We start from the raw sequence: 288,358 nt of genomic DNA, 5'->3' as shown, positions 1-288,358 counted from the left end.
TCAGCTGCATCCCTGTAGGCTTGGAAAGCTGTACCCCTCAGGCCTACTGCTGCAGCTCAGTGGAGAGCACTTCACATTTGACATGGCAGCTGGTCAAGATTCTTTTCTTTTCACTTTCAGACACATCCCTTCCCCAGTAAATAACATTAGAGGACTTCTGGCACCCCTGCATCAGGCCAGACTTCACTGGGTTGGGTCCAGGGTATGGGGCACTTCTAAGCCAAACTGTCAGTATGCCTCTTGCCCTAGTCATCCTGAGCAGGAGAGGAAAATGCCACATCTGTTTGCAAAATGAACTCATTTCAATGGGCAATAAATGAAGCAAGCCACACTCTGTAGAAGCTGGCAGTTATTTTCTCCTCCTCCTTGATTTACTGCATCCACAAGCATCTTAGCACATCGATATTGTGAACTACGCACCAAATGGATACAACTTTCAACCTGAGGTTTCATCTCTCTTCTGTTCAAACCACAGCATGCAGTTGACAGGGTGGTGTGTGGTGTATACCTGTCTGCATAGTCACAGTCATAAAAGTCCACACAGAGCTTTTTCTTTGCTCTCTCTGTCAACTGTTTAATTTTACTTCCAAGTCTGCTTGTGTCTTTAAGATCAGTATTATACCATTTGCTGGGTTGGAAGCTGCTTAAAATCTTGCATAGTTATACTTCCTTGCCAGATCTGTTTTTTCCTATGGCCTGCATAGCCTGTGTACTACTGCGTCTCTTAGAAGCATCAGGGCCAGGCAGAGTTTCACCAACGAAGAGGCCCTTTAGAATGGAAAATGATATTGTATGCGTCCCACATGTTTAGCTCTAAATATTGTGAAAAATGCTCAGCCTCAACACTGAAGATATCAGATGCATCTCTCGGATGGTGTCTTGGGAGCCTTGGCAAGCCGCAGCAGAGGGAGCTTATTTTGTTAATGCTCCCCTGACAATTGGATCCATGTGTGCATACATGACACACCATGAGCTGTCTTGTTTTCAGCCTCAGGCTTGTGATGGTGGTTTGTGCTAAAATTCAGGATGTGTTTCAAAATATAAAATAACTCAAAATAAATCTTATTAAAGATTTATACTGCCACATGAAGGTGCTGAGCTGGGAAAAGCCAGTGTCCGTGATTGTGCTACTCTTGTGTCTCCTTGTACATCCTGCACAGTGACAGAGCCACTGGTTTCACAGACACTGCACTTCCTGTAGATCCTCCATCTCACCCAGGGGACATCAGACTATCATTAATTAACCAACAGCTAATCAGGGGATGAGTTGCATCCTGTTCCTTGGAGGTGGCCCAGCAGCCAGTGCTGTGGCAGGGTCGGAGCACAGCCCTGCAGCTGGAGCTCAGAGCAAGCTTCCATCACCTCAGGGAGCTGGAGAGGATGGCCCTTCCTCCTGCCTCCCACAGGCCTCGTCCCCCAACAAACACAGGTCTTCCTCCATGTCTTCCTACCATCCTTCCTCCCCCTTTCTTCTCTGTATCACCTTTGGTTGCAGGTAGGATGCTGCTTCCCAGCCCTTGCTTCTCTGCTGGCACAGGTGAATCTGCAGTGGCAGAGCCAAATGGCAGCTGCAGCACGTGGTAGCTGGAAGAGACTTCCCAGAAAGGCTACAAGAGAGGTTGTTAAAGTTCACAGGGAGCTGAGCTGTGTATGTTTTATTTTAGCCTTTGTCTTGGAAATAGATGAAATATTTCATACTGCGGTCTCTGGGTGACAAAGCCCATTGTAGCGCCAGCTCTCAACTACAGCCTGTTTCTGAATGGTGATGGAGGTGAGGCCCTTCCTCCTCCCACCTGCTGCCCTGTCCCCCCGAGGCCATGTTCCCCCCCCCCCCAGCCGTGGCTCTGGTGTGGGACTGGCAGTGATGGGGCACATGGGATGTTTCCATTGCAGGGATAGTTTCCATCACAGACATACCAGAGCTCACCTCCCTCTCCTTAGGCTCCTTGGGCTGCCAGGGAGGCAGAATGCAGAACTTATGTCTTAGTGCAAGAGGAGGAGATCCCAACCTAAATAACTGCATAAAATGAGAATGATGTTAAGAAAACACACCCAAAGATTTAACCACTAAAGTGGAAAAAAAAACATTTCATCATCACAGTCTTCCTAATACCCTGTAACACGGTTCTTCATGTCACAGAGCAAAATAATTTCCTGTTCGGCTCCACTTTGTGAGCACACCCAGGGACAGGAAGGCTGCAGCAGGAGGTCTGGGCTCTCCCCTCACCCCAGCCCCCAGTGCAGCTCCGATGTCTGCTGCTCTGCTTCCAGCAGCAGCACACTCAGCCACCGGGTGATCTCTTGAATCACTTTTTAACCAGCTCAAGACGACTCCTATGGCAACAGTCTTGTTTGTGTTTGAGTAATGCAGGGGATTTCTAGCAAAGCAGAGAAGGGAGAGGAATAGAAGACATTTGGCTAAGGCTGCTTGCACAAGTAGAAAGCAGATTTCCTCCACATCTTGCTTCAGAGTGATTTTATTTTTCCTCTATAAACACGTAGTTACCATTTACTTTCTGTGCAGATAACTCTTTTTTGCCACTGGGGTATTCTGTTTTACTCTGATGGAAGCCAGTCTGCCCTGCAGCCCGAAGCCCCCCTCCAGTACATGCTGCAATGCCTGCAGTCCCCCCTCTGCCTCAGCATCCTGCTGCCTGTCCTACGCCGGCCTTGGCACCTGATGTGTGAAGAGCTCTGCTTGTTGTGCACAGCAGAATCCACATCACTGCTCTGCTGTGACAGAGCTATCTTTAGGTTCTCCAGGAACTGCAACTGGGTTTCCTGAATTAAATCAATCTGCACACCTGGTGTGCCCCGGGCTGCAGGGGACCCGCAGCAGGGCTGAGTATGGCACATCCCTTCCCCTGCCCTTCTCTGTCCTTTCCACTCGCTGCTGACCCATACTAAGGTTCCCAGTGCTGAGATGAGTTTGGCTGAAGCAGAGATTTGCATCTATGCAGAAGGATGCAGCTCCTGAGGTGCTCTACTATTTTAACCATCACTTGATACCCATTTGGATTTGTGAAAAAATAACTGCCCTTCACTGACCTCTGTAGGAAACATATCAAACAAAACAATCTCTTCAACTACAAGAAGCAGAGCTTGGTCTTAAGTCCATATTTTTATCCCAGAGATTCAGTTGTAAGCTGAGCCCAGGGAAATGACTGTAATTTTCATAAGCTGTTGTGAAAAAATTGTGTACCTGGCCATATGGAATGTTCTCTGTGCTCTCAGGAAACTCCTCTCTTCTTTTTGTGGACTCCACTCCAGAGCTCCTTAGAAATTTTGGTCTGCAGGACTTAGGCCTGAAGGATTCTATATGATTTCCCCATATTTCAGAATTATAAAGATCTGGTTTTAGGCTGTGCTTTTATCTACTGATAGCTGTGGGTTTTGCCATGCAGTACTGATCCCATAGAGATTTCATAGTTAGCAGCTTGTTTCAGATCTCTTTTCTCTGAGCCTTTTCTGCCTTCTCCGTAAGGCCCACCATTAACATTCGTTTTATGGAGCAGTGAGGGATGCTCTTGGCTTTCAGATGCCAGCCCTGGGCTGGTACTCAACTTCATCCAGGGTTGTTTGCAGAACTGGGTTCCCACAGGTTGGCAGCATATTCAGAGAGCTCATCACCAGACAGAGTGAAGGGCCTCCAGCACGAGACCACATTTCATAGTGGAAGTGTCAGCCCTGAAGATAGCTGCATACTCCTTTACTTTCAAGTCACTGGCATCAATGCTAATTATTAATTAGCTGCTCTGATGTTGTGGTTCAGATAGGATTTTTCAGTCATATAGCACTGAAACTGAAAAATGCAAAACATCCTCATCCCCCTTGTTTAATTCAGCTCTGTGTCTCTTCTTATGCTAAAGTATAATTGCATTCTCCATCTACCAGACTTTGTGCAGCCAGACTACGTGTGGGTGACATTCATAAGCCACAGGTATTATTGTTACAGTCATGTGAATTTTGAGCAGCACACTTCTATTCACCAAAGTGCAAACTCCCCAAAAGCAGGCAATAGGCTCACCAGAGTTCAAAGTTCAAAGGAATTGTCAAGCTCTACAAACTGCAATATTTCCCATAAATAAAAATGCTGCAGTGCATCAGCTGGCAGGAACCCAGTGCCTAATCTGTCCCATCACTGGCTGGAGTGATAGGGACAGTGCAGCTGGAGAGATGCCTTTGTGGGAAACAATCACATGTAGTCTGTATATTAATTCTTGGAGATTTTCTTTGGAGTTTTGTCTAATCAGCTTTTTTTTATTGTTGTTTTTAAAAAATCTTGTGACTCCTGCTCCAGTGATCTGGCCAACACCAAGGGTGAGGGGCTGAGAGACTCCAAATAAATCAGACATGAGAGCCAATTGAAAGGCGGTGTTCTTGGCAGGGCTCCTCCAAAACACAGAAACAGATGTAAAGAGGCACAGAGGAGCAGCAGTGCCTCACTGCTGCTAACAGAGCCCAGCAGGGAGCTGGTTAACCCCGCACTGGGGCTTGCAGGCTCCAGCCTGACTGGACTGGGACCCAGAAAGGCAACGTCAGCACATGCAGGAGTTAACTGGGTCTGGTCTGAGCACATGGCTATCACTGTCACATATGACATGAAATTCGGGTTATACCAAGGATTCAGTAACAGCTGTTTTCCAGTGACACTGAATTTGGGGTCTCTCTTGACAGCAAACTCTGTCCTGAGAGGAAAAAAATAGGAAACATGTCACAAGACCCTCTGCAGCAGAAAGGTCGCTGCTGCCCTCTGACTACTGCCTGGAAGAATTCCCATGCACTCGAAGAGCCTGTGGTTATGTTAGTCATGTGGTGATGAGAAAAGAGCCTGCTGAGGGGGGCAGATCTGTGTGACCGTGCCCCCTTTTCCTTCCACCAACATGGAATGGGGCAGAAACCAGCAGCACAAAGCCATGGCAGCTCAAGTATGCCAGGCCAGCGGATGTTGGCACCCTGCAGCAGTGGGCACAGGAGCAGCTTGGGCACCGCACACTTTGGAGCAGAGAAGCGGCATTTTAGCTGCTGTATGAGAATGCAAACAAAGGGAGATTTGCTGTATAATGCTTCCTGCTTTAGAGGCAATCCTTGTTAGAAGGATTGTTAGAACAAGTTGTCACCTGTTGGTTTTGCTTCAGTGCTGTTTCACCAAACTGCAGATCCTGCATGTCTGAAATACTCCAGTTTTGTGAATTTGATGTTATCGGAAAAGTAAAAACTCTTGACTGACATAAAAGATGTGTTCTTGCCTGTTTGGGTAGAGCATCCTGCTGCAGTAATTCTGCCCAGACAAAAACAAAGGGCACTTTCTAATTGCTTAAGCAGGAAAGCAGAACAAAAAAGCATGAAATATTCAGTGGGGTAAGCCATGCATTAAGGATAGCATTTCTGAGCACAGTGTCATGTTCTTGTACTAACGCTATGCAGCCCCTGTAGTGTGAGTTTTGAAATGCTGATATCCACTTAGAAAACTGAATTAGAATTCAAAATATTTTTTCAAATGGGGAAAAAAAAGAAGACTAACCAAAGTTTATCCCTATTTTTTGCATTTGGGTAAGGATTTCCCACTCTAGTGAGTTACAGGACTGTGGCTTGCCTATGCCGTGTACCTGTGGCCCTGCAGTACTGAGCCCTGGGCTGGGGGCCATGGGAACAGCAGCACCAGGCTCCATCCAAGAGGGACAAAACCTGAAAGATTTTGGTTTCTCGTAGTTCCTGGGAGGCCATCATTCCATATTGACTCAACACTTGAAAACTGGCTTTGAAATTCCATTATTCCCTGGATGAATCAGAATACCTGGGAAAGTGCAGGCTACCTGTAGTAACCAAAGCAGCATGCTGCTGTTCTCCTCGTGGGGAAGAGTCTATGCATCCAGGCAAGAGAACATCCCTGCCACTGCGTTCCTGAGGAGAAGGAAGGGCTGAGCATGGACGCGATGGACACGGCAGAGTGCAAGGCAAGGCATGGGCTGCAGCACAGAGCAGCACTGGTTAGAGGTAGGTGTTTGGCATTTCTGTCTCGTGGTCATACAGAGCGAGTTTAAAGTATCTATATAAGGAACAGCTGGTGTGCTTATAATCCATTAAGTCTGACAGGGAACATTAGTGGAAATAATGCTCTCTCATAGTGGTCTTCCCAAGGTTAGAACTGGTGCTGGAAATGTCTAAATGGAATAAAAGGAATAACAGTTACCCCTCCATCTCTTGGTACACTTGCTGATCTCACTTCTTCCCCCACCCTGTACCTCTTCTAGCCAGTAACTGCAGCTTCTTGTGGTATTGAGGAAATCTGGGCATGAAGTTTTGCAGAAGAGACAGATCACTGTGGCAGTGAAAAGTGGCAAGAAAGGACACACAACACACAGCTTATGTCTTTCTCCCTGGCTGAACTGGTGCCAATGGTCTCTCATGCTGGGTGACAAAAGCCAGAGGGAAGCATCTGGATACCAATGGATTTAGCTAATAGGAATCAAAGTATGTTTGTATTAATTGCTCAGTGCTCAAATGTGTTAAAATTATTCACATAACAATAACAATCTATTTCATAGCTTACGTATGACTTGATATTTCCAAAGATGCTGTTAAACAGCAGTTCTTGCTGGAGTCCATGACAACAGAGGAGAGCTTGTACATGCACAAAACAGATAGCTTGAATGCAAAAAGACATCAGATTTTCTGGCAGAAGTCTCAAATTTAAGTATAGATCTCGGGAAATTGATGAAGAAAAGATGTTCTTCAAGGAAGGCTATGTTTGCTTAGATGTGATAATATAACATAAGGTACTGCAGCCAGGGGGAGCATTTACAAGTACAAAGTGAAAAACAACAGCACAAAAAATGTGCAGGATATATGCAGATCTTTCGTTATCAGCATGAATGTCGTGAGCCATGTTTCACGAGTGTCTAGAATTGCTCCAGATCTTCTCTTTTCAACATATCCTCAGTCCTGTTGAAAACAGTTCCTGTTGAAAAGTACTGGTCAACCAGTTTGGCCTTAAAAGTGAGAATCAGAGGGAAGTATGACAGTCCATTAACATTCCCAGGCTTCTCAGCATAGACATCAGTCCAGCTGAGCCTAAATCCAAATCAAACCAGTGTTCAAAGCAGTGAAACACAGCACAGGGCTACTGACTCTCATGCTCATGCTTCAGAGCAACCAACTCAAGCTAAGTCAAAGCTTTCACAGCCTGTTTAATGACACAGCACTCAACAGTTCTGCTGTTTAAAGCAAAATCTCATGCCATAAAAGAGTTGCTCATCTGAGGCCATCAGTAGGGTGGGAAAGATTACCACTCTCAACAGCTTTTCACCTTCCTGTGCTGCACATTACCTATTTGCAGCTGATGTATCTGAGCGCACCCTGATTGACCCACAAGCAGCAGGTGACTTGTTCAAGCCATCCCCACCTGATAGTGCCTCCTGCCTCTCCCATGCTGTCCTGTGCCCAGAAAACTGAGGATTTAAGCAACTGACAAGAGGAACTTTTTCTTTGAAACATATCCATATGAGACCTTGAGAAATGCGTTTGAAAAACTACAAAATAAATGTAGGCCTTCTTAGAATCTAATGGCCTTCTTTCTTGTTACCCTTTGAAACAATTAACACTTTAGCAAAGCACTTCTGTAAAGTTTGTGGAACTTTATGGCCCTCAGTATTAAAGTCATTGGAGCTATTTTTATTAGGTAGAAGTGAGGCTCTGTCTCTGCATCACTTCACACCGAACCTACATCAACTCTATTTGATTTTCCGTTATTTCTTACAAACATGACCCAAGCCCACTCCAACTTCATATGGGAGTGAAAAGGTCAGAATCATAAATTTCTGACTCTGCTGGGTAAAGGTAGATATTGCACTCAAATCCCTGTCACTAATGGCAGCTGTACTTCACTGCAGTGCGGGCAGCGCAAAAGGGCACCAGCAATGACATCTTTCATCACTCACACTGAAATGCTCATCACTTACTTCTCTTGTACGGAGTGCCAGCAAAATGAGATGCAAATGGATCTGTTTACAAACAGATTAAATGTCAGCACCCAGGGCGATGCGTTGTTAGAGTAAGGGCACCAGATACTGCAGAATTGTTTAGAAGGGACAAGTGCTGAGAGGTGAGCAAAGTTGCCAGCACATTTACTTACTGTGTAAGCAATGTGGTTTGCCTGCCTGGCTCTGGTTCCCTGAAGCCTTCACCCTTATCTCCCATTTCTTTCAGGTAGCCGCATCCCTATGGCTCTCAGTTGGTGTTGCAATGCAACAGGAGGAGTTAGAGGACATACATGGAGGCACCAAACCCCATGGGGAGCTGTGATTTGGGGGTGAAATGCCCTCTGCTTGCTGGAGGCTGCTTGAGTGGGGTGAAGAGTTTCTGACAGCAGATGTTGGGTGTTGTGCAACTCCGGGCAGTTATTAGATACAACACTCCTTCTGTGTGCTCTGACTTGTTTGCTTTAGGGTTAGGCTTTTTAATCCCACTGGTATTTATATTGTTTTGCAATGTTTTTATTATTACTCTGAATCACTATCCAGGGCTTGTACTAAGCACAATTTAATCAATGCTTTTATTCCCCTTTGTTTTTCTCCCATAATAAGCATCTTGAGGCTCCGAGAGCTGCTGCTGAGAGAAGCAAACTGCAAACTTCCCTTTCTTTGATGCTGAAATATGCAGCATTGTCCATGGGGAAGGAGATGGAGTAAGAGACTGCAGCTTGTTTCCTCTATGCCTGGAGCAAAGGAGGAAAGATATGACAGAAATATGAGCATATACATAAAAGGTTGTACTTGTGATTGACTTAGTACCTTCTGGGCAAAATAATACATAAGCAAGGTAGCAATTAGACAAATGAGCCATTCTTTTTGTAAAGTTGTTATTACTAGTTTATGTTTAACATATGCTCAAGTCTCCACGTCCATTAAGGACTGCTGGTTTTTGTGCTCTGCAAACAAGGTACTGTATACATAGTGGGCAAGGGTAGGCTTATTCCAGTCAGTTTTTGATGAGCAAACATTCTGATGGTATATTTTAATGATGTGAGGGGAGAAACTATCCCATGAAAGGATGTGAGCCAAGGGGAAAAGCAGCTCCTAATGAGATATGAGCAGCTCTGAAACCACAGGGTTTCCCATCTTAAGCTGATGGATTTGTCACTTCCTCCCTTGGCTCTTTCCCAAGTGTAGATGCCAAGTGAAACAAAAACAATAACTTCAGCTGAAAATCTTCATGGATAAGGACATTAATCAAAAATTGCAATGCAGAGCATCAGGGAAGTATGAAAAAAAAAGTCAATGTAAGATGTGAACATCTCGCTTTCTATGAAAGGAAAATGTGTTAAATAGTAAAAACAAAGTGCGGCATGTAAGGAACTTCTGTAGAAATAAACTGGGGTATTTTAATCAGATATCATCTCAGATGGTCCTTACAGATAATCCTGAAATAACGTCTTCATCTAAAACAATCCAGTTTTGAGATAGGAAAATAGTGGGAAAGTGAGAATCCCTGACGATGTAGAAATAACAAAACATATCCCTGATAGTTTCCATGCTTTGGAATATGTTTTTCATGCAGTAATTAGTGGAAATGTGGTATTTTTCTGAAGAGATTTTCAAAAATGAGGACTAAATCTGGTTTGAAAACCAGCAATAACAATTACCACTCTAGCACTAAACAAAGTAAAGCTGCAAGAGAAATAGGAAAGATTTAAACCTCCAAGCAGTGGGGCAGACATCGTTCCCTGATGCCTGAGGAAACTCCTCCTTGCATCATCTTGTCTCCAAAGTCAGCTCCAGGCTCTGCTCCTCTGCTGCTTTGGGATCTGAGGTCGGGATTGTCAGCATGACCCAGAGCAGCAGTTTCTCAGTCCACCACAGAAGAAACAAGCTCCGTGGAAACACTGCCTGTACCCCAGTGACCAACCACACGTGTCACGCTCCATGGCAGCTTCCCTGCCCTGCCAACCCGCACTCCAGGCTCCTTGCATCCAGGAGTGGATGCATTCTCTGACTCCTCCTGGCTGTCTGCTTCCTTTTGCATGTTTCCCATGGTGTTCTTAGGGCCCCTTTATTTTGCTCTCTAACCAGGAAGCTCCATCTGGCTCCTTCTATTGCTTACTCTGTCTCATGATTTCTTGCATGTCCGTCAAAGACCGTCGCATAGGAGCACATATGCAATGAACAACTCTGATCTGCAGTAATAGGAAAGGGAGTATATAGCTCTTACATGTGAGATTTCAAGCAGAATACAAGTCTGTCTCTCTGCCATGGTACTGAAACACTCTCAGTCTATCCCAGATTGTATATACCCATGTACTCATCCTTGCAAATGACTCTGCCCTGTACTAAGGCAGTACCTGGAACCTGGCCATCTATAGGAAGATGCTTGAGTGCTCTCTATGCACTCCTGCTTCTATTTCTCTTTTCTCCATGGGTTTGTTCATACTTTAAGCCTGACCTCTCTTTCTCTGCCCACTGTGGTTTCCCTGTGCCTCCCGGTCCAGCCCTGCCTCTTCCATCATTGTACCAAGCTCCCAGCCAGGCCCTCTCCCCAGACCTCTGCTGAAGCCCAGCATCTCTCCCACCATTATTACATTTTCTTCTTCCACATCTGAGATCTTTCTACAGTTGCGGAGCATCTTTTTCCAGCTATCCTGCAGAATTAGCAGTTGTCTGTCAAACCTGCTAGCGGCAGTGAACATTTGTACTTTGTTAGCATCTCAGCTGATATTTAGACTGCATCAAAATGAGTATGTACAAAGCTGAAGGAAGATGGTCCTTGGCCTGATAGAAAAGCTGCAGAAGGTGGGTGAGTACAAGCAGAGTGCCTCAGGGCAGCGAAAGTCAAAGGACTGCTGTGTCATACTGCAAAACAGTGGGCTTCTCAAGCAGGAACTTCAGAAGCTTTTGTATACCATAGATTTTCAGCCTGCCTTCCTCCCCTCTGTCGCTGAGTTGCCGTAAGAACCTCAGCCAAATAATTCAAACTGCATGCTAAACATTGGTTGGAGAACACCACACATAGCATCAACTTACACAAACTCCTAAGGTTACCAAAGATACAACTGCTCTGAACGATAGTATTTCACAGTGCCAAGACTGTAGCATGAACTCCTACTGGAAATACCTCATCATCTTCTGCCCTCACTGTGCTTCTTTGATGTCATCTTCTCTGAAATGTATAATAACAACTGTGTGTTGTTATGAAACTCAAATCGTTGTATACTCTGGAAGAGAGGAAAAGAAAGCTAGCACAGGAGACTAGTCCTAGCAGGGAACCCGGGGCTGAGATGTGCTGAGACACAGTAATGATATGCGTAAGCTTCACCACGGGAAGAACAGGGCAGCTGAGCAACTTGCCAGGATGGATTGCTGACTCTGTGCTGATATAGGAGAAGACACCATTCCTGCAGCATTTCTGCGGGTTCAGCTGTGGCTGAGCGCAAGGCTCTGCGGTGCTGGCAATGGTAACTCCAGGAGTCAATGAGCTTGTTGTTATCAGCAAAGTCAGAGCATGTTGTTAGTAAATGTACATGGACTCTTATAGCACATGCTTGTATAGCCATTTCTGACAGTTAAAGATGTGCTAAGTTTCCTTGACAGAAAACAGAGGTTTTAATAAAATGGCTGCCATTGCACTAGAGGCTCCTGGACAGAGCTCTAGGTGAAGAACTTCCCACGACCTTCTTGGGGAAGAAATGTTAGTTTTCTAATAGCAGTCCATACTGTAAATAAAATCCTTACTCTCCACCATCTAGAGTTTTTAAACGTAACCCCAGTGACTCAAGTCCCGAGCAACTGCATATGCTGTTCGCTGAAATGTATAGCAAGTTACACTCATCTTTCCTTTCAGAAAAAGGAACTTTTAAATGCTATTTCAAAACAATGAATTTGGAACTGTACAAGACTGAAGCAAGAACTCCTGTAATGCATCAAATTGCTTTATATCACAAATTTTAATCCCCACATGACAATCATTTAGTGATTTATGCACCCTATTTAATCAGCTGACTGCTGGTCCTGCATATCTGGGAATTTTCTACTCTACGTGGATTTTGTTTTGGATTATAGCTAAGTTCACATTTAATGTATTTACCTTTATTTAAAGCATGCTTTACGAAAGTAGCAAAACCAGCTGTCTTTACTCATGGCACTCTGTTCATGCTTAAGGGTGAATTAGCTCCTTATTCAACATTGCTGGGCTATTTATAGGGTGCACATGTCACTGAGCAAAGACTGAGTAAGGAAAGATTTATTCACGAGCTGCCCTACCTGGGAGTGCTCCCCAGCGGCAAGACAAGAAGCGTGCAATGAGAAGTAGAGCTGCAAAGGAAATTATGCCATCTGTTCTGAAAGCAAGACACAAGTGAGGGAGAAGGAAGGTATGGAAAGAGATATCCACAACAAGCTGATTGATCGCGAACACATTTGCACCCAGAGACAACAGCTTGGTTTATGCTAAGTTGCTGCCCTTCCAAAGCTGTGTTCCACACTGGGAAGAAGAACATAGTACACGCTGTGAACTCAGGGTGATTGACTTCATTGCACCAAAGGCCTTGTGTTGAAACTCCATTTCTTGTTTGTGGTTGGCAAATAAATGAGATATACATTCTGGGAAAAGCGAAAAAAGGGGATGATCTCAGCAGAGTCCACCTAGAATGACCACTTCTGAAGTATCTGGGATGTTGGCTGACTTCTGGATGGATGGGATGCCCACACCAGCCCCCCAAGTTGCCTGGATATGAAATGCAAACTGCAATGACCCTGGCATTTGTGGCAACTGCCTTTGTGATCCTGAACAAGCAGCAGCCTTTTGTCAGTCTCTGTGCACAGGATGATTTTTCCCTGGGTATTGATGGGCTTCTGCACCCGGGGACAGGCACTTTGCCTTTGCTCAAGCAGAGGCAAACACCTTCAGAGCTGCTCTTGTGGTGAAGTGTCTGATCACACTTGAGTCCTAAGGTTCTAGTTCAACCCATCACTTACGCTCTTTTATAGTAAGATTTAAAATAAGCACTTAAATGTCTGAAATGTGAAGTAAGAGGAGTCCAAGAGAGAAGTTTCTCTGTAGGCTTCTACTCTCTGCAGGAAGAAATCCCTCTAGAAAATAAAATAAAATAAAATACATTAAAATACACAAATAAAAGGGTCTATATACTTGCTGAGACTGCTTCCAGAAGGAAATGAAGCTCACATGGTTTCACTCTGCCAGACTCCCTTTCGTGCAGACCACATCTTTGCAGTTTGCCTGCCAATTCAGCCAGTTTGGAGCAGAATAAGGGTCCAAGAGAGGCTCCTCCTTCCTGCTCTGTAAAACCTAGGCGCTACACAGAGAGGAGAAACCCTGATCAGCATCTCTCCTCCAGGAAAAATACCCTATTATGTGCCTAGCAATTATCCTCTCTGTTTAAAAAGGCCTGTTGGCAGATTAACTCATGCTGTCCCAAGATGATTCTTACCGCAGGTCTCACAGCTCACAGCTGTGACCAGGTACTCAGAGCTGTGCTATCCTTCACAAAGGCAGTGCAGAGGAAACAGAGCTGGCATTACCTATGGCTGGGTCTAAGCTCTTTCAGTCATTCCTTACCTCTTGTGTAAATTATTGCCATGATAGTGGCTGCTTTGGTAACATTCTTGATCTGTCGTGATGAGTGCTCTTGGAGGTAGGCAAAAGGACTTGCCTGTTGAAAATAAGTGGAGAAATGTATTTTCATGGATAAGTAAGAGTAGTCACAATTGTCATTGGGCTTGCTGCAGGTATTAAGGAGAGGTTCTTGAGGAGATGGGTGTGATCTGTGGTGTTTCACACAACATATAGAAGGAACATACACTAAAAATGGTCAGCACATTATTTGGTCATGTCTTTGTTTCTCATTTTAAAAGCATAATGGCCGAACAAAAAGATGAAAAGCAATATCTTTCCAGGTATAAAATAGCTTTTGAATACCTGACTTTGCATTTTGATCTCAGCAAACAAAATTCCATTAATCAATTTAACCACTTTCATTGAAAAAAAAATGTTGACAGAAGGTTTGAAATGAATTACCAAACCGGTCATGTGTGATTAAGAATAATTGCACTAGGAAGGAGTCTAAGCTCTGTTTTCAGTCATACTCTTGAATTTGTTAAAACGCATTAAGTTTATCAGTCACTTTCCCTCTTCAAAGGCAGGAATAGAAGGAACATTTTCCTTGTCTAAATAGACAAAGCTCCACACACAGAGAGTTTTATTAATCAATTAGGGAAAAAAAAAAGTACTCAAACCTGTCTGTAACTACTATCTTAAACAAGAAGACCTGAATTATTTGTTGAAATTTGTTCTGAAATATATGCCTAGGAGGAAAACACATTGTCTCTCAGGGAAATGCCATGCCTCTGACAGGCCCTGCAAGAACTGTTCCCCATTTGTGCCTTGCGTCCAACCAAACATACAGACTGTGGTACCAACTGCTTCAGTGCCAGATATCAGCAGCAATCACTGATGTGCAATTACCATGTAGTCAGAGGTGATGCTTTCCAATGGCTGTCTTAACCACAAACACCAAGAAGGAGTGCAGGTTGCCTCCAGAAATTGCAGTTGTGTTTATTCTATGTTGTCAGTCATCACTGTGCAGACATTGCAATAGATCCTGAACTCAGATGGGATAACAACACCTGAAAGACAATGATGGTGCCAAAGTGAAAGGAAGGTATGTATAAGGCCCAGTCCTCTTAGTAGGGGCTGCTGCCTTCTGAAATTCACCCAGCAGCCTACCATGAACAGATATAGTTTTACTCTCCATAGTTAGTGTGGCTCACTGATATTAGTAGCAGTGTACAGTACTGCTCTACAAAAGAAGTTTCAGAAACAGTATATTAGTGTCTCAGTGACATTCAGACGAGCTGTGACCTCTTTAAGCCTCTATGGTATGAAGGCTCATTATGCACACTCCATAGCTGCAGAACAGAATATTCCCCTCTTCCATTCATTTGTTGTGACTCCATTATGTTCTTCTGAATAGCTTCATACAGTGAAGAGCTCAGCTAAAGTGCTTTTCTTTTAGCCACCTCCGGAAGACCCGACCACAGCTGCAGATGCAGGACAGAAGAAACCTAAGAAACTTTTATCTCATTATTACTGTAATCTGAATGCTGCCTCCAGGTAATAACTATCTCTATAATATCTTTTAAACTCACATTTTAAGTCTTGGTCTAAGCCTACTGTAAACTTAAAAGAAGACTTTTGAAAAGGGTAACAAATCTTTGATTACATTCTGAGATGCCAATAGGCTGCACAGGAAGATGAGGCACCTGAAGACAAGAGGCCTAGGGCTTTTATTACATACCTTTATATTGCTTTAGGAATCTGCACCTGCTCAAATTCATTCGATGGTACAAACAAGGACTTTGAAATAGATCTTGGCTCCTAGGGTTATGAGGGTTAGCCTCATATTCCTGGATCTTCACAGTAGCATGTGTGTCCCAGCACCAAAACTAGAAGCACAAAACACAGAGGGCAGAGTTCCAACCCAATTAGAGTCATTTGGTCATGTCTTATTTGACATTGCACTTTTTTTTTTGTTTCAGCATGGTTGTCCAGAGTCTTATCATGCTGTAAAATGTTTCCCTCCTAGAATCCAGCACGAGAATGTCTCATGTTGGACATGTCACTAAAAGTGCTGTTTGTAGCCTATTACATTCATATTGATAACACAGCCAAGGATTAAAGGCATGCTTCACCCTTGCCAAGGCCCTATGCATCTCCTTAGGACACAGCAAACCTAGTCTCAACCACCAATATAGACAGAAAAGACTTTATATTATTTCTTTTTTCTTTCTAGAAAGCAGAACCCTGGAGCTGGTGCTGAAGAGCTGTCCCAGGAACTGGGCAACCCACTTGGAGCGTATGTGTCGTCGTGTCTCCTCTCAGCTGCTGTCAGCAGCTCCAGAGCCCTAAGAGAAAGGTGATGTGGCAAGAACAGGAAAAATGAGGGCTCTTTTTTCAAAATCCAGCTTCTTCCAGATCTTCAGAGATATCAGTGAGAAAAAAATAACAGCATCTTCGAATTTGTTTACTAAATGAATATTATATAGATGTGCAGTGCCAGCTTTTTGACTCGAGTTGGTCTTCAATGAATGAGAATCCTCAGAGGTCCAGCCAAAGGACTTGTGCTTTGATAATCTGCTCTGCTGTGCTCCCCCATCTCCCCTTCCCTCTGTAATCAGACCATCGGTCACTACAAAGGATCAAAATTGCCACATTTAAATACTGCTCTCCTTGTGAGAAACTAACATATGATCAAAGCTTAACAGCATGAAATGCATTTCTTGTTTTTGCAGTAAACCCTCACATCCCTTGTTGTCGATCCAAGTTCATGGAGGTTTATTTTCAAAGCGAATCTCTTGTTTTCATTCCACCAGAGAGCTGTTACAAAGCCAACTATTGTTACTGTAGAATATAACTATATTTTTTTTAGTCTAACCATTCAAGGCAAATGGCTTTCATCAGGTAAAAAGTCATTGTATATATGCATTATACAGATAAGTCTTGGACACAACAAATAGTTAATGGTTTTTAATTAAATGGAGTGAGACAAAGCACTCAAGGAGTGACCCAAGGATTACTTTTGGAAGAAGCTTCTCTCATGACTAATAGTGCCTACAAATAAGATGGGGTATTACAATAAAATTCTACTGCTGACAAAAATATTAACAGTAAACGATGACAGAGCTTTCATCTGGGACTAGGAGAACATCTGGAATGTATTAAGACTGTAAAATTTCCCTTTAAGTATGGATTGCTAAAGTTAAAACCAGCCACCCAGAAACTATGGCACTCAGAGTAACTCAATATTTTTTTTCATTAAAAATTACTTAAAGAGATTTACATCTTCCCTTGGTTGACATCGTGATGTTCTGCTTGTCCAGACTGTGAGCCATGAAAATATGTATGTGATGAGAAGGAATGAAGAAAAAAGTTCTCAGATCTGTCCTGTGTTCATCTGGGAAAGCAACTCCGGTTCCAGGCATCCTTCTGTAATGCAATCAGTCAGATGCTCTTTGCAACCATTCTGTGCAGATACCCACTGCTTATTAATACCATATGTGAAGCTGATGCGTCACGTATCTAGAGATGCAATGTAAGCACCAGATACTGACAGAGATAAACAGAAGAGATGTGGGGTGTGCTGGGAGATCATTCTAGAAGACAAGAAAGTTTGCCTTAAACAAAAAGGCAGTGTGCTAAAAGAAGGACAAGATTGTAGCAAGGTTCCTATTTCCCATCCTCCTTCTTCCCTGTTGCCAGTTCTCGTGACATCTCTCACTGCAGTCCTGTCTTAATTTAGACTGAGTTCCCGGAGACAGAAATTATCCTGTAACTTGTATATATTGCATGCAGTACAAGAAGTGCTCATCTCAACTGGATACTCAGATGGTGCCTAGGAGGCAGTTACAGCATAAAAATGGAAGCTGAATGTCTTTGTGGCTCAACTCCAGAGGTGCTATTGTTTTTGGCTACAGTGGAAGCTCCCAGAGGGCAAGCCAAGGTCTGTAGAACAAACTAAGGGAGGAGGGCGGGGTGCTGCCATTCCTGTCTTAGGCAAACTCGACTGAAGCCCACAAAGCCTCTCTAAGCCAGATTCCTTCCACCTCCCAGGAGGCTCCAGGTCATGAAGATCCAGTGTTGATGGTCCAGGTTGCCTCTGCTGGGAAAGAGATAAAGAGAGGACTCAAAGAATCATCCACCTCTCCTAAGAGAAGAGTGCAAATCATCTTCAGAAGTGCCCATTTTTTCTGCACTTGCACTAACAGCAATAGGAATACTTGAGGAGGACTAGTTACTAATCACTTCCAACAACTAGCATTAAGCAAGATACAGCCCTTCACTGTGTCGAGAAATCAGCCCTGCCAAAGAGCTTTCCACCCCTACACATCCCACCCTGAGAAGCTTTCTGGCAGTTCCTGGAGGACACTCAGAGATATGTATGCAGCAGACAGCTCCCTGCTGCTGTTGGCACAGCAGTGGTGGGTCCTGGTTCCCCTCGGAGCTGTGCACCCTGTGGTGTAAGACATGCACAAATGCAGAACAGAAAGATGGGCCAGAATAGTGAGCCAGCTCACTAGGTGGCCTTGGTAAGCGTCTGATGGCTCAGCTGAGTATTTATGTATTTATTTCCACTTATGCATGTTTTGCTCAGAATAGGGCAGGGGACTTGCACATCTCTGCCATCGATCACAAAGCTGCAACGTTTAGGAAGAAGAGATAAATCTTCTCTCTCTCTCTCTTCCTACCATCCTTCAGCTCTCTTTCTTCTAACCAGGTATTTGTGTGGCTGAAAAACTAAAAGTAGCTGCAGACATAGGATCAACTATTTCAGAAGTTCTGCAAGGAGCAGGCAGTATATCCATTGAGAACCTCACAGACCTGCAGCATGCAGGATCTGAACTCTGATAAGATAGTGGATACTTCTGTGGCGTTTAAGAGGGAATTTCAAAATGCCAGCCTGTAGTGTTGAGAAGACAATGTAACGTGAACACTTGAAGATCTGAACTTCTTGACCTGCCCCACAACTCATCTTACCAAGGAGCTGTTGAACATTAAAAAAAAAAAAAAAAATAGAACGAAGAGAAAATCTAATTCTGGAAAAATTCTGCAAGGTCAATACAGACATATTATGTCCTGAGCACCGATACTCATCCGTTTTTGGGCACGGTAGTAATAGGGTGGCATGCATTATGCAGGAGGCAAAGTAGGGGCTGGAATAAGCTGCTTATGTCCTCAGATTTTTCCTCCTATCAGTAAGACATTGCTCCTAAAGGCAATGAAGGAAACTTGCCAATTACAACAGCTAAAACCAACACCCTGAAAAGCATAATATTTAGAGAACGATCTGTGTGGTGGAGCCAGCTAGTGCCAGCAGCCAAGTCTGCAGCCGTGAGAGGCCTGGAGCAGCAGGAGGTCTCCAGGAGAGCGGGCCTTGGTGGCTCAGCCCAGGGCAGCCTTCTGCTATGAGCTGGGCACCAAGCAGAACAGCTGCACACCCAGGGGCAAAGACTGCCAGCCCCACATTCATGGAGCTTAGTAAGACCCCTGCTTACTGGACAGGCCTTCTTGCAGGGCGGCAGCTCCTTCTGGTGCAACAGCAGTGACACAGTTCACTGTACCTCAGAAAAACAGGACTTGCTTGTTTCTTTCCCAATCCAGAGAGTCATAAAACAGCTATAACTAACCCCATAGCAAGTAATTCCTAAGAGGTCTCCTGAATTTCTCTGTATGGCCCATTCTCCCCATTGGCTCCTGGGAGCCATTGCAATTGCTACAGGCCTCTCTTGCAGCTGCTGTTCTGCACAGACTCTGCCTGCCGTCCGTGTAGGCATTTTCATCTCCATGCCAGGACAGAGGGACAGAGCTGCAGCTCACTGTAACAATATTTCCTCATAAGGCTTTGCTTAAAAAGTATGAAGCTTCTATTTGTTGGTGCTGGGTGGTGGCATGTGAGGCTGTACAAAAGAAAACAAATGTTTGAGATGTTTGTGAGGGTGCTGTCATGAGACAAAGCAGGGCACTTGGGCCTGACATTAATACATTTCCTTGTGCTTGGTTAGAGCAGAGCCTGCTCAGTCTCTGCAACAACCCTCCCATGGGAAGTTTCCATAGCCTCTCCTCCTCTCTGCTCGCCTCCAGGGCTGTGCTCCTTGAGGAGAGAGCTGGCAGCTCACCTTCACCTTGCAAAGTGGCTGACTGGCCACTGGCACCTTGCAAAAGCAACTCCTTCAGCCCTGTTTGTCATGCAGGTGAGACAGCTGAGAATGCCCAAACTGCCAAGGCGACCAGGAAGCAGAGGAAGGGGTGATGAATCAGCCCCTGCATCTAATTCAGCTTGTTTTCTCCTTATCCAGCCTGATTTGGAAGCAGAACTTAAAATCTGTTTGTTTAGGAGGTTTGTTATAGTTTTGAAAGCTTACACTAGAGTTATACAGAGCAGCAGGGCAGAGGGTAAAACAATATTTTATTCTGAAGTAAAAGCACTTTCACAAGGGTAAAATAAGTAGGTTGTGCTGGCTGGGGCTCATTCAAGTGCAGTGTCCTGTGCTGCAGGAGCTGAGACCTTCCTCACTACTGCTCTAAATGTGGGCACTCTGCACCCATGGATGATAGAATCCCTGGGGCTCTTCTCACTTTGCTTATCATTTGGGATACCTTGTGATTGCTTCTGGAAAGAAAGGGATTAATTTAATGGCCAGCCAAAGTTGGGCATAGTGTCTATATTAAAGCCCTCAGAATACAAAACTTTCTTTCTTGACATAAGAAATTTACAACTATCCATCAGCGATCCCTGGAAAGATGATGCCTTCTGTTACCTTCATGTGGCTGATCAGCCGATTAAATGTGGTGAAATACTGGCATTTGTGGATATGAGATCGGTAACAGAGCAGTACCCAGGTATTTAGGCAGAGACATCTTTTGAAGTTGAAAATGTTTGCTAGTTTTGTGACCAACTGTGCTCTTCTTCTTGGAAATAAGAAAAACTCCCCCAGAGTTTTAGTTTTGGTGTTGAAGTTTCTTGTTTAGCTTTCTTGTTTTTCCCTTCAGAAACTTCCATACTAATTCCCCACGGAAATAAGATGTGCAAAGGAAATCTATTTGGAGGAAATTCATAGGCAAGTGAGGTCCCAGGAGGTGCAAAGACTTGTCCTAAGCCCTGCAGGAAGCTAGCTGCACACTGTAGAACCACAGGGCCTTTAAAATCCCACTCCTTTGTCTTAGCTGCAGTATTCTCGCAAATATTTGGGAGTCACATTTCAAAGTTCAGGCTGGGTTAATCGCAAAGAATGCAGCTCTTCCTGCTCCACATGAGGAGTGTAAGGTAACAGAGCCTGTGGCGCCCCCCATGCATCTGCACGGGTTTCAAGTAACATCTGATCTCTAAACTCCACATCACACACAGAGATTAATGTTTACCTGCCCGCTATCCTGGCTCCCAGTGAATTCCACTTATCGATTTAGCCCTGGCTCAATGGATGCGTATTAATCTTGCCTTTGTGTACACACAGCAGCCTTATTCTGATTATATACTTCCCCTAATTCTATTAAACAGTGTTATTATCACAGCACACTAAGGACTTGGCTCCATGCTAATGTGGGCTGCTGTTAACAGTCTACAGGCTCTGTGTGATAATTAGGAGAGCTGGATCTAGCCCCTCTATGTGGGTAGTGATTTGGTAATGAGACCCTGTCGTGTCCTGAAAGGAAGAAGAAAATGCCCCATCCCTGGAGGTGCTCAAAGTATTTCACCACATTTAATTGGCTGATCAGCCACCTGAAGGTACCAAAAGGCATCATCTTGCCAGGGATTGCTGATGGATAGTTGTAAATTTCTTATGTCAAGAAAGAAAGTTTTGTATTCTGAGGGCTTTAATATAGACACTATGCCCTGTGCAGCCTGATCTGGCGGGTGACAGCCCTGCCCACCATAGGGGGTTGGAGCTCAATGATCATTAAGGGCCCTTCTGAGAGTTTCAGGGCCCTTCGTAGAGTCCCTTTCTATGATTCTGTGATTCTATGAATGGGCTCAGGAGGCTGCAGGCAGTGAGGGCTGGGCATGTCAGAGGGGTTTTGTCTGTGCTGCTACCACTTGGCTGAGTCCCCACCACATGGGATGCTGCTGATGGAGCAGGGATGCTTTGGGCAGTGGGAGCTACCTCCAGATGTACATCCTCCAAAGGGTTGTTTTCTGGGAGGTGACCAGCCTGCAAGGAGAAATAAGAACCTTTTATAAAAAGTGGAGGGATTCACATAGCAGCTGTAAAAATGAGAACCTTCAGCAACACAACAAACAGAAAATTAGATTTCCCCTCATTGTGTTGAGGAAGCCAAGCTTCCAGCCAGCTGTGGAGGAAATAAGGAGTTTATATTATTTGCAATGTCAGTGAGGACTCATGCAAAAATTTCCTGTCTGGCTCCCTCTGCAGATTAGCAAAACTCCGGCAAAGCATATACTTTCATTACATTTCGTTTTCCTGTTTCTGTGGGAAGAAGAGACTCCCTGAGCAGAGTGGTTGCTGAAGCAGTGGCTGAGGGGATGTGTCATAGGACATTGAGCATGCAGGAGACAAGGATGCAAAGCCCCTGTGGTGCTGGGACAGCTCTGACATCTGCAGCTCCAGACCCAAAACTGAGGCCATATTTTGCAGGTCTGTGTCAATTGCTTTGGTCAGATAAGAATGTAACTGACTCGCAGACCCACAGTTTTTCCCAACATGTGTGTTGCGATGCAGAAAATGATCTCTTTTCAATGTTTGTTTTAAACTTCAAAGCACTGACATGCAAACTTAAATGATTAAAAGAAAAATGGTTTATTCTGTCTTGGTGTTTACTTATCCAGTTTATCTAAGCAATAAGCACAGCCTGCATGTGTCACAGTTTTTTTGGCATCTTCTTTTACCCCAATGCAGGGCATCCCACTGTGAGGCACCACCAGGCCATGGTGTCTGCTGGCATCTACAGTGCTTTCACAGATGTTTCCATCCTGTGGCTGATAGCACTGAGCAGGGAGAAAACAGGCAGGTACTGTCAGCAGGTTGCAGTCAGATACAGTTACAGTGAAGCAGTCTCCTGATAGCCCTCTGCAAATTGCTCAGCACAATGTGGGCTCCCCAGAACAGCTTGATGAGTAACTACAGTAGAGACACCATGAACTCCGTCCCTTGTAAGAAAGGAATGAGGAACCCCTGAACCTACTGTAAAAGTTCTTTAATTATGGCCTTCCAAGGGAGGCTATAATTAGGCCTTAAAGTGAGATTATAAACAGGAGGGAAATCAACTTTTTACACACGTGGATAGTGATAGGACAAGGGGGAATGGTTTTAAATTAAAAGAGGATTTAGATTAGATGCCAGGGGAAGTTTTTCATAGAAATGGTGGTGAGATCTGGCACAGGCTGCCCAGAGATGTTGTGGGTGCCCCATCCCTGGAGGCACTCAAGGCTGGGTTGGATGGGACCCTGGGCAGCCTAAGCTGCTGGGTGGCACTGCCCAAAGTAGAGAGTTGGAGCTCAACGATCTTTGAGGTCCCTTCCAACCCAAACTCTTCTATGAATCTGTGAACATCACCTGACTCAGCTACCCTCATTTCTGTAGCCAGACGGACCTTCTCCCTGTCCTAGAGGTGCCATATTTTAGAGTCTCTCTGCTAATCACCATGTGTTGTGCAGAGGTGGTGGGTGATGGCCGTAGGGAACAGGGATGGAGGGACCAGGCTGAGGAAGATGCTCCAGGAGAGGGGGCAATCATTAAAATCCAGTTATTAGGAAAGGGACAGGGATTTGCTTCAGGAAGGGCTGTGAGGTTTGTTGACGCCAGGGTCTCCCAAGCCCATTAATTTCTGCTGCAGAAATTGTTTACCTTCCTGGGAGATGAAAAACAGAGTGAAACTTTGCAGCACTCAAATTCCCTGCATTTTTTTAAGATTTTGATTAATCATGAGGCATTTTGGCAGTCTCCTCAGATACTCTGTAACCCATGCTTAATCAGTCACAACCTAAGTGCTAACTGTCTAGTTGAAGCAGCATGTCTTGAGTACATAGAGGGACCTGGGGGCCTCAAGGTGTGGCAAAGCCGGCAACTGGCTCTGCTCAGGGCCTGTGCCGATATCCCTTGGTTTCTATGAGGGGAGATCTCATGACAAAAGTCCTTACATGGTTGTAGAATGTGGAATAATTTTAATCTGTATGCTGTGGTGTCACTGCTTGCTTTTAGGACTCAAGGGATAAAAAGATCCAGACAGACTTCATGGATCTGGAGGCCATCATCCCTCCTTTTAAAGCTGGAGAATTAGGCCATCAGTATTGCAACTGTCAGAAGCTGTGGAAGTGTTGCCAGACAGGTTATAAAAGTGGGGAGTGACAATCTCCCTCAGCTTGAATGCTTCTGTGATGCCAGATGAAGGGATGGAAGGAGACCCCTGAGCTTCAGCATATGCTGGCTATGCTTTCATTAGCACCTCAGTGCTAATGAGGCTTTTGAAGAAAACATCCCCACATGCAATGCTTTGACTGGGATCACAGAGGAGCTTTGGAGGTTGTGATCTGGTTTCTTTCCAACAGAACATGGATATACTCCAGTCACGTACCCAGCAGAGCAGAGGCATAAGTCCCATGGGACCACATCCAGATAGTACAAAGCAAGAACTCCTCAAACACTTTGTGGGTCGACATGGTCCTCAGCACAATGCATCCACATTACAGTTTTTCTCCTGTTTAAACAAATGGAGTTGTTCCTTGTCTATCTTTTAATTGGGGATAGGAGTTTCCTCTTGAAATAGATGTGTTTTATGGTAAGGCAGGGATTTTTTTTTATAGGCTCTGCTTTCCTCAATTTTCAACATCCTATCATGTTCAGACCCCAACTTCCCTAAAAAGAAATGCTAGCCTTCTTAATAGCCAGGTAGCTATTCAAAGCTTTACCCCAGATATCATAAAATAACATCAATTTATTTTGCCAGCCTGTACATGCCCTAAATCTTTTGGTTTATTTCCATAATTCCTAGCATTGACATTGTCTTAGAAATGAGATTGTCAGAACAAGGTCATGCAAGAACAATTCCATGTCACTCCTGACTTTGGCTAGTGTCACTGAGATGGGTGTCTGGGAACTCTCCAGCAAGTTGTGTGTGCAGGGAAAGTCTTCTTTCATACTTCTCTGTTTCATGCAATAGCCAGTTTGTATTTACATGCTAACAGTCAGCAGATTTTAAGTGTGCTACTATCATCAATTTTTTCTGCCAGTGATGAAATAATTTGCCTTTCATTCATTGTTATAACTGAATGACATGAGAACAAGAATGACACAGTCAGTGAATGAGCAGATGACAGTTGCAAAATTCAGGTTTAACAGCATTTGGTTTGTTCAGATAACCACACGCTCGGTTAACTGTCATGCAGACAACTTGCAATGGGTGTGCTGGGAGCCCTTTTGCCTACAGCTGCTGGGTAAACAAACAAGTAAAGGATCATTTTTTTAAAGATTTCCTTCATGAACACACTTATGATTTATAAAAAATACGGGAACATTCACTCTAACTGGCACTAAACTATTATCCAAGGGAATATTTACACCCTGTCCTCCATGAAAGATTCTGTCAGAAGTTGGATAAGCACATGAATTGAAGATACTGTAGGAATGATCGCTCAGCTACCGAGATCAAGCGTGGAGCTGGTCCAGGCAGATATGTAGTGTGACTTTTGTTGCCAAGAGTTGTACAGCTGGCAGTGATATTTCCTGAAAAATCTCAGGCTGCTTGGAAAGATTGTTCACACTTGAATTCAACGACTGCAAGGAAACAACAATGAAAGATTCCCCTTTTGTTTTTACTGCTGTAACCTTCTATAATTTCTAACAAACACTGCAAATCACATATCAGTTTTCCTGTGTCCATCTCCAGACTAGAGAAACATCAGACCTGCCCTCAGCCTTTGCCATTTAAAACTCCAAGGACACAATGGAATCAGCCTAAAGAGTTCTTTGTATGCATGTGAAATTTGGTATTTTGATGCTGCCATCTTAATTCTACTGCTGGTACATGGTACAATAATTACACTGCTGCAAAGGGAGATAAATTCAAACCAGGGAGAACAAGAAGTGAGAAATACACTGTTCTGCATCTCCTGAAGTATGCAGAATGTAGTATGCAGAATAGTGTCCACTGTTGACAATACTTTTAATCTTGCATACTTTCTATCTAAAGTGGTGGCATGATATGAAGAAAGAGTAATGACCCTCAAGTCTTCAAAGATTGGAAACTTCAACAGTAATAACTCACTGTAAAGTTGGTACTTCCCTGAAATCTACCTTGAAACAGCTGTAGCTCTTCAGTCTTCAGTTCCCATTTATATCTTCATAGAAACAGCTCTGATCCTGGTTAACATATGCAACAATGAACTGGAAGAAAGAGTGTTTTTAAATCCTTTTTAGAACCTCAGAAAGATCTGGGATTTTTCATTGTGTGTGCAGAGGGAAGTTCACAATAGAGCAGACCCATAATTCCTGGATACAGTTGCTTTAGTGAGAAACTGAGTGTGGCGTCAGTTCACTTGTTCCTATAGATGAACAAGGTGCCTATGCCTCCATATTGTCTTTAGCTTTATTTTGCCAAGGGTTCTACTTGTAATCACCAAAGGCTCTCGAAAATCCTTTGCTGCAGATCACCCTTGACAGCAGCAGGAGCTCTAACACCTCATTCTCCTGCAGAGCCCTGCTTTCTGCTGTATGGCTCTGGGGGCTGAATTCTATCCCAGAATTTATAGCCAGATTGTTGTGTTTTGTAGGCAGTCACCAGGAGGCCCTGGAGGATGCATTGGATACCGCATAGACCCTTGTGTTGCTATGCCTGGTGTTCTCATCCAGATTAGCTGTTTGTGTGCACGCTGTCACTCCAACAGACGTGTGGCTGCAAGCATAGGTAGGTCATGCCACAGTGAAAGAGCAAGAATTCCAACATCAAAGTCTGGATCTCAGCTTGTGGATAGTAAGTGCAGAATTCCATCTAGAAAACTGGAAAGAAGAAATTACCATTTACAGTGGATAAAATATGTCACCCACATCAAACGGGCAGCATTGTAAAGATTTAAATACATCTAATAGACTAGAACTATATGGAAAAATCAATTATATGTTCTGCAGAACTGAAATGGAGACCTGGTTGGAAGTGTTCCAATGGAAAGATTCTTCTTGCAAAATGCTGACTGCAGCAAACTGTCTTGAGGATATTTTGGCCCTTCAGTTAAAAATAAAAATCAACGGAAGGAAAGAAATTGGAAATATAATTTTAATAACATTGAACATTTTTCTTTTGGGATATAATCTTCTTTTTCTTTGTATTATAAACAACAGCCTCTTTTCAAAAGCTTATTTCAATCAATGTCTTCATTCTTGTTAACACAGGATGTTTTAACCATCTTGTGTTTTTTTCACAATTAGGATTAATTTGCAATATTCAGTCTGAAATGAAAGAAACTTCAAAGATGTAAAATGCAGTCTGTGATGAAAAATCTAACTCCGGGATTAGCTGCTACTTTTCTCCACTGAAATAACCTTCACTTATTGGCTTGTCCTTTTATTTATATGAGAAAATAGTTCAGCCTTTGAAAGCAAAGGACATTTGTTGACTGGAAAAATCTTTTCACACCTTGCAATATGTCTCTACAGGAATGCAAGTACATTTTACTTTTTTGATACATGCCATGTTCCTACAAATAGCTATATGATAAACATGTGTCTAAGTATCTCAGATTTATTAAACTTTTCCAGAAGGTTTGAAGAGCTCATTATATTATTTATTGAATTTATATTTGATTTTTTTAATTTGTTCATCCCTAAGGCTCAGCCTGAAGATTTTCCCAGGCTATATGAAATTTCTGATAAAGACAAGCAAAAGATGTACATTTTTTAACTTGTGCCTGGATTTTTTTGTTGTTTTTGTTTTTTATGAAAATAATAATGAAAAAGTATGCCCCTAAGACATACTCTAAGCTTCTCAGCAAGGACTGCGTAGCTGAGGATAAATGAATGGAGAAAGCTACTCTTGACTGATTCCATGGGAAAGAAAAAAGAAAAGACGCAAGGAAGAGCTGGCATTTCCTCAGAGAAGTGATCGTTTGAGCACGTGGACAAATGTGTGAGTTAGGAGAAGACGGGAGGGTGAAGAATAACTTGGTTAAAAGAGTGGCTTTGAGCACTAAAGAGAAACAGAAAGAAAGTGAAAGCCTTGTTGTGTGAAGGAAGCATGAAGACTGAAAGAGAGAAGCAAGCCTGGAGCTGGACAGGCACATCTCAGAAGGGTGCATGACATTTGTGCCTTTGTGAGTGCTGGTGGTTTACAGCATTCAGGAGAGCAAGTTCACATGGAGTGGCAGGATCTTTCTTAGGCAAGTTGATATGGCGGACAGAATGCCTGACCTGTTGGATGTGGAGGTCCTTCCCAAGGAGACAGCACAGTAGATAATGGCATGCATCAGTAGAAGCTGCCATGAGACATCTTGAAGAAGTTGTTCGACAGATACTGTCACACAAAAAAAGGCCAAAGGAAGCTTGGGTTCACAACTCAATGGGGATGCAGCTCTTGGGGAAACGCTTAAATTTCTGATACATTTTTGTGTCAGTCTTTGCAGCAACCAGATGTCAAGCATGATCCATGGTAGGAGGACAGGACTTCTCTCAGAAAAGGCTAGACAAATATCCATAGTGAATGGAAAAAGAGTGGAGAAGTGGAAAAGAATGGGGAATTGTTGGGGTCCCTTCCCATCTATTTCTCTATGATCCTGTGACTTTTTATATCCGTAAATGATTATTATTGTCTGGTGTTCCATTCTGTCCATGTCCTGCCCTGAATCCCACACTGCTTTCCCTTGTCTGATTGATATGCAATTTTCCACAGTGCCTGTTGAATTTTATCATGTTTCTTAGTCCTTAGTGGCACAGAGATCTGACAGCCTATTTTGCAAGAGGAGTTTCTCTATTCTTTAAAGTTATTACATTCAGTAAAACAAGGGATGGAGATGGAATTGTTATTAACCCCACTTTGCAGACTAGAGACTGGGAGACAGAGAAGCCAGACTCCATAGAAACCATAGCAAAGTTGATAAATGATCTCAGATGTCCCCGATCCCCAAAGAGCATCTTATATGCACAACTGCCCTAATAATCCTGAGGGCAGAATGGGGTGTCAGCTACCACTGAGGGACCTCAATTCAGTAACTGCCATTTGCTCTTTTTCTCAACGTGAGTGAGTACAGGAGCAATCAGGTTGAGTCTAAATAGTGTAAGCCCAGAAAATAACACCAAGGGCTTGAGCAGCCTAACAAAGCCAAAGTTTGGATTTTGGCATCACAAGCTAATGAGCCCTCCAAAGCTCCCCTCAGGTTGTTTGGAGCCATTCCCTAGCCACAGATTTACTTCTCTCTATATACTTCTCTATTTAATATTCTACCCACAACTTGACTTGAGGCTACTTGAAGATATTGTTTGGATTTTTTTTTCCTGTCTGTTAATTATACCTACACTGGCAAACTGCCATTTGTGATGTAAAGCTGCATGTGATGTGTCCCTAAGCCAAATCACATACAATCTTAGACTGGAAAGCTAGCAGCCAGCAGCCAAACACAGCAAAAGCTGGGCTCTGAAAATATCCCTGGAGAATATGTCAGCTGCAGCCAAGACACAATGCAAAGATATCAGAACAGCAGACCCTGAAGTGCTAGTTCAGTTTGTACTGCAATCCTTTAGGCAGGTAAAATTCTCATTGGTTTTAGGAAGGTGAAGAATTTGGTGCTTGGATTTTCAGTGCTTAGAGGCAAATGACTGTGAATCCAGAAGACCCTCTGAGGAAAGCCCCTCGGTTGTACCTCCAGAGATGCTTGTAACAGGCACACATCCTGCCCTGGGCTCCAGGAGGTGGACGCCTCTGCCCAGTGGGCGGCACCAACAATGCAGCACTGCCAAAAGCCACCTAATGTGGTGCTCTTGAACTCTTAGCTAGTTATGAGGGAAGAGGCAGGCCACCTGTAAGGATTCCCTCTGATCTCATCCTTTTTCCTGGGAAACCACCAGAGTTGGTCACCAAGGCCCATCCCATGGCAGAGAGAGACACACAGCCATGTCTCTCACAGGGATTCTTCTGAACCTGTCTCTTGCAGCCCGCACCAGGAGAGACAGTTCAAAGCCAAACAGTTATAACTCTTAATGAATGCAGTAAGAAACCAGAGTAAAATAAAAATATATATATATATCCAAAAACAATAAAAAATTTCATTTTGCAGAATTGGAGGTGAACATTTTTATGTTTTTCACAATTTGTGGAAGATTTTTGAAGTGTTTCAACTTTGTGGTGGTTTAGCTTTGAGCTTCTTTGCTGCCAAATGTAACAAGATAAGCTGTGGCCAGAGGGTAGCACTTTTCCCTACTTTTTCACTTTTCCCTTTGTTACCCAAAGTTTTCAAGACATCATAAAAACAAGGAAGTTCTGAAAATTTAGAGAGCAGCAGAAGGAAAATGGAAAGAAATATGAAGATTAGGGAGAAGAACAGGCATTACCCATTTTCATTTAAAGAATAAAGATGAAACGATTCTGATTTGGCAAATAGGTCTTTTCTCAGAAATTTGTACAGACTGAATGAGAAATAGAGCCCCCCCCAGCTGAGCTTGTGCAGCCACACACAACCACAGGCTCGTCCCTCTGACTCCATGGGCGGATCTGCTGTTCTGAGGCAGAAAATGGGTTTGTGCCACAATGCTGTTGCCTTAATTACAAATGTTCTTCATGCCAAACTTGGAGGAAGTCTGAGAGGAGACTTCATTTGGCCAATTACTGTGAGGCCTGTGAAACCCCTTGTATAAACATTTCAGAGTCAGTGCAATCCATTTCCTACTTAGCACAAAACAAACCTCTCTTTTCCATGAAATTCAGAGCACAGAAAGAAAAACTGGCTGGAATGAGTCCCTTGATAGAAAGGCTGCTTTCTGCAGCGATGCAAAATAAGGTGTTTTACAAGCAAAACTGTAAAGTCGTATAAAACAACACTCCAGCCACAGCAGCAGGATAGGAGGTGCACTGGCTTTTTGCTTGTGCAGTGACAGAGTAACACAGAGAGTAGTACAGCAGTGGCCTGATCTGCAGCCATTATAGAAACAGGGCACCTCCCTACAGGGAAAACTGCTGCCCCTATGTCACCATTGCTTGATACAGGACAGAGTCCACCATGATCTGGCAAACAGCGAGGGGAGGAGAAGAGAAGACACTTGACAGAGGGCTCAGCGTATTTGAGCATTTGCTTCATAGCGAATGAATTTGGAGCAGCGGGAAATAATGCTGGGAAATAGCGTATGAGAATTTACAGGGCAGCATCTGTTTCAGTGTCAGAGTTCATTAGTGAGGAAAAGGGGAACACAGGTACACCAGAGGGATTTGGAAAATCTGAGATTACAAGCAAATGTGTCATTCAACATCCATTATATTCTGTTTTTTGCAACTTTGTTCGATAGATCAAAAGAATTTGAGTCCAGCTAAAGAGTATATGTGAGGCTTAGAAGTATTATGGTACTCATTATCCTTCACGCAATCCTCTTTAATGATTTGTTCTGTGGCCATATACGGGATCACAAATGCAATAAAAGTGGGAAATGTTGAGTTAAAGCAACTGTCTGGTGTGGTGATATCATCTATACAATAAACAAATGTCAATGCAGGGCTATAAATAATCTTTTTATTGTAATCTTGAATTGATTTGATACCAGATGCATACACACTTCATGAAAATTCCTTAGCTTTGAAAGAGGACAATAACCTATGATATAAAGTCGGATATATATTTGTATGTGTTTTTCTTACGGGTAGTATACATTACAGGCAAGAGGAGCCAGGGCCCTGTCTATCCTGCAAATGACACCTGTACACCTGTGCCAAGCATAACATGTTCCTATGAGCAGTGAGGCTGAATCACTCTAGCCTGGTAAAGATCTCCCAGGATAGCATGCAGATCCTTAGAGATACAGAAAAACCCTGTAAAAAAAACAATTTCATTTACTGTATGGGAGAGGCTTTTTCTAGTGACATGGGGAAGCACCCAGTTCACAGTGTTAACCCTCTGCTTGTGCACCTGAGCTTTTCCTCCATACAAAGCACAGTGCAAAGCACATGATTGTAGAACATCATAGTACACAAACATTAATCCATAATGAAATGGCAGTCTTGGGTGGCTAAATCTGTTCTTTTGTTCGAGGCCTCTTTAATTCTGTTTCAATATTTCTGTCCAACAGAAGCTTTTACATTATAACAATTGCATTTAAAAAAAAAGAAAATCTCATTCCATCGGTCTAACAGTGTCTTGGGGATGGCTGAAGCCTATGAGAATCTTTCCATTGACGTCACTAAGCTTTTACTCGGGCTTTTAATCTGCAATCAATCAACCCTTAATATTATTCTGCACAGAGCTCTATGCCTTCTTTTGGTGATAGAAAAAAATGAGACCAAACGCTTGTCCTAGCCACACATGCTGGCAGAATTGCCTGGGTCATGATCTTATTTGCACTGTGCCTCAGTCGGGAGCTGTCCTGAAATGCACTACTATTTTGCCATTTCTCCCTTGTGTACATTCCTCCAGCTCCATGGTTTGGCTCTCAAGGATGTCCCTGCAGATCTGGGCTGGGGAGCACAGAGGGACCAGCAGCCTGAGCCCTAGGCGGGCTCCAGGACATCTCCCAGGGCCTGAGATGCTGAATCCTCCTGCAAGAGCACGGGGTATTTACTCGTGATGCTGAGATACTACACCATATTGTTAGGAAAACATACATCCAATCCCAAACCTTCCTTGGCCTCTTCATCAGGTTCATTGCCCCAGGACTGCGGTGTGGCTGTGTCTGGAGTGAAATGAATTTCCTGATTTATCAGCAGAGAAGAACAGGCATAGAAAGAAAGAGCCAAAAAGCAGGTGATGGACACCAAGAGATTCGCTGTGCTGCCCAGGTCCAAAGGTCAAACAGGAGTCTTCAGCCCCAGCACTGCAGGGAGCAGTGCTGCAGGATCTCAGTAGCAAACACTGTTCCTCTCTGTCTTGTAAGGAGCCTCACTGTATTAGTGGCTTCTCTACAATGCTAAAGATTACATACTTGTAACCCAAGGCTTAATTTATGGTGAAACTATAAATTAAATCATTCTCATCTCTCATCATTCATCGTTTCTAGGAAGATGTGAGCAGGTACAGTTCACAGCTGGAAAAAGAGCAGTAATTGATGGAGCAGCCAGAGGGTTCTGCTGTAGCCACATTCATTTGGGGCTTGTGGATTATGCCAACAATAGCAAATATATTTACACACATTAGTAGCACATTCAGGGTGATTTCACTGTGTGAAAAGCATGTGCAGGCATTCTGTATATTCTCCAGCGATACCCTGTATCAACAACAGGCTGCTCTGTTCTTGAATTATTGCTGAGGATTGCAGGTGCTGTACAAGACTGAACACTTTTGCACTATAAATCACACGAGAGCAATAGTTTCAGCCTTTCAATGAGAAAGCTTGTTCTGGAAAACCTCTGCCTTTCAAAGGCTCCCTCTTGATTTCGGGTGGTTTGGGCTTTCATGATTTTCTAGGTCAGAGATTGCAGATAGAAACTAAAAACCAGAACTGTGTCATTAATATTTATCACAGGTGTGAATATAATCTAACTCAAAGGTAATAGTGGCTTATAGCCACAGGAAATTAAAGAGTTTAAGCAGAAGAGGGACCCATATGCAATGTGCAGAGCTGTTCCCATTGAGTACTGAGGCTCCCGGGACGCAGGGACCTGCTGTCAGCCTCTGCTGCCTCAAGGGTCTGCCATTTCAGCTGTCCTGAGAGATCTGCCATATGGACATGCAAGAAATACAAATGTCAGTTCACAAGACAATTTTCTTGCTCTCAGCACTGCAGAAACAAAAATACCCTGGAAAATATGAAATGAATCACAGAATCACAGAATTGTAGGGGTTGGAAGGAACCTCTAGAGATCATAAAAAATAGTATTAATGACTCACAGAAATTGAGAGGAAAAAGTATGCGAAGTAAATTATTGTACCAAATATCACAACATCAAATCAGAGTCATTAGGTCTAATTGACCAGGAGTGTGTCCTACAGCCAGAAGGGCCAATGTTCCTCCAGCACTGCAAAAACTGTTGACTACAATAATGCAACCAGCCTGGTTGCTGTTGTATGAATCTTCTCAGAAAAGATCTGCAGAGCTGTACTGATGGCAATGCTGCAGCCCCTCTGCTCAGGCCCTGGAAACTGCGGAGCAGAGGATGAGGATTACTGCCTGCCATTGCCTCAAAGTCACCCAGCTTGAGTCATACAAAGAGGAGGGTGAGTGGGTGGGGTACCTGGATAAATGTTTTCACAGTAGGGATGGGATTTGCACAGTGGGTTCATGAGCAGAACATCCAGCTGCTCTGCCTTCCTCAGCCCCCATTCCCAGTCCAAGACACCTTCAGAGGGCTCCAGGGGCACCACACAGGAAAGCCCTGCTTGGATTCATCCCATTCACCCAATGCTGATCCCTTCCCACTGACTCCCAGCAGCCCCCTCATCCTGAGGCCTTTCTGCTGTCACACAGGCTGCAGAACTGTGCCTCTCGCTGCCCTGGAGCCTGTGTACCCAGCACTACTGACCTTTGGGCAGCCTTGGCTGGCAGAACTGCTGGATTTCTATTCTTATTTTTGCATATTTTAAGCCCAGGGAATGCAGCTGAGGCCACAGGCTGGATAACTTCAAAAAATCCCAGGAAAATAAAAACTACACTGCCTAAAAATGTTCCCATAGGAGGTACCCATCCCATTGTGAAAAGGTACATTGTGGCATCACCTCCAGCCATTGGTATGACTACTATGGCAAAAGGAAAGCAGTATCAGGTGCTCTTAGGGCATTCATGAGCTTACCTGTGCACAGTATTCATAAAATCATAGAATTATTTGGGTTGAAGGGGAACTCAAAGGTCATCCATTTCCAACCCCCTGCCATGGCAGGGCTGTCACTCACCAGCTCATGCTGCCCAGGGCCCATCCAACCTAGCCTTGAGCACTTTCAGGGCGGGTGCACGCACAGTTTCTCTGGGCATTCTCTGGTATTTCTCAGACCTCAGTTCCCTGTTCACTGTTCTGCACAAAGGCTTGCTATGGACTCAGTGAGCACATTAGCCTGAGCACAACCAGCAGGGAAACGACCCTGGGCCTGCTTTTTTCACTGTTTCTAAATATATGGGTAGTGACAGGTGTAAAATTACACCAACCCGGCAATAACTCAGACCTGTCCGAGTGCCAATTATGTGTCTTTTTACAACGCTGGGCCTCTGCCTGAACACATCATTTAGGAGAAAAATATGTTGTAAAAAGGTATTCATTCAAAAGAATGCTGTAAAAAGTGAATGTTAATAATGGTCTCACTCGTTTAATCTTCATTTTTTCTCTCTTCTCCTTCCCGCCCTGGGATAAATGAGCTCTGGGTGCCCCGTGTTGCATGCACAGTCCTGCAAAGCTAGCGAATAGGCCATCGGCAATAAATATACATAAATCTTAGCCATGTATGGTCTCTAGCTGGGTAAATGGTTACAAACCCCAGAGGGATGACCAGCCATAACAAAAATGCTAGGCACCATTACCGGGATGGCAGGGACTTCAGCCATGCCGTGTGCAACACCGTTTACAGAAGCTGGTGAGCTGAGCAGTGCTTCATCCAGCCTCTCAAACACACAGCTCTGGGTACTGCCTCTTTTCCAACAGGAATGATTTCCATATGGATTTAATTGCCCACCTAACACATGGAACCTCTGCCTGCTTTGTAGCTTGGGGACTTCTGTGGGTGGAAAGGGGATCTCTGTAGTGGAAGAAGGCTTAGAAAAGATGGGCAAGGAGGATGTGACCATGGAGCTCATAAATGCATGTTGGAAATAACCACAGCTGTCATAACAGAAGCTGAACCTAACTCAAAATGAAGGGTACTGAAGAGTGGCCTTTGTTTTAGACAAATAGCTACAACAGCTGAGTAGATCACCTAGTTTTGTAAATGCTTTTCCCAAAAATAATCAATGGAGTAGTATCTTCCTGATCCCAAGAGCATCTGGGGGAAAGGGTATTTGTGCTTCATCCCAACACAATCTGAAAATTAAGCAGCTAACAAAATCAACATTGAGGAGAGCAATGATCTAGGTTCAATACTGCAATCCAGCTGTATGTTTCAGTCATTAAAACGTGTTTGCACTTTCATTTTTGTATATTCTGGTAAATCAAACTCCCACGCAATGTCAAATACCCATAATTAAGTAAATCTCATATTAAATACAAAGCCTTCCTAATCTGGAACACCTAAAAGGAGCCGGTCAGAAGCTGTTGCTCTCTGACAACCTCATGTCTTACCTTCACAAGCAGAACAGGCCTCCTACACCCAATGGAACACACTACTCCTGTCACCGAGGTTGGCTGCACATTCTCTGTAGAGGCTATCACACTTGGTGACATAGTAGTTTCTACTATCCTCCTGTAATTTCTCAGACTGTGAATAACCAACAGATCTAAACAAACAAACAAAACTAAACAAAACAACAGCTTCTTTGCAAACTTCCCAAAGCACTGCCCAAGCCTCTAGAAAGCATCTTACCTGTAGAAGTCCTCTCACCTGCATGCTCTTCAATTCGACTCAGGCTCTTCTCCCTAAGTTCTTTATCCCTCAGGTCGTTCACGCTCAGGTATAGGGACTCAGGTGAGCAGAAAAGTTGTGTTTATTTTTTGTCTGTGTACATTGTTTACAGCAGAAGAGGAAAGGCTGAGCCCATGTTCTTGGACTGAAATAGGCAGTTATTCAGAGCATGCCCATGCTTCAACCAATTTTATAATTATATTATATTATATTATATTATATTATATTATATACGGTAACAATCTTATAATACATGATTATAATAATAATATTTTAAATTAATTTTATTAATACTCATAGTGCTGTGCTTTTATATTTAAATAAGTATGTTTATCTTTTTAAGCCAGCCAGTAGAAACACTGGACAGGAACCCAGAAGCCCTAAAAAAGCTGAAATATATCAAAAGTATCAAATGGAAGTGCTTTGTCTTGTGACAGAGACATATTTACAAGAAATCACTTCACACATTCAATTCTGCTGCTGATAGACATAGCTTTCTTTTGCTGATGCTGTATTCCTAAGGCCGAGAAAGCTGTTTCTTTCCTTACAAACCCTGTTTTAATAACACTTCAAGTCATTTAAAAATTCACACTGCAAGCACAGTCCAGAGGTGTAGAACAGAGCAGAAATTTGGATGAGAACAACGCAGCCAAGTCTGGGGCTCACACAGATGTTTCTGTGCATAGGCGTTGTTATGACTTAGAGGTATCCCTTTCGGAAAAGGAGCTGTGAAGTGAGGCTCAGAGGTTGTGCATTCCCATGTATGGGAGAAAACCCACATTTGTTAACATAAAGAAACAACCTCCAGCCAGATCCAGACACATATTCCTTGGGCTGCTGGTTTCAGCCATCACCTTTTAAAATAAGGTGTCTTGCTATAGGGTTTGTGCATGCAAATTTTTGACAAAGCCTGAGGTCTCTGCTCCGTTCTGACCTTCTCAGTATCCCACTAGCCTGGGGCTACCTTTACCCTTTCTTAATTTACTCCCCAAGCCCCGGTTCATAGTAACCTCATTTCAGCCAGAGATAATGAGATGCTTCCTGAATCTCAGGGTCATTTCTGAGCATCATCACATTCTTTCCTTCCCTCCCCCCACTGTTTCCAAGGACTGAGCTGGAAGCTCATTCTTTTTATACACATTTCGATTTCAGATGGAGATCAACAAAAAGTAATAAGACTAAAAGAGATAATTGGCAGAGAGAGAGGGAGAGGCAGGGGGGCTCCTGGGTTTGGGGCATTTGTGGTTCTTAGGACTTTAGCCGGCTCAGATACCACAAATTGTTGGAGAGTGGGACTGGACATCTTTTAGAAATCTAAATATATACAGTTATGGTCCAGTGGTTCTGAGGTAGTCAGCAATTAATGGCCCTCAGGGGGGAAGCCCATGACTAATTGGTTTATAAAACTGATCAAACTGGAAGCAATATCAAAGAGCAGACTAGTATCAGGATGCAAAGTGCACCTGTGAGAGGAGATTTTAATTACTTCAAGCAGGAAGTGAGGAGGCAGCAATAAGAAGGCATCAAGAAGGTAGCAAGACTGCTTGTCTTACCTGTGTGCCTTGGAAAGGCTAAACCCTCCAAGAGTATTTCTGCAGGATGTCCCAGCATCTGCTTGGATCTGTTTGCAGGATACCCCATGAAATAATTATGTGCTCAGGGTCCATAGAGAATACTAGCACTGGAGGCAGTATAAAATCTGAGGAAAAATGTCTTTTATTCAGAAGTGCTCAGCTTGTTACTGTGATTGAGCCAGATGGTAAATACCAGCTCATAATACAGTATAATGCAGTTTGCTGTGGAAAAAAATGTACCATAATTTAATATAAGGGCAAGGAACCAATCATCCAGAGCAATGAGCAGGAAAGGGATTGAGAGTATTATGGAAAAATCATTGAAACCATGAGGCCAACGCACAGCTGCAGTAATAAAGTCTGCCATAAAGTGGAAGGGACTACAAGAGAGGAGGACTTAGTGCAGATGACATTAGAGCCCGATCTGCTCTAAGCCCCACACCATCGAGGAGGCTGCTAATGGCTCAGGGTGCAGAGGGCAGCTCAGGAGAGGGCATCTGCCAAGACTGTGGGAGGAGGTGAACTTGCGGAGGCCACATCCTTGGATGCTGTCCTACGACATGGGGCTGAACTCAGATTTGTAATGGTCAGGTCTTCAAGTATCTAAACAGACAGAATTTATTGTATTTTTCAAGTGATTTCTGTAATCAGTAAGGTTTGAGGATACTTTGCAATGCGTATGACCAGCTTGAACCTCTGGTCAATGCCCAGCGCTGAGTAAGCACTGGGCAGAGGCACACCGGGCACCCAGCAGCACAAGAGCTCACCACCTTTCCCTCCTGAACCCCACTTGCCCCCAGCAAACCTTTCCACAGGCAGCAGCCTTTCTCTAATTTCACAAAATTAGAGTGCACACTGTGCCAGGTTGGATTTCTCTAGGGAATTGTGACAAAACTTCTGAGTTATTCAATATCATTACTCTAAAATCTTTGGAAAAGCCCTTTCTCAGGCAGCACTGGTTTTCTGATTTGTTAAGAAAAAAGATTCATTTCAGTTTTGAAAGAAAAATTGGGGTTCCCCTGCTTGTGTCCCGTTCCTGGCCCCAAACAACCTGCAGACCCACTCAGCAGACGATGTATGCCACTGTGCTCCATCCCGATGCCTTCGGGACCTCCTTTGTCTTCCCTGGGATTGCAGAGTGATGAATGAGTACAGAAACCCAACTGAGCAGGTATTAATGAAGTTTAATACCGCCTTTGGCCAGCCACAGCGACCATTGCTTGATAGCTGAAGAAACTATTACATTCCACAAGAAACCATATAATTAAACCTACAGAAACCTTCACATCAAACAAGTATGTGTCACTACCAAAGATAAAAGTACACACAGGGCATGGAAGGGGGGAGAGCTTTTACTGCCTATCCTTTTACAAAGGCTCATATGTTTGAGAAAGACGAAGCCAAGGGAAGCTAGCAGAGAAAATGTAAAAGAAGCACTTAAAACAAGAACACTCCAATAAAAGCTGTGCAAGAAAGAAAGGGCACATAACCGGGTGAGGGCTGTAAGAAAAGGAATTATCTCCCTTTTTCTGATTTTTCTTCTGATTTGTGACTGGTACACATCCTTAGTGAATTAAGAAGTGTATCAAAAGAAATACCTTCCTCATCACCCTTTCTCTTTTTGAAGGAAATAATTTACAATTCCTTTGTTTGGCTAAAAGGCTCAGATTAAAATGAGTGGTACTGCTGCTGCTTGGGATGGGACAACACAACCCAACCACTGCACTGCCAACATAGAGAGGGATTACATTATATAAATCCTTGCCATCTATGTAACTAGAGCTGATTCTGATTTCACTCATGGAATATATATCTGCAAAGGAAGCAGATGCCAATTTTATACAGTCACTCTTTACAGTAAAACTGCACTTTAAATAATGAAGGAGTGGGGAAGTGTATCAAAGATCGGAATGAAACTGCTTGTCACCATGAATAAAGGCTGGTAGTGCTCTGGATGCCTCAGGTCTGAATCTGGGAGATTTTCTTCTAAACGAGTTAAGTGAGAGCACTGAAGTTTTGTGCACACCAACTGTGAAACAGGAGGCATCCCTCACCCTCTCACTCTCCCAGACCAGTTACCACAGTGCAAATCCTGCTCGTGCTGCAGCCTTGGAGCCACTCTTGGTCCAATTCCTCATCTCCCCCTCATGCTCAGCCTGCCCTGGTTCTGTGAAGACCGCTGAATCCCCTGCAGGTCAAGGGCCACTGCAACAAGCCCTAGGCCATATGGTGGTACACAGGAGAGCGAGCCAGGAGTGGCCAAGGCAGTATGCACGCAATGCAGAAGGGATAACACAACTGCCCTCTGCCAATTTCAGAGCTTTCCGTGTGCTGAAGATTGTCCCACTTGTCCCAGTTTCCCTAGCTACGTGGTATCTCTCAGCCTATCTTCTCTGCAGGCTTGGTTGGTGCCAGTGTTGTCACGTGGAGTTGAATCATTGTGTTTTCACCAGCATGGTGCTCTGTGTATACCAGAAGTTATGATGGAAATATTGAGCCAAAAAGGAACCATTCTGAGCTAGAAAATGCAGCCCAAATTTATGCTTAGTTGCAGCTGTTCTGATTTTGTTATTCCTATTTATTGCCTTGAAATAATAGGATGTAGGACACTATAAGTGATCTCTTTCCCTGTAATCTTGTGATGACCACAAGATAAAATAAAAATGTAACAGTAAGAGTATTATGTGCTACTATTTACCTCTCCTAAAATAATGAAGCAGTAACAATATTTAAGGAAGAGTAAAATATGATTTGTTTTTAAATTGTATTTCAGTAAATTTATAAATGACATTTTCTAGATAGATTTCTTCTGTCCTCTCATTCTACAGCTAATTTTCAAAGTAACTGTTATTATCCTTGCTCTTTAAACACCCATATTTCCTACAAAATAGGAACACAGATGTCTGAGGGCCAATTTGAGCGACAGCCCGTGTTTTGCTCTGAAGGAGCTCCCCTCCCTGTAGCCTTCCTCAAGACATCCAGGATAGAAAAGATCACAGCCATGAGATCTCCATGGAGTTGAACCTTCCCTGTCTGCACGTCTTCTCTCCGTGCTGTTATCCATACCAGAAGCAGATACCAAATCCTTTTACAAAGGACATACACAGGCAGTAGGCAGTGCACAAACCCAACCAAAAAAGAGTCTTAAGGTGCCCAGCCCATGCAAAGAGCACCCTGCTCACCTGGGGTGCCAGCTGGTTGCCTCTTGACCTGGGATGCATTTGATCCCTTTTCTCCCACAGGAACTCTCACTAGGATTGCACAGATGGCCACCACTGGTCCAGATCCTCAACTGGAGAAGGATCCCACCTTCACCAATTAAAGCAAAGACCTGAGTCAGCATTCTTCACGAAGTTACCAGAAGATGGCAGCTACACTTTTGCCTGCTTCCCACGTTCTCTACCACTGGCCCCATAACACTGTTGAACCCAAGGGCCAATATGTCTCTGTTTTTGTGGCCATAAATGTGCTAAAGTGGCTGATAATCACTGCCTGAGCTATGTTAAAGCCAAGGGTTGCAGTGAGGAGAAGCACCACAGCTGCACAAATCTCTGGGCTTCTCACCTCATGCTATCTGAGCACAGAGTGAGTCCTCCCCTGAATAACCAGGGAGAAGTCCCTGGTGCTGCCACTAACACTCATTACAGCTGCCAGAGGCACACAAGCTGTCTTGCAATGGGTAGTTGAAGCAGTCAAGCTTCACTCTGCCTTGAACACATAATCATGTCCTGATCAGATGTCTGACAGCATCAGGCACTGCGTGGATCATGAGAGAATGGGAATCCCTAAGGAACTTTTATCAATGTACTTTTGGATAATTACCCCAACAGTTTTAAGTAAAGTTAAGAAAAATACTTCCATCCTTCATTTTAACTGCTAATTTGCAGCAGTTCTGGGACAAGGGATCCTTGTGTACTCTAAGAACCTTTGTTCAGGCCTGGTTGCTTTCCTTAGGAGGTTCCAAGAATCACAGAATTTTTAAGGTTGGAAAAGGCCATTGAGATCATCTAGTCCAACCATCAACCTACCACTGCCACATCCACTAACCCATGTCTGTCAGATGAAGAAAGGAGCACAGCTTATTCCAGGGCTAAACAAAAAGTCATGTTCTAAAATGTTCAGTGTTACACTTAGGCTGATTTTGAAACATCTGCATTATCCAAGTGCAGATCAAAGCCCGGATGCCTGAAAATATTCCTCTGATGATGAACTTGGGGCTGTGGTGATTCCATACGTTGCATGACGGGTGGGAAGAAGGACTGTATTTCTAGGGCCACTCGAGATATGTGCCAGGAGGAAATTCATATCCTAGACAGATCAAATAATAGTGGTCCTGAGGAAAGCTCTTGGTCCTCACCTGGCTCTGTCATTGTTCCTCACAGGATGGGCTTTCAGCCTCAGTGCGGGCTGTGTGCACTGGGAGCCTGGCTCCACATCACAGCTCCCTTGTGCTTATCTGGGCACCACACCTGAGTCAGGAGGCTCAGGTACACTCAGCACAGAGCTTATCTCAGCACTCTGTGCTGACTGATCTGCAAGTTACAACAGTTAAGGTAATTAAATTGTTTCTTGTCAGTGAATTGTAGATCCCTGCGGGCTCCTGCTGTCAGTTAGGAGACAGACAGTGTTTGCTCTTCCTGAAGCTACGACTCGTAACAAGCTGACCTACAAGGAATGCTCCACTTTAGGGGCAGATTTTTTGGGAAAGTTCAAAAGAAAAAGATTTTCTTTATACAGGACAGAAATTCCATTGCCATCACATTACTTACAGTAACATACCTATATATGCACACATTCATGCACATGCATATAAAAACATAATATATGCACAGAATGCTTTTGCTCGGATATATTTACAGTTATTAACATAAGTTTTATCTCTCAAGATTCATTCAGTGCAAACAATCTCAGGTAATGATCTTTACATTGCATTTTATTTAGCTTTCACAGGAGAAAGATGGAAATACAATTTCTTAAACAAACAAACAAAAAAACGTATTCTAGAGTCTCACTTAATTTGTCTCTTATGCTGCACTCAAGGTGCTGGGAATAGGATTTTATCAGCCAAGCACACTGATCTGAAGAAGAATGTGTATTTATTGCACTGTGTAATCACGAGCTCACTCTAAGAAGAGTTCCTGGGATCTTGCCCTGGCATGACTCCTAAATGTGTTTTGTAAACACAAGTATGATCTATTTACCTAGCTCTTCTCAAGGAGTTTGCAATCTGCATTGTAGATAATGACCACTGAAAATAGAAATCTTGGATGAAGAAATTCTCTTCTCCCAGAACACAAAGCTTATGTCCCCTTTATTTTGGGATGGCTTTGCCATGCAACTAACCACACACTATCAGAAAACAGTAGGAAAATAAAACCAGTGTGTGCCTGGACCCGTTTGGGAGGCATTTTTGAATGACAATCATTAGACCTCTCCATAGTTAGATGACCAAATGAAGTTAAGAAAAACAGTCAGGTTTAGGGTCTCAGGTTCAAAAACTGGCCAAGGAACTGCATGTTACTTCAGTTAGAAACGAGAAGCTGGTGCCATTAGAAAACAACAGCACCTAAAATAACCCTTCAACAAAAAGAGGAAAGCATGCTGGCTCCCAGCCAATGAGACTTGCTTGCTCTGAAGCAATTTTGAGATAATGGCTCATTCAGCAAGAAGTCTTGCTCAACAGCAGCAGTGATCTGTGGGAATGGGAGCCTCAGGGGTGCTGGAGTAGGGTCTGGGTGTGTTTGGTGGCGAACAACGTGTCCCTATGCCACTGCATGCCTCCAACCAGGCAGAGCAAGGGCACAGCTCAGCCTCTGCATTTTGAGGAATGCAGTATTAGACAGGCCTACTAAACCCTAAACAACTCTGTTTTTTTAAGGTAATACAAACCAAAGTGATTCCAGGGGATCTGCACAGTGACTCGTTTTGCAACTGCCCATGGTTTCTTGCTTTGTATTTTTAGGTAGAAGTTTTTCATACTAGGATAATATCCAAGAGGCTGGATTATTTGTAAAACTGCACACAAATAATTCAATATTAGGTAAACACAATTATCTCTAAACTAGCTTATAAATAGTTGCCTACATTACTGCACTGCATTCCAGGACGTGGATCTCATTACCCAGCCTACATGGACATCCTTGTTAGGAAAGGTAATTGCCATGGGCCTCCTCGTCATTTCTCTTGAGATCAGGGACTTTCTGACAAGTCTCCTCTCCTCTCCTCTCCTCTCCTCTCCTCTCCTCTCCTCTCCTCTCCTCTCCTCTCCTCTCCTCTCCTCTCCTCTCCTCTCCTCTCCTCTCCTCTCCTCTCCTCTCCTCTCCTCTTCTCTTCTTTCCATAAAATAACTTAACTTGTAGTCCATAAAATAACTCACAGTGAACATAAAGAGCACAAAGGGGAGCTTGCCACAGTGGTGAGGTATAACAAATGTCTGAAAGAACCGAGAAGTGATGTGGCTGTACTTCAATAGCAAACACATAAGAAAGGGTGTCCCAGCTATGCTACTGAGCAGCAAGTATTTCTGGCTTCATGTTGTCCTCACAACTGACCCTCTAATGGCTATCACAGCATCAAGAGGTTGGATGCTGTTGTTGTGGAATTTGTGAGGAGGACTGAGAACATCAGAAAGGCCTATTTTGTTCCTTCTGTCTTTGGGAATATCTCAGCTGAAAGAAGTAAGTAGGAAAAGCTCACAAGTGTAGCTGAAGTCTGTTCAAAGACAGATACAAACTGTGAAGAAACAAACACTTATAAAAATATTTGAAACTAAATTTAACCTGGATGTTTCTCTCTTATCAAAGACATAGAAAAGCTTCAGGAGCAACTCAATTCCACCCCATCCAGAAGAAATACCCTAGGATTTGGCAAGAGTAATCAGATAGAATGTTTCTAGAACAAGACTCTGTTTCAGAGATAGACTCTACCTGAAATTTGTAAATTTTTAGATATTTTTTACATTTTACATTTCCTCTTTTGATCAGGACAAATAATGCCAGAATTTCACATGAAAAGCTGGCTTTGCAGGGTTTTGGCTAGTGTCTGAAGTCGAAGAGCTGAAAATTTTTATGTGAGAGAATTTCACTGGTTCCTGAACTGCTAAATTATGGGATATATGTAAATGCCAGATAAACATTAGCCTTCAGATACTTGGCTGAACCCTGACACTGAAAATTATGAAGACCTGTCAAACTTTCTTCTAACTATTCCTTTTCTTTAGATAGGTAGAAAAAAGACGCATTCCCCCCAGAATGCATGTAACTGACTCTCCTCTCAAGCCTCAAATTATTTTACCATTCTACTTGAAGAACACTTAGAATACCTCTTGAGAGCTCTAGTTCATCTGGGTAGGTTAGAAGCCAAGATAGTTCAGAACATTCCTTCTAGTTCTGTTTCTAATAAATTGTACTTCGGAATAACAAATAGTTCTGTGTGGTGATTAGGTAACCTATGGAACCAATGTACCACTGCATCTTTGTTTGAACCATGATTGTGGGGAATAAACCTCCAAGGGCCAGGCCATAAGCCAGCTACCTGGCTTTGGAAGGAGCCTGCGTTGGGCAGGCTAAACCTTAAACTTACCAGATTGCTTACACATTTTTCTGAAACATCTGGTATTTACCACTGCCTCAGCAGAAACTAAATATGATGGATCATTGATCAAATGTGGAGAATACAATGTGATTAAGGTGAAAATGTTTCTCCTGCTAGCTCAGTTCTGTGACAATATGTTTTATATTGAAATACTCTCTCAAGTTGTACAAAGCTCCCTCCCTTTTTTCCAAAAGGGATGCAGACAAGGCCAAAACTTGTGCCAGAGCTGAGTGCTATGCCAACAAGGCTGTCTCTTTTTCTCCGATCTCTGCGTCTCTGTCCACCATGTTCCTTGGGCACAGAAATTTCTGCTGTGATGGATGAACGAGAACAAGGAGCTGATCTTCTGTAAACAGGTCTAGAAACTGAAGTCTTTCCATTCTTGACCCAGTCTCGATTTGTCATGTGGTCTTGTAACATTCTTTAGGGAGATATACTCATCCACATCTGGCTGTTAAGAGTGGAGTTGGTATTTCCATTTAACCTTTTTTCTTCACAGACTCTCCATAAAAAATAGGTTAACCTAACAGGAATTTTATGGGAATTGAATAATGAGGCCTGGTTATTTAGAGAAAAAGCACAGGTAGGAGGTAAAGCACAGAATGGAAACCTCTTGCCTAGGCTGATGTGCCATGGCTGTGTCAGAGAGATGGGAACAAGCCAGGTCTTCTGAATTCAAGGTTAGTCCACAGCACTATTTCCAGATTTCCAGAAAGTGTCTGCAAGTTAATGAACCAGATAGCTGTTTGTGCATTCCTGTCGTCTTAGCTCTCTATCTTGATACTTTCAGCTGTGTTAAAACAGCTTGACATCTTGACAGACTAAGTCTTGAAGCTGGAAACCAAATGAAGCCTGTGGTTGTGAGCATTAGACAAATTTTAAAATGCTTCCATGTCATTGCACTAAAAGGGAGCTGCCATTCACTGCTTGGGCAGTTCTGCCATATATATGGGTACAAATGACCAGTGTACAAAAGTAAATGCCACATAACACATTTCAGCCTACAAAGTGCAGACCTGAGATAGCTGCCTAGCAGAGCAATAGAAGCACCTCCTGACAAAATATATGCACGTGTTCTGACAAAAGAATTTATTTGTCTAAAAGCTGGTGCCAGGCTGACTAATTGCCTTGGAGGTAAGGCTCTTAAAATCAGCAGGAATTCCAACCATACCTAGATTAATAGTACAAATATGAAGGAATCACAAGACCCCTGTTGGAATTACTTCTTTCTTTCTATATTCTTCAAAGAATCTGCCTGGACTGTGCATGTACTTACAGAAGAGCTGGAAAGTGAAGCCCAGAATGCCTCTTGCACACCACTGAAAACTAGAAAAAATTGAGTAGAGCAGGATCAAGAGGGAAGTAATGTTAGGGAGTTCTTAGAGGATGGTTTTCATTGAGCTGCAGCAGGAGGGTCATACTAGTAGTACTAGTAGGTCCTAGTAGTAGTGTCTCTAGGACACTACTCAGCTCTTCGCCCAGCTCAAGCACGGGCTCAAACCCCCATGCTTTCCTCCTTTGTTGTTCTAGGAAAGAAAAAATATAAATTATTACTCCATGTTTGGCAAAAGGAAGAGACTCCATTATCAGGACTGAGTAAGTATCTGCTTTGCTTATAGTCTGCAGGCTTGCTTTTTGTTCTGGTTCAATTGCAGTCAAAGCACACCTGAGACTCTCAACTATCGCAATTAATATTATCATAATGCTCCAAGCAAAAATTAGGTCCCTGTTGAATGGTGTGCTGCCCAAATGCATACAAAGATGCAGTTCCTGGCCTTAATTACTTGCAAGTTAAGAGGACAAACAGTGGTCACATTTATGGGATATAAATGTGTGCCAAATTGAAGGAGGGAGTGATGAGAGATGCATGGCTTGTTAGCTCAATTTCTTTCTTACTCATTTGCTTTAGTTATATTACATGAACCTGGATTCAGGACATTGGGGGAAAATTGAATTGAAATAGGAGACAAGAGGGACTGTTGGAATATGAGTGAAAGTGGGGGCAATTAGGGCATGATGGTGTACTCAGGATCCTAACTGAGATGTGGAGAGGTGGAAAAGAAAGGAGCAAAAGACAAGAAAAGGAGAGCTGAACTAATTCATGCAACACATACAGAGCAGGAAAATGAAGACTTCTCTTTCTTCTGCTAAGAACTCTTTAATTAGAACAAAGAGTATCAGCCTTACAAATGTCTTTATTTGCTTAATTGCTAGAAGGGACCAATGTTGGCTCTTTTACTGGCCTGGGAAAAGGAACAGCCAGGGAAATGCACAGCTTGCCTCCTCTGCCATCACAGAGCCCTGAGCCAGGCTGGTCTTGAAAATACTATCGTAGCTGATGCAGAATCTTTTGGTGAAAACCTTTCAGAAAATCAAGGAATCTCATTACCTCTAGGCAGATCAGCCAAGCTTTTCCTAAACCAGAAGCCAAGCTAGCCTCAGTAAAACTGTCTATGGGGGAAAAAAGAAAATGAAAAGGAAAAAAAAGAAGAAAAAGAGAGAGAGAGAAAGAGAGAACCACAGAGCTGAAATCTTCTTTCTACCCAGTTCATTAAGTGCCCATGTCATGACTTGCAGTCTGCTTTCCAGGCCCCAAATCTTCTGTTGTCCCAAAGCCACAAGTGCTGCTGGCTCTTTTCTTCCATGACCAACTAATTGCTGCACTGCCTAATGTTTTTAAAGTACCAGGGAAGGCATACATTCCAAGTGTATTTTTGTTTTGTTTTGTTTTGGGTTTTTTTGTCTGTGTGTTTGCAGAGTAAGATTTATCCACCTTTCTCCAGAAACAACAATCCACTGAAAACCATCTCCAGTGAAGTATTCTTTACATCTGATTTCCTTTCTCACTCTCCTAGGATTTCAAGGTATCCTTTCATCCTGAACAGGTGTCAAGCATCATGTGGTATTTTTCTCTGCACATCACTTTTACACAGTAAAGTTCATTTACGTGAGTCCATATGGTTTCCTAGCTACAATCACCTTTGTTAAGTGCCCATGAGACAGTTGCAACTTCTTCCCAGCACATGGCTCAGCCAAGTGTCTGATGCTTCAACTCAGAATTTTTGTCTTGAAGCTGTTTAGCAGTGTCCCTTTATGAGATTTATTTGGTGGCTGCCACCATGATAAATGGTGCTTTCCGAGACTTGGTGTGAACACAAACCACATGAATAGCTTCCTAGTTTTATAAGGGTTTTTTTTGACAAATGGTTTCCAGACTTGTTTCTGACCCTCATCTCATGGCAAACAATGGTGCCTCCTTAAGCCAAAGTTTACCCTACATTAAAGTTTGCCTGTAGCTACAAATCTAAAATAGGCAGATAAAAAATAGAAATGAGCTAATGTGCCAGTGTTTCTGTATTTAAACTTTCCTCCTCTTTGAAGTAAATCCACAGGTATTTCATGATGCTGACTTCCAGAGAACACAAGTATTTCCCCAGATAATTATCCTTTGGAAACTTCTACAGTAACTCCTTTTTAAAATAAAACAGGCAAAGTGTCAGGACTGTGGAGGTAAAGAAAGATGAGAAATGTTACTAGCTCAACAGCGAACTACAAACAGAATCACGTGGGAAAAATCTTGAGGCTCTTTTACAAATAAACTATTCACTGGCGACATAGCTGCTTTGTCTTTGTGGGTCATGTAAGTCTGAAGTATTTGGGATATAATGGACATTTAGCACATGTGCACTTTAATAGCACGATACATACCTTGTAGGGTAGATACCATAACTAAGCTTACTGAACATGCACCAAAGCAGGAGAAAAGGTCTGCCTTTGCACAGTGCACATGGGAGGAATTTCTGGACACTAGCAGCCTAGCTAGGTACACGCATTTATCTCTATGTTAATTTCTAATATACAGTAATAAATATTATTTTAGTTATAATATATTAATTTATAATACTGTCTATCTTAATCATTTATATTATAGACTGGCTTTGTCTTCTAGGCATAGGTCCAGAAACTGTGGAAATATGTATAAAGATCACAAATTCTGCTTTGACGTGCAGAGAGAATTGCATAGCTGAGACACAGCAGACAGAACTAGCGATTCAAAAGCCAGGTTGGTTAAGAGGCTGTTGATTTTCTCCTTGTGTCCATCACCCCAGCAGTTGCACTTGGTGTGAAAGGTATGAAGAAATTATTTCCCAATGGTCCCTTAATGGACAGGAGGGCCATGTGTCTGGTTAAACCACATCACCACGACATGACAAATGGACCCAAGTTTCTTCAACAAGCAAGTCAAGTCCTGTTACCTATGAAAACAACTCTATACCTGGCAGAGGTTCTCTTCTGCCCTGCAGATGGAGTTGCAGTTGGTGGTGTTGCTTACACAGATGAGATAAAAATATATCAGCCTTGCTACAGGAAGGGCATTGGCACTGTCTCAGCCTCAGATCATGGCTGGAGCTTTTGGGGTCAGGGGAAGTATTTCAGCTCTTCCTCCCAGAAGCAAAACAGCAGCCATCAGGCAGCCGAGACTGTCAGTCCCCAGCTGTCCAGCAAAAAAAACACTTATCCTTTGATTCTCCTGAAAGTGGGATTAAATTTCTCTGCACTGTAGGGAGGGGGCGAAGTGCTTTGGGAAGGAAAACAGCAGAGGCTCCCCACAGCCGCGGCCTTGTGCAGGGTTCCTGTGGCCCAGCTGACTCACTCCCTGCTGGCAGCCCGCAGCCGCACGGACACCACAAATAGGCCGCTGACCTACTTGCGGAGGGGCCAGCAGCAGCAGCAGGCACTCAGCCCGCTCTCAGGATGGCACATGCGTCCCTTCCCAGCTGACTTCTCACTTCAGTTCCTAACTGGCTTCATTCTGCATTTGATGCTAACTCTGGGGCTTCCACATGCAGGGGCCAGGAGTACAGGTCCAGTTTCCCCTCTGGCATTTAAAACAGATCCCATGAACATGAAAGTAGGGCTAGGCCCAGAGGGTGTTCTATGAATGTGAAATTAATGGAGGAGTAATCTTCCAGTCTACAGTGGTGTTACTAAAGTCAAGGAAGAACTGCCATTTCAATTCCAGTCATGCTATCCATTTTCTTGATCATCTTAGAGGCCTTCTACTAACATATATGATAACTTTCATGTCCCTTTGTCGTGCTCCATCCCTGGAGACATCCAAGGTCAAGCTAGATGGGGCACTGTGAAGCCTGATCTGGTGGGTGACAGCCCTGCCCATGGCCCATGGCAGGGGTTGGAACAGAATGATCTGTACAGCTTCCAACACAAGCTAACCTGTAATTCTATGTTTCTGTACTTTATGTTAACTCCTAATATTTTATGCTGAGAAGGGGCTCAGTGCATTAGTTTTGATCACACTGTCATTGCTCTTCTCCAGCACCACTCCATAAATGTATGTGTAATTTTTAACTCTGTATGCATAATAATTACTAATTTTGGAGTTTAAACAGTTTTAGATAAGAAATACATTTTCCATTCACCTTTAAATAGGGACTTAGGAACTTGTTTGTGCTACTCGCCTTGGTTCATATCTGGTTGGAGTATGAGTCTTACGTCTCTCGAGACAATGTCTGCTTTTGATACCGTTGCTAAATCTGGTTCTTTTCCCTGTTAAATTTGACTGTTTTGACAGAGTAATCCACCCTCCTACAGACCAGATGACTAGAAAGGCTGGTTATATTTTTCAAGCAGTTCTCTTTCGGGATGATCAAGTTACAGTAAATTTATCAGCAATTATACAAATAAAGATTTACTTTAACTTCAAGGGCCTGGGATTTTTTAAGGTAGAAATACTGAGAAAATGCAGAAAATTGGAAAAATATATATTAGCAGAGGGTCATTAAAATGGCCAGGGGTCTGGAGTGCATGACTTACAGAGAGAACTTGGCGTGTTCAGCCTGCAGAAGAGAAGGCTAAAAGGGGTATCTAACTGCTGTCATGACTACCTGCAGGATAGTTACAGGGAAAATGGAGACACTTTCTGGGAAGTCAATAGCAAAAGAGGTAACAGAAATGAATCACAAGAAGAAAATTCTAAGAAAAAAATCTTCACAGTGAAGGTGGCCAAACATCAAAACAAGTCATTCAAAGAACTTGTGGAGACCATTCTGGCAAGTACTCATGACTTAACTAGACAAAACCCAGAGCAACCTGACATAATATTCAAGTTAGTCCTGTTTTGAGCAAGACTAGACTTCCCTTTCTTATGATATTCCCTGACTTTTGCATTGATTCTATGAAAAAATGTTGTAATTAGTTGTCTAATAAGACATACAGTGATGGGTATGCCACAACTTCCACAAGAAACAAAAAGTACTAAATTAAATCTCTTTATTTCCAGAAGTAGTTTCATCAATAAAAGAATACAAAATGTATTTCATATTTATTATAAAGTTATTTTATCTTCATAGGTTGTGAGTGTCTGTTTAATCAATCATAGAAGCCACAAAGCTGGAAATTCAGCGTACTGTTCAGACTTCCAGTGATGTCTGGTGATGTGAACAGTTTGCTTGCATATGCCCAGGAACAGTGATCTCTTCTATGAAATAAATGTAGAGAATAATAGACACATTCTTCTTGATTAGCAGAGTGGAGGATAACTCTGTAACATACCCTGCAGCTATGATAAAAGAGATAAAATGGGGAAAAAGTAATGGAACTTAAATTCTGTAGAGAAATAAGGGCTACATGATCATTTCTCTCTCTGGGGCATTCTTCAGAAGTGAAGCCGAACCAAATATGTGGAGTAACTCAAGTTTGAACTGACAAGTAATCACGTATTTAAGAGTTCAATATCTGAAGCAATTTCAAACCTACTCCAAAAAAGACAGGTTTGGGGAGAGTTTCTTCTGGGAAAATACTTATCTGTAGCCAAGACTACGTTAAGCATTTTGTCTAACCCCAAAGTTATAGTCCATGTAGAGAAACAGGCATGTCTGGAGGTCAATTTATTCTGTTCAAGGGCATGCATTTGAAACTGTGATTCTTATAGCTGATGAAATGAATGCCACTCAAAGGTTTCATAATGTTGAAAAGTAAATATTTAATTATGGAAATAAGGAAATTATTTTGACTTTTTCTAAAAAAGTGGGGCTATTACTTTGAAGAAGAATGTATTTTGATTAATAATTACAAAATTGTGAAATCCAACATGTAGCTCTATTTCTGAGCAAAAAAATCCACAAACACTGAACTTTCTTTTCTTTGCAATTTTTTTGGTTTTCTCAACACGACAGAAAAACTAACTCACTGTTTTACATTCTACAGGTCCTGTATTATGGTAGGGTTGACTCAGTATTTACAAAGCAAAACAAAAAGCCTCTTAAATAGCAAATACTCATTGGTTGCTCATAAGCTGCAGAATGTGATCTGCTAATTAGTATTATTATTATTACGTTGCCTTTTAGAAAATCACTGAGCACTTCATCCTAATGTCTGTGACTATAAATGTTTCATAAGTTTTAAGAAAGTGATTATCCTCTTGAAACTGAATATGTGATGGTTTGATGTTTTTGTTCATTGATTTGTGATCCTTTTTAAAATTTAAGAGTCATCCAGACAGGGAGGACACTACTTGAAAGTGCAAACACATGACATGTAGAAATACACAGAAATGCTCAAAGAAAGTTCATTCAAACAGCCAGAGGACTGAATATTATATATGTAAAAATATTCCACACAGAAAGAACTTAAAAAAAAACAACAAAAAAAAGCCCATTTCAGAATTTTCTCTCCTATAAAAAGTAATGTTAAATCCACAATAAACAGTTCAGCCAGCTCTAGACTCAACTGGAGTCTCATCCAGTCATTATTTTGGTACTTGAAAGCAAAAGAGATTTGATGGGAATGTATGATGGATTATTTTCTGCACGTTTTTAATTGGGTGACTTCTTTCCTTAAAGGATTCATAATTTTTCACACATGTCTCCAAACGTCCTCTGCCAATACTAAATTCCGCTCAGATGGGTTTTCTGTTAGAGAAAAGTCTGGCAGTTACAACTCTTTGGCTATAATCCAGTAAATCCAAGTAGGAGGAGTCAGCAAACTGAAGTGTTTCATGTAGATAGCATATTCATTCTCTGTGCATCCAGATTTATACATTCTTGTAATAAACAAAGTCCTGAACATTTTTTGGTTCCTTTTTAAAGTTATTTCTGTTAAAAGCATTAGTAGCACAGAACTTCCTTCCAAATCATTAGCTATTCTTTCTCTGGTCCTCAGTTTATCAAAAGTTAACTGTCTGTGTTTACTGATGTCTACATATCTCTCCACATCTCTCTCTCTTTTTCTACACTGATGTACAACAACATCAGAGGTTTAGGGCTAGAAAGCCATATCTAATTTCAGTTCGAGAGACAATTGCATGTATGCTTGAGCTCCTGAGGACACACTGAGTACAAAAATCTGCAGAAAAGATTAAAAACAAGGAGGAAAAAAAAGGAGTTTGGGGGTTTTCTCACCTCGTGAGAAATATGATCTGATGGAAACATTTTTAGAAATTAAAAGCAAATTGGTCTGGTAGTGTGAATTATCTATCATCTTCTTAGGCAGAATCAATCTTATTGAGTAGCTGAATGCCACAGGATGTTATGTCCTCTTTAGGTATTCCCTCTTTTAATCTTCAGAAAGCGGATTTGAGACAGAGAAACTGCTTGATAGATTTCCTTGAAAAAATAGAAGACTTTGTGTACATAAATTATGGACTTTTAACTCAGATGGAGAAATTAGATTTCCAAGTTTGTAGATGAAGATTCAAGTACGCCAACAATGAGCAGTTGAAGTAGTACAGCTGAGCTAATCAAGGCAGCTTTAAAAGGCTCCAAATGCTTGCATCCACATTCCATGATTTTATGAGTGATTATTTTTGCTACAGATTTAAACAAAGCCTATCATCTTATTCCAGCTTGCTGAAAAAAATGACTTGAAGAAGTACCATACCACTGATACCTTCTTTGTACAACAACATCAGAGGTTTAGGGCTAGAAAGCCATATCTAATTTCAGTTCAAGAGACAATTCCATGTATGCTTGAACTCCTGAGGACATACTGAGTACAAAAATCTGCGGAAGGTATTTCTACTCTCTCTCTCTTAAACTTTTTTGTCTCTCCTGCGAGTTTGGGTTTGTTGGCTGATTACCAAAGTTAATGACTGTTCTTCATTCTAAAGGCTCAACAGTCAGGGCTATGTCAGAACTGAAAATTCTGTTTCACGGGAAGTTCTGACATTTTGAAATACATCCAGGTTTGGAGGGGAAAATTCCCATATAGTAAAACATTCCCCTAAAGCCTTGTCAATAGAAATATACCATTTTAATAAAATGTTTTTATTTTTAAAAAGAGTTTTTCTGAAAGAGGTGTTGTAAATAAGAAGCATTCAATTCCAAAAGCTCTGCAATGAGCCTTAAACAAATTCTCTTTTACTAAGAATGAATGCTTCCAATTTGAGACACCCAATTTTGACATCAATTCCCGCTGTTGAATTGGCATTTTCAAAATGGAAAATATCAATTTACAAAGGTAAGAGGGTGCACTTAAAGTGAGCTAAGCCTGCTCAAGCAAGGCCAATCCTACTGACCTAAAAGCAATCTCACCCAACTGTGTTCATTTTATAGAACTGTAAGACACTTTTAATATTCTTTAACTTGTGACTTCTTTGTTACAGTTGCTGGCTTTTTAAAATAGTTCTGGGCATGTTCCAGAATCATGGATTTACAGATTATTTGAACACACTGAGATATTTTAATTGGCTAAAATGCAAACATTTTACATTTAATGAAGAATAACTCTTGAGCTGATTTTCCACTACCTGGTACAGTAATATAGCCATAACTTTACAGTAGAGGTAAGGCCTCAATGCACAGTTTGGCAGTTTACTGCTTGAGACCTTCCCATGCCATAAAGCTCACTGGACATTCAGAAACCTTCTCCTGTGTGTCTGCTTCTGCTCTGGCTCTTCCCTGCTGTTCCAGCAGCATGATGGCATTCATAGCAATGCAACTGCTCTGCAGAGATTCTACAAGGCATTCAGTGGTCCCTTAGTCATCCCCAGCTTCTGCAGCCATTCTTTGGAACATATTAGTGGAGAGAGACTTGTTGCTATCCTGTATTATAGCTTTTTTTTTTTTTTCCTCCAGCTATTGTATTTCTTGCTAGGCTGTTGAAAAGAAGAAGCAAAAATAAAGCTCAAAGTACCAGCATCCTTTGCCACATGCCTATATCAACAGCAGCTTGTCCTGGATGTCGAGCTCATCTCCCAGATCTGTAAAGCTAACTCTGGCAAATCAGTTCACAGTATGTTTAACTTAAAACCTTCAAGTGTTACTATTGTATACTAGGAAGTATTCTCGAGTACTTCACTGATATATTTAACTGGAGCCTAAAGAAACAAGTAAATAAGATATAAGGCAGAAAAGAATGTGTCCTTGATTTGAGTGTTTTCACTGTTGTTTAGGATAATGCATTTTATCACTAAATAATTTCTGATCTTTGCAAAACACTATGGAAATTGCTTGTTGACACAGTGTCAGAGCTGAGATGTTTATGTTTTCCTGATGCTTTTAATCTGTCACAAATCTTTGGCAACAGTATCTCTGAGGCTGGGAAAAATGTGCCTGAAATTGTATTGACATTGTAAATGGATTTACAAGCTTGTCCTTTAAAATATTCTTTTCACTTTACAATATAGTGGCAACATTCTGGATCACTTCAGAAATACGTGTAGTGGTTTGTATGCAAACTGTGTATTCAGAGACCAAGTTTCCATCTCAGCATCACTCCAACCACCATTTTTGTATACTGAGATATTTACGCTGCAGGATCCTAGTGAAAGGCTGCAAGAAACTCAGACTTTTCCAGGGAGGGCTAACAAGATTCATACCATACGCTTGCATAATATTGGCAGCTATAAGACTTAGGAGGGATTATTTTAACAGTTTGTTGTTCTCACATATCTTTAAATATTTGTCTTTGTGGGTCTTGGGGGAAGCCTGTGTTTAAGTTGCACAAGAGTGCTACGGATAAATCATTACTGCTAGCAGATCATTCAGGACCATCCACTTCATTACTGGGCTTTATTACTCACCAGTTCTATTCCCAGCTGAAGACACCAAGGCACAGCTTCATGCTAGAATATCACTGGAATCCTTGAATATTACTGGATCTCTAAGTAGTGGCCAGAGCTGCCTATGGAGCCATGTAGGCCATGGGTTTCTGAAATTTGAAAACCTTCACAGTTGTGAATTTTCAAGGTGTTCTGTTTCATAGATTTATTTACCTATTTTGCAACCCTTCACAATTAAGCTAAATATAAAATTGATGTGCCGCTGCCAAATCCAGAATCAAAGCATTTATCGTGAAAATATCAAGATTAAACTTTTAATCTCTGATTCCTTTCCTCTTAGCTTTTCCAGATGAAACAATTAAGGAAATTCATTTGAAGTTCCCATGTACTCTTGATCTCTTGAACATAACTTGTTAAGAGAATTTACTATTTAAAACAAAAATCTTGTTCCTCTGAAGCAGTGCAAAGCAATCCTTCCTCTGCAGCCAAGATATTCTGCAAAACTGAGAGCCAAAAGGGCTCCCAGTGGGCAGTCCACTCTCATGCTGTCCCACATAAGCAATCACACATTGCACATATTGAAACATTTGCAGTTCTAATTGTAGGAGTTTTCAAGTAAACACCTTGCTTTCATGTTTTATTTTTATTTACATTGCTTAAAATTTGAATGCTCCTTCACAGTATTGCAAACACAAAGACAGCTAGACAGAACAATACTTCTGTGGATCAAAATTTGGAAGTACAGACAACTGATTAAGCCCAATTACACAAACGCAGGGAGCTGGAATCTCTAGGGTTTTCCATGGGGGAAGAGCCCTGCATGTGAATTGATTGGCATTTTTTTTCTCCATCTTTTTTTCACATGTAATTCCAGAAAGCAGAACCAGACTACAAACTCATGCCATGGTTCCACAGTCAGCTGAGGCTGAGAAGCCTGAGGAATTTCTTTTATGCGCCTTGCATAAGCCTGTATATTAAAGCCATTAACATCACAGATGATAGGCTTCATTGTGCCTCAATCACAGAACGGATAAATGATGGTATCACTGTGTAAGGAGAATTTGTTCTTCCTGAGGTGTCTAGGATGCACACGGGCACAGTCTGATGTTGTCCAGGTAAGGCAGTACCTGTGGAAGACCTACATTAAGCTCCTTTTAGACACTGTCTACTGCCCATATTTGTGCCAATAAGTTACGAACAGCAAACTGGGATTGTTAAAATGAGGTGATTTTTCTTGTCGTGGAATTATTTTGATTACCCCTGCCATGAGATTGTTACATGGCACTGGAAGCCAAGAGAGGAATGGAGCTCAAAATCCTGCATACTATTCTAAAAGCACTGTTTATTTTAATAACTGTGAGCTCCCTGTGAGGACTGTTACACCAAATAACATGAAGAAAGTTCTGTGGCAGACAGGCCCTGTGCTGAAAACCATACAGCCATGCCAGTTGGTTTCTGAAGGATATTTACCTAGGCTTTCAGCATTTTCCTGATGTTCTTCAGATGCTGTCAGTAGTTGAAAGCTTTATTCAGTGTGCCTCCAACACTGCTGTGCTCCAACATTCCGCCGAGTTCAGTGGTTTGGATGCAAACACAGCTGACCATCTACAACAAAGCCTTGCAGAATTTCATTAGCTGATCCCAAACAAAAATTAGTTATTTCCAAGTAGCAGCATCTCATCATGCAATGCATACAAGCAAGGAAATAAAAAGACAGTAACTTCATCCCAGGAAATACCCAGTGGAAGTCATATGCAGAATAGAAGATAACTGTGAGCCCAGCATGTCAATGCATCACATGTATAGTGCATAAATTATATGGTTAGTCTGACTTCACACAGTAAGTGGGTTTATTATGCATTGTGCAGTTCATCTGGGCAACACATGCTCCAAAGGTCTAACTCTGTGGAAGTACTGCACGTTTTGTGCAGGGTGAATGTGTCTGGGATCTCTAGGTATCCAGAAGCTCAGGCTGAGCTGCTATTCTGACCAGGTTGTCCCAGACAACTGTCAGCATTCTGCTCCTATGAAATACCAGGAACAAGAAAAGGACCTGTCTGGTTAAAACCAGACGCATGGTAGGGAAAAGGAAAAAAATATATTGCATTCCTGTGTATTACATTTTGTTACTGAGCTTGCATCAGAGCTCCAGACTGCTGTCTCCTCCTCAACACCTATGAGATGTATATTTATAGAAGAAAATATCAAAACATACAGAAATAAAACTGTAACCTGAACTGTTAAGTAAATGTTGAATAAAGTTAAATAAAAAGTCAATGTAAAATTAAAAAAAAAAAAGCTTTAAATAACATAGAACTACAATTCTACAAATTATTCCTAAGCAGAAAAAATTGATACCATTGTCAGATCAGTAAGAATGGGCTGTATAACCAATGTGTGCAGTTCACAGAGATTGAGCTCAAAGATGTATTCATTGTTCTGCATACAGTTGCAGTTCCTTTTTCAATATCTTTCTCCTTCGCATTTGGAGCTATACTACCTGTGTTGTGAGACAGAATTTCCTGAGAAGTTACATGAGTATGGCAAAGCAGGTCACTTGAAAATGACGTGTTCTGGGCCACTAACCCCGTTCATCCATCCAGGATTCCTTTTCCTTCAGATACCATCTAGTGTTACTGTGCTCAGTGTTGATATTGCCAGGGCATCGACATTTGGTTGTTATCTGATGAGAGCAGCTAACTGGAATGCTCCCTCTGAGAAAATCTGTTGACATATATGGGCTCTGTTGTATCTTTGCATACGTAGTTAATACATCCTGAAACCCTACATAAGGAAAGCTCACCAAATCCTGCTTGGGTGTAGCACAAATGTAACTCTTCTTGCTTCATTAAACATTCACTCATAACTTGCAATTCAATTCCATCACCTGAAATAAAATACTTGAGACAACTGTAAACTAAATGTCAGGCCTCTTTCTTGTCAGAGAAGAAGACTTTTCCGTTAATCAACTTATCTTACTTGAAAAATATTTTTTTTCTGGAAACCTCCCAGAGAGTTAGCTTTGTGAAGCCATCTCCCAGCAATTCAATAGAAAACAATATGGGGTGATTTCAGATGGGAAGGATCAAACAATGGGATATAAATCCTGATATAAGACTGCAGATGTTTCAAATACAAATATTTTTAACCCTAATACTCATCCATGTTATACCAATAATATGAACTGGCAGAATGAGAGACTTGCAAAAAAGTACAATAAGCCTATTTCTACTCAGTGCATGAATTTGAAAATAAATCACATGCCGAATCATAGTTTCTTCAAACATCTTTTTCCAAAGCCAGTGGTTTCATGGTAACATAATTTAAGTGATGAGCACGCTTGGATAAATGCCACGTGGGCCACAAACTATCTGCTCCACCAAGAGAAACTGCCGTCCCAACTTATCCCAGCTTCCTCGGCACCCACCGTTTTCATTTTTTCCAGTGCAGTAATAGCAAAAGCATTGACATGATTCAGGACTTACTCCAAAATTCTCTGCAGCTCCTTCTAGAAAATACACAGGGTAACACACTGAGAGTATCTCCTGACAAACAAGAGATCTTTTCGGGATTATGCTGCCTTCTCTTCTCCCCACCTGCCCTTTCTCTTCCCTTTATTTCTCATTGCTTATGAGACGGATGGTTATTATCAGTTTATTATTACTGTTTTTCCACAGACTTTCTCAAATGTCAAGTGAATCTGATCTGGAGTTCAGGCCCATAATTACACTGGATCAACTCCAGGAACTCGTAAATAAATCGGTGGTGGCTGCAATGGCTGCCAGAACTCTGTCGTTCTGCTCTTCTGAGGGTGGACAGAGGCTTTGGCTCTTTTCTAAAATTCTACACTTGCCCTTGAGTTTTTCTCACCTCCTTTTAAAAGACCCTAGGCTTCCTTGCTCGAGTTTGGCATAGCCTTACACAGGAAGAGAGAGCTACCGGCCTGCCACATTGTTGAATACATTCATTTAGAAAAGCAGCTGAAATTCAGATTGTTACTTTTTGCTTTCTCCGTATGTGGAAACCTTTCAGGGACAGACATATTTCTGTCTCTCCTCTGGCCTCTTTGTTGATGTTCATAGTTTACACTGGGCTTTACAGTGAGGCCCATCTTTGTCATGGGATATTGACTGTGTTGAGCTTTGGAGATCAGTTCCACAGCTTGCCAAGGTTCCCTAAGCACAGGGATGCTTGGATTCAAGGTTATAGATTTAAAGGAAGCAGCGGGCAAAACATCCATTCACATGGCTTACAGACCTCTTGGAAGCTGACTGGTAAAGTTCAATGTTATTTCCAAGCCTGTTTCTAATCATATCAATCCATATGGAGCGCAGCATCTGGTTACAGAATGGAATCTCCACCCAGCATAGGCTAGAACTTAACGCTGTAGATGTCATCCTGATAGCCCTCAACACTTTTTCCCTAAAAAACTTCAAATAAACTATTTCAACACAAGACGAGAACTGAGGAGGACATCTTCAGAAAGCAGTTCCTTTGCTTCAGCCTCATCTGCAGTGAAAACAAGTCCCTAATATCTAAGGGAGGGAGTCAAATGGATGGGGCCAGGCTCTTTTCAGCAGTGCCCAGCAACAGGACAATGGGCAGTGAGCATAAACTGGAACATGGAAGGTTCAGTCTGAACACAAGGACAGTGTTTACTGGGAAGGTGACAGAGCACTGGAACAGGCTGCCAAAGAGGTTGTGGAATCTTCTCAGGAGATGTTCAGAACCCACCTGTGAAATCTACTGTATGGAACCTGCTGTAGCAGGGACCAGAGGTCCCTTCCAGCTCTATGATTCTGTGGTTCTGTGCTCAGATATTGAATGGAGAAGATCACGACTTGCTGTATCTATGGTATGTTTGGACCAGGAGCTACAAAAATTGCTGAAACCACAGCTAATCCTGAGTGCAGTCTGGACCTCAGACTATCAAGGAGCTTCAAATGACTTTAAGATGTGAATACTTACATGCTGTCAATGAGATAAATTCTCTTCACAGGGGTCACTCAAAGGAGAGTGGAGAATAGCAGAGCTTTATCAGTGATAACCTTGTTCACTATCATACCAACTGCATAAAGGTAAACTGCTGGACTCCTTTAAAATATGTTGAGCTGCTGTGTCTTCTGTAGAGCACTTTTCAAAACAGTGCCAGTTACTTCATGGAGTGAAAAACACTGAATTCTTTGCAAAAGAATGTCATTTCTTTTCTATTCTCCCCCCAGGCAGCCCCATTGTTTAAATAAGCATGTGCTTGTGCCCCAAATACAGATGGTTTTGACTCCCATCATAAATCAAACATGCTTGTGTCAAACACATTAAAAAAGTAGGGAAAATCATCTTTTTAACTGACGTGGATTAAGATGCTTGGTCTGACCCAAATTATGTTTCTTTAATAATCTTAATTCTTTCCTGGCTCTTCTGGGAACAAAAGATTCCAATATATCATCATGCCTCCTTCTCCTCCCCTGGAATTCCAATCAATCTTTTACTCCTTTTTAAATGTAAATTTTAAACAATCATGTATCTGGATCCTGGATTAAGTCTGCAAGGGAAAAAAACTCTGGCAGAAGATGGCAAGGACTGTGCCTAAGGCAAAATCCAGACAAATCAGTTCTCAACTGGAGTAAAAACAGTTCTTGGCAAATGGATCGCAGGTTTTGGTTGTAAGAGTTCCATTCTGATATTTGAAAATAAATCAGGATAGTGTCACGTCAATCACAACATGAGCAAATGTAACATCCAATTGCACTTTCCCCCACTCAGACAGAACTCTCAGGCCCATTTTATACGGTGTTTCTTATAGGATCAAAATTCCTTGATGATTCCAGTGAGAAGCTGCTGCCCTTTTTTATCTGCAGGGAGAGGGAACACCTTTGATAGTTTCAATCAGGATGACAGGAGCTGTGCTGAAAGGCAGCAGGAGGAAGCACACCTTTAAGGTCACTGTCTTCTCCAGGATTTTTAACCTTGCTATGGTTCATTTCTGTCCTCCTTTCTGAGCTAGCCTCGCTCCTTCTCTCCCTCAGTCAGACTGGAATGACCTGTCTGTGCTTTCAGTTTGATGTGGGTTTTGTGTATCTGCACAAAGTAATTCATAACCACTGGGCAAAAGGCAGTGCCCACACCACATCATTAGCCGGCAATTAAGAAACTTCTGCCTGCATGGAGCCATAAAGCCCAGCAGTGCTTCAAGCCCTCTGCGTTCAGTTAGAGCTCACCTAGGGCACAAAGCTGTCGTAGTGTTGCAGGGAGGCATTTTGTAGCGTGCGCTGCAGAGGGCATTTTGGACATTGATTTGAAGGCAGCGAGCGCTTTATGATTTGCTCACCCTAGCATGTTTCTGCACCTTGAGATTCCCTTCTGCTTCTGTGCATGGAGCTGAGCAGAAGGGAATCAGCCATTCTATTGGGTTCCACACACTGTCTGCTCCAGATCTCATGTTCGGCAGCCCCCGAGTGATTCTCGCTTTGGCAATTCTTCTCATGTTCACATTTCATGTTGCTTCCTGAGACCTGATCAAGAGGAATGGGCCTCAAATCCTTCATGAAGTACACTTAGAAAAAACGACTGTCTAAATAAAAGGTTAAAACAAAAACGAAAACAAAAACAAACAAACAAAAAAAAGGTGATTCTACCTTCTGGGCTGTTTAATATCAGAGGACGTGGACGTGTTCCCATGCCCCCTCACCTCAGTACTGCTGGGGGCTGTGACAGGGGAAGTGGGGACCGTGTCTCTATCTTGGTGGCCCAAAGAACAACTCGTGGCTTGTTTGGAGGGAACGAACGAGGGAGCGGGGCAGGTCCCGGTGTGACACGGAGGGCAGTCCCGCGTGTCAGGGGGCTCAGGGCAGGGGCTCCTCACACCGCGCCCCACGCCGGGCCGGGCGCGGCGCCTTTAAGGAGCAGAGCAGCGCCCGCAGGAGGCGCGCGGAAGCGGGGCCAGGCGGTTGGGGGGCGCGGGGCGGGGCGGGGCCGGGCCAAGTGGAGGCGCGTCTCGTCCGCTCCCGTCCCGTCCCGTCCCGCGTGGGGCCGCTGCCAGCGGTTGCTTCTCGCGCGCCCCGCCGAGCTCGAGTCTCTCCGCTGGGCGCTGCGGCGGCGAGCGCTTCCCCCCTCGCCCCGCCGAGGAGGAGGGGAAGGAGGAGGTGGCGGCGGCTCCTGCCGCGGGGTCCGCGCGGCCGCCCCTCTTCCCCCGCCCCGCCCCGTCCCGCCCCGCTCCGGCCGGAGGCGCGGATGCCCGAGGCTGCGGCTGCCCCGAGCCGCGGGCTGCGAGGTGAGCGGCGGCGGCGGTGGCGGCGGGTGGGGCGCGGGCGGTGCGGGGCGGCCGGGGCCGGGGGCGCGCCGCCGGGCTCCTGCGGAAAACTTCCCCGTTTCCTCCCCCCTCTGCCGGGCGAAGCCCGCAGCCCCGCCGTCAGCCCGCTCCCACGGCGCTGCCGCCCTCCCGCCCCGCACCTGCCGCCCGACGGCGCCGGGCTCGGGGTCAGCGCCGTTCGCCTCTCGCCGTGCGGCGGAGCCGGGTCGGCCCGGAGTTCTGTCCCCGCTTTCAGCCGGAGGAAGGCGGCAGCGGCGCGCACGTGTGGCGTGAAGGAAGAGCCTTTATCGCGGTGTGGAGGTTCGTGTTCGCTGGGCAGGGCGTGCTGGTAGCGGCGAGCGCGGTGCCCGGCGCCGCAGCCGGCTGCTTACTGACACCTCGGGATCTGTTTTACTCGTAATGCTCCTTAATGCTGCACGTGATGGTGGATTATGGCTCTCTTAAGAGAGATTTAAGCGGTCTCGCGAAGATCAGCTGTACTCAGGTTTATTACTTGGCAGGGGACGGCAGCCCGGGGCCGGGGGAGCAAAAGGGAAGTGCGAGTTATCCGGTTGGTTGCGATGTTTTTGTGGGGTTTCGAGAGCTGTCAGCGCTATCGCAGCCCTGTCCCCTCTCAGCATCCCGCTCTGAGCGTGTGAGCTGCCCTGCTTGGATCGTGTGCTTCCTGAGAAGCAAAGCAAACTGTTTGCTACTGAAAAGTGTTCTCAGCTTGTGGTTATCTTAATCTTCTCTGTTCAAAATGAAAACAAAAGCCACTTCAGAAAGGGAACGTCTCTACAGATTCGCACAGCTAAGGTTTGTGACAACAGAGCCGTACGCAGCTTTTTGTGTGGGGTGCTGTGCTCTGGGAGCTGAAGCGTGGCCGGAGCTGAGATGTGCTGTCCCATGGCTGTGTGCACGGGGCAGCCAAGGGCTCCAGCTGTGTTTGCAGAGGAACTATCCTGCATCAGATCTCCGAGAGACAGCAGTGCTCCTCTGGTTTGCTCGGTGGCTGCGTACTCCAATAGCTGCCAGAAGGGCTCCCTGGGAGGGCATGCTGTTCTCCTGTGCCTTGATGAAGGTGAGCTGGCCCTAAAATGCACCTGGCCATGGGTACCAGCGTGGTGAGATGCACGGGGGCAAACTGCTCTTCTTCAGTTCTGCTCTGCTTTTCTGTCCGAGAACTTTATTGGATGCTATGGTGATAACTAATTGAGATACTTTTAATTTTTTTCTTTGCTGTTCTGATCGGAACTATATTTCAGCTTCCACTTTAAGCAAGGCAAAAAAATAAGGCTCAGAGTCTCATCATGGGTGTGCATGCCTATCAGCCTGTTTGGCTGTACCATTGTTAGCCTCCCTGATACAGGCAGAACCGAAGTGCCTGCCCTGTGCAGAAACTTCTGACATTACTACAGGAAAATTGTGCGTTCTGGAGCAGTGAGGTACTGGAGCAAATTCCTGTCTCCAGGTGAGTGCTGGCTTCTGCCAGGTGCAGTCTGACTGTTCCTCTGGGGGAATCGTTTCACACCCCCTGCTTCCTTGAAAATGCACCATTTCTAACTGCGCTGCTCAGTTCTGTAGATACAAACCGTGCTGACTCATATTCTGAACTGTTGCAGCCTTGCTCCACATAAACACAAGCACACATCTAAAATATTTAATTTGCAGTGTCCTCTGTGGAGAGCTATCCCACAGCTCCTGGCAGAATTCCCAGACGCAGCAGATTTGGGGTGCTGGGAGATGCAGAGGCCATTAGTGCCCGGTGGGATGGCTGTCTGAACTGGTTGAGCTGTAGTTTGTCCTGGCACAGGGACAGTTCAAACTGAACAGGTATTTAATCTTGCTGAAAGCAAGTCTGCTTTGAACAGTGCTCAGTATGTGTATAAGCGATTTAGAGCCTGTTGGGACATGGCTGTCGAGAGATCTACATGGTAGGGAAATCTCTGTTACTGAAAATAAACTTTGGTGTAGTTGCATCTCCTAATCATTTTTAAGTAATATTGGTGTAGTTATAATAAAATCCAGAATAAGCTATCAACAGATTTGTTTTCTTAGTTTTTCCTTAGTAAATAACAACTGTAATTACTTTGTGAAAGAGTTCAATTTACGTCTACGTGTAAAATGTTAAAGAGAACTGAGAAACGTGTCCTGCTACTGATCCATGTGTGCACACAAACAGCCCAGAAGGTCTTTCGATATATAACTTGACTACAAAGAAGTGAGGTGGTGGTTAAAAGAGTGATTTCCAGCTACAAGTGCAGCTTGGTGCAGATCACTTACATCTCATTTGCTCTTGTGGGTTGGCTGTCTGTACATTACACGTAACTGTTAACAATCAGCTGTTTGCTGAACTGTGCTAAGCTTCACGGATGTCTTAGCTCATTCCAGTATCCTGCTCTTGCTTCCATTAATCCATTTTTATTTTTCAGAATAAGGCTTTAGAGACACTAGTGCATTCAGAGCTGGATAGATCTGAGTAGCAAGCCTGGGTCAAAATTGGAGAAAAACCTCTTGGTATAGATTGGACTGAAAAGCTCATACTGAGGTTGTTTACTCTGAGGAGTTACAGAATGGACTGGAGAGTCCAGAGTTATAGAGTTGGACTGGAACTTAAACATCATCTCAATCCAAGCTGCTGCCATGGGCAGGGCTGCCATCCAGCAGCTCAGGCTGCCCAGGGCTCCGTTCAACACCACCTTCAACACCTCCAGGGATGGGACATAACCCAGCTTCTCTGGGCAGCAGTGCCAGGGCCTCACTGCCCTCATTTCTTCCGAACACCTAACTTAAGTCTCCTGTTTTCCAGTTTAAAGCCTTTAGCCTTTGCTCTATCGCTACACTCATTGATAAATAGTCCTTATCCAGCTTTACCATAAAGCCCCTATACGTACTGGAAGGCCACAGTGATGTGTCCCCAGAGCCTTTTTTTCCTCCAGGATGAACAGTCCCAGCTCCCTCAGCCTTTCTTGTAGGAGAGGTGCTGCAGCCCTCTGAGCATCCTCATGGCCTTCTCTGGACCTGCTCCTACAGCTCCACATCTTTCCTGTGCTGGGGACCCTGAGTGCAGTACTTCAGATGGAGCCTCACCAGGGCAGAGCAGAGGAAGAACAGTCACCTTTCTCTCCCTGCTGGTCGTGCTGCTTTTGATGCAGTCCAGATACAGTTGGCCTTCTGGGCTGCAGTCACACACTGCTGGCTTGTGACCAGTTTTTCATCCAACAGAACCCCCAAACCTTTCTCCTAAGGGCTGCTCCCAACCTTCTCTCCATCCAGCCTATGTTTGTGCTTGGAATTACCCTGAGCTGGCTGTGGGGCTTCATATTTGGCCCTGTTGAACTTCTTGAGATTTTCTTGAGCCTATCCAGGAAATATGGATGGCAGCCCTTTTCTGCAGCATGTCAACCACACCACTCCACTTGGTTAAGTCAGTAAACTTGCTGAGGGTGTGATCAGTCCTCCTGTCCATGTCACCGACAAAAATGTTGGTCCCTTGAGGAAATAAGGCATCACTCCCAACGTGGCATGCCGGCAGCTGTTTCTAGTGCCAGTGCAGCTGGAAGAGCAAATCTGTGTTCTTATCTTTACAAATGTTAGGATTGCAAGGTAGCATGCCTGTCGTTGCTTTGCCTCCAGGAAGGGCACTATGCTATAGTGCAATAGTATTTTGGTGCAAGAAGTGTGTTTTCTGGGCTTGTGATTCAAGGCTCTACTTATTTCCTTCTTTATTGTATACACATGTTCTGTTTATATTGGGAAATTCTTAGAGATACGGCTTATTTAACAAAGGAATTTTGTTAGAAAGCCTGTATAAGAAATCTGAGACTGAAATGTGTGGATGTGACATTTAGTTGGGTAGGTGTGCAGAAGCATACACTTCCTGTTAACCGGTGACGGTCTTACAACCCCTGTTTCTAAATCCTTTCTGTGTTCACTATTACTAGCACTTTACTTTAAAAAATGAAGAAGATTAAATATTGTGCTTGCATCTGTTTCAGTTGCTATGACAGCTGTCTTTGTCCAGTTTTAGCCACCATACTCTGAATAGCTGTTAACTGGGATTGTAACATTAATAGTTACACACAGAGGAATAAGCATTGAAAGATTCCCTCTTCTGTCTCCTTCTCACTCAAAACCAGTTTCTTTTGTATTGTACTGGTTTTAATCAAGATGCAGATAGTTGAAACATTCCATTACCATGTTTTGGTGCCCAGCATAATTAGAAGTGGTACAGTTATGGTACAAAGTAGTAACCAGGTTGTTAGCGCCGTTTAATCATGGCTTGTCTTGAGCAAGAAAGATGGGACTGGTGATACTGTGCTTCTGAGATGTGAAAACTTGAGAAGATGTGATGCAATTTTTGTGCACAATCGCATGCAAAGCTGTGTCATACTTAGATGGCAGTTGCGAAACAAGCCAGTGCTCCTTGCAGCACGCAGTCATTGCAAAACCAGCAGACAACAAAGGCTATCTCTCTAGGTGTGAGCAGTGCGATGTTGTCTTCAGATACCAACTTACCTTTACACTGATGTTCAAAACTGGTGTAAAAAAGCAGCAAAATGGCCCATGTTCAGCTAAATGTTGCTGTCTAGCTCACTGATTATTTCTTTAGATAGCTAACTTCTATGTACTTAGTGTCTGTATTAAGAGTTTCTATGCTACTATCTTCTGGTGCTAGCTGGAAAGCACTGTAATGAGAGCCTGTGTTGCATGGCAGCCTGTTGGTCTGAAGACTGTATTTTTGGTAGCTGCCAGTGGCAGAGTAGCAGCAGTCTGTGAGTGACCCTAATCCAAAGCTCTTCTGCAGAGTAACTTCCAGTGCAGAATATCATAGGGTTTAGCCCAGTTGGAAGGCCAGCTGCTTATTTTGGAAACCAAGCTGCTGCTTTTTAAGATGAAAGCCATATTTTTGTGAATATGAACTCTTTTGTATCTGCTGGCTGTGCCTCGTCTGAAGGCAGGAGCAGCTGTGGTGCGTCCGCCAGGCCTGCATTTGGCTGTTGCTGCCATTGTGTTGTGTGTAAACGTCCACCATTATTTTGGATCACATAGCAGCCTGTTCAAAAGGGTCTCGCATTCCCCAGCTGTTCTGCAGCTTTTCCATCTCGGGGCTTGCCAGCTGCTTAATACAGGCAACTGTAGCTACATTTGCTTCTGTGGTGTTAAGTATTAGTGGAGATAAAATTGACTTCTTGCTAAATGCTGGGAGCCTCTGTGCTGCTTCTAATGGACTTAAACCAGAAGCGGACTGTTCTTAAAACACCAGGATAGCCAGGAGATGCTTTTTTGGTCACTTGTTGCATCAATGGCACAAAAAAAACTTCTTTTCCTATAGATTTGGCACAAGAATGAAGTGCAATGTTATTTATATATTGCTGTAAATCCACAGCCTGTGGTAGTAACTCATGTAAGAGAAGCTCCCCTTACAGCCTCGTCAACAGCTCTTTTGTTCCCCACTTCTCTGACCTGCCTCCAGCTGAACAAGGCACCTTCTGATGGTTGTCAGCTAAGGCGCTCATTTCCCAGCTCTGAGTTGTGTTTCACAGGCAGTGCCACAGGGATCAGATGTTGAGGAGGACTGGAGCCATGATGCTAGTTTCTGCTCTGTGCTCAGCCCAGGTGAGGGTTCTCAGCTGCTCCTGCCCTGCCATGGGAGGAATAGGGCATGGAAAGTGAACTCTTGAGTACACAAGTATGACTCTGCAGATGGAGAAGTGAAAAAGGAGACAGTCTTCATAGAAAGGTTGAGGGTGACCTTCAAGCGAAGTTTTGAAGGGGGTAACTTTGGCTGCTTTGGAGAGGAGAAATCTGTCAGTGGCCAAAGTTATTGTTCAAAGCAGGTAAGCTGTGCTACAGTGTTAGCTTGAAACTTTGGTTAGGAAAGAATGTGTCCTTGTTTGCTGCAAGGCAGCATTGAAGATGAGATAAAGGTAACTGGGGTGATTTCATTAGCTAGTATTCCATTCTGCTCTACAAGGGGATGGATCAGGCGTTTCTTTGAAAACATTTAATGCACTCTGTAGTTTAAGGATGAAAACTTGCATTTTCCTGGCTGCGTTAATCATGACATGGTGAAGCAGACTGGAAGGGAACATGAGTGTTCTTGCTGCAGAACAGAACAGAACATTCCCCCTGCACCGGGCTCTTAGTCACCCATTTTAATTGATCTGAAACCCCTCTTATTCAGAGAGGAAATTTTCAGGTGACTGTAGAGATATATATGTATTTTTCCCCTGGTCTGTTTTTTCTTTCACCGGGCCTACCCCATCACAGCTGGTCATAGCTGTCCTGCTTGCGTTAACATGATTTCCGTACTATTTATGCTTAATAGGATGATAACTTTGGCTTGATAGTAAAGCATTGCCCTATAAAAGCAAAGCAAAAATACAAAAAGAAACCCCTGATTTAAAGTAATGTATTTCGGAATCTGTTCTTATTTCCAAATGGCTGAGATTTTGAACTTTTCCAACGCTAGTGAGTTAGTGTCTTAGGAGATGTTAAAACACTGCCTTTGGCTAGATATTTGCTCTCATATTTGCTCTCGTCCTCTGGAAAAATTACTCTTTCAGACTCTGTTGGACTGTGAGAACTGTCTATCTCTGAATTCAGAGCAGAGGTACAGGCCACTAGTTTAGAATGATCTTACTAGGTACATAGCTAGGCAGAATCATGGTTGTTAGTTTTAAATATGTAGTTAATACAGGAAGATTAAAAAAAAAAGTAGAACTGCATGTTCTGGGGTTAAAAGTGATGTGCACGAATGGCAGAGTTTCCGTGTTTCAAAAATGGAAAAGACCAGTGTGGGCGGGGAGGGGCAGGTGAGGACTGGAGGAGAAACATATGTCACAGAGAAGGTTAAGGAATGTCTTACTTTTTTAAAGTACTTTTGTTTAATTTATACTCCCCTCTCCCCCCTTCCCCCCCTTGGAGTAAGTGGAGGGAATGGGCATGGAGAGGTGGAATTTGAGAAGTATAAAAATAAGGGGGTGTCTGTCCTCAGCTGAGCTGTGGAACAAGACAATATCTGATGAATAATTTTAACACCTCTTATGAAAGGCTTTAAGAAAAACAAATACTTATTTTTCTTGAAAGACGGTAAGAAGCTGAGTGACATGACTTTAAATGGCTTTAAATCACTAAACGTGTTCAAAGGAATGAAGTAAATAGAAGGAGTTATCCTTCTTACCCGCTTCCAAAACTGTTCCTAATTGAAATTGGTGGAAGTTCTGGAGATGCATGAAAAAAGAGCATCAGAGAAAGCTTTTTGTTGTTTCTTTTAAATGGAAGGTTCTGCCAATGTTGTCAACTTTGCTTAAATTTGCTCCGTTCCCTGAAGGGGAAAATATTTATTTTAAAGTTTCCTCTAAATTTAAATTGGCTTCCCTGCCAGTTTAAAGACATGTCTGTCCATGTCAAGCCTTCCGGCTCCAGGAAAGCTGGCAGCTCTGTGGCTCAGCAGAGGAAGAGACCTTGGGCTGCACAGGAGAGCAGCATTTCCAGCAGCAGGGAAATTCCTGTCCTGAACTGTAACTTGAATTCATCCCTTCAACCTTTGCTTCCTTTTGCTGTTGTTAATGATTTCCTTTGAACAGTTTGTGGTAAGTGCTGCTCTGCCTGCCTTGCTGCACTGCTTCTTCCATTGCTCTCTGGAACTAAAAACAAAACTATAGAATGGATTAATTTAAAAGGAGCAGCAGAGCAGTGTCAGGCAGAGCTGCTTTCCCAAGCCACAGACTGATTTTTGTTGAGAACGATTTACAGCAGCTGAGCTTGGTTTCTCTCCAGGTTGGTCACTGCAGCTCTTGCTGTGGGTTGTCCAGCACGCTGGAGCTCAGGTGTGTGTTATCTGATGGGCTGTGTGGTTCCTGAGCCTGCTCTGTAACCATGGATCGGCCACACGCAAAGCACCATGGAGCTGTTAAATATGGTTATGGAAAGATTCAAGAGTTTGGAAGTTGACTTCAGCAGAAGTTGCAGTAGTGAACAGAAATATGTACAAAAAGAAAGTATATTTGCTGAGATAATGTCTATCAGCACAGATCTGGCTTTAATATGTTCCTTTTTTGAGGGTTTCCTGTTGTAGTTATTTGAGTTCTGGATGCTGTGCCTTGTTTATGAGCTGCTGTGAGGCTGCATTCTCATTTGTAGCAGGCACTGAGGTGTGACATGCTAAAACGTAGCTGCCTCTCCCACCATACCCCGGAAGAATACTCAATATGTGTATTTCTGATTGCATTATGCTATTGGCTTTAATCTTAAATTATGTTAGAATACTGTGTCGTTTGTGGTTTCAAGTGACAGTGTTACTTTAGAGGAGTTTGTACCAAACCTGGTCCTTGCAAGGTTCAGAGTAAAGATTCCCCTGAGCTCCAGAAATGCTCTGAATGACGCTTTGGGTGAAATCTCTCCTCAGTGTCCCATGCTGGGGGAACCCTACAGCAGACTGGAGCACAGAGCGTGCTGAGCCTGCCCTCTTCCTTCCTGTCATATTGCACAGGCCAGGAGCCTACAGATAAAAGACTTGGTTATTTTAAATACACTTGTTTATCTTATCTCTGTAATATTGGTGCATGCCTGACTTTACAACTTGCATGCAAATAACAATTTTGTATTGTTTTTGTGGGTTGGCAACAAAGCTGTTCTGGCTTCCTACTCCAAGCAAAAGCCTGGAGAATGGAAAGTTGTTTTTATGGATTCTTGGTATGGAATGCAAGTTTAATTCTTCCAGCTTGAAATGAAGTTACTTTGAATAAAATTAACTTAAAGTGGCAGTGAACCCAGAAAAACAACTTCCTAGGACTTAGGCTAATAAAAGCTAACTGTAGCGTAAGTAATAGCTGCTGGGCATGCATTTCAGGTTCTTGAAACTTGTGGTTTAAGAGGGAAATGCCTGGCTATGACTTCTGTATTAAATTTGATGTCTGAAATGTATTGTACCCTGCTGGGGTAGCACAGCCACAGACAGCTTGAAGGGATCTGTGTGGACAGGAGTCGGCAGATTCTGAGTGAGAATTTCCCTTCCTTATTTTGGGAACCTAATCTGACTTCCCATGGGGAACTGCCATTTAGTTTCATCTGACCCACTGACGAAATTTTGGCCTAGGAGCCTTTTAAAAGAGATCCTTAGAGAAGCGTTGGTTTGGACGTGCTCTCTGTGGGGTGCCAGGTGATGCTTGCTGGCAACAAACTGCTGACACCAAAAGGCACGGATGTGCGTGTGGTTTGTGCTGAACTGCAGCCTGGCTTAAAGATCTCTTCAAATTCAATCTGGAGAGGCGACACTTTAACTACCATCTTCAGGAATTATGATTACTTGTGAAATTCCTAGAGCAACATGCATGTGTGCATTAGTAGTGTAATAGTAAACAGCATCCTTCCAATAAAGCAAGTACTACTTCAGGAAATGATTCTTATGCAAATACTGGCATGAGAACTTACCATTGTGCCAGTCTGTTGAAACAAAACAAGTGATGTTACAGAACTCAGTTTTTCAAGGAAGCCCCAAAAAAACTTTTTCCATGAACGTGTTGGTATGAATTGGCACGCTTTCTTGCACAGGAAACCACAAATTCTTTTTGTGGAAAACTTCTAACTCCTGTAAAATAGTCATTAGATTTGTGTTTTAAAGTTGTTCAGAATGTTCTGGTGTTTTTGGTGTGGGCTATAGAGCTGCTGTAAGAAACTCTGCTGTTTTGATAAGCAGAAGATCGCTTGCTCAAATGTTTGTAGTCTTGCAACCATTTGTGCAAGTTCCAAATGCTTGGATACCTGCAAGCCTGAGACTGTGTGTATTCCTCAGTTATTTCTACCCCCTCAAGTCTGTAGAGATGACAGTTGTGGCAACTGAACATGATCTCAGTCTTAAATTCATCCTGGTGTCTGATGAGCTGCATTGTTAGGGCTTCTGAAAGTGGTGCACTTGGAGATTGCCCATGTGGTTGGGTCACTCCTGGGTCAGGGCACTCCGTGTGTGCACGTGGGTGTACAGGTGTGCTCACACACTTATGTGCATATACCCTCACTTCAGCTGTACTTGGCCAATACATGTGTGCAGTATCAATGTTGCGTGCAACCCGTCAGAGTGTGCTGCAGGCTGGGAGCTTTGAGTTCTGGTGACTTGAAAAATTACTGGCTTTATCAATATCTTGGGGCTATACCTGGGGCTTCCATCTTTATGTTTTTCAGGGGTCACTTCTGGGTTTTCAGCATTCCTTATTTCACCTTGAAGTATGACCTGATCTTGTCAATTTCCTCATCTTCTATTTGCTGTTTGTTTTAATCCTTCTTCTGGATTTCCAAGGATCAGTTTTTCAGACTTGATCTAATGTAAGGCTTTCTGTTATCTGAGAGCTTGATCCTTACTTTGTTTCATTTACATGTGCTGTCAAGAGTAGAACTCAAATTACACAGCCCTTTTTTTTTTTCATTCTTTTTAATGAAAGAACAGTGGGTAGGGATGTAGTAAATTGACTAAGCTAGTGATGGTAAGTAGTAATTTTTTTCTTTTTTTTTTCTTTATGCTTTGCAGGGTGTGCTGCTTGTTTGAAGCTGATCTATCACATCATCTTCATTAATGTTCTTTAATGCCCCCTCTCTGGAAGCAATCAAGGCCAGGCTGGATGGGGCTGTGAGCAACCTGGTCTAGGGGGAGGTGTCCCTGTCTATAGCAGGGGGTTGGAACTGGGTGATCTTAAAGGTCCCTTCCAACCCAAACCATCCTATGATTCTATGATTTTTGATGCTTTCTACCATTTTTTATGTTAGCTGGGCTCTCAAGTCCGAGAACATTATTGCTGCTATTTGAGGCAGGACATCTGTCTCATGGTGTGTCTAGAGTCTGATTTCCCCAAGCCAGAACAATTCTTGCTTTTATACTCTACCTATGTAGCTGTTGCTTCTTCTACAAACTAAAAATACTGCAAGTAAAGAAAGCTGTGGTGAGGTTATATAGCTCTTGGAAAGTCCGTGATTTTGAGAGCAGGAACTCACCAGTAGCTGTACCTGGTGTTGTCTGGGCAATACTTTGGCAGAGCTTTTAGTATTAAGAATTTGCAAAACTAGACTGAATTTCCTTTCCATTCTGGTCAGGCATAACTTTCTGTGCTGGGAAGTTGTTTACAACCTTCATGCTGAGTTTCTGCTCCCATGCCTTGCACAGGGGCTGCCCTGGGCTCTGGGCTCCTCCCAATCTTGATGCTGGCTGCTGAATTCTGGTATTATGGAATATTCCCTGAGCAGGAGAGCGAGGGAGCCTCTGCATTCATTTCTGGAAGGAACAGACTTTACAGAGCAATCCAAAGAAATGATTTTCCTTCTCTCATTGAAACCCTACCCTGAAAACGTTGTTTTGGAGGCATTTTAATGAGCGTTGAAACCCGCAGTATAGTTCTGAGACCAGAATATGTGTGTGTGGCTTTGCAGTAACACAGTTCTGGGGATGAAGTTTCATGAGCCTAGCAGCTCCCTGCTCCTCCCACCCCTCTTCCTTCCTGCTCCCAGCCATATGCCTGTACTGATTATTGTGGGGTGGCTCTTTGAACTGCCCTGTTAGCTGTGTTTGATCTAACCACAGCATAAACATGCGTTTTCCCACTGCACCTTAAAAGATTTCAAATAGAACTCTGAGTAGTATTTATTTGTTGCTTAAAATGCTAGAATGGATGTTCTTTTTCTTTGTGCTTGTGGCTCCTTCCCCAAGCTATTTTGATAAGTTGTTCGTCTAAAGGAAGCGTTGTGCCTTTAGCTGGGAAACACCAAAACCTATTGCAGTGTGTCTGGGGTCTACTGATCTGTGTATGGCAAGCAGAACTTGTCTTTCCCTGACACTGCAGATCCTTTACTTGTACATCAGACTGTAAAGATGCTATGTGAGCATCTTAAAGAGAGCAGGAGATGGTTTTTTTGGAGTTGCAGTATTCATGGTGACAGTGTGTCTCTTCTGTGCTTGGAGTCAGTTAAGAATAATGGGGAAGAAGTACTCGGGAGGAAGGAGATGCAGGAAAGCTATGCTCAGGCCAGTACCTACAGGTTAGGGGGTTTGGGAAGCTTTTTGAAACTCAGATTGAGTACTTAAAAAGACTTACTGGAGAGTAGTGTGTGCTGTTAACCTGATGGCTTTGGCTTGTGATCATGAGCAAATAGCTGCTTTTCTCCCAGCTTTGCAACTCAGGGTTTGCTTTGGCACAGAGGAGATGAGGGTCTTGTTGGCGCTGCCTAGCACAAATGCCTGGCTGGACGTGTTCCCAGCAACAGTCTGATTCCTCCTCCTTTCTGGCACTGCCCCATCATGCCATCAGTGCTTATGTGACCACAAACTCAATCTTCTTTCACATCTTAACAAAACTTCTGCTCTCTATAGAATAAATTGAAGTATTTTAGTTGGAATCTAAGATTTAGACTCAAAGGTTCTACCTCAATGGCAAAGTCCGTGTTCCAGTTAATTGTTAACAGGGTGCTCCTGCCTGGAGGGTTTGGTAGCTGGGCACTGCCTGGAGCATGTCAGCTGTTCAGGTGCTGTTCCTCATGTCCCACAACACCAACGTGTTTGAGTTGATAGCTGTTACATGAAAGACCCTTATCCTCAAATCTGCTGCTAGAACTTACTGGGGAGTGTTTGCTCACAAATATGACTTCATATTTTCTCCAGATTTAATTACAGCATCTACTTGATTCATTCTGTTTGGTGTGCTCTAATTAATGGAGAGGGAAGAAAGCAAACTTGTTTTGATCTTCAATCATAAGACCTAACATTACTTAGTTATTCATGGAAACCCCAGTATTGTGTTTTGTTCCTTTGAATCCTCTTAATAGATTCTGCATTGAATGCTGTAATTTCAGGTTATAAAACAAAATATTGTTTGAAAAATACATTGTTTTTAAACTGAAAGGATTGTTACATTTATTATATATATAACTAATGAAATTTCACTACTGAGGTTGAAGCTCTGAAGACTTTCTTGCAAGATGCTCAGGCAATGTTCTGTTGATACACATTGTCCCAGCAGTGAAGGAACCTTCTGTTCTATTGAGTTTGGATGGTGTGCTTGTGCATTTTAGGATGATGCACGACAACCTATCCAGGAGTAATAATCTGTTGAAGAGAAGCTTTCTGAATTAGGTGTTCTCTTGGTAGTTTTAGAAGAGTTTCTGGAAAGCAAGTACTCCTAAGGAACTGCTTTTGTTTTACGGGTTGGCACAGCTTTAATTCTCTCTTTTTGGATTACTCAGCTGTTCCTGGTTTTATCCAGATACACAAGGCAATTCTGCTGTTTCTGTACTTACCCTGTGAATGGTGCTGCTTTGGTGCAGAACTATAGTACTTGCTAGCCTAGCTGGGGCAGGAAATGCCAATCTGTCTCTGCCAAGCCCAAATTTGATTCTTACTTTGTAGAGATGTAAAAGGAGCATGTACTGAGGCTTCTGTATGAGCAGGTCTTACAAAATAGCTGACTGGAACTGAAGATAAGCGCTACCTTCTAGTTTTATAGTTTTATATATATCTATCTATGTGATAGATCACATGCAGACCAGTTTAATGGAAACTTGGTCTATCTTATTGCTGAGAATATACTACTCTCTCTGCCTGAAATCGATACCAGTTGCCCAATTCAAGTAAGAAGTCTCTTATTCATCAGAGTCTTGGAACATGGTTTGTACTTCCTTCCCTTTCCCACTTTTTATTCAAATAACATTCCTGGACTTCCCCCTTCCACACTGGCTGACCGAGCACTTGGAGTTGCCAACCATCTTAGCACCTCTACTTCTGCCTGCCTTCCACCAAAGCCTCTCCTTTAGCTGTGTCTGCAAGATTTTCTCCTCTGGCCAAAAGAAGCACATCTCTTTGGTTTGGTTTATGCACCAGTCGTCTCTGTTGTACCAGGTTGGGGCAGCAGTGTGTGTGTTGAAATGTTGTGTTCTGGGGAATAGCATCTCCCTTCCTGCTGCCAGCTAAATGGGAGTGCTGAGAGGGCTGGAACCAACACTGCCTGCTCTCCTGCCTTGCCTGCAGCTGCCTGCCTGCTTTATCCAACAAAGAATGACTTTTGGGACAGGCTGTAGTAACTGAAGCATGAATTTCCCCTCTTCTGGGAGGTGGGGGTCTGAGATAAATAGGTTAATCTGTGCAGTACTCTTTGGGATCACCTATGCTCACTTACCAATTCCACTGGTGGTTGTTTGGTGTTCTTTTTTGTTTGTTTGTTTTGCATGGAGTGAGGAGTATAATCGTTTAAAAGCTTTTGCTCCCCTGACATGCATTTGAAACCATCAGCCCCAATGTTTCAGAGTCCAGAAAGGGCAGAAGTTTCCCAAGCTTCTTTTCCATAGATAAGAACCAAGGAGGGTCAAAACCAAGACAGACTAAAAAGGCTCTTCCAGACTACTTTGAAAAAAACTTGATCGATTGCCCCAAATTGGGCAATTACTGCATTAAGGAGAGAGGAATGACAATACTCTTGATCCCAGTGCTGGGTATTAACACTGAAACTTCAGGGTAGTTTGAGTGCTGCAGAGTGTGGGAGATAACACAGCTGCAAAATGATTAGGAGTAGTAAGAGCAATTAGGTAAATCAAACTTCAGTTTCCCTGTGGTAATGAAGTCTTGAATGTGAATTTATTTATGTATCGTTTGTTTTGAAATTGTGGGGTTTCTTTGAGTGCTGTAACCTGCAACATAACCAGATATGTCTTCTGAAGGAAAAAAGCCTGCTGCTCTTACGAAATCAGAACATGCAAATATTTCTGAACAAATGCTTCCAAAAATTCGTTTGGAGGACTTGGAAAACAGTCCGATAAGCTCATGTGGCAATCTGTTCCATAGTACTTATTAGGTTGGCAGAAATCATTGGTTTATATGCTGATAAAATATCTCTTCCATGAGTGCTACAACTCAACAAGTCTAAAAACATAATAATTCAGTTTTGCAACCTTTTTAGAAGGTTTCCTAAATAATTTATGTTTCTGCCTATGGAGCTAAAAGAGACTATAATGGAACCACTTCGGATGTCCCATTTCAGTTGTGGAGGAGCTTTTTAAGTCATGAAGCCTCCTTTAAATCTAAGCTTGCATTTTGTTTTGGCTAAGAGTGACATTTATTTCATTGCAGGTTAGCTCTAGTTTGAGGGCTTCTGTGAGAAATTTGTGAAAGTTGTGAAATGTTCTTGCACAAACACACTGCTGAGCATCGCAATTTACCACAAGTGTCAGCCATCGGTGTTTGCCTCTGGGCGCTGAGGTTGAGATGGACCGCTGCCTAACTTGAATTGCTGGCTGTTAATCTATAAACATAAAAGGAAGCTTCTGATTGCCAGGTGTTTTTTTGGACAAAGCTGTTGGAAGCGATGAACAGATCAGTGAAAGCTGTACCCTTGCACTGTGTAAAGGCTTTAGACTTCTTCATCACCAGGATACCCACGCTTGTGCTGTCCTGAACATGCAGCAGTTGCTGTGCTTCACTTCTTTGAAATTGGACTTTGGGAATGAAAAAGTTCACATAGCTGCCATTTGGCTTTTGTTTTGATCTATCTACTCAATATGTAAAAGATGAGGAAGGAATTCGACTTGAAGATTAAGGAGTAGGTGTGCCTAGGAGAGAACAAACTGTATGATTTGCCTTCTGAATTGATGATAGATGTTGGGTCCTGGATCTGCTGGCTGGCTAATGCAGTTGGTGAGTGCTCTGTAGTACATAAACTCTTGCTGACAGTTCAGGGTGAAAGCAGTGGTTGATTCCTGGGCTTGCTGTAAACTTAATTTTAATGTTTTTGTTTGTTTTGCACTGTTGTGTTTAGCCTTGAGGTAGGGAAATTCCCCTAAACTTAGATGAAATTCAAAGATAATGCAAATAGTTAATTTTTGTTTTCATTGAGGTTCCTGCCCTTCATCTAGCCTAGAGGGCAACCTAGCTGAAAGGGAATTGCTTTTCTGCAATATGGCCAGGTTTTTAAAAGCTTGTTTCCAGCCTAAAAATAACCTAGCTCCCAGGCATTTCAAGTGGAGCAAGACCATGTATAAAATTCAATTAAAGAGTAAACTGTACTTCTATTTTTATGTCATACTTTTGTATATGTTTCAGAAAATTCATTTATCCTCTCCTGGCTAACTAGCAAACTGGTGGTCTGCCTTAAGAATATATTTCATGAATTTGTGTGAAGTTGGGGAAAAGCAAGAGAGCACACTCCTGTGCAGGGCAGGACTGAGCTGCAGCAGGGAGGTCTGCTCTGGTTCAGATAGATGCCTTCCCCAGCATGTGGTGGGAGGAGAGCAGAGCTAACTGCTTGCCAGGAATGATAAGGCCTCCAGGTGCTGAGCACGGAAATCACGTTCTGAGAATCACAGCCCTGCTTTCCCAGGAGTGAGTGAGCAAGGAGGTGCTTCTGTTGACGGTACTGTTGGGAGCTTCTTGCCTCCAGTAGCTATATGACATGCAACTAATCAGGCTGTGGCTCTTTCATTGTTACTGGTGTTTTGGCTTACTGCACTTGTTTCTGTTTTCAAAACAAAATTTGTCAGCACAGACAGACTACTTCACTCTGAAAATGTAAAAATTTTATCACAAGTGCTTGTTGTGTTGAAATAAACACACATAACTCATGTAACTTTCCTTTATAACAAGAGCTGCATGTCATGGTGTTCATTCAATAGCCTGCCAAAAAGTAAAGACATGTTCTGAACAGATATATGCAAAATGGGCAAATAGAACGGCAATAACATTGCTCCCATGAAATTCATTTGTTGTCTTCTATGTATTTGTGCTTATGACTACAACTAACAAGGCTGCTTGGCTACAATGAAGTATGCAGTAAGATTGCTCTGATCTCAGATTAAGGTATTTGTCTCAAAGTTCAAAACATAAGAAGCAAAGTCCATAAATAAACTGTGAGCACAATGAACTTCTTAATACCGGAGACAGCTAGCAAGGAACTGAGTGAATCCCACAGGACTGGGCAGTCTCTACCAACTATGCAGTCAACTAAGTGAGTAAAATTTCCAAAGCTTACCTTGTAAATAAGACTGGTTTGTTTGTTTTATGATTTCATAAAATAAACAAGGAGACTAAAAGCTCTGGAGGCTACTTAAGGCTCTACAGATGAGTTAATGGCTACTGCTTAATTGTTTGAAGTGTATGTAAGGGGATACATAGCAGCCACAGAAACAATGTCTAAGAGAGAAATTCATCATTATGTATGTGCTGAATTTCTTTATTGGTATAGCTGTTTCCTAAAGGCCACATTTTTCATCTTCTGTCTACCATAACCTTTAAATGTTGAGTTAGGTCTTCACTATTTATTCGGCTGGCAGAGAAACAGCCATCACACTGGAGATCATAGGAAGTTGTAGCTTCCCTTTGGGATGCTTTATGAATGAATTTGACCTCTTCCTTTTGTTGAGGGAGGTGATATGATATTCTGCCTTTGGGGGACGTCTTATGTAGGGAACTTCCTGAAGAGCCTGTCTTGTCTTTTCCCTTTTTATGGTCAAGTCTTACCCAATTAAGATAAAGCAGAAGTGTTCACTTGTTTGGATAGATGTGCTGTGTGATGTCCTGTAGCCAAAAACAAAAAGAAACAGCAGCAAATTATGATCTTGTTGAAGACTTGAAGAGAATGTCAATTCTGTGCCTGTTCCCCTCCACCTCTCTTGTCCTTCAGGCTTGGTCTGGGGTCTCCTGCCTCAGCAAGGATTCCTATGAAAACTTCATGTCATTTCAGGAAGTCTCTGCTTCGACTTTAAATGATGGGGACCATGGGCTTCTCTGAAAATGGGTATTTTTGTTAAGAAATTCCCTACCTTATGGATAACCTCTAAAATTTTATTCCAGAGTTAATGTGAATCTCAGTGACTTTTAAGCTCTAGTTATTCATCCTCACCAGCACTCCTTTCAGGTGATGGACCGGGAGCTGGAATATAGGGGTAAACTCCCACGTCCCAGATTTCTTATGTGCATCGGCTCTGCATTTCTGACCCTGAGTTGAGTCATCTGTGTGTTTAACGTGCAAGGAAGCAGTGGAATTATTTTTGTGGTCACTGGTCTGAAATGAGTCAGTACGAGGCCAAACAAGTTGTGGGGCAGGGACAGAATGCTTGTGCAGCCGGGAAGGGGAGTTGGGAATCTAGCAGCTGGCAGCAGTTGAGGTCGCTGCAGAGCCACTGACCGGCCCTAGAGACTCCTGCAAGGTCATAAAGTTTCTGCCAGCAAGAAACTGAAACCATGTCAGGATGGACTGTTGGTCGGTCATTTGCAATAGACTTAGCATTTTTATTTTCCACTTGATTTTATTGCAAATACTGATGTATGAATTAATAGATGTTGTCTACTGTATGCTGAAATCCAAATGTAAGAGCTGGTCATGTAAGTCTCTGTAAGCTGTGTGTGTTTGATGAAGAATGCATAGTCAACTACAGATAACTTTCCCTTGGAAATGTGGTTGTTGGATGGACAGCAATCTGTCAAAAGGGCCGCTACCCCAAGATAGCACAGATATTGGTTTGTTTGCTAGAGTGGTAAAAATTGGGTCCACACACAATTGCCTGATAACTCGTGCAGCATGCACTTTATCAGTTGCCTAATAAAACATTTATTCACTAATCCTGAAGACAAAAGTGTCTTAACAGATACCACCCCCTGAGCTGTGTTCCTTATGATGATCACAATGCTGAACATAAGTGTCTGAAGGCAGAACTTAGGTAGTGTGGTTTGGAATTGATTTCTGTGCCATACTTTTGTTTACGAAGGAATACTCTAGGAAACTTGAGGGAAGAGTTTATAGCTCTGTGCTGGCTATGAAGTTGTCTGCTTCTCTCTTGTGTTTTTATGCCTTCCTTAGAAAATGGCTGGCCAAATAACAGGTCTGGACATGAATATGTAGTAAATGCATGTGCTTCTTAACATTACAATCAGTTCAATTTGAAGGACTTTCTCTAGCTCTGTCAAATTTTGTCAAGGTACCATTTGACTTAAGGTCTCTGTACGTATTTCAGTGTTAGTTATGGAAACCAAAGAAATCTTCTTCCAGCTAAAAAAAAACAAAAGCAATGTTGGAGAAGCCTGTCTTCAGCAATCTAATATATCGTTCATCTAGGAACAAATGTATCATGTGTGGATTTTTATGTAGGAGGATTTTTAGCCTGTAATGGTTGGGTGTTAGCCACAAGGTTCATGTGACATGACAAATGTGGAACATCTGTGTACTGATGCACACCACTGTTCTAAAAGTCAATTCCACTACCACATGTATTGAATTAAATACAAGAATTTAGGACAAAAATAGTTGGAAGAATACATTCTGTCAAATACAATGGCAGGGATCTGTTGTTCAAGCCATCAGAATTCACTCTGCACTTTTCCACACACTTTTTGCTTAGAGATCTGTTGGATGCGTGCAGTGTGTTACCTGTGCCCCCTTCGGACAGGGAGGAGAGGCACTGTGCTTTCCTGGTCATGGTGAAGTGTTTAGTGAACAGAAATGGTAGCTTAGCATACGGAATTTCTTGATACTGTTGCTTCTCTGAGTGATGTGTATGAAGGAAATAGTTGACCAAGTTTGCACGCTTGAATTAGAAGTGAAATGTGGCTGAGTGGCTTAGATTAGTATCTCTCATATTAAAACATCATCTTGTAAGTATTTCAGCATAAAACAACTTTACTCTGTGACCAGTATCCTTGGAAATCCTGAATACTGCTATTTTGACTCAATGCTACATTTAGGTGTGAGTTTTGGGGTATAGAAGGGCTATGGCATACAAAAGAAAAGCAATTCTTATAGGTGAGATTTGTTTTTTGCAGTTCTGAACCAGTAGGCAGGAATCTCATTTCTTCTAGAATTTAGTGGATTGCATGAAGGCTGCCACGCTTCATTACAATTTGTATATTTGGTGTTATGTCTGAGGTCTGCAGGGTTTAGACTGCAGGATACAGCGAGTCCAAAAAGCAGAACTTGGGACGCTTCGGGATGTAGGTGGCTAATTTGTTAACGTGGAACTCATTGCTGGAGCAGCAAGAAGCTCCATGTTATGTGGAACACAAATGTGGTAGATGCCAGCAGTTGTCTTCATCATGACTTGCATGTATTTCAGAAGTGGCCCTTAGCATTACATGTTTAGGTTTAAACATAACTTGGTCACTTTGGGAATGTCACTTAACTCAGAAATGGTTTCTGAATGACTCACTGCTTTTACAGGACTTTGAGACAAACTGAATGTCTCTGGGACATGCTGTCCAAATTCGTCTGGACTGGTGCTTAGGTATAGGTATTAAAGCCCTAAATAATTTGAGCTTCCATTTTAATTGTGTCACACTGTCTTAGAATTTGCTCCACACCCTCTAGGTAGACTTCATAATAAAACTATAGTTAGCTCATAACAAAGTGCAAACTATTAATCGTTTAAGCTGAGTGGTTTAGATTTTGAGTTGGCACTTTGGAAACCAGCTTAACGTCTTTTTCAAAAGCTGTTGGTCAAAACCAGGCAGCTGCTATCCTTATCCCATCTGCCTGCCCTATTACCTAGGGGAGTGAGGACTCCTGGGGGTTTGTGCATCCTGTTTGAGGGAGTTCCCTCTGCTTCCAGCAGACTTCTTGTTCTGAGTGCTGGCTGCAGTCAGGCCCCTTTCTGCATGCCCTCTGATGGTCTGGGGCAGAACCTGGGCTGATCTGTGTCTGTCAGGTACAGTTTTCCCAAACCAGGTGTTTCTATCTCGGATGCCTTTTTAACTGAGCTTTATAAAACTCTGTTTAGGAAACACTTCTATACATCCAGAGTATTTAGAAGTTAAATTAATCTGGGATTCAGAGTACCTACATGCAGCTTGGATGTAAATTACAGTATGTAAATGCAGCAGTAGTTTTGTATCCATTGAAGAGCTTAAGTTTCATAACTTCTTTTACCTTTATTTACCTATTGAGAGTGACCTATTTTGTGGGACTAAAATATGACTAAAGTATGTTTTATTGCATGGAAATGTCTTTTAGAGTATTGGGAAAATACTCTAGTATTAGATAGTATTTTCTAAGGCTTTGCAAAGACTCCTGATGTCTTGAGTCTTTATTACACTAGAGGTCAGTGTATGACGGGAGCTTGTGATGTGGTGTAGAGTTTCTTGCAGAATCCTATTTCATCAAATTTGAAACCAGATTCTAAGAGAAACCATAGCCTGCTATTTTGGAAAAAAAGCCTTCATGCTAATATGTCTTATGACTTTCTTGGCTAACGGGCTTTTTTGAGCTTCCTGCTTTTAATTCTCCTTGCTTGAGGAGTATTTGGCACGTATCAATAATAGTGCTTTAATGTGGTAAGGATGAATGTACGCACTCGATTGTTCCAACATGCACCTCAAGCATTCATGCTGTGTTGCAATAACGGGACTTTTGTTTCAGATGTATTTCTATATGCACTGCTTGCTCTAGGAGTCATCTTTATCTCATGCTCTGTATAAACTTATTACTGATGTGGTGAGGGAATTGCGTCTGCACCTATTATGCTTTGTGTAGCTCTCCTGGGTGCCAGATGATACCTTTCAGGTGGATAGTTTCACTTCAGGGTGTTGAGGGAAGCAGTCATGCATGATTCTACCATGAGACTTGGAAAAGGTTGGCTCCTTAGCAGGTCGTCCTCAGTAGTGAAGAAAAGTGATCACTTTTAACATCTGGAATGTGCAAAAGCAGATTGTTTCTGAAAACGTCATGGGGCAGGGGGACTGAAACAGATGGACAAACCACAACAGTGCTATCTGAGGTCAAATGAAAATTAGCTGAACGGGAGAGTCCTGCTGATTGGAGATGATTTATATAAGTAAAAAATTAACTTGTGCTCCAGTGACTTACAGCATTGTTCTTGCTGTTACAGAGACTTTGTGTGGATACCAGTTCATTTTGCCTCTTGAAATGAGAAGAAATTTTCAGTGTAGTAACCAAAACTCTTTAGACTTGCTGCACTAAATGTTCTGTATGACTTTACTTACTGCTTGGCTCCCTTTCCTATTTGGAAAGGACATATGAAGTAATTTTGAGGCACAGTTCTTTCTTGTAGTCTTGTTGACTGGAATGTAATGCAAGTATGACAGAAACACAGTTGTTGGGGATAGGCCACACAAACATCCCTCAAGGTCACTTTCATACTACATACCCTGGTGAGATTCTAAATTTCTATGAAGATAGAAACAAGCTGAATGTTTACTTTAAAAATGCTTGCTTTAACCAGCTAGTTACATACAAAAGCAAAATACAAAACGCTAAATAGACAGAGGAGTGAATGCACAACAAAATCACATCCAATAGAAAGATGATTGAAGCAAACTAAATCAGCTAGCAAAACCTATTTCCCAATGCCAGGTAATCTCCTTTCTAGACATAACACTTCAGTGATGTTTTTATTATAGAAAACTTAGTACTGAAGATTGGCTCGTAAAACAGGTGTGATTCAAGTCACCTTTCTTCAACTTGTTAGAATCATTTCTTTCTTATAAAAAATATACAGAACCTACTGAAAAACAAAAAATGCAATTTTAACACGTGAAACATGCATCTTAAAATGAATGTCAGGGATTTGGGTGCTATGATTGTCAGGTGATCCTAGTTTACTGATAGGCTTGCGGACTTCTGCTTCAGATAGTCAGCTGATGTTTCTTACCTTAATTTGTTTAAGTGAAATGCTTTCAAGTTTCTCTGCATGTAAGAACTGCAGAACTACAGGACTCTTTAAAGAAGTAGCTAATTTGTTATGTAGCCACCCTGCATACAACCCAATTTGGTGCAGGCTCTCACAAAGCAGTGACAGCTCTGTCTGCTGCACACTAGTGACAATCTTTCCTGGTTTGACTTTCAAGTGATAAATCAGTGCAGATAGCGATGCATGATGTTCCACATCCAAGACAATCTTTGTCTAGAAAAACTGGAAGTTTGGCTATTTTTTCAGTCAAAAATGATGCATCTGTGTGGCTTAGTGGAAGCAGTTACACCCTAACCAGTCTTTCTGAATCATAATATCAAGCAGCCAAATAGTATTTTGGTTTTTGTCTTCCTTTTATAACATACTATGTGATCCCAGGAGCCATCTGTTGTGTAGCAAAGCAGAATCCATCAAAAAGGCAAAATTAGTATTTGGAGTGCCTTTTCCTGCTTTTGTTCTAAGCTCTCACAGTGTGTGAGTTGTCAGATAAATGGTTCAAGTGACCTGCCAGACACTTCTCAGACAAACTGGAGAGAGTACAAAAAAATTGCAGCCAAGGTCATCCTTTAAAAGGTTGAAATTGAATTGCTAGCTGTCACATGTTGATTGCAATTGCAAATGTTCACTGATAGGTGCTCTGTATTTCTTGGGCCTTGTGATTGTTTCATCATACATTTGTGCCAAAACTTCTTGTAAGAACTTCTGTAGCTAAGAAGAATGCATAGAATATAGTGACATGGGCAAATATCCAAAAACCAGCCAACCAGTAAAACCACCAACAAACAAATCTGTCAAGGTCCACACACACCAGATACTCAGAGCTCCTTTGCAAGGAAGGACTTTGACAGGTTTCAAAGCTACAAGCCTTCAAAACTGCAGTGCTGCCATTTTCTCTGTTTCATTTCAATACACAAATGTAGCATTTTCCAAATCAGAGGAAATAGCGAAATGTTCCATGGGAACAGCGGCAGTGCACGCTAGGTTCAGTGCACTGGATGCTGTCTCTTCCCACCTCACGGTGACTTCCAGGAAACCCTTGAAGTAGTTGACCAAACCTATGGCTGCACTTCAGATCCCTGGCTTTTCTGTTTAAGGACAGAAAGCCACTATCATTCATTCACTTCAAATGAGCGTTCCTTGGAAAGTTGGAAGTGGGAATAGCATGTGGTTTGCCATATTCAAGGAATTTTGGAGTAGTTTATTCCAAAATAAGAGTGTAAATGTGAGTTGATGGTGAAAAGGGAGTTAATTAAAATGTGTTAACAGCTGCATGACATTTGGGGCAAGTTGAATTGCTCTCTTTCCCGTTCCTATGGACTCTGAAGTAGCCTATACTGGGGCTTTTGTTTGCTTTTGAAAATGAGAATTTTTCTGAACTCAAGCAAAATTCCTGTCTTGTCTGTCTTGCCTTTTCAGTTAATTATTTTTGCTTTGACCTCTTCTCTAGATGCTGTTATTAGTGTCTGACATGTTCAGCAGCTGCAGTAGACGCAGAGCAGTGATCTGAGCAGTTGTTGCTCTGGTTGCTCAGAGTATCATGGCTTCATTTTATGCCTCTTATTTGATTAAAACAGAAAGTTTAATGAAGCGACTGTGAAAGTGAAGAACTTGAGCAGTGTATTTGCCAGCTAAGAAAAACATGTGGACGAGCTGAGCCTCACCCCACAGGAGTAAAAATATGTTTTTTTGATCCTTTACTACAGGAAGGGAGACAACAGTCTGTTCAGCGCAGGTGCTGTCTCATGGAGGTCAGGTGTTTGTCTTCTAGGACTCTTCTCTTTGGGAAGAAACTACAACTTTAGTGGTAGAAAATAGAGTAGCAAGTGTGGAGCAGTTGATTGTTGTGGGTTGTTAATGAGTTCAGAAGTTGGCCTCCTTAAGGACAGGTCAGTGCCACAGTAGTTCAACTAGTTTGAAACAACCTAGCTCGGATGCTACATGAACACAAATCTCCATATGGACAAAGTCACTAGGCAGGACAGCAGTTTGCATTACAGGCAGAGCTCGAGATGGTTTATATTTAATAAAGCAAACACAAGCAGCTGTGGTTGAAGATGTGGGGACCAGGAGGCAGGCTCTGTGGCGAGCACTGCGGGCAGGCCAGGCCTGCTTACTGGGCTGATGCTTTCCCCTGGCGAAGGCTGCCAATCTGTATCTGGTCACCATGGCTCTGGGAGGAGAACTGGCTGTTCCAGTTGTATCTGTTAATGTTGAAATTGAAGATTGTGAAGATAACAGTCTTGTGAACAATGCGATCTTCGTGTTGCTTTCGGTGCTGCTTGACCTTACTGAAAGATGTAATACAGATGCTTTCTGTGAGGTGGTGAAGTAAAAGCTCCACTTCTGGAGAAATTGGTGGTTCAAGAATGTGTCTCGTGTCAAAGGCTCTGACTTTAACTGAGGGGTCAGGTTATTCAGGGTTCCTGGTAATCATGCAAAACCTCTCTTTCCATATGAACATAGCTGTAGTATGTCAGTAGGTAAACTTTGAAAAAATGGTGTTGCTCATGCTGATGATCTTGTCCAGATGAATGAATGAGGTAACAATATAAACTGCTCTCATTCCTGTATTTATCCCTTTGTGCAACTGCCTAGGAGTTCTGGAGTTGTTTTCATACCCTGGGATGTACATTTGAGGTTCTTACCCACACTTTGTATTTATTTCTTGTAGGAGGAGGACTATCTTGGTCATGGTGATACAGAGCTATCTGGAGAGTAAGACCTGGATGACTGGGATTTAAGGTATGTCTGTGCTGAAAAAAGTGTGCTGATCTGAACCATGAACTGTGGCTTTTTTTGTTGGTGGTGGTAGTGATGATTGGTTTTTTTAGGTTTTTTTTTTTTTTTTTCCCCTAGAGTTTGTACCAAACATTTAAAGAAGAATCCACATATGTCTTCTAATACTTGTGTAAGGTATAGCATAAATAAAATGCAGTGGTGTAACAGTTCAGACTCCTGAGTAGCCTTTATGCCTTCAGGAAAGACAAATGATATTTAAATACTTCGTAAGTGCTGCTGCTACTTTAAGGTGAAATGTAATTCAATGTGAAAATGACAATGGGTGTACCCAAAACTTCACCTATAGGAATAGGCAGCAGGCAGCTGAGACAGATCTCTTCTTCCAGCCTTCCTGTCATTGCCTCTTCCAATTGTGTGTTAACATAATTTCAACCATTCTAATGGCATTTATATCAAATCTAACATTTTAGTCACAGATCTGTAGTCTGCCCTTTATGTTGTACGCTGTAGAGAACCTGCTTTAGCAGGGAGTTTGGACTTGATGATCTCTGGAGGTCCCTTCCAACCCCTACAATTTTTGGGATACATTTGCAACTTAGTTCTTGACTACTAAGATGCTTGAATCTGGTCCTACCAGTGGAGTTTTATGGTTTTTATGTTGTTTTCTTGAATATAAATGATTTTCTAGATTCTTCTGTAATGAATGAGGTGTGGTACAATGAGGTGTGGTTTTCCAGCCATCACAGAGCAGGCTGCAGAGGTGTGATTGAGTGTATGGTGTTAAGGCATTCATGATCTGCTCTATGAAAATGACTAACAGAGTACTTTGTTGCCAGCTTCATTCAGTTGTGCTCAGCACTATGCTTTGGTGTCATTCCTGCTTTGCAACACTGAGGAACTCATTCTTTTTTGAAAGCTAAAATTATAAATAGGTCCATTGTTCCCTGTGCTGTCACTGTTTGAAAACAAGCTGTGGGGTGAGAGAATCTTTCTCCTTCACCTTCATCTGTCATTCCCCTTTACTGAAGAGAAATGAGTTCTTCACTTGTAGCACCAAATCTATCTGTAATAGAGGATGGACATTCTGAGAACTCAGATAAAAACCAACAAAGAAGATGTCTTTTGTTTGCAAAACACTCTGGAAGTATAAAGCTATTGATATGTATCATTTTAAAAACATTTCAACTCTCTGTTATTTGAAAGCTTGAAGTGGTGTTTAATCCAGCCAGATTTTTAATATGTCTTATGGTTGTTTTTCCTGTAGAAAACTGAAAAGCATTTCCCCACACAAACGAAGAACAAAAGAGACCTTTTGTGTGCGTATGTGTATCAGGTCTTGCTGCTTTCATAAAGGCAGCTCCCGCAACTGGTGTAGAGCATGGAATCCCATGCTTTCTCTTTGAAAATTATACAGTTAGTGTGAGTAGAGAGACACGATTTCTTGGAGATGATCAGGAGGATGTCGCTATTTTATATCAGCAAAATAATGGATAGAAAATCCTTTCATGATTTCTTAAGCTTCCTAAAAGAGAAGTGATGTATAATTCTGGCTATAATTGCTGGTAAGAGCTATGGTCCCACTATTTCTCTCACAACAGCTAGCCTCTGTTTTTTTCTCAAATGTACGTTGGGTACTGTTTCAGATGTTGCTCCAAAATTATGAGAGAACCCTTTTCTTCAACTTGCCATAGCTTCTGAAGGCAGTGAGAGCATGCTGTAAAGAGTAGAAGTTTGAGTAAAGACTGGAATAAAGGAGGTAGAGCTTGACAAGTTGGAAAGGCTTGCAATAGAAAAGTGAAACTTGACCACGATTCCCAAAAGATTAGATATCCATGGTCATGAAAAATGAATTGAATCTTGATAATTCTGAATACAATTAATCGTGTAAAACTTCCTCAGAAAATATTTAGTACAAGCATATTCACTTCACATTTCTTTACTGTGTGCTTTCTGAAAGTAAGCAGAAGTAGGCTGTTTAAGCAATAATACCAGGCAGTATTTCACAATTTCTTACTGATAGAAAACTTTCTTTTAAAGAATATTTTGTCTGAACTTTTGTGTTTTACTGCTGCAGAACAGTAGTACTGGGCTTCTTGCAAAAACTAAGCATACAGAAAATCTAATCCTCTTGAGAGTGATTTGTTGAAATGTGTGCATTTGGTGTGGTACCTGTTGTGAGTACTTCCATGCTCGCTTTGTCTGAAGATGCCTGTATTAGCACTGGGTTAGCCTGGTGTCTAGGTGCTGGGGGCTCTCACTATTCGCTTTGTATTTTGTAGGTAAGAACCAGTCTTTGGTTATTTTCTCCATAGAGTTTCTCTCTGGATTTGGGCTTGCAGTTTTTGAAGTGCAATACTCACAATTATTTATTTATTTATTTATTTTTTGATTGGTTGGTCCAGATCATTGTGATGTTTTAACAGGAATGTTGCCAAGTGAAGAAAAATGGAGTAGGTGGAAAGTGCATCTTCCACACTGCTGCACCCCTCTTCTAATTAATCATTATTCGTAAGAAAGGAAGGTATGCCTTTTGTCATTCCCAAAAGTTCAGCATGCGTCTCAGGGATTGCTGCCCTATGTTCTTGGCTATTGATTACGATCAACAAAAGAACAATTTGAGAGCTGTAAACTTTGGATGGAATTAGTGGTTCACTAATCTAACTTTCCTTCTGAAAACAGAACCCCTGTAGAAAGTTTTTGAGGAGCAATCTGTCTACCTGAGAAATTCAGTGAATAGAGATCAAGAAGAAAAGGTTTGGGGTTAGTTTTCTAGATGTGAATTACCCATGCCTCTTTCCAAAACTTTTCTTGTGGTGTCCCACTGAAAACATTAGAAATCTTTGTGTTTAGGAATACTTTGTTTCCCCCAGACTGTGATGACTCAAGGCTGTTGTGGAGCTGTGCAAAGCAAGGGAAGGTAAAGAAATCTGAGAAGTGATGACTCAATTATCATGCTTTTGCTAATTCCTTTGAATTGTGGATTCTAAGTTCGTTATTGCCTTGCAAACGTTAGTGTGTGAGACTTGCAACTGATACCTTTTCTAAAAACAGGAGGGGAGGAGAGGGAGCTCTGTTTATTTCAACAAGCAGAAGCAACACTTCCAAAATACACTTGTGGTTGTATCACAGTTATGAATCTTAGGTTATCTAGTGGTGACTAACGTGATGAAATGTCAGCCTAATATGCCCATGCTTTATTTGGAAAAGGTAGTTCTTATCAAAAGATGAAGAACACCAGTGTTTCATTCACTGTGTTTGTTGAATCTCTAAGCACAGATACCGTGTCTGTCAACACCTCACACTGCGAGATGCAGGAACTTGCCTTTCACAGCTGCACAGTAAGTTCTTGAGGATTGTGTGGCACAGAGACAAATGTCCTCCACTTTCTCTCCTTCCATGTGCATGTTTTTTAGTCTCTCTTATTGTATGATCAAAGTTAACAAAAGACAGAGGTGTCTCTTAATCAGATAGAATTGCATGTATATTGTGATATGTTTTTTTTTTTTTTTTTTAAGACTGCATTATCTCACTGGTGTGGTGGTTAACAAATAGATTATAACAGCTTTCCAAATTCTTTGGGTAGAGGCAAGCTCATCCCAGCTATTATATTTAAGAAGTCCTACAGATTAAAAAAAAAAACAACATAAACAAACAAACAAACACGAAAAAAAGCAAACATAAAAAAACCTTTCTTTACTGCTAAGTTTAACCTATAGAGTTTGGGTTTACTTCTTCAGTTATCCTCCTGTTTAAAAATAAAATGAATGAGTAAATCCTCCCTGACAAACCAGAGATCCTCAGTCTGGAGGTGTATGTAATTTGTATTGAAGAGAGGCTGGGCTGGAGGGCATAGATTGTGGCATAAAACATATGTCCTTACTTCCACAGGCAGCCAGCGCCATGGAACTGGGGCTGGGGGATGCCTCCCTGCTGCCCACCTCTCCCAGTTCAGAGCACAGGCAATTATTTGGCCCCGTGACAATCACACCAACTGTGGCATGTGTCTGATAGTGAAACAATGAATGGCTTGTTCTCTCAGAAGAAAAAAAAAGTGGGTCGGGTTGAAAAATGATAAATAAGAATTTCTCCGTGGGTCATTTTAGGCTCTCACAGCAATTTGAATGTGCTGAATGAGTGGCTTCTGAACTGAGCCAATGGGGATGGTCAGGCACAGGCATCACTTTTATCCCGCACGGGGGAGGAGGGGTGAATGAGCTGGAAGATATAAGCTGAAACAAAGCCATGCAGTCCTTCTGAGTCATTCGCATGCACTGGATGGGTAAGGCTTCCTGCTTCCTGGGACACAGAAGTGGGGTCATGATTCTAACAATGGATGCTGGTAAGTTGCTTGTTATTAAATTTGATTTTTCTGGGAAGTCTTGCCTTTCCCTCCTATCTCCAGCTGCAAAAAAGATAGCTGTAAATGAGGAAGCTGAATGTTAAATAAAGACATGCCTCCTTTAAGCTGCGTGCACTCTACTGCGTGGTTTTTCTTGACTGTTAGTCACAGAAGCGCATAACCTCTCTTGCAATGGAAGACCATGGTACCAAAGTTGTGTTTATTCATTTGTACATCTGTCTTCATTGAGACAAAGCCTGTAACCTGAGAAGTAGTATCATTTTTGTATGATACAAGTCAGATTTTACACTTTCTTTAAAGAGCTAGAGACAAACTAATGTGTTGGCTGTAGCTTGCTCCACTTTGTGCTTACAGAAATCTTGTGCTGGGGAGGAAGGGGAAGAAAGTGTTGCATTCCCATGATGACCAGTTCTGTTTCTGTGTTTACAGCTAAGGAAGTATGTGTGAAAAGAACACATGCAGGATTTTTTTTTTTTTTTTTTACATTTGCCATGGAAGTGAAATCTTTAACATAATGCCCTGTGTGATAGGGAGGATGAATGCCAGCAGTAAGATATATGGTGGTATGTCTAAAAGAAACAAGGGATCCCAGTTGTGCTCCTTGAGGAGGGGGCTGCGTTTCCATCTCATAGCCCGCATCCTTCAAATTCCTCAGCAAGAAAAGTTCTAAGATGTTAAATGCTTATGGGTAGGGCATAAAGTGCCAGCACTTGTGCTCTGGCAGTGTGCTGACGACGGCTCTTTCTCTTAGCAGTTGCAAGCATGCTTGCTGCATTCTAAGAGCTCTGTTGAACTTCTGTCAGCAATTGGTTCAGCTACTTTTCCACCAGTGTGCAGAAGCAGCACAATGTGACAAGTCCTACAGGTAGCATTCAAAGGGATGAACTTATTCAGGCACATCTTGCAGGTCTGTTTAATCTACTTGTCACATGCTCAGTTTACTCCATGCTAATGAAAAGCGCTCTGTCTGCTGTACATCTGAATTAATCTGTTTGGGCACTTGCTAGAGCCTAAAGGGAAACTCTGTGCCCACATCCAACTCTTTCTTTTCTGAGACTTGCAGAAAGTGATATAGCTGGGCTCTCCATGCATTGTTTGAAGGAAATAACAAACCTCTCCATTTAACCCACCCACACTTAATTGAAGTTACTTTGTTATCCACTGTCACTGCAGACATGATGAAGGCAGTGACTCCTGTGTTCGATGTATGTTGCATACTTTGTAAAGCCCAGGCCCTTTAGCTGAGATGATAAGATGAACAAAAGCTCAGAGAGGAGTGAGGTAGCATATAGCTGATAAAGGGGTACAGAATTTTCCACAATGGGCTTATTTTTTATGTTTTATTTTGTTGCTTTGATTCTAGAGAAGCCAAATTTCTGGCCATTGCTAAAGCAGTTTGGGCACTGGGAGTTAGTAATACTCTTCTCTCTGCCTTGTGCAAGAAGAACCAGTGTTGCACCTGGTATTACAGGGGGCAATGTGCAGGCTGAAAGTGCTCCCAGCAGATAATGGATTCAGACTTTGTGCACAGGGCACATCATCCCTGTCAGAGTCTTGGAGTTCCTGCACTGTATTGGAGTAATTTAACTCTTTGTTTTGGAAAGACTGGAGAGATGTTAATAATACACAGTTAAAAATACATCTGTTGTTTATGTATCCTTATGTACTTGTGTGCTGCTGCTTTGCACTGTGAAGTGAACCATAAAGATAACGCTGCTCATCTGTGCTCCCCTGGCTCCAAAGGGTATCTCCTTTCACTGAGTGCTCGGGGTCGCAGGGCTCTGGCAGCCCTTGGGGTGCTTTTCATGGTTCTGTTGACTTACATTGTTAGCAAGAATTCATTTTGGAAGCTCCCAGGTATTTAAGAGTTCTGAAATTATAGTCCTGAGCTTCTTGGTGGGCAAATGGTTCAAAATGCTAGAAAGGAAACATTATGAGTTCTAGTGCTTTGCATTTGTGTGTAAGTTATGATAAAAATATGCAAGCAATTCAGTACCTTAATCTGGGCCATGGATAGCACGCTGTGAAGTTTTATCTGCTTATTTTTACCCACCTTTTAAGGTTGAGCCGACTGTTCTTGGAACTGTTTACTTATTTCAGATTGTATGTTTGCATTACGAGTCAAGGCTGATTTAAAAAAATTACTGGCATCAAATGCTCAAGATGTTTTTAACACAGCAAAACCGTTTCTTCTTAAGAGAACTGTAAAAATATTTGCTTGTTTCTGTTTTTATGAAACACGTTTTATTCTGTCTTGTCCCTGCAGCATTTAATTTCTTGTAGGAGTGGGACTTTAAAAGTTGTGGATGGGGGAATAAAAAGGAAAGCTGCAAGACAGAGCTGACAGTATAATTGGATTTGAAGCAGCTACAGGCTGGGACTGTTGCAACAGCTGATTTGATCCTTCTGAGTTTCAAGAGCTATTTATGGTAGATTAGCTGTATCAAAGCTCTACTGTTCCAACCATAAAAGGCCGGTCCTATGCGAAGTTGCCACACTGCATTTGGCTTAGTCCTCCGAGGTTGGAGAGCCTATAGCTTTTTATGTGGATAAATCCAGTGATGGATGGAAGTACTAAAGGCAGATCGAGGAGTAACATTGTCGAGGACTTCAGATGGCAGCGAACTCTTAACAGGAGATTTTCACTAATAAATTTTCTGTTCTGATGTTTGGAATCAGCGCTTGGAATATAGCTCCTGCGTGTACACTGCATTTGGTGAACGCATGCTTTTAGGAAAGCGTTGTTCTAAATTTATCTGACTTATCTGAATCATCTTGACTGCACATGTACTCGCCAGCCTTGCATGTTGATATCTGGTAACTTTGTGAAGTCACTTTTCCGTTTTATTAGCGGTGAGCATTAGTCCTTTGGAAAGGAACCTTAGCTGAAGTGAGAAACTTCTCTAAAACAAGAATCATGAAATACTTGGCTCACGAGTGCTGCCGGAGTTATCAGTAAGTATTTTGAGAAGGCTGACCACTTCTGCTGCGTCTGTACCTTTTTCTTTCCTCCTTTGCATAAGGGCAGGCAAGTGGATTTTTGCAGGATTCTGCAGTAAGTCGTATGTCCTTCGCAGAGCATGCGTGCGGCCACCTGCGCCAGTTGTCTGAGGCTTTGTCAGGTTGAAATGATAGTGGGTTTATTCCAGTCTGTGCATGCCACTCATTCAGCCCTCCTTAAGGCATTTTGTGTTTTTATTCTTGTGGTTTTGCTTGGAGGATGAGTTCATGCTGCTATGAATGGAAGGTCCCATTGCTGGTTGGCTTGTGCGAGGTGAATCTTTCTTAGTCTTAATAGACTAACCTTAGGCACAGCTACAAGCAGCTGTAAGAACTCTTTGAAAAACAACATTTTTCAGTAGCTATTTTGTCCTGTCTGAGAGATTCTGTATAGATAGTGGATACTATTGCATTAGGTAACTGTTGTGTGTTGACACCTGGAGTATTCTGAAGAAAGCTTCCTCCAACTTTCTATTCCCTTATTTTTAAATGTTACTAGGACACAACAGGTGAAAGTTACTGCCGCTGCCTTTCCATCCACTCCTGCTACAGATCAGCTGCTAAGGGGGAGCACAGTGAGGGCTGGGGGGAGGAGGAGGTTCCTCGCTTCAAGGGTGTTACAGGTGTTGCATTTTGGTCTCCAGAAATGCAACAAGATTGTCTTTACCGAGGAAATAAGTTTTAAAAATAGCTCTACTCATCGCCTCTGTTTCCCTTCCAGGAGCTAGCAGTTTAGGGCTATCTTCCATTTTCTTTGGATTGTAAATCTGCATTTGTCTGTCAGATGGCTCTAAAATTTTTGTTCTGAACTGTATAAAAATGTTTTAGCTTAGAGAATACCAGGAGACAAAATGTGTCTAAATGTTTGAGAAGTATTTTTAGCAGTTTAGGGCAAGGATTATTTATTTGAAAAAATAGATCTATATTTTTAACTTTTCTCACATGAGCCTTGGCAGATACCCATTTAAATACTCACCTCTATTTGTAGATTTTATAGGAGATTAGATCCTTCTGCCTGCAGAGGCAATGAAGAAAAAAGAATATTCTGGTTATCTGTTAATTTTTCTCTGGGATTGACAGGTATATAACCTACCTTTTACATTGCTTCCAGTTAAGTTAGTATTTTTAATAATTACCCTTTTTTAGAGATTTTTTTTTTTATTTTGCTGCCTGCATTTTAAAAAGCAAGTTGATGTAAATTCATCATTTTAGCATGGCAGTGTTGTGCTCCTGTAAATGTGCTAGAAGATGTCAGTGCCTTATGAAACTTAAAACAGGCCACAAAGACAGCAGACATGAAAGTTGGCTACCTCTGGGACTGCACAAGAGCACAAGTCTCTAACTTGGGTTTCAGCCTGAAGAGCACCAAGGGTGTAGTGCAGGAATTGATGAGAAGTAACAATATCAGTTCCTCTTCGTGCAGCAGATGTTTTAACTGTTGGAACAGGTAAACATTTCTTCCTTGGTGTCTATCTCAGAGGAGATTAGTTAGTTAATTTAAGCATTAATTCTATCTCTTCCAGTACTGTTTTATCTTGGTTGTATTAGTAAATGACATTGTTGGCAGAAGTCTTCAATGTGAAGGAGATTTTCAGATCTCTAAGGGCTTATTCTGAAGGAGTGCAGCTTTGTATTTGACGTTTCTTTGCCAAATTCCTTGTGTTTGATAGTGTCAATGGGATGAAGGTAATAGGAGACAGGCAAGGAACTGTAATCCAACAATTCTATCTTTGCTTTTTGTACAGAGAAGAGAGATTACAGTATAAACATAATTTGCATGTAGTGCCCAAAGAGGGGGAGGAAAAGCGAAACTGTGGTTTACACATTTCTTCTTCACAGTGAGTCTAAGCAGAGCTGGAGGTGGCAGAGCTGAGCCATTTGTGACAAAGACATTCCCAGAGGCTGGAGGAGCCTATTGCTGGTTCCCTGTGTGGCCATGTGTGTTACTACGCATATATCATAACACCCTCTGATCTTCTTTTGGAGTTATGCTGATGAAGTGGTTTGAAAGCTTTTTATAGTCTTAGTACATTTGTTTAAGCAAACCTCTTCCTATAGTGTGTAGAATTTTGTATGTTTGTACAAAATGTGTGCAGCATTGTTATTTTCCTTGCTTACAATGGATTGGCAAGATATGCTGTTATGTGTGAAGCCTTTCATATCATGGACTTAAGTGAAAATTGCATGAGCTCATTTAGTTTAAATTGCCATTGCTAGAGTGCGTTTTTGCTCTCCAATTTGTTGGCTCTTGTGCATGGCAATTTCATTACAACTTCAAAAAAGCCAAAGTTGTGGAACAGTTTGCAGGATCAGGGTGGGCTGAGATTGTTCACTTTTCAGAGGCACTGCTATTTCTTGCAGAAGATATAGGCTTCTGTTTCTCCACACAGAAACCTCATTTGACACTGTGGAAGGGAGTACTACACTGTCAAGTGAAACAGTAGGCAAAACTTTCTCCCCTTATGATTTTACTGTTTTTACTACTTTCCCTGCTAGCTGTTTTAGAGTTAACTGACACATTGGAAGGTCTCTGGTTTTTAAAGAGTGAAGTATGTTCTAGTTGGAATCTGCCTTAAGCAGATAAGAATATATTGGGTAACCCATGATAAAAAATGCTTGTGTTGTCACTTACCACAAAACCAGTTCAGGCTACATCTGCAGATGCAAGTGATACAGTGAAGAGCCAGGCAGACCAGTGATGCTGGTGCCAGCCAAAGTAGAGGAGGAGCTGAGTCTTCACGGAGCTACTTGCTGTCCTCTGCATTTCAAGTGAGATGTCCAGTCAGAGGTCTCACAGTGATACCAGGATAAATGTGATATTGGAGCTGTAGAGAGCTTGGTTAGTTAGGTTCTTTGAAGCAGCAGTGAAGAATTGGTTGTTTTGAAGCATCTCAGAGCTCAACTGAAAAGCTTTGACCATAAACTCATGCGTAGCATCCTGAGTGCCAGATAGAGAAGCATTCAGCTGAGAATTCTGGTAACTTAGTAGTTGTGAAAGCTCACATGTATGTAAGTGGTTGGAATTTCTGTTCTCATCAGTCATTAGACAAAGACACAGTGCTTTATGTGTAAAGGTTCCATTTAGGTGGGCAAAGGAATAAGAATCCATTCTGGCACTCAGAGTCATAAAAGCTCGGTTTTTCCAGTGTTAATCATGTTCTGGGATATTAGGATCATGTATATATGCTGGATATAATGATGCATAATGGTTGAGTCACAGGTGAAAACAGCATCAGGTTGCCCAGCACACTTCAGTCCAAAATTCTGTTCTCTGAGCAAGTCATGTGTCAAACATTAACTAAGAAGGTTTATAGTGATTGCTAATTGCAGGAAAACATAAAATAGTCAATAAGACTTTCTGTGCTCATATCAGCTGCCCTGCTTTTGAAGCAAGGGAGCTCAAGAGTTGCCTTGCAGTTCATGTGCTTGTAGACTCATATTTATGACTGTCTCTCGAAGTGGAGGTTCAGATTTCTGGCTCATAAGTTTCAAATTCAGGTCTCTCTATTTACTGTGGAGATGCCTAGACAGTTTGAACACCATTTGGTGAAGCCAGCAACATTCTTTCCTACTGTCAGCTGAGTTAATAAAAGCAACCATGGTAGCTGCTCACGTATGTTAGGTATATTCAAGCACACCTACTGGGTCATGTTCCTGCCAATGTTTAAGGCTAGGCATAAAAGGTGTTTTTTTTTCTGACTGCTTTAGGCAGCTGATGGTTTGGATTTGCAAATGAGAATGGTAGAAATGGCAACCTTGCTTTAAAATACTCTTTTAGGAAACCATTCAGGTCATTGCCACTCCCCAAATTGCTCCAGAACTGTTCTCTCCATCTGCCGCAGTTCACCATCTGGCTGCACAGTGCTGTTGTTCTAATATCCTTAGTCTTACTCTATATCCTTAATATTCTTATGCCATAAAGAGCTTCTCTCTCATTTTAAGTTTGATTCTTGGGCTAAGCCTACTGCTGTTCCTTCTAGCTCTGAGTTCATGCTGCCTAGCTGTCTCCTTGCTTCTGATTCGTCCCTCTGAAAAAGCATCATGGGGACTAAGGTCTGAACCGTCTTCTGCTTAAAATTAGTCACCTCTGCACCTTTCATATCACGTTTAAATAAACTTTTGTCTGAATTGCAGAGGCTTACATGCTACCTATGCTGATTTCTTTGGACTTCATTAAATGAAGTGTAGGTAAAGCTAAGGCATAATTTTGAAGTGCAGATATCAAAGTCAAATAAATTTGATATCTTGGGAGCTTTATTGAAGCCAGCACAGAAATTGTTAGTTTGCACTGAAACACTAAATGAATGTGTATTTCTGAGTTAAACATGGGCCAGTAGTTGCATAGACTTCTATGACTGACTTGCAATTGTCTATGATGTGAGATTGTATGCAGACAATGATACGTCATGACAGCATGGATCTGTGAAAGTAATTGCCAGGAAAGAAAGTGACTCTGTGCACATTCCTCTAAGCAAACACTAAAGATAGAGCAAGCACTGCTAGGCTTGGTTGCTCTGGCTTGTCTTCCAAGCTCAGCAGCCTGTCACAGTGGGCCACTTGGTCCCTGTGCAAAACTTGAGGGGGGGGGAGAGAGAGCAGTGAGAGCAGAGTTTGGGTATGAATGAGGATAGGGGACCTGGCTTTGAGACTGAAACCTAGAGATGATTTCAAGGAGAACCAAGGGAACTACTTAAAGAGGAGCTTTCACACGCTTTTGTTTTTACTGTCTTGATTGGATAAATGGGCTGGTTTAAACAGGATCTTTGGGTCACCTCTCTGCTGGAAACAGTCAGGGTTGATATGCTGGGATAATAGTTTAAGATTTAATCTGAGTATTGCATCATGAGATTACACCCTAGGAGGTGTAAGTGGCTGTTGCTTGACATGACTTCACTCATGTGTCATGTACCTAACAGTGTTCAGCACTTTGGGATGCTTTACTCCATCTTTGATTCAGTGGCTGTTGAAATGCAACCTGAAGAAACAGGTAGCTCAAGTTTAATTGGCTCCAGGTTGATTAACGCTCCTGAATTGCTTCTCTCTTGCAGCATGCAATGATTGGTTCAATTACAAAGTAGTTTTCTGGTGTTTGTGTTGCTTCTGCAAACCCAGATTTATTTTTATTTATTTATTTATTTATTTTGCTGAACAAAAGGTTTCCATTCGCAGAGGAGCAAAATTTCAGAATGGCCCTTGCACATTATGAGACTGGTAGGCTGAAACTTGAACATGACAGGCAGTGCTTCTGCCTGCACAGTGATGCTCTGGTGCATCATGCTGTGCAGGCACGTGGCTCTTCTGACACAGAAGTCTCTTCTGTAAGTTCCCTGGGGTTATAAGTACAATACAGTAAGGCACTATACATTTGGCTGTATTGTTCCTATGGCCACCAGGCTGTACTGTCTGGGTGGTCCAGCAAGGCAGGCAAGCTGTAAGCACTAGGAAATATTTACATAATGCAGGACCCTAACCCTGGCTAATGTAGCTCTATGTCTTATGAGAGAATTGGATGCCAAAAAAACCCTGGACGTCCAGCTTTACCCTGCCTATCTTGTTTTTCCATGTAGCTGAAGTTCCTTCCTACAACCAGCTGCCAAGTGGTGTAGCTTTTCAGCTTTAAGGGCTGACAGCAACCCAAACGAGGTTTTGTTGTGGGCTAAGAGTTTAGCTTGCAAGTCCATAAAAACAAATATATAAATGAGGCAAGAGCAGAGCAAACTTTTTTTTTTTTTTCTTCCTTCTAGATTTCTTAAAAAAGCAGAAATCTAGCTCAAGAATTCTTGAAATAATTTATTGTAACTTTTTTTGTTGTTGTTTAAAAACAGTAATAACAACATTTTGCTTCTCAAGGAGATCTCTTAGAAGCAAAAGGTTCCCCTTCCCCCTCTACCACAAAAGATATATCACTGTTCCCTGTTGGGGCAAACAAGCTGCTGGTGACTGACAATAGGCCTTTGTGTTCTGAAAACATAGCTTAAATTATTCCCTCCCCAAAGAGGTCTCAGAATAAAAAAAAATTTGGCCAAATAGCCTGGTTTGTCTGCAGAAGCAACCAGAAATAGTGTAGCTGAATCACAGTGGTGCTGTGCCTGCTGTGCTCTGGCCAGTGCAGGGACTGCCTGTAGTCTTGGAGCTTTTCACCAGGTTTTGGGAAGAATTTACAGCTCTTCCAACTCCCAAAGCTATGGCCTAGGAGCTAAAGGAAGCATCAAGTGAAAAATCTCAAGTGATGCTCTATAAATCATTTTATTCATGGTACTTCTAAGTTTCTGGACTGGCCAATAGGCCATTGTATCAGTTGGAATTTTAGCCTTTCCCTTTTTAAAACAAGATCATGATTACATCCCTCAAGACTTTCTGACCTTTCTTCTTGACTGCCTTTGAGTTGCTGGTCTCTAATTTCCCCTTCCTTTCCCTGCAAGGACTATACCCTTTTATCACTTAAGTTATTCTTTATCTGTGTTTCTGACCCTCTTTTCCCTTGCTAGCTTTCAATGGCCTGCAGGTTCCATTTGGAGGTACTTTTAAATATTACATTTGCTGAATGGTACTATTGGAAATGACTCTTTGAAATAGAGATCTTTCCGTTACTTCTTAAATTTTGGAGCAGAAACACAAACAAAGCAGAAACTTTGAATATTTGTTTATGACAAATCAAAACCTTTTGTGAACTTTTTCTGTAGCGGTGACAGTGAGGGGAAAACAACATAATTGCATAAATCGTTTTAAGGTAAGGTTTGACAGTGCCTTCAGAAAGATCTCTTTAAATTCATTTTGCTACAGAATGGCAAAAGTAGTTCTGAGACACTCAAGCTGCTTCTTTGCTGACAAAGAAGTGCAACCGAGGAATAGATGAGAGAAATGACGAATACCACTTGGCTGTCTGGTTTTGCTTACTAGTTTGCATGAATATTATAAGAAAGCTTCTAAATAATTGAGTGAAAATAGACCTGACTTAATATATTTAACATAGCTTTTTCAAATGATCTAAACATTTGTTTTATGATTCAAATCTAGAAGAGCTTTTGATAAACCTGCTCTGTGAGGTTTCATTGATCTCTCCTTTCAGAATAAGGAGCTGCTTTGCATCTGGGGATGTTTGAGTCACACATCTGTGAAATGCAATAACGTCCAAGTCAATGGTTTTACACTGCAGCACTGCCACAGTTCTGAGGGGGGAAAACAAAAAGAAGAGCAATTGCCAAGCAAATGATGTATTTCAGTACATAAGAAGTGTTTACGACTCTCGGTAATGGAATGATGTGTCACAAACTTTATTTAGCTGTTTGCAGTATTTGCTGAAGCAAGCTGACTGCATGAAATAACTGTCTCTCCCAAACTCATAAGCCCTTCGTGGTCTGGGCTTCGGGAGTCCATGGCTGCTCTTACACAGCAGCAGACTTTGAAGGGCTGGCTGCTGCGTGCCTGGCTTCTCATTCCATTGGCATGTGGGAGGAGAGGAACAGGAGGAGATAAAGGAGGAGCAGGGTTTAAAGGCTAGAACCAATGAGCCCTATGAAGAAGCATCAAGTCCAGTGAGGGATTAAAAGGCATTCTTAGCAGGAGCACTCCATCTGCTTTGCCTGTTAATCTCTGTGAAATGACCTCGATGGTTGGACCAACTGCAGGCTTGATGCACTTTCTGACAGCATGAAATTGGTTTGTAATAAATACACTAAGGAGCAGCAGGAATAATGGAATCTATTTGGGAACTGACATGCCGTTGGGTTTTCATAAATCCCTGGAAGTGTAATGCTGGCAAATGAATATTCATAAACCAGGTTATTAAAATTTTAAGAGAACCTTGAGGGGATGATGATGTCAGACTCCATAGTTAATAATAGAGATGGTAAAATTCTTGGCTAACTAGGCTGAACACGGGCTCGCAGCAGTTTTTACACAGTATGGCAATCAGAGGGAGCCACAGCCTTGGATGTAGGTTCCAAATCTCTTAATATATTCCCTGAACTAAAGGTCTACTGCTTTAGAGAAGAAGTATTTACATCTAGTCACTGTGTAAATAAATCATCTTCAAGTAGTTCAGCAGCTGATTGTGTCTTTTGTTACTGAGTTGGTCTTGATTTCTGGCTTGCTTGCTATGAAGTACCCTGCTGGGCTAGGAAGCATGGAGTGGCTCTCTCGAAAATTGCCAGTTGTTGTTAGACGCAGTGTTTTATCTGGAGCATGCACTAGACTTATTACAGGGGATACTAATACTGCAATCACTCACTTGTAAGGATTGTTGCTTTAAGAGACTTTATGCCTCTTGAAAGAGCTATGAAAAATACCTCATTTCTATTTTGTATGCTATCAGTAGTTTATATTGCTTTCAGAATTGCTGGGAAGTGGAGAGAGCTACTGAGATCATAGTTGTAGTCTCGCTTGGCTGAAACAGTTTGAAAAATCTCTAACTATTGTTGATGGTCTCTGTGCTCTTATTTTTCTTACTGCCTTTCTCCATCATATTGGTTGAAACTTTAGAAATGCTGAAGTAAATCCTATGCGATCCCTACAGTGGTTTGATGGGCAAAAGTATTGAACTACTTGGAATCAGGGTAGTCAGGTCTTGAATTTTAGGATCTTCCTGAAATTAATACTACTGTTCTGCTTAAAGTAAAATACAAATTTTCTTTCTTAAATAGAGGGAATGCTAAGAAAAAACATGCTATTGTGCTTCTTGAATCAAGATCTGTGACACAAGAACCTTTTATCAGCACAGCTGGTAGGAGGAGGAGGAACAGAAATAATACTTGAATTTTATTTTATTTTTTTTTATAAAGTGTAAAGCTACAATCTAAACTGAACTAAACTAGTAATTTGTTTGTGTCAAGGCATTGGAACAGCTGACCATCCCCTGCCTTCTGCCAGAGCAAGGAACAGCAAACACTGTAAACATAAATGAAGAACTTTGTAAATGCCAGCAAAAAAGTCTGAGAACAACTGCATATCTTAAAACATGCTAAATAAGATTTGGAAGGTTTGGGAGGACTTAGGAAATAGTTCTGAGTTGTTTTGAAGTTGAAATCTTACTTAAGAGGAAACCCTTCAGCAGTGAGCAACAGAGATGCCATTATAGCCATAAAGTCGCAAGAAGCCTCAAGTTTTGAAATATCCTGTATGAGAAATAGTTCTCAGGAGAGTGCTTGCAAACTGAGGGAGTGCAAAAGGAAATCACTGTGCCTAATGAGACTTGCTTCAATTTTGAGAGAAGGAAAATCACTTCTTACCTCAGCCTTCCACTGCCCTTGCTGTGGGATGACTACAGAGGCAATGTCTGCCTTTTTACAACAGACTTCAGAATCTTCTGTAAGGAGAAATTATTTACCATGTATGTAATTTTGCAGTTTGCGTGACTAAACAAGCATGATTCCTTCCATACTTATTCTTCAGCTCTGGTCCCTTGCTGAAAAGTGAGTAACAGAAACGGTCTTTCTCCCAACCCACCTCCTCCCGCTTTACTTTCCAAGACACTGCATGGACTCTCTTTGTGAGATCAGGAAAAAGTACATATTTGCAAGGTGTATTTCATGATGGGAAACAAGCTGCAAGGTTCTTCTGGATGAGCCTTGAAAAATGTAACTTGCAGGCAGGCAAAATGCTGTTGATTGCGTCTGTGCAGGAGGCAGCAAGGCTGCTGTCAGGGAGGAGGAACTGAACAGGTGCCAAACCATCAGCACAAGGCTGTCCTCTGGGAAGAAAAGCTCTTTGTTTTAAGTCCAGGCTTTTCCTTAGCAAATTAAGTTTTTTAAGTAGGTATTTCCTCTTCATTCTACCAAGGCTCATTATTGTGATGCTGTTGTACTTGGTTTTCCTGGCTGAAATGTCTGGGCATTCCAGATGGGGATGTGGCATTTTTAGGAAGATGTGAATCATGTCTGGCTCAAGAGATTCTTTTGGTTGCCCTCCTGAGGTGAACAGTACCCACAGGCACAGGGCCGGGTGTAATCAGATCAGGTGTCTGCCAAGGGATGCATGCAAGTAGTTTCTTGAGACGTTGTGCCTGTCATGGCAAGCAGGTGTTTCTGTGAACACTGTGGTCTAGAAAACTGGGAAGCGGGAGACCGGCTTGGTGGTGGTGAGCGCCCAGCACAAGTGGGTAGCAATGTCAGAGTGGATAATCTTTCCTCAGTTCAACAGTGCTGAGCCAGTGCTCCAGGAGCAGCAGAGGGGATAATCCAGGCTGAAGACAACGGAATGAGAGCTTTGACTTCAGGAACAGAAGTTCATTTTCTATGAAAGTTGAAAGTGCATTTAAATAGATATATCCTATTTTGCTTCCGTGCCTTTTTAAAATTTTTACTTATTTATTTTTAAAAGATTCCTGTGTATGACCTTGGCAGTTTCTGAGAGGGAGGAGATGGAGGCTGAGGGGAATCTGAATGGAACATGATTGGGGGTTTTCCAAAAAATAAAAATCGTTGAAGAGATGAGCTGAGAATGTATGAGAAAAGCAGGGTGAAGAAAGGACATTCAGATGGATCCTGATGTCAGGTGAGCATCAGAGGTGAACAGCTTTGAATTCTCAGGGTCTCCTGGTGTCACTTGGGTTCCTTTGCTGCCCATGTCCTGCAACCCATGGAAGACAGTGATGTAAGGAAGATGGCTGGCCTTGAATTCTAGTTCTGGCTGGCCCACTTTGATGAAAATAAACAGCGGGTATGTAAAAATAGTATCTCTTCTCTGTCTGTAGGAAGAAAGGGGGATGTGATCCCAGGGAATCGTCTTGCAGGAGTTACAGTGAAGTGGTGAGTGCAGTGCCAACATGTGAGCTGATTCCTACAATTTTGTACATTGACGGTACACAGTTTGAAGCTAGGATGAGAGGTAATGGACTCAAGTAGCAGTAGGAGAGGTTCAGGTCAGATGTTAGGAAAAAGTTCTTCTCAGAAAGTGATGATGCATTAGCACAAGCTGAGCTGAGAGGTGGTGGAATCACCATCCCTGGAGGTGTTTGGGAACCGTGGAGATGTGGCACTGATGGGCATGGTTAGTGGGCATGGTGGTGGGTTCTGATTGGATGATCTTAGTGGTCTTTTCCAACCTTCATTATTTTATTCTCAGTCATTTGGCAGCATTTCATTTAGCTGCCCAACTCTCTCGCATTTACAACCAATGCTGCTTGTGTGGCTGCAGACATTGGAGTAAGTGTCTCTTATTTGCTCTCAGGAACAAATATTATTACTGAGGGTAGTACTGTGGTATAGGAAACAAGCATCTTGAAGAGTATAGCTGTGTGAGCTTAAAGCTTGTAGGATTTTTAAGGAGTATTGGCCTCTGTCGACAAGCAGAGACTGCAATTCTTCTCTTTCCTTTAATGATCAATAAGCAATTACAAGGGGTTTTTGTTTGATTGCTTTTTCAGACTATCAGCTCCGCATTGTTTGTGTGCAGGGATGTTTACAGCAGCATGTGGCTGCATTGACTGAGCAGAGCTGCCACTGTTTGCCCAGTTGTTGTTAGCTCTCCGGGCACCGTATCTGAAGAAGCCCAGCCCTGCGAGCTCCGGCATTGTTTCCAAATAAAGGCATGTCTGAGTGGGAGCTGAGCCTCCAGCTGCCGGACCTTGAGGGGAAAAAAAGAGCCTTTCCCCATGGACTGAAAAGAGATGATTTATCTGCAGCAAAATGTTCCTTCCCCAGCCCCCTTCCCTTTCTCAAATGAAATGAGAAAGTTGCTTTTTAAATTTAAATCATGCAAACTGATTATACGCTGGTGCTCTGCAGCAAAGAGTTTAAGAGCCTAACCATCAGCCCTGGAGTCTCCTCAAACTGACTACGATCTGCAATCAGTATTTTTATTTTAAATATTTAGAGCAACTTGGACAGGAAACATTTCTGTTGCTGAAAGTTATTTAATAAGTGAGCCTTTGCTTGTGTATATACCCTCATCTGTGTGATGAGAGGAGAACTTGAACAAGTACCTTTGTAATGCAAGGCAGTATTTAGGTGATTTGTTTTTAACTAAGTCAGAAGGTTTAGAATTAGGGCTTAATGTAAGTTTGAAGTGGCATAATATTGTTTTTGCTGTATGATCTAAGGACATAGCTCACACAGGAATAGGTAATTTATTAGACCAGCTGGTATAGGGGGGGAAAAAATGAGACAAGCTTTCAGGCACACCAGCACTTCATCAGTCTGAAATAGAAGCAGCAGATTTCAAGGTTAAACAGAAGTTATGAAAAACTACTCCGTTCAATCAGATATGTGTTGAAGTGTTGGAGAGGAGCTTGCTGGTATGGTGTTCCTGCAGCAGAGGGGGAGGAGAAAGAAGGTAATTGATTAAATGGGGAAAGAAATAAGGAGTTTACTGGCTTGGGAGGTTATAAACCTGTTACCTGGTGAGCCTATGGCTGTTCTAGTTGTCAAGTAGTTCTCTGACTTCTCTTTGAAAGGTTTTATTTTCATAGTTTTTCTTTGAGCATTGAGATTTCAAGATCAGATTCATTTGCACACAAATAGAATCAGCTTTATTTAAAGGAACTTAATCGGGCAAATGTAGCTTCAGGCATTCTTTGTCAGCTGGTTTCCATCCTTAGCCTATGGTGTTAGCTTACAAAGCTACCTGCAGTCAGTCCATAGTTGCAAGTGAAAGTGAAATAGTAAAAAGAAAAAAACCTACTGTTTCTGTCTCTCTCTTTTTTTTTTTTTTATGCCCATATTATTTACTTCTGAAATCAGATAAAATCTACTCTAACAAAAACTGTGAGTTGATTGTTTTTAGGTTTTTTTTCTTCTTCTTTTTTTTTTTCCTTAGCAGGAACAAAATCCAGAGTTGAAACATTAAGAAAAGTTTCAAGGCTTTGCAGAGTGAGGGATGCTTTATTTGTGCTGCTAGCAGAATTGGCAATAGGCTTTTTTAGGCTTTGAATTAGGCTGTTTTATCAAGGTGGTGGTTTTCGTACACATCCAATGATGCACTGTCAATGTGCATTGGGCTGCACACTGCAGAGGAGACCAGAGCAAAGCTCTCAGTGCTCTTTTTTGAAGCTTTTCACTATTTTTTTTCTTAGGTGCTGTACCCAAAAGTGATTAGTGTATAGTTAAAGGAATGTCAGATTAAAGAAGTTACAGGAGAGGTCAGTACCTTCTAACTTGCTTGTCTGACTTTCTGGTTCCTTTTAATAGGCTGTCTATTGTCTGTACAAATGGCCTCTAAATTAAGTTGTTGTAACGGTTTATTTTAAAGTTAAATATCCGGCTTTCTCATGAAAAATGACTTTGCATACCAGTTACAGTATTCAAAATGGCAGAGGCCACTGGTGTGGTGAGGGATCTGGAAGCAGCCTGCTCCCCAACCTGTGCCCTGGGCTTTGTGCCAGGAGGGCACCACAGCCCTCAACCCGAGCTCTGGCTAGGTGGAGGAGGTCAGAAAAGCTAATTTGGATAAATTGCGTGCCAGGAAAGGGGGTGTTGTTGTGCTAGCATTTGTCTTTATGAGTTACAAGCCAGCAGCTTCCAAAATGGAAATCTTGTTGGGAACAGGTCAGCAGCAAATAGGATATATTGAAGGAGCGACTGTATCATCCTCCATGGTCACCGATATTGTAGGTACAGCTTATCTATGTTTGAGCTTCTTTGAAGGCAGTTCTTCAGAAACTGTGAAAGACAGAAGTATGTTAAAACATCCCTTTCACATGGCAATTTGGTTCCATATGTCTTCAGTCATGTGGATGGAACTGGAGGCAGGGTTCTCAATTTTTTCAATATTAGTCTATATTAGTAAAGCCCTTCCACCATTACTGCTGCCTGCTTTTGTAACCTGTCTTATGGATTTCAGGAAATGTCTTGAAAACCTAAGGTGGGCACAAAGTCACCCCGCAACTGGTCTTCAGGCATCAGATAGACATAGAATGAGTGTGGCCTCTGTGTGATGTGGAAGAAGTCACAGGAAAAACTATAATCTAACTGGAGCTTAAGGGAGTGCAATGGCTCAGTTCTAAGAAAGATAAGGGCTTTGTTTGTAGATTGGCTGTGCATCATATAAGTGGCTTTTATTTATGACAGAGGTAACCAACATGCTCTGTTAAGTCAGAATAAGAGGAATTAAAAATAGGAGTAGTTTAGATATCAATTCCAGCCAGGAGTTGGACTCGATGATCCTTGTGAGTCCCTTCCAACTCGGGATATTCTATATTTGTAGTACCAGTAGATGGTGATGGATATATTTATCAATTGTTCTTACATAATGGAACCCAAAAGGGGTTCCAAACCCTACCTCTTAGTAAGGATAACTGAAAGGCAGCCAAAGTCCCACTGCAGGCTTTAAACTTGAAAATACAAGTATCCTGTATGGAGTCTATAATAGCTTATTTTTTTCACAGTATAGGATATTAAGGCAATAATAACAATAATAGTAGTAGTAGTAGTAATAATCTGTGAACAGGAGTAGTTCAGGTATGGAAAAAGAAACAAAATGTAAGTTTTATTTTGGGGGGGAGAGGTTAAATTTTGTTACATCATTTAACAATGCAAATTTCTGGATGTTCCTTTTAAGGTACTTGCCACAAAGTAGTGAACCTGGAATGCCCTCAGTGACACACTTTCACCCTTTGGAACAAAACGTACAGTGTATCACTAACACAAAGAAACAGCTGCTCGACTTTTTACATAAAACAGGCAGTGGTGTACACCAATGGAGATTTCTGGCATTCCTGGTGCTGATTCACCTTGGCATCCTTCAGTCTCCTCCTTTCTCTTCCCCGCCTTTCTATGTTTGGAAGTCATTTTTCAGTTTTACTTACCAAGCTGTCTGCCTTCTGTTTCTCTTTGCATCCCGACTACAGGATGAAAAGACAGAATGGGTTAATAAGACATTTCCCATCATGAGTTTTGTGTTTGTTCTAACAGAACATTTTCTTACAGTCTATAGCTGAAACAAAGCCCTACCTTGAAATATCAGAAACTATGAATGCTCTCATACTGTTCCTCATAATGACTTGCAAGAGATAAAGATAATTCTTGACAATCAAAAAAGCTCCAAAAAATAGGACTAGCTGAGAACTTGAGAACTTACATATGCCAAAGTCTTTAATATATGGTTTTTTTCCTCTCTCTTGGGATAGAAGTGTGAATTTGACTATAAAAATGAAATTATGCTTTCCAAGTGAAATCCCTATAGTGTCCTCTCTAAGAGCAGTTGTCTAGTTTTGTTCAGCCTACATCAAATAGCATTCTAGTTCTCTGGATCTTCTTGGATAGGATTGTGTTACTTTACTGCATATTGTGAGCTAATGCAACTCCTGGACTTTCTCCAGTCTGTACTGTCTGAAATATAGACTTCGGGTATAAGCTGCTGATTATGGTTTCAGACTTCCCAGGAAACAAAAACATAAAGAGCTGAAGAAAATGCTGCAGCTTTTCAGTGATCTCATGCATGGCCGCATGCTGTCAGGATGTTTAAGTTTCTTGTACTGAGTTTTAATGCGGACATACTTTCCATAGGAGTTTAAAGTACTACTGTAGTTTGACTTGAAGCCATTGGCAAGCAATAGACTTAAAAGATAGCGTCAATGTCTTGAATTGTAGCCTCAACTGAGCTTTTCTTCTGTCTACTTGACTATTTGAGAACTAAGTGCAAACAAGATGTGGATGCTGAAGTGAAGGATGATACAGATTCTTAAATTATTCATTTGGAGAAACTGCTGGGCTCTCTAGCTTTTCTGCTGCTTTCTCTTATTCAGTTTTCCATTAGCAAATATAAGAATCAGGCCAGGCATAAAAAGACATTGAAGAAAACAAGTATCTTGTTTGGGTCTCCAGATCCTTTGTGTGGAATGCTGATATATCAGTTCAGTAGTAAACACGCCAGTACTGCTGGTGCTGAAATAGAGTTTCCAAATGGCTCCCGGCAGCTCCCTCCTGTAGGAAGGAGGGCTGTTCTCATGCATTAAGACAACCTTATGCAGCAGGCCTTGTGAGCAGGGCATCACCAATAAACAAGGTGGGTTTCTGTGAATTTCTTGTGTGACTGCCCCATGCATGTTCTGTTAAAAGTGATCCTACAATTCTATGATTGTTCCCCAAGACTGCCAGGACTTGGATTTGGGGCAGATGTTGTGAGTGGGAAGTCTTGCTGCAGCACATGTGCTGTTTCCCTACTGGGTTTTACAGCCAATGCTGAGCTCTGGCCTATGGTAGCTGCACCTTGCTGCTGCCTTGCCTGAGCTGGTGAAACACTTTGTTCAGCAGCAGACGGAAGCCACATGTGATGTGCCTTGGTGAGTGTGGGTTTGGAGCATCACCTGGCATGGGGCTGTGTCTCACTGTGCCCTGTGGGCTAGGAAGCACTGTGCTCTGTGTGTTTGTGATTTACCTGATAATGTTCTGCTTCTTCTGAGTGTTCTTCCTCTCTTTGGGACAAGTAATGCTATAGCTATATTTTTAAAACTGTGGCTATAAGGTCTGCCTTTGCAAGGGCCTAGTCCAGACTTAGCAATACAGAATTCTTTCTATAACTGGTTGTTACTGTATTACTGTAATAACTGGTGGCCATCAAGACGTCCAGAGAATCCTTCATTCTTTCCAACTCTAATTTATTCAAGCTGGCTCTTCTCTCTCCTCTAAGAGATGTCTCTTTTTCCATTACACATGCTTAGTGCCTCTCTTCCATCAGCACAGCATTCCTTTGGTGCTATTCATGGGACAAACAAGTTGACTGATGAAGAGAATCTACCTGCAAAAAACAAGTGTCTAAGATTATCTGCATGCTCACACTATGACCTGCAGTTGTTGGCATGCTCTGCAGCTTGCTGCTGAAGCTGAAGTTGGTTTGGCTCTCTCAAATGCTGTTGCTCATCATACTTTCAGTTTCCCATGTGCAGATCTCACCTAATGAAGGGGAGGGTAAGAATTGAGCCTATTGTACTGGACCTAGAGAAGGAAGGCAAAACCCTGCTTGAGAAGGTGGCCTGGTTTGGAGCAGAGGTGAAGAGAGCCATGAAGATGGGACTGGGTGTGATGGGGGACTCTGCAGTAGGACTTGGAGAAGAGGCAGGGGAAAAGTGGAAATAAAATGGAAGGTGCTAATGAAAACAGATGTGGCTGGACTACCAGTAGGAAGGAGGTGCAGGAAGAAGGTAAAGCTATAAAGAAAGCAGCAAGAATAAAAGTCAGAAGAGAGGGACGGGCAAGGGTGAGAACTAGGGGAGTGAAATGGGACTGTGTCTGGGAATGGCAGTTTTTAATCTCAGGAAGACTGATGCAGTCTGGGGCAGCTGAGCTCCTCTGAGTCAGATGAGCTGTGGAGCAGCAGAGCAGTCTTAGAGATGTCCACTTTATGTTCTAGGTGCCCTGAGGAGTCATAATGAACCTCTCAACTTCCCATATATCTGTCCTCATCCTTTCATTTGTAGGATCTCTGTTTCCTCTGCTTACTATGTTTCATTTGAACAAAGCAGTGATATTCTGTATTTAATTTTGGAGCATCTTTAAATCAAGGGAAGAACCTCCCCATTTGTCTTCAGTCCAAAATGTGCCACAAAGATGTTGGTTACATGGCAGATGTATTTCCTCTCATGGGGTGGGAGTTGACTCTTGTAGGATCACTGGGGGAAGTGGCCTAGCTCAGTGGGGGAGTGTGGGGAAAAAAAACACCACACCTATTCAGCCTTGATTTAAAGCAGCGGACTTGCGTGAGTCATTCATTACTCTGTTCTTTAAGTGTAACCTTTGATATGCATAGATTTTGCTGAAATTGCCTTCCAACTTTATTCCTGAAGAGGATAGAGTTCTCACTCCTAGCTCTATACCAGTTAAGTAGCTAGTAAAAAAGCTATGCTTTGTCCTGAGCAATGAAAAAGCCATGCTTCCTGGTGGGGGTGACCAGCAGGTGTCCTTTTGCATTTAAGATAATCAGCATACAGACAAAAATGTTAATTGTACTTTTTTCCTTTCTTTCTGTCTTACTCACAATGGAGAAATACCCCCATATTTCTAACCAGTCCCCAAAATTTCTACCTAAAGTGTGATTTTTGAAATTCTTAATGTCTGTAAGCAAAGATGGACAGTGGGAGTGTTAGAAGGGGAAAATGTCAGCTATTACTTTACCTCGGTTTGAAATTAAAACTGCAAAAGCATAAAAGCCTTTTGAAAGCATTTTCTGGTGTGCAGCTGCACAAATGGCCCTAAATTAACAGGTGCCAAATAATCACCTGTGAGTGCCACAGTGGCTTTCTGGATGTGTCTGAATTGATGGAGATTCTCCTTTTTAATCAAAAAGAAAGGACTCCCCCTGGTACTTGGGGTTTGTTAGTGTGCGTTCTGAAAGACTAGAAAAATGTTGAAGTCTTGAGATCCATTTCTGTCAGAAAGTAGAGCAAGCCTGGTAGGTTTTGTCTATGTTAGCTGTGACTGACTTCCATAGGCCAGTGCTATTCTTTGTAAGACTTTGTTGACAGATCTGTCGAATGCACACATGCACCAATCCATCTCATTCCCTGTTATTTACTTTTGTACAGCTTTTGTTATTAATATTAAATAGTAATGAGAACATACTGTGCTGCTGATCTAAGCAAATTGGACACAAAGTAAGTTGGTTTATTTTTAGGACTACTAGCGTGTAATCATTTCTGACCCTTTTTTGAATGTGCCCCATTTCTTTGGATTAGTGAGGCGTATTTTAGCAGAAAATCAGCAGTTCTGAGCCAGGGTCTGTGAGTGCATCTGGGCACGGCTTCAACCTTCAACTGAGATGATAATGGCTGAGCTTACATACTGCCAGCATGATTCACAGCTGTACTGCTTAATGCACACTATTGAAAGAGCAAGTTGCCAAATGTGCTCTCACTTTCAATCTAACAGTATGAACCTGGGGGTTGCTGTGGGAACTGGGAATACCTGTAACAGTTTGATTTCTTTCACTGGGGTGATAATCATGGCTCAGTTTTAATTTCTGTGTTGGAGGTCTTTCTAGCTGTGATAAGCATGGTCCTTAAATGCATTCTTACATACATCTAGTGTTTGGTAGACATTGAGCTCTTACAGGGCAGTGTTTCTTCGGTCCTTCAGAGCTGTGGGATTGAGTTCCAAATTTCAAGGACTAAATTTCCCAGGGCAGGAGGCAGCATCCCGTTTCCTGCAGCATCCCCCCGCAGTGCCTCCTACAAGCCCCGCAGATGCATACTGATGGGATGGCCAGACTGTGGCCTCGGCAGTGTGCTCACTAGTGATACTTCATTCAAGGCAGAAGAGCACTTAGAAGATTGGATGCCAATTTTAGAAATATCGGGGGCCAAGCAGCATTTGAACTGCCTCTGTATTTTACTGCTCCGTGCCAGACAGGGCGTGGAGCTGTGTCTGCACTGAAGTGCTGCCTGCTGACAGTGGAGGCTGCAGCAGCAGCTGGAAGTGACCTGTGCTCTGCGGCCTGCCCAGCCTCGGGCAGGCTGTGTGCTTCCCGCTCAGCCTCTGCTCTGTGAAAGAGGAGAGCTGTCGAAATCTAGCCTCTTGAAATTACCTTGGGAGAGAGGTGAGGGAGGAGCTAGCCAGTGTAACAGGAGAGGCACCAAGCAGCAGAAGCAGATTTTTTGCTAGTTAGTTATTTTGGGGAGAGCAGATCATTACTTTTGAAGCCATCTGTTTGAATTGCAGGAAATCTCACCATAACTTATCAACAGCATTAAATAATTCAGTGGTAGCGTTCAAACGAGTGTCTGTGCTTTGCTTTTATCTTCTTCATTTGGTTTTTGTGCTTGACAAGTACCTGCCTGGTGGCTGCCTGCACTCGTGCTGCTGGCCTACTTTTGAGCAATTCATGTTGTGAGAAACCCCATTTTTTCTGCAGCTATTGATCCTAAGTGATGCTGTGCACAAAGCCACCCCACAGCCAGCCATTGGCTTGTGCTGCCCATGGCTCACCCCTGGCTGTGGTTGCTGCCTCTCCCACCCTGTGTTGTGGAAGCCTGGGGTGGGTGGGGAGCCATAAGGTAAGCACTGGGCGGTCACAAGGCAGCAGGGAGCTCAGCTTGGCCTTATTAGGCTGCAGCAATGGTGTCTGGGGACAGGGTGTGCTGCAAGGCAGCAAGGAGCATGCAGCCCGGAACAGATCCAGCCCAGGCCCTGAGAGACATGGCCCAGTACTGCCATGTGCTGCGCCTGGAGGAGCTGCATCATGCTAGGGACGGCTCAGAAAAGCTTCCTGTGTATACGCTTGCAATAGCAGCTCTCCTTCCTGAAGTATTTCTTCGCAGGCTCGGTTATACCCTAAGATTCATGTTGTTATCCCACATATCAAAAGCGTTTCAAATTCTTTGTTATGCTTTGTGGCTTTAAGCACACACCTGAACTAAGAGAGGTGTTTTGTTTTTGTGACTTCAGGACTGCTTCTGCTCTCCACTTGTGCAGTTTATGCCCCTTTATTGGAGGGCTGTTTTATTGCCTAGCACAACGGTCCTGTTCCCAGGGGAGTGGGAGTGCTGGTACCTGTTGCTTGTGTACAGAGCAGGGTTCAACTAGGTTTCATCATATTCCCCTCATACAAGCTGACTTTTATTATGGATTTAGGCTTTAAAAAGAAATCTGTGTTCTTTCTTCAGTGAAATCCCCCTAGACTAAGACATTCAGTACAGCCAGGTGCTGTGCAGCTCTGGTAAAGCTCTTCAGGTTGTATGCTGATTGCCTGCTATTAGTGATCAGCACCCCACTGAGTGCTGTGCACACCTGGGGTCTTTGTAGGAGTTTGGGAGCACATGAGGGCAATAGAGAGAAAAGGTCTTGGCTGCTTTGAATTTAAGGCTGCTCTCCAGAGCACTCTCCAGAGCAAGTTGCTCCAGAACTGTGCTAAACAGATTTCCTTTCTTCATGAATTTGTGCTCAGCAATGCTAGATGCAGATTAAGCCTCATGTATATGCTTATTCAGAGTGACGTTATTTTCAGTGGCAGAGTTTGTACTTGAGCTGTGTCAACTTGACCATCAACACTAGAATAGAGCATATGGGTTTTTTTTTGTTTTGTTTTACTGAATATTTAATTTTCTGGGGAAGCATTACAACATGCAATAAACAGGATGGGAACTAGATCTAGATTTCTTGTATGCAAGATTGTTTTCTGCCTAAGGCTTAAAAATGAGTTATATTTCAAGGTAAGTATGCAGGGCTATGAAGTAGCCTGCGAAATGTCACATCACCATGGTAAACAAAATCAGTGCCTTCCGTAGATGACTATTGAGAAGAGCCAAGGAACTTCGTTATAAATTCTTTCTTGTGGTATGCATGCCTCTTTGCTCCCTTTTTGGGCTTTAAATGTGAGCAGATGGAGCAGCTAGGAGGAATCTTGGTAGCACGGCTGTGCTTTTAATATCACTTTACTGCCCAGGACCACTTGTGTCTGCAGACAAGGAGACAGCCCTGTTGCAATCTGGTGAAGCTTCCTGGAAATGGAAGGTACTGTATGTGACAGAAGATAGGGAAACCTGTCCTACACAACTTGTTAGGAGAACAGGAGACCTGCAAACAGTCCTCCTTTTTTTACCCTCAGTTGCTGCAATAGCAAAGCTGTCACCCTCCACACTGGTAAACAAGAGACTGCTTACTATGGTATGATGTTGTTGTAGGGTGGTTGCAGAGACTGACCCCTATGCCTCTACAATCTGAACTGCAGCTGCTTTACATCAGGCTCTGATGCCAAATGCTTAGCTATTATTTTGCTAGGCAAAATTCTTCTTCCTCAAAGTCCTTGGGCATACAAATTGCACATCCTGCTGGAGCAGGAGTTGCTCCTTTATTGCTTGTTTCCAGGAGTTTACTCAGTCCATCCCTAATGGTGCGTACTTGATGAGTTCTTTTATATCTTTGGGCTCATAGATACTAGGTCTGATTCAATTTGGATATGCCTCACTGGTGTGTCTGATTATGACAAGTGAGAGGAGTGTATGGTTTTTCAGCATCCTCCCAGGAGCTAGTCTAAGCTGAGCCTACTGCTAAAGAGGAAAACCTTGAAGGTGTTACGTAGCAATTGGGCAGATCAGTATAATGGAAGGATTAGCATGATAGAAAGGTGCTATAAGGGAAGGGAAAAAGATTGCTTACCTATATCAGAAGATTCTAGGTTTGCAGAGGAAAGCTCCACCAGGGAGAGATCTCCAGAAAGAGACCCTTATCCAGTGGAAGTCAGCCCTTAAGTGGGGTCTAAGAGAGATGGAGCCAGTCTCCACCCCCTTCCAGTCACACAGGTGAATTGCCTTCAGCTGTGCTCCCAGGCTTGACCTGGTCCCTTCCCCATGTGATCAGTCAGTGGTTCAGGCCATGACTCAACAGTTCCCATACATGTTTATATATGCTGTAGTCTTGACATAGCATTTAATGAACAGTGATCCAAGATGTGGGAATGTCAGTGGGAATTATCTTTGCATTTTAGAATAAGAAAAAATGTTGCAGATTGAAAGGTACCAGAATCTCCTTTTAGGAGTAATTAACTGCTAAAATTAATGGTTTGACTGAGATTTTGTTAAATCTGAAATAGTAATCATTCTGAAAGGTTTTCTTAGAGTACACATAGAAAATAGAATTTTCCAGAATATTACTAAATATTCAGTACCAAAAAATGATCCGTATTTTTTAATACATCTGTTGCCTTGCTATGCTATGCTAAAAAAGCTTAGTTCTTTTCATGACCTTTACTAATCAGCTTTTCTGATCTTGGTGTGGTACCTGCTTTAAATGGTCACACAGGTGATGTGATGCTAACATTTATTTGGACTTGTCCAAAATGCAGTCAGTAGCCAAACAGCAGACATCATCTTGAGAGAATCATTACCTGAAAACTATTGCACTGTGGAAATGCAAAAAAAAAAAAAAAAAAAGTGAAAAGGATTAAACTTGATTCCTGCTGAAGGGATGGCACCATGTGAGGAAACTTTATCCTAGTTTAAGTCCTTATGAATGACTTCATCTAGGAAGTAAGAATTTCACTTGTCTGTGTACAGGGGCTTTGGGTGGAGATGACAAAACCCACTGGCCCTGCCAATCCTGGATACACTGTATTTGGAAGCAAGGATGCTTGAACATGACTTGAGACCATAACTTGTTACTAAGTGATTATACCATGTAAGTAATCTTCTGTTAGATTTTTCATGAGCCTTGAGATCTAGGTTAAATTATTTCTTGAAAACCTTGGCGGAACTTGCTGGAGAGTGAAGGAAAGGAAAGATAAGGAAAGGGAGGTTTTTCTTTGTGCCCTGGTGCTTACCTTTAGAAATACATACGTGCAGGCTGAAAACCATCATGGTGTGCTTGGGTGTGTGCATGGCCTGGAGGCTGGGAAGGGTCAGATGGAAAAAGAGTGGCCTGGTTTAGCCCTCTCTTCTAACCTTTGTTCCTGAGATCATCCACCACCTCTGAGATCTCAGCACTGCTTGCTTGGACTTGCTATTCCAAGTGCACTCTCCCCCTATCCAGGAGCAGAATAGTGGAATAAAATTCATGAACTCCTTTAGACCTCGTCCCATGAAGTGTAGATGCAAATATTATTTCATCATCTTGTTTATACAGATCATCTCAGTTTTCCATCCTGCTTGGTCTCGTGTTTACCTAACTAGCATATTTGCTGAAAGTTTCCTTGCAATCACTGTGGTGGTTTGTTTTTGTTTTTGTTTTTTTCCCTTTGGCATTCTTGATTTTTTTTATTTTTAGACTTTCTTCAAACAGTTGTCATGGGCTTCTTTGATTTTTGTTTTTATCATAACTGCAAGTCACAACAAAGTATCTGGTTCTTCTTATCGCAGAGAAACACATCTAAATATAAATTTCTACATGATCAAAATTTAGAAATAAAAAGGCTTAATCTTAGTGGGACCTGATTCATAACTCTCAGTGCTTTGGGGCTGGCAGCTCTGTAAGTTGGGAACAGCTTTGCAAGCTGTTTAAACTCCAACTTTGATTACAATGATTAGTTTTGCCAGACAAAAGGAAGATATTTTCCTTTTCTTTCTGTGGGAAGCTTCGGAACAACATTTAACTGCCAGCTGGTCTTTCTTGAGCAGTCTCAGACTGGAAATGTATGCGTGCTTAACCTCCAGCTCTTTGCCTAGATGACTGCAAGCTTTACTTCCAGCTGGGTTTGCCCCCCTTTCCAACAGCTGAATTGTTGTTCTCTTTCTGTTTGCTTGTGTTGGATGCTACAAAAGCTCAGGAATTAATGATGGCAGGGGAGGACAAGAACATTACTACTGATATGCAACAGCCTTGATAATGTAGTTTGACTGACCATACTTCTGGGTCTTGAAGACTGGATTGCTTTAGAGGAGAAAAGGTTCTTCATCCTTCCTCCCTCAAGTACTTGGAGATGGATGTCTTTTCTTCTGGGAAACATGACTTCTCAAACCTACTGTTTCCAAACAGGCAGCAAAAACCTAAATCCAAGACTTCCTTCATACAGCTGTTTGACCCTGCTGAATTGCTGTTTTTACCAAGGTGTCTTCTCCACTCCTAAAGCTGATTCAGGGTCAGCGCAGAGATCTCTCTTCCAACAAGAAGTTTTTTGAGACAGCTCCTTTTGATGGAGGAGTAAGCAAACAGTTGTATGCTTCCACTGACCTGTGTCCAGCCCCTCGTGACTTTAAGACCTTACCATTGGTAACAACATTGGCACACAGCCTTTGTCTCGAAGGGAAGCTGATGTGACCCTATGGTTGCAGATGGTGCACAGTATCAGGAGATTTCCCATCTTTCCAGTGTGCTTTACCTTCTGCACCTTGCTCACCAGAAGGATGCTGGGGACAAAATGCTGGAGATGTGATCCCACAGCAATGAGATGTGAAAGCCTGCTCTTCCCTCTACAAATGCAACCGTGCACCCATCTCTTCTGCTTATGGGGCAGCATCTGCATGGGGGTGATGTTTGAGCTGAGACAGTCTCCTTCGATAGCCAGAAACTGCTCTGGTACCTTCAGAAAAGCATACACAAAAATTAGAAGGAAATGTTTGCTATCAGTGTAGTTATACCAGTGGATCACTAAGGTTGAGCCGTCAAGTATAACTTCTTCTCCAACCCTTCTAAAGACCGTGGCCACGAGATTTATCAAATTATAATTACTTATTTGTGTTTTATGGGAAAAAAAAAATCCCTTATTGTGTACCAAATGAGTTACAGGTGCTTAAAAATGCTACAGGTGGTAAGTAATACATTCATTTCATGAGATCAAACAAGAAGTATTCATACGAGTAGTATTCATGGAAGCAGGGTTCAGTCTATAACATCCAAAGTAGGTGTTATTAGCAGTTTGTGTTACCTCTGTACTCACTGTCTCATTTGTGTTTTAAGCACATCAGCACATATGTCTGGTCCAGAAAGTAGATTTTCAGGTTAGTGGCAAGTTTTCAACAGGTGTTGACTGATTGCGTTTTTTGTCACTGCTTTTATATTTTCTAGGCCTGGTACAGCTGATCCACAGAGCACAGCAGTGTTTGGGTCCCTGTTCTATATGGTAGTGCTGTGATGGTTAGAATTAAATGCAAGAGCTACTAAGTTTACAAGCAAAGAAAAAAAACGGTGTGTGTACCATCAGATAATTTTGATCTAAGTATATGTTACTTATATATTACTGGATGAGCTGCTACGAGATGTGGTATAGTAGAAGACTGGGTAGGAATGGTGGTAGGAGGATGGTTGGACTAAATGATCTCATGGGTCCTTTCCAACTTTGTGACTCTATGATTCTATGATTCTACTTTGGGAACTGGAAGGCTTCAATGTCATCTCCTAAGTGTTGGACTACTCTTGTTCAATAGAACTCTATACAGTTGAAAGATCAACGAATAATCATGCTTTTGTTAAAGCCACTGAAGATGAGTCATGATTAAAAATAAAATAACAGTAACATTAGACAATATGGAGTGCGTATTCTTATGTACATTGACAGAACCTGTTAGCATGAAAAGCTGTACTTTTGATGACCTAGAGAGGCTAACAACAGCTTCACAGTAAGCCAATTAATACTGTTAGTTTTTTCATAGATTATATTTTTCACTTGTAGTTCTGGACTCTCTTTCACAGCATTGGTGCTTATATTTTTGCTGGTACGTGGAAATTTCAAGCATGGATAAGGGTTCTAATATAGCAGATATCTAGAAATGGGTAGGCAAAGTTAAGAACTTCTGTTTCTAGGACTTTTTCAGTGTCCTCGCAATCTCATCCTTGTGCTGAGTTTGCTGCTGCTGGCTGAAATCTTTCTGAAGATAACGAACAAGTGTGTTTGGGACAGGGAAGCCAGCAGGCAGCTTCTGCCTTCAGTTGGATGGGGTTCAGTGTGTAGGTCTGTCTCAGTCAGGTATTCATGTGCAGGGTGGTTGGCTGGGATGATCAGGTAGAACTGTGGAAAGCTGAGCCAGGGCTCTTGCCCCATTTTGAACAAACATTTCCAGACTTCCACAAAGAACTGTAAAGGGTTCTGACTCCTCTCTTGGATTGAAAATCCATCAAATCTGTTTAATAAAAAAATGGTAGCTATACAGACAGTACTTGTGCAGTTTTACACCTTCTGTCTCAAATTAAAATATTTTGAGCTGCAGTGTCTGTTCTTAAATCCCCACCCCCACCAGTAGTTTTGCTCACATGTTATCCATAAATCTTGTCTGTTTTAAACATTCCAACTAATAGTTGGGCAAAACGTTTAGCATAATGATACGATTAACAGAGTCCATTTCTTGGCAGCCTGGATGCAGTTTTTCTTCAGCAAGCATTGCAGTTTATCCTGATCAGAGATGGAGAGGCATTATTCCTCTTTTTGCAGAATTCTTTCTTTTTATATGAGGATTTAGACGGTCTGCTTTCATTTTGCAGGAATATAACGTGTGATTTGGCTGCATCTTTGAAGTGGTGATATTATAAATCTTCCAATCACCATTGCCCAATCTGTTTTAGCATTCCTGTGCCTAATTTCTGTTTGTAATCTGATTATTGGCTTGAGCTGCTCCAGCTTGCAGCCTATTGCTATGCATTTACTGTACTCCCTGGGACGCGGTAGCCTGACAGCTCCAGTCCTGTGCTATGAAAAAATCTCTACATGATATTGCTCAGACAGGCCTAGGGCTGTGGCTGTTTGGGAATTAGCTGCTGTTGTAGTTTCTCTTTGCTGAATCCTTTGTTTGTACAACCATGTTCCGAAATCCTTGGATCTCCAGCTATTTGGGAAATGTTAAACACTCTGAGGAGCAAGGTAAGAGTTCCAAGTAGATAGAGGAAAATGCAGTTTGTGTGCTTTTACTCTCTTGTATGGTTGTATGTGTAAATATTTTTTGACTGCATCTGCTTCAGCTACATTAGCTACTTTAGTGATCAGTATGCAGTTAGTCACTTCGGCTGTTTCATTTTTTCCTAAAGGACACTTTTGAAAGATCCGATTAGATGGATCTTCTAATTAGCTTAGCTTGCCACCGACTTAGGGCCTTTAAATATAGCAAATAGCAGTGCGAGGTTGCATCTGGATTTTTTTTAGTTCAGCATTTTTAATTTCCTATGCATAAAACTGGGGACAGTGGCTTTATTGGGTGGGGGGGGGGGGAGGGGAGAATAAGACTGAACAAATGGTTAAACTTGTGAGCAAGTTCGATTTATACTTCAGTAAATATACTCTCAATTTTGAATACAAATATTTAAAATTGTGTTAATAGGGTTATATGGATGTTTATTCTTCAGTGAAAGGAGCGACAAAATGATGTTGCAGTGATTTTCTTTCTTTTTGTGTAAAATAATACCCTCAGGTATTATGAGGATTTTTTTAAATTAACCATTGAAATAAGACTGATGTTCACTTTGTGGACTTATTTATTTCCTTTTGAAGCACAGTTGTTTTTAATTTTTTGTCTTTGCTTGCATTTAATCTTAAAGCTTCCATATTACAGTCAGTAAGTTTGATTGGACTTTAATCCTCCCACATGGGGTTTAATTTGAACAGGAGGAAATTCATAAAATATCAGAACTGTGTAACAGCACGTAGTTCTCTGTTTATTTGTATGGGGAAAGAGAGGACCTTGCCCTACAAATTACAGCAGAGTTTTAATAGGTTTTTGAGGCACTACGAATATGGTATGTCCGAATATTACATGTGTGTTTAATGGGGAGCAAGAGTCAGAAAAGCTTGTGTGTCCATCTGAGCAGCTCCTCTCCCACTGCCGTGATGAAAGCTGCCTTCTTCCCCTCTCACATCTCCTCTTTATTTTTGGCCAGGATAAGGGAGCATTTCTCTATGATCTGCTTGAGGACTTTGTGGCAGACAGCTGTTTAGTGCCAGAAACTATAGGATGGGTGGTTATCCTGTTGGAATGGCTGTGTGTTTAAGATATGCCTGGTTCTGATTAACTGAACTGATACTGAGCTGCTTGTTAAGCTGTGGCAAACTGTTCTCACAGTGATGTAAACCTGGCCTTTTTAGAGATACTTACAGTATGCAGTATTATCTTCTTTCTGATGTTCTTGTGTAAAATGTAGTGACTTATATACCATTAATACCGTTGTTCCCTAAAATACTCTGTTTGGTCTGGCAAGCTGATTCTGTGTAATCTCTGTGCTTTATTCTCCATTTGCTTGGGGAGAAAAAGCAAACATTAAGAAAAACAGGAGAAAGTTGCTTATTAACACTGAAGAATGCTATTAGCACAATTGCTTGAAATTTACATTGACTTGCAGCAAATGACAAAAAATGCCCTTTTGCACATTTTAAGCCTCTTTATATGTAAAGTGTTAAACTTATTATTATTTATTTAAATCAGTGGACCTGGAAAGCTGACTGAGGGAAAGACATGGAAAAGCAAAGGAAGGAGAAAAGTTTTGAAAGCCAGTGAGAAAATGTACATTTTATAAATTCAGACTGATACTGTCACCTATAATAAGCTTTTTTAAAACCTTTCTGCAAAAAATAATAATCGTCATATCTAGATTTTAAAATACAAGAGTATTTTTGCTTGCAAAACAATTTGTTATTTTAAATAATAAACAACATGTAACAAAATATACTGGCTTTGCATTAGAGTTTAGAGGGTTGTTGCTGCTTTTGAATTGTTTCAAAGTTTTTGTCTGAAGAATAAGGTGAAAAATTGTGTATTGATTTTGAGTCCTGAGGTAGTTGACTTAATGCAAATGGAGATTTAAAGCCATTTTCTCACTGGGAAATTTTTAGTAGCTTCATGTTTTCTTCAGCATCAGTAACAGACCAGGCTGCCCTGCTTCCTGGCTGTCCATTCTGTGAGGTCTCCTAATAGCATCCTCAGCATTTTCACTTCTGAATGGAGGCAACTGATGTTTGGTGCACTGTCCCCCCCCCCCCCCCCCCCCTCCCTTGCTACTAGTCATCATTTATAGACCTACAGTGATGTTCTTGAGTGCAGAAATGAAGTTACAAGGGTGGGGAGGGAAGGGAGATTGCCTGTTGCTTGCTGTGGTTCAGACAGAGGTTTGGAAACGAGTGGCTTTGTAATACGTACTTCTTGAATTTAAGGCTGCATCTCATATAATTTTGCTCTCATGTAGCCATGTTTATTATCAGAGTAGAATACAGTACAAGTCCTAAGTGTATTCAGAAAAAAAAATAGGAGTTTCCAAAAAGTGGTCAACCTTCAGAAATGCTTTTGTCACGGGGGATGTAATAATGTTGCTACAACAAACCCTCAGCTGGGTATCTCTGATTTCTGCAGTGATTATGCCGTTTTTAGAGTATTGCCTGGCTGCAGCCATAAAGGCTGTTGCTGCATTTTTCATTATCAAAGTGCTTTACAAACATAAAATATATCTACTGTGCATTTTCTAAGTAGGGAAACCAAGTCAAGCAGTTTAAATGACATCCCCAGGCTGCAGTGCTACACTGAATACTGAGATTAGAAAATCAAAAGCTTCAGTACGTTACTGCCATATGTTTTACTGTCTTTACTTACTTTTGGAAGGCTTTGGTTTATTACCACCTTGGGCATGGCAGCCTATGCCACTTTGACTAGAGAAAGGCCTTTGTACAGTTTTTTCCAGTGGAAAAGGACTATGGCTGGAAGTTACAAAGTGGTTTCCTGAAAGTTCCCTATTTATTAAAGCATATCTTTGTAATGTTTTTCTTTTCTTTTTCTTTTTCTTTTTTTTTTAATTTCACAGATTTTGACAAAGGAAACTCGGTTAGATTTAAACCTTCACGATTGCTCCACAGGAAGAGAGCGTTAAGGTAAGGCCAAGTCTTTCTTCTTGCCTAGTGAAGTCAATTAGTTGCATAATTGTTACTTTAGTCATGGTAGGAATCTCCATTTATTCTTTTGCTGGGAAAAATGATTCTTGGTCTTCTCAGAGGACCAAGCTTTTGTCTGAACAGTTATTGAAAACTGCCTCCTAAATAATCATGTAAATTTACAACTCATACTGCGAAGGAAAGAGTCCCACTCTGCACTGTGTCTCATGCTGCTGCAATGAATCATAGAATCATAGAATGGTTTGAGTTGGTTGAGGGTTCCAACCCCAATGCTGTAGGCAGGGATACCTCCCTTTAGACCGGGTTGCTCAAAGTCCCACTTTCCTGAAAAGCATGGGCACAGTACCCACATCTGATGAGCCAGTGTGCAAAACTGATCTGTCTGAAAAGTGAGGTGGTCAAGGTAAGGGAATTATTGGTACAGTCAGCATATAGAAGGGGACCTTGCAGTGAACAGAGGGGTGAGGTGGCTGATTCCTTGCAGGGCACTGCTGCCTCATGCTTGCAGCCTTAAGGCCTGGTCACATGAGGCTGGGTAAGGTGTTGTAGTGCTTAGGTAAGAATGTGGCAGGTCACATTCCCTCTCTGTTCCTTCCCCATTTCATCTGTGGGACCCCCTCCTATCAGTACACGCTTCTTGAGCATTTCTGGTTACCTGCTGTATTGTAGAGAAACGGTAAGCAGGTGTGTGAGGTGCACAGTCTTAGAGAGTGCAGGTAGGGGAAATCTGGGATAAGGCTACTGGAGAGAGATGCAATCATGGAACAGATATTTTGGAATCCAGAGAAATTGTGGAAGTAGAGAAGGAGAAGAATAATGAATGCCAAGCCCACGTTTGGCAGGTATACAAGTGAATTTTCACGTATGTCTTTCAATCAAAAAATCTCATTACGTCCTGTAGTTTTAATTCAGATGCCAGAGCAGTGTTACCAGTGGCATTTGGATCAAACTTCTGCTTGCTTTTGGGCGTGTAACTAGGTTAGTGGGACAGCTATTTAGAAACCATATGCTGCCACTGCAGCGAATGAAGTTTTCAAATTGGAATCCCTGATGTATAGAAGGAGCCTGCACCTTGGAACCTGCAAGAGCAGTGTATCTACTGAGGTTGTCAGATGCTCTACTAATGCCGCTTCTACATTGTTTTTAGAGAAAAACTGCTGAGGTTGTGAAACACTGTCAGTGTTTTAATAGGAATTGTATGAATTCCTGAAAATTGTGTAGCATGAGTTCCTTGGCAACCTGAGGCCAAACCACATGTAAATCCTTCATGAAGTGAACTTGTGGGCCTCATGCTATTTATTCTATTTCATGAACCGTAAACACAAGCTATATTCCAGGCAAGCAAACAAGGAGGATTTACCCTTACAGTACAAACCTTTTATGGCCAACCTCTTTTCAGTGGTCTGTGGGGACGGGACAAGGGGAAATGGCCGTAAACTGGAGCATAGGAAGTTCTGCACCAATACGCAAAGGAACTTCTTTGCAGTAAGGGTGACAGACCACTGGAATGGGCTGCCCAGGGAGGTTGTGGACTCTCCTTCTGTGGAGATATTCAAGACCCACCTGGACACCTACCTGTGCAGCCTGCTGTAAGGAGCCTACTTTGAGGGGGGCTGGACTAGATGATTTCCGGAGGTTCCTTCCAAGCCCTACAATTCTGTGATTCTGTGATACCCAAATTTAACTGAAAAGGAAAAAGGGCAGTGGATGAGTTTGAAAGCACAGTATACCTGGCATTCTAAATTAGGCTGTCTGACCCCACATAAGCAACTAAATTGATGATGCACCTGCTCCTTTAGCAGATAAGCTAATAAAACAGGACAACATCTAGATAGATTCCCTTGAGGGAAAAAGGGAAGTCTTGATGTGGAATTGCTTATGAGTATATTTTTTAAACCCTTAGGAATAATTTTCAAAAGTTGTTGCTTTTAAAACTACTTGGAATTGCTTTAACATCATTCTGACTCAATTTAGGTTCCTAATGAATGTTCTTAGTGAATACTGTGACATGTCCTAAATATGTCTACATTCATTTTTAGAACAATTTTTATATATGTACCTATAAATAGCCAATTATTTGGACAGACCATCATCCTCAGAACAGTACTCTGTCTCTGAATTCTCTGATCAAGTAAAAACAATATAATTGATTCATTGGTTGAAAACATTTTGTTTCTAATGTGTAAATATTTAAAACAAGCAATAGTACCTGCAGCAATGTGAGAGAGCATGCTGCAAAATTGCCTGCAAAGAGGAGAAGCAAAAATTCTCCCCTATGGATAATATAGTCACTAGATGAAAACAGTTAATGATTAAAATAAATAAATAAATAAACAAATAAACAAATAAATGTTGACAGTGTGTCTTGAAGGAAAGGGTAAATGAGGGCATGGGGTAACTGTGAAGGGACATGAGAAGCAGGTAACCTATGATGTCATGTAGCCCAGCAAGGTGAAGCTTAAGAAGTTTGTGATTATTACAAGAATTTTAATGAAATCTGCCAATGAGGAGAGGCTGGAAGCCACTCTCAGTACAAAGGAGGAATGAGTTCATGTGCAGAAGGAACTGGGTGACCTTGAAAAGGAATGAAAAAAAGGGATGTAATGTAATAATACTAAGAGCATGGTTGTTCACTGGGGGCTAATACATTTTTCTGTCACTTGCAACTGATGAAAGCCTGGGCATATTAGTTTCTCTTGCGGGATTGAGCAATTAATGTAGTGTAGTTATAAAAAGGCAAACATTGTAGGGCACATGATTCATCCAGCTGGTCATGTAATCATGCTTTTTCCACTAGAAGTCCTGTTTTTACAGGACAGTAGCAGAGCTGGGCCTAGAGTCAAAATGTTCCAGATCCAATCAGCAATATACAAAAAAGATGACTTAAAACTGAAAAAGGTAGAGAATATTTTTAATGATGATCAGTGAAATTGAAAGAGCCTGTATTGAAAAAACTGAGTAAACATGGAAACTTCTGTAAAGGAGTAACATAACTAACTATGCTGGCAAGAGAACAAATGCATGTAAACCCGGCAAGAGACGTTTAGGATACAGTTAAAAGATCTCTAGCTTTGGAGTCTTTGAAACAGTTTGGATGAAGGGGCAAAGGGGAACTGAACTAGTTTACAATACTTGAAAGTTTGTTGAAAATCCACAAGCCATCCAATAATGCCATTCAATGTGCTAGTACTGCTCATGATTCTATATGGATTTTCCCTTGGAAATTGATATATGACTCAGGGACAGTGGTGGATGTTAGCGTGCAGTTAATTTAAACAAGGATTTTGCTGCATAAGAGAATGTTGAGAGCCCTAGGTTAGTGGAAACATAGGGTACTACTCTGACACAAGCATTACTGAAACTACTGGAGGTGCTGTCAAACAAACCCCAGATACTCAAAAGTCGTAAGTTGGGTCCCTCAGCACTTTGAGACAAATCTTAAATAATCAAAATGTTTTGGCAAAGTTGATTTTGGTTTTGATTTACTTGCAGTTTCCAACCTCACCCAAAAGGAGTAGAAACTGCTTTCAAATTGAAACTGAGTCCCTCAACCTTGGGGTTTCTCAGAAGCTATCTGTAAGAAAATAGCGTATTGTGAAGCTAATGAAAGCCGTGAGTGATTGCAGTATGGGGTTAAGCATGTGGAAGCATGCTATTAATTGGCTGAGTCCCAGCCCGGTCTCTGATGACATACGCACCCATTTGCTTGTGGCCACTATGGAATTATTTCTTTTAGTTCTGTTCTAAGTGTTTTCGCCCTATAAGGATGCATGGTTTTCTGTAACAAGCAGCTTATTGCTGCTCTTAATCTTCTATTTGCTATTGCTTTTCTGTGGTGGCTGGCATTCTTGCTCTTGGCAGCACCTTGAACAATTACTCTAAGTGCAGTTGTTGAAGACAATTTGCAGTATGTGGCATGGTGCCTGGATGTGGCACAGCCAGTTCCTTATAGTCATTTCAAGAGTTCAATTTTTCCCACAATGTCTTCATACAAAGGAAAATTATTTGTAAATGGTTAAGAAGCATATATTTCTTGCAGATCGTGTAAAATATGATTTAGTCATTATATTTCAGTGTATTCATTGAGAAATGTTCACCTGGATAAATTAGTACAGAAAAAAAAAAAAAAAAAAGGACAATTTCTTTTTTTGTTTTTCCTAGCCAAATACCCTTGATGAAAGGATATTTAGCTCTTCAAAAAGCCATTTAAAAACTGTCCTAAGAAAAGATTTTCCAGTGCTAAGGCTTTGTGGCTGTGTAATTTGCTTTATCAGAATGACAGCAACTTGTACAGCACATCAATTCCATGGCAAAATGAAGAGCCCAGGATCACTGTGGGGATTTGCATCTGTTACACCTGTCTACATAATTTACTAAAGATCTTAAGACTAGTAGAAGTTTCCTTATGCCTCTTTGGGATAGATTAACAACAAGGCTTGTGAAGGTCTTGTAGAATATGCCCAATGAGGAGCAACTGAAGGAACTGGGGCTGTTTAGTCTGGGGAAAAGGAGGCTGAGGGGAGACCTTATTGCTCTCTTCCAATACCTGAAAGGTGCTTACAGCAAGAGCAGGGCTGGTCTCTTCTCAGTGGTGACAGGTGACAGGACGAGGGGAAATGGACTCAAGTTGTGCCAGGGGAGGTGTAGGTTGGATATCAGGAAAACTTCTTTACAGAATGGGTTGTTAAGCACTGGAATAGGCTCCCCAGGGAGGTGGTTGAGTCACCAGCCCTGGATGTGTTTAAAAACCATTAGGATGTGGTGCTCAGGGACATGATTTAGCAGAGGGTTGTTAGAGTTAGGGTAGTATGGTTAGGTTGTAGTTGGACTTGGTGATGTTTACGGTCTTTTCCAGCCTGAGCAATTTGGTGATTCTATGATTCTAATATATCAGGTTTTCATCCATTTTTAATAGATTAGATCCCACACGGATGAACACTTTTCTTCTAAAAAGTCACTATAGGCAATTATGACACTTCCATTTCAGAGTGAAATTTGTATGTTTAATGAACATATTTAAGAGATTCTTTCTCATCTGCTTGGGCGTTTTTGCTGGTACGAAGTGACTGAATGACCTGTTACTATTAAATGTATTGTGAACTGTGTGTTATCCAGAGATCAGAGCAGGAGCAGCAACTAGGTGGTTATGCAGAAGGCTTCTGGGTGGAGAATACAGTTAATACTGCATTTGATGAAGTATGTTTTAGTATTTGTGGCAAGTCATTCTATATAGATTTCAAATGCAATTACTAGTTTTGAAGGCAGTCTCCAGTGAGCAATTTAAAGCAAAAATGTGTCATAGTCAGTTCCAAATAAGTTTCAAATGATGTTAGGCTTGGCTTTGTGAGTTTCTTGGGGTTATTTCTAGTTTCATTCTTATGGAAAGTATTTTCTTTGGTATCTCTGGACTATCTTGCAGGAATTGGTTACATCTTGACTGTATTTGATTTGTAGCAGAAACAGTCACAGTTCTGTAAACCAGATGTTGCTTTCAGTTTTCAGAAGGAGTTCTCATTTGAAGATAAAGAGGAACTTGCCAACAGCACAAAGGATATTGATGCTAACCTCTTAGCAGTACTTCCAAAAGGTAGGTAAAGGAGACATATTATGAACACAAATGGTAATAGAGTATGAAATTTAGCCTACACAAGTGCAGAGGAGAGTTAAATTCACTTAGGCACAGCTGTTTTGTAAATGAGTTTTCTTTTCCCCATGAAGTATGAAAATGGAATGAAATGGGATTAATCACAATGCCCTTTTACAAGACATGATGTCCCTGCTTCATAAAGCTCAGTTTTGTTTACTTCATTTTCAATAGTTTAAAAAGTAGCTGAAATCAAAACTTCTGAAATGTTTATTTGTACAAGTATATGAGTACTGAATTGAAAGGTATTAACTTGGCTTGTATTTATGACTCTTTCCAATCACTCTCAGTAGTTGGTAGAATAACCATGTTTATGTGAATGACTGACTACACACAGATCTTTGATCTTACACACTAAAGGACCTGTACTACATAAGGTTTAATTTATAGTGGATGAGACCAGTTTGTAGGAAAGCAGAGCAGCAGTATTCCCAACACTCTTAGCACTAACACTATTAAGCAGTTCAGCAGGTGGGCTGTGGCTAGTTCTGTGGCTTGACTTATACAAGAAATGTTGTTTACAGTGGATAGTAAACCTCAGTGCAGACAAATTATTCAAAACCAGAGGCTTTGGCTTAATGTCTTTTCAAGTAAGAAAAATGACCCTAGTATTCTGTCTCTCCAAAGTATTTTAAGGAGAGAAGTATTCAAAGAAACCTAGCAGCTGTTTCTTGTGCATTGGGGGATACTTTTTGTTTGGTTTTAAATTTGTCATCTTACCTTGAATAACTTAAGAAGAAGACGTCAGTGTCATCTTTATCTTTTAAGACAGCTGAGATAGAGGACTGAAATTCACCTGTTTTTGTTAGAGGAGTCACAGTCTTTTTGGAACTATGTTAAAAGATTACATTTGAATGAAGAGCTCTATGTAGCTGGCATCAAGATGTTCCCTTTGTTTGAGGCATGTTGTAGATCTCAGAGCTTTGAATTAAAATTGCGTTTGTATTCTCTCAAAACTGATGGTATTTACCCTTTTCAGACAAAAGTCTACAAGGCTAGATGACTAATTCCAGGAAAATGGAACTAACTGGCCTTCTCTCTGATGTAATTTACTGCAGCTTACTTGTTCTAACATAGTATTTAAGTGATGTGCTTTCTCTTGTAGTGCAAATGTTTAGAAAGAGAATTCATTGGAGCATTGATAGATTAAAATAATATGTACTTATACAGTGCAGACTACTAAAGAGTACCAGCCAGTATGAATAAACAGTCCCTCATTACTCCAGATACTTAGCTTTGCAGACACGCTGGCCAAAATGGGCAGTAAGTTAATTGTGAGAGCCTTCACTTGGGAAACCTTCTCTGCAAGTTACTTCTCAGTGAACTAGTTTCTGTTCCAAGATGCCTCCTTTTGTCTGAAGAATTGATTTTTGTAATAAAGATGCCAGATTCAGTTTGTACTGGAGCTGATTCTTATTCTGAGGGCTGCATTACTTGAGGCTATTTTCCCCATCTAGGAGTTATCTTTGGTCCACATTTGCATGTGTTGGAAAATGAGAGGAACATACTTAACTTTCAACAGATAGGGACAGAACTAATGATCAAAGAGTCTAGCTGAAGTCTCACACATTACTGCTTATGATTAGGCATTAAGTGTATCAGTGTGCCTCTGCTCCATGAACAGAAGGTAAACGCTCCTCCAGCCTGATTTGCAGAGCATTTCCTTTCCAGGTGGGAGGAGGAGGAGGAAGGAAAAAGGCTGGTTGGCTTCATTACTGTTAAACATTTTGAGGAAGATTTGTGTTGCAGTGAATATTTACAGTTTCTAAGAAATCGTGCCTGTGGCAGGTAAATTTTAACCCACCTTTGTAAACTTATATCTCTGTCCAAGAATTAAAAATGTACATCCCTACCTTCTTCTAGAGACTTTTCAAAGACTTGATTTAGTTTTTACAGCTTCTGTATTTTAAGAATAATATTATCATGTGCCTTCAACTTTACCAACATGTTTCTGCTGTGCTATTATTAAAGAGGGCTTCCGGCAAAAACCTTTATATTCTGTAAGTAATTTTTCTGAAATATTTCTGAATTCTCTAAGAAATCTCACTCAAATTTGAAGTGCTGGGTTTTTTCGTTCGCTTGCTTTTTAAAATTCTTGTAATGTGAACTCCAAATATACTTTTAAAAATCACTCCTCTGGGATGAGACATGGAACAATACCACTTTTGCTAGATACCTAGTCTTACAAGGTAAATTCTGCTCAGGAGGTCTACAGCTATCAAATTTAAGATGCCTCCTTGACAGTCTGCCTTCGAGGATATCTTACCATAGCATCTTGCTCAACATCCTGAAATAAGGCCAGAAGCACAGGACAGTTCCTGAAAAGTTGCTGTTCTTCTTTTTCTTAATTATACTTACTAACAGAGCTTATAAATTGTTAACATGAACTAACTGAGATAAGGAGCTTTTACAGTGAGATGAATTTTAGTCTTTTCTCGTGTGCTAAATTGGAATCTTGTTTGCTGAATCAGATCTTTGTGCTACCTTTTAGGAAGAGGTGTTATTATTTTTTAACTTTGTCATAGATGTCTTGAGATGATGTCGTTTCTGATGATTATGTGGAAAAACATTAATGAACAGATGGGAAACTGGCACCAGCATATCCAAACTGCAAACGAAAAAAGAGAAATGTGATCACCTAAGCGTGCAAAGGCCTGCCAAGGTCCTTGGGACAGAAATTTTTCCAACTAACTTTCATAATTTTAAGTGCTGTATTTTAGTTAGCAAAAAAATCACTAAGTAATAGAAGACTTCCTGTATTTTTTCGTTTTTTTTTTCTTTTTGTTTTTATTTTATTGTGTAATGTGGTTTGTTTGTTTGTTTGTTTTCATCTTATTGGTAAAGGAAAGTATTACTGAAACTATTTTCACAAAAGGACTATGCAGGTATTGGTCAACCTAGCTGAAATAGCTGTCTGGAATCTCAAGTGTGGAAAAAGTATAAGGCACTGTAGAGCAGCCTCATGCTATTTTTGTCCCATGTTGTTTGGGAAGGTGTTGGAGTGATGCTTCATGAGTCCAATGCTCTTTTTAGGACTGCAGAGTGGTAGTAGAATCTCTGGAACTTCAGCTAACACATACTGGGAGGGTGTTGAGCTAATGCTTCTGGGAGTTCTTTGGATGTTCCAAATTTCTTGTATGAGAATGACTTATAGTCAAATTTCCTTGTTTGGGAGGGGAGAAGGGAGGGTAGAGGCTTTAATATGTGAAGCTGTGCTTCAGAGCCCAACTAAAACTCTCTAAAAGACCTGTTTTCTGATGTTTTAGAGGGCTGAATAAATTGGTGACTAGGGAAGAAAAATGATCAAGGTTTGAATGGAATGTGGTTTTATTAACTGTGAGTGATGGAGGCCTTCTCCCTGCCTGAAGTAGCAGAACAATTATGGCTTTTGTTTTGAATATTTCTTATATGTATAGTCTACAGATCCAAGAGAAAAACCTAATATCCAGAGGAACAAACTTAAATAAATTTGGTAGAGGTGGAAAGCAAAGTATTTGAGAAATCATTTCCTTTGGTGTCAATGTGGAACAGCTTGTATCATGTGGATAAGATCTTTAATACAGTTCACTGAGTGCTACTGAATGGGAAGAGCAGTGTGGGAATTGCTCATGAATTGAGAGGGGAAAAAAAAACTATGAAAACGCAGCGTAAGAACTCATCTTCCTTTAATCTTGGCTTGGGATGCAGATTTTCCATTGGCCACATTCTGTTCTCATCTATCTGTAGAGATCTCTGCCTGAAGCTTGCTGGCTTTCAGAGACTGTCTACATATGTGGTCAACTTGGTCAACAATGAAGGCTTCACTCTATTTTGCTGCAGATGCTTAAGCAAGGTGTGGGAGGGGGTTAGCCCTGTTAGGTGGGGTGGAACATCTTAGATTTTTATGGTGTGATGGCAAGCAGTTTGACATAACCTGCCTCAAAAAATTGAAGTTGATGGTTTGAGTTCTTATGTACACTAGACTAGGGCTTTTTCAGAGAGTGCCCCAGATGATTTTTTTCCCCTATGTACTGTACTCCTATAGGCATCCATCTTCAGCCTCAGACGCTATATCAGTGCCTCAGTCATTTACCTCTCTGAGTAGCAGAATGAGAGTGTATTCAGTCTTACTGGTCAAAGGCCATTTACCTGGAGTCCTGGTGGATTTTCATCATGTAAACGTAATATGACAGCCAATGTTAATAGTATCTATCTTTTCCTAGCTGTGGTGTGATGTGCAAGCACTGATAGTGACTACAGAAACCATCTGGGGTATGCGTCAGCTAAAACGCTGACTTAGATTTGCTCATGAATTCTAATAGTTAAGAAAGAAAAGGAGAGAAGGTGCACATGACCTTTAAAAGGGTGGTGTTTCAACAATATTTAACGTACAAATATATAGATCTGTGAAGTCCAATAGGGAATAAAGCTGGTGGAGTCACTTCTACAGTGATGTGGAACAGCGTCTTCTAGGTTTTCCTGAGTCATGAGGTGTTTCTGATGGCAATCTTGGACTGATTTAACAGGCTGAATATTTTATTTTGCTTCAGCTTTTGATTCCTGTGCGAACAGGATCGGAAGGCTAGAGATACATTAGCTCAGAATAGATACATGAAGCTTTTAGCACCATGTCTTAGCCACGGTAATGACAGTTTGGGGACTTATGACATCTAAAGTCCCTCCGATCTATTGTGTCCACTGACAGCCCAAATGGCTTTTCTTCTTGCTTGTAAGAAATGATACACACTTGATTATGTAGCACTCACTGCTCCATTGTGGTTTGCAAGCAGTACTGATAACTGTGCACATACATGTATATATAGGGATTACTTCATCTATCATACCTCTTGTTGGTTCTCTACTATTTTGTGATCTGTGACAGCTGTCTGCTAGCACATAACACCACCAAACGAGTTTAGGGCAAGAGAAGGAGAATGTGTCCAGTTAGAACTACAAGGGAGAAGTAGTGAAGTGATTAACCATGCAGGAGTGCTGTGAGAATATGTGGTGTTTTGTACGGGTTATCTCCAAACTTGAGCCACTTGCAGCCGTGGGAACTAAGGAATAAGTGAGGGACACTTTTTCTCTTTAAGCACGGTCACCAACCTTTGTGTAGACAGTGTAAATAGCAACTCTGTACAGCCTGGTTTTGAAGCAGTTAATATAGCACATAAGCTAATGAAAATATAACTTGCCCAGTTTACACTGGATCTTAAAAACTAGCATAGCCTGGAAGTACTTGGAGAACTCCGTGGTGTTTACACCTGTTGGCCTAATGCACTTTTGACAGAGCAAGCTAGTAAACTAGGAAAACAAAAGGTAAATGCTTGTTTCAGACAAAAATTATGTGAAATCTCTAGACGTTTTGACTGTTCCTTCTTATTCTGAAGCATTTTAGAAAGTTTCTTTGAGTTTCTGAAACTTAGTAGCTTATAAACTGTATAATCTTTTGTTGTCTCAGTTTCAGAATTAAGAAAACTCTTTGAACCAAACAACCAAGATTTTTTGGAAATGAAAAGGTAAAGAAGAATAAGTCTTTGGCCTGTAAAACAAAACATACAGCTTGTTTTGTTACCTCCTCTTAGAAACTCTCCCTTCAAATCTTCAAGGATATTTCACTTCAGTTATTTTGCATCTTTTTCAGAAAGGAGAGAATAGCTAGACGCTTAGAGGGAATTGAAAATGATACGCAACCTATGCTTCTACAGAACTGCCCGGGGTCAGTCACACACCGTTTACTAGAAGAAGATACACCAAGGTATATGCGTGCAACTGATCCATACAGTCATCACTTAGGTAAGTAGTATATTCCGTTGCTGAATTACTTCTTGTTTTCTACCCCATCGTATCCTCAGTAACAGAAGAAGAGTTTTGTAGAACAGCGTTGATCAGGATTTTTTTTTTTAACCTGCTTTTGATATAGTAATAATTTGATAGGAAACTCTTAGAGGGTTACAATTAATGTAAGCTTCTTAATCATTTTTATGTGCTGTTGAAGACTCTAGTGAAAAACTGTAATATGTCTATGCAGTCACTAGTACATTTTGATTTGTAAGAAGATGGAAAGCATTTACCCATCATTCAGAGTAAGTGGGCTAGGGTACTTGGTGGAGTTTTGCATGGATTGGTCCATATGTGTTGTACTTTTGACAGGAAGATCAAATGAAGAGGAGGAAACTTCAGATTCTTCTGTAGAGAAACAACCCAGATCATCCAGATACCGCATAGAAACCACAGGAGGAAATACAGAGTCTTTGTACAGTACAGGAAACATGGATACCCATGAACTAGAGTCTAAAGCAGAAAGAATAGCTAGGTACAAGGCAGAGAGACGGCGCCAGCTGGCAGAAAAGTATGGATTATCTCTTGATTCTGATTTGGATTCTGACTACTCATCCAGATATTCTCGGGCAAGGAAAGATCCTGACAGTGTGGAAAGAAAGGGATTGAGAAGTGAAAGGCATGATGATGAAAACAAGGACTCTGGCTCCTTGTATTTGTCCAGGACTGAGGTGAAGGAGTCAAAGAGTGTGATTTCTGAATCCAGAGAGTGCTCTAATCGTGAAAAAGATGGTATTCCAGCTAAAGAAGAGCTTTCAAATGAAAAGAGTGATAAAAGAGCAGATGATGACAGTGCCATTAGACAGGTTTCTGACCCTTCAGCAACACTGGATAGTTCTGTCTCACTTACACTTTCTGGACGAGAGTCTTCCTCCTGTAATGAAGTGCCAATATCACCAAAACAAACCCCCCGAGAGTCTCTTTCTTCACCAAAGCGGGCAGCCTCACCAATCCATTTGCAGAATGATCAGCCCTTGCACAGTAACATCAGACAAAGGTAACAAGGATTTTTTCATTTGTTCATACAGTTTGTTTGTTTAACTTGTTTACCCATCAGATCAGTTTGCCCACAGCCCCATCCAGACTGGCCTTGAACTCCTCTAGGGATTCACTGCTTCTAAGTGTTTCAATGCTTGATCACCCTCTGCATAAAGAAATTCTTCCTAATGTCTAATCCAAATCTCTCCCCCTTACAGCTTTCCCTTTAGTTACTGGAAGGCAGCTATCAGGTCTTGTCAAAACCTGATCTTCTCTAGTTCAAACAACGTAGCAGATATGCTGTATCCCTCATCCCCCTTAGCAACCCCCTTGCAAACTGGATTGGTTGGGTTTCTTGAATTGTGATGTGTTTGTGATGCAACAGTGTGGATATCTGTATTTCTGTGATTAGATATGTGCTTGATTTACCTTTGTATTTGCAGAATTTATGCTCCTCTTGGGGGAGTGAAATAACTGATGTTTTCTTAAATATCTTTATTTTTACAAACTAGAAATAGGAGTAGATATGGTTATAAATCTGCTTTTTTATTATTACCTGTTAAAGCAAGCTTTTAACTTTTTCCCTCTATATCTTATAATTGTTTGGATGCAGTTTCCAAGCAAATACGAATTGTTTATCAGTGAAGATTTGAATAGCTTCGTGACAGCTTCTGCCAAGATAAAATAGGCCTCAGAGTTAAAAGCTGAAAAGTGTCTTGGGTTAGCTGAAAGGATAGTTGATTTGTATTCTTGCTGTGAAAATGTAAAACCTCTTTTGAACTGTGATAGCTGATAGCTCAGATAGTATCAGGGTATGTATGAAGGGGCAGAGAGGCAGTAAAAATTCCATGATGAACTGGGAGAACACAGCCTCCCTCTTGATATGCTGAATTACTTCAGATTTGACAAATCTAATGTATAAAAACGATTACCAGATTTTTCCAACAGGAAAAAAAAGTATTTTTCACAAATTCCACATCGCAGATTCACAATGTAATTTAAAAACAGTCTATCAAGGTGTCATGGTAACTGAAAACAAGTGAATAAGAATTTTTAAATAGTATGATTTTCTCCAGTGTTGATTCTTTAATTTCTAGATAGGCGCTTATATGAAAAATCAGAACTTTTAAGCAGAAGTTATGTTAGAATGCTGCAGTTAAAAATGTTAGAAATTACAGTGAGAACTGCACTCTAAACACATGCTCATCATAGAGCCTTGCTGACTGTTTCTACGCAGGTGAATTGCTTAAGCTGAAAAATTTGGCCATTGTAACCATGGAAGCAATGAGTTCAGAAAGAAGGTACCTTGACTGGATTTCTGTATCTTTTCCATCAAAATCATGAAACTTGATTCCTATATAGAAGTGGTCAAATGATTACAGCCTTACTTACAAACTCGTACAACTGTACCTTGAAATCTGAATGATGGCTCAATCTTCAATGTCAAGGTTAACAGCCTTTTGTGTTGATCACGTCACCTGCCTGAAAAGTGCTGGAAGGTGGTTTTACTTTCTTTTTTTTTTTGGTTCACTTTATTGAATAGGAAACAATAGTGATAGTATTTAGTATTTTTTTTATCTCCTTTCATTATTCACTTGACTTCTAATCCTGCTCACCTTCTCTGGACTCTTCCAATTCAAATTAGATTTTAAAGGAATATTGTCATTAAAAAAAAGGTAGCATGTTAGGAAACATACTGTGATTTGATGTAATTTTACAGTTCTGCTACCAGAGTAAGGAAAGCAATCATAGTAAGGTCACCCTTAGAATTGATAAGAAAATTGTATTGAAGCTTTGAGCTGACTAGGTTATTCCAAACTCCACAAATCTCAGAAGCAGTCTCAACTCATTTGCTACAAAATATTATCCCTTTGATGCAGATGGTCAATTTAAGATACATCTCTTGGCTAATCCAATTACTGATAGGAAGGGATACTGAGCAATTGGAAGGAAGTAATTTGGCAGGTTCATCCTTAATTTTGTAAGTTATTTTCTTTGCTTTATAAGGTGAAGGAAGGGATCAAGTTTTCAACCTTGGAAAAGTAAAGAGAATAGCATATCAAACTTCATAGCCAAGAATGTGTCAGCTGCAGTGTAAAAGGAACTTTATTTTCTTAAAGCAACCACAGTCTGTTTTTCTGCGAGGGGAACCAATGAGATACTGAAACGCTTTCTAGAAAATTCTCTCTTCCAGCTCAAGATTAGGCAGGCTACATGCAGCACTGGGAGGGCTGCAGTTGTTCTGGCAAAGCAGCTCTTGTTGAATAGAGCTCCTTGCAGGCTTGTTCAAAGATGAGCTTTCTATATGGACAAGTCCAGCTTTCTTATAAAGCTCTTTTCATTTTTTAAATTCTGCTTTTTCAAGATCAAGGATTGGTTCTCATGAAAATAGTTTACCAATTAAAGGAATCAGAGCTAACAAGTGTGCTATTCTAGTGTATGTGTATAAAACAGCCGCAAACTCAGGCTGAGTAGGATGAAGGCATATCAAGTCAATATGTTCCAGCTGCTTCACTTTAAATCTGCCACTTCTGCCATTACCTATTTCTGTGATAAAAGGTCCTGCAGAAGTTAGGCTGAAGAGAAATAACCAAGGAAACAGTCTTCAAGGTAGACATACTTCTTCATTTGTTTGAAGTTGTATGTCACTCTGAGATCTAATGCTGTGTGTAACAGTATGGGTCAGTTGTGTTTGGCAATAACTGGAGGCAGGCTCCAATTATAAGATCTTCCTGTTTTTTAAGACTTGGTTGTTATCTGTTTCCAGATAGTAAAGTACTAAAATCCATTTTCATGTGGAATCTGATGTAGGAATAGTCCCAGAGATTTGTTCAAATAAAATAATGTCTAAATCCCAATTTCCAGCTCAGTGCTGGTCTGAAAGCAGCTTTCCATCATATATGTTGTTAAACTGTGTTTTGTTAAATTTTAGCTCGATGAGTTTAAACTAGAAAATAAATTCAGGTTAGTTTGGGGTAAGTATGGAAGCTCTGTGCCTTTAGTCTTAAGTGTATTAATGAGCAATCCTATAATCCATCACTGAGAGGACAACAAAGTGCTGAGAAGGTATTGTTTGACATTGTATATATTCTACTGCTGAAGTTGCTGATTAACTTCACATTCAAAATATGGCTTGCATTCTTCTGACAGCCCTCTTCAAAGGATGAATGATCAAGTACAAATAAATGTTGCTTGTGCCCTGCCCACTATAAAATGAGCCAAAGTACATATCAGGAGACGAGGGAAGTTTACTTTCTTCAGAGCAATTTCAGCTACCAGTCTGCTCCTGTTAAAGCTCCCATGAATGCCTCCTTTTTGGTCAGTTCCTCTAGGAATTCAGAAACATTTGGAAAAAGTGTGCAGAAGTTATTTCAGCAGTTGGTGTTCGGCTTTGTTCTAAGCTAGATTTGGATGAGGTGACAGCTGTCGGTGAGTTCTCAGATTTGCCAGTGTATTTACTGCAAGTAAATGTATCTTAAGAACCATCTTTGATTTGCTCTTTTCCAACTGTTCTTATTAAATGACTAGATAAGAAAAATCGAAGCAGAAGACTTGGAGCTTGGTGGGATTTCTAATCCCAAATGACTGTAGTGTAAGGTGAGGAGTTCTTTCAGACCCATCTGATCATAATGGAAAGCAGCCTGTGTTGTCACCCTGTGGGAGTAAGCACCAGTGGGGCCAGAAAGCCCCTTGTGATCTCTTCTTTCTGATGATAGTGCATTGAAGTGAGCAAGTGCTTGGGGAAGCTAGGGGGGTAGCTGCAAACACCGTTTCCTGTAGGGCTTGTAAGTTTGCAAGGTTTTTTGTCTTTATATGCCTTTAAAGAGGCAGAAGGAAGTCAGGGGTTGCTTTTCCTGCTCCTTTTTGTTTCCAATCGTGCAGTTACACCGCACACCTCATCTGGTGGCTCTGAGAGCTTGCAGTGTTTGCACTCTGAACCTGCTGTATTGGAGCATTGGGAGAGTGGGGGATTCGATTCCTGCTGCCCCAGAGAGTTTCTTAGGAAGTACAATATGCCACCTGAGTTTCTAACTTCATTAAACTCATACTACTTTCCTTTGGAACCTGCAGGCTGTGACGGGTTTTTACCACTAAAGGAACAATTTCAGCAAGCTATAGGGATATCCTTACATATACCCTTCAAAGCTGCAGTGGCAAAAATGAAATTGTACAGTGGCTTTTACTTCTCAAATTCTGAACAATATACACTTGGCAAACTTAGCTTTGCAAAAAAAAAAACAAGAACAACAACAAAACAGTGCTCAGAAGGCAATGTAGTCATTTGTGGAAATGTGATAGTCTGTTTCACAGGTTGTCACCTTGTATTTTTATTAATGTGCTGTACTTTCCTTTTCCTTAACCATTTTCAGTAACAAAGTAATCACATCTTTTTTAAAAAACGCCAAGGTTTTGAGATGAAGATGGGGGAGGGAAGAGTGGGAGCTGAGGGTGAGCATGCATTGCAACCTTCTCCAAAACTACCTGAAGTTCTGTTTTCTGTAGTAGTGCAGGGAAAGCAAAACCTGAATGGTTCCTTCAGAAAGATTCAGAAGGGGACACACCATCTCTTATCAGCTGGCCCTCCAGGTATCACAGAGCTGTGTGGCTAACAAGTGGACTGTGAAGCTCTCCTTTTTCCCCTTTACCCTGTCATGATTTAACATTTGCCCTTTACTTTCCCTTAACAGCAGTGAGTTACAAAGTATTGTTCCTTGCAGATAAGCAAATGTTTAAACTTTTCTGAAGCATCTGCTTTTATTGTGACTTGTGACTAATTGATATTCTGTTGAAGAAATATAAATGCCCCTCACTTTTCCACAACTGTTATCATAATAGCTTCCCTTATTTTTTGTAACTACTTATTTTATCTCATTTTGCACTCTGCAAACCAACAGATTTTTCCATCTTAATCCAATCCATGTTAGCCTTCCTTACAATTAATTCATTGAATTCCAAAGGTGATGGTGTGAAAAAAGTAATAATGTAATATTGAAAAATATATCAAGCTCTTGATCAGAGCTACAAGCAGCTGCTTCCTCCCATTCAGTAACACATACCTTTAGCCTACCGTGCAAAGCACTGCAGGAAGACTTTTTTCTGCATTCCTAGTTAGAATAATTCTTATAACCCGATACTAACGTCATTGTGGATGTTCTGGAAAATGCTTGATACGTGCATTATAGTTGAAAGAATCACTTTATCAGACTGAATAAACTTTGTGTTTGAGTAAACTTGAGAAGTTTCACTAACAAGTGCACCAGTTCTTGGGGAGAAAAGAAATAACGACAAGAAAGGTTAATGTTTTGGATAACTTTGGATATCCTGAATTATTCTCTCAAAATTTTTCCCTTTTTCTAAGTAGTACTTTTTTTTAGTAACATAAACATTCCAAAGTATGATGGTGGCAAGCCTGGAATTGCACATACTTCGAGCTGGATTGCTTACTTTCAAACCAAGATTTGTCTCTTTTTTTCTCTTTTGATCCCCTTCAAGCCCTCCAAACAGTGGTAGCCATCTCACCTAGGGCTTTGAGGCTTGCACTTATAATGTTTTCTCAGGAGCCATGCATGTTTGAGAACCTGTGACTCTCCCTGAATGTTTTTAAGCAATATCACTTTGAATACTTGGGGGGTAGAAAGGGGTTGCATTATAATGTGACTTCCTTATATATACCATTTATTTTTTATTTTAACACGATACTGCTGTCTATACCCACAGTAGGTATCTATGTTCCTTCCCTTGTTGGGTATTGCTGTTCACGGCTTTAATCCTTTTTCTTTCTTAAAGAGTAAAAGTTAGAGAGAAACTGGTGAAAGAGGAAAGTGCACGTGGAAGCCCTGAACCTGTCACAGACAGTGTATCTCAGAGAAAATCCCAGCCAGTGCCAGCCCACTACATGCCTCTTCAGACAGAAACATCTGCCTTTGACAGGGTTCTCAATCAGCCCGTCAGCGCGGTCCGCCAACCAATACATGGCTATATTCAGCCTGCTGGCGTTGCACACACAGCTCAGCTGATGGCAACAGAAGAACCAGAAAACATCTTTGTTGGCAGCCGCCTCCTTCCAGACAGTGTCAGCCCCTTAACAAAATCATCAGCAGCCACTGCACTGGAGGGTGAAAAGAAAGAGGCGCTGGCTTATGGAGTAAAGCCTGGCGAAGAGGAATCCCCGGAGGGCGAGCAGGCTTCCAAAGGCAGAAGGCCAATTTTGCCATCTGAGATTCGCAAACAAGGGAAGAGCCATGAAGGCCTATTTGGAGGAGAAGACCTGGATACCGGTGTGGGGAGTTCATCTGCAGGCAAGCCAAAGGTTGGCTCAGATGTTCAGCAGGAGCAGGAGTGCAGAAATAAGCAGGCGCCTGAGCAGCAGCTGAAGACACCTGAGAACATGGAGAGGAGCGAAGCTGTCATGTACATACAGAGCGGGTCTGTATCGCAGCCGGCGCAGGCAAAAGGCCCTGTTTGGAAGGTGTCAAAGCATAAAGTCCTGACTCGCTCAATGTCTGACTATACTGTGCCTCCTAAGCTAGAAGCTTTTCATAGTAAGAGCATGGAAGCAAACGCAGCAAATGGCGAGATGGGCATGGTTGACACAAAGGTCTCTGTTGCCCAGCTCCGTAATGTCTTTCTGGAAACTGCTCATGCCAGCAAGAAAACAGACCTGTAGGTGACATTTCAGACGTATTTTCGTGTGAAAGTTGCACGTCCTTGGCAAAATGACACACACTCAACATCAGTTGTGTTCGGCACTTACAGCACACAGCTTAGCTCTCACCAGTGTGTATTGGAGGCTGAGATGGTTTGAATCCCGCTTCCGTGCTTCTGCTTGCTAGTGCGAGTTGTGGTGTGGGGAGCTGAAATGTGTCCGTCTGTGCATGTTACTGGAGGAGCATGCAGAGTGATCTCTGTTGAACTGTTGAGGTGCTTACATCTATGCTTTACTTCTCTCTTCTGTTTTCTTTTCTATGCACTTTCTATCGTGTGGTTTAAAAGCGAATCTCGGTTTGAGATGTCAACGTCAGGCAGCGCTTTGCCTGCTGGTGGTGACCGTGAAAGAGGGCCGCGAAGGCCAAGGCGCTATTTCACTCCTGGTGAAAATAGAAAGACTTCTGAGCGATTTAAAACCCAACCTATAACATCAGCAGAACGAAAGGAGATGGATAGGTAGGCATGTGTGCAGCTCTGTGTAGCGTTCTGGTGCAGGGAGATGTGAGCGTGTCAAGAAAATTTGTTCACTTGTTAGCATCATTATTTTAAAAGGTTATCATTCTTAAAAAAAAAAAAAATCAAGCATTTGTTATAGAATAAATTCCAATTGACTTGGGTGTGAAGTTTCTTACAAAATAAAAATCAACAGAAAGCAATTTGCTGCAAATCTCTGTATGTGAAGTGGTTGACAGTCAGTTGTTGTGAAGTATTGCACCTGTCTGACGATAAATGATTTTGTTTGTTGTCGTAAAAGAATTATATAGAATAGAGAGTCCATCCTACTCTGTTTCATTGATTGTGAGCAATCAAATCTACGTATTTGATGTTAATAGACCGGGCAGCAAATCTTAGACCTTAGTCTTCTGTGAGATCAACAGAAAATAATTTTCCTTATCCTTTAGTATTTTTACTTTAGTAAAGTTTGGATGTGATTGCTTGCCTTTCAATTTTATTAAAGGATGTTATAAGAGGAATTAGTTGAAAGTTGTTGAACCTTGAAAGATAGGCATGGCTTCTCTATTCTTAAGAATTTTGAGGTCTTGCTGCTTCAGATGGAGTTTGAGTCTAATCTTTGATGTCTTCTTTCAAGCTAACTTGTTTCTGTTTATTTTTCACTAGGTCCGTTTTGTGTGCAGAAATACCAACTGCTGACGGTACGTCACTATGCTATTTTCAAAGGAAGAAATGGGAATGAGTGTGCTTTCTTTACTGAAGTGGTATTTGATAATGCAAAAAATAAATCCATCTGAAAATAAGCATCAGTAACTATATATATTTGAAGTACCACTTTTCCTTGGGCCACGTTCTGCTGCAGTCTTGATTTTAAATTCACTTAAGCTTGAAAGTCTGCAGATATCTAAGCATATATGAGGGGCAGATGATGGAGTGGCTTGCTTTTTCAACATAATTACATTTATCTGACTGGAAAAAAAACCAAAAACTTCTTTTGAGCCGCGTTCTAAGTCTAATAACAAAAAGACTTTGTTATAATGGGAAAATCATATTGGTATTTTCTAGCTAAGAATGTTGGAAGATGCTGGTTATTAAATTATATAATTGTCTGCCATCTTGCCTCTCTTTTCCTCTTGTCGCTCTCAGCAAGTCTGGCACAAATTAAGAAGCTAATCTCATGAGTAGCTAAATTTAGATGTAATGCCTTGTGCTATTTGAAAGCTGATACTCTGCAGCTTTGAGATGCTGTCTGTTGGATCTGGAGGATGCTGATTTCAGCTCCTCAGGATACCAGCTGAACCTCTGAAAAATGGGGAAACAAGGTGGTAATCAGAAAGACCAGCATGTCTGGCTGACTGAGAGAAAATAGATGTGCAGCACAGTGAATAATGAGCCTTAAGAGACTGATCTTTTTCTTAGTTTAAGTTTCTTAGTCTGTGTGTTATCAGAGGCTACCATAATATATATGATCATTCATAAAAGTTTCTCTACTTAACCTGAAAGGACATGAGCTGCAATGAAGAAAATTCCTTTGCTCTAGTAAGCCTGTCCAGAATTTTTCTCTGATGCTATCCATGTAAATACAAGTAAAACTTTATACAATTTTATTCGTGGTATATCTTCAACTGAAAGAGAGTGCAGTCATCTTTTGTCTTCCAACGTTTTTCTCATTAGTTAAACATCATTTAGGGTGAGTTCAGAAATCTCTTAGTCAGAAAAACTTTAACTTAATATCAGCTTTTCCGTATTTACTTTTTGTAGACGAAGAAAAATTAGATGACCGAGCCAAACTAAGTGTAGCTGCAAAGAGGCTGCTTTTTAGAGTAAGTATTAAACTTTCTTAATAGAAAATAGAGGTAAACATTTAATGTTCAAGATGCAGAAGGTTGCTGAGTTCATAGCTGAATATTTCATATTCAAGATGCTGATGGTCACTAAGTTAATAAGAATGAAGTGTAATGCACTTAACCAAGTCCAAGTACGTACTTTTTTTTTTTTTACTTTATCTCATTTACTTACACAGCAGACCTGTTGCTTTAAAGCCTTCTTTGAGAACATTATTTAAAGAGATGTGTAGTTAATTTTAACTGCGTGATGCCTATTATGTGATTGTAGCCTGCTTCTAATTCAGAGGTGGACAATCAGCAAAATTAATACTTTGCAACCAAGAAGGCTGAAAAAAAATTAGTGTTTAGAACTTTTCTTACACAGGTTGAATTCTGACATTTGTCTTCTAAGGAAATGGAAAAATCTTTTGAAATGAAGAATATTCCTAAACCACCTACGAGAAGCTCAGCAGTAGAGAGAAGAATGCGGCGTTTGCAGGACAGATCACACACGCAGCCAATTACCAGTGAGGAAGTGGTCATTGCAGCTACGTAAGTCTTGTGCATGTATTGGCTCTAACCTTGGTTCCTGCTTTTAAATCTGGGAATAAGTTCCATATATGTGGTGTTTACAACTTTGTAGCACAAAGAATGTGTTTTCTTAAGGGCCGACTTCCTTGAGAACCACAGGGGAAGCTATATTGAAATTCTCTTTTTGAAATAGAGGGAATAGTAAAGTATCAAATGCATGAACTGTAATTTAGCAGTTTTATGAACCTGTGGATTAGGAAAAAGGGATTATTCATAGCACTGGATTGTAACTCAAATGAAAAGGTTATTTTGCACTGATTGAAGTCTGCACAATTTCTCATGTAATGTATTTGTATTGGGGTAAACCTTTTAGAGTGTGGAATTTCAAGTGTACATCTTGAAAACATTTTTTGCACTCTGCTCGGACATCATGAAGCTTTCCTAAAAGAAGGAAAATATTTTTGGGGGAAAAATAGGAAAAAAAAAAAAAAAAGGAAAAAAAAGGCAAATGGACATCCATCTAATGGTCTGCTAAAAGATAACATTATGGGTAACAGCAACTTCAAGAGACAACCTGTTTGCTCCTCTAAGCTTTTAGTTCTTCTGAAGTATTTGAGGTTGTTTTGCAAAGTTCATAGCAGGTAACTCTGTTAATTAAAAATTATTGCTGTTTGTTTTTTTTCTGTTTTGTTTTGTTTTTGGTCTTTTCTGTAGTTAACACTTAATGTATTGCTTTTCTTAATGCTTTTTTCTTCTCTCTCTCTGTGAATTTTCCTTCCTTGGCAATTCTTTAAAGTGAAACTACCCCTGCTTCACGTTCTGTGAATACCCACACAGTAGTGACAAGAGTACCTAGTCCCACTGTAGTTAAGAGCACTGTACAACCTACCAGGTACTGGGGGGGATAAACATGCATGTTACATGGAGCACAAGATTCCTCAATAGCAGATGCATCTTTAAAGTCTTGAATGCCTTTTTCAATGTGTCAAGTGAAAACTCGTTTCAAGAATATCTAAAACACTTGTCAAATTCATTTATGTTTGTTTGCATGATGAAACGTTGCAGCTTTTTTTGTCAAGCATCTGTTTTTAGGATCTTTCTAACCACACTCACCTATTCTTATACGTGAAAAACATGAAATTGCATGTGAGCAGACCTGGCAGAAGCCTCTTCGCTCTGTTATGTTTTTATACAATAATGTCATCCTGACATGAAAAACCGAAGCTGGGTGCTTGACTTCACAAGCCGGACATACCCTCTTTGTCTGTCTCTACATATATTTTTTAGCTTGTGAAATTTAAGGAAAGATAAGAAATTGCACCACCTATAGGTAACGTTGCAAAATACTGATTGCCTGTTCTGAACAAGAGCATTTCAGCAAAGAGCACAACAGAAAATATATATACTAATTCCTTAAATGTAGCTGAATTTAGCTAGAGGTGAATAAAACGTTATTGTAGAGACAAGTGCAGTTACAGCTTTTATGGATGAATGTGTCTGCCTTCAGCATTGGTCATACAATCTTAAAAATTAATGGAGTAAATTACAAAATTATTTTTTTATTACTGAGTCACCCCATATAACTCAAACAAAAAATAAACACGAATTCTATTCTCCTTCAAATTGAAAGAGAGATTGCAATTTATGCTAACCTAAAAGCCGCACTAACTTGGAGTTTAAATCCATCTTTTACATGTTTTATAAAATGTGCTCCACAAATTATTTCTAATGAAGCTGAATTTTATATAAATTACAGTGTAGGACAAGTGTTTGTTCTACAGCAGCATCTTAAATATCTCTCCATTGATCTGTATTATGTATAAATCGATAGGTCTCAAAAGCCTGTCTTCAGTCTTGAGTTTCCCTTCCCAAAAATTGTGGTATCATAATCAAATGAATTTGTGATTGAAAAATTAACATTTCTTTAAATCTTCAGCTGTTTAATTGGAACCCTTCGTGCCAATGTTGAACCACTGCATAATCACTTAGGCTGCTACATTACATTGGCTATTATGCTTCATATGCAAGTTCTTCTGCTTCTCTCAGGTTAAGATTTTAAAACTTTGCAACAGCATCTTTAAAACTCATTTCCAGTTCTGTTTCTTCAGCTTGCAGGCATCAGCACACCAAAAAATATTAGCTAAAGAGGAGATAAGAGCAGCCAAAGAGGCGATGGGGCAAGATCAATCCGATGAACCAGATTCTTCCACATTAAGCTTGGCGGAAAAGATGGCTTTGTTTAACAAACTGTCTCAGCCAGTATCCAGGGCTATATCCACAAGGAGTCGAGGAGATATTAGGCACAGGAGGATGAATACTCGTTACCAGACCCAGCCAGTCACTCTTGGAGAAGTTGAGCAGGTAAGTGCAATCTTAGCTGTTTTTTGTTTGTATCTTTTCATCAGAGAAAACAGCTTCTGCGTAAGATGCCATGACAGCTGGTCTTTGCTCCAAGCTGCACGCAGGGGTCATGACATATTCACAGGAAAAAACTTGTCAAGAAGCAGACATAGAGGAACAGCATCCTCCAAAATGTTTGAGTTCATTTATATGGGTTTCTTTTTTTAGTACTTTAAGAGTATGTCATTTTCCTGATGAGTGCATGCTGTACCTTGCATAGCATCTGTCTTTTCCTGTGCAATGCTGTATGTCTTCTGAAAGTAAATTCCTGACCAAAGGGCTGAAAACTGTGACACATCTCGTTATTGAAGTCTATGATGTGCATCTTTCAAATGCTTTCCTGAAGGCGTTATTTATTTCCATCATTAGGGCTCTGCTCTGTCGTTTTCTTACAGGAGAGGGCATTGATTCTAATTTTTATTTTTTTTCCCCCCAAAGCAGAATACTTCTGAAATTTAGAAATTTCCAGTCAAAATGAAGTGATTTAATTTGTGGAGTGGAATTGGGCTTCCCCTTCCAGAATTCTTCGAAACTGGAAAGGAATGTATTTTTAGTGAAGTTTGAGATCAGAGTGGCCAGTATTTCAGAGCTGATGTTCACAACAGAAAAATCCATTCCTTAGGGACAACAGCTTTGCATGTTCTGCTTCTACAAATTTGGATCAATCTGAGTGTGAGAAAGTTCCTATACTTTTCTTTCCGTATTCTCATTCATGTTTACATGTTTCCATATAATAATAGAATTGTGAGAAGGTAGGATTCTTTAACCATATTGGTGCAAAGCTGTATGGCTATGTAACTGTACATTATGCCTTGAAGCAGGAGTATATAATTGGCATGTATACATAAAGATTTCCAGGCATTACAGAGCACTGTTTGCATTCATTTTCTAATGCTAACTACTGTCACATCCTGGACTCCTCTATGATGGTGTTACTAATATGTTTGGGGGCCAGGAATGTGATCAACAGAACTGCGCTGAAGCAGAGGAGAAAGAAGCCAGTGACAGTCACTTCAGTTTGTCAGGCTTTTACAGATGAACTTAAATTTTAGGCAAGGAAACGCAGAGGAAGCATGTTTTGTCATCTCTTTCTGAACCTAGCGAAAGAAACCAGGCTTGCCTCTGAATCAGAGTGCAGTGAGAATGTGTTGGCAAAAAGACTTCATATAGCGTGTTGTGCATTTGGAGTTTGGAGAGACAGTTAAGGCTTTTGTAGGAAGAAATATAAATGCAGTAACAAAATAGGCAACTGGAGGTTTCATTCGCAAAATACGTAATTGCAAATGTAAATAAATGTCTTGTAATTAAGGCTGAAATCTCTTTGCTGATCTCCTCTACGTTTCTGATTCTGATAGATGCAATGGAAAAAGAGTAAACCGGTAACTATTTTATTAATGTTTTTTTTTTGAATCTTTGAGCTACTGTAGTAGTCTTTGCTCTGCTTTCTGATGTGTTTATGAGTGTATTGTGGAATTTGCATGTGCATTGTAAGTTCTCAGTTGTTTGTCTCCTGATGGTGTGATTTTTGTCAACTCCTTTTGCATGCTGTTCTCTAGCCCTGCAGTTTAAGAAAACAGCAAATAAGTCAAACAAAAGCCATCTCCTGATTTGTTTGAAGGCATACAAATACTCTCACTGCCTTTGTCCTCTTTGGAGAAGAAAATGCCAAGCTCTGCATTTCAGGGAAAATTTTCATCTCAATTGTCTAGAAAAACTTCAGAAAAAGTATTGTATTTGTGTAGAAAACGTACTGCAGAGGCCACCAAAGCAAATTTGGAGTTCTTTTAATATTTTGCTCAGAGATGTATGGGACAGAAAATGTTTGGAATCCAAAAGTCTCAGACTAACAGTCCTCTGCGAAGGTGATTTTTGTAGCAAAAGTGTCAGAAATGTGTGCCCACTGTCAGCACAGAATGCTCTTTGTGGTGCTGTGCTGGCTCCAGAGCTGGAAGCTGCATGACCGTATCAGAGCAGAGCCGTGCCAAAGCTAATTAGCCCTGCTGAGACACAGAGTTGATTAGCCTGGGCACATGGCATGTCATCCGGCGTCTGGAACCTGAACTAATTTCTTTTCCCAGTGCTGTGCAGCACCAGGTCAGTACAAATCTTTTCATGGAGCTCTGACATGTCGTACTGCATGCTATGCATATACCCTTTACTGCTAACGATGCTACTGTTCATGTGCAGTCATTTTTACCCTGGGTGGAATCACCTGTTTGCAGACAAATTATGGGGGCATTGTTGCTCTCCTTTTCTTTCTGTAGAGCAGTATATTCGTATGGAAGCACACCTTCTGCTGTGAGGAACTTAATGTGATACACTTTTTTTGGGAATGTACGATTTTGACTTTTCTTGGAAATGGATGATTTTGGAACTCTCAGGTTGTTTTTTATTTCTGTTATTTTTTTGTTCATAGGTTCAAAACGAAAGTGGAAAACTTACTCCCCTGTCAAGTACAGTTTCAACATCAGTTTCAGCAATGGCTTCTGCCCTTTCTGCACTGTTTGCTGGAGACGTGCATGCAAAGCCACGTAGTGATGGAAGTGTGAGTGCTGCCACAAAAGATGATTTGAGATTCCACGCTTCAGCAGAAAGCTCAGACTCATCAGGAAAACGCACACAGAAGTCAGAACAGTGGCAGCCCTCAATGGAAGTGCTAGAAAGCAAAAGAGCATCAAAGAAGCATGACGAAGAGGGAAAGAGGTTTCTAGCACATGAGGCTAATGAAATTAGAAAGTACAGCTCCTTTGAGGATGAAACCACACATCCTGTTCTTGAAAAAACAGGAGACTACCATAAAGAGGCAGCCTACAGCTTCCTGAGGAAAGGCAGCATGGAACTGTTTAGTTCACAACCACTTTTTCAGCCTCTTGAAAGGAAGGAAATTGATACCATGCAAGGTAAATGGGAAGTCACAGAAAGTCACTCCTTTGAAGAAAAAATGGATTTGGAAAGTGATGTGAAAAGCAAGACTTTGCACAGAGGTGCAGTATATGTACTCGTTGTTGGTGTAATTTGGTTCAGCAAACAGCAGTGTTTCTGTTTTACAACTTCTTTTCAAGTGTTATCGAGACTATTTCGTTTTTATTTTTTAATGCTGCTTGAGCTAGTGAAAGCAGTAGTTAATATGTTGCATGTACTTCTCAGCCATTAAGTTTTGGAAGTGCAGTTTTTTTAGTTGTTCTTATAACACTTCATGCCTTAGAGATGGCTCATTTTTACTGATATTTTCTTACTTTGAAAGAAATGGTAGTATATGCTGAAGTTAAGATGTATTCTTTCTTCCATTGCTCTTGCCCCTGTCCTCCGAAATCCTGAACACACTGAACTAGGTGCTCCAGGTCAAGTATCTGCTGCAAACTGTGGAGTCTGCTCTGAGTCATTGTCTTCATATTAACTGCATATGGACATACATAGCTAGTTGTGGGTGGTTTTTTAAGCAGTGGTATTATTTTCCTATCAGTGTTGTGACAAATGTAAATCAAGTAATTCTTAGAGCAATTTTCTTTTTTACTAGGTTGGGGTACAGGTGAAGAGTGCTCTGTGGTGCTGGAAACAGTTTTGCAATTGATCCATGAAGTTAATTTATTTTAAATGTAAATGGTCTCCAAACAGATGTAGGGAGAAAGATACGGTTCTGCTTGTATTCCTCAAATCAGTGACCATCCTAATTAAATTTCTCTGACTCCTGGGGAGACAGAACGGATAGAACAGGAGCAGACCTGTAACAGGGAATGTTGTGCTTGCAGAATTTCAAAAAGAAAAATGAAGATAACATGCGTTTATTTTTTTCTCAGGGCAGTTTTTCCTGTGGTTGAGTTGCAGCTCAGGAAAATATGTCCCTAAGATCTTCCTAGAAAACAAGATCTTCATTAAATTATTAAATATTCTCCTAGTGTGCTACCTGTACATTAAAATGCTTTACCTATATATTAACTTTATTAAATTTTCCTTTCTTTATCCTGCTCTTTGTTCCCCTCTCTCTTTCATCGGTCTGGTTTTTTTTCTCCTGTTGGCATGATGACAGGAGCAGCAGTTTGTGCCTCAGCTGTATGAAGTTCAGAGTTGAGTACTGAACATGATACTCTGCAGCTTCATGTGAACTTCAGTCAGAAGGGACCAGTCTATGCAGCAGATAATACTGAACAATTAATCTTGCTATGCTAGTTCAGACAGAACTTTTTTTCTCTGTTAGGACAGCGTGTGATTTGAATATGAAAAAGCAGATCAGTTGTTTTAGTGTTAGTAATTTTAAAAAAAGGTTTGAGAATAGTGCTAAGTGTAATTCAGCACTTTTCTTTTGACTGGGCAGACCATGTTGAGCCTACTACTGAACTCACCAGCATGCCAGCAACGAGGACGCATTCACAGAGTGCAGCTGTGCCATCCTGTAGGCTACAGGAGCTGTCTGAACAACTGGAGGGAAAATTCTACAAGAATTCCTGTGAGATGTTTTCTGCTGGAGAGAGCAAAATGCAGACAACTGAGGATGCCCTTGATAGTTCCAGCAAAACGATGTCAATTAAGGAAAGGTACTTGAATTTCACTTTTCTTTTTCTTTTTTTTTTTTTGAAACCTATAAAGTTATAAGTTATTAGAGTGATATAAGAGAGAAGGTTTAAACCTGTTTCTCAGAAAGCTAAGCAGTGATTATAGAGCTTTATTAGATGTCAAAAGCTAACAGTGGAGATATGCAGCTAATCTGCTTGACACACCTGTAAGGCAGATGATGAATGAGAATTATTGTTTGCGAGATCGTGATAATCTGATTTTGAAAGAGCCACCCGAATGATCAATAAGAAGATCAGAAAATGAAATGAAAGCAGTAAAAATTCATATTCTAGTTACATTTATGCTGATATACTCAACATGCTTCCTCAGGTTCTTCAGTTAAAATAGTTACAGGGTGTTTTTTTAAAAAATGTGTGGTTTTTTGTTGCTTTATGGAAATGGTCTCTTAGTAAGCTGAGTACAGGAAATCGGGGATATGCTTTGTGATTTTTCCCACTTCAGAAATACATAGTTTCCATTTTGACTTCTGAGAGAAGACTTTTGCTCAGAGATTTTTAAGGATGATGAGCTTCACAGGTTTGTAGGAGTATTAGAAATATTTTTTCCAACCTAAGACCATTATAATCTGAAATTAAATGATAATTATTGTGTGCTTATAATTCTAGCTGGAATTACAATAGCTGCTTGTAGCACTTATGAAACTCATTCTAATTCAGTTGAAACATTGAGTATAAACTCAACCGTGGAGTATGAAAGGGTTCCAGTAGCAGTCCAGTGAGTGATGTTATGGTGGTTTGCATCAAGTTGACAAATAGTCTTATCCTTCAGCTTTTGTACAGTGAAAGTAGAACCAATGCAACAAAGTAGCTTCTTAACTTTCAGTGTGTCAAAGTATTCCATCACTCTGTGAGGCAAGGAAGGATTCCAAAGCTTGCTTCGTGTATTTCTAGGTGTGTGAGTCATCCTCATTTTTAGCATCCTCACTCCCTTTTATCCCTTTAACATAAAGTGGAGAGCAGAGCAACTAGAACAGCTGTACAGTCTTGGATCCCTTTCTGAATTATTTACTTACCAACTTCAGTTCACTGGGTTTTTTTTAATTCATTTTAATGCAACCTTTCCCTCCCCCCATCCTTTTGTAATATGTTGTGGTCTGGTCATATAAGATTTAAGTCCAATAACTTCTGATTTTGGGGTAGTAAATGATTTGTTTTCCCTGAGCATGATGGGGAGACGAATATTGGAAGGAGTGTGAAAGTCCATGTGTTAGCAGCTGTTTTGGTCCTAAATTTAATGCTTCAGTTGAGTTGGTCTCACGAGGAACTGATGTTCCTGTCAGACCGTCAATCACACCCACAATATGAAATTGCTTTTGTTAAGCCTTTGTGGCTATCTACTTAATCCCAGAATTAACACCGTAAAATACCTGCTTTCTTGTCAGGAATTTTTTTATGCTGACTCTGCAAATGTCTGCAAATGACAGAGCTGGTATCAAAATATTTTAGCTTTCCAAAATAGCACAGTAGTCTTCTTCTTGACCCAGAATTAATAAAATAATATTAATGACTGGTTATATCTTTATCTTTTGCTTGTCCGTAGCTGGGGCCAACTATTCATAAACCTCAAAGAGCATTTCTGCTAAAAATTACCTTTTACACTTTGTGTTTTAGGTATCGTTTTTTCTTTGCTGGGGTTTTTTGTTGTTTTTTTCTTTTTCTGTTTGCATTCATGAACTTCATCTTCCTATCCAGTGATTTTTTTCTGGCTGTGTCAGACATTCTTTCACCTTATGGAAGAACAGCTTTTCCACAGATGTAATGATATTTGGGCAGGATGCATACTTGTTGCACTGGATGAAAGTGATTTTCCACAAAGCCTTATTTCACTGAAGTAGTATTATCTTGCGGGGTGAGTGCATACCTGGCATTTTTTAAATTACCAATATTATGTCGAAGACTGAAAATTATGATTTTTCAAGACAGAAAATATATGTTCTGCCAACATGCCACTTGGAGGTGAGAGGGAACAGAGACTCCTCTCTTACAGTTGCTTTGGCTGTGTTTTGTGTTAGACTGGAAACCTTTTTATAATCACCTTGATTTCAGCCAAATGAAAAGCCTGGGAGAGGCCTTCATGAAGGGGAATGTCTTGAAGGACTTAGAACACAGTGTCAGTTGCATGTAGCCTGTATCTGTACATTTATGGAGACCGAAGTTGCTAGAAGGCCACCTGGTCTGCTCTTCTATAGAAGTCAGCTATATGCTATGATCAACATTTTCAAAAACCACAGATAAGTAGTTGGTGGACCTCCCTTTCATTCAATCTTTGTCAAGACAAGCCACGACTAGGCTTTATTTTCAGCCTTCATTGATGTTTGGTTATCACAGCTAGCTTCTTATGTAGGCTAGTTCACACATGTAGTGAATTTGTGAACTCTTTGACCATCAGCTTCCATTTTGTAGTTTCTTCACTCAGATTGGCCTCTAGGATTTATGAATGGCCGCTGGAAAGTACCTGTCAAGTGCAACCAATGGAGTCTGTGTGGAAGTGAAACTTGTGTCAAGTTCAGTCAGATACTGAAATACTGCCACAGATGAAAGATGCATCTTTGTTTTCTTTTAGTCATTTTTTTACGTGGCCTTTCACATACAACGTTCCTAGTTTAGGCAAAATTATTGTTCAAATCTTGCTCATATTTCCCTTCAAATGTGAAATCTTTTGCTTTGAATCTGTCCTGACACCTTTGCATCGTTCTATCTCAGTAACAGGTAAAAAAGACACAGAAAAAGCTGCAAAGATGGGCAGATATATAATAAAGCTTTTCCTTCCAAGAACAGAGTAAAACATTTTCAGATTGGAAAAGGAACTTTTGGTTGAAAAGGAGGAAGTCTGTAAAGATCGATAAAAGTGAATAATGAATTAATTGTTTATTAAAGGTGGAAAACTAGATGTATGCAATGAACCTAGTAAGCAGACCTTAAACAGATCCAAGAGTTAGAACCAAAAACTGTCTTTGATTGTTTTTTCTTTGCAGACTTTCCAAAGAATCAGCTGCTATCTGCCTTCTGAGTTAAGCTATTGATCTGTTGAGCTTGCTTCTGTGATTTAATTCAGCAGTTTTTGCATCTTTATTTAAACAAAAAAATGCCCTCCAATGGCTGCTGAGTCAAAGTGATCTGAATTTAATGCTCTCTCCGTGGTTCATAACAAATGCATGGCTTTAGGTTTTGCACAGCAGTAAAGTTTTCAGTGGCATGCTGGGCATACCAATTTCTTTAAGGAGTGATTTCATCATTTGGATCAGACAGACGTAGCCTTACTCTAGGAACGCATTGTTTTATTACATGTACAAATGGAAGATGACAGTGAATAATCCATCCTTATAACAGAGAAGAGAGCAGTCTCCAAAGACACAAAAACAGTCTTAGAGATTTTGTCTTCCTGGTCATCCAAGCTGTTCGGAGCAGTGTCTTGGGCAAAAACGCTGCAGCGATGCTGGTTTAAAAAAAAACACAGGAAGAGAAATCTTTCCTTCTGTGCTGTGCAGCTAATAGACATTTTTAGAAACAAACTGATTCTAGGCCTGAGCTGATCAAAATGCCTTCCAGCTTCAGTTACTGAAGATCATTTCTAAGCAAAGCTGACCTGAGAGAACATAACTATTGAATCAACAGTGTGATGGCAATTCCATCTGATCTTGGTCTCCTGTGCAGTTTCACACATGCATGGATGCACTCTGGAAGATTAGTTCTGGACAGTGAAATCTTGTATACATTCTGGAAGCAATGACCGTGGCCTCAGCTCCTTATTGTGAGGCTTCTTCACCCCTATTCATGCCGTGCAGTGAGGTATGAAGCAGCCAGGCAGTTAGGCCTGCCTGCACTGCCTGCCTGGGCAGGAAGAGAGGAAATAACTGCCTTATTGAATACTAACATTCTTACTGCCATTGTACGCTGTAGATTTACTGTCTTCTGAATCCTCAGTTTTCCTCAGCCTACTGCCTTAGGACCAACTGGGTGTTCTTGAAGAGATCAGTAGTCCACACTGTACACTCCCTGTAGTACTCTATACAGGTACAGTCCCTGGATTTCTGCAGGAAGCAACTGTCTGAAACTTGGCTTCTGGCTAGACCTATTCAGTCCTAACCCTCCCTTCTCCTTGTAGGTTCAGGACAACCCTCACATACTTACTATGGCAGTTACAGTAGTCACATCTCTGAAAACACATCTTCACCTCCTGTGGTTGAAACAGGTTGCCAACCTACTGAACTGTGCAAATACAAATAGGGTTAAGGGTCTTAGTGTAATTCTTGCTGGAATGCTTTAGGTTTAAAAAAGTTATGTAGCAAAATTTCAACTGTTCTTTGCTATGCAGCAAAATGTTCAAACTATTCAACTGAAATAAAATGACTTAGTGGAACAGTGCAATTGTTTGAACAGGTATTACAAATATACATTTTATGGAATACTAGGAATGATTTCTGAAAGCTAGAAAATTCATACAAATGTTTAATTTCTGAGAGAAATAAGCTCAAGATTCATGTATTTGTGGACCTTCTATTCTGAACTGAGTTGTCCTGTGCCCAAAACTAGTCACTTCAGGATTTGCATGGACAAACAGGGTCTAATCCATCAAAGCAAACATATTTGCTTGCCCATGGGGACAGTCATTGTCCCTCTGTGCTACGTTCAGAATGTTGGTTAAGATTAGAAAACAGCCCTTCTTCAAGATCCTGCTTACCTGAGATTAGTGGTAATCTACATTTTAAGCTTAAAGCATCTTTTAAACCACTTGAATCTTGCAGATAGTGTTCACAGCTGTAGCACAGTAGCACCAAGTTGTTAGTGTGTTTTAACTACTGATTTATGACAGCAATATCTTAGATGAGCAAGAAGATGTTAAATGTTCTCTAGCAGTCTGATAGTCATCGGAACTCTAGTCCAACCACTAATTGCAAAGTTATCACTTGACATGCCTGATGAGACTTCATTGATAGCTGCCTGCTGAATACACTTTTTCCTTCTTGGGTTTTAAAAAAGATAAATTTTAAAATCTTTTTTTAATGAGTACAATAAATATTAGTGATAGGATTCATCTCATTAACTTTGGTCATCTACAGCATAAGCATCCGTAGCTGAGTTAGTCAATCTCTGTATATTATTGACAAGAAGAGGAAAAATAGCAGTGATTTATCTGACCTGCTTATATGTCTACTTCAGGACGGTGTGCATTGTATCCTGGCCTCTCTTGATTGTGTTGGCATTTTCCACTGACTATACAAATTAACTGGAGTGCCTTTCTCAGATCTAGATGTCTGTGTTTTGTCAGATATTTTTTGTTTGACCTGTTCAGTAAAGGCTTTTTGTTCATTTATGGGCTTTGTATATGTGTATGGAAATGTAAATAACTGCAATCAATTAGAAAACTTAATTTCAAATTTTCATGAATGTGTCATTACTGAGGCAATAGAGGTAGCTTGTAAGGATAATGGGAGGTATAGTATTTAAAGCTAATCTTTTGACATGGTTTTTCTTCTAGGTTGGCATTGCTGAAGAAGAGTGGTGAAGAAGATTGGAAGAGCAGGCTGAGTAAAAAGCAGGAATATGCAAAAGTGTCTGCCACTGATCGTAGTGCACAGATGCAAGAAGTTGAGCAGCTGTTGAGGAAGGTAACTCTATCCCTGTTTGGAAAACCTTGTTTAGAAAAATAATCTTGCTTGAAATGCTTCAGCTTTGAAGATGCATCCCATGAGACAGGCATGCCTAATAGTAGTTACTAGCTTCTGCTATTCCTCTTCTTGTCAGGCTTGTTTAAAAAGCAATTCTCCCAATGTGAGAGCTTTTTAAACATGTCTTCATGTCTGTCTTCATGAAAGCAATAAGGAAGTGGCCTTCAAAGGCTTCTGGAATATTTACAAGTTTTCCACCACATGCACCAAAGTATGTGAAAATGGCTTAAGACTTTAAGGTCAAGTGTTTTCTTTGTGGATGAACTTGGAAGAATTTCACATTGCTAAAGCTATGTTGCCTCTATCCATATGCTTTTTTTTTTTTTAATTGATCAATAATGTTCAATCATAGAAACACTACGGAAGTGCTGACACCAGAGCATTCCTGAATCATTCATTCAGCCTTTGGTTGTCTTTAGTGATCTTTTTGTTTGTAGATAGCCAGAACCTCTTGGACAAGGATTTTGTCTTATCAGTGAGCAGAGTAGGAGATGGTAGGTGTGGAGGAAAGGTAAGTTCACACCATTAGCACACTGTAGCAATGTCTTTTTGGTTATGTTGGCCATCAGGAGTGGATCTGTAAAGCATAAAAATTACTGATGAGGACCAGTATCTATGCCATACTTACTTGATGGGTTTTAGATTTAGTCTGTTCCTGTGGCCTGACTGCCTGTTAGCAGCTGTGGTGTTAAATGGGAGCCCAGGAGTATGCTTCAGGTCCTCAGTTTCATCCAAACATCTGTTCGTTCTGCAACATGATCCAAAGCACAGGGAGGAAAAAAAAATAAAAAAAAATAGAGGATTAATGAAAGATTTACTTCAAGAATGGAATCCCAATTCAAACTAATATAGATTTGCTTCTGTACTGCGTTTAATATTTTTGAAAATGACACTGTCAGTAAGATGAAATAGTTGTTCCAAAAGTCTCTGATTTTTGAAGGAATATTTCCACTGATAAGATCTGTGATACCAATTTTACCAAAGGGAACAGCACTCCTTGGATCTAATTATTTAGTTGTGAAATACCATTTCTATTAAGTAGTAGAGGTAAGCAAACAATAACAGATGTTCCATCAGTATGTGAAACGTAAGAAGTTGTGACAGTCTGTCATTATTAAGGATAACTCTACCTGAGCTCTTCGGTGGTTGTGTGTTAGTTAACTGTACTGAAAGGCAAGAAAACTGATCTTTGCAGTTTGGGCTTGCTGAAAAAATAGGTTGCTAGTTTGAAGATGTCCTAAAGCACAAATAGTTGACTGAAGAAAGCAAAACTGTGGTCACATTTTTAACAGCCTAGTCTCCAAAATGACAACTGTTGAGATCAGATTACAGATGTACTCCTAAAGACAATGGGGCAGAGAGAAAGCTTTAAGCAGCTGCCAAGATTTAGGCAGAGACAAAACCTTTGTTCTTTCTTTTTTCTTGCTCTCCAGCACCCATATCCTCCCTGCTGTGTTAGCAGCTTCACTCAGCATAGCACCAGTTAGGCTTTTGAAGCAAATAAGAGAGCATGAAGTGCTTGAAGGGTGTGAGCTTTGATGTGGTAGTGCTAGCAGTGGAAGCTTCTATGACATAAGGTCACCCACTGTGTTGGTTCATGTTAGCTCTCGGCTATGTGGAGACTAAACCCAAGCGTTTGCAGTTCTGCCAAAATGTCAGTGAAATCTTGACTGTGTAGGAAAAAAAATGTCTGATCAGGCACACAGCAATATTAATATTTGTGATGCTGATTTATTATATACATGACAGATAATGTAAAGCTTCGTCCAAGCTGACCACACAGGTTACAACACATCGCTGTCAGATGTGCTCAAATCTGGAAATATTATCTATAATTCTTCAGTGTTGTGTTATTGCTCTGTGAGGACCACGAGGCAACATGCCACTGAAGTCTCCATTTGTAGAAGAGCTTTGAGACTACAATGTACTTACTGCTTTCTATTGCTGAATTTATGGTAAAAGTGCAGATATTGAATTGACTACTGTGTTTTGAGCTAGTTAAAGCACACCTTCCACAAATCACAGCTATGCATTTGTCACAAGGGTGTGTATGCTTCTGTCACAGCTTGCTGGCTCACAATAATGCCTGAAGTTTTTCTAATTGTGTTAAGTAACTCTTGTTAACATAGCAAAGTGCACCTTTTTAGATTTTTTTTTTTGTCCTTAGAAAAGTGATTCAACTTGTTCTAGAGGTTTGATTACTGAAGCATAGCTATTTAAAATAGAAGTGTTAGAGAATTTTAGATTACTTCTAATCAACAAAAGGTAAAAGATTCATTTCAATAAAATAGTTACACTAAGTAGTGTTAGTCAAAATGCTTCTGCACAGTAGTCTACATGTTGAGATAATTCTCTAAGGGTGTTACAGTCATTTATGTGTAGACTACACTTAGAAAAGCCATGAAATTAATGGAAAAGCTGACAGCAATATAAAGTAGGAAATAAAAGAATAAGTTTTTAACTCAGAGAGACAGATTTAAGAAAAAACAGTTGAGATTTACATGGAGATCTAGCATCTTGTTTTGATGATTGCTGCATATTTGAGGAAAACTTGTTGGAAGCTGTGAGACTTCATAAATGACTTACATGTACAATAAAACATCCTTGGAGAATTTAAAGAGTAGCTCTAACATCAGAAGAACAACTGTAGGCAGTGAAGTGTCATACTGTGAGAAAAGAAATGCATTTTATTTGGAAAAAAAATTTTGGATTTTATGTTTGTATTCCTCTTCTTAAGTTGGTGGAAGACTTCTTTTTTTTTTTTTTTTCTGTGTATAGAAAAATTAACAAACTTTGAAATCTTTCCTTAGTATCAAAACAGTAAGGTTTACTGGAATGAAAATTCCTGTTCTGTTGTCAGCTGGCTTTAATGGAGACCCTGATTAATGTGATTACCAACTGTATTGCAGTAACGTTAAAGCAGTGAATGATATTTCAAATGCTCTTAATTTTTATGGCAAGCTCATATTGCATCTTGGTACTGGTGCTAAAGGCTGGGACTGAGCAGATAAGGAGTATAAAAATCTTACAGGGGTAGGCTGCTAAAAATCGACCTTTAGACAAACTGTTGGTCTCTTACTGTAGTAATAGTTGTGTCTATTTCAGATGTGGCATCCAAGTACTTGCATCCAGTGCTAATCAAAGCTGAGGCTCTTCTGATTAGGCTTCATTTCAGGCCACTCTAATGAGCTACGATTGCCTGTATTCTGTGCACTGTTTTGTATTTGCTTTAGCCTACTGAAAGGAAGAATAATTATTGATGGTAAAGCTGTGCCTAATCAGCTTTGAGTAAGACCAGCTCTGAGGCAGGGCTTATTTGTAGGCTTTGCTTGGAATGGTGAACCCACCTTTGCTAGGTGCTATAGGCTTAGCAGTTCCCTCCAGATGGTTTTTGAGTATCTTAGTTTCATTAAGTATTCCTTCCTCTATCCTCAAAATAAGTGGCTTGTTATTTAACAGGGTATGATTAAACTTGCAGCAGAATGATTCCCGTCTTGGTTGGCATGGTTTATCATTTTAATGGTGCATGAAACAGAGACATACGCTTTTCATACATAGGTCATTTTTATCTCCTGGCTGTGCTGTTTAGTTTTGTGTTGAGTTGTAGTGATATTGTTACTAACTTGTTTAATTCTTGCATGGATTGGCTTTGGTAAACATGCTGTTGTATTATGAAAACATTTTTTGATCTCTAGCTTTCCGGTAGGGAAGAAGCTTCTAGAAGATTAAAGATTGAGATTTAATTTACTCCAAGAACTTGGGGGAAGAGGAGTGCTTTTCCCCCATCCCCATCTCTGACAGTTCAGTTCTTTTCTAATTCCTTCACTTTGCTTCTGTCCTTGTCATAGGAACCTGTATATGCTTCTACTTACTCTCCTGTTATACCTGCTGTCCATAAATTTCATCCTTTTCTACCTATTAATCAGGTGAGCAAAAGTCTGCACAGTTCAAATGCTCAACAGTGTCCATTAGACTCATTCTGACTTTTTTTTTTAATATAGGGAATTAACAGTCCTCTTAGTTGATTAACCAATTTAACAAAGGCTGCTTTAAAGAAACATAGCATTGTACCACTACAATGTGTACCCTTCTTCAGTATGTCTGCTACTGACACATTCTGCTATTGTTTTCCTTATGACTAATTTTCTAAAAGTTCATTATCTGTTAGACTACATGAATAAGAAACGAAATGAAGGAGGTGCTATTGCATTAATTACAATACAGAAAACTTGTCACTTGTTTATAAAAAAAACACACAAAACATAGAAAATGAGCAGCATGCAACTGTACAGCATTTATTTCAGAATAAAATGCCATGTGCCCTGTCCTCTCTGTGAGAAATGTACATATACAACTGTAAAAGTCTGAATAGTTTAATTCATTAACTGTGCAGAGCAAGCTGCTTCTGCTTAGAGGTGACTTCTCATGCTTTTTTTTTCCTATTCCATATCTGAAGGATTTTTGCCTTGGCACATACAGCCTCTATTCTCTGACTGCCCCATCTCCTTGCTTTTCTCTCTTTCTTAAGGTCTGTAGTACTAGCTTGAAAGAATCAAGCTCTCTGCTGAACGTCATCCTTGGAGATTGAAGGTGAAATGCTGTACAAACTTCCTAATTAATTAACAAAGTGAGAAGTAAGACAGAAAATTACATTCAGCTCTAAGATGCATGTTCCCAAAGCAACTTGTGGTAACAGAGTTAACTGTGTTTGCTTGGGAATAGACATCTGCTGCTGCAACTGTAAGCAGTAAAACTTCCTGTGAAGTTTTCGGCAAAATCATGCGTACATCTTTGCAAACTCATCAGAAATGATTGGAAGAATTTACTTAGGAAGAATTAATAGATAACAAGAAATGTGAAACAACCTGCTTTATTCAGTTAGAACTACCTAATGAAGTTGTCTTTGAACAGAAGTAGAATACCAGATCTCTATTTGAGCAAACAGCACTTGTGTCATGCAATTAGAGGTGAAAACAATAAGGGCAGGAGTAGGCAAAGAAACAAGCTGAACACAAGAAAACAAGGAGAACTGAGTGGAAAGTCTTGATAGATATATCAAGATGGGTCATGATAGATCTGCAAGCCTACTTCTGCTTTATTGCCTTACCTCCAGCTCAGATGTGTGGCTGTATTTCTACAATCAGTGCACTGTGTTCTCCATTCCCCTCTGAACACAGTACATGGGATGTGTCAGGAGCATTCTGGCTAGCATGATTAATGGTAATGAATGCATAGGATGGTGGTTCACTGCTACAACAGAGGATTATGATTATGGTAGAGATTACTGTAACTATGTTCGAATATTTTGACTACTGACATGTACCATTCCCACGTTCACTTTCAGGCCAGTTTCTGAGGATTATCTTTTACTCTGAACTTTTTAATTAAAAAGTAGGTTTGGGGCTATCAACTGAAAGTCACTGGGTTTGGCTTCTCTCTTTAAGTTCTGGATTTAGTACAATTTTATTACTGTTTCACTTAAGATAACCTATTTATTCTTTTGTGAGAGTTCACTCACTTTATATATTGACAACGTAAATTTATCTTCTAACTTAATAACCCTGATATCTCTGCAGTCATCAGGGGAGAGGGGAGGTCCTTCAATTGCTGTTCATCTCAGCTGCCCTAAAAGAGGAACAGTTGCCCCAAACTGGAGAAATTATCTGTGTTGTAAGACAGATACATTTTGGAATATCTCTTTAAATAGTTCACGACACTGGTTTTAAGTGGATCCTCACTTTGAAAAACTCATTTTTAGCATTCATTCTTGGTTTTAGACTCCTACATCTAGGGGCCATCATGATCCTCAACATAGAAAACTGTCAATTCATGTATTTCTTGCATATTAAAAACGAAACAAAATAGAACATTGCCTAGATGTGATCCCTTCCTTAGCCCAAATTGGTGCTACAAGTGCAGTGGAGTGCCAATGCATACTCTCAAGAAACGTGTTACCTTGCTAGAAGAGACTACATCAGCTAGCCTCACAAGCAGTGGGCAAGAAAAGCTTCCAAAGCTATCAATGTCCCAGATAGACATGTGTAGAAATTATAGGAATGGATGAGCTATTTCAATAAAGATTCCAATATCACCATCTTCCTCCTCTCCTCAGCTTCTTGTTTATACAAGTAATGACAGATTATACCGGCTCTTAGCTACCTGTGTAAGTCATCCCTTTTTCAGTTAATTCAGAACTACTGTTCCAGGGGAATTTTTTCTTTTTCTGTATTTCTAATTGGCCTGTTTTTTTTTCCTTTTTTTTTTTTTTTTAATTAATTCTTTTTTCAACTGATATAGCTCTTAGAAGCCTGATTTTCCAGTTTTTTTTTTTTGTTTTTTTTTTTTCTTATAGCCTTTTTAAAAATGTTTGTGATTACTTCTTCTTCATGATTACCCAGCTCTCTGTCCTCTCTGTATGTTGGTGTTTTCCTGAGGTGGTTCTCGGCAGAACTGCAGGTTTTTTTCCACCTGCACGAAATAATCTCAGTCAGGGTTGGGGTGATTCAGATTGCTGCATGACTGTTTTTTGTTCAGAATATTTTTTCTGTCAGTTACCTAGTGAGCTGCATTTTTATAGCGCCCCAAAAAAAGCTCAGAATGTCATCTGTGATTAAGTCAAATATATTAAAGAAATCAGAAGTAACTGTTAACATATTTAATCATACTTGATCTCATCAAACTTACCATTTTGATTAAACCTGTTTTCCATAATGCCATGTGGAATGGCATTAATTATGCAACTGTGTTTTGATTCTTTATTGATTGTCTTACAGCAATCTTGCCATGATTGTCTGGAACAAAACACACCTTATGTGGCCTGTGTGCTTATGTGCTTCAGTTCTGCTTTCTTCTAAATGTTGTCCCCATGTAACGATTTATCAGTGCTGTCTATTGTCCATTTTGGTTGGACAATTTTATTGTTTAAATTTTATTTAATTTGGTTGGTTGTTTGAATTTTATTTTTTAAATTAGAAAAAATCTGTACTTATGCATGGAGCATCTCCTGTCCCAGTTATTTCTTGTTGGTGGATGCCAGTTCTTCTGACCTTTTTTGTATTTTCACTTGATTTTAGGGTTTTATCATTTGTCTGACAGAAGAGACATCAATGAAAACAGAGATGTATCTTTCAGTACAAATTAGAATGGGCTCTTTATTTTACCAAAAGGTCACATTTATGCATTTGAGATCTTTATTTTATATCTTCATGTAGTTATTTATTTCCCCACTTGGAACTAAAACTTGCACTTTAAAGACTGACAAGTTTTGTATTTCTCACAATACTTTCCCCCCAAGCAGAATGTGGATTAGCCAACTCACTTCTTTGGGAATGCTGCCCTTTGGCAGTTGTGAAAGCTTTTTAAACTACTACTAATTACCATGTGTGCACGTTATGAAATTTCTATGGACAATTCTATTAGCTCATACTAGTTTTCCAGCTAGAGAAAATAGTTTGTCCTTTTAGTCACTGCATATGCTTTTGTTTTTCACCAGCATCATTATGGCAAGTTACATGGCCTAGGGATGGCTTACTATCTATTCAGCTTACCATTGGTTTTCAGTTCATTCATAAAGGAAGATGGGAGTCTTTTTGCATTAGGGAGAGTCCTGACACGAAATTACTCTGAATCCTGTGTAATACACAACCCGTCCGACTTCTAGGAAATCCAGGGATGTTTTGCCCGAAGGAATAACGTGAAATCTTCTATTGAAAGAAAGTTTATTTATGCTGTTGGAGCTATGTACTCTTTTGTTCTTTGACACTGCTCTAGAGTTGGTCATCATCTTTCTTACAGTTTGTGTGTGCAGTGATTAATGCAAATGCATTCTGGATTTGTGCTTTCAGAATGTCCAGTGGCTCTGCACACTTTGAAACTTAATATATTCTCTGAAGATGAAATTAAAACTAAGCCTCCTATTGTTAGAGGTTGGGGAAAAACCTAACATATAAAAGAATCCATGTGATTACATCTTCTTGTCTCTCCCTTGCTTCCCCACATGTTGTAATCAAAAACTTCTTCATATTCACTAAGTTAAAAGTGCTTGTTTTGTGTATGGAATTTCACTTGTGGATTCATTAGGGATATATTAATTTCCTGCCCAGATCTTTGGTAGTGTGTTACTATCATTTTCTTCTACTAGCTGCTCATCCCAGAGGTGGCTGTGCTTCCAGCATTGGAATGGGAAAAGACTCAGGAAAGCAAGTAGAGATTGCTTTCACTGTTTCTATTGAAAGTATTCAGAGACTTTTACGGAAGAGGAGGAAATACTTGAGTAGATTCCATTTTGTTATTTCTGTGTAACAATTTGGAGTGTGTTTTACTCTGGTTATCATGACTCTGCAGTTGTAGTGTGACTGTGTTCTCTTGGTAAATTGGGAGCAAACATTACTGCAGAAGGCTGCAGGGTTACCTGGATCTAGAGGAAGCACTGGAGAGTTTGCCCATGCTAATCCTTGTACAGTCATTGCATTTGTCTTTGTTCTTCTGACTGATACATGTTATTAATAGTACATGCTGAAAGGTGTAAGAAAATCTTACTTTACTGCATCTCCTGTAGTCAGAATAGTTCTTATATAGTTCTATACAGAGTAGTAACCCTGGACTGATTTCTTCAGTCTTGTTGATTTAAAGAAAATAAATAAGATCAACTGGGTTTATATCCTTTTCTTGCATCTTGACCCCAAGAAGAGAGTTTACCTGATATTCACAAGCTTTCAGATTCCTATTAATTTAAAATTCTATGTAGTTAGAAGTATGCTATGCTAAAGCACTAGCTTTTAATTTTCATGTGTTTTTCAGTTCTTAAGTTAACTTGTGAAGAAAAATGCCGAACAGCACACAACTTAAAAATAATTCTAGTACTGACAGCCCCATGCACTAAAAAAACTTTCATACTTGATTTCCATGCAGAATAATCCTGAAATGTTGCTACGTTTTTAAGCTTAGTGCATTGAAGCAATATTTCTTTAGCCAAACCTGGCTATAGCTGATTATGTAAATTCCTTCCAATTCAATGTGCCTTCATCTGTCCTTTGTATTAGGAAGGCACTAAGATGCTTAGTGCTCTTGGCTGCTTTCAATCACTCAAGCTGTGGGGTGCTACTGTCTAAAGAAGGCAAGGAAACCTAAAGATGACCTCCACAAAATAAGTTTGGGGGATGGCAGGGGAAGGAATGATCACAGTCATTGGAAGAATATTGAAAGGAGCAAGCTGACGTAGGGCCTACAATGAGCAGCCTCTGGAGCAAGAAGACTGCTAATCCTGCCTGGAAAATTGAGTTACTTTTTCTGAAATGATGAACTACTGAGGTTACATTTTCTTAATTGTTATTCCCAGTGCCCCCTGCAAATTTACACTTGAAAACATCTGTTGAAAGTTCAATTCATGATCTCAGTAGTGTAGCAAGTAACATTAGAAGAGAACAAGATCTGGAAGAATATCCAGAGTAAGTGGTTTGGTTTGCTTAGGAGGATGCTTTTGCCTTGGCTGGTAGTTTCAATAAAAAGCCAAAATGCATAGATTGAAACCTTATCTTCTCAGTGTAACGAAGCAGCAAAACAGTGAGGCTTGTCAGGGCCAGGATCACTAAGCTGAATCTGTGACTTTCCTTCAGTAGCTTGTTAGTCCTCCTGTCTCTACAGAGGGCAGGGGATCCAATCTTTTGCTATATCCTGATCGGTTCACTTATTTTTAAACATCCTTTTTTTCTCTGCCCCCTGAAAAAGCAGAGGATAGCAGATAATCAGGAGACTCAAATGACTATAGAAGAAAGAAAACACCTGATCACAGCTCGAGAAGAAGCCTGGAAGTCCAGGGGAAAAGGCGCAGCAAATGACTCCACGCAGTTCACTGTAGCTGGTCGAATGGTAAAAAAAGGTCAGTGATGAAATGATCCCAATATAAACAAGCCACTGCTTATCTGTCTAGTCAAAATAAAGTCAGGCTAAAGTTAAGCAGAAACAGTATCCATGTTTAGCAAGAGGAAGACTGTTTATATTCAACTGAATATGGAGTCATAAGGCCATTCTCTTGAGGCTCTTGTGGCTCTCAGTACTGATCCACTTTGTTCTGCCCTGTTGCACTACCCTCCAGTTATAACAGGGATCTGTCCGACTGGTGATCATCAGTCACTTCAACATTCATGTGCTTCATCTCCCTGTCTGATGCAATCCAAAGGGCACAGTTGGATTATCCTTTCTTATTTATTTGTTGTTTAAAAACCCAGGTGGCATTTCTGTGGAAAAGTTGTGAAATCTTGGTGTTGCTGGCACTTTTCCCACTCCGAGGGTCACTGGGAATATGTAGGAAACACATGTTATTTTTATGGTTGCTGTTTCGGACAACAACTTGGCTGAAGAAATCAGTGAACATATTTTTTTGCATAGAATTTGGGAGTAGAAATGACATGGGAGCAATACTGATATTTTTGGGATCTCTTGAATTCAGCCAGACTCTGTTTCCAGATACAGCCATTCTCCAGAAACAGAAAGAAATATGTGAGGGTTATCCATGGTAGAAACACAGCTGTTCATGCACTGGGCCTGGGAAGGTGATAGTTTTGGAAGAAGGTGCCTAAACTGATCTCCTGTCAGAGAACAGTAAAATCTGTTCTGTGACAGGAAGCTGGCAAAATTCATAGTGGAGGCAGTACTGCAAGACGGAACAACTCCATTTGCAATCCAGACCATATTCTGTTGGCAAACAAACAGATTGTATTAGGAATTTCATTTATTAGCAGAGTATTCTAGCTGCTGCTTACATTGTTTTGCTTTGATAATTGACTGCTGTTTGTTTCAAGACTAACCTATTTTGGCGGGTCACTGAGAAAAAGTGGTCAGTTGCCCACAGACTGCTGGCTGAGATTTTATTTTACTTAAAAAAAAAAAAAAAAAAAAAAAAAAAAAATCGGTCTTTGGAAAGGAAAAGAAGGTGATAACGTTCACCCTTAATGGGAAATGAAAAATACCCAGAAAGCATCTTTTTAGGTGCTGTGATCTGTCTTGTTGAGAAGAAAGGCATTCTTGTGACAGCGACATCAATAAAAGTAGCCCAAATGAGATTTTATGCAGATGTGTGCTATTTTTGTTGCCAAGAAGAAGAAATTATCATGATGGGTTTTTAATTTAAGGGATGATGAGAAAGCACTGCAAAATTAGATCCTTGTTATATACATGTGCACAGATGCTGTATTTTAATTGATTCTTACAGCTCGAAATTTTAAATTCCTTAATTGGAATTTGGAATCCTGACTAACACATGAAGTAGATCTTGTAGTCTTGTGGATTAAGTCCTGTTAGAACTGCTTAAAAACTGTGTCCTCTCAAATATGTCTTGCTGAAGGCATTACAAACTGACTTGATGGAAAATTGAATCTCAGGAAAAAGGGAAAAACAATGTTTGTGGAAAAGCTACTGCATTATATAATAAATCTATCTTGGTGTTTAGCAGTTAAGACTTGTTAGGATTTGAATTAAAGGCAGTGAAAACATAGTGTATATTCTCTCCGTAAAGCAATAGTTTATCTGATCAAAACAACTAAGGATTGAAATTTATTACAGAGTGTTCACCTATGGCTAGGTGAAAAAGAGGCATTAGAGGAAGGCTTAAAGTATCATTTCCCCCCATCACTGAAAATCTAGGCAGCAATGGTTAATAGACAGAATTATTTGATACAATATGCTTTTCCACCTAATCAAAAACACTAAATTGATAGTGTGCCATTTCTTTTACCGCGTCAGTGGATTCATATCAAAAGAACAAAGCATTCATTTTTATCTTCTGAGTTCATGATAAAATAAGTTTCATGATAACTTCTGAAAAGAAGGGAGGACAGTACAAATTCAGTGGATAGATTGCTTTACATGGTGAGGGCATCCATTGCCACATCTCTTTATGTGGAAAAAAGACAAAAAACTAAAAACAAAAACAAAACAAAACAAAAAGCCCCTCAATCACACACAGAAAAAAACAACCATGCCCCAAAATTACTATTTAATCTACAGACTGTATTCACAAGTCAGATGCATTCTGCTAGATCTATTAAGACTGGGTTTTGATTAAAAAGGGGACAGGAGACACCACACCAAGGTCTGGAAGGTTTCACTGCTATTTCTGTTTGTTTCAAGCAAAAGCATTGTGTATTTCTCACACGTAGCCTGGAGTAGAACTTGAGCCAAAAATGTAAACCAAGTGACGCTTCAAAAGAGCGCGCTCTGACATCCCTGATACAGCAGTTGTGGAGGCTACAGTAGGATGAGGGACCATAGGAAATAGTGAGGCCCATCTGCTTTCCATAAATAACTCACGTCCCGTCATCACTGTAGGAGATGTGGGATAACATGGGATGGTGTTTTTGATATTCTCTGTTCTTATGCAGGCCTAGCTTCTCCAAGTGCACTAACACCAGTAGCATCCCCTTACGGTAACAGGCAGAAGTCTACCACTCCAGTTACAAAGCCTTTGGAAGGTAAGGAATAGACATGGCTGAAATAAGTCCAGGATTTTTTTATTTCTTTTTTTTAACTTCCTATCACTAAACGAGTTCTGCTTTCTCTTTTACTTAGAAATTGAAGCTAGGCCTGATATGCAATTGGAATCAGATATGAAGCTCGACAAGCTGGAGTCGTTCTTGGGAAGGCTGAATAACAAAGGTCAGTAATTACCAAAGAAGGCAATGTATTCATTCTGACTTCACTAAATCACTTAAAGTACTTCTAGTCCTTAGTCCTTATGCTGTTACGTTACATATATACAGCAAAAGAAATCACAACTGAAAAAAAAAAAAAAAAAAAAGCAAACCAAAAACCACCCTTTATTATTCCTCCACACATGATGCACGCATTCTTGTTGTGAGCAAAATTCTTTAAATCCATGTGTTTATGTCACTCTGGACCATACTGAAGGTATACAATGAGACAACTTTAAATGTTGTTGAACTTACTGATCTTATTTGAACTGTGCTCAAGCACAGTTATTCACTTTCCTACTTTTTTGAAAACAAGCTTTCTGTAGCAGTTCATACAGCTTTCTTGTACAGGTTGGCCATACAGGAAGCTGTTTAGAGCTCTCCGACTGTCTCCATCTCATATATTAGTCTTCAGTGTTGTAAAGACAAAAATTCTTTTGTGAATGGTAGAGTTTCAAATAGCAAAAATAAATGTATTCACATTTCACAAGCAGAGGCAGTAGCACAGTGTAATTATTGCTTTAGACTCAGTAATCTCGAGATTTTTTTACTTGTGGCTCCGGTAGATCTTTGGAAGGGAAGGAGTTATTTGGTTGGAGGCAAAGCAGAATAAACAAGACCATAAAATGCACATATCCTCCTACCTAACGATTAGGTATATAACTATATATATAACTATAACTCATTTTTAATAGCGTCTAATTTTGTTTTGGCCATATTTCCCAACCATTTTTTAACAGGAATTATTGTTATATGAGTAACAGGTATGCTCTTTTTTAATTACTTATTTTCCAAGAGACACTTCTATTGTGTTTCCTTCAAATTCCATTAGTCAATAAGAACCAAACTAAAACCACAGCAAGTCATATTTACCTCTTATTGAGTTAGAATCTAGCATGATTACTTACTTATTGGATGGGCTGTTTTTTTGTTTTGTTTTGTTTTTTCCTACAGTTGCTGGAATGCAAGAGACAGTGCTGACAGTTACAGGAAAATCTGTGAAAGAAGTGATGAAGTTGGATGATGATGAAACATTTTCCAAATTTTACCGCCATGTGGATTTCCCTTCCTCCTCGGTGCCTTTGGACCTTGATGAGGACTTTGATGCCATCTTTGATCCTTATGCACCAAAGTAAGAATTACTCTTTTCACTGCTTGGAATGCAGAAATAGGAATGGTGGTCAAAATGTTCGGCTTTAAGTTATCTTGTAGATAGTGTTATACTGGGCATGTCTGTTTCTACTACGTTTTTCTAAATCCAGCCTTCTGCCTGGATCAGTGAACTACTTCTGGTTTCCTCACAAATGTCATACCCCAAATCAAGCAAATCTCTTGTCATTAAACTCTTACGATTCATCAATTATCAAACGATAATTTTAAACACTGCTTGTTTTTTCAGGTTAATATCCTCTGTAGCAGAGCACAAACGTGCAGTAAGGCCTATGCGCAGGGTTCAGTCCTCCAGAAACCCCCTGAAAATGCTGGCAGCAAGAGAAGATATTCTTCATGAGTACACTGAACAAAGACTGAATGTTGCTTTCATGGAATCAAAGCGAATGAAAGTAGAAAAAAGTAAGTTAACAAGGTGGTTTGTGGAAGCCACTGTCTTGCTAATTTAATTGAAACCAAAACTAAACAAAAAGCAAAAACCACAACTGAAGGAATATAATATATTCTCCAAGAGACCACAGATTGGTTAAGGTATAAGACTGAATGTAGATTGGTCAAGGAGGCTTGGAAAAAAGAGCTCACTTGACTTCCTCAGTGAACGCTACCTGCAGCCTCTTCCTCTGTGTATTTATTTATTGTTAGCACTCACCTTGTGCAGAGGTAGAGTAGTTGTACTTGCAAGTGAGGACAGGAGATTAAGCAAAGCAAATCTAGCAATATGCTACAGGGGCTGGAGGGAGCTGGGAAGAATAGATAAATGTTCAGGAGTACTAGCCTCAGTTTTGGGTCCTTGGTTTTTCTCAACCTGGAACTACCCAGGTTAATTTCAATAAAGGATCTGTGCTCTGTAGCAGGGCTTTGTGTTTTGCTTATGACAGCGCTTTCTCCTGGTAACCAGACTTGACAGCAAGATAAATTACTGTAAAATTTACTCAAAGGTTAGTCAAGCCACTTCTAACATTTGGGGTATAAGTTTTCTTTATTATGTTTGAATAAAGGGAGGTCATCTCTTAAGTATTGCCTGTATTGATGAAAGACTAATTGTGTGTCTAATATTTTACTGCATTTGATGGGAAGCATTTCCATGAATTATAAATTCATAAACTGCTTTGTCTTTAGTAGAGAAATAAGCAAAAGTGGCAAAGCATTTAAGGCTTGAACTGTACAGTAAAAAATGAATAGGACTTTGAAATGCAGGTTGCTGTTGTATCACACTGGCTGAGACAAATCTGAAGTGAATTTCAGTTCATTAGCGTTGACTGCTTGGGTCTCTTTCATAATTAATCATGTTTATGGCATTAAGGATCTACACAATACTTCGTAACACACCAGATAATACTAACGCTGGTGTGTCTACTGAAGTTTATAATTCCAATGCAAATTGTGTAGTCGATGATGATATCTAGAAACTTAGGTACTGGTAAACTCACAAAGCTTTTAGGGTAGCAGTTAATCTAAGTTCAGCCTGTTTTTGCTGTTGCTGTTGAGGAGGGGAAAATTGCAAACATTTGAGGAAACATTTTTTTAATGCAATAACTGAAGCTATTTGAATATAATTTATCCTCATTTGCGTGTGTTTTTTATCCAACTTTGTTTTGGTTTGTTTGTTTTTTAACGTACAAGTGTCTGCAAACTCAAATTTCTCAGAAGTAGCACTTGCTGGTTTGGCAAGCAAGGAGAACTTCAGCAACGTTAGTCTGCGGAGTGTTAACCTAACAGAGCAAAATTCTAACAACAGTGCTGTGCCATACAAGAAGTTAATGCTGCTGCAAATTAAAGGTATGCTAGAACTGCATTCATTGTGTATATTAAGCTGATTGCAGTAGGTGGGAGTTGCTGTTATGGCTGAATGCTTAGTTTCTAGGAGGTGCGCAGCTCAAGGTTTATGCCTAAAAGCTGAGAATAGTGAGAACTGTGCAACAAATGAAAATCCTTTCAAATAGGTTTGCATATTCATCACTGATGTGTGGTTTCTAAGGAGAAAACAGAATGTTTCAGGAATTGTAGCCTTCTCGTGTGGAAATTTTTGAACTGTCTTCTAGTTCTTTTAGTATTTAGCATAGCTTGGAAATGCCTTGATGTGTTCTTGCTCCACTTCCTTCCACTTCCTCCACATGCAGAAGAAGTTGAACAGAGCAGGCAGGCAACTGGCATGGCTGAGCAAGGACCTGCAGCTTAAACTGGGGGAAAAGAGAGGAATGTACTACAAGTAGAAGCAAGGCTGTGTAGTAGCCTGGGAGGAATATAGGGACGTTGTCTGCATGTATAGGGATAAGATCAGGAAAGCCAAGGCACAGATGGAGCTGAACTTGGCAAGGGATGTGAAAAATAACACGAAGGGGTCCTACGTAAACAGAAGGAGACAGACCAAGGAGAGTGTTCCCCCTCTGGTAAATGAGGATGGAGAACTGGCTTCCTCAGACATGGAAAAAACTGAGGTGCTTTCCCTCAGTCTTCACTAGTGATCAGGCTCCCCATGTTTGCCAGGACCCTGAAGCTCTAGGTGTGGGTCAGAGGAGCAGACTCCATCCCACTGTAACAGTGGAACAAGTCTGAGACCTCCTCATGAAACTGAATTTATATAAATCCATGGGGCCAGATGATATGCATCCCAGGGTTCTGAGAGAGATGGCTGATGTGGTTGCTGAGCCACTCTCCAACATATTTGAAAAATCGTGGCTGTTGGGTGAGATCACCGGTGCCTGGAAAAAGGGCAGTCTGGTCTGGTGGTTGGTGACCCTGCACATAGCAGGGGGTTGAAACTAGACTATCATTGTGGTCCTTTACAACCCAGGCCATTCTATGATTCTGTATCATAGTAATGTATCTGATTCTTCAAAATAATAACTACTTGGGCAAAAACTCAGAAAACATTTTTACTGACTACAGACTGTGCCATGCCTTCTTGAGTGCATGTAAGTGATTCTAGAATTGGGCTGTTTCTCTGCCATCTCCTTAATTGATTTCTTTCCAGAAGGACACAAAGTTGTTAAAGCAAGAATGGGAAATAATAGAAATATTAGCTGATAGGAAGCAACAAATTTTGCTTCCTGTAAGTAAATCCTACTTCCACCATTATATTCTTTCATTCTTATTTAACAGACTTTTTCCATGTATTTTGATAACTGTGCGGGGATTGTTTGTCTTTCATTCAAAATGATTACATCTTGGCATTTGATGGTGGTATTTATGGGAATATAATTAGCTTTGGTTTATGTTTAGGAAGAAGACATGTTCAAACAAGATTAGTTGAACCAAGGGCCTCATCACTGAACAGTGGAGACTGTTTCCTATTGTTAACTCCACATCTCTGTTTCTTATGGGTAGGAGAGTTTGCAAATGTCATTGAAAAAGCAAAGGTTAGTACTAGTTTATTTTTATTTTTATTTTTTTTTAGATCTGTCTCAGCATAAACCTCTTTGATGTAACTGAGCCTTGGTGCCACTTGTCTTGTAAGGTTGTATGCAGCTGAAAGTCAGCAATGGGTAGATATGCAAGTTTCCTGTAAATATGTTTTAGCACTGTGCACTGAATTAAAGCTGACATAGACATGTGTAGGTTGCAAATCTGTGAGAGAAAAAAGGATATCCTCAGGAAATGGATTTGCACGCAAACAAAAAATAGTCTGTATTGCAGGATGTCCTTTTTATTCCTATTCTTTTTAAGATCAAGCCTTGTTTTAAGGCAAATGAAAGAATGAATGTATTTCTGTAACTTTTTCTCTAGTATCTGTTTATTTGGTGTATCTCTTATCTGGTGCAGCCAAATATCTACTTTTGCCTTCTCTCTGAACGCCATATGCACACGTATGCTTAAGACTTATGCAACCCTGTCCAGATAACTGTTAATCTTTCAGGCTTCAGAACTTGCAACTTTGATTCAGACAAAGAGGGAACTTGGCTGTAGAGCTTCTTATATACAGACTATAGAAGAAGGAATAAACACCCATACCCATGCAGCCAAAGACTTCTGGAAGCTCCTTGGTGGCCAAGCAAATTACCAGTGTAAGCATTCTCATGTTTACATTATGTCATGTTTTATCACAGTAAAATAATTGAGTTGGTTCTCTCTACAAAAAAAATTAATTATTTTGGACAAACTTTTCCTTAAGCTGCTGGAAGACCTGAAGAGGATGAAATGTATGAAGCTGCCATAATAGAAACTAATTGCATTTACCGTCTTGTAGAAGATAAACTCATTCCTGAAGATGACTACTGGGGAAAGATGCCAAAATGTACCCTGCTACAACCAAAAGAGGTATTGTGCCACTTACTGCTCCTGTGGTGCAGGAACAGACAGCTGATATGACTGCAAATGCTCATAGAGATGTTCGCTGAAAATGGGCTCCTCTGTGTTTGGGAAAAGCTTCTGAATATATTGTTGTCTAGAGCTTGCTGCGGGTCTGCAAAAATCTGATCATATCTTTAAAGTGAAATACTGTTCTAGGAAATGTTAATCTTTTTGTCAACAGTGGCTCCTTTCACTCTGAAGTCATGAAGTACAAAACAAGTCGCACTTTGGCAGCATTCACCTAAGTACAACTCAGAGCAGAAATAAAGACAAGAAGCATTTTATTGAATGTACTGATGTTGCTGCCTATTGGCTGAGCCAGTTACCCAGGCTGTATGTTCTATCAGCATTCCCGTTGCAGGAAAAGTGTAGCTGTAAACCGCAGGGAAAGTTGCTGTAGTCAGATAGCATTTGGTCATAGAATAGAATCAGTTCTTGCATAGCCACAGCTCTCTGGTCTGCTGGCAACTTAGCTACTACCTAAGGATACACCTCATAGCATCCCCAATACCTAGTTCCAGTCATTCTCAATTTCTAACTGCCATGGTGCACACCACCGCCCCGGCCTTACTTTCATTATAATGTTAGCTGTTAGTATCACTGTAGGTACTCTGATATTTGGAGGAGCTTGAGTTAAATACACTGTCAGTTTGTGGCACCCGGAAACTGGAGGATCAGGGCATTACCTAACTTGATGGTGCGTTACTGAAATGATTTTTTTGTTTTGTTTTTTTTTATTTGTTTTTCAGGTGCTCGTATTTGATTTTGGCAGTGAAGTGTATGTCTGGCATGGAAAGGAAGTTACTTTAGCACAAAGAAAAGTAGCATTCCAGCTGGCAAAACACTTGTGGAATGGCACCTTCGACTACTCAAATTGTGACATAAATCCTCTGGACCCAGGAGAATGTAATCCCCTCATACCCAGGTACCAAAATTCAAGTTTAGTCTTATATCAGAAACATTGGTTTATTTCCCTTCTTTCAGTGTTAAATTTATTCTTTTTCTTTTATTGCCTTGTACAGAAAGGGACAAGGACGTCCAGATTGGGCCGTGTTTGGCAGGCTAACAGAACATAATGAGACCATACTGTTCAAAGAAAAATTCCTTGATTGGACAGAGCTGAAGAAACTCAATGAGAAGAATTCTAGTGAATCCCTTCACCAGAAGGTGCATTTAATAAGCATGCTAGGTATTTCAAACTAGATGGCCTAGCTGGGATGGAAGCCAGGGAAGCTTGTTCTTAAGGATGCAGAGCACTTTCTTTGTCTTGCGGGCTTTGACCTTAGGGTCAGAACATCACCAGCTATAGTGTGAAGCCACAGAAGTGTTTTTTATTAGTGCTGAGCAAGTCAGTGAAGACTGACAAGGTGGCTTTGACAAGGCATCAGGTGATGACAAGATAGAAAGCACTGAAATATGCAGGAGTCAAAATATTCAGTGGAGCTGTGTGGTATGGGAAGGGGGGAAAGGCTATGCTCAAAGAAATCTGTTCTGTGTTTTCTCACAGGAAGAATCCAAATCTGATTCTAAACCATATGATGTCATGCTAATGGTACCTGTGCCTCAAACTGCTGTAGGCACAGTTCTGGATGGAATGAATATTGGCCGGGGCTATGGACTTGTAGAAGGAGAAGATGGGAGGCAGTTTGAAATTATCACTGCATCTGTGGATGTCTGGCACATCCTGGAGTTTGATTATAGTAGACTGCCTAAACAAAGCATAGGACAGTTCCATGAAGGAGACACATACGTGGTGAAGTGGAAGTACATGGTGAGCACTACAGGTTAGTGAACAATTCCGTTTCATCCCGCTGAAACATGGATAAGTGCAGATAAAACAGTTCCTGTTAGTGCTGAGATCCAGCACTATATGAAACTATTGTAAAGGTCAGAAATGCTAATTTAGTCTTCCTAGGCCTTGAATTAAGAAAAAAAAAACACAAAAACAGTAGTTATTTTTCATACCTCAAATGTAGTACTGTGTATCTCTGCTTTTGCCCAAGAGTGGTGTTGTACACATTCACAAGACAGCTCATTAAGCCAGAATTGTGCCAACAGCTTAGCACCAAAATAACTAGGCATCTGGATACAGGAGAGGTAGGCTTAGCAACCAGGAAAGCCTTTGTTGGGTAATGGAGAACAGCAACAATGACAGGAAGAGTCCTTGCCAACTCAATGCCCTTACTGTCATTTTTGCTGGAAACCCTTTTCTATGGGTTTCAGGCTCAAATAAACAATTTTGACTGTGTTCTGACAAAGTGCCTGACAGCAGCAGGTAAATGTTGAAAATCAGCTCGGTATCCTCATTGGAACTCTCCCTTCTGGCACTAAAATAAGAAGTGGCATTTGTGATCAGTAAAATAGAAATAATCTAAAAAAGGTTTTCTCTGAGTAGGAAAAGATCAGTGTTAGTTGAAAGCAGTAAAACAGCCTCAGGCTTTTAGCCAAAAAACGTAGGAAGGTTTTTCAGCATTATTGACTTCTGATACTGGTGAATCCAAGAAAAACACAAAAGCCTGTAAGCCGTGGGAGAAGTGTATAACACTAGTATTGAATTGTAAACAGTCTCTTAATCCAAAGGGCTGAAAATATATTCCGTCACTCCAAAAAAGAATACATTTTTGTGTAGGAGGCAGTACTTTTATGGGCTGAATGCACAGTTACGAGTGAAACCATACATTTTAGATATGACTTGTAGCTTGAATATTCTCAATTTAAAAAATAAAACCAGGATTCTCTCTCATAAGTATTTCAGTTGGATTCTGGTCAGCACATTTTTAGGAATCTGGTTGAAAGCTCTTGGTTTTGAATTAATTATATGTTTTCTACTATTCACCAGTAAGAATAAAATATTCCATAACTAGTTTTATTGTTGAACTTCACTTACTCTAAACATCATTTTAAAAAGCTTACCAAATAGTCTCTTTTATGACTGCAGAATACTTGTTTGATTTCTTTTGTTCTGCAGTTTTCCTTCACCAAGAGTTTTCTTTTATGCCCGTAGCTTTCTCAACTGTTGCTATTTCCAGTACTGCTCAGCAGCCAGTTCTTTTGCTGCCAAAGAACAGTGTGTAATGTGGAAAATGAGCCATTAAGCACTCTCCTGGTAACTTGATGGGACATACCATTTCACATGCTAATTTGCTCAAGTGATTGTTAGTGATTTTGCTCCAGATACTACCACTTCTTTCTATATGTTCTCTCTTTTTGGCTTACGTGAGCATCTCTGCACTTGGGCTTACATCCACCCAGTGAGGTAATACCAGCTTTGCGTAAGAGCATGCTGGCTTGGTGGACTGATGCTCCTCCAATTGGTTGTTTCATCTTTCCTGTTCCGGCCAGGATAGTGTTGAGCTGGCAGATGAGATTAAACCACGTGCCACTTAAACCTGTAGACAACATACTTTCTTCAACATGTGCTTTCTGTTTTGCAGTTGGAAGCAGACAAAAAGGAGAGCAACAAGTAAGAGCGGTTGGAAAAGAGAAATGCGTGTATTTCTTTTGGCAAGGAAGGCACTCCACAGTGAGTGAGAAAGGGACATCGGCACTGATGACAGTGGAACTTGATGAGGAGAGAGGAGCACAGGTGAGCTTCCTGCAGATCTTGGTGGGAGCCCTGGCAAGACTGTGGCAAGTCCTGGCAGAAAGCATGGGTGATCTTTTTTGCCTACTCTCTTTCTGTAATGATATCCTTTCAGGTGAAATTAGCTAGCCTTCAAAATTACTTTTGCCTTTAGTCCAGCTTCCAGAGACGCATCAGTCTTCTTTATGGATCTTCATTTCTCTCACTTACAAAGACTGTATTTCTGAGAATGGCTGAGGAAAGACATCTTCTCTCCTCCCTCTTAGAGAGAAGTGAAGCACAGTGAAAGAAATTTGTGCCTTCCCTTTCCATGTATCCAGATAACAGAATGTGTTCCTAGCACTGGGAGCAGGAGAAGCACTCTGTTTTGTTGAACTCTGTCAGGAGCATTTTCTGCAAGGCTAAAACATGAAAATACATTTGAAGTCAAATTTTCAATTTGTTTACTCTGTCATTATGGAGGAGATTGCCTTATTTTGCAAAAATTCTAGCTACTGCACATACAGCTAATTTAAAGAGTATAGACTTGGTTGCTAGGCTGAGTTCAGCATTGCTGGTAAGAGCACACAAAATTAGGAGATTTAAAGTTAATCTCTGTACCTTGATAAAGCTGTAATTAATTGTAATTAATTCTTGAGCAGCAGTGTAAACATGACTACTAAGCCGTGAGTTCACAGAGAAGATTTGCAAACACCATGTGACTCAGTGTGTGGGATGCTGTGCAACCTAGCTGATTTAACAATTTGCTATCTGAGTTTCACAATCAGAATTTAACAAAGAATGTGCATGTTGTCACATAAGCCAGTTTTACAGCAGATTTTAAGCCTTCCTGAGTTCCTACAGTATTTCCCAAACAGTTTCAAAGAATATCAGGCAAGATGGCCCAGTCTTGTAAAGAATTCAAATAATGGTAAATTAAACTAATATAAATTAAAGTTTATTTGGTATTTTTTATCCTCTGAAACTCTTAATTGTTGGATTCCAGATAGAGGTTTCTTTTAAGATCTAGGTCACATATGAAACTCATTGCATGTCAGCACATATGGTAATTTCAACGATATTCAGCCAAGTGCAAGGAAAGCCGTCTTTGTGGATGGCTGTAGCTATATAATTTTTAATAAACCACAGGGAATAGTTCTCCCAAGACTATATGGTTGCTTCATTTTTTTTAATGCATAGTGGTGCTTTCCAATTTCCAGGTACAAGTTCTTCAAGGGAAAGAACCGCCATGCTTCCTGCAGTGCTTCCAAGGAGGGATGATTGTGCATGCTGGAAGAAGGGAAGAGGAAGAAGAAAACGCACAAAGTAAATTACCGTTCGTTAAGAGTTTCTGCCCCACAGTCTTTTTTTAACCTGTTGTGAAGGACTTTGTGTTCAGTCTCAACTACCATACTCTGTAGAAAAGAGCCATGAATGCCATGAATACCATGAGACTGCTTTGCTGTCAAGGTAGTTTATAGCTTCCCTGGGCTTAGAGTGAACTTTGTCAGCCAAGAGCAAGCTGACTTCATTGTATTGATGCATGCATAAATTGTTTTAGTTGGTTTTTAATTAAGCAAAGTGCCTCTTTGTGTTAAAATGTTCTTTTCTACATACTCCAGGAAAAAGAGCATTTTTATGAGCAGTTCTGTGACTAATGCAAAATTAGCTTTTGTTACCCATTCATTGCACTTTACAACATATTCCTTGATGTAGCTTGGAAATTTTCCAATTCTCTTCTGAATGCGACCTGCTGTGCCTAAGGTGCACAGAGAAGGAGATGCTGAACAGAAAGACTACTTGGTTTGTTTCCCTTTTTGTTCCTGCAAGTTAAAAAGGAACAGAATCTTGACTCTTCTGCTCTTAACAGAGCAGACGTTACTCTTGAAGTCTCTCTCATAGCAAGGTTTCATAAGGCACTTTTTTCTGCAGAAGTTTCTCAAGTAATTTTAGCCAAACCTGATGCTTAGTTCATTCTGTAACAATAGAGGAGAACAACATGTGAAATTCATCTGGTAAGAAAACAGCTGTTCCAGAGCAGAGGTCTTGAATTTTCAATTCAGTATGACTATATAATACCACTTCACTGTTCCTGTCTGCCCCAGGTGACTGGAGACTATATTGTGTGCGAGGAGAAGTTCCCAATGAAGGAAACTTACTTGAAGTAGCATGTCACTGCAGCAGCCTGCGTTCCCGGACATCCATGATTGTCCTCAATATAAATAAAGCTCTTATCTATCTGTGGCATGGCTGCAAAGCACAATCTCACACCAAGGATGTAGGAAGAACAGCAGCCAATAAAATAAAAGAACAGTGAGTGTCTGACCTATATTTTAGAGATGTTTATATAAACTACCAACTTATTTAAAATAGTCTGCCTCGTTTAACAATTGAAATAAATAAAGCTGTTCTCTGAGTACAATTGCAGTATGTGCATGCTTGATAAGAAGGGGGAATAGCAGGTATCTGATTCACTGGAGTGGGGAAAATGTGTCCCGTGATCACTTCAGGTGAAATCCACTTATTCATCCTACTGTACTAATTATAGTTGCAAAAAACATCTTTCCACATGGAGGGAGAATCTCCATATTTGAGTAACAAACTAAATCCCAGCTGACAGGATTAGAAACAAGGGGAAGATGTGCCTTGTGAATAAGATTGGAAATGGATTTAAGAAAGTGTGCAAGGAGGACAGCAGTAATTACAAACTTGAACAGTGAGCTCATGTGAGCGTCTACTCCTCCTTGGGTATGTGATGCTATGAGTGTTGAAATTCTGTGTCTTGTTTACTTATAACTTTTATCATCATTTTCCAAAAGATCATGATGACACAATGTGCAAAAAGCCTATGAGGTTGTTTTGGGTTCTAGTAAAACCTGAGCCAGTAAGTTTGTGTGGTGGTAATTGGGACAGGGAGAAAAATTGGATTCACTCTCTTTGTGTTTTGCAGATGTCCGCTGGAAGCAGGGCTGCACAGCAGCAGCAAGGTGACAATACATGAATGTGATGAAGGGTCAGAGCCTTTGGGATTCTGGGATGCATTAGGAAGGCGAGATCGAAAGACCTATGATTGCATGTTGCAAGGTAGACCTGCACTCCTGAGTTTGGCACTTCCAGTTTACTTTACTGGTCTATAGTATTGTCAGATTTAATGTAGAGGTTTTGAAGAACTTCTTCCCTTCAATGAGTTGCTAACAAAAAAGTCCCAACCTCTACCAAGTTAAGCAATACTCTTCTAGAAAGAAAGTGCTGGAAAACAAGTGTTTCATTTTCTTCTCACCTCCTTCTGCAGCCCCTCTGTGTTTATGCAGCATGGAGTAACAGTTTATGCTGTTACCTACACATTTTACTTCTGTTCTGAAGGAATTAGGGAGCTATTCTTGTCCAGTCTTTGCTTTAAAACTGCCAGCAAGGGTAGCAGGAGAATTGATTTACAAAGTGGAAAGTAGGCTTTGAGAAGGGCTTGCTTCACTTAAGCTGTGAAACAGCCAGTTATGAAATGGCTGATAGTAACTAGCCAGGGTCACATTCAAACTGATGGCAGCCAGCCTTTTAGCTCAAGTTCATCACAGCTGCTGCCAGTCCCCCAAGACATCTGGTTATCTTTCTTGATTTTTGAAAAAAACAGAATTTACAGTCGCTCTAAATATATATATATATATTTTTAATACATTCATCTACATCATTTCCTACTGAAAAATCTTTTTTTCTTGTTTTTATTCTTTCAAGATCCAGGAAAGTTTAATTTCACCCCCCGCCTGTTCAGCCTCAGTAGTTCTTCAGGAGAATTCTCAGCCACTGAGTTCGTTTACCCTTCAAGAGACCCTGCTGTCATCAATTCTATGCCCTTCTTGCAAGAGGATCTTTACACTGCCCCACAGCCAGGTATCTGCTTTAATATACTTCTGCAACTGAAAAACAGATAACTGTATCATGCCTTGGGCAGCAACTCAGTTACCATAATCACTTCTAACTTGATTTATAGCAGGAAAATGTGTGTATGTGATGTTTATACACCATTAAGTAATGAGTAATTTCTCCATGATAAATATGCTGAGAATTAATCAAATATATTTGTATCCCAAAAGCTTGCAATAAAAATACCTTGTTTATATCAGAAAATCAGAGTTCAGCTGAGGTTCAGCTGGATGAATAACAAATGGGATTGGTAAGCTTCAAAATGATCCTGTTCTGATGCAGACAAGCATGTGAGGTTGATGTTGTTCAGGGAATTCCAAGAACTAGTGAGTGGTAATGGCAGATTTGCTTTTTTTTTTTTTTTTTTCCTGCATAGCACTGTTCCTTGTTGACAATCACCATGAAGTGTACCTGTGGCAAGGCTGGTGGCCTGTGGAAAACAAAATTGCTGGATCAGCTCGAATCAGATGGGCTACAGACAGGAAATGCGCCATGGAGACAGTGCTCCAGTACTGCAAAGGTAACAGATGGCTGTGCCTGGCTGTTCTGTGTGTACCACTCTTTTCTGTCCCAAGCTAGGGGCTGCTCAGTTAGGTGCTCCTCTGATAAACATCAGTGTATTTGAAGATACATTCTCCACTCCTTATTAGCAAATAATTTGTCCAGTAATGCCATTATTCCCAAGTTGCCACTTTTCTCTGGTGACCCATTTCTCACAGAAAAGGCTTTTTTTCTCCCTGTGTTCTCACTGTGGGAGCATAGTTCAGACATCAGATTTCTAAAAGGGAATTCTGAGAACAGAGCCTCTTAAACTTGCTTTCTCTCTAGCTCCTCTTAGATTTCATAAGCTTATGTGTGTCAAAAGACTGAATGAAAATACTTTTTGCTGATATAACTGGGTTTTGATTTATGGGGGGAGATGGAAAGACTGAAGATCAAGAACAAGTGTCACACAGAAATAGATGGCTATTGGAAAAGCTGGAACACAGAGCTAAGGCCCTTGCTCAGTAGTTTCCTAGACTCATTTCTACAAGGCAGAGTTACTGCTGCTCAGCGTGCAGTGATTCAAGCTGTAATTGATGGTCATGTAAGAGTCATCTGGCCAGATTCATTTCTGCACTAGTAGAGTTTCTTTGAAACGTTGCAGTGCTTTCATCTCATTTCATCTAAGGTTATGTGAGACTGGAAACAGATCTTGCATCTTCCAACAGAGGATGAATAAAGAAAGGTGGGGAGAGAAGAAGGCATAGTAACAGCCATGTTTGGTCAGCGCAGAGCAATTCTCACTGGAACAAGTTAGCCAAGTTACTAACTGGTGCAAACTGTGTCCTCGTGCAAGGAAAGGCTGATCTCATGATGACACTGATTATTTTTTTTCTGTAGCAAATAATCTTTACAACTTGTGACGGAACTCGTGACAACTGTCATCTTTTCCTATAGGCATTTGTTTGAAGAGAAAAAGCAATATCCATGTTGGATTCCATCCTTATAAAGATAAAACCGGTCTCCTTCCCAGTCTGCAGGTCTAATAGGAATAGAAGCAATTGCTATGTTTCTATTCTATTTTGTCCCCCTCTCCTCAGCTCTTGTGAGGCCCCATCTGCAGTACTGTATCCAGGCCTGGGGCCCCCAGTACAGGAAAGATGTTGAGCTCTTGGAAGGGGTCCAGAGGAGAATGGCCACCAAGATGATCAGAGGGCTGGAGCACTTCTCCTGTGAGGAAAGGTTGAGGGAACTGGGCTTGTTTAGCTTGGAGAAGAGGAGGCTCCGGAGAGACCTCATTGTGGCCTTCCAGTACTTGAAGGGAGCATATAAACAGGAGGGGAACGGCTGTTAATGAGGGTGGATAGTGATAGGACAAGGGGGAATGGTTTTAAACTGAGACAGGGGAGATTTAGGTTACATATTAGGAGGAAGTTTTTCACACACTGGAACAGGTTGCCTGGAGGTTGTGGATGTGCTATCCCTGGAGGCATTCAAGGCCAGGCTGGATGTGGCTCTGGGCAGCCTGGTCTGGTGGTTGGTGACCCTGCACATAGCAGGGGGGTGAGACTAAATGATCATTGTGTTCTTTTTCAACCCAGGCCACTCTATGATTCTGTTCAGTGGCCTGGTGCCACTGAGGGAAACTGGTAACACCTGGCAGGAGACAGCTGAAAACCAGCATCAGAGACCCTTCTGAGACTGTATTACTGCTCAGTGTAGTTGATTTTCTGGTGTCCCTGTCACTGTCCAGCCAAACAACAGCATATGTTTAGGAGTAGGGTGCTACAGTCAAAGCAGTAGATGGAAACGTCTTTAGCAGGGATGGCTGAATTACTAAAGAAGAGGCTAGCCACTTCCTTCTCCCACTACATCCCCCCAGGTTGGTCTTTTTTTGCCAGTCAGAATGAATGATTATATGCACCTCTGAGATCGTTTCATACAGTATGCTTCCCAGCAGAAGTGAATGTCAGCATAGAGGAACAGAGCCCATACAGTGAAATGCCTGGAGTTGCTCAGTAGGCAGTGAGAGAGATGGAAATAAGATCCCCCCAGGCTGTGTTTCCTATGCAGTGCTGTAATCTTCTGGCAGTAAAAATCATGTTTTCTGGCCCCAGCAAAAAATGGAATCTGATACACGTGTTGAAGTTCGGATACTTTTCTAGATTTCTTGAACATCTCTGACTTAGATGATGAGAAAAGGGGGTTAAATTTGCTGCATCTCAGTTTGCACAGTTAAAAGCTCTTCAGTGACTCCTCGTGGGTCTGAAGTATAGCATACATATCATAGGTTTTTTTGCTGGGTGCTAACTTTTTAGCCTCTGACTATAACTTTGCAGCAGTAAGAGCTTTTTCCTCTTTGGTTGGATGGGTACAGAGCAAGTTTACTACCCTTAAAGATCAATACTACTTGTACTATTTCTGTGCCTAAGTTGATGTCACAGAATCATAGAATGGGACCTTTTTTGCTGGCCCATCACTTCCATGATCTAGCGTTGGGCTGTTCTGTCAACTAGTTCAAAATTTCATTGCATCAGGCTACCAGGGCTGACTAGATCTTATGTGTCATTACTTATTAAGAGGGTGAGATTAGAAACCAAGTGATTAATTGTAGGAAATATTCTGATTGGTATATAGGTAGAGTGATTAGAAGCATAAGAAGACACTTCTATTCTTCTTTCTCCATTTCTTTCATCCTATATTTCCCTCTCACTCCTCTCTTTCCTGGCTTGCAATGTTTAACCACATGATGTTATGAAAAAGATTGATTACCTCCTCTGAATATCCCTTGAATATACCTAACAATTCTCCTTATGCATAAATTTTAATTTAATTCATCAGAACATCATGAAACAATTTTCTGTGGTTTCTATCCATTAAGTCAGCAGTCTGGAGTACTGAACTGCAGACAGCCAGGAGAGAGAAAAACTGGTCTGACCATCAGTGACTGACTGTGGAGACAAGCTTGTGATGAGGGCAGAGTTCATGCAATGAGATTGTTTATCTGCTTTTGTAGGAAGTCAGTCTTACGAGATGGTTATGCCTATACTGGCCCATTATCAAACACAGCTCTCCTTTTGTCTCTTGACTGAATTACTGAGACAGGAGCAGTTCAACCAGAGCAGATGGGCATATTTTTGAAACACAGAGTTTTAAAGTACCTCTTGAATTTTTAAGTACTTGTTGAATCATTCATGGTAGAGTGAACAAATAAACCACAGTGCAAACATGTGGGAAAGAGGACTTAACATCAAGTATTCAGATAATAAACCTCCTGTCTAAATTGTTAGAGCATTCCCATTCTAATACATTTGTTTGACTGCTCCATAGAGCTTTTTCTCTACTGTTCAATTTCATGCTAACATGCTCTCTCTAATCAGCTTGCTACCAATACCTGATATTAAGCCAAGCTTGCATTTTGCAAGCTTACTGGAACAACGATGTCCAGCCGTGTTCTCCATTTGCGTTCAGCATAGGTGTTGCATCAGTGCTGTGGGGTGCTCCTTAGCAGAGGGTAGGTGGCCACGTTCTTTCAGATCTTCCCACAAAAATGAAGACCATATGGTGGAGACTAAACAAAGTCTTCTTTAGCAGATTGATATTGTCTTGAGTAAATCCTAATTTGTTAAAGATGCTCCAGAATTACATATGGAATTTTGCAAGAAGATACAGCTTTCAGAAGCGAGGTTGTGTGATACTGCTCTGTTAGTTTCTCCTGATTCTGGACTTGGCAACATGTTCAGCTTTTCTATCTTCTGTCTGCAAAAACAGTCTGATTAGAGTGATTTGTTTTAACCCAACTAAAGAGAAGGTACGATATTTTTTAGAATGATAGCTCCTCCCCACCCCGACTGCCTGTCTGCCTCTTTCCAAGGGCATTTGAGTTTGTTGGTGCTTTTGAATCTTTGTGGTATGAATTCATTCAACAGGGCCTTTATTCAGCTGTTCTTGGTGTAATGACTTCAACCCTTTCTCTTACATGGCATCACTCCTAGACAGGCCTTATCGCCATATATAGTGTTCTCTCACACGTTTTATACAAATTTAAACATCAGCAGAATTTGCCACCTAGCTATTGCAGTTCTTCTTTTTAACTTTCAGATCCTGTTCCTTTGAATTTGCTGTGACAAAATGACTATTCAAATGTCAGGATCCCAAGTTGAGGACAGTTTACACATTCTCACATGTCAAAACACCAAAAACAAACAAACAACAAACAAAAAACAACAATCCCACGTTAGAAGATGCCCCAATATGTGTAAAAGAAATCATGATAATATGTATTCCTAATGCCTCAAATTACTCATCTACCTACAGGGTAGTTCTTTTTAGCAGATGATACCAGGAAGTGCGGTACCACTTTTAATTTCTCTTTTTTGTGTTTTGAATGTTTTTAGGAAAAAATGTAAAGAAGCCCCCAAAATCCTATCTCATTCACGCCGGCCTAGAGCCTCTGACCTTCACTAACATGTTCCCAAGTTGGGAACACAGGGAAGACATTGCAGAGATCACAGAAATGGTAAATACTTTCACAGTGTGCACTGTTTCCTATTGCTAGTAATTGTCTTGTGTTGCCAGTAACATTGCTATTTTGTGATGTCAAGCCCCAAAACCCAAGAGCGAGCCTATTAAAGTGTGGTTTAAGAGTCTGCACAACAACCTACAACATAGCCAAATTTTGACTGTGAGCATGGCTATCAGAGGCATTCCCAGTTCTTCTTCGTGTAACTTCTCACGCTGTTTTTTGTTAAAAACAGGGCTGGAATGAAGTGCTGTTTGAATCTTCTCGTAGAAATGGTTGTTAGCATTTAGCAGAATAACTGTTTCAACTTTGGGAACAGGCAGCAACCTTCAGCTCTGCCCCATGAAGCATGAACTTCCCCACCTGGGAAGCACAATCACAGCTGAATTACACGACTGTTTTAAAAGCCTTCATTGAAGGGGAATCTCAAGGCAAATCACATTTGCTTCTTTGTAAATCTTCTGCAGCAATCCAGAGAGGAAACTGCTGGATTCATGACTAAACACAGAAGTTGACCTTAAGCTGAGATTCTTAAAGTGCAGGAATTCCTTCTGCAAAGTGCAGACATTACTGTGGCTGTGAAATGGTTGTAGGCAAGGCTGGTAGGCAATGTGCAGACCTACAGGTACAGCTCTGTGCTCTGTGAGCCAGGCAGTGCAGGTTGATCCCATGCGGTCCTCAGAGTGACACAAGCAGCTGATGGTTTCAGCACTGTGATCCTGAACTTAGTTTTCTTTCTCTCCCATAGGATGCTGATGTTTCTAATCAGATAATCCTTGTAGAAGATGTGCTGGCCAAGCTGTGTAAAACTGTGTATCCCCTAGCTGATCTCTTAGCCAGGCCTTTACCTGAGGGAGTTGATCCTCTGAAGCTTGAAATTTATCTTTCAGATGAGGACTTTGAGGTAAGGAGAGAATGGGTACACTGATGCTCTGTGTGTATCTGTCTAACCTTGCTGTTAAGTCATTTGATGGTTTTGCTGCATGCCTTACTAGTGGTGTATCCTCTTGTTTTCAATGCAGGTTGCATTAGAGATGACAAGAGAAGAGTATAACGCACTGCCATCTTGGAAGCAGGTTAATTTGAAGAAGGCAAAAGGACTTTTTTAAGCCGTTTCTATTGAATTGAGCACCAAAGGGATGTCCGTTTTCACTTTCTATGCCCTTTAGCAAAACTGTGCTCCACATTTACAAAATAAATAAAGGTAATCTGAAATTATTAGTGACTACCTATCTGGAGGTGTGTAATATTGTAAAAGGCCAAGAGAACTCTTTGGAAATGGAATTTTCAATTTTGACTTTGAAGGTTATGTTTAAGCTCAGCTCTCCTATGCACTTAAACAGTAGTTTCTTCAGCTACTGCTGTAGCTGTCCTCTGGCTATCTCCAATACTTGCCATTTTTGTTTTTGAAGAAGTTCTCTTTGTAAAGTGTTATTTTGTTAGTTTGTGGATTACAAAGAATTTATATTTATATAAACACATAGAACAAGTATGTATTTAACAATGCAATATATATTCACTTTCAAGACTTTAATGTCAGAACTACAGAACAGTAGCTGGATGGCAGTTGCTTGTACTGAATTAGCTATACCACCAATATGTATCTCTTGCGCATTCTGAAAAGTTTCTCTTTGCAATAGGCAATGAATTGTTCTCAGTGCTGCTTCAGGTGCTAAACTGAACAAAGCGTTTGTATTTATAGCATGGATTTCCTGAGAAACTATGCGAATCAACCTTTCTACTTTAATATCCAAAAATGTATAGTGCCTTGTTTTTTGTGTACAGTTTATATACAAAAAAAGATTGGTCTGCATTTTGAAGATGGCTCAGAATGGTCTCCTCTGTTACTTTTATAATAGTAGAAATAAAAACATCTCAGTTTCTAATACTTGTTGTAAACATTAAACGTCTTTTGTGATATAAGAACTGAAAGTAAAAGCTTCCGAATAAACCTCTTAGCAATGCTCTGACTTGTCATTATTTTGTACTGTAAACTGTACAAATTCATTGGAATCTTCCATGATGTGGTATCTTATCAAAGATATTTTAACCTTACGAATCTGCAGGTGTTGTACAGTTATCATTGGAGAAGCAGAGAATGTAGAAGAAAAACATTGTATAAGATAAAATTAGTTTGTATGACACTTCCATGCTGCATGTTGGAACCATCACACAATTCCTGTATCCTCTGGTTGTGGTTTTATACATGAAACTAAAATTATTATACAGACTTTCAACCTCTGAAAACCTTTTCAACCTTTGTGCAATTGGGAGTAAAACTTGAACTGAAAAAGAGTACGGCATTGTGTCCATTCTTTCCATAAGCACCGGAGTCAAAATCACTTTCTTTCAGCTACTTAGGATACTGAATAGAGTAACTGGTGGAAAAATGATCATAATTTGAGATGTTTTACAAGCACCTATGTACAATCAATGAATATACATATGCTATAGTATACCAAAGAGCCTGGCTACATAGTTATTACACTAAAGCAGAAAAGATAGGATGCTTACCCACTTACTCTCACTTATGAAACTCCAGCAGAGTGGATCTCCAGAAGAGATCCTTCCCCACTGGCAGTCAGCTCTTAAATGGGTCTAGGAGAGGTGCAGCCAGGCTCCACCCCTTCCAGCAGCACAGGTGAATTGCCTTCACCTGTGCTCCTGTGGCTGACTCATTGCTCTCCTCAGGCGATCAATTAGAGGTTCAGACTGTGATTCAGCAGTTCTCACACACTCCACCCTCCACAGAGTGAACCAGTGATCAGGTTGTCCAAAGGGTAAGCTTTTCCTAATACAGAGATTTGCTATATCGCAATGCTTATACAATTTCCATCGTGACACATGTTGGTACAATTCTAGATGAGTGACGGTCAGTGAACATTCGTATTCTTCGATGTTACTGGAGGCATGTGGTCGTGAGTTGCAGGTCCATCCTATGTTCCATCAGTCCCATGTACACCATCAGCAGGTGTTGCCCATGATCTGACAGTAACACTGAAACGCTTTGATTATATTTCATTCGTTCTGGTGAGCCTGAAGGCTCGAAGACTTACAGGGAGTAATACAGAGGTACTAGGAGGGGAAGGTCTGCTCTCCAGGGCAAGATAGAGACTGTGTTTCTATCCTGGGTCAACACTTTGGCTTGTATAGGGGCACATCCTGGCCGCCTGTACCACACCTTCTAGCCAGATGTCTGCAGCTGCATAATAATATCAGGCACCAAAGGGGGTGTCCTGATCTGTCATAGGGACAGGATGGGAGCCCCTTTAGCAATGAAGATTGGAGTGTTGACCACAATATCAGTAGGCCATGTACCTATTACTGGAGTGACTATTGAGCCTCCCACCTCCAATAATCTCCCCCAAGGTGCAAGTAGGCCACACCACCTGCAGGTCCTACCTGCACCTTCCAAGGCCATTTTATTCTATGGGTGTCTGGATCTAAATTCTCAGGGGCAGGGAGCAGAAGATCATTTTCATTACCAATCTGGTGTCTTATCTGATTATCAGTGCCTGTAATTTGGATCCTAAGCAGGGTAGCACATGTTGCCTGCAACATTCTCAGGGCCCTGGGTCTGCCATCTCGGGGTCTTTCATTCAGGTCCCGCAAGGTTTCACAGAGTCTTTTCATCCACCCCTGCAGGGACTGGGAGTCTGTCTTCAGGGCAGCCTTAAGAATACCATTATAACATTCAATGAGGCCTGCCCCCATTGGATTATATGGCAGGTGGAATCGCCATTCAATGTTATTTTCTTCTGCCTAGCATTGTATCATTGCACCAGTAAAATGAGTCCCTTGGTCGCTCTTGATGACTTGAGGTGTCCCATAGGCAGAGATCAGTTTAGTGAGTGCCTTGATGGTATATGCCTGGTTTGCTTTTGGCACTGGATAGGCCTGCAGTAGCCCACTTGCAGTGTCGATGCAGGTCAAGGCATATCTCACCCCCTCAGACCAAGGAAGGGACCCAATGTAATCGACCTGCCATCGCTGGAGACGATTGTGTCCTCTAGCAAGATGGGCTGTTGTTTCAGGCAATGATCTTGGTCTCAGAGCAAGTGTTGCAATCCCAGCATGCCTGGACGATATCAGGTAGCTGTACAGGCAGTCCCCATGCTTTAGCAGTTGCCCATATGGTCTTTTGTCCTGCATGCTATAGCTTCTGATGGAACCAACGGGTGATGTTCTCAGATGGTGTATTCTCAATCCATCGAACTCAGGCTAGCATGTTGGCTTCATCCCAGTGACTGTAGGGGCTGATGGCCAGAAACACAGTAGACACATACAGTCCTGTGTTTGACTGTATTCCATATGTCTAACCACATGTCCTTGTCCCAGATCAGCCAGGCATAGGTAGTCCATTCCTGGGTGGCCCACTGTGCAATCTGAAGAGTGAGCCCCCGGTACACAGCCCAACTATCTGTACAGATACTCAAGATACCATCACCAAGTTCCTTGGTTATAACCATCCACACAGCTCGCAGTTCTGCCCATTGGCTGCTCTGACCATTCCCCTCATCAAACCAGATTGTCTCAGGGAAGGATGGTACGCTATTGCTCTCCACTTGCTTGGGCTGCCCTTGCTGAACCCATCTGTGTACCAGGCATCCTCAGGGATAGGATATTTTCCCCTCCTGAATGTGACTCTTCTCTGGTGGAGAGACCAGTGTTTCTTTTGGTGCATCACTGTGATATGTCACCAGGTCTAGGATCTTCTGAAGTTCTTCGTTCAAGGGTGATGAAGACAGACTGCTCCTTTGGCTGAGATAGGCAACCCATCATGCCATTGTTTGTGCTTGGGCCACCCCTGTCTTAGGAAGGTGGGTCAGACCTTTCACCCACCCCTGAATCGGCAGAGTGGTTTTAACTAAAACTTCAGCTGTTTGAGGCTCTACTGCCTGTAATGCAGAGTAGGCAGCCAATAACTGTTTTTCAATCATACTGTATCTTTCATCTGCTCCATGCCAGACCTGAGACCAGAAACCAATGGGGGGGTCCAAATAGAACTCTGGTGTTGCCACAGGCCCTAACCAAAGCCATCTTGAGTGACGTGAACGTCCAACTCGGTTGGGAGGATAGGATCAAATATACCCAATGCCTGGGCTTGTTTAACTGCCAGTTTTGCCTGTTGGAAAGCGTCTTGTTCTGTTTTCCCCCAATCCCATAGTTGTCCCTTTTTTCTGAGCCTGTACAGTGGCCTTAGCAGCTGCGCTAGGTGAGGTATAAAGGAATGCCAGTAACCCAATACACCTAGAAACTCTTGCAGCTGCTTCAATGTTGCAGGGACTGGGAACACCTGAACCTTATCTACAACAGCACTGTGTAGTACTTTGGTCTTTCCTGACCAAACCACCCCCAGGAATTTTACAAACAGGCCTGGATCTTGCACCTTTTGGGGATTTATAGCCCATCCCCTCTGTTGTAAATAAGCGGTTAATGAATCCGTCGCCTGTCCTACTGCCTCCATTGAGTCAGATGTCAGCAGATCATCAATATAGTGATACAGGTTAACATTATCAGTTTTTTTCCAATCAGCCAGGTCACGCGCCACTAGATTGTGACAATACGTTGGTGAATGCACATACCCCTGTGGCAGGAGCTGAAAGGTCCACTGCCTGCCTCCCCACGTAAACTGATCTTGTGATTCCTCAGCAATTGGGATACTGAAGAACACATTTGTTAAATCTAGGACACAATGATAGGTTTTTAATCTCCCTACTCAGTGTGTCCATTAGGGAGGCAATATTGGGTACAGCCTCATGAATAGGCGGCATGACCTTATTTAATTCTATATAATCCACCATCATTCTCCACGTGCCATCCAACTTCCGCACAGGCCATATGGGGGAATTATATGGGCTGTATGCAGGTCTTATAATGCCCACTTTTTCTAATTCCTGCACCGTTTTTGATATTTCATCCTGCCCACCTGGAAGTCTAACTGTCTTACGTTAGTAATCCGGCACAGTTTCGGCAGGCAAATAGGCCCATGTTTCACATGGTCTCTTAATATTGCCTGCACCGCCTGGATACTAATACATCTCTGTCAAAATCTGAACTCTCCCACAGTTGTCTGGAGAGCCAGACCCCATAGAATATCTATGCCCAAGATGTATTCCTGGACTTGGACAATAGATACCTTATACTCCCGGGGTGGGAGATGCCTAACCCTCAGTTTCGACCATGTTTTGGTGACAGGAATAGTCTGTCCCCCAGAACCACCAATCACCACTCTGTCTCCATCAAATTTGGTCAGATCTCTGTAGATAATTGATGTTACTGCTCCAGTATCAACAAGTGCCATAACTCTGGACATTTTTCCAGGACCAGAATATTTTCAACTCCATGAACTGAGCCAAAGTCAAGTCTTTAGTTTCAGGTGGCTCAGGCACTGTAGCCTGAGACACCTGAGGGGGCTTCTTTTTTCTATTGGGAACAATGAAATCCTCATCATCATTGGTACACTTTCTGTATCTCTTACCCTTGGTTTCTTAGGGTAATTCTGGAATCTCTGATTGTCCTTCAATCCACAGCTGAAGGAGGATGCGACTAAGCTGGCAGTCAATTTTTGCAAATTGGACCCCAGCCTGAATGAGATCATTAAACATTTGTTTTTGCAAGACCCTTACGAGTCCTGACTGAGGATTCTGCACAGGTGGCCTCTCGGTTTTAACTACTGGAAGCACCTCTGCTTCTTCAACTGCTCAAATATCACGCCTAGTGCACAAATGCTCTATCTCCCCCAAATCAGCTACTATCTGGGCAGCCTATTGAATCACAGCCTTCGAGGCCAACAGGGGCTTTAATATGGAAACTAATGTCACATATGGGTGAGAAGGGGCCTGCTGTAAGATTAAATCTTGCATACCTGCCGAGAACTTTACCATATCTGGGCTTTTAAACTAGTCCTCATATATCGCTTCTCTTACGCCCAGTTCACAAATATAATTTTGAAGGTCCTCCATGGAGGACCATAATCCTGTGTTTAATGGAATATCTGATTTGTTTGGCCAAACCATGCAACATGTTGTTGCCATTAACCAGTCTATTACTGAATGGTTCTCATTGTTATACTGAACAGCAGCATACAGTCTCTGTCTGAGGGCAGGGTGTACCATCATGGTGGCCAATTTTGATACTTCTGGCCCATTAACCATGATGCTTTCCACCTCTGAATCCCATAATTTAAGTAACCACATGGGTACACTTTTTCAGCCTCTGCCGAAATCACTGCACCATATTCATTAGTCCTGTTGGTGTATATGGCCTAGCCATTAAGAGTAAATGCATTTGGGCAGGGGCCATTGGTCAGGGGGCACCTCTGCTGGTTGATCTTGTACTTGCTTTGTCTTTTGGGTTATAATAGGATGGAGTTCCAAGGAATCTGCCACAAGTGGAACCTCTAAATCTAGAGTTTTTGTTTTCCTGTTCAACCAGGTCCATTACTCCAGAGGTGTAGTTATTATCTATTGAAATATTGCAGACCTGACCTATCAGGGAATCTAAAGTTGGTCTTTTCCCTGTTAATACATTAAGTTCCCATTCTAGTTTTTCAGTACAATCTTTTAATATCTGATTTTCACTTTCTAAGGTGTCAGCTCTTATCTCAGCTTGATTTAAAGCATTTAAAGGTGACCATGCCACCGTGGAGGTAGCTAACCGCCTTTCTTTTGTAGTTAGAATGTCTCCGTCCAATTCCTGGAAGTATTCCATCATGTGGAATGAGGAAACATTCCCCATAGTATGCAGGGAGCCCCATTTCTCAACTACAGTTGCTAATTAGTAATAAGGAGAACCCAGAAAACCTGGGATTTGTCCAGGGATCATTTTATTTAAAGGGGTGATGTTCTGCCCCCAACCCATTTATAGAAATTCCACAGAAAGGACATAGCATAAAGCATATTTGGCCTGCCTGGCTCACCAAGTGTACAATCAATGAATAAACAGATGTTACAGTATACCAAAGAGCTTAGCTACATAGTTATTACACCAAAGCAGAAAAGATAGAATGCTTACCTGTATCCTGGGCTCACTCATGAAACTCCAGAAAAGCAGATCTCCAGAAGAGATCCTTCCCCTCTGGCAGTCAGCTCTTAAGTGGGTCTAGGAGAGGTGCAGCCAGGCTCCACCCCTTCCAGCAGCACAGGAGAATTGCCTTCACCTGTGCTCCTGTGGCTGACTCAATGCTCGCCTCAGGTGATCAATCAGAAGTTCAGGCTGTGATTCAGCAGTTCCCATACAGCCTGGCATTTCTGTAACAAAAGTCTTGAAATAACAAATAGAGTTCAGCTGCTGTGAGATATTACAGGTGAATTTTCAGAACTGGCTGGATTTTTTTATGAAAGTTTCTGTCAAGAACTAAAAACCACTAACCTAATAAAAGGAGAGCAAAGATATTTAGAGCCAGGGTCCTTCCCACATAGCATTTAATCTGCTAGATCCTCAGAAGTCCTCAGCTCTGTCTTCTGGATGGGATGCACACTTAGCTTGAACGTGCAGGGCTTCATAGCAACAAGATTATCGTTTAAGCTTTGTTTCCAATACAGTCATTGCTGTATTCATGGCATTACCTAAGTATTTCTGCACTTATATATTTTCCTCTTTCACCTTCTCTGAGAATAAAATTAAGCAGGAATCAAGTTTTGTTTATTCATGTTCAGTCTATGCTGTGGGGCTGGCAGATTCCTCTGTTTTGATTTTCTCCAACAGCTGATTTGCATAGCATGATTGACCTTGTTCTTCCCTCTGTCAGGGTAGCATCATTTGCTTTTGATTTTGAAAACACTATCAGCCCTCCAAATGTCACTGAAGGGCAGCATCCACCTTTGAAGCCTTTACAAACTCAGCTAAAAGAGGAGGCAAGCAGGAACAGAGACCTGCAGGCAGAGAAATGTAATTCAGTGGTGCCAGCTTTTGGAGTTTCCACAGCGCTTACGCGATTTGGTATCTTACAGCCCACTTTCTGGAACTGGGGCAGAACGCAACTTCTTTAAGTGCTTTGTTCCTAACTTCGTATAGGAAGGCTTCAAAAGCAACTCGAAGGTGTGGAAGGAATGCAAATGTTTGTATTGTCCTTATATTCCTGTTATTTATCAACATGCTTTCCTGAAATGCAAAGCTGACAATGGAAAGTTAGTGTGAGGCCTTGGACAGAACGGTCATGTTATACTTCAACTTTTTGCTAGCATGTCTCTTCACTGCAGGGATGCTATTTATGGCTAGAAATTGGAAAAGGCCGTTAACATCTTCTTGAATTGTTTTTACAGCCCTGCATAGGAAATAGAGCTGAAATAGGGTTAGTCTGAGTGTGGGGGGAAGAAGGGAGTCTGTTTGTTTGTTTGCTTAATGTTGTTTGCTCGTTTCAAATAAGCTCCCAAAAACACAATGTCTAGGTTGAATTGAAAGGCCAAGTACCTGGGACACTGTGTTTGGAAAAAGCCAGTGCCTTGAACACGACTTTCTGCATTTTCCAACAGTCTGGCTCACAGCTTCCAGGCCTTGAGCCAGGATTCAGAGTCTTATCTCCTATGGTTTAAAACTCCTCAATCCTGACACTTAAAAATATTTTCTTTGATTACACAAACATTCCTGCACGTGTAAGGATTTGTTAGCAGAGAAATGGGCTGGACATTTGACATATGAGTATGAAAAAACTGCAAACAAAATGGAAAAAATTGCAATACTCATAGTACTCAGTCAGAAGAGAAGGGAGAAAAAAAAAAACAACTCATCTTTACCATTCAAGAGATCTGTGGTTGATTCTGTGAGTCCAAGATGTTGCCATGGGTAAATAAACATTTTTAACCTTCCCTTTGAGATCAAATATGGAGACAAAGGAGCTTGGAGTGCAGTGCTTGAATGACTGGTTGGTTTTCCCTCCTCTGGTCCCATACTTACATGCCCTGTTATTTGATGCTGGTTTTGTGTTCACAGAATCATAGAATATCCCGAGTTGGAAGGGACCCATGAGGATCATTGAGTCCAGCTCCTGGCTCTACGCAGCACCACCCAAAATCCAAACCCAGTGTCTGAGAGTGCTGTCCAGACACTCCCTGAACTCCAGAACACAGGGTCATGCCCACTGCCTGGGCAGCCTGTTCCATGCCCACTGCCCTCTGGTGAAGAAGTTTTCCCTATCCCCTTCCTGACCCTTCCCTCAAGCAGCACCATGCCATTCATTTTGTGCAGTTTGTTTGTGTAATACTTTTGGGAGTGTGCAGCCAAGTGGCAGCATTCCCTCAACCTATAGCTGGCAGGCCTGCCTGTGGGAGGATGGCCACATGCCTCCTCCATGTTCCTCTGCAAAAGGGAGAGTGCCATGCACTGCGTGTGCATCATCATCCTTCCTGCTGCTGGGTGGCTTTGCCTTGGGCCATCAGTGCAGCCCTGCAGCCATGCAGGCATACAACAGGCTGCCTAGAGAAGCTGTGGATGCCCCATCCTTGGAGGTGCTCAAAGACAGGTAGGAAGGGCTCTGGGCAGCCTGATCTGCTGAGTGGCAGCCCTGCTCACAGCAAGGGTGGAACTGGATGGGCTTCAATGTCCCTTTTTAAGCCAAACCATTCCATGATCTACATTTTCACACTCCTCCACCCCAAATGTTGTGCAGACCAAGGGGTGAAGATGGCCCTGTTCTGCTTCTGAAGCCACAATTCTCATGGAGAGTAACCTCACAACCAGAGGTTCACATGCAGTCCTGCCTCACAGATCAGTTCCTCTCAGCAGGACCCTGGATTGCAGCTGATGTAACGGTTTGTAACTCTTCCCTGCTTTGTGCCACCTGTTAGTCTGCAGTAGGAACCTATTTCCACAGTAAGGACTAGGTTGGGGAAGAATTTCTTACATCCTATTGCTAAAAGGCACCATATTTATACAGCAAGAACAGATTTGCTTCCTTTTCTCTCCTCACAGTTAGCAAGGAAGGGGACCTGAGTCAGACCCAGCCTGACTGCCCACACCAAGGCTGCAAACATCATCTGAACAACCTCACGCTTCTGTTTTCTCCTCTTCCAGGACCCATCCTTGGGACCAACCACTGTGTCCATGAGCCAGGGACAAGTCCTAGACAAATGCATTGCTGGGGGAGCAAGGGGAGAGAACGAAGCAGCCTGTAACATCCCCACTGTCCACCTTGCTCAATGATACCCAATCCGAAGCTGTTCAGCTCCATTTCACACTGAGTGGTTGCATTCACTCAGCCCTGCAGCCCTCCGCTCCCAGGCTGTGCTAATAAGCATGTTACTTTCCAGTGGCAATCACTGAGCCACTTGTGCTGTGATAGCAGCACTCATATCTAATCCCTTTAATTTAGATATTTACTCTGCAAACTGGTGGCTGTTTACTCATGTGGTTATTAATTGCCTCTACATGGGCAATGAGCATGCAGCAGCCTTGCCCCAGCGATGGCAGCGCTGTGAAGGATGGTTCCCACTGTGTGTGCTGCACCTAACGCTGCCGTGGAAGTGGTAACACTTTATTCCAAGTGCCTCTGTTCTCACGGACAGCATTGTTCTTTCTGCACTTTGAATTGCCTGTAATTTACAGACAGCAAAGTAATTGATTTGGCTCAGCTTACCTATGGGGACAAGGCAATATTTTATTCCTTTACTTCTATGGTTTTTTTGAACTTAAGTTATTCATGCAAGAAGTCACCAAGCAAAATCTACACTAGTTCTAATGCTGTTTCTAACTCCAGTTGTACCTCCGTTTCATGGAACCCTTATCATTTGGATGCACATTTGCGATGGTTCTTTTCCATTCCGGAACCTGCGTGCCGGTACCTCAGCACACAGAGCAGCGCAGTGCTTGTTTCCCGACCCCAAGTTCTACAGCTCATGAAGGACTGGGATGCTGTGGAAGCAAAACTGCGCTACACCACAGAAACAAAACCCGGCCATTCAGCACACTCACCAAAGGAAAACTAACAGAAACAGCCTCAGGCTTTGACCTTATCCAGAAGCCGCTCGTTTACACAGTTTCCAGCAAACCAGACTTAACTTTTGCAACGGTTTAGGTTTTGATAGAGCTCTGCCAGCCCGCGGTGCCCGGGCGGGCGCACAGGAGTGCTGCGCAGCAGCGGGCACGGACCGCGGGTGGGAGGCACAGACGGACCGGCCGACGTTCCACCAGCGCTGCGCCGAAATTGCAGAGCTCGGGAGCAAACTTCGTGCAGCCGCAGTCCGAGCCACAGAAGCTCGAACACGGTCAGCCCGCGCCCCGGGCAGCGTCTAACGCGCACGACAAGCGGCCGTCAAAGGCTCGGGATCCTGAGCCCGGGCCGCGGCGAGGAGGCAGGGAAGCCCGCGGGCCGCTGCCGTGGAGCCCCGCCGCCGGCAGGTGGCACCTCCGCCCCGCCCACCCCCGGCCGGCGGCGGGAGGGCAGCTCTGGGGCCCGGCGCCGCGCGGGGCGGGCGACCCTGTGCAGCCGGGGGCGGGGGTGGTCGAGCCGTGCACGCAGCCCTTATTTGTAAGCGCTTGAGGTGCTGAGTTAAGGGTTTCCTACTCTGCGGTGGGAAACCTGTCGGAAAGGACTAAAGGAAGCAACAAGCCTCGCTGCTCTGGTGGCGGTGTGCCTTCATTGCGTTCCACAACATCTGCGACTTCTAAGATAGTTTTCAGTACCCAGGAGGGCACGGGAGGGCTGTGACATCAGGGGATAAGGGAATGTCAGCACCTCCAGTGCTGTGTTCAGTTTGGGGCCCCTCACTACAAGAAAGTCATTGAGGCCCTGCAGCGTGTCCAGAGAAGGGCAACGAAGCTGTGAGGGGTCTGGAGCATAAGGCTTATGGGGAGCAGCTGAGGGAGCTGGGATTGATCAGTTAAAGGTCTTTTCCAACCTTAATGATTCTGTGGTGTGTCTAGGACAAGAGAAGTAGGAGAATGAAGGTAGAATGAGAGCCCCCAGTTCAAGCAATGCTGGTGATGCCCAGCCTACCGCGCCCAGCCCCTATGTCAGAGCATCAGCCCCTCAGGTCAGGTGCACTTTGGGGCAGTTTCTTTGCCCCAGAGCTCTTCCTATGGAGATAGTGAGGCACAGCACAGGAGTCCCCAGAAACCTGAAAGCTGAAAGTGGTTTCGTGTAAGGGAGGGCAGAAGCGTGGCACATCAGAGGCAATTGGAATGGGCAAGGAGGGTGGGATGTGTCTGTCTGAGGTGGGAGCACTGGGAATAGGTGATTATTGGCAGTTTGCTCATTCCTGAGACAGAGATCCAAGTGGATGACCAAAACCAGGCTTGGATCTTCTTGTGTCTCACTTGCTATGACTTATTTATAGGGTTTATTACTGTGTAAATAGATGTGGGAGGGAAGTGGGCCTTGCACATTTAACCTGAAGCCAGCAGTGGCAATAAGCTGCATGTTCTTACCACCAGCAGCCCAGAGCTGCCCTTGCACTGAGGGCTGGTAACAGTGTGAGGTGTGGTGCTTCATAGACATGGCAGTGTGGCCATGATGGCAAGACTGATGCAGTTGCTGCCACCTGAGCTAATAAGCTCCAGGTTGTTAGCTTGGGCAGTGTGCTGCACTGACATCAGGAGCTTGTGCTGGCTCCCAGACCACCAGCATGGATGCCTCTGGGCTGTTTTTCCTGGTTAAGCACAGACTCAGGGGCCAGGGTAACTACATCGTTCAGACTGCCTACCTCGCTTTCTGTAGCACTTCAGAAAGATGAAATAGTTCCTCAGCTTTTGTTCTCGCCTACAGAGGAGGAGATGACCAGAAAGAGGTAAGCTAAGGAAGAGCATGGGACCAGCTATAAGCAGCTTTTCACTGCCTACCCACTCTTACTTTTGTCTGTTTTCAGTCTTCAGATTTGCAGAGGCTTTGCATGTGAGTCCGCCTCAAATCTCCATACTGAGGCTGGGAAGAGGCATTGGATCGGACCTGTAGCCAGCAGAGCTCTACTCATTGCCACTGCTTGATTCTAGGATTTTGAATTATCTCATCCATAAGAAAGCGGGACAATCAGGTGAATTGTACCCAAATGACTTTTCTCTCTCACCACTGACTGTAAAGAAGCTCAGCGTATATGCCACCTCTAAGAGCACTGCTGAAGTCTGCAGGTACTGAAGTTTTCTCAGGGCTTTGCAAGGTCTGCCTCAAACCCCGCCATTGCATCAGGGCCCCTCACCTCTATCTAAAGCTGTACAGGAGCTCAGCATACTCCTTCCCTCCTTGGAAGGACTCAGAATGCTCCACTAATGAGTTCTGCACAGAGCGCACCAGCCCTGGCTCCTCTCATGATGAAGCAGAGCTGGTGGAGACAGCACCCAGTAACGCCATAGTGTCTACTGCAGAGACTTTGCTTTCAGGTTATCTTCCTGACCATCTGATGATGGCCATCTGCTCACCATTGTACCCTACATGCTGGGGGAGCAGGAAGGGGAGAGCTGAGGGAGGTTAGGTTAAGGCATAGGGAGCTCAAGTGTGCAACTCCTCTGTGCGTTATCCAAGCCCCAGGGCTGGGCTCACACCACACTCCGTGGAGCTGGCCCTGCCTGTCAGACAGCTGGGTGCTGGGAACCTTCCCCAGATTAGGTCAGACTTAGTTTCCAAGATCATTTGCAGTCTAGTGAAATGTAAGCCATTTCCTGCTAAAGAGATGGTTGTCTAAAGGCTCAAGGCACGGAAATTAATAACGTGCACTGCGTGTCGGCAGACACGATGCCTCAGTTGTTGAGTGGGAAAAAGCCCCGGGGAAGTGAGAGCTGCAATGATGAAAGGCCGTGAGCAGCTGCTGAAAATGTTCATGAACCAAGAGTAACTCTACATAAAGAACTAAAAATTAAAGCCTGGTTTGATTAAATGGATTTGAGAAGGCCAGCCACCTCCTGGAGAGCAGGAGGTGTGAGACGATCCAGGCTCTTTCTGAAGAGAGAAGATGTGCAACAGCTTGCTGGCCAAAGCACTGTGCACTGTGCTCCTGCTCCTGAGGCAGGCCGCGGGCTCCCAGAGCCAACTTTTCATCTTCCTTTAGTCCTGGTGCTCTTTGGCAGTACCAGTGTCCCTCTGCTCTTTGTCCCCCACACCAGAACACACACTCATGCACAAGCAGTGTATGATCGTGGGTGTGTGCAAGTAGTTCCAAAACTGCTGAAGTTTGGTCACCTTCACAAAAGTAATTTCAAAGGTGGTGAACGTTTCTGCTCTCAGTTAAATCACACCCAAAGCTCCAATTCTTTAGGTAGTGGGATTGCCAACACCACTGGTGGAAACTACGAATACTCAACATCTGAAAATCAGAGCACATTCACTTTTGTGTCTGACCTGAAAGAGCTGCCTGGGAATAATGCCTGATCATCTCCCCTGAGGATCAGTGCACCTCGCAGGGAGCCTGGAACCTTTGTCCTGCACACCACACGGGTCAGTGGGTGACAGCTCCTGCCTGAGTAACGGAGGGCTGCAAGGGAAGGGGCGTTTGTTAACACACAATGTGTCAGTGTGCCTGGAGAGGTGGGGTATTGTGGAGTGGGTGACCTCTTTGCAAAGTGGCTTTCAGAGTTCCTGGGCGCGCATCTGAGGTCCTCTTGCCTTTCTCTCTAGTTTGGGCCAAATGGGCTAAAGCAAAGGAAGAGAGATATAGCCATACAGGGGGAAACTGGAGAGATTGGAAATAGAAACAGAAGAAAACAAAATAAGACTGTGCCTGGGAAAATTGAGGTTAATACAGTTGGGGGAAATAATCCAAACCATTGCTACTTGATAGGACAGGGAAACCTGGAAAGCAGACTGCTGGCTGCAGGTATGTTGGTTAGCATCCCTGCTGCAGTGCAAGGCAAGGCTGCAGTTGGAGCTGCATGCAGAGGTGTCACATCACAGATGGGGATGTGCATAAGGCTGCACCAGAGCTGCACCTGTGCTGATGTGAGCATTTCTGTGCACCTCTGGCACGGGGTGATGCAGGTGGAGTGGGAATTGTTCAGAGAACACCACCACAAACCAGAGGTGGGAGGGAATGGCTCATTGAGAGAAGGCTGAAATAGTTCTGCACAAATAATATGTCCAAATGATGAGTAAGGGAAGAGGATGTGATAGCCCTCCACAAGTATTTGGAAGCTCTGAACACCAAAGGTGGCTCATTTAGGATAAGATTAGATGTAATTGAGTGAATTTATGGGCAGGAAAAATGTGTTTTATGTGAGGACACAATGTTCTGAATGGTACCAGAAGATACTAGTGTTTCCCAAAGTAGTGTGGAAATCCCCTTGGCATATACAGAACTGCTCTGGGTGTAAAAAGAATGTTCATCATTACCTGGAACTTTCCCTGCAGTCAGCTTGTACCGTAAAGGAGGGTTTTGCTGGGTACAGCCAGGAGAACATGGCAAGGGGCAGCTGGCTACAATCTGCTATCACCTGCAGTACTGGCAGTATCCCAGCAGTGGCAAGATGGTTTCATCCTACTGCATTCTTCCTGGAAATGAAACTTAAATCTGGATGATAGCAGCAAAATATTTCTCCTGTCCCATGGTGGTTGATTGCCCTCTGGGAAGTGAGGAGAAGACAGGAAGCGGTTTTAGAGAAACGGGATATGCACATATGCTGCTCTGTTGAGAGGAGCATCCTACAGGGCTGTCAGCCCAGCTAGAGCTGTACTGTCAGTGTAAGATACCCTCACACTGTGCAGTGGCAGATGAGCTATGGACAACAAGTTAGGGAAGGGAATGGAAGGGGAAGGGGAAGGGAGGGGAGGGAAGATTTCCTTCACCTTACCGATGACAAGGTGGTTCATGAGAGGACATAGAGCCCTTCATCTCTCATTTGAATTGCTGCAGGCAAGGCGAAGCCCCATCTTCTACATTCCAACACCTATCTTGGATGCTCTGAGTCACCCTTTGGGTGTCACTTGTGTTTCCATGACCATACAGACAACTCAGGTACTCAACTTTGGGTGCTCTGAGTTGTACTGCAATGTGACCATCTAACATACGTAGTGCAAACATTCCCTGTAATCTTTATTTATTTTCCAAAAGAAACCTGTGGCCAGGCACTGCATGATTTAAGTGCAGCAAATATTTTTGTTAGAAAAAAAAGTGGTGGGACAATTAAACAAATCTAGAAATTTTCTAGTGTATAGAGAGTATCTGTCAGTCTATTACGGTAATTCCTGGGATTGCAGGTCTCAGAGCCTCCAGGGAAGGGTCGCTCCTGTTCCACCACTAACTTTTCCTCATGGCACAGCTGAGCAAGGCAGTGTTTCAGCTTATGTTTTATTCAGTCCCTTTGCAAGTTGAGGCTTTTAAAGGCATTTCAAGGGAAAGATTCTAGATGGATCCAATCCTATCACCTGCTGATGTCTCTCTCAACTCTAGTTGGTATAAAAGAGGCAAAAAAGGTGTTATTTTCTATCTCTTTTCCTCTCCCATTCCCTGAAATATGTCACCTATAGAGGCCAGGATATTCAGTACTACAAATCCTGCACATTGGCTCATTAAAATGTCAGACTCACCACTGCAGACTCAGTGCGCTTGTTCCTACTGACAGCAACGGTCAGTGGGAGCTGGGGAAGTAGAAAAAATCCCACAACATTCTTTATGGTGCGATTAGAGATCAGAGTAGCTTTAAATTACATTAAAATCCGCTCGTGTCATTAAGCAGAGCTTTCAGGCTGTCCTGTCCAACATACGCGTGCAAACATTTCAGTAAGTTTTCCCTTCTTGTTTAACTCAGGAAATAGATGTGTGTTTGACACACCCCTGCACAGTGACACTGCGTTTCAAAGTGTTTGTGTCGCTGCTGATCTGCAGTGCATGGGGAAAATGGATATTTCTGCTGTGCCTCCAGCTTCTCTAGCGCAGCACCACACAAACTGCTTAATAAACACAGAGTAAAGTGAGAAATAAATCATTCTGAGGGAAGCTGGAGGTGCTCTGAGAGCTGAGCACAAAGCTGTCACTCTGCTTCTCATAGAATCACTGAATGGTTTGGGTTGGAAGAGACCCTTAAGAGTATCTAGTTCCAATCCGCTACTATAGGCAGGGACACCTCCCTCTAGACCAGGTTGCTCACAGTCCCATCCAGCCTGGCCTTGAATGCTTCCAGGGAGGTGGCATTCACAACCTCACTGAGCAACCTCTTTCTTTCTGATATCTAGTCTAAATCTACCCTCTCCCAATTTAAAACCCCTTATAAAGTCCCTCCCCAGGGAAAAACTCTTCCCATGTCTATTTTCAGCCTACAGAATGGAGTCAGCATCTACTACAAACTCTGCTTTTCCGCTTGCAGCCGGGCTCCTTGCACTTCCAAACCTTAGCTAACCTATTTCTTAGTGTGTAAACAAGTTTCTGCACGCAGAAATAGTGCAGTACCTGAAAATAAGCACTGACATTTCAGTTTGGAAAGCTGACCGATTGCTGTCACCTTACTCACATATACGAGGATGCCCATGCTCTCACATTCAGATGAAGGCATAGTTTCCCATATGTGGGACTTTTCTGTCCCCAAATATATCTAATAATGTTTCCAGCTTAACTCTGGAAATATCTTTAACAAGGACTATCTCACTTCTATTGAACTGATACAAAGGAAGCTCATTCAGTATAATCAAAAGGTTCCTCAGTTAATAAATTATCATTTTATTTTGTATGAATGTGCAAATGGTTCTCAGTATTGTTAAACATCTCATACTTGAACCAGTCTTTCACAGTATGACCAGGGAATTATTTTTTTTTCCCCAAAGGAAATCCAAGAGTTAGTGCTCCTGCTTCAGCCTTCATTTTCTGCTGGGACATTTCTAGAAGTGAAGGGAGCAGCAGTGACTGCCATCCGGGCTGGGGCACGATGCCCTGGGGACAGCCCCCGGGAGAGGTGGTGGCCTGGGCAGTGCTGTCCCACGCAGCCATCGGGCACTGCTGAGTACTCAGGGTGCCTGCACTGTGGCACACACCATTTAATTATCATGTTAAATAGAATCGTAGAATCACTCTGGTTGAAAAAGACCCTAAACATCATCAAGTCCAACCACAACCTAACCATATTACCGTAACTCTAACAACCCTCTGCTAAATCATGTCCCCGAGCACCACATCCAGACAGTTTCTAAACACATCCAGGGCTGGTGACTCAACCACCTCCCTGGGGAGCCTATTCCAGTGCTAACAACCTGTTCTGTAAAGAAGTTTTCCTGATATCCAACCTACACCTCCCCTGGCACAACTTGAGGCCATTTCCCCTCATTCTGTCACCTGTCACCACTGAGAAGAGACCAGCCCCACTCTCGCTATGATCACTTTTTTAATATTGGAAGAGAGCAATAAGGTCTCCTATCAGCCTCCTCTTCCCCAGACTAAACAGTCCCAGTTCCTTCAGTCTCTCCTCATAGGGCATATTCTACAAGTCCTTCACCAGCCTTGTTGCCCTCCTTTGGACCTGCTCCAGTACCTCAGTGTCCTTTCTGTATTGAGGTGCTCAAAACTGAACACAGTGCTCGAGGTGAGACCAGTGCTGACTACAGGTGCAGGATTACTTCCCTAGTCCTACTCACTACAACATTCCTGATACAAGCCAGGATGCCATTGGCCCTCTTGGCCACCTGGCCGCACTGCCAACTCATATTCAGCCATCAGTACACTAAAGTCCCTTTCCATCAGGTAGCTTTCCAGCCACCCCTCTCCAAGCCTGGAGGGTTGCCTGGGGTTGTTGTGACCAAAATGCAGGACCCGACACTTGGTCCTACTGAAACTCATACAGTTAACCTTGGCCAATCGATCCAGTCTATCCAGATCCCTCTGTAGTGCCTTTCTACCCTCAGGCAGATCAACACTCCCTCCCAACTTGGTGTCATCTGCAAACTTACTGAGGGTGCACTCAATCCCCTCATCAAGATCATTGATAAAGATGTTGAATAGAAGTGGCCCCAGTACTGAGCAGGTTTGGCACATTCTAGAAGGTTCCTCTTTTACCCTGCCCACTATTTGTTATGGTCTTCCATGCTGAATCACTATATTGCCAAGACTTCAGCTTGATATTTGGTTCACAAATTAGTGCCAATGATGATGCCCAGAGGTGGTCCCAGAGTACTCCTATTTCATGTCAGCTGCAAGACAGTGCTACAGCATTTCTTACTTAAAAAGAACTAAGGAAATTACACTCATGAAGCTGTCTCTGTCTCTGGCAGCACTGCTTCCAGACAGGGTAAGAAATTCTGCCATTAGGCCATCTCACCCTACACACTGGATCGTTCCTTTCAGAAAGATCATAATAATGGTGGGTAAGATTTCTTCCCATCATCTGCCTCGAAGCCATGGCTGTCTCTGAGGTTATGGCTGACCCATCCCCACGCATTCTCTCTCCCCACATTGGCTATGTGGCAACTTGCCACCCCCACAGGTGCATGGAGGAAGCTCAGGCTGGTACCCAGGAATGCCCATCCTGCCTTCCCCATCCAGACTGCAGGCACATCTCACTGACTTTGCAGTGCTTTGGCCTAAGCTGATGTGACAGATCTGGTGTATTTCCTCTTGCAAATGAAAAATGGCATACACACCAGTAATACCAATATTATTATATATATTTTTAATTTGAACTTCACACCTAATTTTTACGTAAAATATGCATTTTGAGATGTGTCGTCCATTGTAGCCCAGCTTTCCTCATTGACAACGACTGCAGTTTTGGGAAGAGTGACTTGATTACTGTGCTTCCCAAGCAGTGCCCACCACTGCCAAGCTCTGACTCAGTGGTACCAGTGTGCCACTGTGCCATCTGCACCTTCAATAATGCCACACGCATCCCAAACACCCACATCTGCTCAATAGGTTTGCAGCTTAAGTGATTTCTCAGATACGCAAAGCAACATTCTCTACCTGGAATCTTGCTTGGAAAATGTTTGACATTTCTATAGCAGGCATTTGCTCACTTAGGAAAAAATTATCCAGAGAAAATAAGGCCTGTGCTGCCCAGCCAGCTCCTACGCAGCTTGCGAGCAATTCCTGCTCTTGTCTCCATTCTGTGAGCCATGGGTTCCTGTGGGAGGGATTCCTCGGCTGCCCACAGGCTGCTTGCTCCCCCAAGGAGCTCTGCTTTAGTGTTCTTAATCTGGCATGGTCTGTATGCTTTTTTCTTGACAGCTTGCTAGCTGAGGATCAGCAAAGCTTTTTTTTTTTATTATTTAACTTATAATTTCTCAGTAACGTAACAGGTCCTGTAAGAGGATTTCCATTTTCACTTGAATATGAAAATCCCCAGCAGACAATCCATACTTCCCACTTGTTAAGCAGGCCTTTTGAAAGCCCAGCTCTATTTTAAAGTATCTCATCTTTTTGTAATTTTTAAAAATTTTTTTTAATAGAACTGTGTACATATGGTGAGGTTGGGCCATATCATCACATAAAGACTTGGATAAAATCAAATACAGATTAATACACATCAGCATGAAGATGCAATCTCCTGTGGCTGGTTACCAGCGCCAGTATTGCTACTGGAGGCAGTACTGGTGGGTTGGGGTCCTGTTGTATCCTAACTGGTATGCAGAAGGGTGTGTACAGGATTGGGATGAAGGCTCGGAGTAGCCTGGTGCTGGCAGCAGAGGCACTTAGCTTGGGAAACGGAAGCCTGGGTGGGAAAGCACAAACGTAGCGCTGGTCACAGCTGGGACACCAGGTTGTGATGCCCTGTGTTGTGTGAAGAGGGTGAGCCCAGCTGTTACAAAGTGCATCCTGCACAGGGAAAGAGGAACAAGAGGATTTGCAGATAACTGCCAAACACTCAGGTGAGGACAGGAGGGCAGAGCTGGTGTTTGTAGCAGTGTCTTTTCCTTCTCAGAACGCAGAAATGCTGGAAGCAGCCTAGGAGGTGAGGGATTGTTAGGAGGCTAAAGATACCTGGCCGCTTCTCTCCCAGCTAACACCATAATGCACAGAGGCATCCCCCTCTGGCATGTGTGTTGTAGTCATACACATACATACATATCTACACAAAGAGGGGAGGGAGGCAGCACCGTGGCTGTCCATAGCCATGTACTGACCAGGGCTATCTGAGCCCCCGGCTCTACCTTCAGACAAAATGTAGCCTCAGGCAGCAGGACCTGATGGCACAGCATGGCCCAAACATGTATTTCTTCCTTGTAAACCACAGACTGGGGAATTTGGCTGCTGTTACCTGGGATATAATTAATCCACCCTATCTTACACTTTTAATTACATCTCCACTCGAGTATCCAAGTCTTTCACAACCCCAACACTTCTAAGGTGAAGAGAAAATACTACAGCTGTGGTGTTACAGGGAGAGGGAATGCAGCATGGAGACTGAATAAGCAGGGCAAATGAGAGGAAACTTGTATAATGGCTGAGAACAGAGCCCAGATGTACCAAGGGTTTGTGCTTTAAATACAACTCTAGGATCCTTCTCACTCATGATGCCAGTATAATGGCATTTCCTCTCCTGGAATGGTGTGTTTGGCTCTGGCCAGCATCTCTCTCTCTCTGGAAAGTCAGGGGGAGAGAATGAGAAGGAAAAAAGGCCAGAGAAGCACAGTCCAAACAAATCTTGTTGGGCAGAGTATCTCCCTACAAGGCATGGGGCAGTTGTGGGACTGCAAGGTGCCTGCAAGGGGCTGGGCTCAGGAGATGGGGTCAACTCACACTCCGCTCTGCTGCCCTGCAATGACACCTTAATATCACTGGGCTTCTCTGCCAAGTGAAAGTGCTGCAGGGTGCAAGGTGAATGTCTGCCAGAGGTGGGTGTCCTACACGTATGCCCTGGGGAGGGACTGAGGTTGCTGCCTCTGCCATGAGAGGGAAGCATGCAGGTGGGCAGTTGTGGAACAACAGATGTGGCACAATGGATGTGGCATGATGGGCATGGCATGATGAACGTGGCACAGTGGATGTGGCATAACAGACATGCCACTTGGCTCCCCTTCAGCACCGTGTACAGCAGTCCTGGCAGAGGCAAGCCCTCGGTCAAGAAAACCAAAGCTCAGCTTTATGAACTCTGAAGGCTCTGATACGTGGTGGTGATACAAATGCAAAGTGTTCTTTTTTTCAACCCTTTATTTTTCCAGCATGATCTGCCTCAAGTAACCCATGCACTTCACTGTGCAATTGTAAAACAATGTTTACACAAAGGAAAGTCTTGAAAAATAGACAAGAAAATAGGTTAATGAGACCAAAACAGCCTTCTTAGTTTCTTAGCAAAACACTTCCCAGATGGGTTATAAAAAAAAAAAATCTTTATCAGAGCTTTTGACACTGCGTAATTACATAATGGATCTCTTCCAGTTTATGCTTGCTACCCACTGAAAACAGCAAATTATTTATCAAAAATTCTTGGTTTATAGAAAGCCACGAGGCTCAGTGTCAGAAATACAGGCTTCAATGGAGATGTGCTGTGGACGTTAATGAGGCCAAGCTCCCCACGTCCATACAGCCAGCAACCCAGCAGGCTGCAGGCCCTTCTGCCCAACCAGGTGCTGCCGTGCTTTCAGCACTGTCACTCACTCAGGCCTTTGCCTATCCTGCCAGCCTGCTGAGTTGCTATACTGTGACAGAGACAGAAAGAAAGTTCTCCATAAAGTCTGTACCCAAAGGAGTGGCTCCCTAATACAGATGGGGAAGTGCAATTGCCTGATTTCCAGCCTTTTTTAGAGAGCCCTTCAGTGTTCCTGTGGTAAGCAGCAGCTCAGAGCTGTGGGCATCTGCTTCTGTGCTTGGAAATGAGGGAGACCAGCAGAGCCCACAGCATCAAAACCCAAGGATGCTTCAGCTCTTTCATCCCACACATCACCTATCCCAAAGGCATCCTCTCCTCAGCCACATCTCGTTTACCACCACTGGAGGCCAAGGTGACCCTGCCATCCTTTGGCTTGTTACCTTTGGCTCTACAAAATCCTGTTTTCCCTCCTGACATATACAGCAGAATGAGCAATTTATTGTCCGTAAAGCTGGGGTCCCTCTGTGAGAAAGCATCTTTTCCCACATCTGCAGGTCTTGCAATCACTTTGAAATCTGAGATACACTTATGGTTGGCTCCGTTGCTTTCTGCACATGTTAGTGTTAGTGGCTGTGGGATTTCCATGCAACTTGAGACGGAGTTGCTTTGGTGACCACATTCGTGACCTGCCTGAACCCTGTCACTGAGGGTCCTTTGGCAGCCTCCAGCCCCCATTCTTAGTTTGCACAGCTCTCTCCTCTCATGCTCAATAGGAACTTCCTGTAAACATTTGCCAGTTTCTCTAAAAATCTCTTCTACTATGATGGCTACAAAAAGCTTTCTAAACACCAGTGTTGGGTATTAATGAGGCTGATTGTGTCCCACAGTCCCTTGGCCCAGTATCGTACACTGCCTTTGCAGGACCAGCATCATGTCTATCCTCTGCACTGCTCCTGGAGGGGATGGTCCAGTATGAGCCATACTGTGTAAGACTGCAATTAAAGAAGTGAGCAAGTGCTCAGAGCAATGCTGGGGAAGGTACTTACTGGAGCACTGGTAGGAGAAATCAAGAAATTCCTCTGACAAGTAAGTTATTCTAGATATCTTCCTTCATTCAGACCAGGCTATCAGGACCTGTGCTGATCGGTCTGACTGCCTTTACCCTCATCACAACCTGCTTCTTCACTGACTCCTCAGCCTCTGACACTCTTCACTTTAAGAGCCTGCAGACATAAATCAATTGGAAATAAAAGTTAATTTGCAACATCAAAAACAGTCACATTTGGAAACAGCCTAATTTCCTGATACTCAAAAGCACATCACATTATAATTTATCAACCATCACATTTTTAATGATGTCAGACATTTGTCATAAAATCACCGTTAGATTGGTATCTAATGGCTTCTAATAAATGTCAAAATGAACTTGCAGATGCCTATTTGAAATATATTAGGAGCCATTAAACAGCAGTTAAAAGGAAGTTTCACAAATAATGTTTTATACTTGGTATGTCACAGAGCCACACCAGGAAGGGACAATGACATTTTGAGGAACCTTTAAAGTACTCCCTCGTTTCACACACTTCTGTAGCAATGCAGTGCATACTTCCCCATAGAGCAGTTCCCATCCAGAGCCCTTCCTGCAGGACAAGCAGGGCTGTGAGTGGGAGGCAGCTGAGAAAGAATCATAGAGGCATCATAAAATGGCTTGGGCTGGAAGGGACATCAAAGATCAGCTAGTTCAACCTCCTGCTGCAGGCAGGGCTGCCACCCAGCAGCTCAGACTGCCCAGGACCCCATCCAACCTGTCCTTGAACAGCTCCAGGGATGGGGCACCCACAGCTTCTCAAGCTGAGCAGAGAGGCAGCATAAGGCTACCATGGTGCACATGCACTGTGCCCTGAAGCACATGCGACTCACTACTGACTCAGAGAAAAGAGCTCACACCACTGTGCCACCCTCCCTGCTGCCCTTTCCGTTTTTGCTGAGTCCATGTCCGAGCAAACCTCAGCTCATGTTGATGGCACAGTGTGGAATGGTCATGTCCCAGGCTCTCCTGGCAGGGCACTGCAGAGCCCTTTGCCTTCTAGCCCAAACTCCTGAAGAGCAGTGCTGTGCTGAGAGCAACCAGGGGCCAGTGCTCCATGCTGCTCTGGAGCTGTTGCTTGAAAGGTGCCATTTATCTACATATATGCAGACAGATATATGTTTTACATAAAATATATTCCCAGGTATGATGCCCTTGGTTTCTCTCACAGCACATAGCCTACTTTGAGCTGCTGTACCTCGTAAGTGTCTGACATTTAAACACCAGGAATCCCCTGACAGTCACATGCCTTATCAGTCCGATCACTGCTCAGACAAGGTTAAAAGGAAGGGCTTAGTCCCACCACGCTTCATTCTTAAGCGAAGTTCCCTCTCTCTTCACATCAGCCCCCAGAGAGGAGAAGGGAGGTGTGTGGCTGGGCCTGGGCTCCTCCTGCTGGGGCTCAGGGAGATGCAGACAGATGGGACAGGACATTCGGGGGGGGGGCAAGCGGCGGGTTAGTGCATTACAATGAGGTGTGAGCAGCAGTGACAGCCTTTGTGTCAGTGCACAGCTATGTTGCTACATTCCACCTTCTCTCCTGTTTGTTTCTGGCGGTACTATGGATACTTTCCTCACCCATTTACGCAGCTGAGATCTGATCCCAACTCAGAAGAGTGAGAAACACCACTGCTGCCTCCACCCACCCCGTCACCTGCTCCTCAGAGAACCCATTTATACAGCGATACAGGAGGTGTGTATTTGCATATTAAACGGATGGAGAAAATATGTGGCATATGTTGCAAACAGAACTAATGTCTAAACACACATGTAAACCTGGGCTAACGGGTCCTGCCAAAATATTGTAACCATCTGTTTTTACTTAGCTGTTTTTGAACAAATTATGTTTATTATGTTAATTTATTTTACTGTCAACAACACCAAATGACAGAGTTGCTGCTAAACAGCATCATTATATATCACATTCTGGCATAATACCAGCAGGTTTTTTTTTAATGTGACAGGAATAAATGCATATTAAAATGTCAATTTGTTTAAAACCTAGTTCGGGCTGGTAAATACATCTGCACAAACCCAGCGTGTTCCAACATACACTGTCTGCACAAAGACTCCTTAAAGACAGGGTGCTTTGGTGAGGCTTGGAGAAGGACGTGGGGTGCAGGGGTCCTGCCTGGATGCCTAGAGGTGGTGTGAAGGGGGGCTGCTAAGTTCCTGCTCTGCCACATTGAAGAGCTTTGAGAAGCTTCTTGCATGGCTGCCTTAGTTTGCAGCATCCTGGAACGCACCCTTTGACAAAACAAGACAAAAAAACTGAGACCAAGCATGGAGGAAGCGATCTTCATTTCAGGACCATGTCCTCTTCCCCAGCACACCCTGTGTGTCTGGGTGGGAGTCCCCAGGAGCAAGTGACAGTGAGGGCTGCTTTGGGGACTCAGCACTCTCTCACTACATTGCATGGTGTTTTCCTGCGGTGGCACAGACTGCTTCTGGTGGCCACATCTGCAGTCCTTTGCACAGGGGAAAGACCCTGCTCCTCCCAGCAACCAGGTCGAGGAGGTGACTGGAAAACCCCAGCCCACCTCACTTCCTCTACTGGGAGAATAGGCTGTGGCCCCACACAGCAGAGAGTTTCATGTTCTCCAGAAGATGGCTAGGGAAGCGAAGCGGGGAGTCCTCTGGCCCATGAGCCAAAACCAGGAAGAAGGCACCATCCCACCCAAATATTCCTCCCCCAGAGGAATGTCTTCCTCCAGAGGATGAAAAAGAAGCAAGTGGTAAAGGTCAAGGCAAGGCCACAAGGGCAAGGAGTGCTCCGTGGCCTTTACAAACCCCCATGCCTCTAACAGTCTGTTCGGGTAGCTGGAGGCGGTTGTGACATATAAGCCAGTGACAAGGTGATATATTGCAGGATATGGTACAACATAAAATGCAATCAGGCTGTGGCCCTGCAAAGACTCGTGGGTTTGCGTAATGATGCACACAAGCAGTGCTGCAAGCCCCATGGATGGCTGTGGCACAGATGGTTAAAAGCCCTGCTTAGGTATGGCCAGTGAGGGACTATCCAGCCCTGAGAAATCCTAAAATAGCTCAGTGCTGCCACTAACGTTGAATTAATTAGCTGAGAAACAATCAGAAATGTGACACTGCCTTCTGGGATCAGGAAGCAGGCATCTCGGGACAAAATTGTAAGACGAGGAACAGGCTCCCTTTAATTAACCTCAGGCTTTTGAATAGCACAGCGAAGAAATACCCAGTGTATAAATATTTTGATATCTCACTAACAAATATTATAAGCCATCACACCTTTGTTTAAACCTCCGTCCCCAACAAGTCCGGGGCTGATACGCAGAACTGTAAAGCAATCAGTGTTAATAGCGTCCATTACAGCACTGGCCCTTGCAAAGCGCGGCGCCGCGTGAGGCCGCACACCAGGATGCACACTTGGGGCACTGCCCCCTCCTCTCTCTAAGTTCTGTTTTTACTAAGAGAAAGGTTACAAGGTTTATATTTCAGGAGTTGAAGTCCTGAGAAAATAAACCTCAGTCCAAGTACTTGTCCAGCCTACAACAGATATTCCATAAAACGTATGGGCTGATTTCACGCTTATGGCTGCTCATTTTACAAGGGGATGATTAAGATGGTCATGGTTATGTTGGCGTTTAGTCCAAAAATGCCTCAGCTGCTCTGGATTCATTTAAAACCATAATGTACCTCTGTGTGCAGAACGAGATCAGCCAGCACTCCCCTGCTCTGCAGCCATGCAGACCCAGCTCTTCGCTTTTGACAGCCTTTCCAGCACGGTTCATTAGACACCGTTTGCTCCATCTCTCTCCTCGCAGCCTGCCATCTCCCCCTCCTCTGGTACCACAGAGACCCAAAGCGGGCAGGGTGCCTTTGCGAAGGGATGAGCTCTCATTACTGCTTTCTGGATGCCATCTCACACAGTCTGTTAGAGCGCAGCAAACTCGGACGAGCAATTTCTTGACAAGCAGTGGGAGAACAGTTCTACAGCTTTGTCCCCCAAGGCCTTGTGCCCCAACCCAAAGTAGAAAGGAGCTGGCACTGTCAGGAGAAGCAGCCCTCACCCCACCGGGGGGAGAAGGCTTTCATGGCACACTCATTTCTGGGCTTTATTCCTGCCATGGCCCATCCCCAGCAGTCACACAGAGAGATTAAAAGGGCAGACTATGAGTCAAAAGGGGTAACCACCTTTTCCCACTTTAATCTGATTTGGTTGTCTCCGGCTCCTCACACACACTACTTGATACTTCCTGCTCTGTGAGATTGTCTGCAGCTGCCCAGCATCTCCTCCCCTCACCTCCTCACAGCAGGACACTGCTCTAGGTTTATCTCCTCACTGTAAAAAGCAGAGGCATTTATTGCTGCATTCATGTTATGTGATTACTGGGTAACAGAAATAAACTGCTTGTTCCTATACTATCATAGATCACTTTGCAGAGCACAGGCTTCAAACAACAGAGGTAGAACTCTGCAATGTTTTCCTGTGAAGCAATCTTTCTTTCTTAAAAACAAAACAAAACAAAATCCACAACAAAACCTAAAAACCTGAAGTCAGTATCTTCCCACAACTGCAGCTGATTTCCTGTGTAAACGAAAACCATGTGATATTCCATAAATGCTTCCAGCTCTAAATTACAGGAAATGAAAACCATTGTGGAAAAGGAAAGCTTTGGAAAAAATTCCCAGATCAGATATTGCTATAACTGCACTGCAGCCCAATGACAGGTCGCTGCTCTCTGACATACTGGCAGACATTAAAGGAGCTGATGGCCGACAGTGTGTGCTGTCACCCAGCCCCACACAGCACCTGGGCATCTCCCACAGCCAGAGCAGTGCTGCTGGGGTGAGCAGCTGGAACCGGGGCTGAGGTCCCTACAGGGAAATGTTTTTACTTGGCTTTGTGAAGGTCGGTCTCTGAGCTTTCAGCTGTGTTGAACTGCATGTGCCCTGTGCTGTCACAACTTGCAGTTAGCGGCCCACACACACCCACAGCTGCACACACACGTGCTTTCCCACCACCAAGGGCTTGGTGGCTCTGAAGCTCTGCACTGCTCAGTAACTTTATCTGCAATAAGAAGCCAGGGTTGTACAATGCTGTATGAGCCCATGCTGGTAGAGAACATAGACAGTAAATCGGTAGGAAAGGACAGCAACTGAGCTCGCCCCATCCCACCTGAGTTTTGAATGTATTCTTGTTTCTTTGCAAGTGCTGTTGCCCACAGCTAGCAGTGGAGGCTGTGGGAAAGATTTCATAGAATCACAGAACTATTTGAATTGGAAGAGACCTTTGAAGGCCATCAAGTCCAACCCCTGTGCAGTGAACAGGGATACCTACACTAGATCAGATGCTCAGAGCCCCATCCAGCCTGACCTTGAGTGTCTCCAGGCACGAGGCACTGACCACCTCTCTGGGCACCCTGTGCCAGTGCCTCTCTACCCTTACTGTAGAAAAACTTTTTCTTTATATGTCCAGCCCTATATATGCAGTCTTATATATTCAATCTTATATCAGCCATGCTTGCATGCTACTGTGGTTTGTGGTGTAATTTCTAACAATCTAGGTTGTCTCCAGTTTTTCATAGGTCTCTTTATGGGGAGCCACTGCAGCCCCCACGGCTGTGGTAATCCCACCGCCAGGCAGATCCTCCTTTCAGCCTGGCTTTCTGTGGCTCTTACCATCTTCCTGGCAAGGCCAGTGGCCAGGTTGAGATTTATAGATGCTTTTCTTCTCCCGGTGTCCTCCCATGAATGGCTGTAGAAAGGGGACTTTCATTCCAGTGACCTGTGCATTCTGCTCATTTCTGTGCACCCCAGGACACTAAATCAGCTCAGCACCATCAAGAAATACAGATTTCAGTTCAGCAAAGTAATTGCAATGCCCTTAGATAAATTTGCTAATTTATGCTAGGAGTATTTTTTTCAGCTTGTTCAGCCAAAATAATTACAAATCTCCCCTTGAACTAATGCAGTGAATAATTATGAGAGTGAAAAGAGGTTGCAGTGAATTACTCACGTGAAGGACAGTTCTTAGGTACACTGTCATTCATTTCTCATTCCAAACATCAGAGGAGCGACGCATCACCCACCCTGTGCACATGGCTCTCGCTGTGTGTCCAACTGACACCTGAGCATCACAGTGCCCCTTCAGATGCTTTAAGCATTGCCATCACTTCTTTACATGTACAACATTTAGGGCAATCTCTAATGCTGAGGATGCTAAGTTCTAGGCGAGCCTACTCTTGGTTAGATGATACAGACAAGCATATTTCAGCCATATGCATGTGGGCTAGCACTGATTTCAGCCTTGATATCAGCATGTGGCAGATTTCTGATGGGGCAGAGGGCCACACATCTGATGCCAAAGGAACCCAATTTGCACAAACCGAAGACTTCAGCCAATACTTCTCATAAGCTGTTCTTGCAACATCCCAAATAAGAAGCTTCAGTGCCAGCAGAATCATTAAAGTGAGCTGCTTTGCCCATTCCCTACCCAGCAGACATTTCTGTTAGTGTAGGTCATTAGTTATTCCTGAGGTAGTTGCGTTATCGCATTGAATCTTAATCCATCTAATTCATCCCAGCACACTCCCATTTGTTTCGAGTGCTTGCCTTTTAAAATACCATTAAATCATGTCAGAGGCCTTCTCTGCACCTGCCAAGCAAGCTGCATGCATGCTGCGTTTGTCTTTGCCAGGTGAATTCTATTTAGCCTGTTCCTGGAGAAGACAGCTCGTTGCAGATCCCATTTCTCCTTCTCCTATTTCTCCTTCCCAAGCAGACTTCCTCACATGCAGTGACGGGCTTTAACTATAACGCCGCTGGGCTGCAGGCAGCCAGCACTGTCCTGAGCAGCTGCTGGTGGGTTCTGTTGCCTTCAGGAGCCTGGGTGTCCCACTTTCTCTTGCTGAGAAGTTATCAGAGGGAAGAGAGAGGATCGCCTCTGATAGTGTAACACAAAAATAAAGAAATCCCAACAAAGCCGCCTTATTCTGCATAAAGCCCTTTGGTTAAAAATTCTTAGCAGGATGCTAAAAATAGAGAAACTGCTGAGATCAGTGCACAGCTTTAAACCAAACATATAAATTAGTAAAGAAATGGCATTCTTGATGCTAGATAGCCTATAAGAGAATTACACAAAGGCTTTTACAGAACAAAGGAACCCAAAAAACCCTAATCTCACTTTGATGGAAAAAAGTCTCTGATTGTTCCACCTGCCACTTCTCTCTGTGCCAAGAAAAACTCGAGTATCCACCAAAAATACTGAAGGGGAGTTAAGCATTGCATTAAATTTATGTACCACCAGAGACTAGGATTGTATGTGCTGACTGAATTTATTCTAATAATGTAGATGGGAAAAATCCATACCACAAATCACCTTACTTAGGTTGGTTTCACAAGAACTATTTACCCAAGAGGGAAACAGCCCTGAATGCTGATTATTTGCTCTCTCACCCCAGAAGCAAAAGCTACACAGAGCCTCAGATCTTTTTCTAGTATATCCCAAGGAGCTGAGGGGCACTCCTGGGATCAGGGGTGGGAGAAGGAGAAGGAGAGGGAGAAGGCAAAGTTCCCAGCGTCGGGGTAAGGCCCCTGGGAAGGCTCAGGAACAAAGCTGCACAAATCCACCTTCCTTAACAATTGTAGGACTTGGTAACCTTGTGGGGAAGCCAGAACGTCTAAGGGCAGCCTACTTTGCAACTGTGTCTTCAGCAGCCAGTTCAGTGCCTCTGCCCATACAGGGCTCTGCAGCCAGCAAAGTTTCCAGTTAGCACCAATTTGGGGTTTTAATTGGGCAGATACACATCCCTGGGAGGCAGTATGAGACCCCTCCACTCACACTGTGTAAGCCACCAAAAAACATTAAATTTAGTAACCACTTTCAGTCACTACCAACCCACACTAGATTTGAACCATCCACTGAAAGGGGAAAGGTTAATGTGAGCTAATTTTTTTAATCATTGCTGTAACATTAGGAAGAAGCTCTGCTAACCTTTTGCGGACTGCTGACTTATTGCCTGGTGTTCATTTGGCTGATCCTACAGGCTACAGTCATGATAGGGGAGTTTCCCAAGGGAGCAAATAAAATCCGAGAGGTCCATTTTTCTTCTCAGCACTTGCCTGCTATAACACTGAACCCTTTATTAAAAATGTGATAAGCCATGCAGTATATTTTCCTGTACATTACAGCCTTTAATCTTGAATGCTAATGACAGAAACGTTACCATTAGCAGGACCATATTTTGCTCCACACTTTAGACATTCTTTTATAACCACGTTTTCCTGTCCTCTTTCAGGCAGATGGTAACTATTTCAGCTTGAATTCCATTTTATATTAGCATTAAGAGAGATTGAAAAAACAAGCTAAGTTATAATATAACTAAAATAGAAGATGGTGAAAGGTCAAACAGTTTTTTCTTGCCATGACCACACTCCGACTTTGCTGTTACTAGGTGTGTGCCTCAAAACTGAAGTGAGTTTTGTAAATACTGCTGACAAAGAGGATTCAAGCCACCTCAGTCACCAAATCATGCTGGCTTGACTTGTGCCCTGTGCAAATGTTGGAGGACAAATTATTGGATGATCAGCTGGAAAAATCGTGTGTTTATAGAGCACGTAAAAGGCACGTTGGAGAGTAGGGCTTGGTCCAACAGTTAATAATAATGCTAGTAAAAAAGGAATTCCTACAGTCTAATCCCAGCTACGTGTTTCTCTGTGTACTTGGCACAAATCTTTGCAGCTTCCCCTTCTTTGACCTTTTTAGCTGTTAAACATAGGCAATAGTACTGAATCCTGTAAGTCACAGTGTTGTATTTATTAATGGTGTTGCCTCTGTTTAAAAGGTTACCGTCACATTTCCAGTACAGTTACAGCCAACACCTGAAAGATGCCATGGGTTAACCACCACACTTCTCCAGGCAGGAAAGCAGTCACAAAGAAACATGTCAGGTGTGAGCTGGGGACTGGGGGTTGGAGGCACAAGGAACACCTACCTAGGAGAGGAGGGACACCAAGGCAGACACGTGCTGTGTGGCTCATGTACAGGCAGCACCAGGAGGCACCTGGAGATTTGAAAAGCCAGTAAGAGAGCCTGTCAGGGAAAAGTGATAGGTGTGACAGGCCTTGATCTTCACAGGCAAGACTGAAAGATACAGCACTGATATAGCAAAGCAGAGGGGAAGAAACCTGCTCCTGCAGTGGACCTGATTTTCTCCTTGTCTCTGGACTCAGAGCCCATGGCTTCAGACAACACTTCATCCCACTAATGTGCAGGAAAGGCCAAGCACAGCTCCTCTCACTTTAAATCAATGTAATAGTGTTGGCATGGACTGTATACTTTATCTTTGAAAATCATTATTTCTTAGTACCAAGACTTTTCTGCAGGCAGCACAGCTCCCTGGGGCAGCAATCCTCAGTGCCTGGGCTGCAACATCAGCTCCAGCTCCAAGAAGCTGGGGAGCAGCTGGGCTGTGTGAAGATCAAAATGAAGTGAGACTCGGCAGTGCTAGGAAGGCATGGGATCAACCCTCTGCTTGGGAAAGCCTAGTTGCCTTCCAGCTGCTTGCCTTTTTGCTCAAGGCTGAGGAAAAGGAGAAGAGATCTCTGGATTTTAAGGCAGGGACATGACTGCTTGTACTGAACACCACACATTTTTTGCATTTATGGACAATTTTTAACTCTTATATGTGATTTTTTCTATTAATTTTAAGTGGATAAATCAAATATTTGAAGATCAGCAGCCTCATAACCACGGTGTTTAAGTTTTTTCCCCCAAATCTAAACTGTTCAAAACTCCATTTTGAATTGTAGGGGGGTCAACATGTGAGAACATGAGCTGCTGAGAGCCCTGCGTTACTGGAGCATCTCCCACTAGCCTTTCAATGGGAAGATGCTCTCATTAAAATCTTCATGTTTCTGGCCCAATAAATCAGTATTCTTTCAATCTTCTGTTTTCATTAACAGCTCTATATTATAAGCATCATAAATATTACCTGCTGCTGAGGTTCTGTCATGATTGATAGTCTCAGTGTTTTGCTGCTACTTGCATTTGCAGCCATGCTTGACGTAATCAGTGCTACTGTCTTTGGAGGATCACAGAATCATAGAATGGCCTGGGTTGAAAAGGAACACAATGATCATTTAGTTTCAACCCCCCTGCTATGTGCAAGGTCGCCAACACCAGACCAGGCTGCCCAGAGCCACATCCAGCCTGGCCTTGAATGCCTCCAGGGATGGAGCAACTACAACCTCTCTGTGAAACCTGTTCCAGTGTGTCACCACTCTCTGTGTGAAAAACTTCCTCCTACTATCTAACCAAAACCTCCCTTGTCTCAGTTTAAAACCATTCCCCCTTGTCCTATCACTATCCACCTTCATTAACAGCCATTCTCCCTCCTGTTTATATGCTCCCTTCAAATACTGGAAGGTCACAATGAGGTCTCCCTGAAGCCTTCTCTTCTCCAAGCTAAACAAGCCCAGTCCCTCAACCTTTCCTCAGAGGAGAGGTGCTCCTCTCTGATCATCTTGGTGGCCATTCTCCTCTGGACTCATTCCAAGGTCTTCGTGTCTTTCTTGTGCTGGGGGCCCCAGGCCTGGACGCTGTACTCGAGATGGATCCTCACAAGAGCTGAGTAGAGGGTGACAATCACCTCCCTCTCCCTGCTGGCCACTCCTTGCAATTACAGTACAGTAGTACTAAAACGTGATCAGTTTTCCTAACTAGCAGAAAAAACATTGAGTCAGCAATGAGCTTAATTAGCACAAGACAAGAAACTTTTGCTCTCCAAGACGCTGTAGGGCTCTTCCTTGAGAAGAAGGCACGCTGACCCTCCTTGCTGTCATCAGTTTGGTTACAATTTATTTTGTTACATAAAGTTCCTGTCTGGGAGATTTTATCTGTGCATTTCCCTGTAAATCAGTACACACTTTTTAGCACGCTCAGTAAATAACAACAATAAATATTCATTATAAGCAGTTATGGTTTCATCACACCATACCTGTCAAAAGCCAAAAGTTTACCTCATCCTTTACTATAATATTAATTACCTTCCTGCCGGTTCTTCGTTTGATTTTCAACCTCTCAGTGAGAGACTAAGACAAGGAAAAGAAGGCAGGTAGCGGTAAGAATAGCACTGTTCATCTTGGTAATGATTTCCCTCTAAAAAATTACTTGGGTTTCCAATCTTTTAGCGGGCTGCTGAACATATATAATCTCCCTTTTTTGTTTCTTGGACTTTCAACAACTTGATCTCTGCTACTAATGACTTCTTGCGTCTCCAGGGGGAATAAAGTAGCAGAAAGAAGATAATGATTTAATCAAAGGCAACTCAAACGGTCGCTTTGCTGAGCAGACCTCAGCAGAATTTCTGACTTTCTCTAGATTCCTTTTTGATAGTGATAAAGAAAATGCTGCACTTAATAAATAAGAGTTAATACACACTTTAAATAAATATTTTTCTCTTTGAGGAAAGAATTGGTCTGATGTTATTGGTTGAATCATAAAATTAAAAATCTTCGTGATGCTGTGAAGATGTGTTTATTATACATTTTATCTTCACTTCTTCCTTTATTCCTTGCAGTAAAATCAAATAATCGTCAAAAGCCTGATATTTTGCTGTAAAATGAAACCTGAACCACACAAGAACGTGCAAAATTGCTCTGGTGAACCTTTAGTGCTTGAACCTTGGCTAAATAATGGACCGATTCAATGTTTTACATTACTCTGAGATTCTCTTTCTCTCATTTTGAAGTGCTACTGGCTTAAACAGGCAGTTAGTGTATGGAGGAGTTTCCCTGCCATTAGTAATGATGGATGGAGGCATTTTAAAAATTGATTTACCTCATGTCTTCATTTCAATTTGGGAGAAAATGGCATAATCAAAGATATCGTACTAAGGATACTACAGATTAGGTATCTGCTTTATTGTTCAGCAATAAAAATCTGTACATTACAGTGATGATTTATTTCAGTATTGCTTTCACTACTCCTTTTTTAATGGTGTTAACTGGAAATTACTAGGGAACTTGTAAGTGCAAATTTGGTTTGACTTGTTGGAGACTAACTAGACGAAAGGTGAATTTAGAGTAAAAATAGTGTAAGCAGCTTAAAGGCTTATAAGTATAGATGAGAGATTATATTCTGCATGCGAGTTTGGCAGAGAACTTGGGGGAAAAAAAAGTGTAATGTCACTCACAACTTTGTCTCTTTGCATCGTAGAAATGTGTATTTCAGGATAAGAATCCTCAACAAATAGCTATAGCAGTGTTACAAGCTGCTAGAATGCCTCATTTCCTTTTAACCTGTAACATTTTGCAGATATTTTATTTTATTCCCTTTCTAAAAAGTAAATAAAGGCAGACTGTGCTACTTAATAGCATTACATATCAGTCTGCTCTTCTGGAAGGACCCAGATCAAACTGTGTGGATCAAAAGGAATATAAATGCTCCTGATATTCCAGCATATCCAGAAATAAACCACATTCAATAGGACTAAAGAGAAGGAGGATATACATTGCGTATTTTTATTTCCAGCGTTCTTTCACAGTTACTGGATTAACTCACCCTTCATCCCTGCTTTACTCATTCACATCTTGACTCCTTTATCCTCTGCTGGCAAATTGAAGGTCTGCCTTGCGGTCAGAGGCCACTGAATTAATCACTTTAAACAAGAGCTTTGCTGAGGTTTCAGAATTTCTAGCATGACCTATTTCTCCTTTCTGTTTTTCACAGCTTTCCCAGCTTTTCTCGTGTTGTTTGTAAAGGAAAATCAGTGGAATATAGTCAAAAGACAGAAAATGCCAGGAAATAAGTGGTGCTGTGGCCTGGGTTACAGGAAAATGAGCGGCCTGCATCCCCCATTGGGAGGGGTGGTTTGCTCATGGCGTTGCTCTGGTGCAGGAGAGCACCCGTGGGACTCATGGTGCAGTGATGCCAAGCCCCAGATGCTAACACTAACATCCACCTCCTGCCCTGGCAGCTGCAGACAGAACCCAGTTACGTGGCACATCCAGCTGGAATTGCACTATGATTGATCTTATGCCCAACGTACTTTCCAAATTGCCATTGTATGAGTGTTGCAGTTGCTTGAGTTTCAACGTTTTTCTTTGTTGGGTATTGATAATAGGCTCTGCAGAGAGCAAATTACTAGAATAAAAGAAATCCTTGGTCTGAAGCATTTTGGAAACCTGGAAGGTGAGCAGGCAGGGAGAACTCAGAGGAGCTGTGCTGCCTGCTGGGGGCTGAACCGCAGCAGGGCTGCGCTGAGGTCAATCGGCGCCTGCGATAGAGACACTGGGGCTTTCACTGAACCAAATGGGACTTAAAGAAAGTGCTGTAAGACTCAGTGAAATTAAGGCTATGGCTGGGAGCCAGCCCTCAGAAATACGTTCCTTGCTTTAAGGTCTTTTCAGACATAGAGAACGAACTACAAACCCAGCATTTCCCATTCACACACAGGGGAGGGGAGCAGATAGGAATTGCAGGCTGCTCTCAGCTGTTCCCTGGCCCCATAGTTCCTGCCCGGTGCCCGCAGTGCTCTCAGGCATTCTGCAGGCAGTAATTAATTGCCCTTCGCTGATCTCCTCTATTTTCTGTTCTTTCCTTCTCCAGTACAACTTGAAATATTGCATTTAAAATGTAAAATAAAAAAGAACTAAGTCTATTAACTCAAAATAGGTCTCTAATTGACCTCTTAATACAGTGTATTTAACATGACACCATACCATTTTCATATGCAAAGAGGATGGTTCTCAATAATTCAGCACGTCTGTTCTCATTCTATAGGATACATCTTCCAAGGGAGTGGGGAGAGATGTGTGAATTCCTCTCATCTGTCACCCAGCCACAGAAATGAACCTGCAGCTGCCACTGACGTGAAACAGGGTGTTTTGTGACCACCTTTCCTCACTTTGCGGTGCTGGAGCTCCCAGATCTTTACAGTTTTCCTATTAATAAACACATCGTCAGAAATGTGTATGCGAAGAAATCCTTTTAAAGCCCTGCCAGCTCCTGTGGGATGTGGCTGCCCGTTCTGTTGCAGGGTGGGCCAAGCCCTGCTGCCACGATGCCTGGCCACGGCAGCACCCCAGGGATGAGCCTTGCTCACCCCCGCCTGCCTGGCTCAGGCACTGTGCCCTTTGCTCCCACAGCAAAAACTGTTTAAACAGGCCTGATGTCGCAGGAATTTGTTTAATTAATTTCTAGTCCTTAATTTTAAGCCCCCAGATCCACCTGAAACATCCCCTCGCTGAGGCAGTCGGCAAGGCCTTTAATTTGCTTTCATTCAGCCTTGCATTCAGCTGGGAACCAGGTGTGGTACAGGCCGCCGCACGATCGATCGTTGTTTGGTAGATACAAACACTTAAATGAAGCACCATCTCACTGAAGGAAGGGCTTTGTGCAGTCGTTGCTCTGTGCTGGGAGCACTTCCATCACACTGTGTCTATATTCATTGCTCCCTCTCATCACTGGCTCGCTGAGGGCCAGCAATGACCAGCATGAAGTATTCTCACACAAATAGGGTGCAACAGGCATGGGATGTGTCCTCCCAACATGTGTCTTCCTGATATGTTTCCTCCCAGGTGGCAGCAGCTTTGCTAGAGAGCACGCAGGTCAGAGCGTCCCAGCCAGACATGCAGCATTACCCCATCTCATGGACCTGTGCTGTACGTAGCTGCAGGTGTGTTTGTGAAATCCCACCTCAGCAGGTCAGGACACACTGTCGGGGTGCACCCAGGCCGCAGCATTTCTCCTCTGTTGGTCCCCGACATCTGCCATACACTTGCTGCATGGCTGGAACATGAACAGAGCTTTTAATTCTGCTCTTTGAGTCTCACATTCCTGTTTTTAAGTGCTGTTTGTGTAATTTATGCCTTGCAAGACCACAGAAGTATGGTGGAAGTGAACTTCTTCTTTATTTCAACTCCCTGACGTGCAATATTTCTTTTGGCTTATTTTTTCTCCTTCTTCTATGCTTATACATTATCATCTGACAAATTGGATGTATTCTTTTCCAGCAAGTTATTTGGACATGTAACTGCTTTTAAGAACAACACAGCTTTCAGACAATTTCATTGTTATTTTATGTACCAGATGTAGTTTGTTTTCCACAGCTGGAGTATTAGATAAATGTTGTGTAACATCCATCCATTTTTCTACAAACAGAAATTATATTCCACAGATAGAAGATAAGTGGGTCCCTGAGTTGCCTGCAGAACCCCATGCTGCCTTATTCCACTCCTCTCTCCATGCTGAACTGAGTTCAGCCTTGTTATCACCTCCCTGCCAAAATGTGAGCTCACTGCTAATCTTCACCTGGGCATCCACAGCCATGCATGTTCTCTGCACTTAACTGTCTGCATTTGACTTAACACACCTACTGATCAGAATATGAGACACCAAAAGTCATCTTTGCTCCCACCAAAGCAAGCCAAATAAGCCTCTTGATCAAAGCTGCCATGTTGTACATGGGGTGCAGCCAGCTCTGCTCCATCCCACCCATGCCCCAGAGCGCCATAGCAGCAGCACTGTGATGATGCAAGCTGCCACCACAAAAGCCCAACCTGAGTGCCACCCTCTGTGCTGATCTCCTGGGAAGGCACACAAAGAAATATTCCTTAAGAAAAGCAGTTCACAACAGAGATCCCCATGGCAATGGCAAACAGCTCCATGGAGCTGCCCAGGAACCTGGAAACACCCATCCCCTCCATACCCAGGGTCTGTATCCCAATGGAAAGACTCTCCTGGGAGAGCACATCTGGGGTGCACAGAGAGAGGACGAGCTGCCGGCCTCTTGTTCCCATCAAAGGATGCAAAATGCAAACAAACACATTTAGCTCAATGGAAACCAAATTGGGCAGCCAAAGCGTGCATCCACGCTGAGAGCTGCACAAGGTCTGGGTGACACCAACTTCCTTCAAAAAGAAGGACAGAAAAACAAACGAGTTTTATGAAACCTACAAGAGCTGCCACTGGAAATAACAGCTAGAGAAAATGGAGGTGTCAGCTGAGCAGAAAGCCGGAGTCAGACCCGAGCTCTAAGAGAACAGTGCTTTGTTTTCCTCCAGGAACTGCTTTTGTGCATGTCTCTGTGCGTGCACCACTTCAAACATCTGTGACATTGTATTTGTCACTGTTTGTACTTCAGAAAGGAGTCAGCATCACCAGGACGTGCACGGAGCAGAAGGGCCTCCATGGCGCATGTGGACAGGCAGAAACAGAACGATGCAATGTGTGAAACCAGGCAGTGTGTAAATCATTGACGTGCCCAATTTGCAGAAATCTTCAAAGCAGCATCTCTGAAGCATTCTACTTATTTTAACATTTTAATTAAATCCATTTTATGCATTCATCCCATAAATGTTGTATGGTCACTGACTGTGCAGTTTTCTGAACTTCTGTGATAGGGAACACGTGGAAGGGGAGTTCTTCAGACACCAGGATTCAATATCCTCCTGTTTTATTTTCAATTTTATAGATAAAGCAGGTCAGGAACTCACAGACCAAGTATGAGGGCTTCAAAAGGTTTAAATGCAAGCATGAAAAAACGACATGCACACACAGCATTTTCCCTTTTTGAAGTGTCACGCACACATTAATTAACAGATAGATCTTGCTGTAGCTAAGAAAGTTCTGGCAGTCATGGTTGTTCCCCTAATGCCAACAGAAAAGACCTTTATCGGAACTGCTGCAGTTGCACTGGGCACAGATTTTATCTTGACTAACGGGATGTGATGCAATAAAAAGCTTTAGAGATAATGAAACCATCTTTTAAAGTAGGCTGTAATCCATGGCAGGACAGGGTGGGTCACCGTGCCTCTGCTCCCAGCAGGCAGGACCCAGGAGCTGCTCTCTCTTGACCCCACTGCACACCCACCAGCACACAGCAGCTTCTCTGCTGCCTGCTTAAGTGCTGCCGGAAGACATTTCTTTCTTTGGGCACTCAGCCCTTGAAGGAACAGCTGACATAGGTGTGTAGGGTGCAACCAGAAAGCCTGGCATGCTACTTACTTCATTATTCCCAAGCCAATGTGTCATATAGGTAAATCTTAAACTCACTGGGGCTGAGAGCTTGTTTTTCCTAATTACCTCTGTTGGCTCAGCATCACTATAATTAAAAGGTTCTGCTCTTTTCACAGCGTGAACTTGACACCACATACAAATTGTTCAAGATGAGCCCATGATCAGCACACGCTGGGAGGAGGACCTGACAGCTCTGCTGGCACAGAACCAACGCGGCTGGGCAATGCGAGCCACTCTGCTGATCACACCATTCCTTAATAGAGATATCTCCAGGAGAAACATGCTAATGCCACTTGGACAGGACACCTCTTCCCCTCATCACTCTAAAAGTCATGGTATAAAATCATGCTTTGAAACAGACTCCAAGAAAGTCAACATCTGCGTGCCCAGATTTGTGTCCCTTCACATTCTCAGGAGCACTAAGTGGGGAGGGGACTGAAACACCACTGCCCTCAGCATCTGCTAACAATCTCTGTTTGGCTTTACGGCCCCTCGTGCAGACACCACGCTAACACACTTCATGGCACTTGCAAAGCACTTCTGAGGTCCAATTTGTTGCATTATTCAGAATCATTTCATTAAGCTGCAGTCATGCTGGTCAACCTGTTCTCCGGCTTGATGCTAACTTTGCAGTATCCCATGAAGAGACTCTTGCAAGAACTGCAGCTCACACTCACTATGGTGGAGCACAAACAAACTGCCACTACTGCAATCTTTACAGATCAAAATTATTTGGAAAAAAATATTTTTAAGAGACAAAGTACAGGATTAAAAGAACAGATTAGTGTTATTATATTATTATTTCTAATAGCACCTCTGTCTGGTTAATTCTGCCCATTATTTTGTGATCAAGCACACAAACCTTAGATGTCCTATGTGACAAACATTTATCTTAAAGAGAAGTTCCACTTGGGCAGGTAAGTACTACACTGACTTACAAAGTACCTCCCTGTTTCCTAGATAACATGAAATGAATAACGTAGGGAAAATGATCCCCTGGCTGCTGAGAAATGATGCATACAGCACAGGGACAAATGGAAGATATGCTCTGTGTACATATTTATACATTCCCTTGCTGCCCCTGCTAACAGCTTGCCACATCAACTACACATCTGGTCAGGTATTCTTCTGACATGGAAAGCTCTTGGTCGAGCAGGAATTTTTATCTTAAAAGCAGCTGAAACCTTTGTTTACCATCTCGTAGGACATACTGTCAGACTCTCCTGCTGAAGATTGCTTTTAATGACATGCTCGATGGGTCTGAACAGTGTATGTACACCAGCTTTCACCTTCACTATTAATAACAGCACAGTTCCTATCTGAAATGTCTTCTATAATTGTGTAATTACACACCTCATTTATCCAATTGTTAAGCCAAGAGTCTGATTAAATATTAACAACTGCTTGGTTCTCCTGGTGTCATTATTTGGAAGGCAACCCTGTAATCTCAGGTAACACATGATGGTAATTATCCTTCACAGTTGCACTTAGCTGAAAATCCAGCACCATCGGTGCAGATAAGGTGCCCAGCAGAAAGCACATTGCTCTCTATCCCCTGTTATCTTCATGGTGCCTGTACTTCTGCATGGGCTTTCCGCTACATAAAAGCAAGCAGTCAGGGAGCCGTGCAGAGTAGGGCACCGGCTGGCTTTGCTCCTCTAATCCCATGCTGCATAACCAGATATTGCAGCCCGCATTCAAAAGCAAAGATGTGATTTTCATTTCGTATCAAACACGGGGCAGGTTGGTTTTGCATCAGCAAGCAGCCTGCTCTGTGACCCTCACAACTTCACTGAAATACATAAACCAGAAGCGAGTTACATTTCCAAAATGCTTTGCTTGGAAGGATCGCCAGAATCTTAAAAATCAAATGGAGCACCAAGATGTTATAAACAACCCAAAGCAATGGCACACAGATGTTTGCTTTGCAGCAGCCCCTAGGCAGGAGCTGGGCACGGGGCTGCGTGTGCGGTGGGCATTGCTGACTCCCAGCCAGCACCCCCCAGCTGCTGCTGTGGCGTTAATAGGGACCGCCGAGAGCAGCGGGACTTTTCCCCCATTAACATCTGATTACGATGAAAGGCAGCATTTATACCTCCTGGAGTTATTGCTTCCAGCCCGCCTGTAAACACAGGTGAAACCAGATGTGGGCATCTGGATCAGGTTTCCAGGCTTCCCAGCAAGGACCCAATTCATGTGCAAAAACTGTGGAGATGCTGGGGGTGGTGGGCACAGGGCTGCCATCCCCTATCTGCAGTGTGCCGCCATGCAGATGGCAGGCAGCACATCTGAAATAAGGCTTGTAAGATCGGGGTCAGAAATCAATGAACTCCATCAGCAGGGCCCTAGCAGCTGTCTGAAACAACGGGCTGCAGTGGCTGATGGATACTTGAAGGTAGGAAAATGAATTAAAAATAAGGGCAAAATATGATCAGAAAACATGCTCTGCAGCTGCCAGCCCTACTGGAGAGAAAGACCCAGGAGGAATAACTACATTCAGGTATGTCCCTTAAAAAGCAGTCAGAGCAAGCTCTGAGAGGATAACACATTTATCTGGGGAGCAGGTTATGCTTGCAATTACCACACAGTTCTTTGAGTTTCAATTGCTCAGTTTTGCAGCTCATAAAACTGAATTATCAGTCGTGTTCTTTCTGAAATCTGCTTTGTACGACCCTCATCTGCCCCTTCACAGTAATCTTCCCATGATATTTGCACCATTTGTATAAATAAAGGCTTTGGTGAGATACAATCATCACTTACAACTCAAGTCCCCAACGGGGAATTTGGAGTTTCTGCCTCTCCATCAGTTTCCCTTTCTGGCCAGAGCCATAGGAAAAGGGCCCCATGCCCAGAGTGGTGCACGTGGGCAGGAGGCAGGCATGTCCTGTGAGACGGTGCTGGTCAGCAAGTGGGCACAGAGACACCCCGTGTCATTTTCCGAGGGGAAAACCCATCCCAGGAGGAGTGTCAGATCGGATGGACAAATGAAGACTTCGTGGTTGATGAGCATGAGAGAGCATTCAAGTGTTGAACTTGACCGGTTATGGTTTCTGATGCCAGGACGAGAAGAAATGCAGCCTGCCATTCCTCTTGGTGATGCAAACATGAGCATGGCTGTGCAAAATTCTGCATGTTTCCCCAGAAGATGTGGCCAGCAGTTCAGAAAGCCAAAGCAAAGCCAAAGAGGAGCACGCACAGCCCAGTGAGATGGTTGCAGCTCCTGATCCTTCTTGGCGCTGGCTCCAGCAATTACAGTGAGAGGAGATGTGTGATCTCAGGGAGCCACCTGCAAAATCCCACACAAAACTGTTCCCCAGAAACCTTCCGGCCTCGTAAACCTCTCACGGGCCCCTAGAGGCCATAAATTCTGCGGGGGCTCTCATGGCTGTTTCACAATGCTTAATGTTTTCCTTCTGCAGTGTGGTTTCCCTGCCTGCCATGAGATCTCTGCACCCACCTGCTGCTGGGCCCAGCTGTGTGCAGAAGCACCAGGGGATCAGCTACACTGTCTTGGGTGACATCTGTAACAGGTAACATTGATGCCATCTCCTTATGATTTGATTTTAAATTCAAAGCAAAGAAGTGATCATGAAAGTGAGTATTTCAAGTCAGGATTTCAATTTCTAATGGCAGACTTCAAGGAAGAAGTGAAAGAGGTTAATAAATCAACTGGACTGAGGAGCTCAGTGCAGGGCAGGCACGACACTTCTATCAGGAAACAAAAAATGCTATTCAAATGTCAGCATCCAAAAAGGATTTTCCTTCTAAGGAAAATATCCTATCCTGCCATTGCAGAAAGAATGAAGAAAAGAAATACCAAATGACTTTTTGGGAACAAAACTGGCAAAGCAAAATTAACTGTTACAGGTAAAAAGTTACAGGGTGCAAACGCTGCCAAATTAGAAACCTAGTAAAATCTTTCAAAGCAAATTAAACAGGAATGCAGGTGTAAAACTGAGAGTGCCCACATCCCACACAGACAGGATTTTGTGGCACAGAAACTGGGAATGACTGGCACATCTCCACTGCAAACATCTATCAAATGAAGAGTTCATCCATGCATGAGCCAGAACCCATGACAAAGAGGGGAAAAGCAATCTCAACACTTGCATCTTCAGTATTGAACTAACACTTGGAAACATTTCTGAAGTCAAAAGATAATTAAACACATGAAGTCCTGCACATAGTCCCAAGAGTTATCTACCTTCAATTTGATTTACTATAATTATTTATCAGGATAAAGGACTTTTTGCACAGAGCAATACATTAAGTATGAGCAACTTGTGCCTCTGTTAAGAGACGCTATGCAAAAAATGGTTATTTAATGAAGTGCATCCACAGTGGGCAGAGGCTGGCTGAGAGAACATCAGTGCATGGTTGGGAGGCACCAAGGAGAGACGGGCAACAGGCTGGAGAAGGCCTGTTTCAAGACACTTCAGTGAATGTTTTTAATAGCAACTGGTTAAAACATTAAGAGAATCCTAATGAAATCTGTGAAGAATTAGCAGGTATTGTAAGCCTGAGGGGAATACTGGAAGAGTTTGCCAGTGATGCCTGGCTGGGAAAGCCATGGGCTGCTCCTCCCCTTCTGCCTCCAGCTCTGGAGCTCCTCCCCTTTGTTCTGGGGTGGCCCTAGGGCTGTTGACTCCCCACTTTCTCAGCAGCTGAAGCGAAGCCTTTCAAGATTTAGGTATCAAAGTGCAGCAAACCGAAAAGTACACTGATTATTTTAACATAAAAGTTGTATCAGATTTCCCCAGCAAAGCATTTTACGTGGGATGAAAAGTACCCAATGACAAGTCACTTCTTTCTTCCTGGGACGCTGCTGGAGACTGCAAAGAGCTGCCCTGGTTTGAACATCGTGCCCATGAACACAGCAGGGATGGGAAATGTGGAAATGGCTGGGGCAGGATCACACACCCTCCCCTAGCCCATGTCAGTCAGCCTTGCTGCTCAGCCTCAGCTGGTTTGTCATTTTTCACTTCTGATTTGTTTTAATTGCTGGAAAGGATTGTTGCACCCAGACAGGAAGGGGATGTGAATGGAAAGGCAACAAAGAACGCTATTTGCCAGGGCACATAAGAAAATCAAGCTGCTGTTAAGTTTTCAAGGCCATTTTTCCAAGAGTATTTCAGTCTTTCTCTTTGAAATCCCTGAAAATACTTCCAGACCTGCTTAATTACTTTTCCCAGACCATCTATAAAGTATCAACCAACCACCAACACTACAGAAGGAAACTGTACGAGGGAGAAAAATCTACAGCGAAGTGCCTTTACAGTTTGTGAGGAAGAAACTGCTTTGTGCACCCATGACCAGTCCTTCCTAAGTCAGTAACTTCTACTTGGACTGATGCACTGCTGCCCTTGGCAAAGACTAGCCAAGATTTGGTGCTCTAGAGGCTACCACAAAGAATGTTACAATACAGGAATGTTCTGCTTTCTGCCCACCCAAGCAGACACCGGGCTCAGACCCTGTGCTTTCTGCCTGTGCAGAGCTGCTGCTCCCATGGGATGCTCTCGTGTGTGAAAGAGCAAACAGGAGGGCAAGGAAAGCTGCCCCGGGGATTTAACAGAGCAAGGAACCAAACAAACAGTCTTTATATTTAATCCCTTGCAGTGACTTTGCTGGATATAAAAACATTTGCATCCCTTTTCAGTTACCTTGATGTGCCTTTACCAGCTCTAAAGACAAATCTGAACTTTTTCAAATCCTCACCAGCATTTATTGACCTAATTTGGTGCTTTCTGCAAGCTGCAATTTGTTCAGTGAGTCCAGACCAATTTATTCCAGTTTGAATTGTTATTGTGCACAGCAGCTGCCTTCTTTCTCAGTAAATAAATCTACTCCTTGATTCCCTTTTCTCAGCTTAGGCTTCCTGACAGAACTTCACTCTTCCACCTGTGGCTGCAGGGTAACCCAACAGGAAGAACATTCACTGACTGAACTCCAAAGGTGGCTCTGGGATTTCTTGACCCGTTGTTGGGACCACTGCAATCAGCACAAGGAATGGGAGTTTTCCTACTACACATGCAATTTTCTCATAGTTAATGAGATAAGACACACTTGCTCTGCAATTCAAACGAACTCTCGCTTCACAACGCCTGCTGGTGTACGCTCACCAGAGAGGGAGGAAGGTGGCTGCATTTACCACACTGCGTGAGCCCGGCATTTAGATATAAAGTAATCACTTCAATTTGACAGCGAGCTAAGCACTATTTGCTGTGTTGTCTGAAAGCCTTTAGAAGGATTTGGATGCATTTAGAGATTTATTAGAACACCGCATGGTTTGCCTGCAGACAGTGATACTTCTGGATGGCTGCGCTGAACTGATACTGATGTGAATTACATCTAACACCAATATAATGAGGGGCAGGAAACCTGAAAGGTGAAAAGGTGAACAGCAAGAGACTTTGTTATAATGGCTTGGTTTTTTAAGGCTTGTGACATTGAAAACTCCCTTGCTTCATAGGCTTAAAGGTGATGGAAGTTGTAGCATCTCTGCTCCATGTGAAAGATCACTCTCGTATGATGTCAGAGAGGAACACTGAAAACAAATGCTGCATATAGAATTGAGCAGCAATTCTAAGTGATAAACTTTGTACTATGCCTCTATATCAGCAGGAATGTCTCTTCCAAGTCCTCCAAAGCTAAGAGATTGTTTTCCTTCAGTTCTAAAGGACTTAATTATATTTCAGTGTCATCAGAGCTGCTGAGCAGGAACTCCAATCAGGAATTTTATCTGGAAATGTTCACACTCAGACTACCAGCATTTGTCAGATTTCCTGCCCATTTTTTTCTAGATGCTTTGTTACACTGTATTTGCAGCTCACTCTATTTTCCTTTTTTCTTTTCAAAACCCATGCCTCATTATAGGCACACCCAGAAGATGGACTAAGGGCAAAACCTAATTTTTCTTTTAAGTAAGGATAAATCTTCATAACTACATGAGTTAGGAAGCCATGACATCAGAACAATTCCCCATATAATAGCAGATGTACCTACTAGAACAAAACCTTACTCAGCACTGAGTAAACACTACTGCACTTTCTCCCTTTAAGTCCAACTTCATCATCGTGCTTTCCTCGGACACGGCTGCACAAGGGGCACTATTTCTCATGGCTGACAGTGGGAACACAGTGCCCAGGGGCAGACAGCCCAGACACCTGACAGGCTGCTCGAGTTGTGCCTGAAAAATGGGATTTGTCTAAGTACTGCAGAGAGAAGGGAAGGGCTGAGCCTAATTGGTCCTGGCTGTAAAAGTCCGATCTCAGTTTTCTCCAGAGATGTGCATTGCAGGAAACACTGCTAGAGAGCCTGGATCCTTTTTAAAGAGGCAGATATAATCAGGCTCTAAAACACTTTATACATATGATGCTGTGAGGAATTTACATATAGTATTTGACAGTAAAAGCCATCAAACGTTTCTCGTTAAATGACACCAAAATAATTATTTGGGAGAAATATCTTGTATATTAGCAATAAAGAAAAGGTCTCACGTACAATAAAGACTCAGAATAATTTGCTAAGAATTAATTCAAAACCAGATTCTACCCATTATGCACACAACGAAAACATGAGACTGAAGCTCAAAGCTTACAGGAAGTTGACAACGATAAAGCTATGGGGACGATTTGTTACCAAGTGACAAAACAAGTTTGGTTTCAGAACATCCTCCCGTGCTGCACACAACACTTGGAGCTCCAGGTGAACACTTCAACAGGGGGTGGAACTAGGTCTGAAAAGCCCCTTCCAACCCAAACCGTTCTGTGATTCTACGATGCCATCACCAGCTCTCCTCAAGCCACATCCCCATGCTGCTGGCTGAGACGGAGCAGCCCTGACGGCCTCAGCAGGCCCCACGTGGGCCCCACAGCCCCCAGCACAGCCCAGCAAGGCCAGCAGCCCCAGCAACCCCAGCCCCATGCCTGCATGGCTCCCCAGGGGCTCTGCACCGCTCACTTTTCCAATCCTTCACCTTATATAAGCACTTCATTTATCAGAGAGAAAAGGGAAAAATCCATTTGGTGCTGAAGCAGACTGCCACCTGCACTGCTTCCTAATGTAAGCAAATCCCAGTGGATGGATTCAGCACCAGGCTTTTCCGCTCTACCAATAAATCACTCTCAGAAATATTGTTTAAACTCTACGTGGACTACTAACCAGCAAGAGCAGCACGTTTTTTTATATGAAATTCAAACAATTCAATAATTAATCCAATTTCCTGGAAGAACCCAGATGGCCATAGCATATTTCAGGAATCAGATCCACCATAAATATATTGGTGGTATAATAATCATACTGCTAGTGCACTTAATAAAAGAAAAATATCTGGAGTACATAGTGTACAGTACGGCTCTACCAAGTCCAAAAAAAATGTTCCACAGATCCAAACCTTTGTAAGTTTGTGTTTGGTGGCTCATGCGTGTGTGTAAAGGGATTGGAAATTCTGCTCCTGGAAAACTGCAGACCATGAACCGTGCAGACATCATCGTTGTCTCCTGCAGTGCTGGCATCCCATCCATTTATCAGGCCAGCTGTCTCACCAGGTAAAAATAAAACAGTGCTCTGCGTACACAGGGATGGAATCAGCTCAGAGCCGGGGCTCACTACATTCAGGAGTCTGAAAGTGGGCAGGGAGAGCATCACAAACAGCAGCAGAACAAAAATCAGTTCTGGTCTGGAAAACTCCTCTAGCAACAGAGAATAAAAATAAGTGAGTGTTCAAACAAACTGTACACTTCTCTCTTTCATAGTTCACTGCAATTAATTTTAATTAACTTACCTAATTGAAATGGCTAGAATTCTGTCCCCTTCAAAAAATGTCTTCTCACAGACTTTGATTAGCTTCACAGAAACATGGCAGATGACTTTAAATGGCATGAAGGTGGATTTATTGGCAGCAGTGTCAGATTTGCACTTAGCAAGGAATTGGCAGATAGCAGAATATGACTGGAGAGGATTCAAGCTCCAAGGACTCCAAGCTGTAAAAGGATTGATTTGAAAAGCAAAGCATAACATATTTTCTTCAGTTAAAATTAATAAAAGCTTTTAAGTAAAAACATGAAGAAATTAAACTTCCACTGAAAAGCAACTGCATTGCTTCAAAGGTATGGTCAAAAGGATATTTATTGCTTTCCTCCCTTGCTGTGTCATTTATTGCTTCTAGCTATAGGAAGGTATATTGATCTCCTTGATCGGGTATATGTTCAGAAGTCAAATTAAACCCGAAGCTGCACAAAATTATTTAGCATACAGGAAATAAAATGCTTTATTTTCACCCTAAATCAACTGTAGAAAAAAGCAGTGTATTCACTGAGAATGAAAGACAAAGAGCCTGAAGCCCCAGAAAGCACAGAGTACTCCGAGTAGGAGCCCTTTGTGCAGGTATACAAAGGCCTTGGCCAGGCTCTACAACAACAGAAAGGATGCGGTTTCGTGCCAAAACATGTTCTCACTACTGAAACATCACCAGCTGAAACCATCACTTTATTTGGTCTTGGGGGGATTTTTTATCCCAAGTTCGGTTCTTTCTTTACAAATGTCACAAAATTGCTTGTAGCAGTGCTTAAAATACCAGCTCCCACACTGACACCTCATTAACGCTGGCAGCCCTACCGTTGGGGACAGGCCAGCGGTGCCGCTGACAGAACTCTTTGCCAAGACACCAAGCAGGCCAGGGTTGCTGCAATGGGGCTGCAGGGCCTTGCTGCAGCTGCCTCAGCCCCACACATCCCCAGCCTGCCAAGCCATGTGCAGCTGCTGCGGCCACAGCACAGACATCATATATGGCACCATTTGACTTTGTTGAGTCATTTCAAAACTGTGTTCAGCCAGAATGGTTCACAGAGGATGCAGAAAAGGCAAAACCGCTTTAAAAAGAGAAAAGGAAGAGGAGAAAGGAAGAGAGAGAGGAAAGGAAAAAGGGGCAAAAAGATCAGTATCTCAGCTTTGCTGCTTTATGCTATCACAACTGTATGAGACACTTCTGTGTTACCGATGGGACATTCTGTCTTTTTCCAGTGGCACTTAAAACCCTCAAATGGTATTCAACTACTTCTTACAGTTTCTTACAGCTACAGTTAGCTTTTTTCTCCTACTGGTACCCATCAGCGATGTATCTGCAGGAAACTGAGCAAGTCATGTTCCTGCTTTGCAGGACACAGCATTAGATTTCACTTTCTTGGAATAAAGCTGAGAGATGCTTTCCCTGGTAAACTGGCAGGTGATGGGTCTGGTCTAGTAGCCAGGATGGAGCTCACCTAGCTCCAAGTCTGTAACTGAGGCCCCAAAAAGAGGGGCAAATACAGTCAGCTCTGCTGTTTGGATAAGCTTTTGGCCTGGAAAGCCAGGGATGCTACAGGCTCACACACCTCAAGCGACAGCAGGCTCTAGAATCACATGACTACAGGCATCAAAGGGAGACATTCAGAGGAAGGCTACAGCAGAAACTTCCATGCACGCAGGTCACCAAGGGCCAGTAACACATCCTGCATTCAATGGGTTCTGTTGCTCTCCATCATCACTCTCTGCTCTGCGCATTGCTTCTCCTTTCTTCTACTGAACTATACTACATGCTGCAAGTGCCTTAGAAAATGCCTGAATAGCATGTCTTTGGCCATGATGTGTACTGGCACAGCAGCAGTACTGAATAAAATTCAAGTCAGAACAGCAAGGAATTTTTTAATTCTCACTTCCCTTGACCACTCTTAATAACTCTGGATAAGAGGAAACTGTTGGCATCTACTAGTAGGTCTGTCATCCACAAATTTCATCCGTTACAGAGTGCAGAGAAACCCACACATGGACAGTTTACTTACATATCTCTTTTTGAAAGAATTTTCTTTTCACTGACTTAATCTGTTATTCTAGATTAAATTGCAAATTTCTGCAAAATAACCTAAGAATAATGTATGTTTTTGTCAGCAGCAGAAGTTGTAGTTCATCCCATCATTTCTAATGCTTACATGAAAAAGTCAATAAAATGTGAAAAAAACAGAGAAAGCTCCCTTTGTACTTGACAGCCCCAGACCTACCAAGTTTTAGAATGCTGCTAGTACCACCACATAAATAAAATTGCCAAACAAAGCACAAATATAGAGGTACGTTACTGTTACTTTTAGAATTTCTTAAGGGTTTGCCAGTAAGGAATTAGAAATTCATTCATGTCTGAAAATTATGCTATTTTTTCCACTTAAATTCACAATTTTTACTTTGGAACTGCAGAAAGGTCAGCCACAAAGTCACACACTGAAGCCAGATCTTCATGTTGCCTTGCTCTGCGCCTGCACAGCAAGGTCACCCAGACAATTTGATCCACAGATGTGTCTGCCTGCAAGGGGAGAGGAAATCAACACGTCTTCATGAAACTCACTTGCCTGTCTGGGTCCTCCTTAGTCTTAATAACAAAGTAAAATTAGGGCACTTTACGAAAAAGTGGAGGAAATCATAAAACGTGACAGATCAGCTATAAAACCACCCAGTGAAATGAGGACAAACTTTGCCATTCTTTTCAAGCTATCAGAACTTTCTCCACGAGACCAGATCTTTTCTGTGTCAGACTCAGCATGAAGAGATTTTCATTTTTAGAGCCATAAGGAACTTGACAAGTCAACCTACTATAGTTAATAGTGTGTTAATCTTTATGCATAATAATCGCAAACCCACACTGTACAGGTTTGGTAATCATAACTGACATGAGCTGAATCTGAAGTATACATTTCTTTCAAAAATAGATGCGTATGTAGGTGGATGCGTTGTAGAAATATAATATACTACATGGCTGAGCCTAGATAAGCTGGCGATTCTCAAACGTCAGCATCAGCCGCACAAAGTTAGGGTTGAAATCTACTCTCCTAAATACCTATTCATCCTTCTTATGACACTGACTCTAAGGAGCTCAGTGAATAGTAGATAAAATAAGTATCTAACAAGGTATGACAGAAACTCTGATGGAGCAAAACAGCAGGCATCTAAATTCTAATAAATAAATGAAGTAAAAATTTACTGCCAGCAACCATGCTGGCAGCATAGTTGTTAGCCATAGGTTAGCCATATGTTAGCCATAGGAAACTGTAGCTCTGCAGCTGGAGAAGGGCAATACTCAGCAAGCCAGAGAAGCAGAGGAACTCATCCAGCTTTGATTATTTATGGTGTGATGATGAAGGAACAATTTTCCATACGAGAAACCGCTTTCAAGTTTAAGAGCAAAGCTGAAACAGAGATTTAATGAAAAATCAGAGGGGAAAAAAACTACAGCTACAAAAACAATAACATTCATTTTAACAATTTAAAACTATAATTCGTGTGCAAAACCAGATGTTAGCTTGTCTGACTTGAAGGCAAACAACCAACTGCACTCATGACAACCATTCTGTTGAACAGCACTGTCTAATGGTACTGTAAATACGGCTCATTTCATACTTCCAAATGCTATCAAACTGAACACAAATTCAAAACAAACGCGTTTTTAAAACCAAGAATAGCTTTGCATTAAATACAGATGTATTTTCAAAAACCCCAACCTTTCATGATCTACCATAATCCTAATAGCCTGAAATGTAAGAATGCTTTCAGGCTTAGAAAAAAAAGGTTTCTAATTTTAAACATTTATGAGAACACCGAGAAGCAGCTTAGAACTATGCTTTAAACCATACTTTCAGGCTTTAAATTGCTGAAATCTGGGCCCTGTTTACCTGCTTGGCCTGGACTACAGAAGGAAAAAGAAGTTCAGGAACATAATGAAAGTGAAGGATTGTACATGAGAATTTCCAGTTAAATAAAAATAAAAAAAAACAACTAGCTCCTGAGTCCCAAACCAGCACAGCAAGCCCCTCCTTTAAGGAAATGAGAGAGTGACTCTTCTTGGTAAAAAAAAAAAAAAAAAAAAAAAAAAAAGCACCAAACCACATCACTGACTCTGATGCATCATTTTAAAACACACTTTTGGAAAGTATTTTGGAAGGACTACCCAGCCATCATTTGTGCTGTTCCTGCATAGGGGGAACTCAGTGTCAGTGCTGCTCTCGTTTCAGTGCATTTTAAAGTATACTCAGTATATTCTATGGATAAAACCATGGTTTTCACACAAGCAAAAGAACTGTGTTTTTAGAGCAGTTCAGCATACAAAGTATTATCCTAAAACAATGAACCAACCAATTCTGTATTCAAAGGAACAGACAGTAAGAAAGAAGTTGTAAAAATCCACAGGGACTCTTCCACCTCACCAAGCAGCCCTGCACTTCTATGAGACCTTTCCTCTTTTATTTTTTCTCAGCTTGAGTCTCGTAGTCCAACACCAGGCACAGCACCGTAAGAAACAACATTCAAAACCACTGGCTCAGAAAGCTGCCTTTACTTTTTAAAAACAAAAAATATACACAAAATATTCCAACAGCTTCTGGAATTCCCCTTGAAATCCCCAACACTTTTAGATCTCTTCACAAAATTTTTTTGCAAAATAGTGAGAGGCCACGCAAGGCATTTTAGGAATGATTCTTTCATCACTGCAATCCCTCAATTACAGTTCGACCACAAGAAGAAATGAATGTAGTAGTAGTTTAGAAATAGTACTGGTGTATTTTTCAGTTTGCCTTCTGATATGCTGATTTCTGTTGAACAGTGATACAGTGACTTCACAGCATCACAAAGAATGGCTGGAAAAGGCCTCTGGGCCCATCTGTACAGTAGATGTGGGAATACAAGTGAAAAAACTTCATTACCTGTATCACAGACTCAGAGGAACGATTTCTCTTTGCAGCTATGTCTGGGCCAACTACACAGGAATAAAAGAGAGTGTTAAAGGCAGAGTGTTGCTAAAGGTGTTCACAGCAATAGTGCTGCTGCCACTGGAGGAACACGGAAAGTGCTTAAAGTTCACAGTGAAGCATATGATCTATTGCAGATCATCAGATTTCCCTGCAGTAACAAACTCAAATTACTATTTTTAAAACAACAACTTTTTTCTTTTTTTTTTTTCATTTTCATACAGCAGTCAAGCTTTGAGAGTTCCATCTCCACAGGTAGTGAGTAACTCTTGTTTTCAAAGGGCTACAGGCAAGAAAAAAAGAAAAAAAAAAAAAACAAAAAAAAAAGCCCCCCAAAAAAACCAACTCTGTAGATTTTTCACATTGAAGTTCAAAGATCCCTGCTATTACAAGGACTGAACATAACACCTAAGAAACTTAGTGTCCAAAAAGACTGAAATTCAGAAAACAAAATGTAAAGGGTTTCTAAAGATAACTATGCTTTGGAATGCAGGTTGCGTGTTACGTACCTTCAAAATGATCTACTGAACTGCACAGAAACACAGTTTTAGCATAAAATCTAGAAGCACAGTTGGGATAGAAATCACACTTTCAGTCTGGTTTGCCATTTTGTTCAAGATTGGGATTAGTTCATATAAACTGACTTATTTCTGTGTATAAAGTGTAATGGAACTTGAGCATCTTATTCATTTTAACCATTAGTGTTGAGTATTTGCTGCTGCAAATTCCTCACACATGAATACAAAGTACAGTATTTCATAACCAGATTGCATTTACCCATCTGGAAAGATAATGGATTAATATATGTTCTATTTAACAAAATAAAGGTGAGCAAAGATTGTAGCTGATAACTAAAAAGCCACCGTACTAAGCAAACTTCTGAAGCAACGCATCTCAAGGCAGTTCATCAACACAGCACCGTGGAACTGAGCCTCAATATTCACCAATGCTAGAAAGTTCAAAAATTCCCTGTTTTGAGAACAAACTAAAAATTGTCCATAAAATAGAAGAGTCTTCACAGTTATGACGACTTTGCCAATGATTACAAAGATCCTCCTTTCTTCCAAATATCTGCTTGCATAAAATGCAGTTATATCCAGCTTTAGACCAAAATTCGATCTTTTTGCTTGGTGTCTCACAACCTACATTTTGCATCTCCTTGGCTGCTTCACTGCTTCCTGTCTGAGTCATTTCACTTTTAGTTAATGTATCAACATTACTTTGATGGTGAAGGTATATTTGTCTTTTCAGTTTTGGAAAAGTATAAAACTCCTCCTCGTTGTCACTGCATTTTGCCAAATGTCTTCTTTCATTGCGCTGTTTCCAGAAGTGAGCTGCATGTTTGATAAGTTCTCCCCTAGCTCCTCTATTTCCTTGCAGAGCTCCTTCCTTTACTCTGCCCTGGATCTCTTCTCCATGAGAGCATAACAAGTGAAACTTCATTTCACCAAAAGACTGTGCAATGAACTGACATTGACCACATCTGATCTGTAATTTAACTTCTCCTGGATTATGGAATAGGTCTTCAAAATCGCATCTATTTCCCCTGTTAAAAAAAAAGGAAATAGAATCTATTTCAGAACCAGCCATGCTCTAAAGAGATGATAGTTTCTGTCCACGCAAGTTTCAAGATGACATCTATGAAACAATCTTTTAATTAAAAACAGACACTGTTACTACAGTATCCAATTTATTAGGAGCAGCTAAAGAACCCAATAAAATAACAGTAAGGCTAATTGCCTTCATAATAGCAAAGTAATCTCAGTAAAAATAATCTTTTAATGCCACTAACCTTTTAATAAAAGGTGAATAACATTTTTTTAAGTTCTTAATTTGGTGATGTCATTTCAAACTGCTGTAGCTCTGTGCTAGGAAAGTGCAAATGAGTATTTCCAGTAGCTGACTATTAACAGAAACTATCATGTACTGACATGAAGCCAAAACCACAGGTTCCACCTCTCACTCTAAGCTGGAACCAGGAAAACTTCAAATTTTAGTCTTTTTCTAAAAGCTTGTAAGAGCATTAAAGAAGTTTAAAAGGTAATTTACAACTGGACAGCCCCTTTCTCTAATTTAGGACCGCTCTGCAGTAGAAAGGAAACAGATATATGTATGAGTTAATATGCCCCTGGGCTTAAGTTAAGCCAATCAAAAGAAACTCAACAGAACCCCTCTCTTGCAACATCTAGGAAAAGGACCACACTGTCATTTATTTATATGCATTTATCAATATACTTTCGACAATTACCTAACAAAATGGATATACTAAATGATTCATTGTATGACAAGTAACGACTGAAAGAAAAGCACTGGTACTTCTTAAGTCTCAGGACCTTAAAAATTCTCTAAGAGATGCCCCAGGAAGTGGAATTACACAAAGCAATACACACACAGTGCAGTGCAGAGGCATCAGGTCAAAGCAGTGGACTTAATAAAGCATACTTAAAAGTAAATGCACAATGGAGTTAACAAAAATGCTAACCATTTTACTGTGCCAAGAAAATTCTCCTCAAACTCATAAAGTAGAAATAAAATAATGTTCTATCCATCTTAATATGGTACATACTAACTTTTTTACTTGGCAAAGCAAAAGCAAAAGCAGAGGTAATCAGCACACAAGACAGATTAGCTCACAGCACTCCAGAGAAGGAAATGGGATAATGATATTTAATAGTGTAAACAAACTACAAGCTAATACTGAAATATGAATTGCTTTTCACTTATTGCAGTTGGTTCACTTATCTTCTGGGAAAAAACACAAAGTGCATACGATACAGAGATTCAAAAGATTAAGAGAAAATGTTAGTCACAAGCTATCAACTGATCAAAATTACTCCAGCGCCAGTTGGGTATTCCTAGAATACATGCAAAACTATTTTGGACATTCCAGTATCAGTAATAATTTATATTCCATAGATCAACTAAAATACACTAGATAGTTTAATACATTGACTAGATTCCATAGGAAAAAATATTTAAATCATTATCAATCTTACTTGAGAGAAAATATATACCAAGAAAAATCAACAATTTTCATAATGGTGATGTTTACGAATTTCTATGAAACTATTATGAAATTCTACTTTCCTTAGCTTTTGATCACTGAAAACGCTCACCTTTCTGTTGCTTCTTCTGCCTCTTTTATATTTGTGTCCCTGTTCCTCAAAGCATCTTGCATCTGTTGCTCACTACCAGAGGGCTCTGTGCTAATAACAACCCTGTGCACTTCTCTTAGGTGACCAAAGTATACTTTTGCATGGCCAAAAATCTTAGCACAGAATTCACAACACACAAACTTCTTGGGTTTTCCTTCATTGTGATGCAATTTCATATGCGTGCTCAGGCTTCCAGAATGAATGTAAGCCTTGCGGCAAATTCGACAAGTGTAGGGTCGTTTGTTTGTGTGTGCATTCATATGGTCCTGAAGATGGTGCTTGAACTGGAACTTATGGTTACATACATGACATCTATGCCATGGCTTGGGTAAAGCTGAGTACGCATTTCTACCCAAATCAATTGATGTAGCTGATGTGGTATCACTGTATTTATAACTTGAATATTTATTGGCAAGTGAACTGCTTAAAAAAACACCTTTATCTGAATGGTCAGGAGACTTTTCCTCTACCAGTGCTGTAGAAGTCAGCGGTGCAATGGCCTGCACAACTACCACTGGCTTGGGTCTAATATTACGGTATTTTTTCACTGCCTCTGCTTTTTTGTCTTCAGGTGGCTGAAGATCAGCTTTCGCCCTCTCTCTTACTTCTCTAAATTTATTAACGATGCATTTCCTTCGCTTGGCCTGAAAAGCCAATAAATCATCTTGGACTCTTCTCTTCCTGCCTCTCCTTTTAGAGGGTGTACCATTCAACTTTTTAAAGCTGTCAACATCCACTTTATTGGATGGAGAGAAAGTATTTTCTGGAATTGTTTGTCTGGGGGCTTGAGTCAAAGATGCAGCTAATCGTTTATCAGATGCTTTAGCAGGAGCAGGACAGGTTTTCACCAAAGCTGGCGTCTTTTCACATTCAGGTCTTAGTGAAATATCAGATATATCCCTTACGTTAGCACTTTGTGATTTACAAAACACTGAATTTCTCATTCTTGAGTAAGGCAAAATAGGAAGTTTTCCTGTTGGTGCTGGTGGAGTCATCTGTATTGTACTGCCAAAAACTGCTGGTGACAGGACAGAAACAGAATTTGCAGAATTTGTGGGTTTTTCCTTTAGTTTCTCTGACATAATGAATGACTCTTTTGTGGTTGCAGATGCTGTCTTCACAGAGTCAAGGCTAAATTTCACAGGATTACTTGAATTTTCTGGCTTGCTTAAAGACTCTTTTACTATAGATGGTCCAGAAACATTACTGATAACAGTTTTTGTTTTGCTCACTGATGGAGATCCAGATTCCACACAAGTGTTCTTTCTTTGTAATGTAGAAATCATCATTTCAGATGAATTATGGTCTGTTAGCATCACTGGCTCAGACGAATCTGAGCTAGAATGACTTTTCGGACAGTCTTCAGCTAAGGCAGTCATGGGGGAAGTCTGCAATGAGGTCTGTCCTTTGGTAGATACCTTGCTCTGTGTATTCAAAACAGAGGCTTGGCTTGTTTTATTGTCACAAAGCAATTTGCTTCTTACAGATTGGTAGCGAGGGATAGGCAACTTTTGGTTTTCAGAATGGGCCATGTTAGTTCGCTGGCTTGGCTGTATCACAGCAGAGGTAATGTATGGCAAGGCCAAAAGGGAAAAAGTACCCTCATGACCAGCAACCTGCATGATGGCATAGTTTTGAGCTGGTACCACCAGTGGCTTAGAACCTGCTGCTGAAATCGTTGTACCTTGTTCGGGCAAAGATGACTGAAGACAAGAAACCATTCCAGATGTTAAAATTTTTGGCACCATTTTTGGAGCAATGGTCCTAAACTGACTTTTCTTCTGAAAAGTTTGTATTATGTCCGTAGGGGATTTGTGTTTATCTGTAATAATAAAATAACACAGACAATAGTAAACAGTATAGTATTTCTCTTTTTAAAATTACTGTAGCAGAAACAAAACTGCTTACGAAGTACACTATTAAACACAAGCTTATTAAAAATATTAGTTATATAAGTGAGCACTAAGCGAAGTTTAGAATTGCAAAAGTCTCAGACAAAAATACTCTCTGAAACAATGCAAATATTCACATGCAAAACAAAAACAAAAAAGAACAAGAAAAAAATCGTTTTTTATTCTAATTTTAAATATACGTTTCATTCTAGATTACAAGCTATGTGACACTTCAGGACATATGTGTTCATAAGGCTCTTCTGCCCGCAAAAATCTGTGCTAGCACGGTTTCAGTATTCATTTGGAAGAACAGGACATGGATTGTATTTAAACTTTTCACAGTACAGAAGCTTACTGAGCACATGCTTGATCATGCTTTTTATGTGGCATCATGCTACCTTTCAAAATTCTCGTACCATTTAGAATTTGTGGGTTTTATTAGATGCAAGCTACAGCTTACCTAATGAAGCTGTGAAAAAACCAACTGCGATAAAACATGCAAATGTGTAAAAGTAAATAAATCAATGAGGACTTAAGAGAAGATGAACCCATGCTAAAAACCCAATCACACACATCGTTCATCCGTTACAGCACAACAGAACTGTATTGTTGAAGTAAGTTACTCAATTATTTTCTTAAATATGCAATTTGCCTAAGTTATACTCCAGTTCTTTGCTGTTTCTGCTTGTGTTGATAAATGCCACAAATGTTTTTAAGGGAGAACAGAATAATTAAGGAAAATGAAAAAAAGAAAAAAAAGAAAAAAGAAAACCTACAATGTATAAAATAAAAGCCACATTCAGTTGCAGAGATATATATTGACCTTTCGCATGCTCTATAAAAAAAAGGCTTAATATAAAGCTAAATTGCACTGCTACCATTTCATATAACAGCCTCATTACCCACTCTGAAGTAAATTCAATTAACGATGCTTCCAGTTCACAGAAACCGGAATAGGTTTTCTCAAACAACAAAGAAACAATAATCCAGCAATCTCAATCACTGAAAATTCAATCACAAAGATACCAGGACACCGGACATAAAAACTATTTTGGAAAAGCAATAATGTATGTAAGAAAAAAATAAATTTAAGAAAAGATAACATACGAATAATATATGTAAAAACAAATACTGGAATACCGAAATATTGCAATGGCAATGAGGTAATTCCATAGAGAAGTATCTATTCCTTTTTAAACCCTGAATTATGAATGTGTTTATACATTGTTACAGATTGTTACAGACTTAGAGGTAACTGTGAGTGACTACCAACACTGGGAACTCCAGTAAGTTTATTTTAATACTGGATGTTCTTTCCAGACTTTACACACTTTGCAACATGCACTGGAAGTTACAGAGCTATCGCATTTCATGACTGAGACTCCTGGACAGATGCACGTGCACACACATGGTAAGCACATGTGCAATAAATCCACTGCCTTCAGGACACATTAGATTCACTGCTCAATTGCACAGAAACCGTACAGATCATACACAGCAGGGCTGATGCTTCTTCAAAGCCTTCGACCTACAGCATGTTTATAGAGCAGCTATACAGAGCACAGTCCTTTGATCCTTTATTCCATCTAAAGCACCAAAATCCAAGTCTATCATACATCTTTTTGTACATCCTTCCCCCCAGTTCAGAGAATCTACTGGGCACCAACTGTACCTTTCTTTTTTGCTTGATGCTTGTAGAATTATTCACAACTCCTAGATATTCTGTGAAGACTGCACTACAGCATATGTGCAAATCCCGCACAAATACCAAGAGATTCCTACAGCAGTAAAGCCTACAGCAATAAAGCCAGGCCTAAGAAGTTTGTGCAACATGGATGAAGCAGAAATTTTAAAATTATCTTCTTATGCTCCAAAAGCTAGAGGTATGCACTGTTTTTCACTAAGCACCTCTATTTTGCCCGCCTCCAATCACTGTACATAGGTAAATCCTGATCTTTTCAACTGCTGGATTGCTAATAGCACTAAGAATTGTCTGTGCCCTCCATGGTATCTTCTTGTTGCTGATTTTAAGGTGATATTTTTAAGAGCTTCTGAGAAGTATTTTAAATATTAACTAAAGTAGACTCTGAACTTCAAAGCCAGTTACAGGTCAAACTGTACAATCTGAATGCATCAGATTACTGAACAAGGGTATTTTTCTTTTAGGGGAGGGAGTGTGAGCTTACTCCCCAGATTATGCCTGCCATTTAAGGATAATAACTATTCTTTCCAAACCAGTAGCTATTCAGTGTGCAACAGTAAGCAAGATGAAGCAGTTTCCATTTGCTCTTCATGTCTGCCTTGTGTCTCTCCCTTCTTCGTTTTTCAAAATTTCACTCAATAATCTACATAAAATATTTAGGAACATCAGATTTCTAGAGGACTGAGCTGCTTCATGCTGCAAGTTAGGAGGTTACCTCCTCTCCTACTAATGGAGGCAAATGCCATGTGCTCAGGAAACAGATTTTGCTGTGGACATGCCACTACAAGGATGCAGAGATGGCAGCTGAAGCATCAAGAGTGTTTAATTCACAGTTAGAAGCAAATGCTTGCAGTAGTAACACATTACACTGGGTTTAAAAATAAGCACACTGTTCTCAAATATGTCAATTTGCCTATTGCAATTCAAGATGTAAAATCACTTTTACTTATAGACCGCCGACAGTATTTTTTCACGGTATTTTTTTCACAGTATTTTAGAAGAAAGTACCATTCAAGAGGCCAAGACTCTCAAAAAATTAACCACAAAATGCTGTTTGAAACAAGGTCCATTTAGATCAACATTCTTCTTCTCCAGCTAACCTAATGTATTGATACAACTGTTTCAGAAGGGATCTTTATACAAATGCTCCTTTTCCATTTAGTGTGATTTTATCATGAATACTTTTTCCAGGCAAACCATGTTTGGTAGCAGCCTTGAGTACAAGTTGTATTTGTTTTGTTTTGCCAAGTTTACATTAGACCTTTTAGTGCAGAAATATGCATTGCCATGCCTCTGGAATGCAAAAGATACTCAGCTCTGTATTTCCTCCTCATCCCACACAGCTGCTGCTGTTAAGCAGCTTAGCCAGTGCCTAAATATAGAGATGGACCAGATGCAGAGTAGCTCTCTGATGGTCTTTCAGGCTCAGTTAAGATTGCGATGTGGACTGGGAACACTAATTTGAAGACAATTTAGCATCTAGGATCAGCAAAAAGGTCTCAGTCAATCCACAATTTGGAGGTTCTACTGAGCCCTCCCAGAGCACCCAAGTATTATCAATGATCAAAACTATTTCTTTCATTTATACTTTGCTAGAAGTTTCAACAATAACTTTTGGACATACACATACTTTCAACATACTTTGGACATTGGTGAAGTTATTCATGTCTTTGCCACCATGACACTTAAGAAGTGAAATGACTTGAAGATGCTCTGGCTGTCACCATTCCAGAAGGCTACCTGGATAATCAGTACGCATCTTTCAGGGTCATTCCCCTTCTATTCCACTCTATCTTCCAAAGTACTTCCATTAGTTTGAAGGACTCTTTTTTGACAAGGACTAGCCAGCTGTGAGCTGAGCAAATGAAGTCTGGCATCTGAGAAGGGAAACTGACAGTTGTAAGAGGCACTGTGATGGCATTCTTAAGGATGGGCCTTGTTTTAGAACACATTCCTTTTAAAAGTCATAGTCTACAGGTCTGTCATTGCAGGGCAGCAGCTTTTATACTTTCTCCAGAACAATTTTCTTAGAAATAAAGGAAACAAATGAACACATTGAATGCAGTATCTGAATGATGTGCATCTCATTTTTAACTGATGTGTATTCAGTCTTTCACTTTTACATCCAGTTGGAGCAATAGGTAGACACTTTTAAATAATTAAGTACAAGGTTAAGTCGAATGCAATTCAATCCATTTGCTGTAAAAGTCTCTGTTGAAAGATTAATGGTTACCACACTCATACATGTGAGTATCAAATTACTCTCATACTTGCAGGATGTCATAAGCTTTCCCTACTTCCACATTATCTTAAAATTGTATAGGACTGGCCAATGATACACCAATAAAAATCAATGATGCATCAAACTTCTGACAAAGTCATGCTGAGGAGAGTCCTCTGGAGGAATGAATACTTTCCACTGGGCTGCCACTCATACGTGGCTCCCTTTTCTTCACGAGTCACTCAAATTTAGTTTATTCCAATCTTTTTTGCCTTCTTTTTGTATGTCTTTCTGTTTGTTCTCACTATACATATAGCATGCAACACTGGAGAACTGAGGTATCACTGAAAGCACCAGAAAAAATTATATTTCCCACCTAATCTGCTTCAAAAATTACAAAAAAAATTAAAAAAATGAAAACAAAAAAACAACTCAGAATTCCCAAATTCTGTGGGTATTAATGCCTTTTTTTCTTTTTTAAATAACTCTTGTAAGCCTTCCTTACTTGTGCAGACATATACTTAATTTGTGTATGATTGGACAATTGGCAGAATGTAACACAGAAGGACCACTCAGTTCTGAAAGAAAAGGCAAAATACATATAAAAAAAAGATTAACAATATTTTAATATGCATTTACTCTGCAGTCCTTTGCAAACTTCAAAAAGGTGACTATTGAGTTCTTTGGGAAAGAAAATGCATAACAACTTTTTAACACACAACACTAGACTTATTTCAGTCAATTCTATATGAAATATCACTGATTTTACCAAATCTCCAAACACACTAAATACCTGTGGATACTGTCTTTCCAGCACAACTTTCTTGTTTTTGCTGACCCAGCATACTGTGTTGAACACTTTGTTTCTCTGCAGGATTAGCATGCAAAAAAACACCACCTGCAAAAGTGCTTCAGTCAGTTACAAATAGATCCCAGCACCAAAAAGTATATAAAACATTATCTTTCAGTTAATGCATTAAGAAAGCTATTGCTTCTTGGTCTTTGCCATTTTCCCATCTTCACAAATATTTTAAAATCCAGTATGTTACATACCAAACACAAGGCAACAGTTTAATAAAGAAATAAAGCTGTTTAAAGTGGTAAACAGATGTGATACTTTAACTTGAGAATCATGGTAGAGGGACAAGAGTACCAAAACTAAAAGCTCAGAAAAATGAAGTTTCCATAACTTTATGGAGTTTTTTTTATATACAGAAGGTTAAGTTCTATGCCAATTGACACTTCCCATAATCTTGCATAAATTAACAGAATGGCAGCATTCTAGAAAACAGAACCTGGCCTTTCATGTTCTAAGCTACTTTTGCTGCACACCTGTAAGATGTGAAGTTGGTAATAAAATGCACAACTCAGGAGTGTCCAACACCACATACACCACATATAAGAAACAGTGTTCAGTCATTTCTCTTTGTCAAACATAAATGGTTTGAGTGGAATGTTCCATTCTAGCTACCTGCCTCAGATAATTTTAAAAAACTAACAGAAAATGTCAGCCATCCCCAGGTGTGTGCATTTTTATTTTTGTTAATAAAAATCTAGTACATTACTAGAGGAAGTCAAATGTCAAGGTCACAGTAATTTCTTGTCTTCCTGAAAAGCTGCCCCAATTTGGCCCTAGTTGTAGGCTCTTGGCATACGTTCAGGAGATACTTTAAGAGACTAGCTTTTCCCAAGATTAGTAGATTATGCTCTACTAAACGTGCTCGTGCTTCAGGCTGAATCAGGTTTTTCCAAAAAGTACAGTTTTAGTTTCAAATATCAGTATTGGAAACAAGAAAACAGCCTCACTCTCCTTAGCTCTTAACTGTTGGGCTCACATAGCATGAAAGAGAAACTAGGATATATACAGGGCAAGCAGAAAAGTGACAAGATAGTTAAAAATGAGATTTGGAAAGTGTCTAGGACAGAACCAGATGGGGATAAAGGAATTATGAGTCGACTTAAGATGAGAAAGGAACATTACTATGACATGTAATTTGGAATGGAGAAGCATTTAAACTGCAAGGATAATCTCATATCTTGCACTCCTTACCTTTCAATGCTTGGTAACATAACTACGTTTAAATAGGAATTCTTTTGTGCAATTTAAAATAGATTGGGAAATCAAACATTATAATGAAATACTCTATTGCAAGATTGGAAAACCATGGAACATTTGCACAAAGTCTAAGATACGTAACTACAAACACTAGAAAACATGTTCTGACATACCATTGGAGGAACAAGATCAAAACAGCTTGTTAAATTACTAAGAAGGGAAATTAGATCTCTTTAGAGCTATATTTAATTAATAGTGATTTTAGCATCAATATAATTTGACAGTTGTTCACAAGGCATTCCACCGTTAGAGACCTCCTTTGCTTTAAACTCTGTGCACGTTTACTATTTTATGGGATCAAGATTAAAGCCCATTTCAAGAAAAGCACTGAACAGCAGGACACTTCCTGTATTCCTTAAGTAGTTTCCAAAAGGCTCTTCTTACCTTCTTACAGTTGTATTTCAGAAGTTTAAAAAAGTTCCTTTTGAAGGCACTATCTTTCAAATTATGATCTACTCATTTCATATTAAGGTTAATATGATAGGCTTTAAACAGATTAAAATGTTTTCATATCAAGAAACAAAAACTGTGACAGAAGAACTAGATATAAAGCATCTATAATTATTAGTAATATTATTCACAGTTGAAGAAATCACACACATTTTTCTCTCTAACACAGTAAGAGAACTTAGGTAATGTTCATGCAAATAGATCTAAGGTTGCCTGGCCTCTGAAACCACTTTTTATCTTTATGAAGATGAGAATGCTCGTTCTTCTCTGTTTAAGAACAGAACACTTCTGTCTGAGAGATGCTGTTACATGCATACGTGATAAAAGAGCACATTCCAGCTTCTATACATCTCTGTACTAGATTCAACTATCAACCACACCAAAACTGAAGTGTGCACTTTCTAGAAACCATGCTGCTCTGACACAGGTCAGTTGATTAAAAAAGAAATGATTTAGATAGCACTGCAATTCCAGTACTTTATCTTTGTTCTTTTTGCCCAGTCATTCCACTCAAGAGAGGATTCCATCCCCAGAGATTTGCAAAGCAAGGCTTCAGTGCTGCAACCACCTGGAGGAACTAATTGTTCATAAAAGATAAAAGGAGGTGATGTAAGCACTGTTTATAAATTCATAAAACTTCAATGGCATTGTGAATATGAATTATGTACTCTAGGAGGTGGGAACAAACATCAGTTTCAAAAGAAAAAAACAAGTGGATTTTTCAAAGTTATTTTCTGGAAGACCTGCCACTCTAAATTTCTTTAAGTGAATTTCAAGAAACATACAGACCAAACACTAATTCATTCATTGTAAAGTTGATGTCAGTGTAAAATCCTTTTTAATAGGACAATCAAGATCACATCAACCTGAACAAAATCCTGATACACCTAATGTAAGTGGTAATTAATACTCTTTTTTTGTTAAGTGCAGGAGACAATAATGATGGAATCTGCTACAAAAATGAAGGCAGAATTCTTCAGAAACTGAGCAGCACAAAAGGTCAAGCAGAACTCTTTTATGAATAAGTCATGAAATATTTTCCAACTAGATTCTTGCTCACCTTTCAAATAAGGCAATGAGAACAGAATCAATCTTCATCTCACTGGGAATTTAACTTTCCTTCCATCCCTCTCTGGGATGGAAAACTACTACTGTTGCAGTAAGGGAAATAAGACTGCAATACCTCAATTCTTATTTTTTTCCTCCACAAATGCTGATGTGCAAACAAAGCACTAAAAAAAGTCAGACTGTTAATCATTTTATAGGGTACCTATTTTATGTTGAAGTCAGATCACTTCTGTCTGAAAAGAGAGGGTGCAAGAGAAAACAAATGATTAATTCACTGCTTTGTCTTACAGATTCTCCGCAAAGCAAATTTGTATTACTTCAGATATTAGAAGCATCTATCAGCTAAGTTTTGCACTCAAAAAGCATTCCCTCACTGAAGATGAGCAAAGGATCAGAAGATGGTTAGACACAGCCTGACTTGTTCTGAGTCTTCTCATATGAATAGCTTTTATAGTTCTCTTCTCCAAAGGAGAGACTGGAATATAGAGCACACTGTTCAACTTACATGGATGTTTAGAGAGTATGTTCAGATGGATTTAGTAAATAGCTCATTTCTTTTTGTTATGATCCAACTCAATTACCTTTTGACAGGCTCTGGGCAGCCTGGTCTAGTGCCTGGCAACCCTGCCCGTGGCAGGGGGGTTGAAATTAGATGATTATTATGGTCCTTTTCAACCCAGGCCATTCTATGATACTATGATTCATTCCATGATTCTACGAATGAGGAATCTCTATGGCTTTTGCTCTGGAATGCTTTTTTATACTATTCCCCCATCCTTTTTTATCACAAGAAAATTTGCTTCAGAAGACGTATTACATGGCTTTGTCTGAGATATGCAAAACACTGTTACCTGTAATCAGTTCCAGTAAGAATTAAGACAAAAATGAAGATCATAGGATCTCCACAACACTCCAAATAGATTGGATATTTTTGAAAGGAAACACGTCCTCCATAGAGCAAATGAAAGTGAACATCTACAGAAAGAGCCTGGCTAATATATTTGTTTTCAGAACAGAAAATTATCACTTGCTGCTACGCCTGAACGTAGCTAGGCCCTTCCACAGCAGGATGTAGCAGAAGATTTAAATTAGAGTATCTAAATGCTGTCCCCCCACCCCAAGCATAATTCCCATTATCTTCAGTGCTTTATGACATTATCACACTTGCTCATGCTAGCTACCGTGTTACCTAAGGCAGCACTGATTTTCAGAAGATTGTACCAGATGTACTGTAAAGAAATTGATCAAATATGCTGCTGATAAGTGATCATGTATTAGCCAATGCTTGTGAAGGAGTACCGACATACAATGGAATTAAAACAGATACACAATTAGCAAGAATGTAGGCCAGAGACGACATCCTTCATTTGCTACGTGCAAAAATATCATTAAATTTAACATTAAATTTATGTTTAGCTGGAGCACTTGCTGCGTCGAGTGGCAACTGCTCCCGTAGACAAAGCAAGTCCTGGTCATACAAGTCCAGCAGAGGGAGTCAGGTGTAGTACAAAGCCCCATCCATCCACCCCTGGAGGGTAGGGCTCCTCAGGCCTAAGCACTGAGGTCTAAGCCATTGTTTTGCTTTTTATTTATTCAGTGCCAACTCAGCTTAGATATGTGAACTTGTGCCAATTAATCTACAGTAATTTTCAAAAAATGTAAAGGCTGGCCTACAAATCTGATTTTTCTTGTAACAGTAAATACAGCTTCTGCTGAAAAATCTTAAATGACACAAAAACTTAACATACAGTCTTTACACATTTCCCAAGGTTACTTTAGTATTGTAAAATATTCTACCTAGTGTAAACCTTTCACTCAACTCAGTATTTTAAATAAACTTGAGAACACGAAAAACTTGAAGCAAAGCTGTTGAGCCTTCCTGTTAAAAGCAATTAAACGAGTTATTATCTGTTGAGCCTCCCCATTAAACTATTATCTTCTCTAACTGCAGTACAATTTTTCACAAAATTGATTTAAAAAATAGTTTAGAGAATTCTTAAATGTCGTTAATATCTCAAATACGTCTGCGTTACTAAAAACATCAGTAACTATAACAGATTTTTTTTTAATAGACATCTGAAAATTAAGTTCTGTTGCCACATATTTTTCCATTCCAAGCAATGCCCTGAAATCTTTGTCAAACTTTCTTGCTTTCATCATTTCTCAGCTCATCACACAAACCATCTGCATAAATAAAGATGTAAGCATCTGCCGTATGGCAAATGGTCTCAGGGGCAGATGTTTTTATCCTTGCATTCATGTCACTGGCTTGGATACATTATTTGAACAGATGTACACAATCTGAAAGTGTCGTGTCCCACAGTGAAATGTCTCCAACTGCTTTCTATCAAAGTGCATAAATGCTATTTGCACCTGCATTTATGTTAATGATATAAAGGCAGCAGGGGTTCCAGCAAAGTGAGGGCTGATGCTAAGGAACACATTTACATGGTTAATTGAAGTCTGAGATCTCCTAGCACCAAATGACTATACCAACATTGATATTAAACTGTGCACAGTTTAATATAATTTTTTTTTGAAAGTTATATGATTTTTATTAAAACAAACATATCAAGGAGCAAAACTCTACCAGCCTATGAGCATATTTTTCTAACGAATATTTCAGAAAGACGAGAAAATATTAAACAAGCTCCTAGAAGAAGCATGAGTCTTCTACCTTACGTAACACTTGTACAACACACATAGTTATTACACATTAGAGATATTTAGCAAAAGCACTTTATGAATCTGATAGTACCACTCATCCAAGGGGATTTTAACTCTCTGAGGTTCAAAGTTATTTTGTGCCATTATAGAGCACTATTAAAAAAACCACAGCATTTGTTCAAACACAAATATCTACACGGATGTGAATGATAGAACAAGACATTTCTATTATGATTTTATAATTTTCACTGGAACTTTGAAATCTCAGAAGTTAACTATTTCTCATTACTCAGAGAAGCTACCTGTTTTAAATGTATGCCGCTGTTCATTGTATATGTAAAAAAAATCACTTTTCTTACATAGTATTTAAATATGAAGAAAATATGTGCAGAAGGAGTACGTTTCAGATGACAGAACTCATGCTGCTACATGACAAATGGTAGCATTCCGGTTACGTTGTCACTCAAAGCTCTTGCAATCACCATTACTTCCATACTCAGCTGAAAAATAACAAGCCTGTTGACAGTACAGAAGGGCTGACAAAAATACCGTGCCAAGTGTAGCTGATGGATATGTTCTACTTCCAACGCCATTCATTTTCAAACCTTTTATTTGTAGGAGACGTACTGATGTTACAGTTGCACATAAATCATAATAAATTGTTAATAACTTTGATATTTTCAAAGGGCCATAACATTTGAAGAATCAAAGGTTGCACATGGTATTAAGGACAAAAAAGAGTGATAGCCACAGAACACCAAACAGAAACTGAGCCAAGTACATTTGTAAAGCACCATGATTTCACACTGATACAGCTCTTGGTCAGGATCTGGTTATGAGTTCCATCACGAGCAACACTTCCAGAAGTTAGAACATGGCCCTTATAATGCACTCTGCGTGAAAGCTGTTAATGGGATACACACTGCAATGAATTTTTCTTAAGGAAACAAAAGAAAAACCCACCAACTTATTTTTGAGTTTGCAAATAGCTTCACAGTCTGTATTATTCTTCAGTTATCCAGAAATAACTTTGTTAAATATAAGAGTTTAACTACATGATGGTCAAATACCCTTAATTCACCTTCTCTAAATTATGGGAGTTTCAGGTATTTCACTCCTAAGTATGTGGATGTGGAGCACACTGCACAGTGGATGTCTTTATACAATGCTACATACTACCTGCATTGAAAGAACAGTCTTGTTAGACAGAACTACATCAACAAAGATCAATTCATATGATGCCCTCTTGGAATAGCTTCCTCAGAATTATCATAGACTTGACAGAAGAGGTAAAGTATAAACTTATATGACAGCAAAAGCTCAGTGCTTCCAGGCAAGTAATATAGAGTGCTTTTCTTAATTAACACAAGTACTAACAATGGAAACTTAACAGACAGCCTAAAATGATTCAGCAGGGTCCATTAGGCTTTATGTCATATCCATCAAACATTCACTTACGTTTAAGAGCTACCACTAAAAATAGCGTATGCTAAAAATTATACTTAAATACCAGTATCACAACACAGAACAACAAGGACAGGAAATAAAAGTTATAATAAGCTGAACACTTGGAGACTTCAGAATATACAGCGGTGGTGTAAATATAATCACTAATAATGAAGACAAAAATTCAAGACACTCCACTGAAAAACTACATCAAAAGATGACTTTGGAAGAGATAAAACAGCAGAAACATAGTTGAACACAATAAATATTGATAAGGATAGAAATGCTGGAGAAAAGGCAAAGTTTGCATTTAGAAAATAACAACACCTTTTCTTGTTTGTGCTAGACTTATAGAGTAACTTGCACATAGATCAGAGCCCCAGTTATACAGGAACCAAATATAGCAGTGATTTTCAAATATATAAGGATTAAAATTGTAACAAACCCTGAATATTTAACTCTGCTAATTCAAACAAGCAGAATTATATATATGTTAAAGTTTTAGTAACATTAATTAGCCTTGTCCTAAAAAGAAAACAATCTTAGCTTCTACAATCACTTAATGTGTTTGGTGTTAATATTTATAAAAATAGCAAATAGTAATTATAAATAAATAGTAATGAAAAATTAGGGCCTACTATTTAAGCTTTTGTTAACAAGGATACTATTTAGCCCACATTTTGAATCACAAATGTCTAATTTCTCAAAGAAAAAATGTATAGAAATCATACTGTACCTGCAGAAAACGTTAAAGGATTCTGCATTATGCCCACTAATAGATAGGACAACGTTCCTGGAAAGAAGAAATACAGATGCTTAGAAATTCTGATACCTCTTTTTAAAAAAAACTAAATGAAGTTACTATCAATGTACAGTTGAATGAACAGACTCGCAATAATATTCCCACATCTTGCTGAGGAGATTTTTTAGTTAAAGTGTGAATTTAGAGGGAACAATAACATGTAAAGAGGTTTATCTTTCTATACATTCATTTCTTAATTTTCTTTATTTAACATGCTTTGCTATATATTTTTCAATGTACAAATTAAGGAAAACCGTGTTCACTCTGAGTTCTCAAACTATTTTAAAGCAATGTATAAAGAAGTAAACAAGTTACTACTAAGCAAAACTTTTTATGAAAAGTAACAACTATTTTGTATGCTATCATACTTTTTTTTTTCATTTCTTTAGTCCTCACAGAACAAGTCAGTAACTCTAATTCTGAGATACAGTGTACAATCTGGCATCAACACAAAACCAAAAGTCTCCTTATATGTCCTAGCAAAAATGTTTTGAACTCAAAGGCCAATCTTCGCAGTGATAATTTAGTTCACTGAATCATTGACTCAATCCACTGAAATGCTTGACATCATACCAGTGTTGTACTACATGCAAGCCTTACATAGCATAATGAAAGAAAATAGTGAAGAAAAACACAAATCAACTGCATAACTGAAAAGTAATCTGATGATGTTAATTCAGCATACATGTTTTCTGTGACTGTTCTTTTTTCCACTTGAAGATCCCTTGACAAATTTTTAGTTACTGTTAGTATCCTCTAAAATGCAAATGTTTTCACATGTTATTTCCAGCACTATAGTGCTACACGTTCACCTTGCAGACTCAACACTGAAACTTTATTCAAATCGTAGTAATTTCTGGGTATTAGCAGCTTTTGCTGAAGTACAGAGGTCACAAACAATGACCATCTTTTCCACACTAATCTTTTAATTTAACTAAGTGAACAAAAGTAAACTTAGAACCAGTGTATTCAGCAGTTCAGCTATTTAGCCTTCAATTTTATTTTCAAAGCACACTTCAATCAATACATGAACTGAGACTCCTTTCACATGCCCATTAATACTCTTTTTCCCAACAGTTCTTCACTCTCAAAAACTAAATAGCTCACTACTACTACACACTAACAGTGACAATACATTTTCAAATTTTAACCTGCTGGTTCATTCAAAAAAACACCATACTAAAAGCAAAACTAAAAAGGTCCCTGAAAAAGTAATTTTTTTTTTTCACCTGTTGAAAAAGACTGGGTTTAGTAACAAAACAAAAATGGCAACAGTTTTCTAAAATTATTTCTGTATAGATTCCAGTATGTTTGTACCTTGTGCAAACCATACCTGAATTTTAAACCAAGTGTTTCACTGAGTTGCTTATATGCACTCATATTTCAGTTCTGTCTACAATTTAGGTTTCTTGTAATTCAAAATCCCTGTTAAACTCAAAGAAAGAAAATATGTAATGATTTCCAATAGGACAAACTATTCTGAAGACACATAGACAATGTAGGCTTAAGGCATCTGTTTCCTTTCAAATATCTGACTACATGGTTCCTTTATAACTGACTGAAAAGCAGAATCTTCCATGGATGTTACAATGAGGAATGCTAGCGTGCATTTGTGAAGCAAACATTACACTGCCGCCTCTCCTGAGCTTGACATTGGTCCTTACCACTCTATTGCACAGTGTTTGACATAAATCACTAAGTGGCTACTTGGCCACTGGCTGTTTCTTTCCAGTGCGATTTAACAGTGAAGTATGAAAGACATTATACAATCGCAACATAAAACTATGCTGTTATCTACTTAGGTTTCCTTTGCCATGAAATGGTCCAGCATCTGGATTGGCTGCATCATAGTTTGGTTTGGCTGAACAGCATGTTAAAGAACAAGACAGGAGTCACACAAAGTATAAAAATTCTCGTCCTCCCGATCCTCATTTTGAAGGCTTTGGAAAGGAACCGTCCACTGACTGACACACGGCTCCAACACGAGCACAGCAGACCGCCGGCCGCCCGGGCCCTGTCCGTGGTGCTTAACCAACAGCCCGGCCCGCAGCGCTCGCCCTGCTCCGGGCTCCCGGGGCACCGCGGCACACAGCGGTAACGTGCCTCAAAGCGTCCCTGGGCCACCGCGACGGAACGGGTCGTCGGGCTGCAGCCTTGGAACACGAAACTTCCAGGGACCGGAGGGGATTTTACACGTTTACTATATCCACGTTTTCCATCAACAGCAATGCTGCCTTTTGACCGCTGCCTGGTGCTCCTCTGGGAACTGGCCCCGCTGGCATTTTCGTATAAACACAATGATTAATGGCCTTTGCTCACTGAAAATTCGTGACATTTTTCAGCCACTCTGTAACATGCTTAACAGCTACTCAATAGCTACTCACATTTGACGAGTGTCCTAACATGTATGTTGCTGCCAGTTCAAAAAGTTCTGAAATTCTGAATGAACACACAGGATTGAACGATAGAACATCTACACGGCTACCTGTAACTTACCCTCATCACATTCCTTTCTTTCTTTCATTTGCTGGCACGTCTAACTCATTGTGTTTACTTCCTCTTAAAAAGAGCGTCATATTCAAAAAGATCCAATCTTAGAAATAAAATAATTAGCTGCAGTTTGTACGTATTTCACACCCCTACATCCAGAACAGATGTTATGTTGGCCACCACTTCAAGACGTCCTATTGGTTTTAACTTTTAATGACTGCTGAAGTGGAAATCATTCTAGGAGACTTTCTTATTATTAATGGACTTCATAGCACTCCTACTCTTCCAATATCAGTTCTTTCCAAATACAAAAGATGACACTGAGTATGGACCAATATAATCAATTTTAGATCATTCAAGCAAATGACAAAGCTTGTACATTTCTATACAATCTTAAAATCTATTTTGTTCAGCTTGTAACGCTAAGATAAGATAGTTAAAAAAGACATTCAAAATGCAGTACTCCAGAACGCAGAGTAATCCCTTGAAATCTGCTGTTAATGGATCTAAGAATTTCAAACAAGTGGAGTTCAAGTTGGATAGAATTAAAAAGTCAAATTCATCTTAATGCCATAAAAAAGCTCTATCATGTTTACACTCCTCCTTATGTTACCACAGAATGAAAGGATAAATACAGAAGAAAAAAAAAATCAAAAAAAATGAAAAAGAGTCTTAAAACTACACTGTAAATTGTCTTCAACAATCAAAGGAAGCAGAGCTTACACTTGTAATAATTCAAAGTAATCTTCATGGAAAGATACTCAGGTCTTTACAGGAAATTGGTATCCAGACAGACACATGGGCTCTGAATATTAGGTGAACTCAATTAACCTAACTTGATGCTTGTCCATACGAGGATGTTTATTTTAGATGTTAGACAAAATCCTTCAGGATACTACAGAGAAAATGAAAAATAGGCTGTAAAGGTTATGACAGTAATTTTTCTGTTATTCTCGTGCTTTAAGCAGGCATCAAAACTAAAAATCTTATCCTCTGGGAAGGGAGAACTATCTGAAAGTAATTACACTACTAAATATCTTAATAGTATTAAACTAAACCACCTTGACCCTAACTGAATTTATTTTTGGTACATTTGTTAGAAGAACAAAGCTTCTCAGTGATGACTATACCATCTAATGCAGTGAACATTAGTTCAGGTACTAGAAGAAAGCATTAAATCAAATTTGTAATTTCATATTAAGCTTAACTACAAAATCTAATTTAAAACAAGGCATGTAACAAAGCATAAGTTAAACAGTATCATGTAATTTCATTTCAGAAGAAAAATACTTAGCCAAAAAGAAAAAAATGAAGTACTTAGTTAAGAAAATACATCCTCCTAACAGAAGCCCATGAAATGTCAATTATGTTTAAAAAGCCATTTCATTTACTTCATTTTTCACACCTCTTCTTTCACATACTGTGTCATCTTTTAAATGATGGTTCCACGCCACCACTATTCCCCAACATTCAGAAACTTTTTAGAAACCAAGCTCCCCAGAAAGTACAGATTAGCAAAAGCACAGATAGCTTCCAGGAAAGTTAGCAAAACCTAACTATTTTAAGGCTGAGTTAGACTTGAAACAAAGCATTAGAACACTGAAGCTATGCAGTTGACAAAGCTCCTGAGGAAATGACAATGACATACATAAAGACTGACTAGTGCAACACACGAAAGCATTTGTTCAAGTAACAGTATTTGCCAAAATTCTGCAGTGCTTTCACTATCCAAATCTTCAGTCAGAAGCTTTATTTATTATTACTGAAAATTTTCTGTTTTAATCCTATTTTCACACCAGTATTTCAGCCTGCATCAGTAGCTCCTTATCCTACAAGTATGTATCCAAAGAGATATCCACAGACTGAAACACCAGCTTTCTTACAAGACAGATTACATACAGTTAATGTTCCCGTACCTAGGTAATTAATCAGGGAGAAAAGCGTGCCTATAGCAGAATTCTTTTGGCTGAGACCACTAGGTGACTTCAGCAGACAGCCAAAAAGAAACAGAAGCCTCACTGCAATTGGTCTTCCCCCACCCCCAGTAAAAACCCATCAGAACTTACAACCCAGACTATTTTTACATGTTTGGTCATCCTATGTGATGGCCCAGCCAGAGCACATTTCCTGAACTTCAAGCTCACTGAACGTCTCAGTGGCAATCCTGGACAAAAATTCCTTGCTTCACACCCTGCTATGTGATCTATATAATGGTTCTCTGGCATGGCTACATTATGCCCATCTGTCAGAGTGGAACTGTGCCTACATAACAGGTTCTATGCTACTTCCAGTAATATCTTGTTGATAATGAAAGCTTACTTAGGAAATGACACAGTGCAAGTTCAGCTTCTGACTGCATCTTTTGCCTTAAAAGAAAAAGCAACTGAAGGTGATTGCTTTTCTTCAGGAGATTTCTCTCTTGAAACCAATTTCTTCAATTGCACAAATAAAGACTTCACACATACACGACCAGAAATGAGAACATCTCAAAAATTTTCTACCGATGAAGACAGCTTAAGAAGTCACAGTAATTCATATTTCACAATTGTAACCAACACCAAAAGAGTAAGCTCAAGGTCTTGTGAAGAATTATATACAAGTTTCTCAAAAGTATGCATGGGAGCAATATTAATTGAATGAAGAAGGAGAAACACCAGCTCATCATTTTATGAAATGTATGTGAACAAAATAAATTGTAGCTGAGCAGTTTCTTTTATGACTGCAAATTTATCTATTTTCCATTTGTAAAAACAACACCATTTCAAAAGCTAAAAAGAGCAAAGAACAGAAAAACTGTTACTATGACAATTATTAGACAATTAGAAGATCAAAAATATTTTTCCCCACATTTCTACAGATTCACAGAATCACAGAATTGTAGGCATTGGAAGGGACTTCCAGAGATCATCGAGTCCAATCCCCCTGCAAAGCAGGCTCCCTACAGCAGGTTGCACACAGATAGGAGTCCAGGCAGGTCTTGAATATTTCCATAGAAGGAGAATCCACAACATCCCTAGGCAGCCTGTTCCAGTGCTCCATTACTGACTGTGGAGAAGTTCCTTTGCATATTGGTGTGGAACTTCCTGTGCTCCAGTTTATGGTCATTTCCATTTGTCCTGTCCTCGCAGAGCTCCGATTCTTAAAAATCATGAAACAGAGACATCTCATACTCTTACTTGGCAACGAGTACTTCTGAACTCATTTTTAAATTCAAACTGTACAATTCCTTCTTGTTCTGCTTTCTTCCGTGCTATCCCAGCCCCAAACTAAGCATTAATTTGTTGTTTTGGTCCAAGTCACTATTTTGTTCTGCTGCAGTTCTCAGCCCATGACTAAGGACTGCAGGTCCATGAGACGGAACCTATAGATCTTAATGTTGTTAGCAATATGAAGCATCATTCGTGGTGGAATTGCAGCACATCATTAAGCTTTTCAGCTATACCGTAGTTTGTAATGACTGAGACTTTTTTTTTTTACTTTATTGATGTTCACAATTAATACTGCTTTGACCAAACAAGCACAGAATATATAATTTAGTTTTGCTATATATTAGCTTTCCTTTCAGATAAGGAATATCACAAATACCAGACAGCGACTGCACTGCACTTATAGTACAACTTACTCAACATTAGAGAAACGGTCAGTATCCACACAGCCATTAAGGCCTGCAGGGATCCTGGCAGGTCTTCCAGCCCAACTTCCCTGCTCAAGGCAGGGTCAACCTGCTTTGAATTTAAAGCTTTATCCAGATGAGTTTTGAAAACCTCCAGTTCAACAAATGCCCCTCAAAAATGAAGTTACATTTACTACTTGGCCAAATGGATAGTCTGAAAATCACCGTAACACCGAGCCTGTGTTTGTACAAGATTTCTCCGGTAATTCCTTTTCCAATGCTTTTACCACACTCCAGAAATAGCTGTACAGGTATTCTTGTTCTCATGCTACACGTGTAGCCAGTCAGGAAGTTGGATTCTTTATGTCTGGCAGTGAAAAAAGATACTTTCTAACAGAGCATCACATTTATTTTTTTTTTCCCCCAATTCATTCTTACACTAAAGATAAACAGGTTATTTCAAGGAGTAGAAGGAGGCTTACATGTTTGACAAAGTTACTAACATAAATAATTAAAGATTACTAAAGGAAAGATCAAGGAAACACTACTTGCATATTACTTCCTTTTCTTCATCTTCAACTTGAACAGTTGAGGAATAAGCTATTACTGGTAGTATAGTGACATTTTTCCGGCAAAAATTCACTTTTAGGATCTTATTATCAGCTTAGACCACAGAATTAACCAACTAGGACTGCAATGCTGTCAGAAGATCAAGTGTTCTGTTTTCTTAATATGGAGGTCTTAATGTATTTTAGATATACTCAATACTTCAGAATTTACTTGAACATAGTCAAAAGATATTTGAAAATCTTAGATAACACAGCCATAAAATTCCATTAAAAGTTTAATGATTAAGGTAAGAATATAACAAATTCACCTATACAAGCTAACCAACAGAAACCTGAGATGTGGCACTGAAGTACAGAATCATAGCTGGCGTTGAAATGACATGAAAACTAAATGAGAAACAATCAATCCCTAATCACTACTTCTATTTGTATTACAATATTTCAGGTTACTTGGACACTGATTCCCTCAGGGGAGACTAAAAAAAGACACAACCTCTTGTGCCATTCAGGAAGGATTTTGTACAGGCTTTTTCTTATTCTAATGAAGTCTGGAAATGTTGTTAACGCTCACACATTAGAAGGCAGATAACCAACAGCTGATAAAAATTCAGCAATCAAAAAAACACTCCAAATGTGCAAGGTGAATTGTCTTTGTAAATCCGACTCAAATAATGGTACTGGTTTTACCTTTACAGCTCCAAAGTTGAACAGTACTAAATTTTGCCATGTGATGTACAGTGAGCAACATTTACCGTGATTTCTGTAAGAATTTCTGCTAAGAAGTTTCTTAGAAAGTCAACTAGATAACTACAGAAAGATACAATCTCTACGCAATAAAAACATCTATGTTTGTGCAGCTATATCCATCACACAGAAAATAAAGTACATTTTTAAAAAGTAACTTCAAAGAGTCTTATTTGCAGACTTAAACAAAATAAGCATTCAAGAGCTGGACAGAAAAAAATAAAAGGAGCATACCAGAACACAGCAAAAATGAGAGTGAGATGGCCAACTTGGAGCTGGCTGATCAAGTAACAGATGAGCTAGGCCAAGGTGATACACAGTTCCAGTATCTTAAAATTCTAACTGCATACCGACTAATCACTTTTAAGATGTTTCATTGTGAAAGACTCCAAAAAAGGACTGACCTCTATCACACACTTTTACGCCTATGATCAATCAAAGCACAACAGATTCTATGGCCCAGCTTTCCTTCTGCAAAAACTAAACCATATCACATGTTGTATTAAGGACTGTTCTGACTGCTTTTGCGCTACACCGATCCTGTCCCCAAACTATGTCTACTGCACTGCTAACCCAGTCTGTCAGTGTTTCATTGCTAAGGACCTTTTTTCTGGATACCTGAGAGCCTACTTCACTCCAAGAACACATACTTACAAAACTAGATATGTAAATATAACAGTTGTGGTTTTTTAATTACCTTGAATGTTTAAAACACTAATTAGGAATTATAGCCTGTTTCTCAAAAATGGTAAACCAGGGAGTGGGACTTAGCTCCTTAAGACTAGAATTTGGAACTTAACAAAATATACATTAAAAAAAAAAAACACCAAAAAACGTGGCTCTGTTATCAGCATTGTTCTGGTCACAAATTTAAAACAGAGTACCATAAAGGCTGTTAAGAAGAAACTTAGCTCCCTCCCAACCAACCCTAGTATAGCATCCTAAGTACTAATGAACAATCATTTTTTTCTCATTTAGACAAAAAGAATTCTAAACATACAACCAATGTATTCCAAAATTTTCTTGCAAAATTAAATTCAGTTCAGCTTCCACAGCCGAATAATTGGACTTCAGCCACAAGGCCCTTGTGAAGATTGCACCAAGGGAAGCAATTGTCCAGCTGTGTGCTGAGAACATGCAGAGGCAGCAGCATCCTCCCTCCCTGCAGTTGCATAACCAAACTGTTATACTCAGTCCTCTGAACAGGGAGGCTCAGCTGTTCAGTCTGCACTCTTTGCTCTTACAGTCATATTCATCTCTTCTTTCAGGAAAGGACACATTGTTTTGAGTTCTCCTGCACAGAATGCCCTGATTCCCTGAGCTCCCAGCAGTCTGATGCAAAAACAGACCGAGACATTATTTCTTTGAAGAACAAGTTCATCATTAAACAGTATTATTTTTCTTTAGTCAACCTGGCACAAATACATTTCCTAATATCAATCAAAAAAGTTAGACACAAATATTCCATAGGCTTGTCTACATCTGGAGATATTCCTTGATTGATCAGCAGCCAGAAGCAACACAAAATAGTGTCTATTGCTCAGAATGGAGAGCCATTTGCCACATAGCATACAGGACAAGATCTGCAGACAAGTTGTACATCCAAATTCTGTGATTTATTTAGATTATATTTTTTGTAGGATTTGTTATTGTATGCCTGCACAATGTTACCAATAAAATACCTTATTACAGAAAATCTTCATGCAGACAAACATGTAAAGAATAAATTGAATTCTAACCTGTCCTACTTCACTGCCTTCATTCATTTCTACTGTGTTCTTTTTATTGTGCAGATAATCCTTGCTAATATTACTTTTCCATTTTCGTATCCACTACCCTGTTAGTTCTTTGAAAAAAGAAAAGGTTAAAGACACAGATCTTTGAAGACTATTAGATGTATTTAATGAAGTGTCCCCCAAACATGTTCATGGAGAAAAATATGTGAAATAAACAAGTCAAAATTATTCCTGGCTGATGTCCAACAACCAGCTGTGGTGTTCTGACTATGCTAACCCTGGGAACATTCTTCCTTGTCCCTGGGCCTCCAGCTTTCCCTTCTGTTCCTAAGGATATTTCTATTCCTAATTTACTAGTTTAATCTCAATCTAAGCAAGACCAAACTGAATTCAAGAGAATGCTGGAGCATTCTCCTACAAAGAAAGGCATAGGAGCTGGACTTGTTCAGCCTGAAGAAGGCTCCAGGGAGACCTTACAGCAGCCTTTCATTATTTAAAGCTGCTTATAAACAAGGCAGAGACTGACTTTTTATATGGCCTGGTAGTAACAGAACAATGGCGAATGGCTTTAAGCTAAGAGAGGGGAGGTTGTGGCTAGGTGTGAGAAGGAAATCTTACTCAGAGCATAGTGAGGTACTGGAATAAGTTGCCCAGAGCAGTTGTGATGTCCCATCCCTGGACAGGTTCAAGGCCAGGCTGGATGGACCCTAGGCAGCCTGATCTGCTGGGTGGCAACTCTGCCCACAGGAGGGAGGTAGAACTGATAACATTTAAAGGTCTCTTCCAACCCAAGCCACTCTATGAAATATCTTGTTTTGTTTTTTGAAGAGGTCTAGATGGGGTAGGGGATATAAAAAATATATATATATGGTACTAACTGTGAAAGTAAATGGTTGAACTGTGAAAGATATTTTCTACTTTTCTTCTACAAGTCTTTTGATACATCAATTTACTTACTGCATGCTTTACTGCACACAGGCCTCATGATCCATAGCATGTAAATGTCAGTGATTGTGCTATAAGTCTGGACTTAAATAACTTAAAAAAAAAAAAAAGTGCAATAGCACTGATAAAAGAGTTCCACTAAAAACCACATTCCTTTGATTAATCTAAAAAAAAAATACACATTACCATTGACTACAGATGAATAGGTAACTCATTTATTCAGTATTTCAGGCTTCATAAATATATAATTTGCACAACTGTTCCCTATAGTAGCTGTAACATTTGCTTGATGTAAAAATGATGAAAATCCACAGAATGGAAATCAAATTCATTTTATACAGATATAAGAATGAGCTTTAAGTTCCTGAAATGCAAAAATGAAAATATTTTTATTTTCAAAGCTGTTCATCTAAAAGCACACAATTAGAAAGTCTTAAAAATACAGACAACATTTGGGATGAAATAACCACAGAAATGTTAATAGTGTTATGACTCTTCATTCTCCCTTGGCACAAAACAAAATACCTACAGGTCTATCCCTACACTTAAACCACTTTTCTTTTTCAGCTAAGAAAGCAGCGTCTAAATATGGTTAGCTGTGCAGTAACACTTAGCATTAGCTGAGCCTATCAGGCATTCTTATTCCTATATTTATCTACCAGGAACAGAAAATATTTTCACTAGTCAATAATAGCTGCAAATAAGCTATCAATGAATGTGTGTGCTTCCTTTACGTGGTCAGAAATAACAGCGACCTGGAATCTTGTTTGTTACAGTATTGCAAACATGAATAAACTGCAGACAGGTTTATCCTGCCTCCAAAAATCACTGCCTCCACTTCTGTTTAGCAAAAGTCCGTGAGAATACAAGCTGAGTGCATGTTTTGTGAACTCTGAAGGGAGAGACTTCCAAAAATAACTGTCCTGAAATAAGAAATGGAGCAGTTAAATATTAGAGGTGGGAAGTGTATCACCAGTACCCACGTCTGTTTGTGTCCATCTCAAAAGAAAACAATACACAGGATTTAATCCACTTATGAAGGATTAAAGGTTCTCATCTGATTGAAAAATCACTATTTTCAGTGCCAGCTCTTTAAAGCACAATGGTTCTGTCAGTATATTAACTCATTTTAAAGAGTTGATTCAGAAATCATGCCCATTCCTCTTCTTAAATGAAAGATGGCAGCTGGTGGGTATTTTTTTTTTGCTTGTTTTGTTGCTGTTTGTTTCTGTTGTTTTTCCTCTCCTTAATATCAGCACTCACACCATGAAATTCCAGCTGGGTAGTATAACTACTAGAGTTTTTTGTCTCAAGAACTAACGGCAATCTGACAAGCTGGTCTGTTCCTCTCCTCTTCCTCATCTTCTTACATTCTGACAAACTCAAATTTGTCTCAAGTTTTTCAGGCAAATATATTTTCACTTTCAGGTAACACAGACAGAAGAGTACTTAATCCTCCTAAACTTTGATTCACAAAACTCTTATTTTTTTACCAGGAAGAGATGCAGGGCAAGACATACCACAATGAACTTTACCTGCACTGCCCAATTTTACAACATTCCAACCTACATTACATTGCCAATGTTTTATAATAAATATTCCATAATAAGGCCTGAGTGTTTTGAGACAAAATACAGGGATTATTTCAGTATGCATACATTAAAATAAAGAACCGCAAGATTACCTGCAGCATGTCAGGAGGCATTACTAAGCAAATGCAGCAAGCAGCTAGGTGGAATTAAAATGTGGGTTGTAAATAATCCATTATGGCAGAGCTCTGCAAAAAGACTTTGTCATGCTTATATTTAAGGACAACCACAGTCAAGTCACATAAGAATACTAGTGTTAATATATTTACATATAAATATGTACATGTATGTAAATATAGAGAACCAAGAAAGCATAGAATGCAATTTGAAAAGCACAACATCTATTTTGCAGTCCATGATGTCAAACTCATGCAGGTAGTCCAGCAAAAATAGTATCTATAAAAGAGACTTTGGAAGACAGTTTTGTTCTGATTTTATTCCATCACAAGCAGCATGCATCCTGAGATTTTCCCATTGGTGGATAGAGAGCTGCTTCTGAACTAGGGCAAATCCAAGAAAACTGGGAAAGACTGTCATTTGTTTGATGCACCAGTGGTAACTAACATAACTCTATCAGAATGCTAATTAATATTTTAGCAGTACTTGAAGTATGCACGATGAAGTATTAAGTCACTCAAAGAAGCAACAAAAAAACTGCCCTTAAAGATCTGGTCAAGCAGCACTCCGCAACGAACCTCAGTTTGTGAGCTTGGAAAGTGAGAAACCACTGCATCTAAAAACAAAATGACTGCAGTTCTATAAAAACGCATGCCATTGCACCTGATGTGTGTTACATTTGTTTACATGTTACTTTTTATAGCCTGCTTCAAACTGAGCCACTTAATTGTGCCTTAGATAAGTTAAATGAATTAATTACTATCAAATCTTAGGAATATTTATGCACTTCGTCACAACAGTAATTTACATGTCTTCTCAAGGAGAGAACTTGTAGAACTCTAAATATAAAAATACAGTTGAGTACATTGTCTGAAAGCTTAAGAAACTCATCTCATTCTGATTTTTCCCTAATTTCATGTTAGCTTGCTAAAACCAATCACCCTTTTTCTCTGTACTGAATACAATAATTTTAGGCCCAGTTCTTCCCTGCATCACAGCTACAAACACCACCTAGCCTCCAGCACATTAAGGGCAACTAAATCAAAGAGCTTTATTTAAGTTAAACTAAGATCAACACAAGCACACACGCACACACACACACACACACACACACACACACAGAAGATGGCACAAGATCAGCAGCACCACCTTATGTCCCTTTAACCTGTCTTTGACACAAAAGGCAGAACACACTGCACAGGTCTCTGAAGCCACATACTTTTTAAAGAACAAAAGTCATCACCACTGAGGGAATTTGTCAGCACAAGAAGTTCATAGTAGAAAGTTGTGTTTGTTATATACTAAACTCTTCACAAAGCGAATTTAAGACAGATTACTTTTAATTATAATATAACAATTTCCCACCATATTCATCTGAATGGGAGTGGAACAAGACAGGAAGAGAAAGAAGATCTTTATGTCCTACTGGATGGCAAGTAGACTTTGGTACAGTTGTACATATTTTCAACTAACTCTGAATTTAGTGTTTTCCTAATCCAAAGTCAAAAGCAAGCTGTTTTGAAAGGGCTTTAACCGAAAGCACTGCCCAGCTGTGCTTGTTGCACAGGAAGCTCAGAATGCAACACCCACCAGATGCATTAGGTAAGCCCTACATGTAGATGGAGTTCCTACAAAATCTCAGGCACCTGGAAATCACATAAAGGTAACAATAAGCAACTAAATTACAAACTGCTTAATTTCAAGATACCAGCAGCACCTCCTGTCTGTTCACTCATATTCATTTAGTGCTTCTTGGTTTCTTGGTTAGTTTTTTTGTTCTTGTGGGTTTTCCCTCCCACCTTCATTTCCTTTTCTAGCGTATTCATACTTTATTCCAGGCTCTGTTTCCTGTGTGTTTGAGTAACATGCTGGTAAGAACCTCCAAATTCAACAACAAATACACACACGTTACATGTGTGACAGCCATGTTACCAACTACACGACAAAGGACCCAGTTAAGAACAGGGCAGAACACCTACTGCATCACAGTTATAACTAAACCAACTTCAACATCTCCTGATAAAAAGATGTTTTCACTAAAATACACTCATCCTATCCTTCATTAGCAAATCAGCACGGTTAACAGGATCACCACCTGGTCTAACTTCTATTTATACAGTAAAAGCATAGGCTTTGGAATGTATGAGAATCAGGCAAAGAAAAGTCACTATTTATTACCTTTCTTTATTTGTGCCACACTGAGCTGACACGCAGTTATGCATTCACAAGAGTTCAGACAGTCACTGTTACTATCACCACCCCACATCTTTCTGGATGCTGTGAGAAAGTGGCACAAAGGTCACAGAAAGCAGATCTCACTGGCATTCTTACAGGTGGTTCCCCCTGAAGAGCAGCTTAAATGAAGCACATAGAAGCTTGCAATGCCTTTGCAGAACAGAACACTGCAGTTCCCACACCTCTGAAGCCAACATTTTTCATCTCTATGCAGATACTTATATTAAAAAGGAAAATAATGCTTTGTTTAATGCTTACATATCACAAATTGAAAATTAGAAGAAATACAAGATAACAACTATATGTCGAGGAGAGAATCCATCTCATTTTTTTGCAAGATAAACAACTTCAGCGAAGAATTTAAAAGAAAAGAAAAATCCTGGAAGCTCATCTAAGTAGTTCTCCATTTAAACAACCTTAAAACCATTTGGCAATTATACGGGCAGACATGAGACGCTGCAGTCAAGATCTTTTTTATATCACAACCTACTTTCCAAATGAATTAAGTGAAGAATCTTTAATGTGAACTAGAAATCATTCAACCAAGATTCAGCAAATTCTAAACCCACACACTTCATCTGTCACGAATTTAGCTGCTAAATCTGACTCTGAAAGGCTGATGTGTTACCTTATTATTTTTTTAAAAAAAGATTTCTCCTGGGTTTGCACAGCAAAGGAACGAGTTTGTGGCCTATCTTACACAGGAAGCAGAGATTTTTATCCTTAAAAACAGGAGGTTCGCCCACACGATCACCTGGGACAAACTTGGCCAGTGCAAGCAGGCTAGAAGGTTATAGGAGCCTGGGAATGTTTAACATCAAGAAAGTAATTACAGCCCAGCAAGATCAGAAGGAATTACACAGGAAACGTGAACAGTAACCCTTTCATGCCAAAAAAAAAAAAAAAAAAAAAAAAATCATGAAAAACTGAACTCTCTGCCGCCAAACTATGAGGCTCTACAAACCAATTGTAAAACACAGGAATGGAAAAAACACTACATATTACTAGGCTATAAATTCCCAACGATGTGATAAAGCTATACTTCCAAGAACAGAAGAAAACCTCTGGCCTTTCTTGTTGCCATTCACATACCGTATAATTAAAGCTCAGTAGAAAAATGAAAACATTTCAAACACTATGTAAAAATGGGCAATTACCTCTTCTAAATTTTTCCTTTTAATTTGATGCTGACCAAATAGTCTCCTCCCTGGAAGGTGGTCACACATCTTGTTCTTATTTAGTCATAGGAAACTTCCTTCCAAAACAAGCAGTGCATTATCCAAGCCAGAAAACTCATTCCCTCAGTTATCTACTTTACAAAAATGAGTCTCCCAAAACCTGAAATAAATCCCATAGCTCAATGGGATTGCTTCAAGCTATCCTATACGTTTGATGGTAAAGAGATTTTTATTCTCTAGAGACACACAGAGAATCTGAGTAGTCTGGCTGTAGCTCAACCCAGTTACAAAGCCTCCAAGTGCCATGCTAGAAAGTGAATATGATCACACACAAATGCTCTTCAAAGACTCACAACAAATTCCACATTAAGAGATATTTTTTTTTTAGCTCACACTAAAGAAAACTGTACTACCTTACATTTATTGATAGATAATACTGTAAAGTATTAGCAAATAACCCAAACAAGAGATGCAATAAAGCAATCAATTATCAGTGCTTTTATGAATTTGTTGATTAAAAACTATAGTGGATGTATCTTCATTACATTATACAAAAATAAGTTCCTGTATAGGAGGAACACTTGTACGCTCGTGGGAGTAAACTCAAGTAATCCCCCCAGAAATGGGATTTAAAAGTACTTTTCTGATTAAAAATACACAATAAACCACTTAAATGCCGTGCTTCCTTAGTTATCATTGAAGTTGCAAATCAGAACAGCGCTACCACTGTCAGCACACCTCGTGTATGGTGACTCACTTATTACAAGTCTTTCTTTCCTCAGTTATTCTACATGATTTTTATTTTGTTTCCTTTTCCTTGCTTTCACTTTTAATGTAATCCATTGTCATCACTAGCTGTGCATGCAGAGTGAACTCCTGCAAGACCAATACCCATCTGCAGTCACTCATTCAGTAGAACCACTAAGGAAATAAAGTTTATGCAATATATAAAAGCAAAATACAAAAGCAACACATGAAAATGTCTCAGGATGGGCATGCAAATGGGGCAGACATAGTGCAGTAAAGAACTAAATTAAGGCCAAAAACTCCTTGGTGAAGTCAAATTACTTCTTCAATTCATAACTGCCATTTTGTTGGAAACAAAAGAAAATAGCTGTTTTGTATCTCCGTTTTTATTACCCACGTTTTCCCTTGTCTATTTACCTGCAATGCAAAGGTGCTGAATTGTTTTCCAACACACAAGTCATCTGCCCTGGATAGAAACCACACCGCTCTAAACTCAGTGGGAATTCCACAGCACACTTCAGGACACACCCAAGAGATGTAACGCTTTGCAGGCGGAGAATTAGGGCAACTTGCTCTGCAGAACTCTGACATCAAACTGCAGCTCTGGTCTTGGCACAGCACCATAACAAGTCAGAGTACCTAGCCTCCATCCAAAACGCTGCAGCTAAAAAGGAAGCTGGTTTGCCCTGTTTTCTTACAGCAGTTCGTCTACATTGCTCGTCAGCAGAAAATATGGCAGGACTTGTTCCTAATTCCGAACAGCCCACTCCAGTCATGATCTTATAAGCCCTGAGGAGAACAGAGCAAGTACCCTACATATCTTGCAGATACGACGCTTCTGGCAACTCATTCTGCTATAATAATTGCTTTTAAAAAAAGTCAGACTTTTTCTGTACTTTGTGATTAAGTGTGCAATAAGTAGGATACACTTCTCTACTTCAAATCCCATCTCTCCTGAAAATGGTAAGGGCTGCTACAATCACCATTAGACCACAAACACCCGGAGCAGGAGGCAGCATGGTTTTATAAAACACAAGATAAAGGAGCACCATCTCAAGAAAAATCAGAAGATTTATTGCTATCCTCCTCTGCAGATTACTGTGCGAATAAATAACACTTTTTCACTACAGGATAACAAATCCCTCAGGCTCCACTAAGCATTAAGTACATCATTATACATGCATGTCAAGAGAGAGTTGGCACAACTCTCAAACATAGCAACCTGTGATCAAAATCACTACAAATTAGACCGTATTTGCGTTCTTATCTCTAAACTGCATAGAGGCAATAGGTGTTCTTGAAGTGCAGGCAGACAACGAGTGGGGGAAAAAAAAAATTATAAGTGAGATAAACAAGCAACCATTCCACTAGGTAACAAATGAACATAAAGCACATTCAGAACCGGCCTCCTTCCCAAAGCTGAGGTACAACACTCCCAGTCTTTTGAAAGAAGAAAAAACAACGCAGCAACTTTGGAAGCATTCTGCTCATTACCAAAGTGAAACAGAGAAACCAATGCAACCACCTTCCCCAGGATCCCACACACATCTGGCACACGCTGGTTTATGGAAAGGCTGGCACCACACAGCTGGCTTCTGAACACATATTTTAGAAAAAGCAATGATCCCCAAGAAGTAAAGCAAAGCTTACCATTTAGATGTTCCAACCATAAATAACATTTAAAGTTGACCATTATTTTAGGCTTATCATCCCCGTCACAGTACCTCTTAATTACTGAAGTTTTTCTGTCTTGATGGGGGAATTTCCTGTTTAAGACTCATACAGAGAAAATGCTGCAGTATAAATCTTGACTATTCTAAGCCAGGAAAATGTCCTACAGGCCACTAAGCCTCCTCTTTATGGCAAGTTCTCCATAATTACAGTATCAATTATAATTTCAGAGATATATTTTGCTTTATAAATAAACTCTCTGCTATTTGAGCTGTGGGAAAGCATGCCCATGTCAACACACCAACCTTTGCAGCACAGTAAGTTTTGAACTGAACACCAACGCTAAATGTTACGATATGAATTCCAGCAGGGAAAAAATAGGAGGAAGATTTCCCTGTTACCTCCCCCCAAATTGCCACATGCTTTCTGAACACTTTTATTCCTGTTGCAGCGCCTCCCCGACAGTTTTCTTTGCTGTTCTAGAGTCAAAGCAAGAAGTTTCAGATAATCTGTTGTTAACTACACCAAAAAGTAAAAACTGCAACTTCCATTAAACAGGATGAAAAGAACAGTTCAGTAGGAACGAGCAGGAGCCAATTCTGTAGTCTTTTCCTGCTGAACGCTGTTTTTGATATTTTTGTATATTTAGGTTTGTATTTGAATTTGACAGAAACCAAAAGCAAATGCAGCTTCTTGAACTTGTCAGTCTTCTCTCTTGGCGTGGCTCAAATTGACAAGGACTCTGTGTTACTGCCTAAAAGTTCTCAGTGTTCCTACTGATGAGAAAATCAAAGCAGTAAGTGGACAGTCCCGAGAGAACAAGTCACAGTACCTAAAGAGGATTCCACTGAGATGTGACCTGATGCAGAGACAGATATACAGATCAGTGAGATGCAACCACCTGTAATCAAGCTAGAGACAAACTTAATTCCTTTACTCACATCATCAATATACGTGTTCCAGATGTTTGGATGCAGTAAATAAGAATTATTAAAGGAATGCAGAGTTCACTTTGTTTGGTTTCTGCCTTTTTTTTTTTTTTTTTTTTAAAGAGGGCACGTAAAATAATTCCTACAGATATTTTGATCTTCAGTTATCAGTAACGTCTGACTTCATATGGGAGACTGAGCACAGCAATGTTCCTCTGACTAATTCAGAGATCAAATGTTTCTCTGCCAAATTCAACCAATCAGGTAAAACTCTCCATGAACTCTGAAGCTACCCAGTAACCCAAACCAAGTCCATTGATAAGGCAGGTAAGACTGTCAAATATGGTGCTTTTTCTTCCCACATCTACTCGAATCAACCGCTGTCTGAGCTCACTGTCCAGCTCCATGAACTGAAAACATTTCCTAAAATGTTTAAGTATGCTATAAATACCCAGGAAAACAGTCCTTTAAAACAGATTTTTGAACATCTCCCCCACTCAGTTAATTAGCTTATTAAGGACAAACCAACACCTGCAAATACTGTACATAAGTCAAAAGATATATAAGTCAAAAGATATAAGTCAAAGATGCATTCAAATGAGCAAACACCATAAACCACAGAATCATAGAACGGCCTGGGTTGAACAGGACCACAACGATCATCTAGTTTCAACCACCCCTCATAGTACACCATTAATTTGTACTTAAATATTGAATCAAGCATTTGAATATTCTGCAAGGATACTTACTGTATTCTTTCAAAGTACCCACCTTGCACATCATGATCCTCCTATGGCCAATAAAGTATTTCATTCATCTTAATTCCTGTTTTAAAGAAAAAAGAGAAAAGTCCCAATCTCTCACAAAATGTATTTCACAAAGGTCAGGACATCATATTAAATTAGAAACAAAGGTATATATTTAAGAAAGCAGTAAATAAACAAGACTCCTCCTAAAACGTCCATGTTCTCAGTAGGGGCAAACACAACACCATGTCCTTTGAGGCTCATCATACATTTCCCATAATCTAGGTTACAAGACACAGCAATAAATGCTTGAATCGTTATTGCTGAAATAACTGTAAGTAAGCACATTCCTGATCTGACCATTTACTTTTAAAACTCTAAGTTTCTGTATCTGTAATAATGTTGTCAGCAAGTTTCCTTCACAAGTTATGCTTTCACTATTCCACCATGTCAGGTCATTCCTTTGACCTGACAGTATCTATCTCATCAGGTTCAAATACATACACAAAACTGTCATCATTTTCATACAAACACTTAAAACATTAAGCCATAAACATTACCTTTTCACATAAAACTCATCAAAACACATAAGTCACTGATGAAGAAAATCCTGTTGGTCTAACGCAGCACAATCACTGAACCTGCACATTAAAAACATATACATATGACATTTGCTAACCATATCCAAAGTCATGTATGGCAATGTCAAAAATCTCACCATACGCTGTCACTGCCATTGCTAGCTCCAATATTCCCATAAATTAGACTCAGAAGATAAATAGGAAATTAGTATTTCCTTCATGAATGTTTGGATAAATACTAGCTACAGAATTTCTGGTCACCTTAAAATCTATTACTCAAGCAGCCTGTGCAAACACTGAAAACCTTTGACTTGTGTCGTTTTTATTCTGATGCTCCAGCTATCATTATGCAAGAATATTTTTTTTCACTGAACCAACACTACTACTAGAAAATATTTTAAACTGGCATCATAACTGTTATAAGGTTTTTCCTTTCTTCCCTTTCTGATCTTTCTGGGACTTGGACAAAACGCAATTCCTTTAACTGCCGAAGTAGAACAAGATATGCCCTTGTGCTGATACGTACATTTTGCTTTGCATAAAAATAGCTTCTAAAAAATAAAAAATTAAATAAACAAAAAGAATTAACTTCACCAGAACTGTTTCTAAAAATAACTAGCTATGATAAGATTAGATGGGAAAAAAAAAAGCAACTGAGTATCTTGGCTGCCGTGCAGCCCCGGAAAAAAAAAAAGAACGAAAAAAAAAAGAATGAGCAAAAAACCAAGCTGCACTCAGCTAATCCTGTGATCCAGGGAGTTGTATATTTACCTTATTTTAGCCATCTCTCTGTGATTTTATTACACAGTAATTATTCCATTGCTCATATCATATTACAAACGCATCAGTGTAAGCAAATCCGTGACAGTAACTTCTACGCTAAGCCAGGTGAACTGCACCACCGATATGGGACTGCTGACTGAGACTCGAGCTCCTTACGCAGCGCCCAGGAGAGCAGTGAGAAAACAACTGCTATTTTCTGCTTGGCTCCTGACTTGAAGGGGATAAGACTGCCAATAGAAAGTAAGGTGCGTCCCACAGATCCAGCTCAGGCACAGAACTGGGCAGTCTTCCAACAAACGTGACTGTGGGACAAGACAAACTGCAGCAAGCCTCTCGTGCTTTCTTTCTCATCTGCCTCACCGAGGGCACGCTTACAGCCCTCCCACAACGCTTCTAGGAAGCCTTCTCACACTTCCTTCTTTGCTTTTCCAACGCCAGAACACACAGGACCCCTCAGTGCTTGGGATACGGTCGTTACCTCGTTAACACGAAGCCCTGAGGAGCTGTGGAGGTGACAGGCCTCAGCCCCAGCCGGGCAGGAGCCCTCCGCCCCGCTCGCATCTACTTCCACAGAGCCGAGGCCGGGCGCCCTCAGGCTCCTTCCGGACCCCGGCAGCGTTACGGGACGGCAGCGCTGCCCGGAGGAGGCGACGAGGTCTGCTGACGGCACCCGGGCCCGGATCCGGGCAGGCGCTGACGGGATCTCACCCGGCGCGGCGCTTCCGCGCCGCAGCTCCCGGCCCAGCCCGAGCACCGGCGCCTCAGCGCCGCCCGGCCCCGCCGTAACCCTCCGGAGCGCGGGAAGCGCCTCGCCGGACGGCCCCGGCTCCTCCTCCTGCCGAGCCCCGAGCGGCCGGCGGACCGCCCGGCCCAGCCGCCAGCTTCCTGAAGCCGGGGCAGCGTGAGCAGAGACCGGGAGCGGCCCCGCCCGCCCCCACCCCGTCCCGCGGCTCCCTCCACCGCGGGGGAAGGGAACTTACACGCGCGCCCCTCTGCGTGCCCGCGTCACGTCACGCCGCCGCGGCGTCACGGAGACGGTGTGGCGTCACGGCCCTCAGGGAGGCCGCTGCCCCGGCGCGGCGCAGGCGTGGTGCCGGCGTTGGCGGGCGAGCGGGGCCGCCGAGGGGCGGCTGCGGCCTGCGGTGGGTGGCTCCTGGGCGCGGGGTTGTGTTTGGCTGCCCGTGCGCCGCCCTGCTGTTGCCTGTACTTTGTAGCGGGTGGCTGCGCTCGCTCTGAGCCAGCCACCTCGCCTGGTCCTCCTGGCCCTTCGTTTCCTTCGTCCTCGCAGACGCGCGGACATCTTGGGCCGGAAGGGACCTTAAAGATGGCCGGCCCTAACCCTGTGCTGTGAGCGGGGCTGCCCCCCAGCAGCTCGGCCTGCCCAGGGCCCCGTCCGACCCAGCCTTGAGCCTCTCCAGGGATGGGGCATGGCTCAGCTTCTGTCCCCTTCCGTCATACGACTGCACCTCACAGCTTGGTGTCTTCTGCTGTCTCCATCATCACAAACTCCTCGGAGCTCTGCCAGGACACCCTGAGCCCCACGTTTACCACAGCTGTTCTGTTGTGTCACAGCCATTTGCTGAAAAACAGGATGATAAGGTCACCCCAGCCACTGCTGGAGCAATGGGTCTGTAAAGTTGCATTAACACATCTCCTGGGAAGTGGGAGTTGGGAAGGGGAAGTGGGGCTGGGCTAAGCATTTAATTCTGCTATCTGTTGTCATGTGCTTGGAAAAAAAGCACAAGAAATTGCAAAAATAGAGGTCAAGACAGGAGAAGATGCAAGAACGACGTACTCCTTTCCAAATCTCCATATTGCTCCGTGTATACCTAAGGCTGAAAACTAACTTTGTAGTGTAGACAGTACGTTAGCATATTTAAAGTCTGTAAATATATATGCAGATTTCTTCATTTTGGCATATGAAATATCAGGTGATAGGACAGACAAATTGACTGAGAATCATTTGAGAATTGAGGTACATTTATAATAAGATACTTTCTTCAGTTAAGCGTTGTGCTTGAAATGTATGTATCTGAACTGCTTCATGTAAAAGTCATTTACAATTTCAGCAGGAACTAAAGTTTAAAAATAAACAAATTGATTCCTCATCCTTTTCTGCCTACTAACTCCAAAGCGTTTGGCAATTACAGAGCCTAAAAAATACAATGAATTTGAAGGTGAATCCTCCAATTGGTCCTTTTGAAGTCATTTATGTCTTACTTGAGCAAAAATGTTGCTATACTCAGTATATGCACTGACTTTTTGAACCACAAATGAGACATAATTACCATAGGATGGTTGTTGATATATTTACCTGCTATCTGAAGAGACACAAAATATTCGTTCTGATGTGCAAATGTGTTTGTGCCTTTACCAGCTATTAGTTTTCATTTAAAAACGTCATAAAATACTACAGTGGGTTTATCTGTTGCTGGTGAAAGAAAAGAAGATAACTGATGAGAATAGTGAGACAATATAAACTTTCACGGTAGACTATTCACTATTCACAGAAAAGATCAGTTCTTTCTAATAGAGTATATTAATTTTCCTAAAACCAAACTTCACAATAAGCTTTAGAAACTTTGAAGCAATGGTAATAAATTTTAATCTGGAATGTCAAGTCTTAGAATACTGGGAAAAAGACTTCCTTGCAACTCTTTTTGAAGATGGTATTTTGTATGGAATAGCCCCTCAACATCATAGTTTATGATATGCTGAGGCACTGCCCTTTGAATATCTTAGGGGAAAGTGTGTCAGTGATCTCAATTCCGTCTTTGAGGTTTTCTGAGAATGACTTTTTCTTAGAAGCAAAGTAGTAGAAGTTTACTCTTAGCAGTGAAATTAAGCAGAACTTAAGAACTTGCTAACAATCAATGATAGCAGAAGAAAATTGCAGTAGCGGTACCTGGTGAAAATATTTCTTTCTCTTCTTACAATCTTACAATGGACAGAGATAATAACCGTTTTAAATATTACATAGGCAGTTGTTTAGAATAAATATTAGGTAGAAAAGTTTTTACTCGATCCTTTATATAAATTATAATAAAGGTAGTGGGCAATCACGTAGAATAAAATGAAAAGTATATGTACATAATTAAGAATTCTGATCATATGAGAAAGTAATAAACTTGCAGTACTTAGAAGAGCATTAG

The 288,358-nt window shown here is 41.3% G+C and overlaps 3 protein-coding genes and 1 long non-coding RNA gene across 37 annotated transcripts; 2 read left to right on the top strand and 2 right to left on the bottom strand.

Annotated features, from left to right (window-relative positions):
- Nucleotides 1-56,161: 56,161 nt before the first annotated feature.
- On the bottom strand, nucleotides 56,162-64,764 carry LOC146544088 (uncharacterized). The gene is made up of 3 exons (XM_085226940.1): nucleotides 64,757-64,764; nucleotides 57,836-63,956; nucleotides 56,162-57,492 (listed from the first exon to the last, which is right to left on the bottom strand). Exons 1-2 carry the CDS (start codon nucleotides 64,762-64,764, stop codon nucleotides 63,224-63,226), a joined length of 741 nt encoding a protein of 246 aa, XP_085083066.1. The 3' UTR covers nucleotides 56,162-57,492; nucleotides 57,836-63,223.
- SVIL (supervillin) lies at nucleotides 63,496-194,093 on the top strand. Of its 26 annotated transcripts, none has more exons than XM_085227142.1 (41): nucleotides 63,496-63,635; nucleotides 88,987-89,057; nucleotides 126,480-126,546; nucleotides 132,063-132,154; nucleotides 137,652-137,709; nucleotides 137,835-137,986; nucleotides 138,344-139,028; nucleotides 143,513-143,596; nucleotides 144,797-145,672; nucleotides 146,003-146,173; nucleotides 146,837-146,871; nucleotides 147,932-147,993; nucleotides 148,409-148,548; nucleotides 149,324-149,419; nucleotides 150,636-150,888; nucleotides 152,283-152,306; nucleotides 153,344-153,911; nucleotides 155,240-155,459; nucleotides 160,978-161,107; nucleotides 165,016-165,093; nucleotides 170,894-171,044; nucleotides 173,545-173,634; nucleotides 173,732-173,818; nucleotides 174,808-174,985; nucleotides 175,253-175,425; nucleotides 176,647-176,802; nucleotides 178,246-178,382; nucleotides 178,880-179,027; nucleotides 179,135-179,280; nucleotides 180,063-180,238; nucleotides 180,336-180,480; nucleotides 180,821-181,097; nucleotides 182,748-182,899; nucleotides 184,096-184,201; nucleotides 184,981-185,188; nucleotides 185,826-185,959; nucleotides 186,605-186,760; nucleotides 187,170-187,313; nucleotides 191,674-191,795; nucleotides 192,547-192,702; nucleotides 192,821-194,093. In XM_085227142.1, the coding sequence occupies exons 5-41, from the start codon at nucleotides 137,702-137,704 to the stop codon at nucleotides 192,905-192,907; spliced, it is 6,711 nt and encodes a 2,236-aa protein (XP_085083268.1). In that variant the 5' UTR covers nucleotides 63,496-63,635; nucleotides 88,987-89,057; nucleotides 126,480-126,546; nucleotides 132,063-132,154; nucleotides 137,652-137,701; the 3' UTR covers nucleotides 192,908-194,093. The 26 variants fall into 26 exon arrangements, with proteins under 26 accessions (XP_085083268.1, XP_085083267.1, XP_085083253.1 ...); XM_085227141.1 differs by lacking the exon at nucleotides 63,496-63,635 and adding an exon at nucleotides 63,831-63,974; XM_085227127.1 differs by lacking the exons at nucleotides 63,496-63,635; nucleotides 88,987-89,057 and adding an exon at nucleotides 93,303-93,393 and having other exon boundaries at nucleotides 143,516-143,596.
- On the top strand, nucleotides 139,035-143,254 carry LOC146544087 (uncharacterized). The gene is made up of 2 exons (XR_014884197.1): nucleotides 139,035-142,438; nucleotides 142,538-143,254. It is a non-coding gene; the product is annotated as an uncharacterized LOC146544087 (long non-coding RNA).
- Nucleotides 158,760-286,766, bottom strand: ZNF438 (zinc finger protein 438). 9 transcript variants are annotated; one of them, XR_014884195.1, is made up of 14 exons: nucleotides 286,187-286,766; nucleotides 284,403-284,483; nucleotides 283,868-283,921; nucleotides 264,468-264,524; nucleotides 256,778-256,882; nucleotides 250,131-251,991; nucleotides 246,970-248,560; nucleotides 244,462-244,580; nucleotides 242,034-242,232; nucleotides 199,815-200,050; nucleotides 190,671-191,035; nucleotides 161,796-161,915; nucleotides 159,630-159,707; nucleotides 158,760-158,934 (listed from the first exon to the last, which is right to left on the bottom strand). XR_014884195.1 is itself a non-coding variant. In XM_085227152.1 (7 exons), exons 4-7 carry the CDS (start codon nucleotides 264,493-264,495, stop codon nucleotides 247,948-247,950), a joined length of 2,607 nt encoding a protein of 868 aa, XP_085083278.1. In that variant the 5' UTR covers nucleotides 264,496-264,524; nucleotides 283,868-283,921; nucleotides 284,403-284,483; nucleotides 286,187-286,766; the 3' UTR covers nucleotides 246,584-247,947. The 9 variants fall into 9 exon arrangements, 7 of the variants coding, with proteins under 7 accessions (XP_085083278.1, XP_085083279.1, XP_085083280.1 ...); XR_014884196.1 differs by lacking the exons at nucleotides 158,760-158,934; nucleotides 159,630-159,707; nucleotides 161,796-161,915; ... (2 more) ...; nucleotides 242,034-242,232; nucleotides 244,462-244,580 and adding an exon at nucleotides 246,122-246,604; XM_085227152.1 differs by lacking the exons at nucleotides 158,760-158,934; nucleotides 159,630-159,707; nucleotides 161,796-161,915; ... (2 more) ...; nucleotides 242,034-242,232; nucleotides 244,462-244,580 and having other exon boundaries at nucleotides 246,584-248,560.
- Between the last annotated feature and the right edge of the window lie 1,592 nt (nucleotides 286,767-288,358).

This window comes from Meleagris gallopavo, chromosome 6 (genome assembly GCF_905368555.1).
Source record: "Meleagris gallopavo chromosome 6, MGAL_WU_HG_1.1, whole genome shotgun sequence".
In the NCBI taxonomy this organism is placed as follows: domain Eukaryota; kingdom Metazoa; phylum Chordata; class Aves; order Galliformes; family Phasianidae; genus Meleagris; species Meleagris gallopavo.
The sequence above is the reverse complement of the archived record's forward strand: the minus strand, read 5'-3'. Positions and strand labels throughout refer to the sequence as shown.

Excerpts from the sequence above, each read along its gene's own strand:
- SVIL (XM_085227125.1), top strand. The coding sequence starts at position 93,321 with ATGCACTGGATGGGTAAGGCTTCCTGCTTCCTGGGACACAGAAGTGGG. Across the intron at positions 126,547-132,062 it reads CACAGGAAGAGAGCGTTAAG|TTTTCAGAAGGAGTTCTCAT; the intron begins GTAAGGCCAAGT and ends TGTTGCTTTCAG. Across the intron at positions 165,094-170,893 it reads CTTTTCTACCTATTAATCAG|CAGAGGATAGCAGATAATCA; the intron begins GTGAGCAAAAGT and ends CCCCTGAAAAAG.
- ZNF438 (XM_085227152.1), bottom strand. The coding sequence starts at position 264,495 with ATGCAGAATCCTTTAACGTTTTCTGCAG. Across the intron at positions 251,992-256,777 it reads TGGAAAGACAGTATCCACAG|ATAAACACAAATCCCCTACG; the intron begins GTATTTAGTGTG and ends TTATTATTACAG. Across the intron at positions 248,561-250,130 it reads GCAGAAGAAGCAACAGAAAG|GGGAAATAGATGCGATTTTG; the intron begins GTGAGCGTTTTC and ends TTTTTTTAACAG.